General features: G+C 40.6%; 3 protein-coding genes across 6 annotated transcripts; 1 reads left to right on the forward strand and 2 right to left on the reverse strand.

Moving 5' to 3' along the window:
* Positions 1 to 89,498: 89,498 nt before the first annotated feature.
* LOC131591420 (methionine-R-sulfoxide reductase B3, mitochondrial-like) lies at positions 89,499 to 168,987 on the reverse strand. 3 transcript variants are annotated; one of them, XM_058862101.1, is made up of 7 exons: positions 168,250 to 168,987; positions 149,118 to 149,151; positions 135,587 to 135,695; positions 133,690 to 133,767; positions 124,134 to 124,162; positions 97,022 to 97,119; positions 89,499 to 92,118 (listed from the first exon to the last, which is right to left on the reverse strand). In XM_058862101.1, the coding sequence occupies exons 1-7, from the start codon at positions 168,448 to 168,450 to the stop codon at positions 91,954 to 91,956; spliced, it is 714 nt and encodes a 237-aa protein (XP_058718084.1). In that variant the 5' UTR covers positions 168,451 to 168,987; the 3' UTR covers positions 89,499 to 91,953. The 3 variants fall into 3 exon arrangements, with proteins under 3 accessions (XP_058718084.1, XP_058718081.1, XP_058718085.1); XM_058862098.1 differs by having other exon boundaries at positions 149,025 to 149,151; positions 168,250 to 168,965; XM_058862102.1 differs by having other exon boundaries at positions 149,025 to 149,151; positions 168,237 to 168,376.
* A 398-nt stretch (positions 168,988 to 169,385) lies between these two features.
* Positions 169,386 to 211,967, reverse strand: LOC131591419 (inner nuclear membrane protein Man1-like). 2 transcript variants are annotated; one of them, XM_058862097.1, is made up of 13 exons: positions 210,346 to 211,958; positions 195,533 to 195,570; positions 193,031 to 193,097; positions 185,872 to 185,939; positions 183,923 to 184,002; positions 183,694 to 183,842; positions 182,970 to 183,071; positions 181,797 to 181,899; positions 181,383 to 181,561; positions 174,844 to 174,925; positions 171,980 to 172,085; positions 171,812 to 171,890; positions 169,386 to 171,575 (listed from the first exon to the last, which is right to left on the reverse strand). In XM_058862097.1, exons 1-13 carry the CDS (start codon positions 211,868 to 211,870, stop codon positions 171,412 to 171,414), a joined length of 2,742 nt encoding a protein of 913 aa, XP_058718080.1. In that variant the 5' UTR covers positions 211,871 to 211,958; the 3' UTR covers positions 169,386 to 171,411. The 2 variants fall into 2 exon arrangements, 1 of the variants encoding a protein (XP_058718080.1); XR_009280361.1 differs by lacking the exons at positions 169,386 to 171,575; positions 171,812 to 171,890 and adding an exon at positions 176,510 to 176,634 and having other exon boundaries at positions 172,063 to 172,085; positions 210,346 to 211,967.
* Positions 211,968 to 229,296: 17,329 nt separating this feature from the next.
* On the forward strand, positions 229,297 to 266,912 carry LOC131591859 (wnt inhibitory factor 1-like). Its single transcript, XM_058862959.1, has 10 exons — positions 229,297 to 229,711; positions 229,834 to 229,973; positions 246,552 to 246,660; positions 252,562 to 252,702; positions 255,769 to 255,864; positions 257,445 to 257,540; positions 258,870 to 258,965; positions 262,739 to 262,834; positions 263,433 to 263,528; positions 265,760 to 266,912. Exons 1-10 carry the CDS (start codon positions 229,576 to 229,578, stop codon positions 265,879 to 265,881), a joined length of 1,128 nt encoding a protein of 375 aa, XP_058718942.1. The 5' UTR covers positions 229,297 to 229,575; the 3' UTR covers positions 265,882 to 266,912.
* The last annotated feature ends 21,446 nt before the right edge of the window (positions 266,913 to 288,358 follow it).

Here is a 288,358-nt window from a genome sequence, read left to right on the forward strand (position 1 = left end):
CTGCATTCTGGAGAAACAACGGAAAATGAATCATTCAGCAAATTGAAAAGAGATGGAGAAAATGGACAAGCTTTCTTGGACAGAAAAGTCTGTGTGTCCCAGCCTCTTCTGGGATGTTTAGATGCAGATCAAGAGAAAAGTTGACAGTGTGAGGAAATGGGATTGCTTGTCTAAGTGTGCAGTAGCTTTAGTTTTATGTCTCTATCTTTAAAGAACAACAAAAAAAGTATGTACGTATGTACATATGTACATATGTAGGTATGTAGGTATGTACGTACGTACGTACGTACGTATGTATGTATGTATGTATGTATGTATGTATGTATCTATCTATCTATCTATCTATCTATCTATCTATCTATCTATCTATCTATCTATCCATCTATCTATCCATCTATCTATCTATTCATCTATCTGTCTTTCTGCTTACCTGCCTACTTACCTACCTACCTGTGTATAACATTGCTGTAGCTGTGAATAAACAGACAAGCAATGCTCTATAGGGTGAAGTGGGGTGTTTGTTTTTGCTTTTTATAAGCCAAACCAAGGTGGCTAGGCAGCAGAGAACAGCAGTGGGATTCAAAGGGTCTCCTTCAAGTAAGCTGGCTGCTGGAAATGGATTGGGCCGTCCCAGCAGCTGTTGTCTTCAGTGGGTTGCCTAAACTCTCCTGCAAGTCCTTCCACTGGTAGAACTGGGGAGTGCTAAACAGATGGGGGGAAGTGTGAAGCAGGCAGAAATGGTGGATTCTTTGGTCAGCACAATTCTATCTGAAAGCAGATGTCTGCCAACCACCTTCACTGCGCTGAGAAAATGAAAACTGCAGCAAGTCTGTGACTGAGGCAGATGACTTACCCTCCATTTTAGCACAGTTTGGGAAGTCACAATAAAATTTTAAATGGCAGTTTGACACTGGGTTTTGTTTCTTAAAACACAACACAAATGGTCTATGAACACGTTCCTCCAGAACAGCAGCATAGGTCCTGGTCTCATGTACGAGTCTTAACTCTGCTCCCACTAATCTAATAATCTATAGACTTTAGTGGTAGCAGTAAAAAGCCCTCAGGGAATAAATAAGGACTACTGTGCTGAACAAGAGTTTGCACAGCCTGTGCACTTTTTGCAATATATGTCGACATTTGGGATGAAAATTAACAGGATAGTTGTCTCCATGCAAGTAGTAAACATGCCCCAGACATTTTCACAACTGACTTGCAAACTGGTTTCAAGAGTGCAGTAGCACAGACATATTAAAATCACCATTGTTTGAGCCCTTTATCCCTTCTTGTTTAAAATTTTATGAAAGATTTAAAATTGACTGCCTTTGAATTCAGTTAACCTAGTTACTCCATATTTCTCTATATAGGTTGTGGAAAGTAGGACTTTATGAGTAATTCAAACTGTGCATGAAGAGTCTGTTAACAAATACATAGTGCCAGATTATTGGGTATACAGGACCACTGCAGTAAAATGCAAGGGTATGTATGGCTGGGAAGAGGAATAGATTTTGCAAGGAATGTGTGTTCCCAAAGGAAGTGGTAACTTCCATAAACTCTTGAAAACCCATTTTCCATACCCGCCACTCTCACCACTTTCTTCATATAAACTGGGCTGTTCTGTAAGACGTGTAGTTTTCTGACCCACTGTGCCGTGCTATTATGGCTGAACAAGTTGGGTGAAAAACAGCCATCTGAAATTTTCACAGCACAGCACACACCAATGCAAAGCCTTGCCTTGGTTTCAAATTTCTTTACCAATCCAAAACCCAGACATCCTTTATTGAAAGGCTTGTTAAGGTTCACAAACCACAGGATGAGTTTGCGGGTGCGCCAAAGAAAAGAAAGGTCTGAAAGAGCAAGCAGAAACTGGCAGCAGATCTACTTTGGACTTTGCCATGGGCTTTCTGTGGGTCTTGGTCAGCTTATCCTCCTTCTCCTCTGTGTCTCAAATTGCACTGCATGAGTAATGCTGCTGAACTCCCAGTGCCTCCAGAGCATCAGGAGGATGAATGGCTGGGAAGCCCTTTAGATTAGTGGAGTGTTAAACTAGGACTAGAGCTGGCTATAGAGACTTCCCAGTAGAGCCATAACAGCAAAGCTCCAACAGAGACTCAGCTGGAGAACCCTTTTTCTGGTTTGCAGAAGTCATCATAAGGAAAATACTTAATATTTTCCTGAAGATAATTTTTTTTTACTTCTAGTGTAAACCTTTTCATGGATTTTGCCTGAATACCTGTGGCTACTAATCCACTTCCTCAAAGGCAAAGGAAATAATTGTATAATTGTAAAATGCATTTTTCCGATTTGATTCTGCTCCCCATTCCACCAGAGTGGAGGGGTGAAGAGAGGGAGGTTGAGTGAGCAGCTATGCAGTGTTTCATCTCCAGTCTGGCTTAAAACCATGGCAACTGAGCAGGACATTGGAAGGACAAAGATTTGGGTTCACTGGTGAGAAGCAGGCAGAGCAGGCAATTTTGCTCCCATGTCTGCAGGTGTGTGAATAAGTGCATGGGGGAAGGTTCCTATCTGTTGTGCTACGGCTCCTTACAAATTACCATGAAGTCACTAACTGGAATTAGTCTGTTAGGAAAGTTGTGAACCTGGGATCAGTTTTATTAGGGTCATTTAGCATTTTAGCAACTGCTTTACCAAGGAAGGATGTAAGAAAAGATGCTGACAAAGAAAGAAAGAAAAACAAAAGGGCAAACATGAAAAACACAGTTAATACTTTAAAAAAATGTCCTTATACTGATGTTTCCATTCAGGTAAAACTATGCTGCTCTGGATCACATATCTAAAATTTCATGAAAAACAGGATAGCATGAAAAGTAAGTCCACTGACTTCAGAGGACACTGTTGTAAAGCTGAGTAAACACACTAATCTGTTTTCTAATCTATGTTGCTGTTTGGAGAAATGCAACTATTTAAAAACGTGAGATTGTGCCAAAAATTATTATGTAAAATAAAGTATCTCCCTATGACTCCACATTTAATCAAGCACCTTGCTTGCAGAAGCACTTTGCTGTTTAAATTCCACGATTGCCTTTTAGTGGAGCTATGTGGTTTTTGACCATGTTATTAGAAGTTTTTAACATATCTTGTTGTTTTGTCTATAAGCTCTATTTTTATATTGCAAGTCTGCAAAGCCCTACCCACAAATTCCTGGTATCGACCAGAGGGAAGAGAGCTTTTTCATGTCTGTAAAGGAATTTTATTGGGTATTAAGAAAACTTGCTGCAACCACATTCACTGTGGGGTGATGAAATCAGAGGCTTTGTGACAATCCCAGTGAAGTGTCAAGATATTGATTACACTGAACAATTTTGGCCAAATTTCATTTTGCAGAAGCCACACCAAATGCTGTCCAATACATTCAAAAAGGGATTTTCTGCTGTGTACGTCTAGACATACAGTCTGGAGAGGGTAGAGAAATAATGGATACAATATCTGCAGCCAAGCAGTAGGAAACAGGGAGGTCTCTGTTATCTTTACTTCATATTGGATGAATTGAGTCTGCTGCAGGTTAAGGTTTTTGAATTACAGTAGATATTGTTCTGATATAAAGCTACATATCACCAAAAAAAAATTTAAAAAAGGTGCCAGAATCAAGACTATCAGCTACACATAGGGCCCCAAAAATGATCAGAGGGATGGAACACCTCTCCTATGAACACAGGCTGAGAGAGCTGGGATTGCTCAGACTGAGGAAGAGAAGGCTCCAGGGAGACCCTAGAGCGGCTTTCTAGCTTTTTTTATCTAAAGGGGGCTTATAAGGCAGATGGGGAAAAATTTTTAAGTAGGCCCTGTTGTCATAGGACAAGGGGTGGTTGCTCTAAATTAAAAGAGAGTAGATTCAGACCAGACATAAGAAGGAAATTTTCTACCATGTGGGTGGTGAAAAACTGGCACAGTTTGCCCTGAGAGATGGTGGATGCCACATCCCTGGAAATATTCAAGGTCAGGCTGGAGGGGGCTCTGAGCAACCTGATCTAGTTGAAACTGTCCCTGCTCATTCCAGAGGGTTGGACTAGACATCTTTGAAGGTCCTTTCCAACCCGAACTATTGTACGGTTCAGTATTTTTCCAAATGAGGGGTACCTCCAGCCTTTTGATACAGGCATATGATTCTCAGCATTTCTGAGGGGAAGAATTCATTCCAAAATGTGTGAGCAGAAGTCAGAAGGTGTACATGAAAGGACTCATTTTGGTGGGAACTAGACATGGCTCAGGCGAATTAATTTCTTCTGCCTTAAATAAGAAAGATCAGAGGCCTTGTGACAACCATAGCAAAATGAAACTCCCATTTGTTGAATTTGTCCTCGTTAGAAAGGAGGACACACACACTTTCAAACACATCTGCATTTATCCTGCAGAAAAAAACCCAAACCCATACAACGCTGTTACCTGTAATTTTCAAGTCTGAATACCTGGACACAAATAATCATTAGGGTTATAATATATATGCAGGATAGCTTCCAAAATGGAAAGTTTGTTATGAACAGATCCAGCAACCACTTTAAAGCTCCACCCCAAAACTTTGTTTCTTTGTTTTTGTTACCACTCAATACCTTGTAAAGGCAATGAATCGAATTGTATTATTACTTCCAATATTTGTATGATAGCACTTAGAAAAAAGTTGCTATTTATGCCTGCTGGTTTTACATTTCAGGATAGCTGATACCCACTGATTAAATATGATGACACATGCAAAACTTGTCAGTTTTAATTAGGTGATATACATCAAGTATATTGTTTTATAGAAGATTTTTTTTAATACATTACATCATACTTCTTTACCACTTTTTGAAAATACAAGTGCATTTTCCAAATTCCTACATTTTGTCTCCACATAAATCTGTTTGGAAGATGAGTCTTGCAGATTTATCCCCTGTGTATCAATAAGGAGACACAGGCCTAGGTCTTTGCTGTTGTAATTCTTCACTTGCAATCTAACAAAATCCTAAGGTTCCCATGAAAAAGACATACATGGAAGAATTTTATTAAGCTACTTTTTAATATTATGACCTTTACTGACAAGCTTCGTACTGATTAATCGACTGAGTGTGATGTCTTAAGAACGACAGATTTCTGCGACTGTGACATAGCTGTGACACTTTGAAGCCATAAAACCCAATCCTCTGCCTTGTGTCATGGGTTCTCCAGGTGTGAAAACCACATGTTAAACACACACTTAACCTCCCAGCAGTGCATGTCACAAGGCCACTAGCATGTACATGTCCCCCAACGGAGCTCCGAGGAAGAGAAGAGCAGGGAGGCAGGATTACAGTGCTACCCCTGCTAATGATTGCTTTCCAAATAGGTCTGTGGGCATTGACTGGGCAAGGCTGGAAAACTTCTAGTGTAGTTGTTTAGATTACTTGATGGGCTGATATAGAGGAACTTTGTACAGTGCTGCCAGTGTCTTCATACGGGTGAGGAATAGGACTCAATAAAAATACTTTTATTGGGGAGGGGATACTTGGTGCTTTATTTTAGCTGGGAGAAACAATGTCTTTCAACGTGACCGACTGGTAACCGGAACTCGCCGTCGAGGGTGGGCATGGGGTGCCGGGGAGCTCGCCTCTAGTCCCGGGGACCGTGGTGCGGGCGGGAGGTCCTGGGGCTATCCATTATGTCTCGGGAGCCCACACCGCAGCCGCGGGGCTGGATGCGGAGCTCCCGGAGCGGCAGCCGGGGTCACCTGGGAGCAAGGTGCGGGTGCGGAGCCGGCGGGGACTGCGGGCGGCGGGGCCGCGGCGCTGAGGGCGCTGCCTGGCATGGCGGCCGCGCCGCTCGGCCCGCGGCCCCCTGGCGGCCAGTGCTGCCCCTCACACGGGCCGCCGGGAGCGGCCGGGACGGACCGAGCTTCAAACCCGCCCGCCAGCACAGGCTGGAGCCTGCGCGTCCTGCCCGCTTCGTTCCAGGTTTTGTTTGAGACAAGACTGCAGTGAGGCGGGAATGGCTTGGTAAGAAGTGTCTGCTCCGGAGAGTGGGATGTATGTGCCGACATTATACTCTGCGAGTTTGTGTGGGCACGGACAGGGCGTGGTTGTGACACAGAATGTCGGAGTCGCGGGATGGTTTGGGTGGGCTGGGGCCTTGAAGATAATCTGGTTCCAATCCCACTGCCATGGGCAGGGACACCCTCCACTAGACCAGGTTGCTCAGAGCTCCATCCAGCCCGGCTTTGTACGCTTCCAGAGACGGGACAGCCACAGCTGCTCTGGGCAACATAAGGATCGTTTTTGTATAAAAGGAAACAGAATAAATGCACACTAACACACAAAAAAGGGTGTATGGAGACAACCAGCTCTGCTGAGCTACTGGTCTTGTAACTACATTACCAGTATTAAAAAGCAGCCAAACCCATCTCTTTGCCATAATAAACACAACAGGTTTAAACAAATACACAAACTCAGAAGCCTATAATATACAAAATAAAGTTTTGGGGGAAAACCGTTTGTGACAGTTGTCAACAGCATCACAAATTCCCCATGCATGCTGGAGGTTTTGCTAAGTCTTGAATGTAATAAGGTTTCCACATTTCTTAATTTGCTGCTTGTTATCCTTGTTAGGAAAATGCTGTCTTAATGCTGTTCTCCAAAGATATAAATCATGACAACTCTTTTTATTTTTTAAATGTCTTTTTACTTGTAGACACCAAAAATTACTTCTGGAGAAGTCCACTGTGATTTTCAAGCAAGCAAATATAGTAGCAGCAAACATATATGTGTGTATATAAAATAAAATAAAGTTATATATATGTATATATGTTCCAGTAGAATAATGCTTCCCTTTCCATCAAATCTTTGCCAGAGGAGATGAGTTCACTGTATCAAGAGATTTGTAGAATTTGTAACATTCTGGATTAATCTTATCTGCAGAATACACATAGTCACCTCCTTCTTTCTTTGTACTCACAACTGTTTTCTCAGCTTCTTTGCCTCACAGCTGTAGTGCTAATAATTTATCGTCCCAGTTGCCTCCCTCATACTACTTGATCTAAGTCTTCTTCAAAGCTAAAGGAGTGAGCTGTTGGAGGGGGTGCGATACAGGCAGCATGAGCACAAGGGGCGTCAGAGTGAGCTTCGGCTTCTCTTTGGTCATGGGTTCATGAGCCTAGTAATGCCGATGGGCAGGATAACCAGAGAAAGCAGAGATTACAAAAAATAACCTTTGAGATGAGGCCAGATCCTCTGTGATGTAAGGCGAATTTGTATGGCTCTGTTTCTCTAAGCTTGCACTAAAGCAGACGTAGCTGGCAGTGGGAGATTGAGTGGAGGAGTTCCCCGAGTGGTGTCGGGAGGCAGTGATGTTTCTTGCTGCCATCTCAGTGCAAATGTCATGATAAGCATGGGTCTGAAAGCAGTTTAGTATCTCCAAGTGTTGGCACAAATGACAGCAGCGTCTAAGCTGCTCCAGTGTGTGTCAGAAGACTGTTCAGCAGTGTGCAGGTAAACAGCTGGGGAGACAGAAAGGTGTGCTTGGGTTGTACTCCGAGTTTCAGCAGGAGACCAAAGAGCAGGGACAAATTGTGTTATTAGACAAATATGCAAACTGGATACACACACATGTGGAAGTAGCAGGCAGCCAAATACATTGAGTATCAAACATTTGGAATGGGATAGTTTCCTCTGAGTCTTCATGACCCAGGCTACTAGTGATAAAAGGAAATTCACTCTATGTGAGCTAAAAATTATTTCAGAGCCAAATTCCACCTCCTGCACCTCATTATCTCTCCCCTTCTGCACTCCTGGCTGGTTTCATGTGAAGGGCTTTCCGTGCTGAGCCAAACTTTCTTGTTTCCATTTTTTTCTTTGCTGTTCACCTTAATATTTTCCTTTCCTTTCTCTTTGCATCTCTCCCAAGGCTGAACAATGCCATGTATGCAGAAGCACTCGATCTCCCAGCCACTGATGAGCAGGACTCAACAACTTTTTACCTTGATCCCGAGCCAGACAAGACTCCAGGATGGGGGACCAAGTGGCTGTGGCCATAAACATGGTGTCTAGTGTCCTCTTACACCCACCATGGTACCCATACATCAGCACATCTGTGACAGAAGACTTAAAATAGACCTGTCTCTTTCCAGAATCACAGCTTGAGACTAGAGGAGACATCTTCCATACCTAAACATGCGCCAGATGCCATATGTAGGCAAGGTCACAGCTTGTCTGTTTTCCCCTTTGTTGGTGTAAACTGGAGTAACTCATTGACTTCATAGAAGACTTGTGCCTCAATAAATTTTGTTATTTTTCAAAAATTATATCCTGAAGTTAAACTAGCTCAGTGCCAAATCACGTCCATCATGCATTTTCAATTGAAGCTGACCAACTATGTAAAGGTTTCATTACAATCACAGTTTCCAATTAGAAAACAGCCATTCTTGAGACCATTTTAGCACTTTTCAGCAGAAATTTAGAAATATCCCCCATATAAAAAAATGAGACTATCTCAAACCCTGGACTTGTCTTTGAATGGAAATTTTAAACCACAATGTTTTATATTGCTTTGAAGAGATCCCTTTTCTTTTTCACTATTTCCAAATAAAAACATTGATTGAAATTCACCCTGCATGTAAAAAACATCCCATATTATTACATTTTGTCTACTTCCTAAGAGAAAAAAATATAAATGTAGAAGTATGCCCACTCAAACCCAGTGGCTTACCAGGGGCCTCTTCATGTCATGGTTTCCTGGTGATGTGCAGGCTGCTTTAGAGCGAGGTCTGCAGAGTGTAGGTTGATTATGCAGTCTGACATGAGTGCATTCACACTCTGATTGTTGTGCATCCAGAAGCAGATCAGCAATACCTTATTGCCTTAGTGGCTGCTGTAAAAGCCCTGCCAGTGCCTGAATATATACCTGAATCTGCTCGTAGGACATAAAAGCAGGGCAGGGCAATAAGAGAAGAGGGTGTACTGTGGAAGCTGATGGAAAGATGCAGACTAAAATGTCTGGCAGGGTGAACAGCAAGAGTACCCCTAGGTGTTCCTGTGGGTTCTAGGGAGGAGAACTGAGGATGTGAAGGCCTGGGTAAGTTTTTGGTCATGTTTTGATAAGGTGGGGAAGAATAGTTTTGGATTCTAGACTGAGTCTAGTGACAGAGAAGTCATGCCTCCTTGAGCCTGGACAAGCTGCCAGAGGACCAAGAGCTGCTACTCTGCTATTATGAAAGCCCTGTAGCTGCTGGTTTGTAGGCAAAATACATTTGGAAACATGGGTTTCACAATTTGTAAGCCTTTTAAACTCATTGTGTTACTAGAAGAGAAACAAACTACATTGCTTTTCTCAAGGACCAAAGAAAATTACTTGTTTATCTGCTTTTACCTACCAAATAGGATGTGTTGGTAAAGACTGCATATTTATGCCATGATTATGATTTCCTCAATAAACTGTCTCTTCCAGAGGACTCAAATATCTTTATAAACCTTGTCACTGTATTAATGTGGGCAAACTGAGAAGCCAAACAGCTGAGACATGAGGTTTTCTAAGTGACAAAGGAATCAGGCACCCAGCTCTGCTTGGCTTTCCCTGGGAGCAGTGCATCTCAGCCCCCTTGTAAATTCCAGCCTAAGCGATTTGCCCCAGGGTCATGAAGTGAGTCAGTATGTAAAAGTGGGAACTGAGCCAGGCTATCCTGACTCTCTGTTTACTACCCTAACCACTGCACTACTCACAGGATATTTGGTCATGCAAATCTCATTGCACAATATCTTGTCAGCAATGTTTTGCCATGAAAATATTGTCACCTCCTAACAGCACATTGAAACAGATAGAAATAGTAAACCCAAGCCATTCTATATATTCAGTACTACAGACGACACATCCCACAGCCAGATCTTATTACAATCAAATATTTGTGGTGAAAGGACTGAGATGAAATGATGCAGTCCTGATAAAATGGCCATTAAAGACCAGATGTATGCACCTGGAAAATGAGACACGCTGCATTAAGTATCAGGCTACAAGTACTCAATTTCCTATTTGGGGTCAGTTCTGAAGTCAAATGAGATCACTTCTCATTTTAGAGAAGACTTTTTTAGTCTTAGAAATTCATGTAAATAAAATTATGCAAGTCAGGTATTCATACATGTTCACTTAACCCAAAGAAAAAATATGTTACATTTTATGTACTTATATTTATTTATATTTATGTTTATATTTATATATATATTTATTTATTTCTATTTCTATTTATAAACTCAGCCAGTGACAACCAAGTGACATAAATATAAATTTATTAGTGCAGCTGGAAGGAGAATTTGTCACTATAAATGAAACTGCCCTTAGTATGCTGAAATTACTGAATTCAGCATACTTAGTATGCTGAAATTATAGTCAGTTATCTGTTTGGTATATACATATATACATACATACATATATATATATACACACATACATATATACTCACATACATATATATATATATGGTATTCTTTTAGCACTTGCTTACTCAAGTATTGCACTGACATGATGAACTGATAGGGGAATCATTGAACTGCAAGTTCATCTTTATAAATTGTTTTAAATTTAAAGTAAAACTTTAAAACTTTATTTTTAAAGTAAACTTTAAAAAAAACCTGAACTTTAAAACTTTAAAATGAAATTTTAAATTTTCATTTTAAATGAAATGTCATTTTCATTCTGTGGGAAAGAAAATTAGAATTCAGAGGACTAATTAATAATATAATACAATTATTTACTTGATCCAGCAGTAAATAAATGCAACAGTATATAAACACAAATGTTAGAAAACATTTCCCTTGGTATTCTATACAAAGATTGAATTTGCTGTGAGCTTTGCAGTGCATGTCCTATCACCTTTCTATTACAGTGTCTTTAGCTGGAGCGCAAGACCAAAAAAACCCCGTTTTGCCTTAAAAATAGACACAGTGTATCTGAGAAACAGATTACACTGAGCTGTGGCAGACTCTGTGGATAGGGAAAATGTTTCTCACTTCTGTATGCCCATACAACATTATTTACACTGTGGGATTTCCCAGATACCCAGAGGAGTGGAGCTCATTCTGCTAAATGATGTGGAAAGATGTCATGAGAAAATAGTACCTGCCTGCAGATATAAGCTTTGTGCTTACACTGTGTTCCTCTGCACTGCTTAGACAATGCAAATCTCTTTCAGTTGCCATTTTCCAATACATTTCAATGCCATAGTTTGCCATAGTTTTCATAGGTGAAAAACTAAAATGTGCTTTTTAATCATCATGTGCCACCAAAGATGGGAAAGTGGGGCAGCCAGCCAGGCTTGGTTTTGCATCCCAGTGGTTAGAGGACACTAGATCATACTTTTTTGCATGCCTTTATGCCTGCTGGAGTATTTAACACCTGCATTTCCAGAGGAACCATGTTTCCATTCAGCAAATTCTGTTCATGATGAAAAGTAATGCCCCGCAATGTAGCAGAAGTGTCATGATGGAGAAGGTCTAGGAACCATGAAACATGCTGAAACCATGAGTGGAGAGCTCCAATGAAAGAATTTTAAGGGAAGCACTGACATCGCATCGTTGATTCCTTTGTTACTAAGATTAAAACTCAAGAAATGAGCATATTTGGAAGCAAGTGAAAATGGAACTTCGTTCTCATTCCCATTGCTCTTGGGTTTGAATTCTCAAAACCATTTAAAAACCTTTCTAGCAAGTCAATAATAACCTAGTTCCTGCTAAGGAAGGTTGCCAGGGATGGAGGCTAAACTGTCAGTGCAATCACATATATCTATGGATGCTGGTCAGCACAGACTAGAGAGTCTGCCGAGGGTTCTGCATTGGCAAGAATTTATCCTCAACCATCAGCCACTGAGGCTGTGAAGGATATCATCACTTGTCCTGCCACAAGCACCTTGAACACAGTTACCTACACTATATTTGCACTTCCCTGCCTCCTGGCTTTGATAAATATGAAGGTCAGAAGTCTGCGCAGAATCTGCCAGCTGCTGTCCAGAGTAAATGCTGTCCCAGACCCATGACAGGGGAGCCTCATTTGGGAGACATCAGTTCCCCTTAAATGGGACCTGACAAAAAACCACAAACAAGACCAAAACTTGAACAGAGTGAGACTGAGCACTTGAATGTTTGTGTACATCCTGTCCAGGCTGGGTTATTGCATTTATTGTCTGTGTTTGGATCCAGAAACAAATTAACCTGCTTTCCTCAGTGGAGCAGGTTAGCATGAACCCTCTTTTTTCTGCTCTCTACCCCTTCACTGTTTTGTTGTGCACTTTTACTTCTGATTTTCAGAGGACTCTAAGGCTGACTTAGGACCTCTTTGAGTCATCTCACTACCACATTGCCACACTGACTTACTCAGTTCAGCAGTGTTCCATGAAGATAATACAGCTTACAAAACTTTGGCTGAATCAAGTAAACAGAAAACACTTTATGAAAATCTAGTGAGATTTTAAAGATAGATTTAATAGTGCATGACTAGTGCTTAGGCATGTGACATCTTCCTTTTTACATACTGCTTTTTTCTTAGAAATAGCATGATTACAATACAGGTGATTAAATTTTGTCCCACTGCCCAGACTAAACAGAAAATCTCTCCCTAGTAGTTCCCATGACATACATAGATCTCATTTACCTCAGTAGCATTTAAGCATCTCATAAAGAAATTCTATAAAACCCCTAAGAAATCCTTTGCCTAGAGTAGGAAATGGAGCAATTTGATTTAAACTCAGCCAGTGCTGGCTCTGGGTTTGCTGAAGGTGTGGACAAACCCAAACACATTAAACATGATACGCATGGCTAAAACATAGTTGAAGGAAGTAGGTCAAGAAGAAGTTGGCTTGCTTTCTTCTGACAGGTTGGGGCAAGTCTCACCAGGAGCATTTGGCTTGTAATGCAGCCTTTAGTTGGATCCTTCCTTTGAGAATGACCTGTTTTGTCTTAATTTTATCCCCTTCCTCCAACAGCAGGGAATTTGTATAACAGCTACACAGAACAGCTGCTTGGACTATGCATAGGCCAGTTTACATTAGCCTGGTTTTTCTTGAGAAAGTCATGGTTTAAACAAATGGTTATGTCTATTTTAATCATTTTTGTCTTCTTTTGAAGTGTTTTTTCAAACATTAGCCTTTTTTTTTACTTCAAGATCAAGTTCAGCTTTACAAATTAGTCTGCTCTGTCATGTCCCCTTTAAACACAGCTGTTACTACAATGTAAACAGGGTTTTAAAAATTTAGATAAACAGTTACAAGAAAGAGGTCTTCAAGTGTTTTTAACACATGGTCAGTTCTTGCTTACTTGATTTTCCTTGGTTTAAAAATAGAATTTAAAATACATGTTGTAGTTCACAGATGTCAGCCCCCAATAATAACACTTACATAGTGTGTTACATTCGCAGGGATGAACAGAGAGACACCAACTAATCCTCCAAATGCCTTCATGAAAGGGTGAGCATTATTTTATAGGAGGCAAAATGGAGTTTTGTTAGTTAGAGTAGTCAGTGATGAGAGCTGTCTGAGTCCTGCTAGTGCTACAATTATATGTATATGTATATAATATATGTATATGTATATATTATATGTATATAATATATGTACATTACTATATGTAATAGTATGTAATCTATGTAATGTAAAAATGTAATCTTTATGTAGCAGCAGCCTGGTGGAGCTCAAGGCAGGGACCAGGGCTTGCTCTGTGGAACTTGGTGGCTGTGAAAAAAACACATGGAAAATCAAAATTAGTGGTGAAAATACCATTAATGTCATTATATTGTCATATATATATTATAATGGACATTATATATAATGTCATATATAGTAGACCCCATGTTACCAAAAGAATCTGGTCAAAATAACCAATAACATTTTAGAAATTAAATGACAGGGCCAAGGTCATCGCCAAGGGACACAGTGGCTGAAGTTCAGAATGGGATTTAGTAGATTCTCTGCTGAGTCTCTGGGCACTCATCCTTTCTTGGAAGCATCACCTTTCTTTAACAGAGCTGTCCTTATGCCCTGCCTGAAAATTTTGCCATTATGTTCAGCTGCCCTTGCCAGGACGTTACCACCCTGTTAAAAGAATGTCAGTCATGTAATGACAGGGTGCACATGATTTTAATGTGAATACTTCTGTGAATGAGAGAAAGGGCATGGGGATCATACATCTGAAAGTGAATGTTTTCCTTTTAATGAATTGAGAATGATTTCGGACTTAGGAAGTGCTAAAATAAAGTGAAATTATGAATGAGCTCTCCCTTCATGGTTATCTCTGACAGCTAAATGTGAAGTGTATGGTATTTGTGTTGTATTTATATCAGGCAACTGGGAATGGATACAGAGCCATTAAAAGTCTAGCATAAAATATCATACAGTTTGTTTTTTTCTATGAGACTCCATGCTGCTTCCCCCCAGATGAAGTTACATGTATGCTTTCATCCTCAAAGCTCATTTTCAGATACTTAGAATTATGTTAAAACATCACCTTTTAGGAATGCATGTTTCCACTGTTGGACTGAACTACTTCAGGCAAAATTGGATAGGCCTTTTGAGAAAATGTAGAGTGAAATAGTATGTTTCAGACACTATAAAAACTACTTGGTTTGATTTTTTTAAAATTGAGAACAGTTGCCTCTTAGGAAACAGAACTTCTAATTTGCCCTGAGTGGTAGGACTCAGATGTCATCCTCTGTGGGAGTCATGTACCCAGATCCCTTTTGAGGCTGTGGTTCTCAGGTTGTAGTTTAAGTCCTCTGAGAAGATCGATTTTGAGCTGGCATAGTTCAGTCCAATGACTTTGACGGTGCACTGTATATGTTGTCACATAATGGACTATTGATGTAGGAAGAAGGGGTTTTATGGTTTAGTCATTGAAACTGAGAAAGACTTAAAGGATTAAGACTCATTTCACTTTTGCCATCAAAAAAAACCTAGGTACCCAAGTTCAGAACATCTATGATCAAAGGCAAGAGACAGGGCACCGCTAAAGGAAGGCCATCAGAAAGAAGTATTACTAAGGTAGAGGAGATGAATCACTCCTTAGAGGTACCCTTGATGAAACAGAGAGCTGAAGAAGCTAGCTTTTAGTCAGCTAAAACTGCTGAGATAAAAGCTGCTTTAATACCAAAAGTTTATTAGCAAAATAAAAATAAACCTATTTCTTCACACACCCTTCAGTCCTTGCAACACATCCTTTGTTATGGACGTCTGCAGTATGTAATATGGAAGGAGGGAAAACAAGGTCACTCTTTTACACAATACTGTGTATAAATAATACCAGTTTTCTGATATTTCATGTCAGCATGTGAACTGAAGGGAAATTTCAATCCAGTAGTTGCTCTGCTGTTAGTTTATTTATAGTCAAATGCCAGAGTAAGCAGAAGAAAATGGACTCTAAGTTTTAATTAGTGGATGCTTTTAAAATAACCTTGTACTTCCTCTCCTCCCCTCCTTCTGTATGGTATGCAAAGAAAATGGCTTGGTGACAGGTAGTATCAAAGGAGAGGGTGCCAAAAGGAGGCCTTCTGACTGGTACTCATTTGCAGACATTTTTAGAGGAGCTTTGCCATACTGACTATGAAAATTGCATGGACTGGAGCACTGAAAACTGCTATCTGGCAAATAAATGAATTAATCCCTTGATTGAATAATCTTCTAACGTACAACTAAGAAAATCCATATCACACACTCCCAGAAAAGAAATGAAAAATAAAGGAAGGGAAAAGAAGGATGGGAAGAAGGAAGGGAAGGGAAAAGAATCAAGGAGAGAAAATGAACTGCTGGATATTGAGTCACCTGTCTATCAAGAAATAACAAAAGCAACCTATCCATCCATCCATCCATCCATCCATCCATCCATCCATCCATCCATCCATCCATCCATCCATCCATTCATCCATCCATCCATCCATATCTTTAACCTACAAAGCTTTTTATTGCAAGACCATGTGTTTTCCAACCCTCACCCTCAACACACATTTTCTTTCCATATGATTTTCATCATTCATGGTTGGGGATGAACAAGATTGAGATTTTTGTGGTGTTTTCCCTTTTTTTAGAGAACTGAGTATAAGATGGACAGAGAGAGGAATTTTGTCAAGAAAAGATGAGTAGTAAAAAGCCAGTTAGTTCCTTAATATCCTGGTTTCAAGGTTAAATTTTGTTTGCTCTTTCAGAGAAGGGTCCTGTTTAAAGAAGAGGAACTAAGGATGCTTGAGATCTTTACTGATAGGGCCACAAAGTCAACCCTGAAATGACCTTTGCTGCTTTGGACTAATGGACACACATCATATAGATGTGTGTTTCCCTAATTACCAACCCTACTGTGGCCATGATCTGACAAAGGGTGATTCTTTCTATTTGTGGTAGAAACATCAGCACTGTCATGAAAGTAGCCTGTCCATGCACTGGGCTACACAGGCTCTTTGGTAAAGAGTAAGGGAAGAAATTTCATGTGTTAAGTTATACACCAGAGGGAGTTCCATGAATGCAGTACAAACATCCTGATATTAACAAAGAAAAATCCATTTAAAAATGAAAGGATTTGAGAACTGCAAACTGTAGTTCACACTGTAGCTCCTCCTGTTAGCGAAACTTATGTCCATCCAGGTTCATTTGCCCTGCACTTTCCATAAGCAGCCAAACTTAGACGCTGTTGAAAGCAAAATTACTTCTTGAATATTTTTCCCAGGATGGATCCTTGTCCATTTCTCACTGAGAAAACCACGTTAAACTGATTTCCTGTAGGTAATAGAAAGTGGGATCCATTTAGGATCACATGAAACAAATACAGTTCTCACATTTGGAACTGCTTTAAGATAATATCAAAGAATTTTCAGCCATTTGGCCCTATATGATGTGTGCGATGATGGATAGCCCTCCTCCTCTCCCTGTCCACGCCCTACATGAACATGAAATTTTAATGTCAGTCTGCTTGCTGAAAGGATTTTAGGATTAATAATTCATATTCTGTTTTCATTCATTCATTATAATTCTTTTTTCCCTTCCCATCTTGAAATGTTGCAAATTCCTTTACAGAAGAGCAGCTGGTGTCTGAATTTTCACCTGTAGTTGAGATAGCAGTGTTGAACTTCTCCCTACAAAAATGACATCCAGAAATCTGCCATATACTTTCCTAATGACTTCAGGAATTTAACTTAGGATTTGAATTACAGAGGAGACACAATGTACCAAACACAATTCCTGATGTTCCGTCAGGTCCTCTTTCCTACTTTCTTATTGTTTTGTGTTGTGATGTCTTTTGCATCTAATCTGATTATTTTTAGACTGGGTCCCACCTTGCAGCTGATTTTTTTTTCTTTGAGTAATGTAATGCAAGAGAAGGTAGTACCCTCATTGAAAGCAACTCTGTAAATTAGAGGAAAGTCTTGTGTTGTGTGAACATTTGATAACTCTGACTGTGGGCTGAGTTGCTACTGCTCTTTGTCTGAGAAACTCAGAATCCATTAGGCTGATAGCCACTGTTCTTCTGAGGAAACTACAGCCCTTGTGGCCCTTCCTGTTTCCTTTCAACGTTCTTAATGTGATAGTGGAAGAGGATATCCTAAGGTCAGACATTAAAATGTGAAGTTGTGAGGTGATGATTAAATGGGAACACAGTGAAAACTTCACTCTTCATTATTTTAATATAGTCCAGCCTCTGCTGATATAATCATTTCCAGCAGATATTTAAGGTAGTTATAGAAACGATTAAAAGGATTTCATTTATTATCTTAATTATATTTTCTGTGTTGCCTTTTTATTCTTTCTTTTTTCTTTCTTTTCCCAGAGACCAACATTAAGTGTTCATATGTAAGACTTACAAGCCCATTTTACAAGACAGTAATATATTTTCAGTTCTGTTTTGCTCTTTGATCTTTCAAAGTATAATGTCTTACAAAGTGTTATAGCAGTGGCCACTTCAGTCAAAATTCATAAACATTTTCCATCATAGCTCCATTGTTTCACAGTCTTACAAATGTCTGAAAAATCCATTTTGTGCTGAAATTGTCCATTCTCAGTCCCTGCATTTAGTTTTAAAATAGGGGAATTATCTGTTCAGGTTTTTTTTACTTGTGGGAACAGTAGAGAAAAAGAACCACCACTTTCCCACGGTAAGTGATTTTCTGAGCACTGCTAGAGCAAAACCAGCTGAAATATTAATTTTGAACTTATTTCTGTGAGCTGACTGCAATTAGTTTCTTTATAAAATATTCTTCTATATCAAACCATACAATTAGAAAAAGTGACAGTGTCCAGGTGTGTGGTGCTGGTAGATGTGATCTCTCACTTGCAGGAAGGTTAGGGGAGTCCTGCAGGACTGTTCATGGGCTTGGAGAGAGACACACTCTTCAAAAATCAGGTGTAACTAAAAGGCAAACCCCTAGTAACCAAGGCGAGGTTCCGTGTGAAAACAATGGAGTAAAGTAAAGCACCATGCTCTACATGGTGCACAGGCCCTGGGGCTCTGGCATTCTTTGCTGCCCAGCTGCAAGGGAAGGGAAGTGCAGGCAGCACTGGCAGAGCTCATGCACTCGTGATGGCTCTGCACTGTCAAGGAGAATATTAGGTCAGTCACACAGGGAGAGATTTCCATTCCCATTTTCATTATTTAAATGCCAAAAGTATTATTAATTTACATTTGAGTTCAATCCAGACTCTAAAATACAGAGGATGTGCATCTAAATTACAGTTTGCTGTTAGAACCTTACTTTTGCATTTCCCAACATTTTCTGATTTTAACCATTCATCTGTAGCAAAGCATCAGCCCAGGCTTTTTCCCTCCATTTAATTTTAGACTAAGTATGGAGTGAGTACAATAACCTCGGTAAATTAAAGTGTCATGTGATTTCCTTTCCGTGAGCCAAGCGGATGTGTCTGCAGAGCTGTAATGAAGGGGAGTAAGCACAAGAATGGAGAGCTTGCACTCCAGGAACATCAAAGCCCTTCAGTGTTTGTAGAGTTCATGTGCAAAAAAATGAAAATGCTGTGTGAAATTCCAATTTGAATTATGTATTTGGATAAGTTTGTTGTGCTCTCCTATCTGCTATCAAGTCTTCATCTAGAAAGAAAATATGACAGAAGAGGATGGAAAAAGCTTCAACAGTAAAAATGGGATAAGATTAGGCACATCAGTAAAAGCCTTGCAACTGGTCTCTAAATTGTTACACCTGGCTGAGATTACAGTCTTTTGCCAATTCATGTCCAGCACTTTACTTGGAGCATAAATTAACTGCGGGTTTGTGCAAGTGATCATGAATTCATTCAGTTTTAACTTCAGGTCTGGTATTTTCACTTTTCCTTTAGAATCATTAGGGCTGTCATTACATCACTTCAAGGAAAGGGAACAGACTCATAATGTTTTGAAGAGATGTAAGGGACAGTTATTGGCCAAAGCTGATCTCTTTCAGGTCCCATTAGATAGAGTCAAAACCTTGCAGCACTTCCAGGAAGTATTCAGAATGAATGAACTCAGGAATGGATTCTCAGGATCTAGGTTACCTAATGAATTCTAGGAGAGTGGAATCACATTATGAATTGAAAACACCTAATTGCAGATACTTCAAGCTGGCTGCCTGTAATTTCTGAAGTACAGTTGACTTCCTTTAGTCCTAGCCCTGCTGCAAAATTGTATGGGGATGACAGAAAGATTTGGATAATCAAATGTGCAATTCTACTCCAAACACTGGCTTCAAAATGGCATTATGTATTAATGGTTCCCAGAACAAAATTGCTCAGTTCACAAGTGAAAAGCAGAGAGGTTTTATGTCTGCCAGCTCTGCAAATTCCCCCTGGGCTGTGAAGATCAACTTCGTGCTATTTCCTTCTCACACATCATCATCATCATCGTCATCATCAGTAATAAAGATTGTGAGGGCCAAGCTGTGAAACAGTTACACCTCTGAAAACTCCAGTGTGTTTCATGGGGTTATGCCAATGTATGGAATTGTCCCTGTGGCTGCAGAGCCGTGCTGCAAGGCCAGGGACCTGCACATGGGATGAGCTCCAGCCCCCACTCCTCTGCCCCACAGCATGGGGGGCAGTGTCTGCATGTGGCTGGTACCTCCTGGTCACCTGAACTGCTACACCAGGTGAGCCCTGCAGGGATTTATTGGTGGATTTAGGCACCATGCAGGCACCCTTACTCAAACAAAAGCTCAAGGTCTGCTTGTAAGTGCAATGGCTGCAGTTAGGCCCTGTTGCATGTGCTCAGGAAAAATTCTTCACTCTGAGGGTGGTGAGGCACAGGAACAGGAACAGGTTTCTAGAGAAGCAACACTGGAAGTAATGCAGCCTGGTCTAGTGGGTGGCATTGCTGCTTATGGCTGGGTGGTTGGAACTCGATCATCTTTAAGGATCCTTTCAACCCAAACCATTCTGTGATTTTCTGACTATCAGCTATGAAAAGGCCTTAGACATTTTTTTTTTTGGCTCTCCTGATGCCTGGGGTTTTCTTCTGGATTACAGGGCTCAGACCCTGGGCTTTCTTTGTACCTGGACTCATGCCTGTGTTGCAGAGCAGCTCCTATGCGTTCCGTCAGCTGAATATGTAAAGGATCCAAATGATTTCCCACAACTTTCTGAGAAGGCAATATTGCAATGAGATTTAGCCCAATTCATAAAGTAGTACCTAATAGGGAGCAGACTTCCTGGGGAAAGAAGTGTTATTTTTCCTGAGAAGTGTTATTTTTGTCACTTCTCAGACAAGGGCTGTACTTCAAACCCATCTTAGTGTGACAGGGGTGACTGAAACTAAAAGCTATCCTGAGGAACATTGTCCCACAGAGTACATGCCAACATTCTGTAAGAGGCTCCCAGATGACAGCTCTCTGCATGCAGCACTGGACAGGGCTGAGCAGCTAATCTTCCTGTATAGGATTTCAGGATCAGACTCTACATGAGTTGAAAGTCTTTCCATAACATGTGCAAGAATGCAAGTAAGAAAGCAGGTGGTTTTCTGTGCCTGCAGAGTAACTTCAAGGGCATTTTCAACTATGTAATGGCTTTGTCTTTTATGTTGTTTTGTATTTGATGTCTACCTGATGCAGGCTGTGCTTGGGAGTAACTCCAAGAGCCTCACTGCAGCCACACAGGAAGCATTAAAAGAGGAGAACTAGACCATACATTTGTTAAACCTTAGGCTTTTGGGGGATATTGAAAATTTATTGCTTCCTTAGATTATTTTTTAAATATTGCATGTGCCTGGATAGTAAGACCCATCATCTAAGCAGCACAATGCACAGCTGACAAAAGCTTTTTTGACCTACTTTTTATGTACCCTTTCACTGCTGGACTGTTCTGGGGATGGTAGAGTTAATCTGGCATAATTTCCATGGCACCAGGTGTGTTCCCAACAAGCAGTAGCAGCTTTCTCAATAGATTCAAGGTGTTGAGAGGCTGCTGAAATCCTTGCAGCTGTGGCTGCCTTCTCTTTACAGTCCTCCATCACCTTCTCTGTCTCTAAAGAGTCCTTGGTACTGATGGTTCCACAGGGTTGTTGCTGTGCTTCATGGTCCAGATGAATCTTTGCCAAAGCAGTGAGCTCGTCTTTTCTTTAAGTGCAACCTTTTGTACTGTGGGATTGGAATTGAACTGAGTACTTCATTTTTCCACTAAGAAGTAATCTCATCCTTAACTTTTTTTTTTTTATCTGTCAAAATTCTACCTATGTGAACTACACAAATGCTTGTAAACAGACATCCAGCTGAGCCACACTGGGTGAAATTACTTGGTATCATGAAATGCCAACAAGATCACTCAGAATTGTAGTGGGAGCACAGAGCCTCTGCTGGCAAAAACTTGTGTTCTAGCAACAAATCAAAGGCTATGGGAGAAAATAGGCACAAAAAAGTGAAGGGACTTGGTGTGCAGCTTACTCAAGCCCTTATCTTATCCCCAAAAAGAAGAATCAAGCAGTACATCGGAATTTGTGAATTTGACTTAATTCCTAACCATGTAAAAATCTTAGGATAATATTCCTACTTTGGGCCAAAAAAGGGTTGAAAAAACTGCAGTCATTTTCTGCATATTTTCATCTTGTCCTGAATAATGGCTTCATAGGACAAGTTCTTGTTGGGAAGATAATATATTGTACTTAGCATTTTTATTAGAATCTTCCTGTTTTCTCCCTTCTTCTGAAAGTTCTGAAACGAAGTATGTCACCACCATTCCTTGTGGTGTTTTGAAGCATATCAACGGCTCTGTGATGACATGGGGAAACATGGTGCCATTCAGATTTGTCTCAAGTCTTTTTCCAATTAGTGAATCCAAACTGTGTGAAAGCTTCCTCTGTGTGCTTCATCAAAAGCAGTTTGCAAAACGGTAGCAACAAAGTACATTACCCCCATTAGCATCAGAAAAATAGGTCCTCTGAAAATCACAAAACTGGGATAAGCATAAAGGCAGGCTTGTTTTTCTGAAGTCATGCACAGGGAGAGCCCTAAGTCACAGTTGATGAGGTGTTTAATAGTGTCAGGCAATTAGCATTTGGTTCTTGTCGCAGACGACACCGGAGACATGTCAATCCTACAACCAGCTAAATTTGATCCACTTGTTGTTGAATGTCTGGTCTCTTTCTTTTTAATTAGACATGGTTCAAGTGATTCCATTTCTGCACTTTTAAAATCTATACTTTAGGATTTTTCCTTTCAGTCAGTCAGTGATCACTTGGTAAGAATGGCACAGGATTAAAGAATTAGACCCACACAATACTAAAACATGTAGCTGGCCCCTGGCTTTTGTGCAGCCACTTGTTCTGTCTAAAAGCGTCTGCAATGCAGCAGATGGGAGAAAGGAAACAGCCTACACCTGATCTGTTCATTGCCCAGAAAACAATTGCTTTTATACTTTGCTGATATAACCTCTACTTTCCTGCCTCAGTCAAGGATCCTGACAAGGACAACGAGACAAATAAAATGCCAGTTGGTGGCCCCTTGACCCCCAGGGCTAATTGTGCTGGGGTCAGAAACTCCAGGTTCTCTGACCTCTCCCCTCCTTTTGCACAACGAGCTCATGGAGAACCCAGAGGACAGGGAGAGGAGCAGAACAACAGATTAACTCAAGAAACCATGCCAAAGTACAGGCAGCTGGGATCTGCACCCATCCCAGGTGCTCAGCAAAGTCTGGTTGCTCCTCTGCCATATGCAGGAACTTATCCACAAGACATGGAGCAGCCTGAGCTCCCTGAAAGAGCAGCTCCCTTTGGCCAGCAGTGCCAAGACCATGCTAGGGAGGAGCCAGGGCTCTCTGGTCTGCGCAATGTCAGCCACACAATGTGCCTGGAAGGGAACGGAGGTCTGTAGACATGGAGCTGGCAAGATCAGGTTGGAAATATGCTTGTCCATTGCTGCCCATCCTCCCTAAAGGAGCTCAAAGCATGTCTCCACAGGCACCATGCTCACAAACACAGAAAGAGGGGATGAGAAGTCCTTGAGCAGCAAGGCAAGAAAGGTTGCTGGTATCTTGAAAATCAAGTGTTGAGGAGCAGCCTGCCAGGCTGCTGGAGAAGGAGCAGGACCTTAGCCTCACACCAGCACACAGAGCTTGCTTTCACAGTAAGGGAGTTCCTGCTTGTGAAGGCATTTTTCCTCTAGGGAGTAAAGGAGTTAGTAATCATATGAGGAGATGCTGAATGCAGCTCTGCCTAACAAAAGCTAGGTAGCAACCAGACAGACAGAACCCTTGGAAGGGTATGGTAATGTATCCACTGAGGAGAACTAACAGTGGACTATCAGAAAACTGTTCCAATGGTAATACTCAGTATAAAAATGCACACCTTGTTATATATAGCAATATATATGTACATATACATGAAAGAAAAAAGGAGGTGTTTGTGTTTGTGTTGGTTAATTCCAGTCTCTTATTCAAAATCAACAAACAAAAAGAAAGCTGAGTAGTAAAAAGTATTTTCAAGAAGTTTCTAGGAAAGTGGCCTGTTGCTGGGGTAAATAAAAATCTCACTTACACAGTGAAAGGCAGCTTTATTTATATTTGCAATACATAGGTGACACAATGCTCATGAAGGTTTTGCTGGAAGACAGCCTGTAGACCCACAGAGATAACTGTATCTGCAGTCAGAGTCATCTGCAGAACGGAATATTGACTACCATTATGGATCATGCTATGCTGCTTTTGTTTGGCAACCTGAAAACATGAAAAAGAACCACAACCCATGAATATGTGTTGTCATGGGCAAGCTGCGACCTTGACAGCCATAAAGCATGCAATGCAATGTAATGAAACTAGAGCTCAATGGGAGTTGATATGGAAACACAGATGGGAAAATACAAAGAAACTGATACTGATAGAATTTAGAAAGTCTTAATTATTGAGTAGAAAATGCATGGATCATATGTTACAGTCAGAGAAGTTCTATTACCTGGAAAATTTTATTTCAGTCCATGCATCAGATCAGACACAAGTTATTCTAGGAACAAATCCTTGAGAAACTTGGGAGTGAAATAATTTAATTTTAAAGGTGAATGAAGTTTCCAGAAAGATATCAAAGGTGAAAGAGGAACCCAAACATGCACATTGAGAAAAGAAAATTTACAGCCTCATCAACTCAAAAATAGCAAATTATAGTCAATATTCAGCAAAGATATGATCATAAAGTTTATGTCATTATGTGAAATGCTGAAGTTCCCAAAATAAACTGTAAAAGAAATGTGTTCAATGAGGCATGCCTCTTATTTCCATAAAATGAATTGGTATTTTTGCTTCCCTTCTTGCAAAACGGCTAGAAATTTTCCAGAAGACAAATACGGATATTACAGATACAGTTCAAAGCTTGTGGTCTTGAGATACTAAATTCTAGGCAGAGGAAGCTGGATGAAATAAAGATAAGAAGTTAAAGCTTAATTCATAGATTACATAAGATCCCTGCTTTGACTTCATTATTTAGGAGAGACTGTAGCTCTGATCATTGTAATTAATATATATATATTCTATGTTTAGCCATAATGCATACTTTCTGTTTTCTGAATTGGTGTGGTTGATAAAAATTATTTTAGTGGGATCCATGTAGAAAAATAATATTCTTGTGCTCAGCATGGAAGGAGAAGATGGTTTCAGTTTCGAGTACGACGGTCATGACTCAATTACTGCGAAATTTGTTAGGTCTACATTGACAAAACTGGTAACCTACAGCTTACAGCGTCTGTAGAAGAATTGTTTTCAAAAAATGATGAAATCAATTATGAACAAGATTTTTTTTTTTGCATTTATAATTCATGGGAACTTATATACTGAAAAGAGTAGTGTTTCAAATGGTTGGTTTTTAATATGAGTAAATGTCCAGTTTTGACCAGGTTAGGTAATATAGTTCTGTCCCATACTCCATCTTTCCTTTGTAAGTAAAATCCCTAAATATTGAGGATGACTCTAAATCCATTTTCCCAGTCTCAGTATCCTGTGTCCTATGATTGTGTATGGAAATGAAACATGAAACTAAAGAAAAAGAAAAATTTCCTCATCTGTATCAGACCTTCTCAGTCAAGATTTTTGGGAGATGCTGTGGAATGCATATTTCATGAGAAACAATGTTTTAAATTTTTGAAATCAACGGTTTCTTGGTGATAAAGATGAACTTAAAAAAAATAATTTGGAAGGAAATGGGTATGGTCTTCTCAGCCACAAGGACTAGGACCTCTCACAAGGCTATTTGTAAAAAGACAGATTTTGATTTTGATTTTCACTATCCAGAATATAAGAAGAAGTGTGAAGGGGGAAAAAACCTGGAAAGACAGTCACATTAGATAATGACATGTACACCGGATTTGTAGAGCACTTTCTTTTTACCAGGATGTTACCTGTCACATGAGCAAAGAATTGTGAGTACAAAATTTATTTTTATGTGCAATATGTCAATTGATTTGTACCATTTTTTCAGATTGCTCAATGGTTCTACATGAGAGAAAATACATCCCTCTCCAGTCAGGCAGTAACAGCAGCCAGCACCTCTCTCATTCCAATCGCATACCTTTTTTTAGGCAATATATTACATACAAAGAAACCATTGTACTTTCACTCCTGCCAAATGTGATACAGCTTACAGGAGACAAAAGAACAGAATGGTTCTTTTTAACAGATCCTGAACCTTCAAGTAAATATAGAGAGGTTGCTCAAGCGCTAACCTCTGAAAACTGAACCCTGCAGCTTTGATTGTAGTCGCTCAAACAAACCAAACTCAGCAGGGCTTGCCCAGTGGTAATTGCAATAAACAACATTCAAGAGCTCCCAAATATTGCTCAATCGAGCACAGTGTTGGCGACCTGCCAGGCATCTGATGGCCACTTCTGATCTGCATACAACGGCACTGCGCACAGCCGCCCGCCGCCGCTGGGGAGGATGGCGGCAGCCCAAGGGACCAGCATGGCTTTCCTCAGCCAGCTCCGCGGGTCGGCGGTGGAGCAGAGGGGAGGCATTGGGGAAATCCTGGACATCTGTGGATCACATTTGGCCTCTGCACCTCCCCTGGTGCTTACACATATTGAGTCAAGGAATAATACATACACAAGTCATGGAGAGCAGCAGTACAATGAAGCACAATCATTGTGGCCAAAACAAACAAGACTAGCAGCGCTTTCCATTTCGAGTGGTGCTACTTGTAGCAACTGGGAGCATTTTATTATATTTAAAGCAAAATAGTGTATGGGAAATATGTCACTTGGAGAAGACAATTGTTTGTGTAGAGAAAGACCTTCAACTTCATGTTGAAGTCACCAACTAAACTCCAACTGCTCCTTCCCAGTAAGCCGGTTTGGCCTGATGTCAGCAGTGCTTTTTGCAGCCTGTACATTATCATGGCAGAGCCCTAGTGAAACACTGGGTGGTAAAGGGGGTAGTTTTCAGCAGAGGAATCAATATTCAACTTCCTAAGTACCTGGGAGCAATTCCCCTGCTGCCACGACTCCATGCTGTGCTCCACTGCCTTCCCCATTAAATGTGTTTGAACACATAAAGTTGACCTCTGCATGCAGAGGAGGGTTCCAAGGAAAAACAAAAGCCAAGTTTTCTTTCAGGATTGCCAATATGGGCAATATTACTTATTTGTAGTTATTACGCTGGCTGACAGGAGGCTAGGGGGAAATAATACCTGCAGAAACACTGTACCCGATGAGGGAACCCCAGCTAGAGAGCAGTAACAAAGAGACCAGGCAGTGACGGTATATAAATTAATCACTAGTGCATGACAGGATGCTTTGTGCGAAAAAGCAAATTGTTATGTTTGGACATGTTCCAAGGGAACCTGAGTAAATCAGTGACATAAAGCATTCCCCTTTTCACAACTCAGAACTCAGGCATGAGGTCCTGGCTCATGTTGGTGAGCACTTAGTCATACCAGCTGTCCCACTGACTCCGAGAGCATAACTCATGGGGTCTGTTTTGTTCTGGGCCCCTTGATTCAGAAGAGCTAGTGATAAACCAGGGGCACCTAAAATCCAGAAGCACAATTGATAAAAAGGTCAGGGGTCATGATCTACTGGGGAAAAGCAGGTAAACTTTGCTCAGGCTGGTGAAGAGGTAACAATGGCAATATGCCTTCTTTCAGATGATACAGGTGTCAGTGAATGATTTGAAAAAAAAAATGCTCTAGGAAAAAAGTTCAGTGAAAGATAAAAGAAGGTGGAATAAATACCATTACATGATATTTATGTTACATTTGCAACTGTATGAAAAGGTCTTTAAAGATGTGTTAAATCAGGCAAGAACAAGTATACCCTGAGAAATCACCAAAGTATATAGAGCTCCCCCTCCTGCGCCCCCATAGGTGCAAGACAAAGCCAGGCTTAATACTTAGGAGTGAATATTAAGCAAATACAGAATTAAAGTAACAGTATTAAAAAGCACTGTGAACTTAGCCTCTCCAAAACCCAGAGGGGCACTCAGTAATGGTTCCCACACCAATTTTGTTGCAATTAAGGGACACTCCAATCCCCACCCTGTAAAAGAAGCTAAAGGAGAAGTATAAGTAGAACCAATAAAAATAAATGATTGAACAGCAATAGTGGTTGTAACAATTTCATCACTGGGAAAGAAAAAAACTCTCACATTTTAAGCCTTTCTTGATGTGAGCAGGAAAAAAATCAAGCTAGATTTCAGAAAGAGGAAATCACACAGTTTTGGGCTCTTGTTATATTACAGATCTGCCAGAGGACTTGTGGCTGAAAAACATACTAAATGGACAAATTGATTCATATGCCTGAATATAACCTTTTCTTTTTTTCTTTTTTCTATATTCTTTTAGGCTGTAAATACACAGTATTAAGGTTCACCTAAGTTTCACTGTGTCTTAAAAGGTACCCAATATATATTTTAAAAAGACACAATTAGACTGAATATTGTTACAGGACAGAAGGCTATGAACACTGTTAATAAGTTATAAGCCTGGGGTCATGATTCTCCAGACTATCATGAGATAAATGGGGGACTTACTTATGCAAATCACATAGCTGGAAATCATGTTTGACTCTATAGACAATTCAAGGTTTTCCAAGTGGATGGAAATATTTAAAATTATGCCAGTGTTATTAAAGCTGATACACAGTCTCCAGATAAGCCCCTTCTAGCCAAGTGGACAGTATATCCAGCATCAATATTTCTTTCTTTACAAAGCTGAGGACAAGACATCCCCAATGCCGCCAAAAAACAGTAACATTACTCCATAGCTTAGGCTGAATTTGCAGTGTCTCCATGAAATACAAATATACTTTACCTTATATTGTATAATGTTGTCCCTATCTGGCTATACTTTAAAGAACACAGACAGCAAAGATGACCCAAATTTCAGAGTCCTCAGTGAGGAGAGCAAGTCATCACCCGGAGCATATTCCAGTACTCTGAAAGGGTAGGAGCCACCAGAGACCTGTTTCAATTAAAACAGCAATATCCCTGGCTGATGAGGCAACTATCCATGATCAGACACATCCCTAGCAGCCAAGAGGTTCAACACAAGCAAGGAAGCTTGCAGATTTTAATCTTACATTATCAGGAAACAATTTACAGCTTCTCATGAAGATATTGACTCCAAAGAAATACTAAATGATGTAACAGCATCTGAATCACTATCCCTTCAGATGGAAGAATCACTGCATTTCCTAAACTGGAGATTTATTAGCATTCCCCCCCCCCCACAAAAAAGCAAGCAGTGCTACAGCCACTTTTATGTCCCAGCTTCAGTCGTGTTCCCTGCTTCATACCCCAGATACCTGTGAAGTCCAACAAATGATCAAATTCCAAGATGCTTTTCAGCCATTTCCTCCACAGAATGTAATGCAAATATTCCATATCTCCCTCAAAAGTCAATGGTTTCCCAGAAACTGAAAGGCTATGGGTATGGTATAGCATTCATAAATCAAATATTTCTCTTATTAATGGATCAGTTTATGATAAGCCCTTTCCTGGACAGATGAGTGAGGTACATCCATTTGTCTGTAGAGTCAAGCACCGAAAGAGACTGCCCAGAGAATCCTCAAAATCTCTGTAGGGAGGTTTTCAAGACCTAACAGGACAAAACCCTGAATATCCAGGTCTGAATTCTTTTGACTCAGGTTTGAGCAGGAGGCTGGAATAGGTGACCATGGGCCAAAGCCTGATGGTCAATCCAACAAATGCTATCTAATAAGATGGGTACAGAGATTGCATGGAACATAGTTTAAATAGTTTCATTGTCACTTTGAATCTATCCTCCATCACAAAAAAAAAAAAAAAAAAAGCCGAACACTGCTTGCCTTGAAGGCTGAAACCTCTAATGTCGTAAATCTCCCATTCTCTGTGAAACTGCAAAATCAGTAGTGGGGACAATGGGGAACTGCTATAATGTTGAGAGGTAGGAGACAAGTCATATGTAAATCCAAAAATATGTGGGTAACAGCATATTAAATAATTATTTATGTGGTACCATTAAGACCGGTTTTTATTTTAGCAAGCTTACAGACTTCATGAGACAATTTGAAAAGTCAATTGAAACAACAAGAAAATATTTAATTGATTTTAAGATTCCTTGCCAAAAGTTTAAGAAAGAACCCTGAGCATTGCTCAGTTTCTTAAACAGATTTTTCTTTAATTTTTTTTGGCTTATAGACAAAATTCTAATTTCAAAATATTTTACCATAAGCATGGAAAGCAGAAACATTTTTAAACAAATGCACTTTCTATTAAAAATAATATGAAACAAGTGAAAACCCTGAGAAAAAAATATTTTGACAAAATACACTTTTTCATACCAACATCTCAACACTTCCTTAGTGAGAATTCTTTGTGTCTGGAAGTTGTTTCTGATATACATGGTGTAGGAGAGGGAAGAATGAAGCTCTGGTGTGTATAGCACTGTCAGACGTATTGGAATAACCTCAAAGGCCTATGAATGAAAATCCCAGTCAGACTGTCTCTACAGGAAATAGTCCATTCAAGGTCTGGATCCCTTTCAGAGAATTTGCTAGCAATATATATTAGCATTTATCAGTAAGCATTAAGCAAGTCTTACAGGTATGTTACCGTCTGTTTGTTAATGACCAGTACGAGATTTTTCCAGGGTCACTGCCTCCTTATTTGCCTTTCATGAATGCAGAGCCAGTCGATCTCTGGGGCATGATAATGCTTCATCTTGTGCAAAAGATACAGATTTATCACTCAGCTCTCCAAGGGAGTTGCAGCACGCTTGGGTTGTGATGGCTACTTTCTGACATCTAGAATTTAATGAGTGATAAGTTACTGTTTGCATGTATGATTGGAGGAGATTTTTTTGGTTTTCTTACATAAATTAATCTTTGATTTATCACCCAAAGGTTGGTTTATTTTCCAGGTCCATTTGGAAATATGTGGAGTCCAAAAATATTAAAGAATTCCTCAGTCTGGGTTCATTCCCCTAGGAATGTGCACTTCTAAATGAATGCAAGCAAACAGGAGACTGGAAAGCCATCCTGTCCTGCATGCAGGATTAGACATCAGTACAAATGAGTGTAGAACCTCACAGACACGCAGAAGAGTAAGTGGGTAGAGACCAGCTGGCTGTTTTTCTTGGTCTTTAGGGTGAGCAGGTAGTATCCGGTAGTATCTTTACACTGATCTATTTTCATCTTCTCGTCTGTCTAAACACACAAAGTTCAGATTTTGTTTGGTATAATGCTAATGACAGCAACTTTCTTCAGTACATCCTTCTCTCAGTGTCCTTAGCCACAGCCAAGGCCTGTGATTAATCAGAGAAAACAATGTCCAAAAGTTTGCACTGTCTACTGGATACTGTTTGGGTATCTATGTGGGAGAAAATTTAGCATTTTCCATGATTTGAAATTAATTCTTTATTGAATTATGAGGATTTTAGTGTCTGACTGGTATCAGTTTTGACACTGCTGCTATAAATTAAAGTCAGAATTTTAAGCCATGACAATTCCTCCACACCTGCCCTGAATTTGTTAAGGCTTAAGATTAAGAGAACTGCTGCAGTGCATCACACTGCTGATTACCTGCGATGGTTTTACATCTACTGATATTTAGTAAAGGAAGCTGGAAAAGGCCAGCAAAGGATACTTCATGGCATCATAAGAAATTAAATCTCTCCAATTCCAGGCAGTGTTTGAGGAACATCTTTATCTTCAGGTTTCATAGAATCAAAGAATATTTTGGATTGGAAAGGACCTTTACAGGTCATCTAGTCCAACTGCCCTGCTATGGGCAGTGGCATCTTCAGCCAGATCAGGTTGTTCAGGGCTCTGTTCAACCTGACCTTGAATGTCCATCTGGACAGTCATTATGGAGCAGCCATCAACGACTTCCATGGATTTGTTCTAACCTTGGTTTTAACCTACATGTCCATTAAGCCACCATGACCTCCTTGTATCAGCACACTGCACAGTTGGGTGGAGAGATATGTTTGGTTTAAGTCTTGTTCTGTCCAGACAGCTCACTGAAGGCCTCTTGGTTTTTGATTGTGGCGAGAAGCAAATAATCATTTCCCACTCTCCTGGTTTTAGGATTTTCCTTTTTTGGCACCCATTAAAAAACACACAGTGGGGAACTTTGAATCTCTCACAGAGGAAGGCAAACACATAGAACACACTTTACTGAACACATCAGAGTTAATTTGTAAGCTTTTTCTTTATGGTTTCTGTGACATTAACAAAATCAGCCAAAGGAGCAGATTAGAACAAATTGTGTAGGAGGAACCATCTGGCAGCCAAGCAACATTGGGCTGTATTTACCACAGTGTGGGCAAAGCACGCTTGCTGTGAAGCTTCAGAGAAATTGAGTTTCATGTGGTCATCTCTGGGCCAAACCTGGCCTCTGTGGTGTTTGCTACTACATCTCATTCATCTTTTGTCTTTGGGAATTCTGTTAAGCCTTGAAGCACCACAGAAAGTACAAAAGGCTTTCATTACAGATTGGTGAGTGTATTCCCTTAAGAAGGTTCTTGGCATCCTGTGGAATTAAGTGAATCACTGGCTACTCTGGCTGCTGCATAACTACTTATTGTTTTATTGAACAAGGGAGTAAAAAGTCACATAAAACCTTGCGTATTATAAATGACCAGGGTATAATTCAGACCTGCCTATGTGTGCATTAATTTACACATTGGTCCTTTTGGAAAAAATGTCAACTGAATAAATATAGCTAAGGCTGAGACTTGAACCACGAATGATTTTTATTATTTTTTGGTTAAATTCCACTCATCTTTTTTTCTCCCTTTCCTGGCATGTGAGTTTTTCAAGTGCAGAATGAAACCTTTTGCTAACAAGGGGAAAAAGAACTAGTACTACAGAAAAAAGCACATGCCTATTCCAAAGTCATTAAGAGCAACTTTTGGCACTTTCCATATATGGGACGTAAAGCTTTATGAACCCAGTCCTTAATCTCTAGGTTCTCTGACTGATTTATATGTTTACTTATGGTATTGTGTATTTTCTTCTGAAGAGCACAGTCAAGTCTCTTAAAATCTGTACGCAGGAGACCTTTATTATGTCAACGGAATAGCGTGAATTTCAAGAAAGTATTACAAGCTCCTTAGTACTTCAGCATCCCTTGAGACTTGGTTGGATATGTATTTTTTGGAAAAGCCCAATTTTAGTTTCTCTAACAGAAGCACATGTGTCCTACAGTTTGTCATGGACTTTTCTGGAGCCTCTCTGAGGGCCTGATCCCCAACAAACCAGCTGTGAGGTGCTAAGTGCCCACAGTGCCCATGGATATCCATGAGTCACCAGTGAGAGGTGTTGAGTATCTGCAACTCCCTCAGGAGGTGCTCAGCATTTCTTCAAAGGGTGGTCGAGAGAGACAGGGAGTACCCTAAACCCTGCAAGCAGAGGGGGGCCCTAAAGGAAAGAAAATTTGCTGAGGCTCCTTACATACCACTCTTCACAAATCCTGCTCCTGTGGAAGGAACAGGGAGTCCTTGTGCTCTAGGAGGCTGCACACCTGAAACACCTCTTGTAATACTCTCAGGACTGCCATTTCAAGGAAGAGGGGTTAAAAAGTCAGAGAGGTGCCTGCCAGGAGTCACCTCAGCAGGCAGGAGCGTTGCCTGCACTTCATCCCTGCACACAGTGTGTCTGCAGCTGTCAAGATCCTTCTGGAGGGCTCACAGCACCCTGGGGTGTGGGCCAGTTCTCCCAGCTCTGTGCTGTCCATGGACTTGCTGCTCAGGAGGCCTCTGCTCCTTCATCCAAGTCATTAATGAAGAAGTTAAACAGTACTGGGCCCAGTATTGAATCTTGGGGGACACCACTTGTGACTGGCCTCCAACCAGACCCTGTGACACTGATTGCAACCATCTGGCACCTGCTGTTCAGCCAGTTCTCAATCCTCCTCACTATCCACTCATCTAGTCCACACTTCCTGAGTTTGCCTGTAAGGATATTGTGAAAGGTGCTGTCAAAAGCCTTGCTGAAGTTGAGGCAGACAATACTCACTGCTCTCCCCTCATTCATTCAGGGAGTTGTTTCATTGTAGAAGGTCATCAGGCTGGTCAAGCATGATTTACCTTGAGTGAATCTGTGCTGACTGCTCCTAATCAACTTAAGGGTCAGCTTTTCTATAGCATGAGCTAAGTGTAGTGGGCTTATAGAAAGGCTTTCTATAAAGATGCAGTGAGAAGAAGGCAATAAGTGCGGGCTAGGATTTTGTTGGGTGGTGAGGTGATGGCATACTTCATACATGTATATGTAATCTAGGCAATATATAATGGCATGAACAGCCTGTATAGCTTACCAGCTACACAGTCACATGCGCATTATGCCCCTCCCCATGTATGACATAAAATAAGCCAATCATCCCAAAATTTACATAGGATCTGTAAATGAACTCTCCTTCCACTTAATGCAGCACTAGCTAGCATCACTGATATTTCAGTACACAAATGCTTAAGTGGGAAACCCTTCTTTTAAGTGGGAAAACCTTTAGGTCCTGTGAGCTCACCAGATAAGTAAACCTCGTGTATATGCAATAGTGCAAGTTGCCTGTGAAAATCTGAGTTTTAGGTAATCTACTACATGTGCAAGATGTATTATTCATTTTTGTAAAGGCACACATTGCTATTATTCCCTTTTGCTTTGGTGGGATCAGGGTGTTCAGGTTGATTGCACGTTAATCTGTATGAAGCAAAGGGGAGAAGGCGATGCCAAGTTCTTAAGAAACTCCTGTTTTCTTCATGACTCCAAACCAAAATATTGCAGGCATATTTGCCTTTCAGAGATAATTATCAAGTTCTGCTTTTCAGAAAAACTACAGGAGAGGTTCTTGGTTCTGGAGATGAGATTTATATAGGGAGACTGGTTTCCTGGTTTGCAGCTACATCAGTGCTTCAAACTGGATCTAGATACTGCTTCTGAAGTGAATCTCTTAATTGCCACAGTTTTTCACACTTTGCATTGCCCTCTCAGAGTGTGCACACTGTATTCCTTTTGGATGAAGCTAAGCCAGGAAACAATCTCCAGAGGACCATCAAATGTGGTCCATCTGCTGATGGGCATTCAGAGGAGCAGACGAGAGTTAGTCTAAAATAAAAGATGGGGTTGTCAGGCCCTTTGCACATGACTTTGCATTACAGAGCTGCTCCTACTGCTCCATGTCATGTCTGATGTAGACATACAATCATAGAGTAATCAAGTTGGAAGGGACCCATCGGGATCGAGTCCAACTCCTGGCCCTTGGCAGGAAACCCGAAGAATCCCACCATGTCCCTGAGAGCATTGTTCAAACACTTCTTCAACTCAGACTGGCTTGGTGTTGTGACCACTGACCTGGGGGGCCTGTTTCAGTGCCCAGCCACCCTCTGGGTGGAGAATCTTTTCCTGATATCCAATCTAAACCTCTCCTGATTCAGCTTCATACTGTTTCCTTGAATTCTGTCCCTGGTTACAAGAGTGAAGAGATCAGTACCTACCCATCTGCTTTTCCTTGTGAAGAAATTGAATGAGGTCTCCCTTCAGTCTCCTCCAGGATAAACAGACCAAGTGACCTCAGTGGCTCCTCATACAGTTTCTCCTCCAGACCCTTCACCATCCTCATGGGCCTCCTTTGGGCACTTTCCAGTATCTTAATGTCTTTTTAATTTTGTGGCTTCCAAAACTGTCCCCAGCATTTGAGGTGAGGCTGCCCCAGTTCAGAGGAGACTGAGATGATCTCCTCCCTTGGCCAGGTTGGTGATGCCGCGTCTGATGCATCCCAGGACACACCTGGCCCTCCTGGCTGCCAGGGCACTGCTGACTCATGTTCAACTTGCCATTGACCAGGTCCCCCTGGTCCCTTTCCATGGTGCTGCTCTCCAACATCTCCCTACCACTTGACAGTTATCAGGCAAGATGAATAAAGTACATCATTGATGTCTCCTCCTTCCTGCAATATAATCTGCTTAGGTTTTCCTCCTTTCATTGCTGTCCTTAAGCTACCTAGGTTGATGATTTACAGAATCTTTCCTTCAGGGCTCTTTCACAAACATGTTCAGTGTGTGAAATATGAGTGCATGGTATCAACTACAATCTAAATAGAAGAAGAGAGATGCGACCATGTACGTACTACACTGTGACACAGATCATCTTCTACAGACACAGCAAATGGTTTCTATGCCATCCTTGTTGTCCGTGGATTATCTGAACCACAGTGGTGGAATGTCTCCTGTACTTTCAGCCATTTTCAGATGTTGCAGATGATGGTATGATTATTTGGTTCTACTAAAATTAATTTTCCAATGGAAGATTTACCTTCCCTCGTAAAGGTTTGTATCAGTTTTTTGTTTCCCACTTTTCTGTAATTTCTCTCTCTCTCTCTCTGTGTTTACTTGGGAGGTATTTTATCTCCTTAAGAAATACATATCCCATTTTTCCGGGGTAACAGCTGAAATGCTACCATTTCCAAGATGATACTGTAGCATTGTAAGCAAGGGCAGTATTTGTGAAGAGGACAGCCTTCCCTACGGGCATTTGAATATGTCTCCCGGGTGTCTCTCTGTATATCTCTGAAACAACAAATCAGTCTGAATTTCCCCATGTTTACTTATACAAATGTTGGCTCCATCTAATCTAACTTTCTCCTTGCCTCCCTCAAGTATCAGCCAGAGTCCTGAACAAATTAGTGCTCTCCTGGGTGTCTCAGGTACTGTGGTCACTGAAGCTGCCAGCTCAGCTTGGCTTTAGACAGCTATGAGTACAAAGGGAAACGAAAGATTATGTTCATTCTGTGCAACAGTTGGTTAAAACAGAAACGTGCAGAGGATGCAACTAGGAGAGCTGCTGGAGAGGTTCCCCATTGTTAAGGAGTGGAAAGAAGGTTAAGCCCAGTGAGATGCATCTGAGGGTAGAACATGATCGGAAGGAGTGACTATAGTTTTTATTGATAATACACATTTTAGTTTTCTTTCTCTTAGAATAGAAAGAATGCCTCATCTGCAGGAATAATCCACTCTTTTTGCTGAGATAAATGACTCAGGTTTCTTCCTCATGGTTCATTCCATTGTAAATACAATAAATGACTCAGACTCAGAATGTTTCATTTCCTGCAAATACAATTATTGCCTTGTAAAACAGAGTATCTCCTCCCATTATCCCTCTAGTGACAGAATAACAATCACTACAAGTACAGAAAACTCATCTTGGTCCAGCTGAGTTCAGTTGGAGAACAACTGGTTTAGATCTGCTCCTACTATTAAGGGAGGAATGTCTTTATTTGTATTACACATGATGATTACTTCCGATTATCTCGGCAGAGCTTTAAATAAACAGGGACTTTAGTGTCTGATTAAAGAAATAATGAGTTCTGAATTATTTCCTCCATGTGAGTGGAATTTAGGGAGATTCTTGATATGAACCAAGCCCCAAGAAGACAAGGTTATCCCCTTTTAAAAGGCATGTATGCGATTTCTCCAGCATCTACCTTGTCTGTCTCAGACGGTGTAAACCAACACTGCTTTTGTTGGCTTCAATGAAGCAGGGACAGTTTTCACCAAATGAGCCTCTGGCTCTGTTTTTTCTACCTTCCTATAAGAATTCTGTTTGCAAATGGGATGCTGCCTTGAATGTGCTTCCCAAAAAGGACACAGAAATGTCCCCACATGCATTTTGCTTCTACCCTGTGAAATATTTTGCCATTCTGAAGAAAAATCTCTCTGCTGAAGCTTCAGTTCTGTGATACTGCAGAGCTGTTTTCACACCATTTATACCTTTTACTGTCAGATGGTTTTCCCTGCGTAAACACATGAGACATGCATACACATGCACTCAAGGCCAATCTTCAACCCCATAAAGAATCAACAGCAGTATTTTATCAACTTCCAAACTCTTTGTATGAGCAGCAGCAGTTAGAGATTTCCTCTACTGCTGACAGTCTACAACAGAAAGGAAGTTTTGAAAGATGCTAGCAGAGCAAAGGAGGAGCAGCACTATGCTTGCAATCTTGATGGACTTAACAGTGAGACTCAGGTTGTGGTGTTGACTGCCAGAGAGACTGAACAATAGCACAAGGAACTGAAAAAGTATCAAAGGTATTTCCCCCAAGACTAGCTACCCATGTTGCCATTGTAAGGGAGGGAAGGAAACTTCAGGCTCTCTGACAAAACCTGAAATAGGTCGCCAGAAGCAAGCAAACATCAGAAATCTTGACCTGCATGAGACTCCAAGAATTTCCATGTGCAAGAGAATAATGCGTTAAGGGAATTCACCAATATTACTTCAAATTTCCTCAGAAATTCCTCAGGAAAATAGAGCCTCAGTACATAACTAAAAGGAGATAGTAAATCTCACATGAAATATCCACTAGGGAGAAATGTGGAAGGAAGCTAGCACATTAGCACAGGGCCGAGAGCTAGGGGAGGGAGACAAAATCCAGCCCCTCAGTTTGTCTGTGCTGAGGTGGTCCAGGTCAACATACCATTCTCTAGTTGAAAGAGGATCTTTGTCCTGTTCTGGAGGTTCCCCAGAATTGTAAAGGAGCTGAGAAAGGAGAAACTCTCCAGAGTCTTCTTTTCTGAGCTGTATCTTACAGCTGCTCTACAGGAGGTTGCTATTTGCCCAGCAGAGCCAGTAGATGAAATTCAGAGCTGCTTTGGTTACTGTGGAGAGGAGTCTGGCTCAATGTGCCATCACAGAGGCATGAGGTAGATGAGGTTTGTATAGGAACAGCTGAACTTCAAGTCTTAGTCTTAAGGATGTTCAAATGTCTCACTGGAAATCAGGAAATCAGCTTCCAAGTCACTTTGAAAAATCAGAATTCACCTTTTCCTTCATGTAGAAACCTTCCAAATGTTTATTCACATCTCAATCTTTTAAGTGCATATAAATATCACATGTTTTAGGCCTTTTGTATAGCTTAGAAATTATAGTAATAATTGGGGATTTTAACATCTATTTTTGTCATTTTGGTGAGATGTTTCTGAGAATATGTAACTGGTAAAATTTTTCTATTCCAGCAGGGCAAGTGAGAAAGCTCTTCTTGCAGGACCTGAAATAAAAAACTGTCATATCAGCAGTGATGGAAAATCACCCTATGCTGTGCAGGGGATTGTCCCCATATGATTGTGACTTTAGTGTAGAAGAAGATCCATGATTTCCTCCTGCATTTAATTTGCAAAATTTAAATTCACAAACTTGGTAGCCCCTTAGGGGAGAAGCAAATCTTTCCACCCTTCATGCAGTGGTCCCTTTTCCCAAAACACACTTGGTATAAGTAATTTGCAGTCAAAGATTACAGACCTCAACACAACCTTTACCCTCTGTTGATGAAAGAAAGCAGCTATGTGTTAGTTCTGCCTGTTGTACGTTGGAATGACTGAATGCACTTTGTACAGCAGTATAAACCTCCTCTTCTGAGATACATTGTGGCTATACACTGGAAACTTGCACACTGCTCACATGAGCTGGAGCCTAGAAATCTAAGCTCATCTAAGAGGTCTTGACAGGGGCACAGCTCCTTTTTTCTCATTTTTCCATGGAGCACAATGGTTTATCATCCACAAGATGAGTTAAAAGCCACAGCTGAGCATAAGCTTTCTCTTACCCTCCCAGGAGTAGATATTTCCTGCAGAGTTGACACTATTGTTCTGAGTAGTGACAGGGGAGGGCAGCTTGAAATGACCCTTCCCTTCAACCCCCTCACCTCTAGCCAAAGTTTGGCCGTCCTGCTGACCACAGGTTTGTAGAAAACCTGTGGTACGTGGGTGGAAGCATCCATACAATTTTTGTACACTGGCTGACTGAGAAACATCTCAGAGCAGGAGCCAGGACACCTTGTTCCCCATGCCTCCCTACTTCACTGAGAAGGAAGCATGAGGCTGGATAGGGCTGAGAGGCTGAAGTGAGGACAGGAAGATGGGGAGGGGGAAGGAAGGGGGAAAGGGGCTGACAGAAGGAGTGGGGTGAAGAGCAGACAGAAACCAGAAAAAGGAAGGATTTTCATGTCTCCCTTTGACACACCAGCACAATTCATGAGAAAGGCAAGCTTTTGATAAGAAAAAGATTTTATTCTCCTTGGTGGCTTAAATATTTGCAGAGCCTTGAGATCAGAGAAACACTCTGGGTGCCATTACACATGCAGACAGCCATCACATTAAAGGCAGGAATAAGCACAGCAATATTACTCCAGTATTATTTTAGTCATGAACTAATCTGAACACTGCAGCGAGGGCTGGAGGGTTACAGATGGGATCAAGAGGTGGCTCATAAAACAATCTTGACCTTAGGAGCGGTTTCACACCCTGCGAGAGCTTGTGTGCATCTGTGGGAAAGCAGCCCCCACAGACCTCTCTGCTGTACCTCCACCAGATGTGAGAGCCCGTGGGCAGCATCTGGTGCTGCACAACTCCAAAACTGAGTGCACCAATGTTATATGAAAATCCACATTACACACTGCACACAATAAGTGAAAGCAGAGTGCTGCAGGATAGATGCAACATCAAAAACTAGGCTGCCAAAAAGTGTAATCTTCCTCCAGGAAATTTATTGCTTGGAGGACTCTGTGCTATTCCCACAGGAAGACATTGGCTGCTGGTGGAGCCATGGGCCTGCCCCAGCTGCTCCAGCATGCAGCATGCAGGGTCAGGGTGCCAAGGCACCCCACAAGGGGGCAGAGGCAAAGCTGTGCTTCTGCTCTAGAGATCACAAGTGATTGCACACCTGCACATACAGATACCCCACTGACACTGTGCCACTACTCCCACCACCCTGGTAGTCATTTTCTTGCTTTGGATTATTTTTAAAGGACTCAGTGGATACATTTCCATGCTGGGCCACCCCTGCGAAATGGTACATGAGCTTGTGCTTTGTGCCCATGGAGAGAGGAGGGGTGCAACTGGGGGACTGATGGGACAAGCCCTCTGTCCCTGTTCCAATCACACTAAACAAAGGGTGTTTGTCCAAGGAAAAGGAAAATCAGCTCCCCCGCCCAGCTAGGGACCAGCTCCAGGTGGCGCAGAAGTGCAAACAGCATATACTCTTGCTTCTGTCTTTCTCATTTCTGTTTTTACTGATCTTACTTACACACACACACACACACATGCTATTTTTAACTTCCAAAAATAAGGGTGTAGGATTTTTTTTCCCTATTGGCTACAAGGTATGGTGAAATGACTTCATATATTGACTAGATTTTGCCTCCAAACATGTTGAAATATTTGTGCGAGGGTTGTGTATTGGGACCGACAGAGTGCTGTACAGGTTGATGCAAGTGATATATACTGCTTGCCATGATACTGAGAATATTGGGATCCATCGACTGACCCAAGCACAGCTCAATGCACAAAGCACTTCTTATATCCAGCCCCGAGCAGCCCAGTCTCACGCAACAAAGGCTGGGAGTTCATTTAGCTCATTGCAATCTGCAGATTCACTCACAAATGTTTTCCAGCAGATGTGCAAGCCCCTTTAGAAATGGCACATGTGTAGATGGCTGCATTGTGAATAAACATGCTTTGCTTCATCACTTTTAACATACTTCTTAGAAACCCTTGGCTCCCAGGCTTAAAAAATACAGATCTTGGTTCCATGCAGAATTTCAGCGTATAAATGACTCCTCCTCAATGGCCATGATCGTCCTGAGTAAACGAGACTTAAACTCAGACAAAAAAGACTTTTCTTATTTCTCTTTTAATTGCAGTTGACAGGGGATATGAGCACTGTGCCACAGGGCCTGCCATGGGGGTTTTAAACCTTGATTACACCCAGATGATTGGTACCGACCGAGCCAGCTTTGGGTGTGAGAGATGGCTGGCAGTGGGGCTGGACCATCCAGTAGCCATGGGATGATATGGGCCACCCTGTGACAGCCTCAGTCTTTGAAGGTTGTGACATGTACGTGGTGCTACAAGGCCAGGAGACATCAGGAAGCAGCTTTGGGAAGGTGGCTGCCTCCAGAGCCACCCACTCTGTATGGTGATGGAGAGGATTGGTTTCAGACAGATAGTCCTTGACACCACATCTGTGTCAGTCATCTTGGCCAAACCACCAAGGCTTCTGGCTTTGGGGCAGTCTGTGTGTCTGTGCTCACAATGACATGGAGGCTGCTGGCAGGACCAGTCTCCTTGAAGGAGTGTGGGTCCAGGGCTGGGAGTAACCATGAATGATCCTTTTGTCCCCTTTCCCCCCTCCCCTTCCTCACACCAGCACATATATATCCTCAGGTGGCTAAGGACCAGGGTATAAATTTGACTTCTCCTTAGTCAAAACTTCCACTAATTTGATCATGGTTTTGCCAAGGAAGGAATAAATATGGAGCAGGGACTTTGGGGATTTGTGCTATAAAAGTGAGAGCTGGAGAAACCGAGACTGAAGCAAATATTTGAAGCAAGCGGTCACATCCAGGCATCCTGGCTCCCTTCTGTAGGTAATTCTGGCCAAGCCTCTACCCCTGGCTTCAACACCTTCCCCCATGTAGGGCAAAGATTATCAATTGCCAGTGGGAGACCTCTGACAATTGATAACAACAACATCCTGAGTTTCATGAAGGTCAAGTCAGCTCTATGTCAGGCCAAGCCACAAAGGTTGAGAGCCAACTTCCTACTTCTGACCCTGTACACTCATGCTGTGCACAGCTCTTTGTCCTAAACCTCTGCAACACACTTATCAAGCATAGTCATACTAAGGCAAGCTGGAAATTTCACACTTCTGAATGCAAAATAGATCGATCCATACAATTCTCCCATTTGTGCAGGTGTATTTCACCTTGGTGCCGGCACACACATATTTCCAGGTACAGCATATATCCCTAACTTGTGAAAATTCAGGCACTTCTTGTCTGCTGCCTGAAAACTTGAGATTTGTCTTTTCCTTAAAAGCTTTCATGTCCAGTCTAGGAGGAGTTTAAATACCCAAAGGACTGGGGTTAAAACCAGCTGAATGATCCCCAAAGCAGTCTTAAAAATGAATTTCCTGTTCCCTCAGGTGTGGGGAAGTCCTTTACTTGCAGCTGGGCCAATGAATCGGGCACCTTATTTCTTTCCTTTTGCTATTAGCCAGTGTGTAATAAAACACCACAGACATCAAGCATGATTTAAATCTCCATTTCTACTTCTGTTCAACATGCATGTCTGTGTAAGGTATAGAATATTTTTCCTTGGTCTCTTTTCTGTTTCAATTTATCTCCCTCACTCAGGAGTTTGCTGGTGAATACAATGGTTTCAGACTGGAGAGAGCTGCAGCTAATTTTCTTATTCTGTTTGAATAAATGGCTGTTGACTCTTACAGAAGTAGGTTAGACTTTTCATGTGGTTGTAATATCCTCAAGTCCCAGCCACAGAGCTCCTAATGCTGGTTGCATAAAAAGTACACCTTTCATACATGGCTGTATTTGTCCTTGTTTAATGCTTTTTCTGCATATCCAACTCTAAAAATGCTTGGAAAGGTCCCATTGTAAACGTGTTTTTCTGAACACTCTAGTTCTCCTTGCTCAGGTAGCTTTTACTGCTTGTCCAGCCATGAAAGAGGAAGGGAAGCCTCCACACTGTGGGAAAAGTATAAATTTCTTGCTGTAGGGTCCTGGTGGGCATAAGTGCATCTTGCTACACACCCTGCATTGGGCAAGGAAGACACTGCACAGTGAGATCCAGGTTCTGATCATACTCAATTGCTTTCGTGGATCCAAAATATAGAGCTTTGAAGGTATAAATGCAGCACACTTGTCAACCATGCTTTGCAATTAGTTATGCTCTTGAGAACCAGTTACATACAATAAAAAGATCTATCATATGGATTATAGGGATTTTATGTATCACTTATCTATCTTTGGGATAAGACTTTAGCACATGGAATCAAAACCAATGAGCACGAGGAAAACTAGTGTCTATCCACTGTGTCCTTTTCACAATACCATTCTGTCAAGCAGAAATTGGTCAGACATTTCAATTTCTTTACTGTCATTTCTCAGCTATAAAGATTTTGAATGGTTTAAAACATTCAAACCTTGCCATAGCATCCACAATAATGGAAAGTGCAAGTATTTTGCAAGCTGAACAGCATCTGGATTGTTCAGCAGCTAAAAGATACATAGCAGAAATTAAAGCTTGGTGAAGTATCCTTTGAAGGACAAATACTCCTCCTTTTAATATTTGTTGTTAAATCAGAGGCTTTGTGTTAATTATTTTGCTTCCAGCACATGAATCAATAGTTTGACTTTGCTAGATGCACGGTTCTGTACCTCTGAATCCTAAAAGCATATTGTTTACACAACATAATCAGCAAATGAAAATTATCTTGTTCACAGAGGATCTGGTTCCCACAAAATATCCACACCCTTCCTTGCTCATGAATTATGGATGTCTGGAGCCTTTACCAGAAACTTGGCTGGGCTGTGTAAAATCATTTTCTGGAGTGTGTGTTTTATTTTGAATGAAGCAAGCAGGCAAGAGGCCAGTAGGATTAAAATGGATTCTTTATTTAAAACAACTCACAAAATACAGCAGCTCCTACCATTTTGTTAGTGTCGCCTATTTCTTTCCAGATCCCTTTTCCAGCCTTTGACTGGTGCTCTCAAGTACGCTCTGCATCTCTCAGGGCACATCAGAGAGTGCCCAGGGCCAGTCGCCACTGGAGAGCCAGTGGACACGAGAACAAGGAGACTCTTATTGGAGCCCCAGCTGCCAAGTCACTGGGTCCATTATCCCAACCCTAGCATGAGGAAGGGACATCCATCTTTCTGCTTACTCTGCTTAAGGGAAATAATTCCTCCAGGTATAATTTGGAAATACTGTGAAGCTTTAATTCTCTGAAATCATAACAAAGAGCTCTCAGATTCCTTGATGAAAAAGGAAATGCTCTGTATCTATCTAATATTCCGTTGCATTCAAAGCTCTCTGAATTTATTTGGACAGGATTAACAGAAGTTTATTGAATACAGGCAAAATAATAAACGAACCACATCCACAAGAGCTGGGATAACATGAGATACTCTGGCAGTGCTAAGAACTGTGCTGCTTGACCAAGCACAGTGCAGTCACCTTCTCCACTCCAAGCAAAATCTACCTGTGTGATCTCCTTTAAGTCACTGCAACTTTCTCCTTGTTGAATTTGATACAAAACCGAGAGACCAGACAAACCTGAAACAAGAGATACCAACCTCCTTTGCTGAAGAAGGAGTAGCCTGACAGCAACAAGCAAACTACCTCTGGTGTCACGAGAAGTACGAGAGTATTGTAAAAAATACATCTTTGTGCAATTAAACTAAAAAGCTGCCAAATAATTTAGCAATGACTTCTGACAGGAGAAATAAGATCTGTGTCTTAGACTCCTGCCACAATTACTGTTTCAATGTCAGTTGCCTGTCTGCTGTTCAACCTGGAGAGCCCTGGTTCCTGCCCTATGCCTGTGTCAGCAGAGCTGAAGCGTTTCTGTGTTCAAGCTCCCCTAAAGGCCCATGAAAGTACTTGCTCTTATCCACTGCCCTTGGGTTCTCATCATGCAGGAATCCCTTCCAAGGCCACTGCCCTGAAAGAATAGATCATCCTTTTGCTCTCTGACCTCCAGAGAGCCAAGAAATGGCCTCTCCCACAATGAAAAATCTTTCCTGCCTGATGATACCCCTCATTACAAAAGTGGCCTTGCCACCTCTTTAATCACTACTCCTTCTTTCTTGTTTTGTCTTTCCATGTTCACTGCTTATTCGTTTGCTCCGCTCAAGGACTTTGACTTTTACAGGTTGTCAACACCATAGGCACTAACCCTTGCAGAGTGCCCTGAGCTGTGGGAACAACTGCCCAGAAAGAAAGCATTTTTCTGTGCACTTTCCAAGATTTGTTTTGAAAAGATGCCAGGCAGAGCTCTTCAGAGCTAAGTGCAAGAAGTAAGCATGATGGTGACATCTTTAAAACTGGCCAGCTACCAATGGGATTTTTCAGGGCCAGAGTGATAAGGCTGGTAGAAGATTATTTTTTTTTGGTTGTAGTGAAATCTCATAGTCCTAGTTCTTATAGTTATGCAGGTATTTATCTAAGAACATATGCTAAAGAAATACCTTTGTCACTGAGACAAGAGCAACCACCACAATTTATATGAGAAGGATGACATTCCAGCATTAAGTAAAAAAAATATTCTTGACATTTGCCATTTTTAAATCACCTCTGGGCAGGATATCCAGTCAGACATTGCCACAGTCCAATTAACCAGATAAGAGGAGGGACAACAGTTAATGTTCAAAAATACACAATTCTTCCCCCTTCCCTGAAAATAAAAAATAATTAGAGTAGGATTATACATTTGTTATCATGCCTATTAATAATCAGCCCAAGGGCATGGAGAAGAGACCTTTTGACAAAGCAGAAATTAGTAAGAAATAGCTTAGGGAGATCTGCTTAGAGTAGAATAGAATTGCTGTTGAAAAGGTTTCCCCCTCCCCAGAAGATGCTTGGAGTTGCAGTATCGTACTAGGGGAAAATACTACAAAGGCTGCCAAAAAAGCATCAGAAGAAAATTAATGTAAGAGGAAAGACTAAGGCAAGATAGTGTTTCAAAGATTACAGTCTTAATGTTCAGAATTTCTCTAGTCCAGCTTTTGTACTATCAGCAGCAGGTCCAGAGTTAAAATTAAATATGTGTATTCTATTTCTACTTTCTGATACTACTGAATTGGCTGTAGCAATTTATGTCCTACATGAGGGACTTTCTTTGGCTTATAAGTGAATCAACACTCAGAGATCCACTGTATTGCAAAAAAAAAAAAAAAAAAAGCAGCTGTATTTTATTGTCAAAAAGGGTCATGTCTCTGACTTCTGCTATTTCTGATCTGAGTGACAATGAAAACTGTTTTTGTGTGCAGAACACAAGGGTCATCTTGGAGCTTCTGGAAGTTAATTATGCTTCAAATCAGAGGGAGGAATGAAAGGACTATTTCTGAAAATGAGTAAACACAAAAAAATACAAAGGTACTAAAAATTGTCATCCAGCTACTAGAGTGGTAGGAGTCAGGAGTGTTCAGTGCTTCAAACAAGTGAGAACTGGAGCCAAGGAGGAAGGGAAAGAGCAGGGAAATACTTCCTTTGGTGACAAATTCCATCCTATACATATATAAATATCCCCAGACAGATGCAGACAAGACAAAGATCTGCCCAAGAAGACAAACAGTAAGACATGCTGATGCATTTATGTGCTTTCTTGGTGTAGTTCCACTGCTACATATCCCGTTTCCTTCTGGTCAGTTAAGTATGTAAAAAACCAAACCAAACAAAGCAAAATTCACTAATGCCTTTTGTTCTTGGAAGTGGAAAGAGAGGAAACAGAGAAAAACAATGTTCCTTCCAAGGGCACACACTAAATCAATTTCTGTAGAAAAATGGAGGCTCGTGAGATTCTTTAATGAAATAAATTCTCTGTGCATGACAAAAACTTCCTAACTTAAAGCTTTCACTGATAGAAGAAGCTACGTTCTCCCATGTACATTAAAGCCATCAGAAGCAGTTTTGTAATCACAACACTTCAGCTATTGCTTCCTGTCCAAGCACAGTCTAATCAGGAGAGTGAAGTGCTCCTGCCTATAATAACTTAGAAGCCCTTACTATGAAGTAGCAGCAGCAGCAGCAGCAGTTGTTTTTTCCCCAGATGAAAGACTCAAAAGCAGAACCATTTTTGCTATGCTATTTAATGAGATAAGATGAACCTGAAGTGAAATCTTTGCCTTTCAAGAAGACCCTAAAAAATAATACTTGCATGCAATTGCACATGGTAAGATCATTCTTAAAAACACAAGACTTAAGTGCCTGAGAGCAATCATTAACATGAAGAAGGGAAAGGTGGGTCATCTTAAGTATCTGCAGTGTGAAATTCTGTGTCTTTTTCTGTGTCTGTGGAATTGAACAAATATTGCCATTCAAGACTTGTGAGATTTTTTTTTAGCATAGCAGCCAGGAAAGTCTTCCTCTTTCTACCTGGTCCCCAAGATACTGTGGTAAAACAAACCATTTCTTTCTCAATCTGTCTGCATCCTCATTATTAATTGTATTTCCCAAGCTTCAGGTGTCTTCATTAACCTTAGGAAGTCTTGTTTTCAAATTCCAAATGTGGTTTCTTCTCTGATCCTTCTTACATCCTCCCCTTTAAAATGAAAGGCTCCCATTCATAGTTACCCTTTCTTTCCTTCTCTGTTGCCAGTTTTCAGTCCAATATGCTCATTGTCCTTCTATTCCATGACTTCAGACCTTAGACATTTTAACCAACAGTGGAGAATGTTGTCAAATGCTTTCTGAAAAAGGGAGTCTATAATATCCTTTCCCCTTCCTTACTAGGGCAGTAATTTCCTCAAAGAATTCCAACAAATTAGTTAGGCATGATCTCCTTTCCCTGAATTGATGTTAGCTGTCTTTAATCAAGCTCTGCTTTTCCAAGTGTTCCCTATTTGATTCCTTAAAGGAGTTTCAGAGTCCTTTGCCTTTAGTGAAGTTAAATTGACAAGTCTGGTTTTCCCAGTGTTTGGGAAAGCTGTGTCTTTCTTTTTCTTTAGAAAAAAGTGATGAGAAATAAATTTCAAGTAAATTCAATAGCCTCCCATCTAGAGACACTTATTCCCCTAGATTCTTAAGCACAATTTTTGCTGTCAAGAAAGGGGAGGCATAGTACAAAGACAAGGATGAGAATGAAGGAATACAACATTACAGATGACAACTTTGTATAACCAGATGGTATATTTTGAAAGCTGGAAACCAAATAATAATGAGTATTTCTGATGAAGTCTAAGATTTGCATGGATCAAAATCAGGTCCAGTTCCTCCACAGGCAAGCAACAACTGGGACCCATACAACCCTACAGTGCTTCCTCATGGACCTCACTGCAGAATGTCTGATGAAATGTGATATGATTTGTGTTGGAAGTCTTTGGTGTGTGTATTTAAGGGGCTTTTCAGGCTACCCCGAGGTAATATTTTTCAAGCATGAGAAAGTTGGGAAGGGGATGTGGGAGATGAGTCCATCAGTCCGCATGTCCTCCTGTACACAGGAATGATGTAGCGCATGACCTGGCTTCATGATGGCACCAACCTCTCTGCACCCACTGCTGAGTGCAACTGTATCTGTGTCAATTACTTGCCATGCAGTGGCACAGCTCTTGCTGGATATTTGCTGGCCATATCCAGTAACCTCTGACTGCTCTTGGGACAAGCCATGAGGGGCAGGCAGACCACAGTGAGGGGGGAGGCTGCAGCCCAGCCTCACCTGCAGTGCCTCAGGACAGGGCAGCCTGGGAGCCCAGCACAGGGCACTTACCATACCCTGCTGCTCTCATGCTGGGTTTGGCCCTTTTTGAGGGTGGGTTTCACGGTAATCTTTCCATAAATCACCCCTTTCTTCAGATGCAAACTTCATTCCCACTGTCCTCTAGGGACAGACAGAGGACAAACAAGAGGATAGCTGCCTCGGGGAAGGGGACAAAGGCATGATCATGCAAGATGGCCATTGAACCTGGTCTCATGAAGTATCAAAATACCCAACACATAATTGTATATGAGAAAAAAAAAGAAGTCTTCACCACTGACATTGGTAGGAAAAAGGAAATAAAATACATCGAAGAAAATAAGGAGGTTCTGCCTCTTTGAAGTAAATGAGATCCACTCAAAGTTACAGCAATAAGCACATCCCATGAAACTTTACATTTTAATACAAAGTTAGATTGTATGCCCTTTGCATTTCTTGGATTCCCATCTCTGCAAGTGCTACTGAATTGATCTAAGATTAGAAATAAGACATCCCTATGTCAGTAGGATTCTGCCCAGAGTGAAGGCAACTGCTGGATCCCCCTCATTTCAAACACAGATTGTTAACACAGACTGTTCTGGGAACATATAATTTACTGCTCAAAAGGAAAGGAGGTTCTAGAGGCTGCATAATCTCTCACAGGTAAAGAATATACATTTTAAAATATACCAGAATCAGTCATTATAATCAGTTGTGCTTGAAACACTAGCTAGCCCTCAAAGCTCTTTCTTCATACTTAAGAGGACAATACCCACTTCCTACTTCTCACTCTCCTCTTATTTTCTTCTTGCCACTAAGAACCATTCTTAGAGCATCAGACTTCTGGGGAGTTTCATAAATTCTCTCTTAAACCCTTCTCCCTCTTTAAAAAAAACAACTCTCTTATTTAAACAAACAACCAACAATAAAAAAACCCAAACGAAACAAAATACTAAAAAAAGAAAGGTTGATTGCTTTTGTTACTCCTAGACTAAAAGTATCCAGAACCTCATCTTTCTGCTCTTCTGATTTTCTTTCTTCCTGTTCCCAGATTTCATGGCCCATTCATTTGTCCTTGTGCTAAAATTTCCCTTTGACATTAAATATATCTTCTTGTTTCCTGAAAGGTCTCCTCTCTTTTTGCCATTCTCTTTCCTTTCTCATTTCTGGTCTCATCTTTACAAAGTCTTATCTCACTCATAGAGTTTGTCTAAAAAAAAAAAATTGTTAGTAGATCAGGCACCCAATTTGTTCCACTAAACTGAAAGTCTTTCAGAGTTTTGATTTCAGGAGACAAATGACTCAGCTCTGCTGAACTGCAGATAACTGACCTTAGCCTTGTGGCACATGTCACTTCAAAACACAGCAGAAGGGATTAAAACTAATATTTGAGACAGGAGTGTAAGCATGGCCATTCAGTTGTGTTGCTTAGACTTGTTCTGGAACAAAATACAGCAGACTTCTGTACATCCCAGCTTCTGTAAATCTTATTCCATTTTCTGGGTTTGTTTTTTGCAGAACTGATGAGAATTAATGGTCCATAAAAGGCAGCATACATTCTTACTTTATGCAGCAGCTCCCGGGGCTAGTACAGGATCTGGAAAGCTGGTGAGGGTGTCAGCCCAACACTGAAAAGTTTCTCTCACAGTCAGAGAAGAGGTAAAGCAGGGGAGTGGGATCCTCAGCTGCCAACCCATGGGTGCCAACCCATGGTACCCTTCCCAGCCCTGTCTGGGGAGCTGAGCACACAAGGATGAGCCAGAGGAAGCGGCCAGCAGAAAATGAGTTTCACAGCATTACTCAGAAAGCCAAATCATATTAATCTTACCATTAATTCCTGCAATGCTAATGAAGGATAGGCTTGCAAGATGGGTCAAAGGGCAAAACTAGGACACTTTTAAAAAAAAATTATAAACTACTTGTAAAGTGTATTGTACATGGTTTTATGCAGCAGTCAGATGATGTCTTTTTATAACCAGCAGCTTTTCATTGCAGTGAATGCACTTCAAGGTGTCCAGTACAGTGCACAGAACCCAACAGGGGAGCAGAAGGAGCAGACACACTTAATCCTTGACATTTCAGTTCCATGACAGCCCAAGCACGCAGCAGTAACTCTATTATTAAATCTCAGCCCAACTCAGAGAGTGTTTCCAGACCTTCTCCAATACCAATAAAAGATTATTTTTCAAAAGCCAGGAATGCTGGTGTTTTGATGGACCATTAAAAGATACATTGTACTTCACAATTTTATCATTTACCTCTGTTACTAGGACCTAGAGCAGCTTCTTCCTATTATCAGGTTTGACATTTTTGATAGATTTCTGATTGACCTGACATCACTGCACCTGAAAATGTATTCTTGCTACATATCTGGTGTCTTACTAAGTGCCACATAAAAATACTGTGATTCAGCTAATTTAAAACAGTTTGAGTCTCCCTTGAAAACAGGCCTTCAGTTAAAGATGTACCTCCTTTTCCAATTCCTACTCACAGCTTGCTTGTTTTGGCTAGCTTTCCTGTGTGGACTGCTAGGCTGGCCCTCAGCAGACCACCCCACACCACCCACCTTTAGACCTTACCAGGTCTCCACATGAGTGCAGATGTCAGGATAGCGACCTGCTTATGTCTTTTTGATTCCTGCTGTGGCCCTTGTCCTGACTCAGCATCCTGGTGAGAGCAACGTGATTCCTGCTACCATTGTCACTCACCCAGCTGGCGAGGTTCCTCGCCGTGGTTATTTGCCTGTGGTAGCTTCAAAGACCGTCCCCATCACCTCCCTGGGGTTTACCAGATGCAGGTTAGCAGTTGCCTGCTTTGTACTACATGCCCATTGCAAAAGGACTTATGGAAGAAAACCACAAAGAAATGAACTGTAAGTGCATCCCATCACCCTCCTATGGCGGGCCCAGAAGTCACAGTGTTGTGAGCCTGCCTCAGTGAGAAGTGATTTCTTAGCTGACATTTGGTCATGTGGAAGGCTAATAAGTGCTCGCTCTGCTTTTCAGCCAGCTAATCAAAATCAGTTGTGGTTTATTTCTAGCCTTCACCTTCATATGCACTGAGGAAAAAAAGTCACTGGTACCGTCCACTGAAGTCGTCTGCATTTTTTCCATGTCCAGTCAACTCTTGATGTTATTCTCAATAGACTAATACAGAACATATGTAAATTGGACTGTAAGAACATATTTAGTATATTTACTTTTGAAAAATGAAGTTATGATGAGGAATGAACATCAAGGGGGAAGGGGGTGGGGAGATGGCTGGGAATATTTCATCAGGGCGCAGCTAATCTCCAATCTGGGTGCGCTGTTCCCAGGTGATCAAGAGCTGACTGAGTTTCAATCACAAATGTGGCTCCTTTCTTTTCTGCTTTAAACCAAAGTGAGCTTGAATTCTCTGGGCTAATCTACATCTTTTTCTCATTGCAAGACTTGGCACTATTCAGTACAAATAGCATGCCTTGCTCAAGGAACTGCAAGAATAATGAAGGCCAAGGCTTTTTGAATCATGCCTGAGATGCATTAGCAAAGCTGTGGGGCACTTCCCGCAGCACCTGCCTGAGCTGTTCCTGGCAGCACTGGGAGCTGATGGGTTTTCCCTTTCCAGATCTCCAGATGAAAATTACTTTTAAAGAGGCAGCTCCTATTGCTTGATTTTGGCAAGTTAAGGCTGATGCTTAGATGGGAAGAGAACTCATCCGTTCCTTTTCATTGTGACCCCTTCACCTAAGCTTCACAGCACATCTGGTCCTTTTACCCTATGCCGCTGCCTCTGATACACCCTTCCTTCTTTCCATTTTTCACCCTTTGTAACTTATTCCCCTCTTATGTTACCACCTTTCAAAATCATAATAGCTTAACATGATGTTTCCTGCTATCATTCCTTCCTCACCTCCTCACCTGTGGTCCTGGTTGCAGCCGTAAGCTCTTTGGGAAATGGACTTCCTCCACCTCCTTTCTGCATCTGCTGGATGGGGGCCCCAGGCCTGGCTGCTCTGCAGGCTAATAAACGTGAATAAAAGTAGTGATAACAAGTAAAACTCTCCTCCTCAACTAATCAGTTCCTACATATGTTGAGTACTTTGCTTCTTTAGAAGAATAGCAGAAAATGGGAATGTTATGTGTTGTCAGTTCAAAGGACAGAAATCACCTCACCTTTTGTTATGCTGCTGACCTGATACAAAATGAATTTGGAATTCAAGTCATGGAAACACATTTTTCATGAACCATTTGAAGACAGAATTCCTGAAGAAATTAGTGAAAATTTTTGCAGAAGAATCAATAATAAGAAAGTCCTGAACTGCTCCTTAAGAGTTCACAAGTCAAAAAAGTACTGAACTTCATCCAATAAATAATACATTGTGAATTGTTCGCACAGCTGTGCTCTACTTGCAAGGGAAGTTCAGGGGGTCTAATAATACCTCTTCATGCAGAATATTTTGTTACATGGGGAAAATAGTAATTCAGAGGATTCTCAATTTTTCTCCTGTAATAAATTAAGAAACCATTTGATTTTGGCATTTGCAAGGAAAACGCTTTTTTTTCACTGACGCAAACTATCTCAGAATAGATTTTTTTAAAAAGGAAATTACTAGCATGGCTGCCATTAAAAAACCAGCATTGGTCCAGTAATTACCACACAGTCTCAAATGTAGTACAGGAATATATATTTATCCCAGAGATAGTGTGTGGTAACTTATGGTAAAAGTTGCTTCTTTAGGAGCAGCCACCACAACTCCATCTGTTTTAGCTAAAATAACTGTCCAAGTGACCCTAATTTCAACTTTATGAGGCTCATACTAATAGGGAATCTGAAGAAAATGAGACAGAGTTTAGCTTTGTGTCACTACTCACATTTTCAAGCTCTTTATCAAGTATCTCTTAAAATGTCCTGTATGCTAGAGCTCCAAACGTCTGTCTGCAAGTGATGGACTCATCTTTAAAGAAACAGATCCACTTAATGTGTCGAGCTACAAACATGAGCCTATTGGTGCATATGAACTAACATGTCACCCAGTGATTGATGTTTCCCTATTACTCTGCCAAAATACATTAAGTTAAGCTCCTTTTCATCTCCACAAATAGTAGGGACTACAGATGGCCCTCATTTGTAATCCTCAGGAACTAGCACAACCAAGCAATGCAAGAGGGTGTCGGTACCCGTCGCCCACCTGAAACAGATTAGGGAGATTTCAGAATGGAGCAGCATTACAGGAATAAAATAACATAACAAGAAATAATGGAAAGGAAAAGGTGCTGACAGTGGCTGCAGGCATTAGCGTACTGTGCAAATGACAATACTCTCTGAGCAGTCACGGAATCACACTGTCACATAATCACAGAATGGGTAAAGTTGGAAGGGACCTGGTCCCAACCTCCCTGCTCAGGCAGGGTCATCCCAGAGCACATTGCACAGGACTGCATCCAGACAGTTCTTGAATATCTGCAGTGAGGGAGACTTCACACCCTCTCTGGGCAACCTGTTCCAGTGCTCAGTCACCAGCAAGGTAAAGAAGTCCTTCTTCATGTTCAGGTGGAACTTCTGGAACTTCCTGTGCATCCATTTCTGCCCATTGCCTCTTGTCCTATTGCTGGGCACCACTGGGAAGAGCCCAGCTCCATTATACTGACACCCTCCCTTCAGATAATTATAGACATTGATGAGGTCTCTTCTCAGTTGTGTCCTCTCGAGGCTAAACAGGCCCAGTTCCCTCAGCCTGTCCTCATAAGAGGGATGCGCTCAATCATCTTTGTTGCCCTCTTCTGGACCTGATCCAAGAGCTCCATGTCTCTCTTGTACTGAGGAGCCCAGAGATGGACACAGCACTCCAGATTTGGCCTCAACAGGGCTCAGTAGAGGGGCAAGATCACCTCCCTTAAATGGTGGGAATGCCCTACCTAATGCACCCCAGGATACCTTATCCTTTTTGATGAGAAGGGCACTCTGCTGGCTCATGGACAACTTGTCCACCACAACCTCCAGGTCATTCTCCGCAGATCTGCTTTCTCAGCAGGTCACCTCAGCCTGTGCATGAGATTATTCAGATTCAATATTTTAGCTATGTGCATGACTCAAATCTGCATATTCTACAGTGGCATTCTGGTCCCACTGAATTTCACGGCTCACCTACTGACTTCAGTCTCGGTCAGGATTTCATCAGGGCCTGAAGATTGTTGAGGTCCTGGATGAGAGGCAGAAAAAGGCAGGGTTTGTTTCTTGGCACTGTTTGTCTATTGAGCTTGTGTGACTGGGAGATGGCTGGTCATCTGCTTTTTAAAGTTGTGCAAAGCAATTCCCCTGTGGCCTCAGACTGTTTGCTGGAGGCTCCCACTGTAGGTGTCTTGGCTGCAGCTGGCCACAGAATCATGGAATGGTTGAGTTGGCAGGGACTTTAAAGACTGTCTAATTCTAATCCCTTTTATGCACAGGTACACCTTCCACCAGGCTGCTCAAAGCCACATCCAATCTGCCCTCAAACACGGCCAGGGATGGGGCATACACAGCTTCTCTGAGCAACCTATTTCTAATGCCTCAGCACCTTCACAAGAATTTCTTCCTTTTATCTAATATAAACCTACCCATGCACAATACCCCTTATCCTGTCACTACAAGTCCTTGTGAAAAGTCCCTCTCCAGCTTTCTTGTAGCCCTCTTCATGTACTGGAAGGTCTCCCCAGAGTCTTTTCCTCTCCAGGCTGAACAGCACCAGCTCTCTCAGCCTGTCTTCACAGAAGAGATTCTCCAGCCCTCTGATCATCTTCATGGTCCCCCTCTGGGCCCACTCCAGCAGGTACACAGGTTAAGGAAGCTGTGGTCCAGCAGACCTGGGAAGAGGAGTCTGACTGCCCAAGGCACGTTTTCTTGGAAAGCCATGATGTGTCAGCAGAGAGAGGAGATGAGTGGGCCCCGTATCACCTTCACCAGGATCAGGGCCAGTGGCAGGCAGGGTCCCAGCTGCCAGACTTCTCAGGGCTGCATACATCCTACCAGCTGAAGGTGTTTCTGAATACAGGATATGTGTGTCTACTCACCAGTAAAGCTCATTTCAGAGCTCAGGTACGCAGGGTCCACCTCAGCCAGCCCTTGGCTCTGGAGACTGCCAGTCCTTCTGTGAGCAGGAGGATGGGAGGTAGATGCAGGTCTCCCTCTCCCATGGCTTTCATTTTGATGGGAGGTATTCCATCAAAACTATTCCCACCTCTCATGTGAAGGGGGCACGCTATAACACAGATAGTCTTCACCTGCATATTATGAGAGTGAATTTATGTCACCTCACTCTTTAGAAGAAAAGAAAAAAAGCAAAGAAAGCATTCGATGATAATTTTGAGAGGGATTTGTGAGGCAGAGGTTGGCAGATGTGGCTGTGAGCAGACAGTGCCAACTGCAGTTTGGAGGCCGGGCAGGAAGGGAGCCCCAGCCTCCAGACAGCACAAGAGATATCGAAGGCCTTTCCAGACACCGTTATCTGCTTCAGCAAAGCACTGGGGCTGGCTGATGGACCTTCTCCAGGGAAAGATGTATGCAGCTCCTCGGAGGTCCACACTGAGCTGGGAAAATGAGGCTGGTGTGGATCTAGACTCAGAAACTGCAGAGACGGGGATGTCTGCATCTTCGGCAGGGTCACTGCTTGCAGCCACCCAGAAGTTTGGATGGATCCTAGACATGCGACAGAGGAGCAGATAGCATTCTTCCACATTTTCACATGCTGTATTTACTCCTGACTGACTGAGGGTAATAGCAGAGAGGTCCTTCTGGAGCTGGCACTGCTGTGTTTTCCCTTCTGCGCCACTCACTGCTTGCTTCATCAGTCCAGTGCAGTGCTGCAGCTGGCTCCTAACACCCAACATTCCTGCCATGAAACTCACTGACTGATAAGAACTCCAAGTCTGGCTGCTCATCCTGGGTAGTGCCATGGTAGCATCCTTCCATCATCCTTCCTTCCACCATGTTGACAGTCATCACCTTGCATTTTCCACACTCCTTTCTTGTTTCTGTGCAGAAAGAGATTGTACTGCTGCATGGGATAACCAAGGAATATCCCAGCCTTCTCACCCTGAGCAGGCCCACACAGCCTCTCTGTGTGCCCCCAAGGGCAGCTTCACAGTATCTTGCATAAGTGCATTTCTCCTCATTCTGTGCCTTCCCCGGGAGGCCTAAGGCCCTCAGCGGTTCACAGGTTCCCACCACCTTTCACCATCCATATTTCTCCCTCTCCTTCTCCCATCACAGAAAGCTTTAAGATGAACTTTCAGGTGAAATGGGGGAATTTGGAAGCTCCCTCTGGCCCCAGCTAGAGAAACGGTGGGGAAAGAGGGAAAAGTGTGCAAGGGAGGGGGAGGAGTTGACATGGTGAGAGAATCTGGGGGCTGGAAGCATTATCTAGGCAGAGTGTGACTGAGGTAACAGGCTCCTCCCATTCATGCTAAACTGTGAATAGTTTTTCCTCAACATTAAACAGCCAGCTTCTTAAAAAATTGTATACATTTTCTTGTCAGAGATCCAGTCTTAGATGCTGCATTCAATTGACTGACATATCTTAATCCAGTTGAATTTAGATAGGCTGTTCTCATTATCTCTGCAGAACCAAGTGTCTCAAACCTGAGCCAACTGCATTTTCCTCCGGAGCTTAATATAATAAAGATTTTAACAATCATATTCATAGGATTCCAATTAGGATGAGGTTGAAAATAATGATACAGTGCAAAGATAAATGCACTTTGGGTGGTAACTAAGTACTGGATATCCAACATCAAATACACCAGTGATGACACAGGCATTAAATGTTCATGTAAAGTATCCATATGCAAATTACTGACGGAATGTTATATTTATGTGCAGAAAAACATACTTCCTTCTCTTATCTGGAAAGAATATAGGCTGAACTTCTGCATCTGCTTTTCAAACCAAAAAAGGACTCCTGAAATGGAACTCATTAGTGCAGGCTGGTCTACATTTCCAGGACAGCTGAAAAGGTAGTAAAACCAGAATTATTCACTTCTCTTAAAATTTAAGTTTTGCAAATACTTGGATGTTTCATATCTACAGAAAGAATGTTCCCTTTTGGATACAAATAGCTTGATCCTGCAACCACACCAGAATCATATGGAATGAAATTGAAAACAAAAGCCATTTTCATATCTGCTGTCAGTCTTCATTTAGAAGGTGGGGATGAATGAACCTTCCAGCTCACTTTCTCATGACTATTTCTGTGAATAGGATTTTGTTTGCAGTGGAGTCAAGCAACTATGGGCTCTCATGTGGGGTACTGTTGGTATTGAAGTGGCCATGTTCAATCTATGGGTTTTGAAGGCTTGGGAGAAGAATAAAGTGTTTTAATCTCCCCATCAGCAGAAACAAAAGTAGGTACCTTACTCAAGAGAAGGACAAGAGTCTTGGAGATGAACTACACAATATAACTCGAATAAGAAGACATATCCCATGGTTTGTCTGTGTTGATATTAACATGCCGTAGTGAAGGAACTTGAAGGAGCCATGGGGGATAAGTGTTATGAATATTTAAAAATCTTATTAGCTCATTTATTGTATCTTCAAGAAGAAAAATGGTGAAACTTTCTACCAGTATTTCTTTGTGTTACACAGGAGTTGTAATCCTGATTCTTTTAACAGAAAGAATACCCCAAAAATGGATCTGCTTTTTAGTAAGTCTTCTCAGAGGGTTTAGCTGCTGTGGTGCAGCACAGCTGTTCACTGCCATGAGATCCAAGGGCATCCTGCAAGGTGGCTGGGTCAAGGGCTGGAAGCATGGTTAATTCTGGAGACTATGGGACAGAAAGTCTTGCAAAGCACCAGGGCTAATGTTGTTGGGCTGGTATGTGGTTTGTCATAAACCAATACAATATTTCCTCATTACAGTTTTTGTTCCTTGAAAACAAGCTTCAAAAAAGAGTAAAAATATATATTTGCCAGTGGCACATAACATCTATGTTGTATCAGTCAGTAGGCAACCTCTGCAGTATTATACGTTCACTGTGTGTCACTGCAGGTAAAAAAACTTACCTTTGCAAATAGTGTTTGTTGTTTTTTTTTTTAAAGTGGAGACAAGCAGTTCATGACAATGTTACTGTATTAAAAAGTTCAACTTTTCTGCTTATTCTTTCTCTCACTCCAAAAATATGTTCTAGTCCAATGTATTTAAGTGGAGTTTGGATTTTTCTCTCCCAAACCTCTGTTTAAAATCTCAAATGTCAACATAACCCCACAGTTTCTTCTCTTACCAAAAGTCCCCTTTCTGTAGGACATGGAGCGGGGGGAGGGGGTCTTTCCAGGAGCTAACACAGAATTTCACACAGAAAAAGCAGCCAGTCTTCTGCATCCCAGTTTCTTATTTAATTTCTGGATCATCTGCTCAGTGGCAGCATTTCAGCTGCTCATGGAGTTTTCCAGCATCCCACAGCCTCCATTGGGTGTGCTGAGGCTTTTATTTCATTGTTGGTTTCCCTGCTATGCTGCCAATGACTGACAGCATACATATGCCCCCTGAGAGCACGATGGACTGTGTATAGTTCACCAGGGACATCCTGGCGGCTTGTGAACCGATGCAGGAAATATTGTCAACTATGTGTTACTGATATATCCCAGCTCTTCTCATGACTCATATCTTTGAAGGTTTGTTGTTTTTTGTTTTTTTTTTTTCCTACTCCAGCAATTGATGGTGCCTGGAGCAACCCAAACCTGGTCATTAACTAATAAATACTTGGTTTAAAATATATAAATTAACTAATTTGCTTTAAGAGAACTGAAAAGTCATTTATTTAGTCTTTGTGATCATATCCTAACCGGGTGCCTCATTTACAGCTGATTTGTAAATGTGCATCTTTAAAAAGCTGGCTCCTGTGCGTCCAGCTGCACAAGGTGAGATGAAAATGAGCTGTGAGGAGCCGGGATGTGGAGGAGAGGGCATGAATGGCAGCACTGCCTCTGGGAAGTGCTTCTCCTGCACCAAGGGCAGCGTGGCCTCCTCTCACTCCCAGTCCCAGTCCTGACCTGGGCTGTGGCCACCTGCCCCACTGCAACCCTCCCCTCTGCACTGCACTCACATCCTTTTGCAGACAAATGCATCACTGCTGCTTATGGTGTACATGCTTTGCACCCAAACCCATATCATGCTCGCTCATATCCCACACATGTGTTTCACAAGTTCACAAACACACCTTGCACATCTGTTCCCAGTCTTCTTCTTGCTGTAGTACTGGGCCTTTCTCCAACACCTCCAAGAGAAAAACTGAAAATGAAATGTCTCCTGCTAGTCTCTTTAGCATATCAGCAGATAGTGCAGTGGGACAAAGAAAATTAGTTTTTTTCTAATCGTTCAACCTCTGCTAATGCATGACCCTAAGATAAAATTTTATTTAATCACAGCTAATTTTACTGTTGCTTTACCAGCCACAACAAAACGAATCAGGAAACTAGGTGTGATTGTTGGGCAGTTTCCCTATCACAAGTGGGTGAGGAAACTGAAGCAGGACCCCTTGGTCCAGTTCAGGGCAGCATCACCTTCACCAACAGATGAAGCAGGGCACCACCTGGTACCTGGTACCGTTTCTATGAAATGCCATGTTTTTCAGATCCTAAATATCTATGTGCAGCAGGGAAGAGAGGCTGCCTACACAGCTGGGCATCTCCAGGCAGAGGAGCAAAGCTGTTTCCCTATTGTCCAGGGAAGTCATTGAGTCACTATCTCTGGAAGCATTAAAGTATCTGTAGATGTGTCATTTAGGGACATGGTTTTGTGAGGACAGTGCTAGGCTAAGAGTTGGCCTCAATAATCTTAGCGACCTTTTCCAATCTAAATGATTCTGTGATCCTACATCTGAAGGAGTCCAGATCCTCAAGTCCAGATTGCTGAAGATGTTTTGGTTGTATTTTAATGGACACTGGCTTCAGTGCAATTAAGCAGGCAACTATCCATAAGAATTTGATTCATCCCATCCTGACTACAAGATATCCTCCCACTTTTTCAGCAGTTCATGCTAGGGTTGCAGTAATGTGGGGCAGTCACCTCTGCCTGTGTGGGTAGCACATGTCCCCAGGCTCTTTCCTACAGCCCAGAGGAAAGAGGGTGTATCACTCTTACAGACATACTGCTTTCAAAACAGCTGGCTGCTCATTGACACCCACAGACAGCCACCAGCTCTTCAGTGCCAACTTCATGTATTTCTGATGGTTTAATTCAAATTATTAGTAAGTCAGAATGAACATAAGAAGATATCTCCCAGCTAACTGGGAGTGCTGTCTCCTTAGTGTGCTAAGGAGAGAATGCTCCAACATTTCAGTGACTGACCACCTTCTAACTGTCTTTCTAGTTTCTGGTCAAGATCTGCTACCTGGACAAAAAGGTGCTTTGAGCTTTTGACTGATGTTAATGCTCTATTTTGTGAGCAAAAAGCCTCATTTACCAGAACACCATAAATCTGGTTCAACTTGTGTGCTGGAATTCAAACTGACAGGTACAGTAGCTAGCTACAACTTCCCAGCCAGGCATATCCTACATCAGAGGAAAATCCACAGTGTGGAAAAGTGGTTAAAGTTGTGATAATTATAAGAGTCCTGTATTTTCTACCAACAATGAAATCAGCTTATAACTCCTGAATGGAAAGAATTATTCCATACCACTCTCCATTGTTCTGCATCATTACCAGGAAACAGGGCTATTACATAAGATTAGGTTAACCCTAGACAAGAAGAGATACATTTTGTTTTTTAAAGAGAATAAAGAAAGAAGAAAGTAAATCCTTTCTGATCTGGCAAATTGCTATTTTTTGCATGCATAAAAAAAAAAAAGAAAGGACTTTTTAAAGAACACCTCATAGACACAGCATAAACAAAGTAAAATAAGTTAAGGCAGGTGCTGTGTGCTCAGCTAAACCAGGGATAGCACATTAAATCCTTTCAAGGACACCAAAGGTCAATAACCCTTCTCAGGCTACATCCATTAAGGGCTGATAGTCACCAGCAAGGATAACTCCAGCCATGGCTACTCTTATCACTGCGGGTGTCTCCATGCTGCACCACCTGTTCCAGCATTGGTGGTGGTACTTAACCTGCAGCAGTTTTGTGCCAGGTCATGCACCGAAACATCTCAACTACATGGCAGTCAAAGTTCCCTTCTGCAGGACACACCTGCAGCTGGAGTCAGGACTACAAATGTCCACTCTGGACACAATGACCACAAGTGATCATTCTGACACACAAGAATTTGGGAGTTTGATTAATCTTTAGGCTTTCAGATAAGTTATACCGGTAAATATAAGTAAACACATACTGTAGATTTCACTGTGGTATGCAGTCATCTTGATACAATCTTTCAAGTATTATTAAAAAATCAGCAAATCAGTTGAGATGTTGATCATTACATATGCTTTGCTCTATAGAAGTGAAATGATAACACAACAAATAGGTCCTTTTCATCATCATTACCTCCTCATTACCTCTCTACTTGCTGGAGCAGGGGCAGACATGGAGCCATTCCCTAGGCTGTTTTGTGTAATGCTTTTTTAATCTGTTCCAGTCATTGTTTTCAGGTGTTTTATCTGTTGTTTACTTGAAGGGAAGCAGATTTTCCTTCTCCTGCTACAAAGCCATAAAGAGGAAAGAATGAAAGATGAACAGAAAAAAGCTTCTAGCCTCTCTTCCCTAAATCGCTGCTTTCTAATGTGCCTTGAGCCTTTCTGGTTTCTGCAAAAGTTTTTGCATTGAATGGAGAGAAACCATGTAGCAAGAAGGAGAGGTTATCTTCACCAAATAATGAGAAATACACTTCTTTTTTATTGCCTAGGCCCAAACCAGTCCCCAGCCAGGGCAGGACTGGGAAGCCAGACCATCCCATGGACAAATCTGCCCACACTTGTGTGGGGGCACGAAGATGCGTGGCAGGTTCAGTCATTGCCCACCCTGCCTGCATCTGGGTGCTGCAGATGGACTTTGGAGATGGTGTCCTTTGGAGATGAATTGTCTTTTCCTGATTGTTAAAATCACGAGATGACTCTGTCTGAATTAAGATGCAAACCATATGCTGAAGTCAATAGCATGGATTTTATTTAAAAGTAAATGGGTGGTAGAGAGAGAGAGAGGTGAGGGAAAGACAAAGAGAATAAGAGTGACAAAGAAACAGATTAAGTAGAAAAAAGCTATAACCACTCTGTAGATTCTGACGGCATCCCATTTTCTTCTGGTCTTCTCAGTGGCTGCAGACTGTACATGCTGAGTGGTGGGGAAAGACAATCCACAAAAGTCTCCTTTCATTAGTGGGGTTTATATGGTTCATGTGTTAGGTGGAAACCTCCCCTGGACGATGTAATACTGGATTAGGAACATTTCATGAGTCTTCATTAAGACATTATGACAATATGTCAAAATAGACATATGTCTATTTCGGTCTTTCATTTCACGTCTTTGGTAGATGAGCAGCTGTTTCTTTGCAGTTTGCTACAGTGGACAGAAGTCTTTTGGTGATCTTAGCAATGTTTAAGCTATTAACCATTTCAGTCTCTGGCACCTGGGAGCCCTGCTGCTCTCCAGCCAGGCAGCACGGGCTCTCCAGTAGTGGCGTGGGGCATCCTGTGCGTGGCTTGGCCCCAGGGCACGTAGCAGGAAGAGGGCTAGTCTGGCCAGTGGGGACACCCCGCTGGCTGCAGTACCCACAGAGTGCGTCCCACACCTGGCAAGAGAACACACGCAGCCAAATTTGTACATGTGCACCCAGTGAAGATGCCCTTCTAATACCTCCTTTCCACTCCTGTGCCACCCCTGTTGCCTGTGACTTTCTGTAGTTACTTGGATGTTGAATTAGAAACATTTAAATGTACTCTTTGATCCTTCACTGGAAATGGTAGCCTAACACATTTGGCTGTTAGCAGATTGTAGGGACTGTATGCACAGGCCTGTAGAGCAAAATATCTTTGGTTTTGTATAGAAACCCAGCTGTGCTCAAACACGTGCCATGGCACATGCTGCACTGAAGTGTGATGACAATCACAACTGAAAACACAAGATGCTTTCAGGGGCCTGTAATTGAAGCAGAAGGAAAAAAGGCTGGGCTTAGAGCCTGTAGTGATCAGTACCAGGCCATGCTCTCAGCAGAACGCTGCGTTGTAACTGGCAGCATTTGTCAGACTTTGTAATTGCCTTCCAGGCCTGGTGGCTGTTGCTTGTGCAGAATTGGAAATCAGAGCCATGTGGGACCAACCGAGTGGCTGAAGTCTGTGCTGCCCGAGTTTGCCTGCTGGCAGCAGAGGTGATCCCTGAGGGAAGTGAAGCAGGGAAAAGAGGGCTGGGAATGACTAGCCACCATCTGCAGCTCCTTGGGAAGGTGCCCCGTTACATCAGAGCCCTGCACCTCAGCCAAGGGTGTTTCTTGCTGGAACAATGACTTCATTACATGCCAGTGCCTTTTGGTTGATTGACTTTTAATGGAAGTCTGAAGGGTGGTCCCTCTGCTGAAGTTGCCTTCAAGCCCCTGGGAGCCTCAGTTGAGATGCAATTGCAGTGCCACCAGTCATCGTGAGCCTGAGTTTTTGTATTTCCCATCTTGCCTTATTTGGCTTTCCACAGGTGTGTTTACTCTTAGCTTCTCCTAGCTTCTCTCTCTAAATACATGCCTGTACATACCCTACAAGTATATGTAGAACAAAACATACTCATTTATGTACCGTACTTGTGATATTGTTGGCTTATTTCCCTGGATTAAAGGATTATGTGCAAAAGATGTCCATATATGCTTGACTATTCATGCAATCCTTTAACAATTATTTACTGCCAGTCTGACCAGTCTGGGCTGGGTCTGATTTTCTGCTGGGAAAATTCAGTGTCACCAGCTTAAACTTGCCGTCTGGAGATTCAAGAACTAAATGCCCCATGTCAAGCAGCAGGAAGGACCTCTCTACTTACCAGACCTTACCAGGGTTTAAAGAAATTAACTTTACTAGAAGAACTGAAAGAAAGAAGGGAAAAGCAATAAAGCATCATCTTGGAAAATTTGGTGAATCTTCCCAGACTCAGAGAAAACCAGGGAGAAAGTTGCCCTCCTGTACCTGAAATGCATGTGGATTCAGGGAAGATTACAGTATATTCCAAGAAAAGTAATCACTTTTATGGCTTGGCAGAAAGGCCTAAAGTATCTATGCTGGTCTTTTTATTAGATTAAGCCTAACACTATCTTGGATATACTTGCTGCCATCAGTCTTCTTTGTTCTCACCACTTCTTCTCTACCACCACCTCACTGCCCAGAACATCCACGAAGTATTCCAGTATTCCAGCTTTTTTAAATAAGGAAAAGAAACATGGCAATGTCTCTTGGAGACATTCATGGTTGGTCAGATATTCCTTCCCAGAAATTCTCCCCCTTTCCTCATACTCCCTTACTCAAATCTCAGCCCAAATCTCACCCGTCTTCCTATGTCTGCTGGCCCCTGGGGCTTGTGGGACACAACTCTATTTTCCTCAACTTTTATATGCAAATTTTTGTAACAAATATAATTCCATTAATTATAACTGGCAAAGAAATCCCACTGGTGCAGTCAGCTTTTTGCTGCTGGCAGGGGTCTGTCTCAAGCTCTCACAGCTCAGCTATTCTTCTCCCTGTCCTGTCAGCAGAAACAAGTGTTGAGTTTTTGCCCTTTTGAATCTCCCAGTCCACATTTTGGGTATATGCATGTAAATATATACACACACACACATACACACACATATATCTGTGCAGGGAACCTGCTTGAGAAGGGAAAGCAAGAGAACCCTCCCACTGCCTTCCACTTTGTGGGTACACTGAATTCAGGGAAGAAGCTCATGATATGAAGGACCCTAATAACAATTTTAAACAACTAAATGAGGAACAGTGCAGAGAACCTGTGTGACTGTTTAATGTTTCAATTTCATTACATGCTCCCATCCCTTGGAGTGTCTTTGGGCAATCTCCACATTGGGATGAGTCTTATGAGGGTGTGGCCAAGCTGTGCTGTCTCTGAGGTTCAAGACCTGTCCAGAGAAATTCCATGTGGATCCAGGTTTGAAAACAGCTCTGGCATCCAGAGGTCTTCTAAGCTGTGTCCTTGGTAGTTGGCCTGTAGCAGAAACCACAAGGCTATGATCATTCTGATTCTTCAGAATAACACAGGACCAATTTTTGCCTTATATGTTTTCAGAATAGTTAGAGGTTATGTGCCCAGTTTCATTGTTTCCCTTAGTTCTATAACACATTATCAGTCTTAACTTGTCTGCATTTTCATAGAGGTGCTTATTTTTTTTATAATTAACAAGAACATTAAATCAAGACAGCACTTGTTTAACATTTCAACACATTTTTGTCTGTAGTGATTCACTCTGCTTGTTTTCCTGGAAAAGGTGTTTTCTGGGCCTGTAATCCCCTAGGTATGTGTTTCACCTTCCAATACTGAACTGGTATGGACATATGGGAAGAAAATCTTATCTTCTTGAATAATACCTAATACCACTTCCAGAAAAAATAATAATGATTTGGAAAATCTCCAGCTATTAATGTTTTATGAGTAACTAACCCCTCAATATGCTGTTTTCATCCTTCTTCTTCAGTACAGGAACAAAACGTCCCAGGCACTCCAATGCATTTGCCAAGTTTCTCTAGCACTGCATCATCATGGCTTCCATAGATGCTCATTGTAATAAGAAAAATCATGGTGTACTGTTTGATATTTATGTGGATATTTAATGTATTTTTATAAGCTTTCTTGCTCTTTCTGTCTCCCTTTTGGATTTTTACTTCAATGACAGGTATGAACTCTATGCATAATATAGGGAATGTATTTAATACACAACAGTTGTTCTCTCACATGCAAGTGGTTTCTATAAAGAAACCATCCATCATTGCTATATAATAAGCCACATCTTTTCCTGAATGGTCTGTCCTTCTGAACTGACATATGTGGGGATAAATAATATTGACTATAAAACAGGGAATGTGCAAATACTGGAGTTGCTCTTGGAAGAGTTATTAATTTGAGATAAAACTATTAAAAATGCTCAGATAACTTATGAGTCCACACCCCATTTTCAAAAGGAGGTGAGATCAAAACCAGTGAAAATATGTAGATGACTAACCAGCATAAATAACCTAAACCCTAGTGAGGGCTGCTCTGGACTGTTTTAGCTCTTCAGTCCTTCTCCTGTTGTGTATGAGTTGCACACTCATACTTCCACCAGTGACATTCCCTGGGCTTGTATATATGCACAGGGTGATCTCAAGATTTTTGAAGCTAATTCTTACTTCCTGTACTGGTTAATCTCTTTGATATAACCCAGTTTTCCCACTGGTGACTGGCATAAGAGCCACTAGGATTGTCCAAGACCCATAATGCGCTTCACTACCCACCAAATCTACATGGTTCCTAGTCAGGAGATGGTGATTGATTCATGGCCGTATGTCAAAGCCAAAACATTTCATGAAAATATTTTTTATTCTGGAAACTTTTGCCATACCTAGGCTGGAGCTTTCTTGCCAGTCTTGCAGGCTGTGTTCTGTGGCAGCAGATGATGCTCAGTTCCAGTTCAAGAGTTGCAGCTCCCAGGCACTGCACTGCAGCAGGGCTGATGGCCAGTCTGGAGGCCCAAGAAGGAATGGGACCAAGGAGTTTCTATGCTCCACACATCATAGAAACAGTCCAGGAAATGCTGTGGAGCCATGTCTGACACCATTGCAAATCAGATGTGGCAGCTACTTGAGAAGACCACTCCTCTCCTCCACATGAGCACGTCTGCTGCATTTGATTTTAGAAAAGGTAAAAGGTTTTAAGCTTCCTAGAGCAGAATATTTTCAGAATTTCATTTCCACAGGAAAGGTAAAACTTTTTTAGGCTTTGCTCCAATCCAGAATGGAACAAGAAACTGTCTGGAAATGTCAGCATTTCCACAGAAACAAAATGCCAAGTTTTGACCTACATTTTCTTTTAAAATTTCTTTTTAATCTGAGTCACAGAACATGAATTGCTAAATATTCTGTGGAAACTGTGGTTTCAAAGCCCTTGTTTCTTATGAGGATATTTCAAATTTCTGTACCCACATCCTTCACCTGGAAGTCACCTCATCCATGTGTCTCCCCTCCATAACTGTGTATTACACTACTGTGTTGTGGGGTATTTGTGTCCAAATGTGTGAGAAGAAATGCAATGCCAGGCTATCTGTTTAAACTAGAAATAAATTATGTGATGCAAAGTGAGCAGTGTGTGATAAAAACATGATAATGTGCAAAGAGAAAGGATCTGTTCTTCTCTGAGCATAAAAGGGAATTGGCTACGCTTTTCCTGATAATACTGAATGATGATGGATGGTCATGTCCTTTTAGATGCATGGGTTTCTTAATTTCTCCTAGCATGAAGTGTGGCTCCCTTGGTATTGTGGCTGCCTGATCCTCTCCTGCATTTTCAGGGACTCTCACTTGCTCCTCATGATGCCACTTGGGCTGCATGGGGACATTTTATATCCATTTGCTACCTCCATGCACAAGTGAAACTGTTGGCCTGCTCAGAGAAGGGTGGCAATGAGAAGTGAGACTGACAGAAATCTGGAATTATTAATTTCTAATGCTCTGAAAAAACACCAGCTTTTAGAAGTGTAGAATGCTAGAAGTAAACTAAATGTTACATCAAGAAACATCCTTCCCATTTCAGATATTTTGCCTACAATTTTGCACATTGTCCTTCAGGGTGACAAAAAGCCCTGGCTTCTCTAGCCTTCACTCCCCATCACAGGAAAAATGTCCTGCCCAGCCTTGCAGGAACTCCTCTGAGTAGTCACAGTGAGCTGCCTTTCCTGCTGGCCAGTGTGGACTCTAAAACATCTCTTCCACCTCAGCTGTTTTCTTCACACTCCTTGTTCTAAATTCTTGTGTTGTGGTCTGCAAGACAGGAACCTGGAGATATAAATGTAGAATAGTTTTACCCCACCTGAAGCTACAAAATTTTTCTTCCTCCTTAATTTAGGAAACAGGGTTTTCCAGAGGAGGAGGAATCTCACCGATTTATCATTGTTGTCTGGACATAATCGCATGCGTTCTGTAAAGAAGACACAGATTCTTTTGTAGACCTTCCTAACAGGCCTTAACTCACAGCTTCCTGATACCTGCAAGTGAACAATCCTGCTAGCAATAAAAAATAATCTCCCAGGAGGACCTCTGATCCTAAAGCAAATGCTGTTTAATTCACCACTCATTAGGAGTGTATCTGGATTGATTTATTGAGCACTTCTGACCCCAAATCTTTTGACCAGCATTCCTTCACGATTAAATAGGGAATGGATTTGGGCAACACTTTTGGCAGGCAGAGTGGAAGAACGCAAGTGATTCCTGAAAACATTAATATCATGTAACTTAATGAAAATATACTACATGTTGGCATACACTTGGCCCAAACCAGGAGGGATATGTTTTCCACCCAAGGCTCTGGTAACTTTTGTAGTAAATACAGCTAGAACAATTCATTAATTATACATTTGTGGTTGTTCCACCTTCATGTGTATTTTAGAAATATGCAGTCACATTCAATCCATAAAAAAAGGAAAAAAAAAAAAAGGGCAGTATATTTGGGTCCAAAGAAAGTCTGTATGTTTGGTAAGTACACGAGAGTCTGCAACAGCAGAGAGTATTATATCCTCTAGGGAGTCAACTTCTACTTTTTGCTTAATATTCAAAGAACAGAGAAATGGATAAAACTGTACCAAAAGTCTTTCATATGTGACTGGCTACAGACAATTGCTTTCTACATTGAGGAAAAACAAACTTTCTTGCCAGCTGTACCCAAGTAATTACAAACATGAAGAGAATTGGCCTCTGTTCTCTGAGCATATAACAAAACACTTCGGACCTTGTAATAAGAATCAAGAGAGCAAAATACAAGCTCCTGCTATATGCCTTGCCATTCTCATTTGGCTACAAAAGCAGGATGAAGCACGGAATAGGCTGTTGGCTGTATGAATTATTTGGCCAACAAAGGTATATGCAGCAAATCTGGCATGTACGCTCCCCTCTCTCCTGGCTTCTGGTTAACATGAGAGTGCAGAACCTGGCTTGTCTCCCCCACAGAGATTCCAGAGAATTTGCCAGAATATTTGCATCTACATAAATCACTAAAAACAACTGTTGCTTTAGGTGCCACTTGAATGGTAAGCAATGTCATCAGCTCTCATGAATTAATCGGAAGATTCCTAAGAAAGTGAGCAATTATCTTCAATCAGATCTCCTGTTCACAGGAGACTAAGTGGCTGGGAAAAAGCCTAATGAGAAATTTTTGAAATGGTTTATCTCAACTGACTTTTGGCACCTAACTCTCCAAATCAGATGTCTATTTCTGGTGGGTTTTCTCTGTTCTTAGCAGAGAGCAAGGGTTTCTTCAGAGAGTGAACTAAAGGACAGAAGAGCTAACAGTGAGTGATTAAGATCCTGAAGTTAGGTCCCTGTTGCATAAAGTTAGTAAGAACTGTGCAGAAAAGACCTACGATGTTGCACATTGTCAATTTGTCATCAGTGAGGATCTGACAACAGGATTTTCTGTGTGGTGCAGACAGGTTGCTGTGAGTCTGCTCCATCTAAGATGTTCAGAACCAGAGTTTTCCCTAAAAGGGGCACTGCTGGTTAGCTCTGTCAGCTGCTGCATAAGGCATCAGAATGGCTGGAGAGCAGAACTCCTTGCTTCATGAGCATGCACAGGACTGGGAAGGGTGTGTTGGTGGGACAGGAGTGCACATCTCACCAGGCTTCTCTCCACAGAGGCACCTGAAATGGGCTTGTGCTGGTCTCATCAAAACACTGATCCCAGAAGAGCTGACTTCTCTGCAGGTGGCTTCCCAGAGCAACCCTGCTATGGTGAAACTGGGCATGGTCCCAGTGGATTGCTGAGTGCCATGAGGGTGCCATGAGGGCAGCCTCATCTGGTATGGTCAGCAGGCTCCCTCCTGAGGCGTGAGCAGAAGCCTCAGCAGAGAGGGATGGAATCTACCTATCTCCAGGCACTGCCTAACCAGGGAACAGGACTTTGCAGCGTAGGTGGGGGAAAGATCCTTCCCTCAGAAGCATCAACACACCGAGAGCAACACAAAGCCATTAATTACCTTGCACTGCTAAGAACAAGCGACAGAAAAAGCTTTGTATCTTATACTTGCTCACTGAAAATGCAAGGAAAGTTTGTTCACTCTTCTGAGACCTTTCCAAGGGGCCACACAAGTGGCGAGCCGAATAAAGCCAGACGCAGCCAGATCTGCCTTTTGCTTGGGCCTTCTGGATAAAAAAGTTTGTGGTACATGAAAGAGCTCTTTGAAGTGACTGATGTTGATGCTTGCAGTGCATTTGGGTGAGCACAGAGAATACCAGGGCTGATGGTGTCAGGAGTCAGGGGGGCTCTTCTCCTCGTGCATGCAGAAGCTGAGGGTATCTGAGAGCTCTTCCTAAGACACTACCCGTCTATATTTAAAGAACTGCATAAATTTAGATTCTGCTGAAAAAGGAGAAGGGTTTGTATGCAGGGCTGAGGGTAGAACAGCATTTGCTGCGGCTCTGAGTCCTGCTTCACAGTGTGGTTTTGTTGCCAAACCCACCTTTCCCTGGGTGGCTGCTACAAATTGTTCTGATGGCAGGGCACTTTTCTGACTTCGGAACACGTTCCCCACAGATGGCAGTGAGTAGATTCATTTTCACTGTACGCAAAATTTGTGACCTTGGGTCTCCAGAATAAAACATACAAGAACCTATTGTAGGTGGGCTTTTTACAACAGCTCAAAGAGCTGCCAAATGACCTTTCTTCTCTTGGTGGCAAAACAAATCAGTGTGTTTGAGACAGAGTTTTCCATATAGATTGTAAGGTAATTAAAAAGAGAGGGGGAAAAGAGCAAAATGAAAAACTAATAAAGATAAAAAAAACCAGCTTTGTGTCACATCCAGAACAAAATTCACATCATAGGCTGAGAGTTTGTGAGGCGGTGGAACTTTCCCTGTGTTACAGTATTTAAGCATTAATTAGAAAACAAATGTTTAATGTCTTGGGGCGAAGGTGCAAAAAGAACAAAAACCAGTCTGCCTGCTCCCATTAGACCAGGAGGCATCCATGTCACAACCCTGCACCAGCTCAACCCCTCTGTGTACTGCTCTGTTCCCTCTAGGACAAGCAGGTGGAGAAGACCAGTGGCACCAATGGGGAAAGCAAATGGTGCAGAGGATTTGAGCTGGGATGACCTGGCAAGGTACTGGCAAGGAAGTAGAATGGTGCTTGTGTAGGAAGATGGATCAAAAAAAGACAAATAGTGAAGGAGTTACATGAGGCTATATTTTTAGCCCCTTAGCCCTGACATCTTCTTATTTTAAAAACAGAAAACTCTAGGGCACAAAGCAACCCAAAGACAAATCCAATCTGTTCAGCTGGCAACTCCTCCCTGTTCATAAAGCCATGAATAGTTTCCAAATATTCCAGTGTGATTAAAAAGAGGAAATTCAAATACTTTATAAGCTTTGGGTTATAGGATTAGGCCTGTAATAGTTTTACTTGGCTTTATAAGCCTGATCCTGTCCTAGTGAACATGATGGGAGGTCAGTTATCAAGCCACAGGGGGTAAGATAAAGCTCTATATGAGTTGCTATTTTTTACTCTTAAAGTTAGTCTTATTGGGCCCAGCCCAACTTCAGCTGAAGTTAATGAAAAGACTCCTGCTGACTTTAATGGGAGTTGGATTGGCCCTATTGTCCTTTGTTGAGTAAAGTAATTTTAAAAGGTCAGAAGGTGAATTAAAAGAAAAAGAAACAACTACATCGATAAGCTTTATTCAAAGTGCTCACCTTATAGAGAAGTAGTGTTGTCTTAGCTGGTGAGAGTAGTTCAAACTAGTCCTTGTAGACTCTGCAAGGATAACAAAGTATGGTTTTACTAAAAAAAAACAAGTGGAAATGAAAATTTCTGAGTTCCGATTTAATGATCTCCCAGTGGCTTCTATCTGCTCAATTTACAAATAAAACAGACACCAAAGTTAGACCCTAATCTCAATGAAAGCAACCTTGTGCCAGTGCAATTTCACTGACTTTAATGGCTTTCTTCTTGAGGCTTCAATGGATTTCTTCTTGATTGACATGGGTGGGAGAGCTAAAATAAGATGTTCTGTTTCTATTTGCTATGGCCACACTTTGACTTGATCAATGCGCTCTTCCTTCAGGACAGTTGCTCCTCCACCTACATCTGAAGAAACTTGGTAGTCAAAGTGACAGGGAAGAGAAGAAGAGTTATTCAATAAATCTGCTGATTGTGTAAAAAGGAGCACAGATGCAGCAGATTCTCCAAATGTTCCCTTGGTTCTGAAGGACAAAGAGGACAAAAAGGAAAGAAAAACTTACTCTTCACTGTGTGAACCTTCTGGGTTTTGACTTGCACTCTGTGTCCTCTCCAGCTCTAAGAAAAGCAGAGTACAGGTTTTATCACCATAGTCAGCAGATAAAACTATAAAATGAAAAGTTGCTATTTTTACACAATACTTTTTCATTATAAATTATAGACCAGTCTCCCTCAGAACAATTCTCATGCACTAGCTGTCAGAAGATGCTGCTGGCAATCAGCTTCACAAACTTTTTCTTTTCCTGCTTACCCTTTTTTACAGGATGCATTTAGGATCCAAGGGGCATAGAACATGCTAAATTTCTTGGGAAATGCCTGAAGGAGTTTGGTTTTGATTTCTTTGCATTGTCCTTGCTAAATATTTCATGCTGTGAAACGCAGATAGCCTTCTCTGATGCAGGAAGTAGCAACAGGAAAATTAAAGTGTACACCCCCTCCACACCCCACACCCCAATTTACTGCCATTTTATATATACAAAAATAATCTCTACCAAGCTGAGATGAATCAAAACCATCTTTCCAGCAGATGGTTAAAACTAAAGGGAGAGAAGGATGGCTTCATTGGGCTAATCCAAGAAAGGGAAAAGCCCTCTAAGCAGTTCCCTTTGCAGGCAGGTTAACAGTCCCGCTCTCAGCAGGTTCTGACCATCAATGAACTAACCCTTTCCTCCAACTTGCCTCCCACTGGGCAGGAATTCAATGCATGAGCAGAGGTCAGTGTTAATGCCATCCTGCTAAAGGCATCCAGCTTTCATTCACAAAACAAGCCACTTTACTGGCTTGAGAGAGAAAAGGAAGTTACCCAGGAGAAGAAATGCACAAAGATTTTCTATTAAGCGAGAAGCAGTTTACGATACAATACCAGTTGCAAAAGGGTTGAATCAAACATTGATATAATATATCTTTAAAGCAGCTTCTTAAGCGAGAATCAATGAAAGATTATTTTGCCCATGTCTAAGCTTAATGGCACACTTACACAAATAAGATGAGAAGCTACAGCTGCAGTGAACACTTGTGCTGCTGCTGCAGTTTATAGAACAAACATTTGGGATCTATCTGGCTAGTCATGATATATTTTTCATGTGATCATCTGTTTATGTTTCTTTGGTTTATATGTCTTGGGACTGGGCTGCGTGCCAAGGGGCTGGGTGCTGCACTCAGCAAACGGGCCCCAGTCCCACGGGAGCCTTGCAGGACCCTCAGTTACAGCTGCTCCAGCCTCACAAGGGAGCAGGTCCCCCCCCACTCCTCCTGCCCATTTCTGAGGATGCAGTGTGTTTGGAGCAGCATGGCTTAACCCCTCCTGTCCTTCCCACAGCTCCTCTCCCACTGGAGCCACAGACTAGGCATGCATATGTAAGCACAGTGGCATATTCTGTTTAGTGCACATTTTAACCAAAAAGCTGTATGGAGCCCTGGGGTAGCTCAACTGAGCCAGTGCTGGAGACACTTATTTCTGTACTTGCTTAAAAAAAAAAAAATTTTTTTTTTCTTATGTTGTTTATGTCACTTGGCCAGTGTCAACATGAGGAACTTGCCATGGCTGCCTACTGAGCTGGGCACCCTGGGTTGGCCACTGTCCCCAAAGGCTCTGTACTGTTGTTCCTGCACCAGACCACCCCCTCCTACCATATGTGATTCCCACAGCTCTCCCACCAGGAAACCTTCACCCTTCGTCCATGTGCATCCACAGAGGCTGTGCTTTCTGCCCCAGCTCCTTGCCTGGTGCCTCCCCCTCCACAGCCCCACAGCCAGCTTGCAGCCCAGGGTACAGGGCTGATTTCTGCTCTCCCGGACCACAGCCAGCAGGACCAGGTTGCACCAGCCAAGGGCCAGCCCATGTCAAGTGCTCATGCCCACTGCAGCCCCCATGGCCTCCCTAGGCTGGACTCAGCGGGTGCTCCTCTCCAAAGCACAGGTGTGGCAGCAACACACTGCTGCTTGGCAGTCAGATCATCAAAGCTGAAGATAAAAAATCAGGGTGAAACCTGGGCCGAGCAGCTGTTAAGATGCTGGGAAGAGGCTGTCTACATGTGAGATGTCCTGCTTCACTCCCATGGATGAAGTACAGCTAGTTCAGAAAACACTGAAGCAGACACACTTCTGTAGGAATTGCAAAATATAGAGGTTAAAGGAGCCTTAAAATAAGCCAGTGATGGTCCATGCTTTCAGCTCAAGGCTATGATAAATTTTACAAATGTGATGCTGCTAGTGGGGCCTCCAGCTGTGATGAAGCAAAAATAGGGCTCTCTCAACATCACAGCACTACCCAGGTACTGGCAGCAGGCAGGAGGGTTCAGAGCAGCCCTTGAAGATGGTTCTAGTTTTGGCAAAGGAGTAAGTCACTTTAAGCCCCCACACAGAGTGGCTGTAGAGTAATGAGAAGGAAATGCAGAACGAACCTGGGTAAAGCCACAGACACACAGCACCACAACTGTAGCCCACACTATACCTGCCTATTCTGCTGATGGTCACTGAAGTTACCCACTTCTCTGACTAAAAGGCAAATAAATGATACCATTCTTCTCCATCAGTAGTCACGCATCTGCTCTGCAGAGGACCACAGACTCCCCAGACAAGCAGTGTGAGGGCTGAGTGGGGGTGTGCCATGTGTCCCTCAGAGGTGCTTGCCCCATCTCAGCCAGGCTGGTGTTGCTGGCTCTCCCAGAGGAAACTTCAGCTTGACCTTGCCCTTCATCCCAACAGAGACTAGAGACTCTGTGGGTCCTTCTGCATACACACACACTGGGAATATGGGCAAATAACAGCGGGGTCTGTTATGCCCTGCCTGCTCTCACAGTACCTCAGGATTTTGTGGGGTGGACATCACCAGAAGGTGATGCACCCAGAAAGCTGCAAGCCAAAACAGTCTTATCTGCTGGCAGGATCTCAACAATAGCATTGGAAAACTGCCCCTCCAAAAATCCCACCACTGAGGAAAAGACAGTTGAAGTCCCAATACAAGCAGCCTGCTCACCTGGAGAGGAAAGTGCCTGTACTTTTCAAATGCCTCACAGCCAAAAGCAGGTCCCACATGGCCTGGCATGATAAAGGACAAGTGTGTCGGACCCTGACTCAAAGGGCTCTATAGCCTCTGTGGCTGCTGGCACAGCCTGGAAGGACAACCCTGCACACAGGACTGTCATGCAAAGCTGAAGCATGTTAAATCCCTGGCTGAAAAGGGTGAGTGAGTGTTTCTCTGTGCAGTCTTTACCTCCCTGAAGATGTTTACTTTGCTCCTTGTGCTTCTCCTCTATTTCCTTCCTCTCCACTTCACACCACCAATACATTAAGGACAGAGTAGCAATGAAACAGAAGAAATGAAAATGCAGTCTCAGCAGCAATAGCTCTCAAGCTGTGCTGGAAGGAAAAGATTAAGATGGGTGGCTGAGGGAAGGGAGCAATGTGCTTGTCTGGCTGGTGGGTCCCCACAGGGAAGCCCAAGTGCAATGGTCTCTTCCTTATTTACATCCTTATGGCACAGCAGTTCAGTCTGCAGGAATACCATGAAGAGAGAGGATTGCCATGCAATCCCTATCCATTGCCATGCAATGACACTTTCACAATCAGGTGCCAGCAAAATTACTGGAATGTGTCCCTGCAGTGTGGCCAAAGAATAAGAAAAGGAGGTACAGAGAATGGCAAAGGAAGGAAGTGTGGAAGGAGGTCCCACTCTCAGTCTGGGATGTCCCAGTTCATACACTTTTGAAAAGAAATTATTTTTCATCACGCCTAAAGTGGGTTACACAGTGTAAAGCCTCCTCCTCATTGCTCATTAGCATCACTGAGGCTTTCAGACAGAGCCTGGAGGTCTTTTCCCTGTGTTGAACATGTTATGTCCCGTGAAGGTCGTGGGGATGGCTGAGTGAGAATAGTTGGCTGCCAGAGAGGCTGGTGGTTGCTGCACTGGCAATTTTTCTTTTCATCAGTCATTTTTAGGCAAGCCAGGATATTCCTTTCTCACAAATCTTGATCTTAAAGTACAGGCCCCAGATTGCTTAATATTCTGGGTGCTGAGGGAATTTCAAATTCCTGCAGTGGGACATATGTCTATAGAGACTCTTTGTAGTATTTGAGACCCTCTGTAAGACTTGAGTGGGTTCAAGTTTGTTGGTTTTTTTTTTCTCTCTTTTTTTATGATAGCAATATGAGAAAGCACAAAGCTCACATATCTGATGATTGCACAAGTGGGATTTTTGGGGGGGGGGAGAGAAATAATTTCAGTCTGATCTTTTTCCATTATTTTTATTCAACTCTACATTCCTCAGTTCAGCTCTACTTAAACACAAGGAAGAAACAATGAAGTGGCCCTTGTGTGAGGAGCAGCACTTGGAAGAGACAGTCCCTGGGAGACCACAGGTGTTGGTGGCCTCGTTTTATAGGACGGTGACTGATATCCACCAGTGTCTGGAAACACCAAGCTTATTCACATGAAAAATAAATCTCATGTGAAATATGGGCTTCCATGGATCATCTAGTAAAGGTGAACGTTTTTTATATCATATTGCACACTAGGAAATAAAAACCAAACTGCACTGACAGGATGCATTGACAGTGCCCTTTCTACAGCAGATTTTTATGTGTTTTCCAGAGTCTTTAATTCTCTTACTTCAGAGTCCCTCTCACTGTGGATTTATGACATGTTTCCTGCCTCCCTTCTCCTCATCTGTTCTCCCACATCTCTTACTTGAACTACTTTAAAGTGACACGTTGACGCATATCCATGCGATGAAAGCGGGCACATAGCTCCGGACCCGACAGAACATGTTTCTCTGCAGCGTGATGACTCTGGAGCAGCCAGCACTCCCAGCCAATGTCCAAGTGCAAATGCAGTGGACAGACAGAGGGACATATACCTGGCAGGAAAAAGGCCAAAAATGGGGAGGTAGAAAGCCTTGGCCTCCACAGAATAGTCAAAATACTGATCTATTACCAATTGAACTTTGGATGCCAACTGGACTTCAACCCTTTGGATGCCTCCCTGGGGCTACTGGGTGAGAAGTAAAACTTCTACTGCTACTAAGTCACAGCCCAGGATGGCAGCGCTTTGACAGTCCCCTCTGGAGCAGTTATCCTCTGGTAACTGCTGATACCTGACTTAGATACATTTACCTTCAAAACCCAAAGCCACCCCACCACCCTCCACCCACAATCTTCCTCCTCTTTCTTCCTCTAAGCCCAGGTAGCATCTGCTTGCTCAGCTTCAGTAGCAGGGGAGCAAGGATAGCATGCAGAGCAAGGAGCCGAGTGTGTGGCCATGCCTGCCTGGGGACTAAAGCAAGGGTTCCCCTCTCTGACTGACCTCAGATCGCTCATAATTGCTTTTGTGCCTTAGTTTCCCCCTACATAAATTAAACGAGTCTATCTCTTCCCTGTTGGGTTTTTTTATTATCCTTTCTAATTGTGTTCTTCCCCCATTCTTACTGATTCAGTTCAGTGCCGAAGAACATCTGTATTTGCTAATGTTTTGAATGAAATAATTTAAAACATGTTTTGAGTCCTTCTGCTTCTCAATGAACTGCATTTCATGGAAGTGTGAAACCCTAGCAGGAGGTTCAGACCCACAAATTAAGTATACCAAATGCTGTAAGAGATCACTGTCCTCTCCCCACTGAAGGTCATCATTGTTCTCTGTCTAGATCAAGGAATCTCCTTGCTTTGGTCCTTACAAAGAAATGCTTATATGGAGGACTGTCTCCCAGCTCTCTGCAAAAAGTGAAATGCTGAACACCCTTGTAAAAATATTGATCCTCAGCACCCCTTCCTGGGACATCTGTTCCAGGGCAGCCTTTCCAATGGATGCCTTGAGCAGCAGGGATTACTCATCCTGCAGAAACAGCAGCACATGACAGCTTGCTGCTTTTGCCTTCTGCTGGGCAGAGGCTTTTGGAGGATGTGCACTTTTAAGGGATGCATTAATTTACCCTTCAAATGATCTGGCTGCTTTCTGCAGCTTTAGAGGCTGCACATGGTCTGGCTGCATCATCATAGAGAAATTGCTTGCTCCTGGTCAGTACAACCATAAGTTAAATCTCAGCTGTTCTCTGTGTAAATGTGGACATCAACGCTATGCAATGTGACAGCTATTAAGACCCTTTTCACTATCACTAGAGTAAAAAAGAGTATTTTCACCATAACACTTGTAATATAATTATGTGAAAATATGTAGATCTGCTTGCAAAAGCCCCTATAAAGGGGTGTCTTTAAGGATATTAAAATTTTTCCAGTGTTAGCATGAATCTTAGAGCTTGATATCTATTGAGATTAGCAAGGGGGCAGTTATTAAACAGGGCTATGGAAAATCATTACAAAATATCAAACCTGTGAGGTCATGCTCTTCCATAACTTTGCAAAACACCATGCATTTGGATTAGTTCAGACATCTATCACCTATAATAAAAATATGAATTGAAAAAAGCCAGTTCAAAGCAAGGCTTGCACAGAGCTAACCAGCATCCCATAGCATTCTGCGGTACTGAATCCAACAGAGTCACTCAGTGCTGTACAGAAAGGTTCTGTCTCTTGTTTCCAGTAAAACCTCCTGCCTGGAAATTTTACTGGGTCCCTCTAGTTCTTCTGCCACAAGAAACAGAGTTCCCCTTATCCATCTTCTCAACATAATCTTACAGTATTCTGGTCATCTGCCAGGATACTTTGGACACAGACAAAGAAACAAGATTTGAGACGGAAATAGTTAAAATCTCACTCTGACAGCTGCATAAGTGGGAAGCAGCCTGTGTATTTGAAAGTGTGAGAATGAAGCCTGCTGTATACAGAGAAGTGGGCATTTGTGTGACTTCTTAGTTTAGACATAGTCCCTCACAAGGTCACTGTTTGCTACTGTTCCACCAGGTCTAAAGGCCTTTGGAGTAGTTTTTTGGAAAGATTTTGTAACTCAAGTCAACCGCGACCTAGAAAACACTAGTCCATTTCAATACTACAGCTTTGCTCTCAGCTTAGATCTACATGAATCATGTTGGGAATTCAGCACATTAAAAAAAAAACATAGAAATAAGAATAGGCTGACTTCTAATTCCAGGGAAGTGTCACAGGAGTCTTGTCACCATTTAAAGTCTCCTGCCTTCCAGCACTCACCTTCAAGTTCAAGGTATGCTGGCCATAGTCCCTGTGCTCTTCCAACACAGGCCATTTAAAAAAAAGTTCTTATTTGAGTATTGAGTATTCTGCAGCTGAGCTTCATTCTTTGTCTTCTCTCACTTTTTTCTATAGCAGACTTAATGCTTAAAAACTAACGATAAACCTACTTTCAAAGGGACCTGAGCCTGCAAGAAATCTCTTAAGTGAATCTAGTGGGTTATCACAAAGATCTCTTTGGACAAAGGCCTTTTCCATGCTTCATGGCCAGTTAAAGCTGGATACACACCCATTAAGTCTGAGGGACACACTTCTGAAGAGTTTGCTAAAGTCAATAGCAGAATTTGTCCCAGGACAGCAGGGAGAGCAAAGCATAGGGTCACAGAGCATAAAGCACTATGAAGGGGTGTGCAGGATATGGCCCTCAAGCACCAGAAGAGATCTTTTTGCCACATGCAGCTGAGGAGTCTCAAACAAATGTGCTCTGCAATATTGCTCATACAAATGGCATTGGGCTGCGGAAGCATGGAGGAACCATTTCTGCAATATGCTGTCAGCTGGCGAGAAGTTTTGCAGGAAAGAAAGCACACAGCAGCTCCCAGCTGCCTTAGGCTACAGGCATCAAACCTACAGGCAGCCTTGCTGACACTACATAATTGTCCACAGGTAGGGCAGGCTGAATGGCACCCTTTGAATCACGGAGTTTCATGTCTCTGGCAAATGGAAAAGCAGACATCAATAGATGATGAATATAGTGAGAATTGTATTCTAATTGGAAATAAGATGTATATTACCATGTACTGGATCAAATAACACGAAGGATTAAAATGGCTGTGCTGAATAATTGAGATCCCAGTTGTATAATTTTTCCTATCATTTTAAAGTTATGCCACGGAACCAGAAATATTCCACTAATAAAAAAGCTTGCTCATAAAAAGGAAAAATATCAAAGAGCCATCAGTGAATAGGAACATTAGAGAGAGAAGAGGAATTTTCCCACTCCTCACACCTTTTGTATATCCAAGTACTACTTTATAAGCTTTGATTCTTTTATAAAATTATAAACACAGAGAAATTCCTCAGAAGCAGCTAGTGTATTCATGTCTGACATATGGTGATGCCGAAAATTTCCCTTACTTTTTTTTTAACTTATTTTCCCTTACATGCATTTGAGGTGCTGTGCAATTAGGAAGAATTGGCAAAACTTGATCACAGTAACAGCTGCATCCAGTTGTAAACTGGCGATTCAAAGCAGGAATACTCATTGGGGTTGGGTTTAAGACAACTCCACCTGAAGGATCACTTTCTAAATCTAGACATGAATAAACAGATTCCCTTCTACTGGGACTGTTTGTCCCCACTGCCATACAAAGCAAGGAGCTTTGTAACCACAGGCATATTTGAAGCCCCCGTGTCATATTACTAGTAGCTTGAAATTCAGACTACAGCCTCTTTGAAAAGATAGTATTTTTCCAGAAATGTTTATTTTACTTTTAGAGCTGTTATTGTTATTTCTTCTCAGTGGTGCAGAAGTCCAGTTGGAAGAGTTTTCTTTCCTCTGCATTGAAGCTGAAAATTCCTGGAAAGCCATGACAATATTCAGCATTCATGATTACACAGACAGACATATTTCATGAAAATTGCATAGGCTTTTAATACAGGATTATGAATGAGCTCTAATGTTGAAATTATATTAGATTGGATTTCAGAACGTATTTAACATATTTCCATACAGCAACCTTGGGATGTCTTTTCAATAACAGTGATTATTGCAGGCAGGCTGTTTTTTAAGAAAACATTAGTTCAAGGTGGACAGGGCTTCCTGAAAAATGTTCTACATCTTTATGGCTGATGTTTTAGTTGTTTTGAATTAACTCTTTTTCACAGCCAGAATGAAACATTTCACCATATAATTCTTCATGCATGTCTTCAAACAAACCTGGAGCCTTTGCCGTGAATTTTTGAAGCTGTAATACAATCTCAGGCACGAAAACTCTTTGTGAGGTGAAGGTGAGCATTTTGCCCCAGGTTATCTGGTTTCTCTCAAAATATAAATATTCTTAGGTAATGTCTGTCCTTTAAAAATAGTGGTCACCCAAGGTGATTCGTAGGCATCTCTAGTACCAACCAATCCCAGGGTTACTCTTTTACAGGTCTCCAACAGCTGACTGCCCAGCCCACTGATCTTGATAAGGACAAGCTGCTTGATTGAGTGGAATGGAGCTCAGATTTATCTCTAATAATGACAAACACATTGAAATGATGCATTGCTCAGGAGGCATTTGGAAAGCAGAGGTCGGTGACTCATTGGGATCTGCCTGTATGAGCAATTTCTCGATCTGTCTTCATGGCACCAGTCCCCTGGACCAGTGGCTCAGCTCTGCCATTTTCCCCATTTTTCTTTCCTTACAGAAAGCAACAGAGTTCATACTCCTTCTTCTGTCTGGAACAGCAGTGGTTTCAAACGCAGTTAATTCGAATATATCTGCTAGATTAGGCTCAAGGTAACTGTGTATGCCTTTGGTGGTTCTTGTAGCTGTCTCCTGGGTTTGCAGCGGTTGTTTCTCCATATTCACTCACTGCCAAAAAGTGCACATGGACTACTGTGGTACGCTGATGCTGCCTGCTGTTTGTCTCTCTTTCACACTGGTGTCAACCAGACATAAAGCTACAGAAAACACTTAGATTTTACCAGTGTGGGGCACTGAAAAGCTTTCCTTCAGTCATTAGCAAGTTTGATAGCTCTCATTAGTCTACTTTAGTCACTGGAGAAAAGAGATGTATGTTTCCTACACTGGTGGCATAAACACTCCCCTCACTTTTATACTGCTGGAAGAAATGTGTATTTTTAGGGCTAAAACAGTAATCCATTCACAGTGCATTTCTGAAACCAACTCCATTCTATTCACCTCACTTAAATGGTCAAAACTGTGAAACTGGATGCCCCAGGTTCTACTCCTAACACCTAATAGAGATTCTTTGAAGGGATGTTTTGAAGACATTTGAAATAGGAAGCCCTGTGCCCTATTCTCACTGCTGTTGTGAAACTCTAGGTGAGTCCACACAGATGTGGATTTTTATTGCAGTTTAACATTTCTAAATACCAGGTTGGTTAAGAATAGGCTGAATCCTCTAAAATTGACTTTTATTTTTGCCCTCTAACTTGACCCATGGAATGTATCTACTAATTAAATATTGACAGGAAACAAATGTCTTCACAGAGGTAAAGTAGTTATCTATGGCAATTGTGGTTTGTGGCATAAAAGCTAGGATGAAAAAAAATCCACATTCAGAAAGACGCATACATTTTAAAACAGTATATATGAACTCATGCATGGCCACCCAGCGAGGGAAATGCCTGGAGACAGAGGCTTTCTCCAGAGCAGATTTGATAAGGTCTAGGACTTGGCTCTTTTCAGCCAAGCTGTCCACAGATACAGATTCCTGTACTCTTAGGCACAGCAGGCTTGGCCAGTTAGCAAGGAGGAGCAAAGCTGTGCATCCCGCTCAGTCAGCCTCAGCCCTGCAATACCATTCACAAGGGATGCAAAACTCTACTTAAAAGTGCCTCCATTTGTACTAATAGTAGGAACTTATCACATTTTTTTTCTTGCAATTATCAACTTCTCAAAGAATTATTTCTTCTCTTTTCTTCTGATGACTTAGAAGCAAATCCAACTTTTAGAAATCTCCATAGCCTGAATATTTTATTTCAACTGAAAGATGAAATAAAATACCCAAAATGAAGTGGAAAACCTACCATCTCATATCTCATCTGGGTGTAGGAAAAATGCAGCTCCACTATGACCAAAATGCGTTTAGATAAAACCCACTACTGTGCACTGTCTTAGCCTTTGAAGAAATCACTTTCCACTGTAAACACTGACTGCAGTCAACACAAAATATTTATTCCTCTTATCTGAGGATCTTTCACATGCTTTGAGGTACTTGAGTTCACAAGTGAGAATACCAAATATCATCCCTGTTGCATATGCATCAGTTAGCTTTTGGACACTCTCCCTTGATGTCATGGTGTCAGTAAGGATGAGTGAAGCTGCCCTTTGCCCAGGCTGCTGTTTGGTTTAAAACACCAGGTTTGGTTGTCACTAAAAGCACCTCCCACCGTGGCTGTCCTTGTTTTCCAAAGTAAACAGTCTCTGGCATCTTGTGACCTGAACAGCCTCAAGTGTCTGACCTTGAAAAACAAAAAATATTTTATTTGAAAAGAAAAATCTGCAGCCTAAATTATTTGAGGCACTGCTTTCCTTCCTCAGCAGGATGCTGGAATGTCCAGGCTGTGGCAGGAGCTGCTTGTACACCACAGACATACACAGGAACGTATTTGCCCTTTAATGATATATTAGGCAATGGTTTTGAGTTGGCAGGCTACTAAAAGCCCTAGCCAAACAAAGATAAAATTGTAATTTATCAGCAGAGAATGCTGAATTCATGGTCACTGGTGGCTGCTGGGACTGGTGGTAGCCCACAAAGCTGAAGCTGACAACATAAAGACAACAAATTCCAGATACTATTTGGCTGTTTGGATTTTCTTCCCTAGAAATTGCTAGAGCTAGGAACAAGATGAAATGATCACCTTTCTCAAAATCCAGTATGATAAAGCTCAAGCAGCAAAAGTGTATGAAAATACTGTGATTGCAACTACCTTCTGCAGCATGTAAAGGAAGGCATGAAAGCAGAGCAGTGGGGGTGCTTGCAGAGAGGCAGCAGGGCACTGGCTCACTGAGGAGTCAGCAGTGCTGGGCTTTGGTGGTACAGACCTCTCTTTTGAGAATATGGTCCATGGCTTTTAGGTCTTATATTCTCTGTACTAGTAATTTCAGGGAGTAGGATTTTCCAAAGGCCTCATCTTCCTCTCAAAGACTTTAAGGATTCTTGAAAATATTTTATCTCAAGTATGTTGAGAAACCTTTCCCAGTAGTTCCTTCCATCACTTCAGATTTCTAGGAGCATTGTTTCACTAAAGTCAGTGATGTTAGACACATATCAGAATGAGGTTAAGAATTAGGTCTTATTTTTACAGGGTTTCACAAGTCTGTGCTATTTTAATTGTCCTGAGTTAAATGTATCTTAACAGTGCCATGATGGAAATCCACGCAGTTTAAGGTGAATCAGAAGTGCAAACAGCATGGGGCAAAATCCAAGTTCCTCTCCCTTTTCCCACCCTCCATATACCCTTCCATCTCCTGACTGATCTCTAGATGGCAACCAACTGTTCTTACAACGAGGAATTTAATCTCCTCACCAGTTCTAGCATCATTGCCACAGTGATTTCTGTGAACTGGTCCCAGCACCAACTAATTTCACAAAAAACCCCAATGAACAGCTAAGAAATAACCAGGGATGCTGGCTGTAACAGACCTAGGGCAAATGTGGGGTTCTGGAGGTGAAAGGATTTCTACACCATTACTGACCTTTGAAATTTCCCAGTCCCAGAGGTGTACTTTCATGTGAAGAAAGAAAAAGCTGTTTCAGATCACACCAGATATTTTCTGCACTGCCCAGCGGTTATACCTGAGGATGTTCTCCAGATGTTTGTGTTTCTATGAAACATACAATAATAAAGTTGTAAACTGGACAAGACAATACAAGAAATGTAAGAACAAGGGCTTTAGGGTGGCCTGGGAAAACATGGACATTAACTAGCCCACACACAAAATCAACTTGTCCTCCTTAAGAGGCCAACAAAGATGTATTTTATTTGCTTTTCCAAAGAACTGCTACTTTTCCCAGCAGGTGGGCACATACAACTTGACATGGTTCTTATATTGCCAACAGGCAATTGTTTGTATTTTGGGGAACAGATACTCCTTTCACTTGGGCACACAAAAAGTGAGAAGCGTAAGGTCTAAGACAAGATGAAGCCACAGTTTAGACAGTTTTTATTCCACAGTGAAAAGAAAATAATAGTGTGCCATTGTCTGGAAAACTACAAAGAGCAACAACTGAGAGTGCACTGGCTAAGACATCTGCAGAATGAAATGTCTCAACTGTTTGCACACTGTCTAATGAGAGTAAAACAGGACTTTGAAAATGGGAACCTGTTGTCTTTTCTTCTCTGGAACCGTTTCTCTTTTCTGCTATATTGGCTAAGCAAAATGTCTGAGAAGACTGGCTACAAGTCCTAGGAGGTCTTCAGGGAAGGCTTCTGTATATTTCCTGCTTATTTTGGGCTGCTCAAGTGGGTCCCAGCCCCAAAAATATGTGAACATAATGGAGACTTAGACATAATGGATTTCAGAGCGTCACCTGCCTACACTACCTGGGGTTTGGTTATTCAAGTGATTTCACTGGGGCATGTTTGCAAGTATTATCTCACCTTTTTTTTTTTAATGTGACTGTAAAAGGAAGATGATTGCTGGCTGCTGTCATGGCTTTGATCTGAAAAGTCTAGTCAGGCCTTGTGGTGTATGATTTCTCTTTATGACGAAGTGGGAGCAAGCCAGACCGGAATGCAGGTCTTCACATATGCAGGATTAGACATTTTTGCAGGTTTATTGTGGAACCTGTAGGTGGCCTCACTTTAACAGTCAATAAAATGAGAAGTATTAGTCCAGTTTCCCCATGTGCTAAGCAACATTTTGTCATACTGAACTTGGAAGCTGACAAATTTGCTTCTGGTGCATTGAATACTCTGCCATTCATTCTATAAACAAGTGGGTATAGAGGTATATTACACTGATTGTAATGCAGAAAGTGCAAACATCTGTTTTGTTTTTATCCTTAAATTCCTTCAGGGAGAGGAAAAGAGAGGGAATGATTTTGAAATGCTGAGTTAGGACCAGAAAAGTAGCCCATGTCATGTATTTCCCATCCCCTCCCAGACCATGGGTAAAGGACAAGCGGACTGCCGGCTATGCAGTGACATTTACCAGACACATTTTGTAACAGAAATGAACAATAAGAAAAAATGAATGCGTATCACAAATTCTGTTAGAGAAAGTGTAACGCAAATTAGATTGGGTAAATGGACCGCAAAACAAGGTCAACTGAAATAAAACTGAGGGCATTCAGTACAACTGAGTACCACATTCGCATCCACACTTGGAATCATGTTTGCAACAATGCATCCTTTGCTGTCACCCCAACAGAAATCCTGACTTACGATGCTGTCTTATCTACGTGCTGTAGTCACTGTGGTAAGGCCTCAGTTTTAAGCACTTCATATACACACACTGGGGCTTTGTTTTAGTGTATGAGACCTGACAGAGTTTGTGAAAAAGGCTTATGATTCAAGTACCTTTTATATATGGAAGGCATAAAGCTAGAACAATATGAAAATCTCCAAGCAGATGGTTAACTGGCCTCGTGTGGCTGAGCCTGCCACCACTGCTTCTCCCACCCTGTGGCTGAGGCACCCTGGGAAACAGCAGGAGCAGCTGTGAGAGTGTCTCTTACTAGAAATTTCTCTGGTTTTGAAGTGGTAGGGTACACATGTGTGTTAAGAAAAACTGCATGCGATGCACTGCAGGACATGGCCTGCCTTGATCTAGACTGGAGCACAGAGCCATCCCCTGTGTCTTCCTCCAGCACCAGCAAAAGGATGCCTCTGGAGATCTGCCTTAGCACAGCACCTCTGGGTGCTGACAGACTGGCCAGGTTATGCTGGGAGCACAGGGAAAAGCCACCACGGGGCATCCAGCTCTGAATCTCTTTTTAGTGGGTACAAGTTAGTACCTCATTTAAGACATATGAAACTACTTCAGTTTTTAGAGGGAATATAGTATATGGGTGGGACACAGAGTCCCAAGATACTAATATTTGGACTAACAGGGATCATACAAAACTTGTTAAGTGTGCAGTGTGTCATCTGGATGCTTGGCAGTGTTAGAGAACAATCAGCAAGGGATTTAATTTCGATGTAACTCTCTGGTTCCCACAAACATAAACACAGAGACCAGCCTAAAAACAGCCTGCAACTCTACCCCTCCCTTATATCTATCTTTTAAAACCCGCTGCAGGGCTGATTTACCAAGTGTCAATAACCTGCTGCCTCTGCAGTACTCCAAACCTGCATCCTTGGAGATGAAACTTTGGCAGAAACCACCTTGTGGTTGTACCTTGCCAGCTACATTCTTCCACTGCAGACTGAGCTGCAAGGCTCCTAAGACATGCTTGCCTGCAACTCACCACATCCCACACTGAGTCCTTCGGAGGAGACTAAAACTTCTACTAAGTTCAAGTTGAGCCTTTCTCTAAACAATTCCTTGCTCTGCTGAGGAGTCAGTGTTTGCGGTAGTCTCTTGAAAGCTGGTAGGTGCAAGGACACCTGGTACCCTGCAATGCTGTGTCCCTGCCAGAAAACTGCTGGAGATTAAGGCACTGTATGCATAATATTCACAGTAAATTAGGGGAAAGCAAAGTCAAATCAGTTCCCTAAGACATCCTGTAGTGAAGGATGCAGAAACATGACATAAAACTAGACAAATAAGGAAGCAGAACAGAATTATTTATAAAGAAATTTATTTTATATTTGTGTACAGCAAATATATGAAAACAAATTTGATTTGAAAAATGTATATTTGATTTCTTAAAAGTATTGAACCCTCTTATGGAAAGGTTTTAGTTATTAAAAAGGTACAGAAGGCTAAAATTATACTCAAATAATATATGTGTGTGTACGTATATATATATAAAAAACATGTGCAATTTTATATATATATATAGTATATATAAATAACGTGTGACTTACATGATTTTTAAGGTATCTTATTTAAACATCTGAGTAAAATAGAGATATTAGAAAATATAGTTTGGTATTTCTACACAGTTTGCATTCAGTTTTTATAAGCATCTAGACAGTGCAAAATTTAAACATACAGAAATATTCTATTCTTCTATACATTGTGCTCAGCTCCCAAGTTTCCTCTGTCATGATCATCACCAGACTGAACCAAATGTGGAGGGTTCAATACTAGCCCTTACTAGCATCTTCTAAGAGCAATGAAAGGAAATCTGTCTTACCTTGCACTGTGCTGTGGTATAGCTTGGGCACAAGAACAATGCATTTCCTATATCAAATGATCTGACTCCCAGAGATCACATACACCTCACCATATTGATTCATTTCATTGCATCCCATATCCTGCAAAAATAAATCTTCAGTAGGACAGCATACATTACTGTGTTCTGAAGCTTAACTAATATATTTCTTTAACATAAGGCAGGAATATACTGAAATTTGATAATACTTAAATCGAAGAGCAATCTGGAATTAAACCACATTTATGTACCACATTTTTATAGATGCTGCCTTTTTAATGTTTATGTCAGAAAATGTGGTAGAGAAAACCTTCTATTCTTTAAATAACAGCAAAGGATAAAAGCAGCCCTTCTAGAAGAAATTGCTAAAACCTAACAACACTAGGAAAAACTCGGCTGTCTTGAAACACCAAAGGTCAATCTGCACAACCTTTCCTGCAGCTAAAGAGCAATTCCTTGCATGACATCTGGGGGAATACTCACATGAGAAGATGCTCACTGCAGCAGAGCCCAAGTGTTTTAGCTGTAAATACTTATCATCCTTATTTGCATCTATTAAATGTTAAGGTGCAGTATTGTGGAGGCTAGCTTTAGAGCAAGCTGCAGGCCCCATGGCCTGCCAGCCCTGCCTGAGAAGCTAGCCTGGGAATTTCATGGGAGGATTCAAAACAATCCTCAAAGACAGAAAACAGCCTGCAGGTGCTGTTTGTCTTTTCCCGTGTTTTCCTTGCAGGAGAAAGTCAGGGGGTGGTGAACCCCACTGACCAATGATGGTAATGTAGCACTTTACTAACCAATAAGAGTTTCCTTTCTGTACTCATCACGAACTAGTCTATATAACATGGCTGTAACAATAAACTAGAGATTCTCTCCTGTTCTGACTCCTTTGAGAGTCCGTGTCGTTCTTCCCGCCGTTCCTAATTAGAACGACACAGTATGTCTTTTTCATGTCTTTCTAATGTTGTTTAAAAAAAGGCAATTATGACCATTCCATATGCTTTCACAGTAGCTATATTTCAACTGAAGGGTGTTTGAACTTTAGATAATATGTTTATTATCACTGACATAAAAACCTCAATCCTGCTTCCATAAAAATCAGTGGTTGCTTTGTTCCTACTAAAAATAAAATTGGATCCAAACATGCTAGTCACAAAGTTTGCTAGTAGAAGTAAATACCGTATTCATTAAGTCACTCAGTGTTTAAAGGCAAAGTGGCGTTAGCAAATACTGTATAGTTTAACTTAAAGAACAGTATTATGCACAATTCTAAGTGTTATTCAACAGAATCAAAAAGTAGCTGTGAAAAACATCTTATGGGACAGTGAATTTTGCTACATGAAAATTTCTGGAACTGAGACAGGCTTTTTTTTGAGTTAATTTCTTACACCAACACTGTCACTCATGTCCTACATTTCAATTGCACAAATTAAAGATTGAATCTTGTATGCAGTATGCATCCAGACCAGATAATCTTTAAAACTGCATATGTCAGGAGGGTCTCCCTCCTTCTACTTCATTTCATTCCTAAACTTCTCTCTAGCAGAAACTGTCATGTTTCTGAATCCTTGCAGCAACTGACAAGATAAAGAGCCTAGTGTCATCCTTCATCTACTTCACTTTGCAAGATTATCTCTGCACTTGCCCATATAATTACCCCCTGCGGATTTCAACTTTAATTCAGATTTGCGTTACTCTTGTTGAACAGGCCTCGAAAACAGACAAAGCCTCATTAGTAACCTGCAAAAGTGAGCCTTACTAGATAAAACCTTGATTTAAATACTAAACAAAGGGGAAACACAGATGCTGAGACAATATATATCCTCTCAACCACACCCTTGAAATTTTGGCAGTAAATTAGCCAAAGGATGGTTTTAACATCTCATCCATCTCTTTCAGTTGGGAAGGAACAGACATAACTACAAGTTTTTGCAAGGTGTGGCTGATGCTGGGAGATGGTTGAATACATATGACCAAAGGCTGCATGCCTCACATGTCAGAACAAAGCAGAGATGTGCTAGGAATTCAGGATTTTCTTATGCCCAGAAGTTTCCTATAGACTGGAGATAAACGCAAGTCCCATTTCCCACACAAAAAGGAATAGTGTGTAAACCTAGAGTAACATAGTGTTAAGAAGAAACTAATAACTAATGATGTCAAAGCCTCTCAATTTAAAGATTCCCCAAAGCAATCTCAAAGAGAATAAAAAAGAAAACCTGTGGACTCAGTCAATACATTTTTCAATCCAATTATACAGTAAATGCACTGGCAGGCAAGGCCTCAGTTCTGAAAAGGTGAGGAAGAGGAAGGATGGTGCAAAATGCTTTCATAGATTTGAACATTCTTAGGATATAAGAGAGCAGGCAACTTGAAAACTAGAAAACATTCCTTGTAAGATGTATGGGATCAACAGTTTTCCGTAGGCTCTGCTTCATCCTACAGCTCAGCTTTGCCTGTTTGGGCAGGACTGGCATTACCGCTGCCTTCTCCAGCGTTGTTCTTGTCTGCTGGCTTGAAAGATAACGAAGCAGAGTTTGTGCAGTACCGTTTGCCAGTTGGGCGAGGTCCATCATCAAAAATATGCCCCAGGTGAGCACCACACTGAAACAAAACACAATAGAGTATCACTGTGTCTGTGTGCTGCTCGATGGCATCACTGTGGTGATAAGCAATGACTAGCAGCTGCTGCCAAGGAAAAGCACCGGTGCCCACATCGACCTTTCAAGTGGGATCAACAATCTACATTAATTTGCAGGAGTGATCCAGGAAGATGACCTTCTGAGATACCAAAGGCAGCTAAGACTCCAAGCCCAAATTTTCTGGGTGTTTCCTGTTATGCCACTATGTATGCTTGGTTGGACCACCATCTCTGAGGAGCTGCCTGTTTCTGTAATGATTTCACGGCAGGAGCACAGCTAAAAACATGGTGGTGAGGACAGCAGTGCCCATGTTTCACTTACTGATGTAAGGAAATCTGTGTAAGAAAGGGACAGCCTCAGCTCTGGGCTTTCCTCAGCCTGCAACCATCTGCCACACTGCTCGGTTAAAAAACATTAGACCCTTTGGTGAGCCTGGCAATGACCTAAACCACTAAAGATATTCTTTTGAGTGTGCTCTCACGCTTCTTTTTTTTTTTCCCCTTTCTATAGCCTGGCACTCTTCTGAACATCAAGGTTCTTCTGGGTGCACTTCTTGACCCTGGAGGGGATGGAGTTCAGCCTACTCACCTCACAATAATTTCTATAGTATATACAAGATAGGGACAGGTGACAGAAAAAGACCTGTAGTGCAGATATGTAAAATATTTCTTAATTAATAATCTTTGGGAGTAATTATAAATGATGCTGAATTTTGCTTTTTGTAAGTACAAATGTTCTGTTGCCACTTTTGCTCTGTATGAATCAGACCTAAACACTTGTAGTGCTATTGAGGGTGAACACTAATCCTGTCTGTAAGAAAGGTAACAGTGCTTTGCTTTACAAGGACTGCTTTACAAATACAGTATTTTGAAGAAACTAACCCTCCTGATCAAAAATCAAGATTACTATCAGTGCACATTGCGGCTGACAATTTGCCTGGATAATAAGAATTTCTTGTAATTAGTCACTTGAATTCCACAAGTTCATTTTTACAGCCTGCCATGAGAAACAAAAAAATAAAACCTTGCACTGGAGAAACATTTATCTTGAACAGGAAAGTCATGCTGCTTTACCAAAGAGCCTCAGCCTTTCAAGTCAATAGCAGATCTCAGTGAGAGGTGGAATAATGTAATTGAGATCACAGACCTGCTCGTGAGCTCACAGTCAGACAGCAAAAAATAAAGACTGCAAATTATTCTTAACATTTAATTAATTCACAGTATTCCAAATACATAAAGGCAATATTGATTATTCCAAACTCTGAATGAATTAGTGATGGCAAATCTCTGCCCTGCAGTTAACGTGTTGCTAATGTGCTCCTGCTGTTACAGCCTTTAACTCATGGAAGCAGCAGGAAAGGTGTCTGTAGAAGCAGGTAAAGTCCTGCCTCCAGGTTAAACTTTCTCAATAGACTGAAAGGCTGAGGGAGGCTCTCACAGCAGCTAGGTGGGACAGAAACTGCTCACTTAATGACAGCTGAAACAATAATCTTCACTGCCTTCAGGAGCAGGGCAGGTAGACGTGTAGCTTCAGTGCTCCCACCTGTTGGTTGCACCCATGCAGACACATCCCACAGCAGGCTCCCTGCTCCTGAAGAAGTGTCTCTGAGACAGGCATGGCAGTCCAGCAAGGATCCCAACAACAACTGAGGGCTTCTAGCCCATGGTATCAGCAGAATGAGTTCCACAAGGCAATGGAAAATGGCATGCATGACTGGGTTAAGCAGCAGCTGCTCAGCTTTGTAAGAAAGGAAAATAAAACATGGGAAATAAGTAAAAGGAAGTTGAATGGGACCTAGAGAAAACTAAGCTTCAAGACTTCTTCCTGAAAGACTGCTGTCTTGCCATCCTTTCCTTCATTATCCACTGCTCATTCTTTTTATCATTTTCCTTTATATTGAAGGCCTTTTTCAGGTTAGTGTGTGCAAAAACCCTGAGATGTTTCTGAAAGTGGGGTATCTTAAAATGAAGTGTTTCACCTGACTATAACCATACATTTGGGAGAAAAAAAATAACTAAGTGTCCCAGAGAGAGTATTTTTCTAAATACTCAGCATCCCAATTAAATCATCTCATCTCAACTAAGAGTTCTTCAAAACCTCCTGGCTGGAAGTGTTAAACAGATCTTTTCCAGACTAACATTTAACAAAAGATAAATCATTCCCTCTCTACTGAAACAGAACAAGAGAAACTGCAGAGAGAAATGGTCTGTAGAAGTAATATATTCACACACAGACTACAAAGACAATCTATCAAAAAGGTTTTCTTCACAAAACCTGAGAAGCTGTGTGAGAGTCCAAGGTAGTCTCGTTACACCTTTTTGTGATGGCAGAATCACTCCAGGATAGAATTACTGCAAAATTTGTTACCTTTTGAGATTGCCCCTCATCAAAAATTTATGTGGCGATTCTCTGTATAGGGGACTCTATAACTCATCTGCCCTAAACAGAAATGTATTTCAGTCCTTTGTATCACAGTAGAAGAAAGCTGGCACTCAGCTGAGAGTACAAAGGATGAATTGACTTTACTGTCCTCCCCATACATGATAGGTGCTGACCATTTTTCTAGGACATATATACATGCCTGCAGAGACCCTGAAAGAGAAACAATTATCTGTTGCAGCCCTGCACATGAATATATTGGGCAAAATGGGATGTTGAAATGGTTAAAGCATTCCAAGTATGTGCTTGGGAGCAGGAAAGGTGGGGGGGATCACTGCTAACTGTCAGTATGCTTGGATCTCCCAAGCCTCCTGGTTCTAATATGCTGCTGGGAGGCATGGAAAGCAGCTTGCAGTCAGCTGCTGTAGCTGAGAGTTCAAGCTATTGATGTGCAAACACTACTCCTGTGACTACAGAACTTTAGTGATTTGTACAGGTAAAAATAGAAAAAGGGACTATTGAACAGGACAGAGATAAAAAAAGAGATGCAACCAGTTTTACACTATTCCTCAACTGCATTTGTATTAACTTCTACCTGTCACTAATTGCTGACCTTTTAAATACACCCAGGATGTGTTCCAAAAATTGTGAAAGTTATTTCTAGGATAATCCAAGGGATGTATTTGATTAATATTACAGTGATTTTTTTCCCCTGAGTTTGCTTTCTATAATGAAGAACATTTAAAAAGATTTCTTTTATTCTCTCAGATGGTGGGAAAGACTTTTAAAGAAAAATCAACTACTTTTTCATCTGCAAAGGATTAATGAGGTTTTGGGTGTGGGAGATGGTATTTCCCTTTGGTTCTACCAAGGTCTGTCATATCAATCCCACTGCTTTGCAGGTTGCAGTAAAACTGCTTTTTTTTTTTTTGTTTTTGCAGCTGCATGTGTGATTCACACTCCAGGGGCAGGTACACAATGGAGCAGTATTAGCTGTGCTGCACACTTGCTGCAAAGTTGCTCACCACTCCTCAAGCTATTTTCCTGTGTGACTTTATAATTTATGGAGTTACTATCCCAGGAAGCTGGAATAGCTTGGATTATACAGCAACCTTCGTCATATTTTTTCCTTCAAATTCAGACTTTAGTTTTGCTTTGATTTTATGGTGTCTGTATGTGACTGCTGCTAATATTGCTGGTCTCAGGTCTGCTAACACTGTTATGTTTGGTAAAAGGTAAATGACATTTCCAGATTCTTTGGCCTGACCACAGGCTTCCTTGGGCTTCTCCAGGAGCTCTGTCCATCTCCTGCAGTGTGTCAGCAAATACAGGCTCAGCAGATTGGCAGAAAGCAGATTTTAGTACTATTCAGGCCTACTAAGCAGAGCTAAAGAGACTGGACTGCTTTTTTTATTATGCCAGTAACTGCTGGTAAAGCACAAGCTTCCCAATCTGCAGTCTCATTGCTACCTTGCTAGCAAATTTAGGGAAGTGGATATTCCCATAAAGTGTCAAATGGATCTTCTACAGCATATCATCCATGTAAAAACTTCAGAATTATGTAGTACACATGACAAACTAGCAGACATGCTAATTTGGTCATTAACATACTGGGCCAAATGCTCTACACAGACTGAAGTTAATGGATACTCTTGAGAAGTTTCTTAACTCACTTTGAGCCTTATATAATGAGGATTGACTGACTAGTAAGGACGCATATTGTCAGGGATAAAATAAGTTATCCCCCCAACAACACTGAAAGAACAGCAAATTATCACTGCCCAAATGAAGCTGCTGCTTCTCTCAGGAGGAGTTTGAGAATGTGGAGCTAGAGGGCTGCAAGCTGCTGGCTACAGCTGCTGAACACCAATGCAGCAGCTTCTCCCTTTGCTAGGTAATGATCATGCCATTCCCTTCACAGAAAAGAGGGCAGCACAAAGGATGAGAGAAAGTAGAACAAGACAGATAACGGAAAATTTGGGCATGTTTTGAATGACTACTGACTTCATTATTACAGCAGATGGGATTATTTCAGGCAGCCATTAGGACTGTGCTGGGAATGAGTGTTGGGAATGAGTTAGCATGGATGCACAATAATGTAGAGTGATGGAATCAGCACACAGACAGTCGCTCCACTGCTTTCGACTTCTCTCAACTGCTCACATGTGGAGTCAGTCGGACAGGCTCAGGAGCTCCTTTGAAGGAACCCTCTTCAGGAAGACTATTTTTGTAAACTCAGCACTGAGTCCAACCATTTACATCTGCTCTGCAAAATCTCACATGAGACAGCAACGTGCATTCCAACAATCCCTTTGTGCCTTCAGCTCGTTCCACCAGCTTTTATACCTACGACCCATTGTGCTCTCTCACAATTATTACTATTTAATGGAACTGAAAGGTTTGCAAATCTCAAGGAAAGTACAGCACACTCTAATGGTTTTTGCAGCCTTTGCTATCAGAATGGTCTGTGTGTGCTATAAACTAACCTGACTGCAGGATATTTCAATTCGATGCATCCCATAGGAGAAATCATCGTTGAAAGCAATTGCATCAGGACTGATCACATCATAAAAAGAAGGCCAACCTGGAAAAGAGGAACAAGATAGGTAAGAAAAAAGGGTGTCTTTGTGGCATATAGCATTTCAAAAAGCAGGACAGAATCACACTTTGAAAAATGTTTATCTTACTCTAGGGTATGGAAATAATGAAATGGAGATTTTTTATCCTAAATCACTTAGGTACTTTGGAAAACTTTCCCCCCGAGTACAGTTTCCCCCCGAGTACAGGAAAGGACTAAGCTGCCACTAGCTGCCCAACCTCCATCTCCACAGGGATTTCTCCACCTCAAGCAATGATATCAGTTTAGCTTAGGGATAAAGGTCCCAGGTAAGCCAATTCAGCTTTAACCACCAGTTAAAAAGCCCCACAAATTCCACCCTGAATATAAACAGCAAGGCTTTATGAAACACAAATGCTTTTAACTTTTGCAATATAAAGGTACTTAAAAATGAATTGGGAAATTGCAGTTTAGAGCCCAAAAACATGCCTTAACCTTTGCCTTCACCATGGCAAACCCAAAAGGATGTGTTCAGACACTGAACCATCACACATTAGAGGCAGTGAGATGATTATTATCGTGTCTCATGTCAAAACACTAATGAGTGCTTCAGATCAGACATAGACAGGTGGAACCATAACTATGCCTGGGTTAGACACTAGTGGATGATCTGCATGTGGTCTGCATCCAGGATAAAACAACTGCACTCACTGATGCACATGTTCAAAGCAGCTGATTGTTAAGCACTGAGCTGTATGACCTGACACCAGATGATGATATGCATACCCGACCTACCAGTAATGGCCATGTACCAAAATTATGACCTTCCACTCTAACTATTCCACACTAAGTCTCTCCCTCTCCACAACACAGGTGGACAAGAAGACACGTCTGTTTGGTGACCCAGAAGATACTCATTACACAGTAATCTTTCAGCCACTCCTCAAAAGCCATCATAACGCTCCATTTCCTGAAGCAGCATTCCCACATAACCACCTGACAGGATTCAAGGTCATGTCAGCATCTGCCAGTGACCATCTGAAATCTCACCAGCTATCTGTCCTTCTCATTCAGTCTCTTGCCAAATATAACACGGACAGGCAGCTCTTGCCCTCTCCCTATATGACACATATTTCCAAAAATAGAGAATTTCATGTTTCTTCTTCTAATATTTGTTGAGCATTTGCTACTGATGACTTCATAAAATGACTTGCAATAAGCTATTAAGAGACACAGCAGCAGCTGTGAATCACAGCATGGAGATGAATTAAGGGTATATATAGCTTTCCATAAGAAAAGTGAGTAGCATTTTCTATACAGTAAAAGGAGATGTGGAAACGATCAACTTTTCTGAATGGGGATAGAGAAAATGTGTAAACTGGAAAAAGATCCATATGTCTTCAGTTGTATCCTAGATTATTAAATATGGAAAAAGATTCATTAGGATGTAAGCATAACATATTTTTTAAAACAAAGAAATCATCAGAAATGTGTTTCTCTTCCTTTATAGAACACACATACAGCAGCACTTCTAAGCTACCTGAAGGTATTGCAAGTTGCAAGTCACAAGTCCTATGCTCCCAAGGTGTCTACTGCCACCACAACTGTTTCCACACCAGAACTTACTGCAGAAACAAGAAGAGTCATCCCCTCCTCTCCAGTTGTTACAAATGGAAGAGTTACAGACAGCAGGCAGACTGAGAAGCAAGCACCCTGAACAGGGAAAATATCCCACAAAACAGGAACTCAAAACAATGCAGCAATGCTAACTGTAAAAAAAAAAACAATTTATAAATCCTTCCCCTCATGCAAAATGTTGCTGTCAAACAACTACCTTCACAAACAGAAAAGGAGTAAACATATGACAAGTTTTGTAAAAGGGGTTGTCCTGTTGACAGAAAAATAGTTGTTTCCTAATTGGTGGCTCCTTTCCAACGCCATTTGTTACCTTCTTAGCTGGGCCTCTGTCTAATGAAAATGGAGGCCTTACAAAGAGCTAGCCAGAATATTTTTAATGAATTTTTAATTAATATTTTTAATGAAGCCTTTTTTGTTTGGTTTTGTGGGTTTTTTTAAAGTTATTAATTTTGCAAAGCAGACATACCAGCTTGCCCTTGTGCAATGGGCAGAGGAGTTTCAAAGAGAGAGCTCTTTGGAACTACCAACTATCTGATCATGTGAAAGCCTTTAGAGAAGGCAAACTTCAGGGCTGCAGAAATTCTCAAAGAAAACCATGCCCCCTTCATCATAGCAATGAGGGGGGAGCTTCAAAGACTGCAAAACAGAAATTGAAGCAATCTGTGTCTTGCTGAGAAAATTATCTTGTGAGAAGAGCTTGGAGGAGATGTGTTTATGTCAGCTTTGACATTAAGAAAGACCATCCATCCTTCTTTCTCCAGATTACTCCTTTTGGTCTCCCATTCACTAGAGAAAAATTATTTGCTTTGGATGCACTCCATGCACTTCTAAAACTGAAGTCACCGAAACCTATACAAAAAGGAAAGCTTCTTCTAAAGTAGTCTTTGTACCCAACTGGAGTGACTTCAGATTAGACTGTCAGTTCATGCTACATGTGATACATGCTCCAAAGGCACCACCACTGCTACATATGGTCCCCAAGAGAGGGACTAGGAAACAGATCTCCACAGTGTGTACTTTTAAATCCTTGCCAAGACATATCTTCCTGAGTAACAGGCCAGGCGCCAACATTCCCAGGACAAGCCACTAACTCTGTGAAGGTTAACTGAAAACTGAGCAAACCTTGGAATAAGAAAATGTCCTGAAGGGCACAGTGAGACACACTATCATTCTGTTGACCCTGAGAGGAAGATGAGTGAATTTCTCATTGAGTTCATGAACCAGACTGACCAGAAAATCAATCCCCTTTTGCAGTCTCATTTCGTCTCCTGAGGTAGAGTGGAAAACCCATCTGATAGTTTCCTAAGCCTTCTTGCAACATTTTGTCTACTTCAAAAGCTGCCAGGAACAAGCAGCAATAGTCTGCTTGCCTTCATATCAAACACCACCCACTGGTGTAGAAAGCAAGCCTCGAACTCTTGATGTAAGTGGTAAATGGCCCAGCAGTGGCCTCCACTTTGCAGACCTCAGGCCACTTCATATGTCCCTCTTGCTGCAGCTCCTCCACTCCTGCCCTCCTGCCTCCTTCCTGCTGTAAGGCTGCAAAATGGTTGTCTAACTTGACATTTTAGGCTGCTCTAAATTGTGCATTAAATCTTCAGCCCACCTTTGAAGGCCATCTGTTACTTGTTAAGGGCATCCTCCTGTAGGGATAGGGGTGAAGATGACCATTTTGGATATTTTGTGCTTCTGATAAGCTGAGAGAAACAGTAACCCTTATCACTGCAGAGGCTGAGCGCTGGTGGAGACCCTTTGCAAACCCTGGTTCTGAGACTCCTCAGACTCCCTCCTTGGGCAATGGCCTTCTGTCAAATCTAGTCCATATTTGATGTGCAGCTGTAGCCAGACCATCTTTTAAAGGATGGTAAAACATACCAACTAAGAAGAAACAGCCTCTGGAGGAAAGGGGCAAAGGGTAATTGCAAGAGAGATGATGAGGGTGAGAGGAGTTTCCCAGATGAATGAACAGCGTCAAAAGACATTCACACTTCTGTGTGTGTGAACAGCAGCTAAGATTCGTGAATACATTTATCCTTGAATGTAGAGTTTAGTTTGAGGGGTGTGACACAGTAAGCACCAGCAATTTTTATTGCACTATAGACATTTTAAATGGGTTCATTCTTAGATTCACAGACACTTTGCACCACACTGGCAACATAAACAGGATTTAAAATAGGAGTCTATCGTGTTTGTGCTCACTCTAACAAACCCTTGCATGGGAGTCAAGCCACTATGTCCTAATGGCCAGTTTGGCAAGCCACAGAGATGAATAGTTTTTCAAATATACAGCAATTATAATTTCTTAGATCTAAAATACACTAAATAAAGCAATGAAACTTTCTTCTGTCAAGTATTTAGGTGAAAAGCATGTGTAAATCGAACATTACTGACAGATCTTTTCCACTCCATCCTGCATGAGTAACGGAGAGGATCTTACACTGCTGGGAGTCACACATACAGTCATGTCCTATTCTTTCTCTTTCTAGGACTTCCCCCAAATATTTTGTAAAACCTGTGCAGTATTTCCAAAATTCACTCTACATGCCCTCACCAAAATTGAATCTTTTGTTTTTTATAATGGTCCTTATTCTGGAAAAGAGGAGACAGTGGTTTATGCCTCTTCATCAAAGAATGCTTTCTTGCCTGGTACTGCCCTGGGAAGCAACACAGAAGGACAGGGAGAAAGAGAAATGTTGAGTCTGGTAATCAATGCTGGATGGTGCTTTTGCCACTCTGGGCAGAGGGCTTGAGATCATTCAGAAGAGGCATCTTCTTTCTCATTTTCAGACCTCCTGTTCCAGGTACCTGATTGGGTCTGTATTCCTAGTAAGCCACCCACGTGGGCACCTATACAGGCAGCTGGCACAAGTTGAGTACCAGGACAGCACAGCTCCAAGCACACAGCAGTCCCAGACAGCTAACAAACTTAACAGTCAAACTGAGATGCCAAAGTAGCTATAATGTCAGAGGAAGGCAGCAAGCACAAACAGCGTGCCCATAGTCCAGCCCCCGTTTTGCATTCCTGATAACAGATATGAAACCCCAGCAGGAGTAGATTGTTTCTTCCACATTAGTCCAGGAAGCTCCAAAGACCCTTATCTTGTGGGCTGCTCCAGGATTCTTTCTTGGGGCAATGCTGACCTCATGCAAAAAAAAAGAAAGACATTTTGTTCTCATAAGCTTTTGGAAAGCGGTCCAACTGCTGATTGACTGATCAATTTTAGAAGCATCTCAAACCTCCTTCCAGTTTTGCAAGTTTGCACACATTTTATTGGAGTTAGATCTCCAACTTCATAGTAGATGGATGCAAGCACTTAGGCATCCAACCGTTAGATTGTGCATCTATAATTATTTGCAGAAGTGAAACGGCAGATTGCTTTTGAAAATCAGCCCTGCTAGGCTATTTTTTCCCCTATCCTTAACTAATATGCCTTTTGACAGTTTTTTGAACACCACAACTGCGATCCCAAAGCATGTAATACTCTGACATAATTCCCATTTCATACACCTGCTGACTGGAGAGTTCCAGTTTTTCAATAACTGTGATGTCTGTAGTTGTTTTTCATTTTAGATCTCTAGGAGATTAAATTCAACCTGCATTTTATCATTCTTTGCTGTAATTATTCCAAGCATTTACTTCAGTGAGTTATTTACAGATGGAGAAGTAGGGGGAGATGGAAGATGTTAAAACTACCGAATGGCACCAGATGGAAAAGAGGACCTTGACCTGAAAAATACCTTGTTTCTCTGATGTGCTGTATTTTTAGAATTCTGATTCCCTTTTAACCTAATGTGGATTAATGAAAACCCAAAGGCTTTTTAAGGTGGAGTCTCATCATTTATCTTCACTGAGAAGCCATGTCTGTGTAAAAACATAAAGTGTATTAGGATTAAAAAAAGGTAATAAAGCTTCTGCTTTGAAACTGCTGTAAAGCTGAAGGGCTTTCACTTTTTTCTTTCTCAAAGGTTTATTGAAACAGAATCTGAAAGACATAGGCATCCACAGCTGTAACTTCTCACATAAAAGTTTAATGTAGAACTACAAAGTGACATGTTGCTATTATGTAGGATGCCTGCACAGATATAGGGCTTTTTTTTTGGCTAGCACAGAACATCCCAGGATATTTTTCTTAATATCTCCATGATGATGAATGAATAATGAATATTCTTACTTACAATTATTTTACTGTCAGATAACACTTCTTTCTGAGGAGGTTCATGTAATTTACCCAAATCTAGCTAGAAACAGAATCAGGCACTGAAACATTATTGTTCAGCAGCGAACAGCTTCACATTAGATACAGAAAAAATAAAAAAAAGGCCATCCCTTTCCAGCACCATCCAGATACAAGAAAGACAACACAGTACTGTTTTTCAGCAGACCATGCCAAAAAAAGCATCAGAGTGGTAGCTAGGCAGGGGTTGAAGGGAACAACACAAAGACAAAATAAAACAATTTTGGAAGAAAAAGTAAAAGAGGGCTTCTCTCTAATACTACCTGTCTCTAATGGCAAAGCTGGGCTATTGCAGCAGGCAAATGCTGTGCTGGCAGAACAGTGTGGGAAGGGAATTTTTCAAAACAACTGAACTTCTAATAGCAGCTTTTATGAGACAATCGCCATCTGTTTTTTTCCTTTATGTTTCTCACTTGGGAAATAAAAAAAAAGTGAAAGCCATGAATAAAGGTGGTATTTGTTTTCTTCCTTTACAGCACTCTGAGCATCCAAACAACTTACCATGAAACAGCATATGCAATCCAGATTTATTTCCTTGTTGGTGGGAGGAGGTTATATTTGTTTAAAATGATTGTTAAGGGAGATCTGAAACTTAGCATCTACGATTTCATTTGACATCTGAATTTTTCAGAACAAGAGTGCCCCTGATGTCTCTTGAGCAATAAAAGCATGGGGCCTACTCTCTTCAGCAATTAATAACTCTATCACAATACTGCTCTTGCCCTAGCTGCTTCCTTTGTGCTTTCACTGTGGTCAAAAACACTGATAAATACAAGCTGGTTCTTTTAGAGTCTTCCTCTGTAATATTCAACATCTTGAATGTACAAGCTGTTGCTAAAATCTACAGGTAGGCAGAAGCTGGGCTCTTCCTCATGTCTTCTTACAACGATTGAGTTACTAATGGTTTCTTTCTTGGTTCAGGTTCAACAAAACTACTGAACCTAACTCACTTCCTCCCAAAGGACAGGTTTCTCCCCTCATCTGAATAGTGTCTCTTGTTACTTTAAATCATGGCTAATGTTTTTAAAAATATATCTTACACATAAGTCAGCTGTAGATCTTCAGCATCAAAGGAGACAAACAGAACTGTGTGAAGCAGTGTAACCTTAAGCTATAATTTTAAAATGCCATCATGAAATCTCTCAAATAGTTTTTAAAATTTACTGTTGACCTAATAACCTCAGTCCAAAGCATTCAACTTCAAATAGTTGTTTTTGTTTTCCCTCCTAAAGCAGTACTGGTAAAACAAATGTATATATTGCAAAATATCTTCAAATTTGTATACCAATGAGTTATCTGTGCAACTCACTAAAACAGCTAAAGATTTCATATAAGATGAGTAAACCAGGTTAGCAGTAGAACTGGCAGGCCTTAGATGGAAGTGATTTGATAAAATGGGAATTCTAATGCAGTATGTTCACAGAGAAAGTTAAAAAACCCAGCAAATGCAACCTTGTAATAATCAACATCTGGCACTGAAATGAACAGCAGTCACAGATGAAATACATATTTGAAAAATTTGTCATGGTGTCTTTCAAGTAATGAGCATCCACAAATTGTTTGTTGAAATATTTTCCTTTTAGTATTGTTATGCATGTCTGGGAAATAAAGTTTGTAAAGATCAGCCAGAACTCAGCTGTACACTTAAAACTGAAACTACAGAAGTTACTGAATTAATTTTAATTCCAAAAAAACCCGAAGTCTGTACTGTCTTTGTTTTGCAGCTATATTCCTTCTATAGTGTGTCCAGGATGTCCTTCACTAGTGCGTCCAGTATTGAGTGCTCTAACAGACAAGCACCCTCCTCATTTCAGCTGGACAAAAAGGTTCTCATCTCAACTGTAAAATTATGAAACAAGGGAAAGAGTTATTACACTGATTAAAACAAACAACCCTCCCGCAAAATAACAATAAAATAAGAAAATTTTTGTCTGTTTACTTTATTAAAGGAGATGTCTAGGTGAGGGAACTTGGTCACAAACTAAAAATGCACATAATTTTCTTGGCCATGAAGGAAAGCTTTTGTCAGGATTGGGGCAAAAACCTGGGGCATTTAGCTAATGGCAATGTCTGCCAAAGGATGACAGAACAGAGCATTGAAAGCAGAGTGAAGACAGAGTTTCAAACTACCAGGTCTCTAAAGGCCATTTGGCCACAGGACAAGACTGCAGGAGAATATGGAGAGGTGGAGCATGGCTCCTTCTCATGCCACTGTAGAGAGCAAAACTCTCCTCTTTGCCTAATATTACAGCTTATCCACAAAGCTAGTCCTTAAGACTGATACACTTCTGGGCCAGGATTTTTATCACACTGTAGGAACATCTCACCATGAACTACATGCTCATAAAGCCCTGCAAGGAACCTAGCCTTGAAGTCCTGCTTCTCATGGGGAGTGCAAGATCTACTCACTGCAGTTTTATGCAGATTTCTGAGGTACTTCTGCCACCCTAGGCCTCAGGGTAATTTTACATTTCCCTCTGCCTAAGACTTTGTTTCTGAAACATACAGCTGAACACTGTGCCACATGCATAAAAGAATGCAAAAGCTACAGGCAGTACATAAAATCCTAAAAGAAGAAAAGAAAATTAATGATTTGCAGGGTTAGATTGTTTGGAGTTGCTGTCGGTTTGGGGGGAGGTTTAAATCTTTTTAACAACCTCTTATGCAAACAAAAAGAGGTAGGTAATAACTTGTACTAGAAAATAAAGACCTTCACAGAAAACCCTGGCAAAAACAATATACACATGCACACATACACATGCTCCTTTTAAGTTTTCTGTAGAAAACTTTGAAAAAAACAACCCTGTAAGTATTGAAATGGAAAAGTGAATATTTCTGATTGTAATGTTCACCTTCTGTTTTCTGTTACAGCAGGTTAGAGCAAAACATGCCCTTTCTCCTAAACACTACATTTTCCTTCAAGGTTTAAAAGGAAACTTGTTTCACAGCCATACAATGTCGTCAGTAACACAGTCCATGGAAAGAAACAGCAAAGCAGCTAAGACCAATCTCATGAGGAGCTGCTTTCCTTTAATGCTTTGCTGGGCGAAGCCCAGCTTGCCTCCAGAATATCCCAAAGACTGCGCAAGCATTAACATGAATATGGCTGCTGCACAGGTCAGCTCAGTACAGGTCTCTTATTCTCCTCTGTGCCTGTGCTATTCCTTTTATGACTGTGCCTTTTATGTTTTCTTTTCCTTCTCCATTAGCCTTCTACTATATTTTTTACTCAAATAAATAATTTAAAACGAAAGTACCATACATGAAGTGTTCAAGACATGAAAGCAACTTCCAAGGTATGCTATGAACATTTGTAATTAGGCACAGTGCAAATGTTCACAGTGGAAGTCAGTTATACTCTCTACATGTTTTTGCAGACAAATATTAGCTTGTGAACATCCAACTCAATTCAGGGTCTTGTTTTTTTTTACGATACTCTAGGCAAAGAAATATGTGCAACGGAGTAATTTGCTTAGAAAAGAAACCTGTTGCAATAAACAAGAGAAGAAATAAAAGAGCTAGAGAGTACCGGAAAAAGGAAATAGGTTCCTGTACAGAAGAAAACTAGAGAGGAAAGATGCTAAGGAGTGGACATGCAGCATAGTGCCTCTCACAGAGGAATTCACGTAATTCGAAGAAAACTTGTGGATTTGCCTCCATGCGCTTCCCACAACGCCAGGCCAACTGTAGTAGCTTGCCATTCACAACATCAGCTATGGATGTTCTTTGGATACTATTTTCTCTAAGGCTGATGGCTGCTTAGTATCTGTGTTTCCCTGGGTCCCCTCCTCTGGGCCATGCTGCTGTACCAGTGCCCCGGCGCTGCCGGCCCCCAACGCCACTGCTGTGCCCGGGCCATGGTCCGGGCTGCGTACCCCGCCTGCCGCTGTCCCTGCGCGCTGCCCGGTCCCCCTGCCGCCGGCAGGCACCGGGGCTGGGCCAGGCACGGCGGGGGGACGAGCTCCGGCCGCGGGGAAGGAAGGCCCGGCCCGGGCGGGGGCTGCGGGAGGCGGCCGCTCCCGGCCCGCCCGGCCGCTCCTCAGCGGAGCTGCCGCCCCCGGGCGGGGGGAGGCCCGGCACAGCGCATGGCCTTGCTCTTGTCTCCACCTGCCGATCCCATGAGCGAATGTACTCGGGGGAAAGCGACCTCATGACCAGACAGACAGACACACAGGGGTCGGTGGTTGTACAGCCGTGTTTCAGGGCTGCTCCTGCGCAGTCACCTTGACCCGGGAGAGGAGACTGGACACCGACACCTCAAGGGGTGACCAGGCTTTTTCCACTTTTTCCCCCGGGACTGTGGAAGACAGGCCGGGTGCCATTCCGCCGCCTGTTTCCTCCTCGTCCAAGGTATTCATAGGTGCCGCCGAGCCCCGCTGGCCCAGCGCAGGAAAGGGGCCGTCGTTCCGCGCCCAGAGGGCGGCGAAGGCAGGCGAAGGCCCTGTGCAAGCAGCTGAGCTGGCACTGCAATCGCTCGGTACATTTCTGGAGCTCACATGTCAAAAAGCATCACCTTCAGTTCGCTGAACCCTTCAAAGGAAGCACACACCAGGGCTCCAGCCTAACCTAGCTCTCACCCTCCTCAGAAAGGACTGAAAAAAAAAAGGCAGGGAAAGGATATACAAAGGCATTTCTCATCAGCTGCTAAATGGCCCGGTATACCCGTAACCTCAGCTTCTCTGCTTTATAGCAAGAGAGTGATGAAAACCTGATGGGACAGTGTGCAGGCTGCGCTTTGAGCCACCGGGGTGCATTTTTGGAATTGGAGAAATATTCTGAAGTGGACACCTGGGAAGGGCATGGGCAGCAAGGGGAAATACTGTCAGGAAAAGAAGAGTTTAAAAATACTAAGAAAAATTTCTGACTACAGTTTTAAGAGGTGAAGTGCTGGCACGGATCAGTTTTCCTGAAAAGTAGGAATCAAGCTCGGAACTGGCTCCTGATCTGCTGCTTGAAGACCTCAAAAGCAGAGCAATTTAGACAGCAACTTCTTCAAGGAGTCCAGCTAAAACTACAAGGACATAAAATTCCAATCAGACACAGGAAATTCTTGGGGCAATTCAAGAATTTTATGAGTCAGAAGATAAAAATCCCTCTGAATACCTAACTAAACTAATCTAATGAAGTAGTCACCAGGAAAGGAGTGTGATGAATCTGCATGTCAGGAAGGACAAATTTAAACAAACAGGAAATTGAAAAACCTGAAGCTGTTTTCATTTTTACTCCTTGTGCCCTGCTTCTATTTTTTTTTTTTTAAGGTGCAAACCGAGTTGATGGCTGCAGAAGCTGTGGGGACTTTTTAGTTCTAGAGGAAGTCTCAATTTAAAAGAAATTAATTATCTGGCTTCCTTTTGAAAAGGTGGTAAGTTGTTTATTTGTGATTCATTATTTGCACTATTGTAGATCCTTCAGGGCCAAGTGCAGTTGGCCACTGACCATTGCAAAGGAATGAAGGGAAAATAATTGATATAAAGTTCATAACTAAGCATTTAGCTTTTTCTCTGGCAAGCAGAAGTGAAATTCTTCCTATCAGATATTTTACCCATGCTAGTAACTAGAGGGTTCATTCCCTAAATGATAGCTATACCTAGTCCAGGTTCATATTGGTGCATGATTAGATATTGACATAGAAAAGTTGACAGAGAGGTTTCCAGAGAGATCCTCATGCCCACAAAGGCCTAAACCTTAGATAAATGAAATTTTAAGACCATCTGTGTCAATCAATATTATACAGAATGTTACCTCACCTGTGCTATGGAGCTATACATTGTCTAGACTCAAAAAATATGTTTACAATTGAATTGTATTGCATCCCAAATGCCTTTTGTCAGGAGCTTTTTCAGTTTATAACATTTCCATTAAAAATTCTCTCATTTAGGAAATGAAATAAATTTTAGCAAATTGCACTTTGCAACAATCATATTAGAATTCCTAAAATTACTAAGATTGACACTATTCTCATCATGTTGCTTATATACTAAAGTTGAGTTTGCATTAAAGCTCAATACTCTCTAAACAAGCTTTTCTCCAAAACTGCTCTTGGGTTGACTAGAATGTTTCATTATACAAAGAGTTCATTATATGAAAACAAAAATACTATATTTTTATTTTGATTTTCCTCTTTCATTTTATATTTCATACTAAAAATTGCTGATAAAAAATTGTGCTGAAATAATTTTGAGATGAAAAATGAAACCTTCTTCCTCAAAAGACAAGCTACTGGTCTCTCAGCTTCCACAGTCTGATGTGCTTCAGTAGACAATGTGTTAGGCATAGGTTGAACTGACTGCTAACTGCTTTTGTATAAATTTAGAACATTTCTTAGCTTTCTATCTGAACTGCCGGTCTGGATCCTCCTATTTGGGGTTGATGTTGGACTCCACTTAAAATACTAATTGTTTATATTAAACAGACAAGAGAATGTGTGATGTATTTTAACTGTCAAAAGTGTTGTGAACAGCAGCATCTGGAAGAGGAATGTTTAATTCTCTCCGTTACCCCCAAGCCTTTTAGAATCCTGTATCAGCAGCTATATCTTAGTCTTGCAGGCAAAGAAAACAGGGTATGAAGGGGTGGTAGCACTGCAAAGCTTATTCTACAGGGGAAAAAACTCAAGAGGCATTCAAAAGCCATAACATTGTCATCATTATGTGAGAATAGAGTATCACCAAATCTACAACAGTATTGATGCATCTGTGAAAGCTGTGCACATTTCTGTGTGGAACAGTTCACATATTATGGCTGGTTTACTCACACTTCGCTGACGCCAGAGACACGATGCAGGTAGTGGTGGGAGATAACCACTCAAACTATTCGCTAGGTGATACTCCTAAAAAAGTACTCTTAAGTCTTCTGGACATGGGTCAACAGCTTGTGTGACGCTGTGAGAAAGAAAAGGTTTTTGCCCCTGCGCAGTTTATTCTGACAGGGCACCTCAGACATGCTCGGGACAGCTCCTCCACCATAACTGTTGCAGCACAAGCTGGGACCAGAGGATCCCAAAACAATCATACGAGTTCTTACTTAAGAGAGATTATAAAGGCCTTGCTAAGTATCAAGTTATTTTCAGCATTTATAAAAACTTGAAATTTTCAAAAGCAGAAAAGCATCCAACTACATTTATACTATTTTATGTATTTCCTTGAGAAAACCTTCTAAGTAAATCAGCAAATTAGCTTCACATGGAAAAATGATCCTTCTAGTGTCTGAAAACATTAGGTAAGTAGATGCAGGAGCTTGTGCAAACTGCTGTAGTGCAGGTTTTCTTGGTTTTCTAGGCCTGACTTCTGCCATGTGGTGTGGGATCCTTTTTTTTTTTAATGTCACATTTACAGAATGGATTTGGCATGCTCGGGAAAGTAACACTGCCTTTGTTCATCCCATCAGTCTTTCACTTGTCCAATTGCCACGGCTGTATTAGTAGGAAAAATAGACCTAACGAGGTGTAAAATAATGCTCTACATTCAAAACCAACTCAAAAACTGTAGCTCATTTCACTTTAATATTTACTCCAGAAGTAAACTATTGAAACCTTGCATAAATATTGCCAAATGAGTTTGCAAGGTATTCTAAACTTACTGAAGTAAAGTCGATTAACACCTTATACATGCAGTTGTTTATTTGGTTCCCTACTACCAAAACTTCTGCCAGGAGAACTCTACTATGAAGCAATAGAGGAGATACTTGTAGAGCAGGCTTGACTGGAAGAATTTTTAACAAAACAGCAGTTAGGCAGCAGAAACATCATCCACACCAAGACAGTAAGCAAAAATAGCTAAGTTGAAAAAGTGGCTGGAGGTAGAGATTTTAATTTGACTTAATGTTTTTTAACATACACCCTTATGTGTACCACTTCTAATTGTCAGCCCTTCCACTTTGTTTCTTCTATTAATTTTATTTTTCTTACACTACTTCTTTCTTTCCTTTTTCAATCAAAAAAGGCAGCAAACTGTGTGTTTGTGCTTCCTTGCAGGCAGTGTGTGCTTGGGAGTGAGAAGTCAAGGAACTGTAGCCTTGATTTGCCCTTGGAAGGAGCTGTACAGAGACTTTGTTTAGGTTTGAGAGATGAGTTTGTGGCTCCTTCTTAAAGGAAAGTTGTACAAACATTCTCACCAGAGAAGGCAAAATACAAAATCTTGACAAGGGCTCAGTAGGAAATCTTCCATTCAAATATGCTGATTTTTAAACACAAGGAATATGAAACGCTTACTTGCTGGAAACAAACGTTTTCATAGGGATGTCTTTCACCAAAGAGGCACTCAATGCAGAACAGTCAGTGACCTGCTACTCAGGAGATCCCATAGAGATGCATGGGAGGCTTTTGTTCTAAACAGCTTTGAACGTTCTGTGTTCAAACTGGAGAAGCTTTACAGGACAGACTTAGGTGTCCTAGGATGGCTGAAACAATCTATCAGCTTCTTTGCCTTCTCTTTTCCCTGCCCTCAGTTGTCTTAGTTCTGCTGCTTCCTCACTGTTCACCAGCTCAGGTGTTTTTCTGTTTGTGGGGAGAAAGTTTAATTCACTAAACCAGAAGATTATTCAATTATTTTTTTTTTTTCTGGGCTAACAGGCTCAATCAGTTAAATAAGAGGTTAAACAAGCATTGGAGGCAACATGAGGTAGAAGGTGAGAAAACAGGGCAAGGAGTGCAAGGATGACTTACTGTGATACCCCAGACTGATAAAAACTCTACTGTTAGAATAAACTAAACCTCTGAACTCAGCTTTGACACTACATCTGTGCACTAGTATCACAGAAACATGATTATAAACTGACCACACAAGCAACAGATTTGACTAGAAGGCTGTTTGAGGTCAGTGCCTTTATAATTCAAATAAGCCTGTAATCCTTCAGGTTCCAAAGATTTCCTCTGTCTCAGTTCCAAAGATCTCCTCTGTCTCAGCATTACAAAAGGCAAAGTATGTGAATTTAGAACTTAAATTACCTGGGCTGTATCTTTTCACAGTGAGCAGGTAGCAGAGGATGCACTTTTCTGGAAATGGACTGAAATACACTACACTTTTAATTCCCTGAGCATGGTGTGAGGTCTTAAAAAAACAGATAAGAAAAACTCAAAAGCTACAGTATGTCACTTACCAACCCTTAGGTATAACAAAGTTTAACCTTTGACACCAAGATATTCCAGTACTGATCCAACCCTATTCAACAAACTCAGACTTTTAAAAAAATACTTCATAACTCCCCACAAGTACCATCTCTGTGTACTTAAGTTCTGAGTGGTCAAAGGGGATTTAGCAGCATTTCAACGGTGGAAGTTGCAGGGACAGGGAAGGACTGGAATTCCAGAGGTTGCTGGGTCTTCCCTCTGTACCTTTCACATCTTCATGAGATTGCAACCAAAATAACACGCATTCTGGCTGCAGGGCCCTCCTAGCCTTAGGAAAAAATGCCTGCTTTAAGTTACCTAGAAGGGACTGTTTGAAGCCCAGACCTCCACTGAAATGCAAAGGGTGTCTAGCACCCTGATTGGTTTGCAGTCCCACCAAAAACTTTTTATGCACTCTGTAACTTCTTCCCAGTTACCCAGGAAAGTGAGGCATACGCATGGTTTTAAATGCTCATGCTGTAATTGCACCACTTCAAGTGTTCTTAATACAGGATTCTTTCTTGTAAAGAAACTAAAGAGCTAAAATACAGTCCGAATCGCTGCAGGAAGAGAACAGAGCCAACAGCACTGTTAGTGGCTGAGAGATGACTTGGTTCCCATGCCACAAGCAACACCCCATAAGGCAGCTCACTGAACACCCAAACAAGCCTTGAAGCTTCTGGCTTTAGAGCAAGAACTAGAGGACCTGAGGACTTCTGACCCACGTTCCAAAACACTTTTATAAAATACTTCCCTCCCCTGCAGGCAGCTTAATGACCTGTACAGGCCATATCTGACATCAGCTTCAGAGCCTCACTTTCACCCTGATTAAAACTTTTTGGGATGAAACAAGATAGTGCTTCATTTGGACAAGACACCATCCCATTGCTGTATTTTTGAGGGAGGACGTGGAGTAAGGAGGAGGAAGAGGCCTCAGTATTAAAACTTCCAATGTTCAACCTTTATTTTTCAGTGTTCAGCACTACCATCACTAGGTGTAATATTTGTTTCACTCTGCTACCCTTAACACATTTTGCAATCTACACCCTAAGAAATATTAAGTGTAAAATACTTGCATAACTATGAATTGTTTTCTAGAAAGGCCTGAAACAAAGTGATCACCCTTTGGAGAGCTGTTCGTGCAATGACTGATCATCTCTATTGTTGGCATCCCCAGGGGTCACAGAAGGGTTCAATTGCATTGTACCAGGGCAGAACAGAAAAGAAAGGCTGTCACAGCCAGATGATTGTAAAATCTAGGAAACCAACCTGTAGGTGCTAGTTATTAAGCATCCAATTAAATGGGGCCTGAGTTTTAAGTTGATGGCAGGTTTGGGAATTTGGTTTTAGTTTCTTTCTACATAATAATAGTGCCTTAAACCAGAGTCTCCAGTGTCTCAAAAACTTTCTGAAAAATTCTTAAATTTTGCAAAAAAATTCGACTGGAAAAGTTAAGAGAATTTGCATAAAAATCAAACCGCTCACCTGTTTTCCACTCTTCATTTTGCAAGCATATAGTGCAAGTCTTTGTTTCAAATGTTTCCTTTCCAATATCAATGTATGTTAAAAAATCTGAGTGGTACATACCCTGCCCCAGTTCAATACATAGAAAAAACAAAAATCTTTTCCTTCAGCTTGCCAGCTTAAACTTGCCTGGATACAGAAGCCCCCAGCCTTGTTTGCATATACAAGTTTAGTCCTCAAAAAATCTCACAGTTCTAGTTCTGGCTAACCCACCCTCTGGGACTAACCTTAGCATCCTCTGTTTGAACATTTTACCTCTTTCTACAGTAAGAATATTTAGCAAGGACTTTGCATCCATCTGAATATGTAAACTGGGTGAGCAGGACAGGCATTAATTTTATTGTATCTTTTTTCTAGCATATCTTTCTATTCTCCCTGTGTTTAACGATCTACTTTCCTGCATTCATCCCATGCAACTATTTTTCTTATTTTTTTCTTCACTGATCTTTATTAGATCATTTAAATATTTGCATAAGCTTCAGTTGGTATCAGTTTGTTTCCTGTGAGGGTAACATTCTTCACTCTTGCTTTGAATCTTTTTAAAATACCTGATATCACTGCTGCAACTCTACTTCCCCATCATTCATTAGTTCTGAAACAGACCTACACAAATAAACCATATCATTGAACTAATGAGATTTGGGTGGTAAGTTTCTGTAAATACAGCCTGAATTAAAGGTAGAGTGTCTGCATAACTTAGATAATCTTATTTACATTGCAGTGAAGATGACACTGCATGCCCTTCATCTATTAATCTTCATGAATTCAGTGAACACTCTGCTTTATTCTTTCAGCTTCTTTAACAGAGCTTTTTTTTTATTATGTTATTAAATTTGAAGTAACACAGTCCTATCCAAATGTTAAAGCAGAACTTCAGGCTGTAACACATATGATTTCTATGGCATTTTAGTGTTACTGTCCATCTCCATCTGTGTGAGGTTTAACCCTGGCACTAGACAAGACAGTTTATGAAAACTAAAAAAAAACATGCAGGAAGTATTGGCAGAGAAGCGAAATAAATATATTGTTAGTGCTTGTACAAATTAAGAGAAACTCATTAAAGCTCAGTCATTTTGTGGGTAAGTAGAAACATTCCTGGAGGCAAAGTGCCAGGAGAAATCTCATGAGTTTGAGCTTCTGAAGTTTTCCAATAACTCTTTTTGCTGTGGGAAGGAGGGTAGAGGGTGCAGGGATGGACAGAGTCTCTGTACAGTCCATCCCTGTCTTGATCATCTTAAGGCCATGGGGATTTGGATGAAGGTCAGTGTCCTCACTCCCACCCAAATACGGTCAGGCTGCCTTGCCACTCTGGGTGCCATGCCAAAAGGCACCCATGTAAGTGATGACATAGGTCCCAAACTTGGACTTGTCCATAGTCTTCACAGGAAGTGGGGAGGTGGTCAGGTACCCTCTCCCTCCTCCCAGAAACAGGAACCCAGGAAGGGGCATGTCCCACCAGACAGTCTAACTGGTGTGTTACATGTCCTGGCTAGGAGTACGTCCTTTGGGAAGAGATTTCCTGATGTGAGAAAGCAAGTGGAACATGAAAATTTATATTAATTTATCATTAAATAACTTTCACAGAGACTAGAGCAAGGGAATTAAGATTAGAGTTCTGCTATGTATATTTCTTTGCTTTTTTAGGAGCGAGGCTTACTTTTTGTATGGTCTGTACTGTGATGCCTAGAATCAAAGGAGTGAAAGCAGCTGCTGGCATAGATTTCAGCATTGTGCTGAGCTTCAACAGCAAAATGTTGCCTTGTTTAACCACACTGCCACAACTATACAGATACAGGTATGCCTGAGATATGTTGTCATTGTGGGGCAAGGGAAGAGTCACACATGCAGATAGTAAAGAAAATAGAATGATTTAAAAAGACAGCTCCTGTAATTCTCTTCTCCACCAGTTAACAAGTTGATGACCAATGTAAATTCAGTTTGCCACAGTCTTAATAGTATCATTACCTGAAGTACAGTTCTGACAGTAGTCTTTCAATCTGGTTTTTCTTAATATACTTGAAAGCAGGGAGTGCTTTCATTCCAGTGAAACACTGTATCTTTCTTTCTTGCATTTTAAAGTTGTTTCGAGAACCCTGATGCCCTTAACACAGTACTCTATGCAGCAGATTTTTTTATTCACAAGCACATTTTTATGTCACTCTTCAATCTAAATATGTCTTAATTGGTTTCCAGATATTCTGTCGGTGCTGAGCACTGACATTTCAAATTCCACTCCTGTTTGCTTCAGTATTCCTGCAACTCCATTTAAATCCCTTCTAGTGTGTGTGACAGAAAAAAAAAAATCACTGACTGAAGGGGAGACAATAGTATAGTAGTGAGTGTATGAGTACTTCCAAAATCCATAAATCTTAAGGTAAACACTTTTAAAATGAGAATATAAACATAGGAATTCTGTTCTCATGACCACCTCCATGAAAAGTAAGAGCCAAAACCAGAATGCTTCTATTTTTAAATTTAATTTTTCAAAAATACACCCTTCTGTTTTCATATCTGCATTTATTATGTCGGCCTTCCTTAGTGTGGTTAGGGCAGTTAACAGAATAAAAGACTTTGCCTTTCTAAAAGTTTCTCAACAGTGACTTAAAATCAGCGAAATCTCCTCCTATTTAGCTTTTCAAAAATGTCACTTGCTTTCTGGAACATGGCAAAGACAAGTTTAATATTTGCGCCCTAATTGAAGCTAGATTGAATATGATACATTTTTTATTCACTCATATTTTCCTTAGGCCATATCTCTTTGAGTTACATATTTTTCTTCCTGCCTATGAACAGATGAACACTGATGAATGATCAATTTGCAAAACATATTTTATCAGCTTTTCCACATCTGACAATTCTTACACATAATTCAAGAAAAAGTCATAAAAATGCAGCAGTTCTCTGGGGTAACGATTACTGGGGACACAAGCAGATTTGGGTTTGTTTAGGAAAGGTAAGATTTAAAAAGGGAAATGAAAATGCATACAAAGAGAAAAATAGAACTAAAATAATCACAGCAACACTCATCTTTCTCATGAATAAACTCCACAAAAGCTCTGTGTACAAGAGGTTTACAGACACCCAGCAGAAGAACTTGGGAGCAGTTGTGTAGTTCTTCTCTTAAATTTACGATTTTTGCCTGACTAAGCCTCCACAGCATCAGCCATACAAAATTACTTGAGATCCCATCCACTCATCCCCAGCTCTTGGTACATGCATTCCAGTGATAATCTATTCCAACTTTAACCATCAAAGTTATGTTCCTAACTCTAAAATTGATGGGCACTCAAAAGGGTGATTCAGTGTACTCTGAAACAGACTTCTCCAGCAGAAGGGATGAACTCATCTGAGGATGTTAATCTCTTCCAACTGACTCAAGATGAAGCTCACAGGTTGAGGTAGATAGTCACAGTTAGTTAAGATGATCCCACTTCCCCAACATAGCAATAGCTTGAGTAAAATATCCCTCCAAATGAAATGCTACTTTCTCCACAGACACACAGGGATTGTGTGAAAGCCAGACACTGACAAAACCTGAAAGGAATATTATGCAGATAATGAAACTCCTCCATTCCAACAGATAGTATGGAAAAGAAAAGATCAGTGCTAAATTAGGTGCTTCGGTTTTATTCACAAAAGTCAAACACTGTGAATATAGATTCTGTGATCTCAATAGGCACAGTGTTTGGATTGGAGTAAAAAGTCTAAGATTGTTCAGATGCCTGGATCATGGCTGATGGAAAGGTTGGGATCACTTTGTAGAGAACAGTAAGTGGGCAAGGCAACTATATAAATAACAATAAACAGTAATTCACCCCTCAGTGGAAAGCAAGATTGCTAAGACTCCTGATCAGTCAGACAGGGCTACAGTTCTTTCACAACTGCTTTCAGGCCTTGTAACCAAATTCACTGTTGGCTGGCATCACCTGATTGTGATGTCCTTACTCACATAAAACACAGCGCAAATTGTGTCTTTCTTAAACTGGCAGCATTAGACCTTATTGGTGTTTTGACTTAGGACTTAATTCTAAGCAGATGGCTGCTCATATGTACAGTGGCAGTTGCATTGGCATGACACAAACTTGTCTGCCATTACATCTTAAAGGTTGTGGTTGTCACTAAATTAAGTCAATAAAAGACAAGTTAATTTTCTTTGCTTCATACTCAGATCAACACTAAAGATTGTGATGGTGATCGCTGAACATTCCAGTTTGATTAAAAGCAGCTTGCATTTTTCTCTTTACTTTTAGTACTACAAAACCTGAAATCAGTTTTGATAAGAGACTAAAATGTGAAATAGCAAAAGCTGACAGATCTTTCATATGGTTTCTTAATGGTCATAAATTTACAGCACTACATCAATGAAAGAAAAACATTAAATATTTTAATCTTTATTGAATCTTCTGTCTTTAATAATTATCACATAGCTAGTTTGTACAGTCTCCTTTTCTTTCAAATAACAGATTTATTCTGGTTTCAAGTAATACTGTATATCATTCTCATCATCTTGTACAAACAAGATGTTCTTTTTTTCCTCTAACAAATCCAGAGGGAATAAATAAAAATATCTTGCATCTCTCTCTTATTCAAATTCATAACCCCATAAACCATGCTAATCAAAACAGAAGATGCGCTACTTTGGACAACATGCACGCAGCCACAAAAGATATTGTGCTTAATGAAATGTTGCCTAAAACTGAAACAGGAAAATGCACTTTATGGTAGTGAGAAAATAAGGAGAACAAGAGGGGACACATTTACCATAACGATCCTGTCCTGTTAAATTCATCAAGGCACACAGGCAAAAGACACCCCCATAGTCCTCTGCTTGGTGTATGGCAGCAGCCTACCCCACAGATAAGCTCTTAAAGTCCAAAGAGCACCTGAAGCATCGTGTGTGGGGGCTCCAGCAGGACACCCACTGAATGCCATGGTCTCGCCTCCTCCTCTTTTCTAGGGGCTGACGAGGCTGGCAGTGTGGTGGTTGTCCCAATGGATTTACACAGCTCTAGATTTCCTTTGAGCTCAGTTCTGGTCACAGCAGTGCCAAACACGTCCAGATAGTCACCAGTGTAATGATGCCAAGCTTTACAAGTGATACAAGAGCAGGCGATAATCAGTTACCACACATCAGCACACAGTTCCCTGGGATGTACCAGTGAGATGTCCCAGCTATCTAATACTCCAAGCCACATTACAGCATGGCCCTGAAACACTGACCAGACGGTTCAGTTTGCATCTGACTAAATGCTCATCTTGCTGCTGAACAAATATAACAGGCCATGCTCCCCACCCATTGCATCCCCAACAATCTGCACGAAGACTTGTTAATGCCAAGAACAAAATAGCACTGACAAGTAATAACAAGGCAATCTGAGCTTTTGTTGTTTTTGCAGTAACTGTCTCCCACCATCTCTCTGTGCCAGCTCATACACCTTTTCAAGCATCCAAGCTGGTGGTGGCCAGAGAGAAGAAAATAATTCCTCTAAGCTGAAAGAGAATCTGAAGAGGTCGTTTACCTCATCCAAAAAGCTCTGGAGCATCCCTGTTCTTAAGTATCTCAGTTTATTTTGATACTTTTCCCTCTTACAGATTCTGCAAGATCTTTTAAATAAAGTACTCTGATTATAGGGTCACTATTGAACTCGCCAACATGGTTTTGTTAAGAATACCACTTCTTCCTGTTCCTGAAACTACTTAGCCTTCCTAAGAAGAAATTAAGAACTGCTCTAACACAACCTGGGTGGAGAAGCTGACATCATTAAAATGTAGGAACTTATTTCTTAATCTGTATTTAAATCTTTGATGGGTTAGATCAATGGATGTTTTTACTAAGTAACTTTGCTTTGTCTACCAAAGGTTTCAGGCAAATTACATTTCTTTTGTGCTTCCCTGGTAGCAAAGGTCAGTAAAAGTTACTCACTTTCAAAATGCCTTTTGGTTTTCGTTTCTCTCTTACTTGGGAAGAGGGTTCCTTATGCTCTTAATAGTTGTAGTGATGACTTTTATACAATGGGATTGATGACAGGCTATGGAAAATCAGGCCAGATACTGATGCCTTAAGTTTTAGCTTTCATATTTTCCAGATTCTGTACTGCATTAGTATATAACACTGAACTTCATATAAAGTGTTAGCAAGTTCTCTTCACAGTTTAGTTAGACAAAATAATCCTTTTCCAGCCTGAGAACTAAGGACATCGTTACTGCTTCAGGTCCAAAAAGCATAAACAACAGTGAATTGAGGAGAGCAATCTGGGAGGATGGGACTTAATAACCTGAAATTGTAATTGGACAATTAGCCCCAGTATGTAAATGGACCAATACTTATAAAAGTGAAAACATGTGATCCGTCATGCATCTTGGGTGTAGGCTCGGCTGGGCTCTTGTACTGCCCAAGTTATATCCTTTGAAGGCCTTTTAAGTAAACACCTACTTTATTCCTTTAACTCTGTCTAGCCTCTGTTCTTGGTAGCCTCTCATGGCATCAATACAGAGAGTTTGGAAAGCCTATTGCAGAACATCTGGAAGTGTAACCAAGAGGAATTTGTGAGAGGAAAATATCTGATCACCTCCAACCTTGTAATTCTGTTCATTTATTCTCTAGCACCTGTGCTGAATCATGTAGCCTTGCAAGTTAGTACATTGTAGTGGCCACATTCAAGGAAAGATACCAGTAAACACTAGAGGTGAGAAGGGAAAGGATGGGAACCTTGATGGTGATATAGGGGTGGCATGTTGTGCAATAGTGAAGATGTGGGGACACACTCATTCTGGTGGAAAATGCAATGTGCAGAGAGGAGAAATGTCCTTCAGAGTCACTGGCTGACACTGTGAATCCAGGCAAGGCAGGCAAAAGAAATTCCAGGAACTGCTGGGGGCTCCTTGACTTCCTTTGTATTTGATTTCTGGGGCAGCAGGAATTCAACGTAAGGTCATGTGTAGCTGTCCCTCAAGACAGCCTCTAGGTGCATGGGCAGCTATTACAGCTTAATTCCTCATACTAATTGGAGTGTTTCCAAAGTATTGACACAAAGAGTGACATACAATCACATACACTATCTTTACATTTCATTTGATATGTAGAAGCAAGGGACAGAAGAACAGGTTTGGGAGTTAACGTCTCTTTTTTTGAGAGAAGTGTAAAGCTGGCACAGCAGATGATGGACACAGCTGAAGGCACTGTGTGTCCTTGGGCACTCTTTTTCTTCAGTGCACAGATGTTTCTATAACATGGTGCTTCCCTGACTGTCTTTTCTGTATCCTGAATCCTACATTCCATGGTCTAAGCTGCAGATACACAAAAAAGACTCCATTGGAGTCCTTGCATATTGCCCATGAATTTGTCCTTCCTTTCTAACACAGCACAAAACTGATTTTTTTTTTGCCTGTGATTTCACTGTGAACACTCGAACGCAATAAGCATTTTAGACACTAACACAATATTGGCAATAAGAACAAAATTGTTTCACCTGTGGTTTTTTGCAGTTTACTTTGTTCTCTAACAAACTGTGAGGAAAAAAGTATTTTTCCTACAACCTTTTTTGCTTTCAAGTACTTTGTTGGAAAAAAATCTATTTTAAGTACTAGTAGAATTCATCATATTATGACAGGAAAGCAAAATTGTTTCATTTAAATGATCTTCTAACAGCGTGAAGCTAACCCCATGGTCTCTGAGACAGAAATTCTGCCAGCTATAGACTTATAAAGAATCGGCAGAGAAAAAGAAGTTTTTCAGATGGAGCTGTTAGTCATGATATGAAAAATGTGTGTCCCCGACAGATGTTATAGTTATTTGTATGATAAATCCTGATCATCACTGTAGGAATTTTGCAGCCTTCTTTTAAGTTAATGCTCAAGTTCCAATTAATCTTCTCTTGACAATGTTTGTCTAATATTTCAATGTTGAACAACATTTCCAGGGTTACATTTGCAGTGAGCCTACTGGGTACTTTAAAAGCTGTATTTCTGACTTTATACTTGCTTCAGAAAGACTTCTTTTAATTCTTCAATGCTTCGCAAATATTTCTAGGAAAGACAAGTATAATAAGCATTGATAAATGTTTATTAAGGGCACATCTAGACTTGCAAGTTAACTGGAATTAACACTGGGGTTAATTTAGAGCAAGCAATAGTTATGGAACAGCTCCCTGGGAAAAAATATGTATTCTATAATAAAATTACCTCATTCTCACGTGCAACACTTGAACTGTTTTGAGTAACATAAGATAAATGAGAACAAAGCATGTTTGTTCCAGTTTGTGGAATCATTACTTTACTTAGGAATGACAGTCTAGGGAATTCAAAATGAAATGAGGTATGTGAAAATACCTTTAGGAGTCTCCAAGAAACTTGAGGTTGCATAAATACAGACTCAGATGCCAGCAGCCCTTTTTAAACTAACACTGCATTGACACTTTTCAAAGGTCTGTGTAATGCAGAACATGGTGCTACATAGGGCACTGCACCCACACACACAAAGGGGGTTTTTTACAAGGATGCCATTGCCAATGCACATTGAGTGAACAGGATGCATTCACTCAGCAGGAGGTCTGGGATTATTGTCTGGTTTGGGAAAGTTATAGCAAATTCTTTGGTAGGGAAACAATACCAGTGGTATTTTATTTGGGTGGTAGATGTTGAGTTGATGTTGCCAGTATCTTCACTTCTCTGCTCTTACATATTGGGAACAAAAGAGAAACTTAAGAGTCTCTGTGCCATCTGATTGTCATGAACAGCTTCTTGATGGAAGAAATGAGTGCTCTCCTTATAAGGAGGAGGCAGCTGTACCTCTCACAATGATAAGGGGGTTTTCAGCCTTGGTGTTGCTTGGTTTTAACATTGGTTGTTGGCCGAAACCTGTTCTGAAAGACACAGCACGGATGAGACCAAGGCATTAAACCTTAGTAATTCTCGGTTCCAAGTACAGCATTTGGGGCAAAGATTAAAATGGGACCAGGAGACCAGGTCAGAAACGCCTGGTGACATGTACTGAGCAGGCCCACAGCTGCAATAGTGCCAAACTTTTACTGCTACCTTAGGGAAAACCATGCCCCTGCTTTTGCTGCCAAGGGAGTGGCAGGCAGAATGGCATACCTAGCAGGAGAACTGCTTCAAAAGAAAGTCAGAAAACTACTTGTAGCTTAAGCCACCAAGCAAACTGAAGCTCTGCAGAGGGAATTTTCCCTTCAACAGAAAAGTAGGTGCGTCATTCTGCTCCACATTCTAGTTTTGGTGACTGCACTAAAATAAAGGAGGTAATGGCAGAAAATGTGTCAAGCTATCCCCCATGCAATCCCTCTGTTCTGTCAAGATCAAAAAATCAATCTTAGCATAGAGTTTAATCCAAGAAATATTTAAAGCAAGTAACTTCAAACTCACAGACTAAAATCATAATAGAAGCAAGATGACACAACTATACAAGATGTAGGCACTGGCTGTTTAAATGCTTCCTGCTGTAGATTTCACTCCCATATAGTTCCAAAGATAAAATCTAATGCGGAAAGAAAAAGCAGCGTAATGCCTCATACTTCAAACCCAAATCATGCTGTAACTGGGATAAAAGGAAAGGTGCTATTCCATAAACACCTGATTAATATATATTGTAAAATTCCTAACATTATAAGCAATTATAATCACCGCATTAAGCAAACTATATAGAAGATAACATTGGCCTAAAACCAAAACTGCCATAATAATATCAGGTTTCCTGTTTTAAACAATCTTTTTCATCTTAAAAAAAATGTATTTTGAATTACCTTTTCAGGCAAGGTACATTTTGCCTAGCTTCAGGACACATATATAAAAATAATTTATTATTATTTAAGGAACACTTAGGAATAGTTAACTGAGTAAGTAACAGTCTGGTGTTAGGATATCTGTTTTTTACTCCTACTGCTCCCCTGTTTGCTGTCCTCATTTTTTTCTCTTGTTAGATACACATTAACCTGTTAGACTGACCTTCACTTCCTTCCCAATTCCTCCAACACATTACAATTCTTTAAAAAGACATCTTGTGAGAGACTGCCTTTTGGTAATCCTCCTCAGCTGAGCTTTACAGACTGGTCTGGGATGCATTGTGCACCTGCATCTGACATGAAAATTTGATGACAAATCATCTGTTTCCTGACAGATAGGCTGCACTGACTTCAAATTCTCATGAAATGTTTTTGTCCACCAGGGAGAAAAACATTCTCCTCTATTGCAGTGATCATTTCCAAACTTTAATCCTCCCTTTGCTTTAGTCTGCATTATCATTTACTTGTATTATCATTTTCCTGGGTCAATTAAAGCCTGTTGCAAGATACATCTTCCCAATCATCTTTTGGGAAAATGTAAAGAGACCGGAACTAATGAAAGGAATGAAAGCAAATGTTTCACAGTAACAATGCTGTTTTCAGAGGGTGAGAAATGAAGATCCTTTTTAAGGCTGACCTACCCCAGTTTGTTTAAAACTAAACTGAACTTGAACTGATAAACTACTCTTTTGAGATTAACCTGAATAATGTATATTCAGTAAAACACTGTAAATGTAAACATACCTGAATTGGAGTCAAACTTTGTTTCTGACCTGAAAAAGAAAATAAAAAGTTCGTAAGTTACAAGAACTGCTTTATGCCATAAAAGCCATTTGTCAGACCGATCCCTCCTGCAAATACCATCTTTAACCAGACTGTCTAACTCTGTACATTAACATTTAATGCATTCAAAGGCATTTGAACCCAAATAATAACCATTATCTTTAATATTTTACTGTTTTCTATGCTTTAGAGTTATAAAGAAGATATTTTAAAAGACAAATGACAAAATTAAGAAAATAAAATATAAATTTAAACCAGGATTAAGTTATATACTGTGAATCATAGCATACAGTTATTTGTATGATATTTTCATTTTTGAAATGTCACTAAGAGGATTTAATTCATTCATGAATGTTTCCAATCTACTTTTGAAGCAGACACCATTTCATTGATGTCATATGTATTGTATCCAATGATCTGCACTTAATTGTGCTACATCCTAGGAGGTTTTTGTTTGTGTGTGTCTTCAGTTTACTCACTCTGCACAGGAGTAAGTAGTTTGATTTTCTTAAAAGAGGAAAGTGGAGGGTGGGAGAGAGAAAGGGAGCCAGACCTAAATTTTAACTTGTTTTAAAGTCTTTGCAAAAAGACAATGATGTGTGGATTATGCACCATTAGCTTTGGTCGTGCACTGCCGATTTTTCTGTCCCTAACAAGTAGTGTTTTCTTCTAAGGGCTTAGCACTTAGCAAATGAACCCTATAACCTGTATATTTAATAAAAGGAAGAAAAAATTAGCCCTTGTGGGAACATCATGTTTCAGATATCGGTTAATAATACTTGTAAATGTAGAAGCCTTTGAAGGTCTCAATTCAACTGTGGGAAAACTTAAGTTGGGTAATTACTCAAGATGCTGCTGATATGCTGTCAAGCAGAATTAACCCTATGACTAGGGCTATCTACACAATCTGCTACAAGACAGCATTGTCTATATTGAGCTCTCAAACCAATTAACAGGCATGTTCCAATCAGATTTATATCGCCCACTAACAATCAGTTGTACACATGGTCATGGCTGTCACAGCAGGACACAAGGCCTGACCAGCAGGAGACCTGTTAAAGCATGTTACGTTGGCAGCAAAATGCATTTCCCCAGAAATTCTAAGGAGGAAGTACAATGTTGGATCCTTTTACATCACATCGAGGAAAGGATGTATTTTAGGAAGTTACAGTCCTTTTTTCAGAAACAAATTACTGAAGCCCAAAAACTAATTGTAGATTTATTTTCAACTTTTATTTTATAAGCTTGTACATGTCCTTACATGTAAAGTCTTTTACATGCACTCTGCATTTTTATATAACACACATTGTAATTGTTTACCAAATATCTATGCTACAGCAAATAAAGATGAAATCAATCATAATTTAAAAAGTTAACAGGTTCACATTATTAAAGCAATCAGAAAGGAAACAACTCTCTTCTCCCATTCTACTCATTCTGCACCTTCCTCCAGTGCTCATAATATTTTGTCTTAAATATAACTCTCAGGAGATGAAAAGGTGAAAGGGAAAAGACACATCTTCATAATTAATATTTTTAAAGTACCACCAAAAGTACCGAACAAAGAAAGCGTGTTGCTGACATGCCTTCACAAGTATCAGCACTAGTGACTTATCTGCCCAGGACACCAGCCCATGCTTAATTTAGCAGTGTAACTCAATTGATATTTGCACCAGCAGGATGAAGTCCCCACCCTGTGAAACGTGGTACCCTGGGGGAAATTCCACTGAATTACAATTAAAGCCACTTAGTCACTGTTTTATTTGCAATATTCTCCTCAAGCTGCTGTATACCTGCCTAACCTATTTTCTCTCTTTCTCATCACTGTATCAGCAACACCTCACATAGACACAATATACAAATCTTACCCTCAGTATCTGTTTATCTGCACGATCAACTTCTTGTTGCCTCAATTCTGGATACTCCCTATCAGCTGGTCAAAAAGAACTCTTGCTTCTCAGCCTGGATGACTTGTTACAGACGCATGCACTGCAACTTGTGACTTCAGCAAACTAGTCCAGGGGCCAAGGTGGCAGAGCACACATGGGGAGGAGGGTTACAAGGGTCACTAGGCACTGTAATGAGTACCAAAGCTCCAAACAGTCATAAATTACTGGACAACACATCAGAAAACTGATATGGGAGTGATAAATGAATCAAACTTTGTCTGGCAACAGTACAATAGCTATGAAAGAAAACACAACATGGGAGGTAGTATTAGGAGCCATCAAGAGCAGGCGGGTCACCTATGTTATGGTCATCCTTTCCCCTTGGGAAAATGATGTAAAATTTAGGACACAGTATTACAGAAACTGCTAGAAATCTTAGTAAGGCACAGAAAAAGTCAAGGAAAATAATGAAGCATCTTTGGCACTGTAAATAAGCAACAAGTGGCATATGTGAGAGAAGCACTCAGCTAGAACAGTCACCTTGGCTACTTGAAGGAATGACAAAGCTTACAGCAATTTTAATGGAAGCAGCATTTTCTTCTTCTTCCAGAATTTATATTTGCTACTCAAGAGAATGTTAGGCAAATGTGTCAGAAACTAATTGCACTTGGTTGTTAAAAATGCTCAACTAAAATATGGTCATTAAATAGGATAAAATTAAATACTGAAAGTACATTCCAAAGGGATGTTCTGCTATACACAAAAATACTCACTTTGACTCCTTTATAATTTTAAAACTACATTAACTAGAAGGAAAAAACTCCTCAGTACATTGTTTGTTATCATAGTACATACTCTGATACTAAGCATCCTACCAGACAAGATGCATCTTACAGAGCCAGTTCCTGACTGTACAAATTGTCTTTTATCACAACAAGAGTGGAACACCACATGCCACCCTCCCACCCCGAAATGAACAGATCATAGCTTTCTGAATATTTTCTCTACTTCTGTCTCTTATATAGGAGTATTTTGAAGGCCAGGTAATAACTCATAAGTATCTTCAGAAAGGAGTCTATATACTTAAAGGGAACAAGAGGGTATTTATAAAGTGCTTTTCATTTCCAACTTTGATATGGCTCAAATACACACAACATATGACAATACAATTGTCAAGTAGGCTCAGCTGGCAACGCACCATATACAAGGAAATAGTGAGCTACTGCAAAGATTTAGCTAAGCACAGGCTGTGGCAATACTTGTAAAGATCCCAGGAATAATTAAGTCAAACACAAACAATAGAATATATGATGGTAGTTTTTTATGTACTGCAAAGAGGTGCAGGGTTTCAACCTGTTTCTTTTAAAAGATATCATATACCAGCTCTTCAGACTGTCAAGTACTGAGAAAGAGAGAGAAATGGAATAATGATAATCATCATGTAGTCTGAATTTTAAACTACTGCCTTCCTAAGTATGACTAAACTGCAGTTGTTCAGTGCCACATATTACAGTGTCAACAGACACACTACAGCTGAAGTTAACATAGATCTGCTGCTTGCCAGGGAAGCAGGCCTTTGTCAAAAGAGAGGAACGAGAACTTACTGCAGAACCTCTGCTGTTGTGTTGCAACTGCCTTTCCTTTTACCTTTCACGATGAAGTATTTAACAGGTTTGTGTAGGTTTTGTTGAGGGAACATGGGGAACAGCCTTTGGAAGCCCCACAACTCTCTCAGAAATTACTCTGCAGTTCTGATCCTCGTATTTTAACATGGAAGAAGTAATTTATTCTTCTTGGCTTTATTAGACCTTTACATTAGCAGTTTATACCAGGCTGTTCCTTCACAAGACTGTGCTTCAATGGTGCTAAACAGAACATTGGTAGGGGCAGACATTCAATATACTACTTCTCTGAAAAGGACTTTGATAAAGATCTGTTACACTCATAAAGATGATGCATCTTTGGTATATCTTCCTTTTCAAAGAATTTTGTTCCATATTGGCATGGGTAGTTTGCTGAAGAGATGATGGTCTAGCAGGCTCCTGATGCAATTCAAGCCAAACCATGTTCTGGTCCAGGAGACTGAGCAGAATACAATTGATCCTCTCTCTTTTGTGTTTGCGTCCCAGTGGTACAAAAAATACCTAGCTGCAGTATCAGTGTTCCTGCTACAGCACTGCTAGCAAGCTAAAGAAGTCCAGCACAGTAATTCTCAGTTGTGAACGTAACCCTGGACACGGCATTGGTCCTTATCACGCTGATGGGAACCCTAGAGAGGACCAAGGTAAATCACAGGGGAGGCTCAGGCCAGAGACCATTCCCCAAAAGCAGAATGAACCAGGCCACTCTGTTTCAGAGTAGAGGAATTGATGTTAAAAACACAAAGCCATGTCTTCTCATTTGCCTTTAGGGCCAAAGAAGAGACTTTTATTTTTAAGTATAGACATAGCCCTTCTGAAAATGCAAACCATTACCTGGAAAGCAGTCAGTGATCATACTCATGAGGTTCTGAAAGCCAAGCTTCCAGAAAGAAAAATGCAGCAGTATTCCAATGTAAAAATTAAGACCTGATGTAACTACTTAGGAATTTATGACCGGCATCATCAGGGTATTTGAGAAGTCCCCAAGCTTTAAGAACCAAGCAGAAAGAGCAAAGCTGGCTTGCTGCTGCATTGTGCCCAGGGGACAGATCCTGTGGTGTCTCAGGCAGCAAAACTACTCACAGACATTTTGCAGAGCTGGACATCCCTAATGTCTGTCTCTCTTCAACCCTCATGTTGATTCTCTTTTATAATACAATAATATATATATTATTTACAATAATAATTATCTGCTAAAATCTGGTAATATAGTTGAACTCTTGTTCAGGTCTTCCCTCAAAGAGAGCTTGATAATGTTCTCTCTCTTGATTTTCTTACTGCCTTAAGGACTTAATATCTTTGAGGTTGAATAACTACTTCCCTGAAAAACTTGGCTGAAATTGGCAAATAGATTAAATGATACAGTTTTATTATTATTAAAGGATTGACATGGAGTCAGCATTATGCTATACTAGTTCCTTAATAAGCCTGGTTAAAGAAAAAAAAATCACTATTGACAGATGATGAGATAATTTCTATTCTGCATATTGATGGAAAGCCAAATTTAAAATGAGCATTTTAACATCAGAGAATTATTTAGGTTGGGCAATACTTTTATGATCATTGAGTCCAATCATTAATCAAGCACTGCCAAGTCCATCACTAAAAACTGTATTTCTAAGTGCCACATCTACATGTCTTTTAAATATCTCCAGTGATGGTGAAGAGTAGTCTCTGTGAGTTCTGCCCAGAGAGACAGAATGTCTTTAATGTGAGAGCTCTAAGCAGATAAATACAGAAATATATACCTTCTGCAGTCACAGTCCATAGAAATCCACTCTATCTGATTTTTACTTGAGGTACATAACGTACACATAGAAAAGCATAAAGTAGGTTAAAACCAACTGAAAATTACTTCTTCCAAGGAGTGTGACTGATGAACGGTCACTACAAAGCAGTATAAATTTCAAAAAAGGGAAAAAATATATCTGACTTAAAAATTTACAAAGAATACATTGTACTTTTACACTGAAAACAGCAATGAAATTCATACTAGAATCAGTATCTATACAAGGATGGTAGAATCAGAATCTATACAAGGATCATTTCCTGTACTCAGCACTGCTGAGGCTGCATCTCCTGTTCAGTTTTGGGCCCCCCACAAGAAGGACATTGAAGTGCTTAAGTGGGTCCAGAGAAGGATAAGGATGCTGGTGAAGGATCTGGAGCACAAAAAGGATGCTCAGGGAAGACCCTATCACTCTCTACAACTACCTGAAAGAAGGATGTAGCCAGGTGGGTGTTGAGCTCTTCTCTTAAGCAACAAGCAACAGAATGAGAGGAAAGGGATTCAAGTTGTTCCAGAGGAGGTTTAGATTGGACATTAGTAAAATTTCTTCTTGACGTGGAAAGCATTGTCAAGCACTGGAACAGACTGCCCATGAAAGTGTTTGGGTCACCATGCCAGAACTATTTAAAAGATCTGTAGATGTGGCACCTGGAGACATGGTTTAGTGGTGGCTTTGCAGTGCTGGGTTAACAGTTGGACCCAATGATTTTAAAAGTCTTTTCCAACCTACACAGTTTGTTGATTCCTACACTGGGGTGAACCAACTTACTTCAAACAAATGTTATTAAGTAGAAGCTGCTGGGTTTGACAGTCTTCTAAGGAAACTAAGAGACAGTGAAGACAGATGAAATTGCTCAAGTAGTTCTCTTGGATCTTACTAGAGAAACGAGGTAATTGATGTTACATGGGCTTTCCTGAACAGATAACCAGTGCTGATTTTTCATATGTCTTCCTCAAAGAATATAAAAATCAGTAATTCATTAAGCATGTAGCACTGGTGCAAGGAAATTCCTTGTAGAGATCTAGCCTGATGACTGAAATCCTTCCTTGCCTTGTGAAGGCAAGAGTGGTACTATGTTAATGGTACAATAAACATTGCCCAGCCACTCATTGATTTTCTCTTGACTGGATGTCTGAGAGATGTTGAGAAGACCTGACACAGATCAACAAAAATCAAATGAAAACACAACATGGATAAGCCTGTTGCTATGTCTGCTAGTACATGTTCAGAAGAGCCAACACCATTACCAAGAATTCCTTCCAGGAAGCAATAAAGGCAGCAGTGGGTGTTTTATGAAGACTTGGTAATTTAGTCTTTGGCCCTAAAAACTGGAAACTGACAAAACAATATTTCTTTTTAAAAGGAAATAATTCTCCCAGGCTTCCCAGTTCCCACCTATACCACATCTTTGTCACAGTCCTGCATATGGTAAAGGACATGACCATGGTTTATTAAATATGGAACAGATTCCCTCCTATGGCAGTAGCACGAGTTGTGGATTTCACTTAGGTCCATTTTAACCTTCTGTTTCCATGGCTGTGTGCAGAATGGTATTCTTGCATAATGTATAAGAAAATGCCTTGAAAAATTAGAGTAGGCACAACCTTGCAAATAACAGTTGGCCCTTAGAAAACACTGAGGATTTGGGTGGCTCTTTGTGAACTGATACAGAAAAACACAACCTTGCTGTGGAGACCGTCTAGCCATGATAAACATGGCTGATAAAAAATTAACACAAGTGGGTACAGTTGATAAGTATAAGGACTTTTTCTTTGGCTTATTAATTTTATGTCAGATCCAAGTTCTGCATTGAGACATGCTCCAGCCACACCAGGTGAGGTCTAGTGAAGAGTTAGCTGTGAAAAAACACCCTAGAGAAAGGTGGGGGCAGCAGGGTTCCTTCTTTTAGCATTAACCTACAGCTAGATTGAAGTAAGTGCAACACAAAACTGCATAAGGACTGGCTTGCAGAAAAGGAGCTTCTTGAGGTTAGTTTATTGGCTCTTTCATTTATTGCTTTTTTTAGGCAGCTGTACTGGGATGTAGGAGACTGCCTGGCGTGAAAGTTCAGAGATGGAATAATAAGATTCAATAGCATGATTATGCATTTTATATGTGAGGCACCTTTGATTGTGGAAAAAGTTAAAGCGTGTCCTCCATAAAGCTTGAGGTTTCTCATAACACTAGGACAAGTAGGTAGATGAAGAGATGTGACATTCCTAATTGTTTCTTTTATCTTCCATGTGATAGAGACACAGTTCTATTTTAAAGACTTACCAAAAAACAAGTCTTTCATCTGGAGCATAAAATTCATGTGTTCCCTGACCTCGTGAGTCACATGGTAATGAAACAACGTAAATCAGAAATGTTAAAAGTTGAAGTTTGTTAATATTACTGCTGAAGCTCCAGTCTCTTTCCTAGTTAAACTGACAGGTCCATAGTCCAAATATATATATTTACAGATTACTACGACATAAAGACAAAAAAATTAATGGACATCAATGAGAAACAAATGTAAATGCAAGTTTCAGATAACTATTTGGAAATTGCAAAAAAAAACCCACCAAAAAAGCCCATGCCACCACAAAAATTACTTGCATTTTAAATGGGGCAATAGACTTTCTTTGTATCGTACTCCCATCTTACTCCTAAGGAAATAGTTCAGTGATTTACACTCTGTGGGGAAAATGTAGTAGAAAGCATACATTTTACAGTCTCTTATCTATGTTTCCTTCTCACTTTTTTTAGCTGTCTGGGCTGAATCAGTAGCCAAGATTCAGAAATCTATCTTCCCTGGTTGAGAAAGACATCATATGCTGATATTTTGAGGTCAATACACAAAAGAAGATGGACTCCTACTGGCTTCTGCATTTTTTCCCACTGTTGCCAGCCAGAACAACTAGCTGAATTAGATTCTCCATCAGATGACAAAAAGGAAGCCAGTCTTAAATGTAGAAAGTGCAATCCTGACTCCATTGTATTCATTTGCCAAATATGAATTTACTTCAACAGAGCCAGGATCTCCCCACAAAAGGTTTAGCTATAGTAAGCAGTGGAATGTCTAAGTGGCAGAGTAAAAAAACAGGTTATGGAGACTTTGGATCCCCACTTTGCACCCTCAAGCCAAGGACCATAGTAACACATCACATGAGACTATTGTCTTGGCTGGGTCTGTAACTGTCAGATTTTCAACCCAAAAGAGTCACATTATTACCAGCTTCTGCAGGTAATCCTTCTAACAGAGGAATCAAACATTACAGAGATGAAGTGCTTCTCTCATTTTACAGACAGTCTCTTGAGGACAACTATCACTACCACATCTGGTGATTCCAGAGCTACATCAATTGTATTTTCCTTTAACCTATTACTGGCACAATGTTCTATACTATTAGCAGTATCCTGACCATTCTGCCTCATGCTCTTGTAAAGGTAACTCTTCAAGTTAGAGGGACTGAGCTAGGGTGAACTGATGGAGAAAAAAAATATAAAAGATTAAATTCTTCATCAGAATGAACACAAGCCACCAGAAATAAGAAAAAGCACATAAACAACAACAGAATCTGTGCAGAACAATGCAGTGATCAAGGAAATTCAATCAGCACTGCTTCTAGCATCAAATTTAGGGCCATATTTCCCACAGTACTTCTAAAGGGTATTTTTAAACCAGCTCTCCATGTGCTAATTGGGATAAACATAAATTCAGTAAGTAATGCCATTTTCCTTGGTTTTGTTTTCTTAACTGCTTGAATTCTAAAAAAAAAGCATCTACTTTTTTCTCGATCATCAGCTAAAATGCTGTGCGTAAAATTCAACATTGCCACCATCTCTTAAAGCTACCTGTAAGTAAGTACAATAGTCAAAACTCAGTATCTGTTGACACAGTGAAAGACTGTTACAATTATTTGGCATAGCTGCATATACAAAAAAAAGTTAAATTATTAATTTTTTGCTTGTCATATTTCCTCTTTTACCAGAATGTTATCTTCCTATCTTATTTATCCTGATTTTTATCTTTACAATAAGACAAATTTTACTACAGCATTATTTACATCGCTTCTCTTGTATTCCTTAAAAGGTTGAATGACTTCACCATTCTGTAATTCTATGGAATGACCTTGTACAATTATGTATGAAATATATACAAGATTACACATAACCTAAGAGACAGAAATCTCAGAACTACACTTAGCATACTCACTTGAATAAAGGAGTTCCACAAACAACACATTTGTATATTCCTTGAGCTTTATGGTGTGTGTATTCCCCCTCAAAGGCACTGGGAAAACAACAACACTACATTTTAAAATTAAAGAAAGGAATTTGGGCTTTTTTTAATTATTAAAGTAGCTGAGTCTTTAGAAAGATGTTATAGAAGAGCCCCACAATTTCTAAGTTGGCAGTTGTTTTTTATTAAAGGTAGCAAATAAAGCAGGCACAGGAAAAGGAGAATGTCCTCATTAGTGTGCCTCGGATGTTATGCATCATGCAAAAGGAAGCAAATTTTCCCACAGTCCAAAGGCTGGAGCAACAACAAAAACAAAAAGGGGTAAAACAGGAGTCTTCCCCTATCTAGCAAGTGAAATGTCAAGTTTTTGTAAACACGGATTGTTTGGCACGTAGCTGAAGCTGCCGCACCTTGCTGTGTCCATGTCTGGGCCGTGTGCAGGGCTCAGTGGCTGCACTGGAGCGAGGTGTGAGGCTGCCCGGGCGCTGCAGAGCCGTGGCGCTGGGTCAGGCCAACACCGGCTGCCCAGGCGGCAGAGACATTGTAGCTGAAAATTATATAATTGGTCCAGGATTTCAAGCTGCGTGCGCCTTATATTTTCAGTTGAAAAGCAATATTCCAGCTTTAAGGGAATATTTTTCTAAGTTAACAATCTAAAAGGCTAGGAGGTCATTCACCTAATACGAATCAGCTGCGCTAGCCCAACAAAAAGCCTATGTGCTCAGCAGCTTGTTTTTATTATCCTTTCACCCTTTTTATGAGGTCCAATTTTTTTTTATAAACAGGATTTTTAAGAATGACCTAATCTCCGATTGTTTGTGTGCATTAAATCATGTTGTTGGTCCGGTACACAAGAGCGTGGAGGGCTGGGGGGAAGGCAAGACAGGCCTCCCAGCAAAGGCCACCGTCCCTGTGGCCTGCCAGGGCTGCGGCAGGACAGAGAGGGCCGGGGCAGAGAGGGGGACTGTCCCCACCAGCCTCTCTGGCACATTCAGCCTCCAAATTTGCCACTATCAGGAAGAGGTTTGCCTATTAACCAGGACCCCACGTGCAGCAGGGAGCTCTTTCAGCTCATGAATGAAAACAAGCAGTTACATCATTAGTACATTTAGAGCAGAGGTAAAGCCACGGCCTTATGCCAAGCTCAGTGGTATAAATTAGACAACAAAAAATGGCTGGGCCTTGGCAAATTACCTTTGGCTGGAATCAGCTGAGAGAGAGAGACTTTATTCACTAAGAACAATCTTGGAAGCCAGTCCTTTTTTTTTCCCTCCAGGACTTGAGGCTGGGTTCCAGCGACTAAAGCCATGTGAGGGCAGTTATTGAAAATTTTTGACATTCCAACCACAAATGAGCCAATAAATACCTTCTCCACATGTGCTTCAAAAAGAAATTGGAGTGGGGTGGAAAAGAACTAAATTATGCTACCTTCTTTCTGCAGCCAAAACGTCTATACTTACAATGGCCACCTTCAAAACTCCAGCCTCCTGGCACGGGGCCATTTCCCTCGTGGTTCTGCTTACTGCAATGTCTTCCAAAAAAAGTGTACCTAAACCACTATTACTTCCACACGTTTTGTAGTAAACTAAAAACAGACTCTAAATATGAGCCTGGTGACTTTATAAGACATGCAGTGTTCATTAAAAGAAAAAGTCACACAAGACCCTTGGCCCTGGCCCCCCTGTTGCAGATGCTTGTCTTTGCAGTAGCGTTAATTTGTAGGGGTTAGTAAACAAGTGCAGAAATCCTGGAAGAAAAAAAACTACTAACAAAACTTGGTAGAGGAAGGTGAGGAAACAGTAGTAAGAGGAGGTGTGGAAAAGAAAGATGCCTGTATTTTTAGATCCAGCTTTGCTTAATCCTGCCTTACCTTTCAGTCCCCTTCTCCTGAGTGACATGGTACTGCAGGGGTGTCAGCCGCTTCCTCAGCTCCTCCTGGGAAAAGACCACCTTACAGTCCTTTTTATCCCTACATGACCCTGCAAAAGGAGAGGATATGGGAGAAGGAGCCTTTTTAGCTTAAATCCTGAATAATTGCTTTGGCAGACAGCCACAGTATAGCTTCTGCATTCACTTGTCAATGACCAGACTGGTCCCTAATGCACAAAGAATGGCTCAGCTGAACTGCAGCTGATTATTTCTTCAAATATAAGTATAGAAAAGAATTTTTATAGAGAGCCAGGTGATTCCACTGGAGCAGTGACAATGTGCTACAGCCAAAGCCCTTTGGTGTGTTATACACTAAATTGTTGCGCACACAATAATTCACAAGAAAGTACCATTTTTCAAACATTAAAAAAAATCTGCAAAAATCCCAACTACAGCTGAAACATTCTTTACAAGACATCTATATTGGAGACTTACGGTAATGGGCATATGATGTTTAGCCACAACATGTGGTAATTTCAGCACCCTTTAAAGTAGCTGAATAACAATTCTAACCTTCAGAATTACAGGAGGTTGATTTAACTTCCAGTTGCATCCTCATCCTTTATAACAGTAGCCTTTTTATTTTTTCACTGTTGAAGCACTAGAATAGGAGTCCTAAAGAGTAAGTAATTTCTTCATGCACAAAGCTGTACAAGGTTCAACAATAAATTTGTAAAATTTGTTGCAAAGGAGGGTTGCTGTTGAAATTACCCTCCTCTGAAAATCTATTCGTAGCACTTTGCTTAATTCACACAGAAAATCCAAGGAGTACATAAGGATTACTGAATAAAAAATCAACATCTGTATAGTGCAAAAATTCACATTGGGAAAGCAAAAAAGAACAATAAGGTTACTTTTGGGAATGAAAATTCCCAAAGTAGTAACATAAATTGCAAAATATTCAGGTAACTTTGATAATCATTGGCAAAAATTGGCTGAGAAAATACAGCAGGGAAAAGGCACTCTAATTATGACAGCAATTAAAATATGGTACAATAAGAAATAAACATTTGCGACAAAAACATTTTTTGCTAGTAATGTATATACACTCATAAAAAGACCAATTGTGTTCCCAAAGTAGAGGCAACAGAGCTACCCATCTGTATGTCATTTAGTACAGGAGAGGCAATGGCAGGTTTAAATTACATGGTATTGGATTGCAATTTCCTAACATTGGATGCTTTTCTGCTTTTTTACCTTGAGTCATTACTAAGAAGCGTTCATAAAAAGTAGCTTAGAGCACAGATGCTTGCAAATCATTTAAGAAAAGATGTTTCTTTCTTCCTCCCCCTCTTCTTTTCTCAATTTTTTAATGTGTGGGGGTGGGTGAATAGGGGAGAGAGAAAAAGAATAATGCTGTTGGTCACTACCAACTAACCCTAGGAAGTATTTTCAGGAAGAAAAAAGTAAAATTGAAAACATCTGATTGAAGTAAATAGTGCAAACATAAAAAGCTTTACTAGTGAAAGAAGAGTATTGAAAAGCGACTTTATTTCATAGATTAGAAATTACTTTTGATCTAAACATTCTTAAAAACAGATTGTTTTCCACTCTGACCCATCTCATTAGCTGTGCTGCACAGCCTTCATTTTAATGGCAAGCTTTGAAAGAGCGCTGCTGTATGCCTTTGTTAGCTTCAATCTTATTTGGGAGAGGGATAAAGATTTCATTCCAGGTCTCTTTGTTTGTATTTCAAGAACCACTAAAGCAGTATTCACACAAATTTTGCAGGAATGTGCCCTGTGCCATAGCTTACAAATTATTTAGTTTTGGTGCACTTAAAGGTCACCTTCCAAATTAGCAAAATTTTCCTACATCCTGGCTTTTCAACCTTAAATGTAAATATTGTTTCCTAACTGTAAGTGAGGTTTGTTCTTTATAACATTTGGTTGCTTATTTAAAGATGTCAAACTTTGGAGGTTTTTATTCTCCAAACGTGCAGGACTCTAGGACTAATAAGTCTTTCAAAGTATAGCTAACAGGGAAAGGAAACATATGCATTATATAAATAGCTATTGTTATCTTGCATTATGCAGCTCAGAAAGAAACTATTTGAGAGGCAGTCTTTATAATTTCAGTTTTAAAAAGTAGTCTAGAGAGCAACAAAGAATCTTACAAACCAATATCTCTTCACTTTTTAAAATATCTACTCATAATTTAAAAAAAAAAAAATCAATTTGCTACTTAACTGCTGCAAAAAAAGGGCAAACTAAGCATAACTTCACTTTGAAAACAGAGAAAATACTGAGTATTTTAAAAAATGGTCAGTATTCCCCCTTTACTTTCCTTAAATAATTTTTCATCTTTTACAAATTTAATGTTCTCCAATCTATGGGTTGACTATATGCACAAGAAAATTTCTAGATGCCACATGATCCATAAAAATGATCATAAGTAGGAAGCATGTCAAAAATATCTTTGCCTGCCTTGTTTTAATAATTAACCTTATGTTTTATAATACAAACAATTATTTATGTCTGCTGGGGAATTTTGCCAAACTACACTGGGGTAAAATGCAACTGACCCCAGTAAAGGTTTTTTCAAGTTTGTAATTTGAGTATTGATCAACAAAAAGTTGCACTACAAATTATAAAGGAAATCTCTTGGTCCAGCCCTCAGCATTCAAGAATGTCCCTATTCAATTAATTGTACTTATTATTTAACTGCTGGCAGTAAAAAGATAGCTCAGTAAATGGATCATGCTATTTCCCTATTGCCATAGAGGCAAGGAGGCAAAGCAAGACTCATCCCTGACTGCAGAGGATATAAGAGCATGTCATCTGAAACAGAGATAGCCTACAAGCTTCTATAAAAATGCAATGAATCCTAGAAACTACTGTGTAAGATTCTAGGAATACATTCCTTCAGTTAGGAAAAAAATTATATGCAAGAGTGCACAATTTTCAGCAAAAGTGTCTGCTTCTGATTTTGCAACTGTTCCTTTCTGACATGACTGTCACATTCAAGCCAACTGTTTGTATCTTGGGAGGGGACAACATAAAGCTACACAAAGATATGCCCAATATGAGAAAAACTGCCACTAGTAATGGAGCTGTTACCGAGCTCATTATTAAACCAGAGAATAAACGGGCAGGCTGACCACCTTCCTCAGTCTGGTTCTCCATAGATGGGATGAGGTTTGGAAAGGTTCCATACTGGCAACAAAATGCTTCAGCAGCTCAGCTGTAAAGGCAGGCTCATAGTTCACTACCAAACCATAGTTTGAGGCAAATGAGAGAAAAGGTCATCAGTTCTACAAACAGCATTATATCAGTGTGGTTACTGATTAAAGGTGAGGCTAAATTAAATGCAGTATAAGAGAACCTGGGTTCATAGGGTCTGTATTAGCACTCTTGTTGTTTGGAGGTGGCATTCTCAGCAATGACTTTTAGAAAAGCCCAGGACAGCTATGTTCTGAACTCCAGTCAGATGCAGCTGTTAAGACGTGAATGCTGGCCTGCAAAGGCAGACAAAATCCCCTTTACATTCCACTGCAGGATCGAAGGCCAGATTAAATCTCTCTAATCAGCACCCCATGGTGCCTTCTTTGGGGTTGGCACTCCTAAGAAGAGCAATGTGCAGGCAGCTGTCACCAACAGGCACTTGCCTTCAGCCCTCTGGCAACATCTACAGCAGTGCTCAAGGCACATCCTCATGGAGCAGGATGGTAGCCTTTGTGAGGAAAAGACCAGCCTCACAAATCTTAATGCATTAAAAAAAAAAAAAAAAAAAAAAAAAAAAGGAAGAAAAAGCTGAGGGGGGTGAAACATTTAGGAATGTTTTTTTTTTTCTGAAAAACAAGGCAGTGCATGCTGCCATTTACTATTCACCTGCAAACTATGGGCATTTCAGAGTTCAGCTCTGAAGTCTGCTGTACAAATTAAGTGAACAGAAAGTACTTTCTGAGTGTTGACCTGATAATGAAGACATTAAGCATCTCACCTCACATATAAGTTCCAACTGACCTTTTCAAACCTGTGGTTCATAACATTCCTTCCCTATAACCAATCACAAGAAAACCAGCAACAAGATATTTTCAGACAGACGGACACAAATTAGCAGACCATTACTCCTCACCACTCAGCCCCTCACCTGTTCCAGCACACCAGAGGGTGGTGATTAGTGTCTGACATGCCCTGAAATACATGGCATTTTGCCTGATAGCTTTCCTATATCAAACAGTCTTTTGAACCATTCTAACAATTTTCTCTTATGTTTTGTTGCTTCCTATCACTGAAATTAACTCACCATTTCAACTGCATGGAGGACACAACATTAATTTTCCCTCTTCTACCTATGCTTATATTCCACTGCATTAATGGACATTACAGTCATGCACTGAGCACATACCACTTAGACTTCCTGAACTAAATAAAGCAAGATCAAATGTTCCAGCAGACCACAGACATATCATAAATCTGGCTTCTACTTTTCAGTACTACTACTTTTAATATAACCAAGCAGTTTTTTAGGGGCCTTCCAGTAGATTTTACTTTTCATATCCCACCCCAGACCCAATCCTGCAAAGTGGCCTGTGTGGGCAGATTATTGAGAATATGCATAGTTACTTAAGAGTCTATGAACATACATAGGACTACGGAATCTGGCTCTAAGTATATATCTCTCTGCTTCCCAAAGTCTGTCCCTTCATGAGTGGGTCAGACCTTGGTAGATCGATGGTAAATTACCTCAAACTGCTATTAAGATGAATTCCACGAAATTAAAAAATGTTTGCATACATTTCTTTAAATAAATATCCTTACATATGCTATTGCTAACATTTAGTATTATTAGAAGTGGAATCTCTGATTTCTTAATACTTCAGATTTACACAGTTTATGCCTCTTGTTGCCAGTTTTGCCTCACTGTCTGATTAAGAAAAGGCAAATTCACGTATTTTACTCTCTCACATATTTTAATTTCTGTTTAATTTGTTCTCTGCGGCCTCTAGTCATCAGCCTTAGGAGAATGCTGCAGTGTTCTCTCACTGCAAACAAGCCAGGAACTGCTATCTAGTTTATAAAAGAACAACTCTTGAGAATGGTTACATTGCAAATAGTTCTATTGGCTTTTATTTGGAAAATAAATGACATGATAATTTGACATGATAGTTCTTTTTATAATCCCCTCACGAGCCATTTCAAATTACCTTAACCTGCTGGTGACTAGGATAGATGTTGCAAAAGAAATGGAAACTTCAGTTTCTGAACTCCGTCTGAAATGTTGGGAGGTCAGGTTTAAGTAAAATTCAAACCTCATCATTAAAAAATCCTGTAAATGTTTTACACATTGAAAAACAGATCTGTGGCTCCTTTGCTTTCTTGCTGTAGGTAGCTAACTCCCACCTGCTGTTGAAATACCATTTGCAGTTTCATGCAAGCATTAGGAGTAATGGAGCGAAGACCATTTCCACTATATTGTGCGTTGAAAATCCAAAAGCCAGGTACCAGGACAGCAGTTTGAATTTTGGGTCAAATTCCAGGTTCTGTCTTAAAGAACACCACCCAAAAACTAACTGTCTTTAAAAAAAATTATTTACTTCACAACCAGGAGGGTTAGATGGCCACAAGCAAAGGGCAAGCCCCTTCTCTGCAAACTTGCAAACTTCCCATACAATCAAGTAACAGAGCTGTCACCTTTATTTTTCTTACCTGTTCATCAGCACAGCTCTTTGTTTAATACAAACACATGTATTTTGAATCGCCATCAGAAATTTCCTATATGACAGCAAATTTCTCAAGCACTAAATCAATCAATCAATCTCCCCAAGCTGCCATCTAATGCATCTATATGCACTGGTTTTCTCTCTACAGAAAGTGGTACTGGAACCCCAGAAGGCCCATATAGGCAGCATCTTTTGTTTCCACAGGTCTGCAAACCTGCTTGCAGCAATTTACTCGGCTAAGGCAGCCATGCAAGCCAAAGAGACATTCCCTGGAAAAGCAATCTGAAGCTGTCTCTCCTCCCTGTGACTGTAAAAAACATTTAACAAAAGACTGAAGTGTTTTGCATACCAGGAAAGGGGGAAAGAAAATCAGCTCCTTTTGTCCTCTCCAGCCATGTCTACTTTACTTCCATATCTGACATCAATGAAATAAATGTCACTACTAGACACAAACTTGGTCTCACAGCCTTTCCAAATTATAACAACTGAGAGGAGTCCACCACCACCCTACTCTAGCTGGTGGAGATGAAGCTTTTTGATCTGTCATCTTCACTAGTATTGCTGCAACAGCATGTGGCTGCTCAGCAGAGGTTGGTGAATAGAAGAATCTTCAATTAAGTGGAGCAAAGGCTCATTATGTTATAAACTGCCACATTTATTATTGTTTCTGCTGAGATGGCCAAAGACAGAGTGCACAGAGCAGCTGACCTATTTGCCTTTCTCTTGGATGCAAACCAGGCAAGACAAGATCAAGATCTATTGGTACAGCAATGGAAGGGGGAGTATTTATAACGATAGAGTTCTCTTCCTCTCCCCCCCAAAGAGACTTTTGTTTTTCTGATATTATCCTAGCACCTTTCACAGGCACTACATTTGTTTAAATTAAAAACAAGAAAGACAGACACACTGAGCACTCTCTATCTGGTCAGTAGATTTCTGACAGAATCAATAAAAGGGTGCCCAACATATGGAAAGGCATTTTATTAACAGTAGGATTAAGATTAATTAAGTAAGAGTGCTTTATGCTACCTTTTGCATTTAAAATATTTCAGTAAGTCATCAAAGTAAGTTTATTCACACAGCTTTAATAAAGGTTTAACCCTGCAGCAGAAACAATTAAAAAGTCAGCATTTTCCAGCAGTGGTGTGTAGCTTATTTTGGCATTCAGGCTGTTGCTAAATCCTCCTGCTGCTTCCTCCACAATAGTGATGTGTGGCCTGTGAAATGAGCACTGGATTTCAAGACTCAAGGTGCCGCAATCTGTACTTGGGATGGCAGTGGAGGAAAGGAGGGGGCTGGGGGAAAGTCTTGCCTCTCCTGCAATTCTCTATAACTTGATCTGTCTCCAGTCTTGCACTGGGTAAGGAACATTTTTGGAAAAGCACCGCCTGCTCTGTGGCCTTCCATTCCACTTCTCCCAGCACTGAGGGACATACCCAGCATGAAGACAGGAACTGCTGGGACACTCTGCTCCAGTTTATGCTCTGCTATGACCACCACAGAAAACACTGTAGCCCCCTCCCCTCCCAATCTGCTTCAAGGCTAAAGGTAGAGAGGAATAGTCAAAAAGCTTTGTAACTGCCAACTTCATTCCCTAATGGGCCTTCTGGAATTCCTTATTTTTTGTTAGAATTCAGCCATGCCTTATGGGTCAAGAAGATGGGGTCAAGCCCTGTAAAAGGGCCTTAAGAGGATTCAGTCAAGCCTTTCCTTGCTCTGCTCTCCACAGGACTCACTGACCCAGGCCAGAGCATTGATGAGGGAGTTCTGACCCACAGTGCACAAAGCTGCCAGCACCTCCCATCCCACAAGAACCTCTTCTCCAGACACAGCGGAGGGCACCTTTGTATCCTAGCCATGGATCCCTTCCCAACACAGCTTCTCTTGAAGGAAATCACAAACTGAGATATATATTTAGCTTGTAACTAAGAACAATTTCCCCTGCTTAGCATTCTCAGGGACACAACTTGTCTCTACTCATTTACTCTCAGATCATGATCTGTGCTGTAGAAACTTATGGTTAACCTAGCAGTTAAGTTATGGTAATGTTCAATCCTCTAGTGACTGACTCCCAGTCCACACTCTAGACCCATTCAAGGTTCCATCAAATTCCAAGCTCATACATTCCCTATGTGATCGTCTCCTCCATTGTTTCCCAACACACTCTTACTGACTTTAGGGCTCACATTGAATTCTTGCACATTTTCTTGCTTGTCCTCCCTCAGCTTAGCAATATAGAAAATCTCCTTCATTTCTGTGTGCTGTCATCTCTCCTTTACATCACAATCTTCTCTGAAACCTTCATCATATACTCCTCAGAGAAAAGACAAAGACAGGAGTTGCTTTTAATTGGAGGGAGAAAAAATGAAGGCAGGCCTTAAAGGACTTCGTAGTCCTCCTGTTAGACACTCTGATAACTAAAAAAAGTAACTTTTCATGAGAAGCTTTAAAACCCAGAAACACCCTGCTGAAAATTCATCTTTTCCATACCCAACTAAGCAGAAAACACACTAACTCTTAGCTGCAGAAGGCTCAGGAATGGAACACAGGAAATTTATGTACTCCCGGAATTAAAACATTTCTGCAAGAAGGGTAGAAATGGCTTGTGGTGGATCCTTTATGGGAGCAGGAAGAGAATAAGAACAACCTTAAAAGATCCATCAGAGAACACATTAAGGGACTGTCTATCTGCATGATCTGGGAGAACAAGAAATGTCTCATCATTCCAGTGCTTCTCAGTGCAAGAATCACCGAGGATCCCTCCACCCAAGTGGGACAGCATCTGTCTCCAGAGCAGATATGGGACAGTACAAAACTCCACCTGAACAAAAATTTAAAAAGAGTGTAGAAACAGAGTATAACTGCTAGGGAACATAACAGAAGGCTTCTAGTCTTCTTCATGATCCCAAGTTTGGCAAGTATCAGGCACTCTTAAGAGTATTACACCTGAAGAGATATCTACTAATAAATTTAATCTTAAAATGCATTAAGGCATTCTAGCCAAAAGAAATAATTGTAAATATGGTACATCAAATTTACTCCCCTTAAGACAGCTTTATCTAATTTTTAAAAATTCATTTTAAAGCCATTCCAAAAGTATGATAATTTTATGCTCTATTATGATAATACAGTGTTCTACTCTCATATGACTAAAAGGAAAACATATACACAGACATTGATATAATAATGACACATGAATGGTTTCACATGCTATTGACTATTGTGTTCACATAGTGGATATTTTCCACTCTTTTCAAGAGTCTTCCTCATAACTGCTGGGAGGCAGTAAACTAAGTATTTGTAAGACTGTTTTAAATTTTAAAATCTATTTTAGATCCAAATTTATATTTGCTTTTTTTTTTTTTTTTTAATTTAGCTGGATACTAATGAGTTTTAATTTTTGCCCCCCCAGCCAGTTCTGAGGAAAAAGTACATTAAGTACATTCATCTAAGACCTTGTATGATATACTTAAACCCAGAGCAAATTTTTATATTCAAGATATAAACCCCAGAAAATATGAATTTATAATGAAAACATTGGTATATATATGGTTCAATAACAGGCATTTAACCATAGCTGTATGGATGGTTTATGCTATGCAATATCACTCTTACTTTTATTTTCTTTTGGACCATGTGAACAGACATCTGTAGTAGTACATCTCTGGTGACACACATTGCGGAAAACTATGAGGAAGTTATAACATACATTATAGAAATTCTATCTCTGAACATAGACAATATGAAACATTCAGTCATACTCAAGTCACACCAAGTTTGACTGCAACTTCCATTCTTTGAATCCACAAGGCTAAGGTCTTAACTAGACTTTCGGTCATTAAAGCCGTATCTGGCAAACAGTACGCACACAGATATTTCATTGAGAGTTCAGAGGAACAAAGGCATAAAAATAATTCATATATGCAAATGTTTTCAAGATCTGTTCCTAAACATAATTCTTTATGTTAACACATTACTGCTAAAAATTCAATGTTGATACCTAGTAATTTTCTGTTGACTATTAATTTCAATTTTATGAAAAGACATTCTATTAAAACATAGAATTAAAGATTTAATAAAAGAATGAGAAACCATACTATAGTTATTTACTTAATAAAGACTTACACCATATGCCCAACACCATCTTCATACAGATGCATTGTAGTTTAATCTAATGCTAGAAAAGTATGGTTTCCTGCTAGTAGTTATTTTAGTAATTAAACACTACACAACAATTTAATATTATCTAGGACTTTATTATATGGAAAAAAAAAAAACAACCCCAAGTCTACCTCTATAATTTCTTCATCATTACTTTTACTTAATTTTACAAGCACCATAATTTTCTTTGATCTACAGGAGAGGAAAAGCCAAATTACCACATGCAAAAAATGTGATGTAAGCAGCACAACATTCAAAGTGTTAAAGAAATATAGGGTCTTTTTAAGAAATGAGAACCCATAATAATTAAAAAACACAGCAAAGCAATATAAGCTATCTTTTTACGTTATAGCTTGGTGGTCTGCTTCAGAAAACATATGTACATGGAATCATGACTTGTATCAGTTGCTTCTTAGTATGCATAAAGCAGATGAAGTAGTTTTTATATTAAAAGTTTGGTGGGGATTGTCATGATTTTGAAGTGGGTTTTTTTAAGAAACTTAATTTCTGTGAATTAAATCCCAGCAGGTGCTGAGTGCATCCTACATTTCCAAAGAAATTCAGAACATTCATCTCTAATAAAGTGGACTCAAGGAGCAACACCTGTGTCACACAACAGACACAATGGAGCTGAGGTCATCATTGACAATGAAGAAACCTTGAACCAATGTGATGGTAGCTTGCATATGGGCAAAGATTTTGGTTTTTTCCCCACTATTCTTGCTTTTCTTAAAATACCTGTAAATGTTCCTAAGGTCTCAGGGTGTATTTTCTGTATGAATGACTCCTAGACGGCAAGCTTTTCATGGAGCCCTGGGTGTGCAGAACAGCAAATGCCTAGTGCCATCTGCTGGGAGCGCCTGCTCCTGCTCAGACTTGCCATCTTGTCTACAAAAAATGTTATGGGCAAACAGTGCACTAGGTGTGCACACACTGAAACGTTTAGTCCTAACTTCAGACAAAAAAATGTTTAAAAAATACCGTTTTGAAGAACAGATCCGCACTCCAGGTGCTAATATACAAACAGAAAAAGAACAAGTAAAAACACTTCACCAGCACAAGTGAAACTCACAAGTGCTTAGAAAATAGTAGATCAAAGAAGGGACGGGTCATCTCTATTCTCAGATACCTCCCAATAGTATTTAATTAATTTAAATAATTAGGAGGAAGGGGGAGGAGGAAAAAAATCCCTTGTTTATGATCTACAACTGTATATTAAATATAAATAATATATTGCATTGTGTTACTTTATTCTTTACAGGAAGGACAGAAGTACCATTCCAAGCATAGAAATTGAAACAATACTTTCATTCAAATCCTTGTCCTGCAGATATTTAACTGCATAGTGTTTAAAACATTGTTTGAAAGCCCAGTTTAATGCTGTGACAGCACTTCGCTTCCTTACTCTGAGCACGGGCCCCAGAAGGTTAAAAAGTCTCTTTCCATATTGACTTTGCCACTCAATTAGAAGGTGGCCAAATCACACACTGTCCCAGACTAGGTGGACACATGGCATGGTGGCATGGTTACAGTATTGCAATTCACACACAACTGGAAGGTGGGAAAAGTACTAGCTCAAAGTGTTACATTATAAAAAACTCATGAGAACTTGGGGGGTTTTCTGTATATTCAGAAGCCAAAGTCACAGGGCATTGTGGCATTTAAGCAGATGTTGGCTCTACATTTCCTTCCCATGTTTTATTTGATACATGCTATGCCATTTACTTGGAATCCCATACACCACACACAAACACCAAACCAAAGGCAAAACAAGTCTACGTTACTTTTTAAGCATCTGGGGAATTTAGATTACTCTTAAAATATGTGAGATATGTGATTGTATATTATTCCACTGTTAGCAGATGAATTTGGGCTTATTATATATAGATATATAATATATATATATATATATATAAATATCTATAAATATCTATATCTATATCTATATCTATATATATATATATATAAAGTTGTCAGTTAGTGGAACTCAATCTATTAATGGTCCCACAGTTAGAGATCTAAGGGATGGGAATAAAGAGTAGTGTTAACTTTTTATTCCAAAATGTGACTACTGGATTATGACTGAAAAACAACTTGATAAAACAGCTAATGCAGTGTTTTGGAAACAGGCACAGAACAGCAAAATCTCCCATGGGCTGCGTGTGTTTCTAGCTGATCAGCTTGCAGATCTCCTTTAGAGAGTGGGGACACAAAGACTGAGTGCCCCCATGTTAAGGTAGACACCAGTAATATGAGCACATATCGAAAGATGCATAATGAGGGCTAAAGAAATTTGCTTACCCAATATTTTTAGGATTTTAAATCTGGCTCAGCAGCAAATATAACAGGAAACCGAGGTCAAGCTGACACAATGTGGGTTATTCTCTCTCTTCCTCAATATGTGTTTGCAGTTCCTATCAAGGTTAATAGGAGTTTTGTGCACATGTGGGGGAAATGGAACGTAAATGCTGCAAAAATTGGACTCAGATTTAGTTCAAATAAACTCTAATAAGCTTTAGAAAAATCCATCAGCTTGAAAACTGATGTCCTATCACCAAAAAAAATCTTTAAAACATCATCTCCATATGCTTGCTAAGTCGAGGTCTGGGAGAAACTGCTTGTAACATTCTGCACTCTTATGAACCAGTTGTGAGTGTAGCACTAACATCCAAGCTGGCTCATTTTTGAGGCTTCAAACAGAGATCAGCCACGACTGTATCTTTTTTATTTGGATGTCAAGAAAATTTCTAGTAATGTTCAAAATTAACTCAGTATATTTTCTCCCACATAACCCTGTACACTGACCTTTTACGCTGACATTACAGACTTGCAATTTAAGTGAAATAAAAAATACTTATGTTCAAGGTTTGCATGATATAATCAATTCATGGAGATGTGGCACCCTTCCCAGACCTAATGAACAAACCTAGACCTTACATGAAAAGTGCAGCTGCATGTGGGCATTGAATTGCATGTTTTCACTTAGTTATGTAGAAAAGTGTCACATAACTAAGGAATATGGTGTTGGAGGAATTAAAGAATTAAGTTTTAAATTCTACACACTTTTTTTACATGATTTTCAGTATAACACACTTGATTTATAAAAACTGTGGAAAGAAACACATGGAATATAACTATAATATAATGCTAAATATTTTGGAAAATATTTTTAAGTCCTATGATTTAATAGCAATCAATATGTGAAATTCGTTTAGATAGTCTCTTTTAAAATTAGGAATGGAATTTAATAAAATATTTTCAGTTTAATTACAAAGTTTTAGCCAAGAATGAGGAAAATAATATAAAATTTAAGATGAAGAATTTTGGACAAGTCAGCATTTCCAAGGTTCTTAAATTCTCAGATATGAAATTGCTCACTCAACTCAAGTGACTTTTACCCAAAAAAAAAAAAATTAAAAAAGTGTAAATAAACTTCTGCTTTAAAGGAGAATTTAAACAGAACAACCCATAGCACATTGTTTCCTGCAGCAGAGACACCCATTCCTACAAGGGCCTTTATTATGCATGACACAACAAGCAGCACCCATTCAACCTGAGGGAAGCCCACAGGCTCGCAGGGCCACTGGCTGGCTCTTTGTCACCAAATGCAGCAGGTTGAATGCAGACATCACTGTGATATCCTCACCAACAAAACCAGAGGCAAAGAACAGGGGCAAGAGCTGAGTAGGGAAGAAAAAAAAAAGAAAAAAAAATAAAGATGAGAACAAATTAAAACATCAAAAATGTTAAGATACATTCACAGAAAAAAACAATACTTAAAATTTTGTAAGACCACCACATGGGAGCACAACTCTAAATGCACTTTTCTTAGTGCGTTTAACCCATTTTTTCTACCCCACCCCCCAACATTTTGACACATATTACACAGTATTCAGTAAAACCATTTTATAATGCTACAAAGTGAGAGGGACTGGACATTTTTATAGGGGACATTCACAACAGCTGCTTTAGATACCCAACTGAGAGCAACTTGGGGTAGTAACCTAATCACAGGTGCAGGGGTACTAAGAAAAAAAACTTAGAACCTCAGCTAGATAGTAGGAATCCTGCTTGGAACACCCAGGAATGCTGGGCAGATCAAACATGCAGCCTTTTTCTATTTATTTTATTTAAACCAAGATCACACTCTGCAACATTTCTGAATGGTGAATGCTGGAAACCAGTCATTGCTAAAAATTGTTCTTTTGATGACTTGTTTTAGGAATGTGACTTTTCATTGTAATAAACTTGCCAGTTATTTTAAAACCATGGCTTTTCAAAGGCAGGAAATAATTCATGTTGTAAACTGTCCATGAGATATATTTAAACAATCTTCCAACCAGTTCAAATATAGCAAACAGAGAGATGGCAGTCATGAGATTTTATTTCAGAAGGGTTTAATGCACAAATACTAATTGTTCCATGCACCCCACAATGGGAAAGAGGAAATGCAGCTGCCTTATAGCCCAGCCATGCACAGCCACAGCTCACTTCAGAAGAATATGTGATGTGGGACTGGAGCCAATCCCCAACCAAAATCGGCACTGAAAGGCCCTGGGACTCTCGTGGAAGTAGGATCTGGCCCCAAGTAGTTGTGGAGCAGCAGGGCAAGTCTCCCAGCCTCCTCTCAATCTCACCCTTTTGTCTGTGGCAGCCCAGGAGCCGCGGGGGCCGGAGCCCCGCCATGGCCCCCAGCAGCGGCTGTGCCAGCAGGGGACAAACTGACCGCGGTCCCGTCCTGAACGGGATTCTGAGGGGAGCGACACTTAGAGAGCGCCCCAAACAGCTGCAGACGCCCCATCCCTGACAGCATTCACTGTCAGGCTGGACGGGACCTTGAGCAACCAAATGTAGTTGAAGTTGTCCCTGCCCTTTGATGGGGGTCGGATTAGGTGGTCTTTAAAGGTCTCTTCCGAGCTAAACCATTCTGTGATAATTCCATGACTATAACAAGGACCCAGCCCTCAGCCGTATCAATTACCAAACTGGTCTGGAGTGCATCTGACAGAAACGTGCCCGCATCCACACGCCTCAATTCGGTCGTACCCAAATCAAATTGGTGGCTGCGAGACCCCCGACACTTCCGTGCTGCCCGACGGCGGCGGGTAGGGTGCCGGGTGGGCACTGCGGGGCAGGCAGCCCGTGAGCGCCGTCACACACTCACAAACACGTCCCTGTCATAGCGGCGGCGGAGACGCGTGAAAACCAGCGCGAACCCCTGCGGAGCGAACCGCCAGGAGACCGGAGGGCTGCGCGCAGCCCCGCCCCAACTCCGGCACTGCCCCGCAGTCCCGCACCTCCTACACTGCCCCTCAGACCCCACACTGCCCCTCAGACCCCACACTGCCCCACAGCCCCGGCACTGCCCCACAGACCCCACACAGCCCCACAGACCCCACACACTCCTCACACCCCACACTGCCCCACAGACCCCACACAGCCCCACAGACCCCACACACTCCTCACACCCCACACTGCCCCTCAGACCCCCACACTGCCCCTCAGATCCCACACTGCCCCACAGACCCCACACTGCCCCTCAGACCCCACACTGCCCCACAGACCCCACACACTCCTCACACCCCACACTGCCCCTCAGACCCCCACACTGCCCCTCAGATCCCACACTGCCCCACAGACCCCACACTGCCCCTCAGACCCCACACTGCCCCACAGACCCCACACACTCCTCACACCCCACACTGCCCCGCAGCCGCGGGTGAGGCCGATCCCGCGCTCCGGCAGCAGCGGCATCGAGCGCCCCCTGGCGGCTGGCGGCCCGCGGGCGTGGCGCCGCCTAGCGGTCACCGCCCAGTGCGCTGCTGCGAGGCGCTGCGCTGACAGCCCGGACCGACACCGCCTCCCTGCCCCCCTCCTCCTCCTCCTCCTCCCTCTCCTCCCTCCTTCAACTGTAAACAGCTTAAAGGAAATTATTTTAAATCCTCGAGAATTATAAAATAGATCCTGGCCTCTTGAAAATGCCAAGTATTTTAGTGTTCACCAAAATGTTATTATTTACTCTCATCTATTCATAAAGATTTGGAGGATATGCAAGGCCTGAGAGCCCAGTAAAATATCACTGAGCATCCATGAAAGTGCTTTATTGCAGTTAATCAGATTTACTCTTTTATTGGTGATGCTTTGACTGCTATTTCTATTTACTCTGTACATTATAGCAATGCCCAGTAGTTCCAGTGGGAGGAGACCTCCTGGTGCCAGGTACCATATGCACACAAACCTTGCTGCACAAAGCTTACAGACCCCTAGAAGAATGGCTTATGAAGAATCAGTAAGGAAAAGTGCAAAGTCAAACTCATTGCAATTAACATGTTTGGTTTGGAGGTCTTTCACCCCACCCACCAATTCCATGGGTATAAAGAACAGATTTAGGGAGAATGACAGTAACATTGGGACAGGTTCATATCTTCCCTCTGCTCTTTCTGTGGTGCATGAAAGCTCGGCCATTATCTTTAGCAGGCTCAGGTGCCATGTTTATGTCTCTTACTTAAGAGGAACAGCCAGAGCATGACAAGAAACATAGGAAGAAGTCCAGAGAAGGGCGATGTCATTGGTGAAGTGTCTGGAGCACAAAGTGTCTGATGAGAAGTAGCTGAGGAAGCTGGGGTTGGTTAGCCTGGAGAGGAGAAGGCTCAGGAGTGATGTTATCACTCTCTTCAACTACCTGAAAGAAGGTTATAGCCAGATGGGGGTCAGCCTCTTCTCCCAGGCAGCTAACAGTAGGATGAGAGGATGAAGTCTTAAGTTACGTCAGGGGAGGTTTAGGTTGAGCATTAAGAAAAATTGCTTCACAGAAAAGGTGATTAGACATTGGAATGGGCTTCCTGAGGAGGTGCCATGGTCTAGTTGACAAGTCAAAGGTTGGACTCAATGATCTCAGAGGTCTTTTCCAGCCTAAAAGATTCTGTGAAAACACCGTTGTGGGAATAGAAGGCTGGTGGTTTAAACTCCCATGCTACACGTGCCTAGCACTCTATAGGTTAAGCAAAGCCCTCATGCTGGTGCTGGAAGTACCTGCCTGAGCCCCAAGTGAGCCCAGCTGTACTAGCACAGTTCCTCACCTTGCCAGTGCTAGGGCCAGGTGGCCTGGGGACAGCAAAGCTAACATGACTGTCACATGTCTGAGCCACAGTGAGTGCCACAGTGCTGCACTTCCACCACACACACTTACCACCCCCCATATCTTTATTGCAGTACTGCAATATGCCTCTTTCATCTAGGACAGATGCTACATGAAGAGGTCAGACCACAACACACAGTTCAGGGAAGGGGACAATGCATTTACACATCACTGTTTGGGTTTATTTTGTTGGATTGCCCTGTTTTAAAAAACATGTGCTGCTTGCTGTGCTGCCTGCAACACCTAGGACACTGTTGACTCCTCCACAGTTGTCCCTGGGTGCCATCAGAGCCCTTGGAGCTCCTTCACTGCATTTCACTCTTTAATAGAGTACATGGATCTTACATCTGTCTGGCTCTCATAGGAAGGACACCATGCTCAACAATAACTTGTGTATCTTTTAAGTAAAGATAATACAAATACAGCAGTAACTATGTCATTAGCTGGGTTTCAGAAGCAGTTTTCTAGGATGCACATTTTAACTGCAGAGAAGTCTCCCTTTTAGGAGCCCACAGTTGGCAAATATTAAGAAACTACCAGCTCTCAAAAGCTTCTATATTGTCCATTGTGGACATTCAGGAAACGTAAGTTTGGCCCCGAAATTATTAGCTATAAAGTAACATAGGTGGTCTGTCAAATTTGTCCTTCGGAAATTAAGAACTTTGTATGTACTCATGCTATGTTTTTTCAACCTCTGTCTGCAACTAGAAAAATTTCTTTGAGTGAAGGACAACTTCAGAGGTTAAATTCTGATATTACCACATCTTGATTTTAAGAGCAGTAGGGGAAACGTCAAGGGTCTTGGGAGCTCATAACACTACTGGCTTAAATTTTTCCATATTCAGTGTTTTTCCTGACAACTCAGCTCCAGAATTCCTAAAATTACATGAGAATCCCAGCTCTCACAAGAAAAAACATGAAGTTTTAGCTCTTTACAAGTAAATTAAAAAAACATTCACAAATTCTTAAGGGAAGGATCAGGGGTTTTTTCTTGCCCCAATAATAAGACCTTAGTAGTGTGAGGTTTCTACTTTTTTCCAATTTCCCTTCCCCCAGCCCCAAGCCTCTGGCCTCGTTTGGAGGTCAGGAAACAATTAAGAGATAGGCACACACTAGTCAGAGAGCCAGGCTCCCAGGCTCTTGTCAGGAATTCCTATGTTACTGGCAAAAGCAAAGAGCAAAAATATTGCTACACTAAAGAAAGCCAAACAAGTTAGAAAGAAGTAAAGGCCTGGGAGTCTAGTGTACTCAAGTGTTAAATTAACAGTTTAATTTTTATCAGTATTTGTTTTGTAAAGTTTTTTTAGTCCAACAATAAGTTTGAACAGTTGTTTTGCAAAGGGTTTACTTATAGCAAACGATAACCAAATGTTTCCCTGACAAAACTTAGTGGAGTATTTTGTATATAAATATACATATATATTTCAGTTCTAACATTTGGATATTTACTTTTTTATTTGGCTTTCGCTCACCTAAAGCTGCTGCCAGTCAAAGTCAGCAGACCGGACAGATCAACTCTCAGGAACTGCAGAAACAAAATGTGTGGCCTAAAGAAAGAACCACATAAGCAAGTGTTTCAGTAGATCATGTCTTTCTGATTTTGCTTTCTTATCTGTCTTTCTGAACAATTATTTATTCCCTAGTCATCTTCCCTTAATACATTCTGTGCTAACACAAAAGCCTTGGTCTTTTCTGTTCTCCACACTACACTTGGTGGCTTAATTTAAGGGACTTTACAGTGTGCAGGTAATATCTCAGGTTTGTCATGGTGTAAGCTAAGGTGCAGACAAAGGCAATGTTGAATAGCTTGTAAGAGATGTTTAATAAACCATTGTGAAGCTGTCAGCTGTGGCAGGAGACTGGAGTACAGGAAAACTTTTCAGCAGGGGCCTGATGATTGCTGGTTATTTATCAGCGAAATAAGTAGGGAAGATTTCCAGTTCCTACTCCAATCCAAGATCTCAAATCCTGAAACTAGCACCCTTTGCAGTGCACAAAGTATTCTTACACTTATATACCTCATTACCTGGGCTGTTGTAGCCTCCCAACAGCCTGAGAGAACCATGAAGAGGCAGCCTTCAACCCTCAAAAAAACCACACATCCTGTGAATATGCATTTGTGCTTTATAATGATATTTTCAGACAACTGCATGTTTCAATGCACCATACTGTATTTAAAGCATTAGGCACAAATTAGTAAAGGTAAGTGGCAAAAGCCTGGGAAAGGATAGTTTAGATTAGATATTAGGAAGAAATTCTTCACTGTGACTGAAGCAGGTTGTCCAGAGAAGTGGTGAATGTCCCATCCCTGTAAGTGTTCAAGGCCAGGTTGAATGGGGCTCTGAACGACCTAGTCAAGTGGGAGGTGTCTCTGCCTACAACAGAGGTTTTTTGAACTAGATGATCTTTAACGTCTCTTCAACTCAAACCATTCTGTGATTCTATGAAATCTACCTTTGAAGAGAGATTTTAGGCTCTGGATCTTCATGTGCTTGTACATCTGTTGATAATGCAATAGGTGTCATCAAAAGTTTGTGATTTGCTATTTGCTATTAAAATACCTTATAAAAGCTCACTGATGAGAATAAAATACTTTAATCATTAACAGCTAGGATAACCATAACCATAACCAAATTTAAGCTTCTCAAAGACTTAGAAGAAGAATAAAACATTCTAAATGAAATTAATTGCATTAACCTTACAGGTCTGTAGAAGTACTGTAGCATATAATTTGCACGCTTGTCAGCATATATCCCCCCCCGCCCCCCATACAATATTAGCTTCTCAATTACAGCCACAAAAATCTGAAGTATTAGACCTGAATTCCAACTCTACTTTCAAGACTCTCATTTAAAGCACGTTCCCCTTAGATGCTTGTGCTGGAATGTGCAAACCAAATGGCAATCCTGTGTACTTTTAGGAAGTTTACACTGTGCCCTGATAAAAGAGGTAATTACTGCCATACCTTGTAATATTTGAATGGAACACCAGGAAACGTCAAGGTTTAAACTTGAAGTTAGTACTGCTATTAGAAAGAAGCCTAAACAGTGAAATTCAAAACCTTTTTGTTTTCTTGAATTTTACATATTCTTTTATACTGGATTTTGTTCTTAAACCCTTCCCAGAGCAACTGAAACTCCAACTTATAAAAACCTTTCTGCAAAACGCACATAAAACATTTTCAAGTACTGGTTTGGCTCACATATGCTTTAGGACACTGTCAGATCCAGGTGTTTCAATGGCCCTTACTGATAGAAATGATCGTTAAAGCAACCAGAGAAGTCACTAACTGGGGAGTCTATTCAGTGCTTCATAACATGAACTGCAGCAGTTGTCCCTGCACCTGCAGAGCCAGCAGGGCTGGAGGTGGCAGACACCTGCCTGGGCACAACAAGCACGACACACAACACGGCTGCCCAAGCTCGAGGGGTGCACAAGGCCCTCCCCAGTCCCACGGCTTCCTCATGGTGCCCACAGGCTAGTCCCCTTCTCCTGTGAAATGAGGTTATGAGGTTATACAGTCCAGTCTACTGATGCTCCTGAGGTATCCTTTTCATATTCTAGTTGTGAAGTTTCAGCAGCAATGCCTTCTATATTCCTCCTGTTAATGGTGAGAGTAGGGAAGGAAGAAGAAAAGTCTAAAGGTTGAGATCAGGCAAAAACCAGAGGAAAGCAGGAAAAGAGAATGAGCAGAAATGCTCATCTGCTCACACTGAGTCCCCCTCCGTGGTACACAACCGACAAGCATTGCCTTACAGACTAATACCCTCCATACTTAATCCTTAGGCTGCTTGGTCCATAGGGAGGATAGTAAAATGGAAGGAGATTTCATTAATGTAGAGACAAGACATGCAAGCCTTGTGAACAAGAGATGAAACAGGAAAAGTGAAACTGCAAAGAGACACAAAAAAGCAGCAACCTCAAGGAAGAGAACAAACATGACAAGAAAGGAGTCCCCAAGCCCGGGATGAAAGAGGAGTCTTGGCTAAGGGCAGAAACCAGTGAGTCTCTCAGTCTTGCAAGTGCTCATACATCTATCATTTGCAGATTGTTTCCTAATAGTTAGGACTAGCAATACTTCCCAAAGGAAAGTAAATACAGGCCAATTGGGATTCCCCCCCTCCACTCCTGCTCCTCCCAGATCTGATGCACTAAAATAGTGCTGAGCTGCACTTTCATTTTCCCTGACTTGGTAGCCTGCCAACATACAGCACATTCCTTTTACGGCAGTGAGTTTATAACTACAACAGTCATAAACTATTCTTAAATGGGTCTTTTCCGAGAATCACCATCCTTTCAACATCTTGAAAAATTTCTCATCTTTTCCATTCCAGGCAGTCCTCTCCAGCAGAGTTGTAAAGATTTAATTGCTTCTGGTCCTCAGATGATGAGATACAAGTGTTCTGGAAATAACCTTTTTATTTAACAATTCCTATTGGCAAGACCAAAAGCTTTTTGTGTTGCACACCAATAAAGGATTCATTCTCAATATTAAAAGAAAAAAAAATATTAAAAACTTCTGGGTTACTGCTGTGAATAGAACTATCCAAGGGGTACCCTAGCACTTGAAGACATGAAACCTATTTTTGCTATCAGGTTGGTTTAATCAGGTATGTCTCCCTTTCTGCCACTATTTGCATTGTCAGGCTTACTAACACAGCAGAGATAACAAGCTTTCTATTCTATTTTTAATTTGGGACAAATCCCATGCATCATGTTAAATACAACTTCCTTTTATAGCAAGGAACAGAAAGTCTTCTACAGAAATTTCTACTCTGCTTTTCTGAAACACCTTTGTACTATCTTTTACTTTTCAATAAAAAAACCCAAAAACTAATTTTGAAGATTAAACAAATGCAGCATTTGGAATTGGCATTCTTTTAAATAGTGTTACACATTACTCTGTAACTCAGCAGACTTTTTCTCACCTTACAAACATTGTTTGCCTGGGTAACAATGCACAATAGATCCATGACATGAGCAGTTTCTCTTAGGTAGAATATCTCATAAATGAAGCAAAGATAAAGTCTCCAGCTAACTGGCATGACTTAACAGGACCTCAAAGCAACACAGCAAAACAGTGCACTCTTTTCAGAAGACCACCATCTCACTTGTTCCACAACGAGAGGTGTGCAAACCAGCCCTGCAGAGGTTTGTTTGCTGAGCATGGCACGCACAGGCTGCGGGAGGGATGAAGGAAACAGCAACTTATGCTGCACGGAGAAAATGAATTCTCAAACATCACAGACCACATAAATTTGATGGCTGTCTTTTATGTTTTTACGTTTCCTTGTAAGGAAATGCAGAAATGACACCTACTAGTCCACTGAAGGAGACAAAATCCCTGAACACATCAGACCAAAAGAGTTGTGATTCCAGATATGGTTTTGTCCTCCAGTTTAATGAGCTCTCAGAGTAAAATCTGTACCAGGGAATAAAAACTCCCAACACTCCCTGCCACAGCAGGAAACTAAGGCATTCTCAATGAATGTAATGGAGTTATTACAGTGTATATGGGAAATAACCAACAAACAATCAATAGGTCTATTGCAAGCAGATTTTTAAGATATTTAAAACTCTTTTAATTGAAAAAGTGGTTAGTGCTAATATCTGCCTACATGTATATGCAGATAATGTGCTTGTAGACGCCTAACAACCCACTAGGAAAATAAACTTCCAGTGCAAAAGACGCTTTTGTTTTGTTTGTGTCATTTCATTCATTCTGCATTCTTTAGCACAAACCATTTGAAAGCTGAATTATCTCCCTGTATTTGTATTATTTCCTACTTGAGAAAATATAATTTTTAGATCAGTCTCTGAACCAGAACTGAATATCTTGTATTTTGTAAAAATGTTTTTAAGGGTTTATAAAATTTAGTTATGATCTCTCTGTCAGATAGTAATACTTCATCTCAGAGCAATTCAGGTGGTGGTTTCTTTTTTTATCATCCCAGCTGTTAGAAAAGCACTTCGAGTTAAAGACATCATAGCTGCCAATCTCTCTCCAGCAGTCTCCCTTACATGGAAATTTTCCACGTGGCTTTCTCTACAAGCCAATACCGCTCCTCACCACCGAGCGGTGCCAGCTGCCTTTGGTACAAATCACACACTGCACAGCCCCGTGAGTTGTCCTTCAAACATCCTCAGCACACACAGCTCTATGCATATGTCAACAGAACTAAAGCATCCTTTAAAAATGCAACTTTGATCACACAGATTGTGTCACGACGGTATGCAGAGCAGCCGTATGAATATACAAGAAAACCTCAGCCTTTTATCCAAAAATATTTTCTTAAAATTATACCATATAGAAGGTCAGACATTGCACAAATAACTAACAAAAACAAACATAAAAGAATGCCTTACACACTGCAATAGGAACATTTATCTCATCCAAACATTTATTTCATCATCTCATTTATCATCCAAAAACCAAAGAAGCCTTATGCAGCTGAAAACAACCCCAAACATCTAATACATAACAAAACAAAATACCATCAAGTAAAACAGAAACTCCTAAGTCTTCTCTTGTCAAGGTTGTACTTTTATTTTTATGAATAGCAGTGAGAAGACACCACAGCAAGGAAAGAGTACAACCTAAACTTTGAGTGAATACTGAATGTCAATGACTGAAGTGAGAGAGCAAGGAAAATTGATTCTACCCTAACAGCAATAAATTTGATTCAAATATAAAGACCACTTGATTTTAAACAACTACCCAAACTTTCTGCCATTTAATAACCAGGATTATATATACATCTACCTGTATTTAGGTAATTGAAGGGATAAAAAACATTTATCCAAGACTCTTCTTACAAGAGAAAATGTCATAGAGCCATAAAATCACAGAATGGGTTGAGTTGGAAGGGACATTAAAGATAATCTGGTTCCAGCTCCTCTGCCATGGGCAGGGCCACCTTCCATTAGACCAGATTGCTCAAAGGCCCATCCAGTCTGGCCTCAAACACTTCCAGGGATGGGGCATCCACCGCTGCTCTGGGCAACCTGTTCCAGTGCCTCACCACCCGCACAGTCAAGAATTGCTCTCTAATGTCTAATCCAAGCCTTCTCTCAGTTAAAAGCCAAATGGCCCCTTGTCCTGTCAGTCCAGGTCCTTGTGAAAAGTTCCTCTCCAGCTCTCTTGTAGCTCCATTTAGGTACTGGAAGAGGCTCTAAGGTCTCTCCAGAGCCTTCTCTTCTCCAGGCTGAACAAACCCAGCTCTCTCAGCCTGTCTTCATAGAAGAGGTACTCCAGCCTCTGAATACCTTCCAAAGACAAACGTTTTCAATGGAAAATGTCATGTGGAATCTCTGAGCTGAATTGTGATTTTCATTCCGGTGCAGTTTAAAAGTCCATAAACATAGCATTTCATTTTTTAATTAGCTAAATGTATTTACACTGTCTGTGCAGCAAAAGCATCTGCACCTTCAGGCATCCTAAAGTTATTCTTCAAATCTTGAACAAAAGAAGTATTAATTCTAGCAAAAATTGCTTAAATTATTTCCCTTCTCTTCAATTCTATTTGAAGTGTCCAAAACACAAAGGTGTCTCTTCCACGTCTTTTAATTGATTGAAAATATATATTCAACTTTACATTTTTGTCATTCCACATTTCCTGGTCCTAAATGCATTCAAAAGGCAAAAAAACTCATCCTATGAGTATTTATGAGTCCTCCAGCTGGACTTACAATAACCATGCAAAACCTTTCCTGCAGGGCAAAAAGCACTTACCTTAGAAAGAAAACCCCATAAATATTTTCTTCTGCTCTGCTAAAGCAGACTTACAGCAGTGCTAGGCTTAGCAGCAGCCACACAGGCATGCGTGGAAACCCCCCTTCCCCTCTTCCCTCAACCTTCGGCTACTTTCATGGCTTTGTAATTTAGCTTTCCTCTGGATCAATAGCCTAAAATAAATGTTGATGTTTTCTTTGCATAATCTGTCCCTAAAAGTGACATCTGTTCCACTTCCTTCAGCAGAGGCAGCAGCAGGCACCCGCAGGCAGCCCCCCCCACCACAGCCTGCTGTCAGGAACTTCATTAAGCATTGCCCCAAAATGCAGTTTGTTTCTGTCCTACTTGGACTCGTGCTCTAAAAAAAGAAAATCCTGCACTTAAACCATCAGGGCCCATCTTTCCCATCTTGGTCTTGGTATTTCACACAACCCTGAGACATCAGAAATTCCTCAGCAACTCAGCCATGTTCCCAGAGCATCCTCATGCCAGCACAGGGCCCTTCTCCTATGGTTCACTTCAGCACATCTCAGTGAGGGCCCTCAGCATCCCCAATCAGGATAAAACAGTGAAGCTCTATGTCCACCTGAAGTATTTTTGAAATAATAATTACTGACTAGAATTCTAATACTTTTGTTCTGTATGCTATTTTTATAGCCTTGGCATGTATGTACAGATTCACATTCTCTTACAGTTTTCTATATGTTTGAAAATTCTCTGTAGTTGCTCAGCAAAACAAATAAGAAAATTAATAACCCATAACCTATAATCAGTTAAGCCCATCTACAAATTTCACACTTTGTAACCCAATACAAAGAAAATAAAGGCAACACATCCTATTATCAGGTTGGAAATAGGACTGTTTAAGAAACAGCAGAGGCAATTGCCTGAAGTAGTTACAGTGACTACTTTCAAACTTGAAATCTGTTGTGCAGACCTTGCTCTGCACAGAAACTGTCACTAGAGCTGCCAAAACTCCTTTTTCTTTTTCTTTTTCTTAGAAATCTTTATCAAAGTCTATCAAGCTTTCCATTTCATTCTTGGGAACTATACCTCATGTACTTTAGCTGCATAAATATGAGACTACCAGAAATTAGGCATACTAATGTTGATCACTATATTCCAGGATGGAGCTGTCCTGTGTGCCTGAGATGTTTCCCTGAGGTTGCTCTTCCTCTTCTGACAGATTAGGAAATTTATTCTAAGTGTTTGGGAAACAAGGAGAGGAAATTGTTCAGAAAAGAGAATGTACCTTCAAAGATTTTCGAAAGGTTTTTGCCTTTACAAAATCTCAAGAGGAAGAGGATAATATCCATTTTTAAAAAGGAAGAAAAGACTGACTGGTGAATTACATGGCCATAGATCTACCTTCAACCCACAGAAAGCTTTTGAAACAAAATACTAAACAATCCATAAACAGGCAGTGAAAATTAGAAAGCAGTAAGCCACCATGATGGGCTTGCCAAAATCTAACCCCATAACTAACATACTTTCCCTCTTTCCTTGTACTCTACAGACAGAAGGAAAGCAGCAAATCCAACAGACCTCAAATATAAAATACTTCCAGACAAAGCAAACTGGAAAAGCACTTTTCTTTTGGATCAAGGTCCTATATCACAGGTGCAGACCTGCTTGAATAAACACACTTGCTCAGCGCTTCTCCTACTGACCAGGGCCAAAACCCATCAAGCCGTCCTACCAAAATTGCAGAGACACCAACCTGCAGGGAGTGTGAAACACCCCTGAAGAGCTGAGCAGAACTCAAGATGGATTTAATAGATTGCAGAAATTGTCAAAAACCAGCAAGATAAAATTCAATACAGCCAAATACAAAGAATCACATTTGGACTTTAAAAGAAAACTTCAAATGCATAAGACAATCAAAAGTAAGAAAGCCAGACTAGCAGCAGTACAGCAGAAAAGGTTGTAAAGGTTACAGTGACAATAAATTGAGCCAACAGTGTGAAATTATTAGAAAAAAACAGAGTAACAATCTGGAGTTTATCAAAAAGAGAAACATAATACATAACAGGAGGGACTGGGGAGGAAGTCTGATCTGCTCAGTAGCCGTGAGGTATCAGTTGGAAAATGCTTCTGGTTTGGGGTGTAGGACAGAGACAGTCAAGGAAAGCCCAGAGGAGAAGTAAAAACAAAAAGAGTGGTTCAGAAAGCCAAATCCCTGCAAAAATTTTTGAGCACTGGGTTTGTTTAGTCTACAAGAGTGATTGTGGAAATGGGATAATACTCTGAAATACTTCCTCTCATCCAAAATAGCATTACATCACTCATCTATTACACTGTCTTTATTACTGCCACAGTTATTACTTGACTGTCATTAGAGCAAAATGTACTGGTCTATAATTCGTATGTAACTGAGCAACAAAAAGGGCTTGTTTTTCCCCAGACAGCTACTGTATTTCACATTTTAAGACTTCACAGAAAGAGCCTAGAGTCTTGCAAAATATCTATTGTAATCCTTCCCAGCATGGTTCAACAACTGGTAAAATAAATTGGTACAAACCAGCACCTCTCTCAAGTTCAGAGGCAAGTAGCAAAGCTGCCTTGTATTTTTGGATGAGGGATGCCAGGTAGCAGTTTATAGATACCAAGAGCATATGGTGGGTCCTTTTCCCAGTGAGCCCCAAATTTTCTACAAGGTCTTGTCCCTTCCATGAGCTTGCCTTTAAGTAAAAGCAGGAGTACACAGAACAAGCACTACACAAACAATTTGGTTTCTCCCATGAAAAGAGATGTTAAGAGGTGTGCTGCCAGCACAGTGTATTTTTCCACTGTGTACACACAAGATCTGATGACACACTGATTTTAATTCTGAAAAAAAAAAAAAAAAAAAAAAAAAAGAAGATACAGTCTAAAAGTACATAGCAGTTAAACATTAAGGCTTTGACCAACAGGGCTGATTTTCCTTTTCTGCAGCCATTCAAAAGCAGAGACAATAAAGCTATAGAAAACCCAAATAATTTTATTTGTGGAGCTTCTGAATTTTCATCTAAGGGCTGTAACTTCACACAGTTGACTGATTCACCTCTATTTTTCCACCTGTCCTTGAGCTGGCAGCCAAAGCAACCGCTCCTGTCTTATTCCCATCTCTCTCTCACATTTGTGCTATGGCTACTGACAGTGTTGCTGGTGTGCAGGAGTGAAAGCCCAACAAATCTAACCTGCAAGCCTCGGTTTCAGCATTGTGCAGACTGGATCAGGGCATTACTGAATCACCCATTAGTATAAATGCAACTTGAACTGAGTGTAAGCTCTGACTGTTCATCATCAGGACGCAGTAGGATGGATCTGCATTGGGTTTGTATTTAATATCAAGCTTCCTCTCAGCAGCAGGATGGTGACAATCTGACCCAGGCAGCAAAGCCTGCTTGTATATTCAACCACTTTTCTTACCCAACCGAACAACTTTATATCAAGCCAATGCTTGCTCCTGAACCAGCTGCAAAAAAGCCAAGACCAGACTCACTGTGCTGCACAAACTGAAAGAGACATCCATGCGGCTCCCACCCACCAACCCACCTTGAAGGTTCTCAGAGTTGTTAAAGTCACCCACACTCTCTGTGCAGGCAGCTGGAACAGCCTTGCCTGCAGATTTCCCTGAGAACCACATACTGGGGAACGGAGAGGAACAAGAACAGGGCAACCCCTCAGCCAGAAGGAATGCTTTGTGGGCTGTTTCCTTTTGGCAACGACTGGCACAGATCACTTCCCCAGGAAGCTGCTAAGGTTCCATGTGTTGAATTTTTTTTCCATTTTCATTGTGTGGTGGGAGTGAAAGTGGTGGCATTTGGCAGCCACATTCCATCAGCGCTATTGTTATTCCCTGGTAGTAGGGATTTGTTTTCCATCAGGTGAAACGCAAAGGCGTTGTCCCCTTTTGGAAGAACACAGAGTTAAAGAGACCCGTGGGGAAATATTTCCAAATGCCATGTATGACATTACTCTTAAAATTTCTTGGATGAGGTAACACTTCCCAACCAAACAATGTGTGAGCACGCTATGTACATTTTGCTAAGCTGCTGCCCACAGTTCAAAGAAATAATCACTCCAGATGCTACTGAAAGGAAAAAGCAAACTGGGGACCTCTGCAGAAGGTCCCTGTCCTTAGATTTTGTCAGTGCAACACTCAGAAGCTGACTCATGTTTAAATCCAAAACCTTCTGGAAATAAAGAAGTACTTATGCTATTAATTATTCTACAAAACAATGCTAAACTATAATTTAAGTCTGTGAGGACAGCAAAACTGTGTTAGTACCTTATAAGTGTAAGTATTGTTCTTGCCTGTTTTGGGCTAGTATCGTTCACTTCCTCAGATCTTAAAGTCCTTATTGCAAAAAGCCTCTTTATTCCCAGTTCCAGTTGCTAGATTGTGTGGTTTTCAGATAATGCTGAATTGAGGTTGCTAAATGAGAACCAGAAGGCTAGAGCTAAGCAGATAAATTATAATTTCCAATTACCTCACCATAAATGGGGTTCCCAAAGAATTCTTCTACCCTATTTTCATGCAAAAAATACAGATCAGCATCCTCACACACTAAAGACACAAAAATCCTTGCTAAAATACACAATGACATTCTTCAATTTCTGGTAGAAGTTAATAAAGCAATATGTGTTTCCTTTCTTTTCTTAAGTGGTTAGTTGAAAATTAATTTTAAAACACTGCTAGTTGGTTATACATTCACAAATTTCCATAGAGAAGGATTTAAATCTTTAGTTTTGTGGTTTTTTTAAAAGCTAGTACATATCAATAGCTCACTGAGAACCAAAGATTCTTCTGAGGGAAATGAAGCCTCTGAAAAGGTAACAATAATTCCTACCAAAGCAAGGTGAATAAGGGAAAGGAAAATTAACCTGTCACTTCTTACTCTATGAGGCAACAAAAAAAGTGCCCCAAAAGCTCTCAGGTTTTTTGTTGTTATGTTTAAAAGAACTCTGTCTTGTGTGGAGAAAGCAACCTTGAAATAACTCCATGTAAGGACGTGATAGCTCCCAAGCAAGAAACACCGTATTTCTGTCTGGCCTTGCGGTTTGTTCCAAAATAAGCATACCAACTTCAGAGTTACTCAGAAAAATCCACACCTGACTTTATTTGACAGTAATTCCTAATTGCAATGCCATAAACACACCAGGAATTTGAAGGTCCATTTCTGTTGGGGTCTTTTGGCTAAGGAACCCTTAAGCTAGAGCTAGACCCAGCTATAATTAGGCCAATGTTTATCCCACTTTCCTATCAGTTAAAGCCTCCATAGCTTAAGTTCATACATAGCTTTGGTGCTGCCCAAACTGCAGCTTTAAACAAACAAAAAGGAAAATAATAAAAAGGGGGAAAGAAGGTCATATTCCCTACCTATGACTAATATAATGCTGCATGTAGCTTAAGAGTTGCTCTGTAATGAGGACACACTCACTTGAATAATGCAGCTCAACAAAGCTATCTCCAAATTGGATGGCTTTGCTGCATTGCTGGCTTGTAGCAATGCCAGTCAGATGCAGACAGGCAGACTTCTTAACCTTCTGTCTGAGAAGATTAAATCCTTAACAGAGAATTCTCTTCTCTTCCCCTACTGACTCTTACTATCCCATCTTTTAAAACAACTAACAAAAGAACTGTTAACAACCCATCTAATAGAGAAATTCTGTTTTCTGGCATTTCTAAGGTAATAAATAGGCTGGATCTCCAATGATACAGAAACAAGTATCAGCTTACAAAGCTGACAAAACATGAGTAGGTAAACAAGATCCTCCCATACCTTCATAAATAACAGGGCAAAGGACCAAATACCTCCCTCACGTGCAAGCTGGCCGTTACCAAACAGCTGTAAGGAATTCATATCGTATGTACAAACAAAAAATAAGAAATTCTCACAGCATGTACTGACATAAACATCTGAATTAACTAACCCCTGTGTGAGCGTGTAATTGCTACCACTTGGAAAAATGAGCAAGGTCATTCAGTCAAAAGACTTTATTTTTGTCTAGGATCAACTGCTTTATATGGCTTTGCTACCAAATATAGAAACGTTAGCCCATCTACAAACGCACTATTTTTAAAGATTGCGCCTTTAGAAGAAAAATGGGATTGTTTTTCCTCCTAAAAGATCTTTCCAAACGTGTATTATTAAGATCCAAGACACATCGGATGGGAAAAGGACCGACTAACCACATTCTGGACAGAACTGTATATTGTTTAACTCTGCTAATTTTACTGCTTTTAACAAAGCAATGCAGAACTTTTTTTTTTTTTTTTAAATCCTTTTCTAATGTCAGAACTCTAGGATTATTTAGTAACTCTGGTTAAGCTGCTAACCATATTTAATTCCCTACATTATTTGTACAAGACAGTTGAGAAATACTGTTCTAAAATAAGCCATGTCTAAAGCGAGGCAGGCGATTCTTTTAGAAACTATGAGCAAACGTCTGATTAAGATGACAAGCCACATGGAAACTACTCCCAGAATCAGACTCAAAGGGCACTGTTACCAACCAAATTTGGCAGACAAGGATTCGTGACGAACTGCAAAGGCACGCAGCAACGTAACAAAAAGTTGGGAATCATCAGCAAATAAGACAGAAAGCACTTGTGTCTACTCAGCAAGGGCAAGAACACAGGCAGGACAAATTCTAAGCATTAAATTCTGGATTCAGATGAGTGGCACTGTGCCATAGTGGGAGTGGAGATGGCTGTTCCATTTACAGGTGACTTGCCATAAGCAAGCTGTATGAGTAAGGAAAAGAATCTGGCCATTGCAGATTTCTAATTCTGACTTCTGTCTGTCCAGAGAGCACATCTTCAGAACCGTTTCAGTAGTAACACAGAAAGAGCTAAAAGCTTGACATACATAATGTAAGGCTCTATACTTCCCTAAAAGCTGGTCAGAAGACTTAGAGAGACTACCTTATAGCATTTATCACTAGGTAACAGCTGACATCCGGCCTTATCTGTAGATAACTACTTTGAGATTTGGCATTTTTAATACACAGCTATGCTTGTTTAGGATTACTGCACTTTTTAGTGCAGTCAGGACTACTGACTTTTTAGTCTTGGTGCTAAGAGGGTGATGACTGAAAATTCAGCTCAAGCAGGAAAGACAGCATTTATAGCTAATTTGTCAAATACTACAGGAAGCTTAATTAAGTCTCATTTCTGTTTCCAGGAATATTACGATGCACCAAGTACAGCTACATCTACTCGGCCAGGGGACAGTAAGAAATAAACTGTACTTTATCCTTTGCATCGATTGTATCTGACAGAATAACGCCAAACAAACCCAGTCAGCGAACACATTGAGCTTCCTTGGAACAACACAGCCAAATTGCGAGCTCATTTGAGAAGTTTAAGCTCCTTTTTTGACCCAGCGCCGCACAATTTACCGAGCTGGGGATAGCGGCTGAACCGAACTCATCAGGCGCTCGGTCAAGCGCTGCTTCCCCGAGCCAGCTATTCTGCTGTGCACCCCGTTTGAGCCGGGAGCTCCAGTCGGCGCAGGACACCCGGAGCCAGGGGCTGCGCCAGGGTCCAGGCGCTGCGGCGGCCGCAGGAGCGGCTCAGCCAGGATGCGGCCGGGACGCGGCCGGGATGCGGGGGCGACGAGCGCCGTCAGGGGCTCGCTCCGTGACACGGGCAACGACCCGAGCGATCACCGACCCGAGCGATCCCCGACCCCAGCCTCGCTCTCGGCCGCCAGCAGGGTCAGCGGGGTCCCCCTCAGCGCCGACCCGCTCCCGCCGCCGCCCCGGCAGGTGCGGCCCGGCCCGGCCCGGCCCCCCGCGCCGCCGGGGCCGCTCCTCCCCTCGCCCCCGCCGCAGCCCCCGGCCCGCCCTCCCCGCGGCACGGCAGCGGGGCCGGTGTGGAGGCGGGGGCCGGGCGCAGCTCCTACCTGCGGCTCCTACCTGCGGCTCCTGCGGCGGCCGCCAGCGCCAGGCAGAGCGCGGGGAGCAGCGGCGGCGGCGCAGCGCGCATGGGAGCGGCCCGAGGGAGCGAGCGAGCGGCCCCGGCCCCCCCGCCCCGCGGGAGCGCAGTGACGGGCCCGCCGCCCGGGGAGCATGACGGGAAATTCCTGGGCACCGGCGGCCAACGCCAAATATGAACATGGAGCCGGGAGACTCCCGCCGCACGCCCGGCACGACCCGGCAGCGCGGGGAGGCGGCCGGCACCCTGTCCCGTCCCGCCGCCGAGGCACGGCCGAAGCGCCCTCTCCTAAAGGCTTAAAGGGTGCGCTTCGGACAGGCCGACGAAGCGGCTCCTGGCCCCTTTAAAGAGACGTTCCCGCGGTTGCAAGGAGAGCCCCGGCCGGGCTGCCGTGCCCCTCAGCTGCCTGCGCGGCGCCGGCCGGGAGCGGGGACAGCGCTCTCAGCGCCCACGGCTCCGGCCCACGGCTCCCAGCCGGAGCCCGCTCCCGCCTTCAGCACCGGCCGCGAAACCAGGACAGCGCCCAATGCCCACCGTGCCTAGCTGCCAAAACGGAGGGAACTGAACATCGAACCTCTTCCTCCTCCTGCTCCCCTTCCCCACGCGACGCGAATATGTATGCGGGGCAACTGACTGTAAATAATGGACTTACACGCCTTTCTTTGTTCCTCCTACCCCCCAAACCTTCAACCTGTCATTTAAACAATTCTAAAGCAGCCTAAGATAAAGACAAGAAAAAAAAGCCAGTCTCTTCTGTTGATCTATCAACACCCCTTTGATGACTCTTTGTATCTCAAAATACAAGGAAGAGGCTGAAAGCACAAGGTTATGGCTCTTCACCCCTGCCCTTTGGCAGGGGAGACAACATGGTATGTCCACGACTTCGGAATCAAGCTACTGTCTCTGCACTCCCTGTGTATAGAATCAGGACGAAAGTCAAGCTGAGAGTTAAGTGAAACTCAGCTGTGTGTGTCAGCTCACAGCAGCACCTGTTCACATCCGAACAAATACTAAAAATTAATTCGGTGGCTGTAAAAAATTGATCTCCCCCTCCGCCCCCAGATGAGAAAAGCATTTGAGTCAGAGACACCCAAATATCTAGAAGGTGAGACACATATAAAAACCCCTAATAAATCTTTAATTCGAGTCTGGTTTGGTTTTTTGTTGGTTTTTACAGGATAGGGTGACAAGTTACAACAAACATCTGATTTTTCTCAAATGTTCAGATATTATACATATTCCCCTGTCTTGCAGGAAGGGAAATCGGTCAACTTAACAGTTTAATGTAAAATAAGCTGCATAATAGTACATATTACAATTAAAATGTACAGTGTTTACAAGAAATATATCTTAGAAGCAAGACAGATGCATTTGCATCGAGGCGACCTTTTAAAATGCCACAGCTATTTTTACATTCACTCTTGCAACAGGTCACAAGATGGGGTCACTAAGGTCAGGTTAACAAATCACTATGATGCACATCAAATACAACAAAATTAGTTTATATACATATATATAATACATATACATGTATATTATACATATACATATATGTATATAATAAAACTCATCAAAAATCTACCAGACCTGGCACAATCCACTTACCCATCAAAAATATGTACTTGTCCTTGGTAAGTAGAATTCTGCATGGCTGATTATATATTATATATACTCATTCATTAGCATCTGAGACATAAAACCGAGGATTTAAAATTTTTCGGTTAACAAACTCTCCAATAATAAACATGGTGCCCACAAAAGCACAAAGGTAAGGCACAATAGGATTTCCTGTTGCAGAATAGTGTGCATCATGTTTACTTAACCGTAAGAAAAACGTGCATTATTTGTGCAAGTTCATGCTGCAGATCCATCATATCTACAAAGTAAAGTGAGTTTCAGTAAAATTTGTGGGACTGGTGTGCTTCCAGTCTCACCTCCTACAGGATGTCCAGCTGGATAACTAGGTAAAATTGTTGTAGGAGTGGGGATTAGTAAAGCCAATAATCTTAGATTTGCAACTAAGCTTCTCAGCAACAATTTTGTACTTCTAGGTAAACATTAGTAAATTTACAAGCTTGGAATCACAAGATTTACTGTCAGCTGCACTTGCTTGCATGAACCAAAATTGTTGCAAGGAAGTATGTACCTTTTAAAATTTTAACAGATAAATGGTTCATTAAAATATGTTATAATGTACTGGGAATGTCACTTAATCCAATGGTATTTTGTCACAGCCCTGACACTTGTAATAATAAATACAGCTTTTCACAAAATATTTTTCCAGTATCTGCCAATTGCTTCTTTATTGCTCACAAATTTGAATTCATTACAATTGGTATCAGACCTTTCACACAAAATCAGTCAGGTATTTTATATAAAACCTATAAAAGATATTTAACCTGTATCCAACACTTTTAGGTATTTGGCCTCTTGTCATGGTACAGCCAAAACCATATAAAACAATAGGTTTTGAATAAAATAGGAAGCTTATTTGCTGCTTCAATGCAGACATCTTCACAGAACACAACCCTTTTTGCCACCACCAGCATTTACATTTATATACAAAATCCAGTACATCCGCAATCAGTTCATCTTCCCTCACATTGATATGCAACCACTAATGCCAAATTCACTTTCCCCACACCCCAGCTGCAGAAAAAGATTCTTATACAGCAACAAAAAACTAATATTGACTGAATTTTTTTTTTTAAACTTATTTACCATCAGGAACTGTAGGTTGCTTGTTACAAAATACCCACAAGATTATTTCACAGGAAACTATGGAAATACAGGAAGTCTTCTTTTCTCCATGCTTTTGTATTATCAAAAACACTTCTTGGTGCAAAAATACGTCACCACATCTGCAAATGTATAATGAAATCGGTATTCCTCATGCAAAACTTAAATGCATCGGTTTACTATAGCCCCGGAAAACTTTGTGAAGCAACTTTTTTTTCTTTTTTGTCAGCTCAGTATTACTGCCTCATTGCTAAGTCCCTTTGGAAACAAGACTTCTGGAACGTTCAAACTTTTATTTAATTCTTTAAAGTATTACATAGAAAAAGCACTAAAAAAGGAAGACGGCAGCCAAACAGGAACATTCCTGTTGCAAGTAACAGTCCTAGCAGTTGTAGAAAGTTTTCTCAGGAACTTCCCTGAGAATTAGTTGTGCCTGTCCGAAGACGCAGATGTGACATAGAGTTCATGTGTTTGTTTGATGGCTTCAGTGGAGTGTTACAAGTAAGAGCCTGGGGAAAACGATGATGATACCGATCTAGTCGCAGGTATTTTACTGTTACCAGCTTTCCTGCGAGGCAAAGAAATAGGAAAAGAGAAACCTTCCAGTTCAGTATTATTGCATTTTGCTTCAGGATGTAAAACAGAAATATGTCATTATATCAAAATTAGTTTACTTTTTTTCTTTTTTTACTGCTCAATACTTTAGATACAAAACACTTCAACATTTAAAAGTCCAACTGCACCCATCTTCTGCACCCATGGGTAATTTCTACCTATGTTTTATTATAAACTCCCATTCCTTACCATCAAACCAAGAGCCATGTAATGCCTTGAAAGCCTTTCCAGCATACTCCGGGGAGAGACACTTGACATATACACAGCCCTAAGTAAGAGAGAGAGGGTTTAGGTTTTTTGCAAGTCCAGCTGAAAAGGATTAACAAAGTATTAAGACGTTACTGGAAAGTCACTCACCTCACGTGAATTTTTGTCTACGGCAATATGAACAATTCCATCATTATCACTACATTTCTCCAAGATTGCTTCTTGAATTGCTAGATGCCAGTGATCACCTATTTCCCTAGGCGAACAATGAAAGATTTAATGGATTACATAATTTTTTTAACATTCACAACATTCTCATACTTCCCCACTGAGTCTGGTTTCTCTGTAACTTGCCATAATTTTCAGGTAAATACCTCAGGACAGATTTAGTATTTTTCCTACTGAATACACTGTAAATTTGCTCCTACAGCCCACTTTAGAAAATTCAACCCTACAAATCAAAAGGCAAAACTTCTGTTTGGGGGGTGGGGTATTGTCCTAAAATGGGCTTATATAAGTGATGCTTAGACTGATAGTTAAAAAACATTTCTGCCTTGCAGAGTAAATGTCTGGAACACACAACAAGTCTGCTGCTGTGATGTGAGCGTTCACAATGTACAAGTGAACAAGTTGGACAAGTTGTTCCCTTGATATGAGTCCTCCCAAACTTTTGGCTGTAGAAAGATGATTATTTGCTGTGATAACATTAATAAAAACAAATTAACTGGTATATTCCCACATGATTCTCAAGACAAGAAAAAAAGACTGGTTTCATGGGGCTGCTTCTAACAGCTACTAGTGTATTGCTGAAAAGAATTCAGTAATTACTGTTAGTATACGGTCACTTAAAGAGCAGCTAAAACTAGTTTTGTTAAACATACCTTGCACCCACAGCAAAAGTCAAAACAATACTTGACAATCTAATCACAGACACTGGTACATTCTGTGTTTTAGGTGGTCAGTGGAAGTATTCATCCCTTTCAGTTCTGGGACAAGAACATAAGCCTCCTTCCTCCAATGACACAAGCAGATTAATAATACAGTTTGTCTTGCACTTTGGATTACTGTTTGTGTTTTCTTTGAGATAACTCCAAGGGTATGATAAGAGCTATTTCCTTAAGCAATTGTCCTCTCAAAGACAGCTCACAGAAGAATGCACTAGGGAATACAATATGGAACTGGATGAAGTATCCCACTATGAATGTAATTCAGCAGTCCAGTAATGGAACTAAGTCAACTTCCAAAAGAAAAGATCCACAAAAAGTCAATGTATTAGAAGTCACAATGTTCAAAATAGCTGACTGGATATAAGCACTAAAGACAAGTGTCAAAACACAACAACTCCTACTCTATAAATGTGGGGGCTTTTTAATGCACCTGCTGGGCATGGACTGGGTCAATACTGAAAAACAGTGAAGCTTACAGCAAAGATATAGGCTAAAAAGGGAGCTTGCTCTGACAAAAATAACACCTCAGTAATTAGTTCCATTAACAGCAGACATTTTTAACTGCTAACATTGTGCAACAACATACCAATAAATATTACAGTGAAGCTTCAGGAATGGACTTTTTCAGTACCACTCAGACTAACCTATAACTAATACAGCTCACAAAGTCTTCTTTAAAGCAAGGACAATAAGGATGTCTATATCACTTAAAATTCTCTGCAAATCCCATGTTTTATTTAGTCCTCCTACAGGAGGATCAGTTTGCTTGAAGAACAACACCTAAACCTTCAGTCTTGCTCCCCCTACAGCAACCTGAAAATTATTATAGAAGCCACAGAAGCTAATGTCTTCAACCAGTCATTAAGTCTTAAAGCTGTTGAGAAAAGGTTTTTAGAGTACCTCTCTAGGCTGGGGGTAACACTGTCTTCAGCTACATTAACTTACAGCTCTTCAGTTAATAAGGCAAGGAACTAATTAAGTGTGGCTAGAAAAAAGGCTGAAGAAATACATCCAAACTTTGCAATTATTTGTGTCCATACTCTGGTGTCCTCCCCTATTTCCTGTCCTAATCAACAGGTTTTATTTTCCACTCAACTTCTTATATTCTTCAGTCCCAAGTAGCATCTCACATTTACCCTGTAAGACATAGCATCTGCATTTTTCCCTTGTATAATCATATTAAGGAATAATTTACTCCAGAGAAGTTACTGGAGTCCCTGTATCTCTTGACAGTGGACAAAGAAACTTTCAAGATTAGACAGGATTATCTGGTGTAACATATGTGTTAGTTCTCAACTCCTAGCATGATCTAGTCCAGAGCCAAAGGGGATGTAACAGAATAGCAGAGGCAGATGTGTTAGTTCTCAACTCCTAGCATGATCTAGTCCAGAGCCAAAGGGGATGTAACAGAATAGCAGAGGCAGATGAAGATTTAAAAGACTACAAAAAATTAACTATTTTTCCTTAACTCCTGACACATGAAACAAGGCTTTTTACTTATTCATACACAGTACATTGAGAATTACATGAGCATTACAAGCCAGTACACAGCACTAATTTGTTCCCAGAGCAAAAATCCGTTTGCTTCAAAATTAGGCAGTCACAGTGCCATAAAGTAGAAAGTGATTTAAATTCAGCCTTTTAAATGCAAACTCTGTGCAAGCTCTGTAGCAGTCCAAATACTCCAGAATATTTAACAACACTTTAAAAACTTACTTGTCAGGCCACATGAGTCTCTTCTGTCAGATGATACAATTGAACATTTACAAATTTAATTAATGGAGAAAGATCAGTCATTGCTCCAAACAGTTTGACTATATACCACATCCTTCAAGAAGTGAGCCAGAGACACACAGCAATACAATGAAGCACAGAAGACAGACAGTTAAGATTTTTTATGTCTTCTCATAGATGTTAAGAGAAATACTTTTTTTTTCTTTTTACAACCTGTTGGCTATTTTTTAACATGTTCATGTTTCTTCACTTCTTCCAAACCCCACTCAGAGGTAAGAAATGGACTCTTCCAAAGGAATGCAGAAATACAGATAGATAACTGGTTTTACTTACATAACTGGATCAAACATATTGCGAATCTTTAGACATGGTGTCAAGCTGTTTGGTGGTGAATTTCTTCTATCTAGATGAAATGCTAAAAAAAAAAATAATTAAATAATAATTATTGACAAGCATAATACCATTGAGTTAAGAAATGCTTTATGCTTTAATACCTTTCTAGTTTTACTCAGAAGAAAGTTTCCTTCATATATGAAAGAATTCAAGCAAATTAAGTTTTTCAGTCTTCCACCACACTGAAGAAAACATACCATATTTAGCTGAATTTTTTATACCTAAAACTTCTACATTTAAGACACTCTAATAACCAGGCCACATGGAAGGAATTCAGGATATTGATATTACATCTCCATGAAAAGACAGATACACATAACACCTGGAGTAAATTTTTGGAACTGGAAGATACCAATACAAATCTAAGTGCCTGATCGATTTTCATTTCTTCCATTTTTTTGGGACAATTTTCTGCCCACCTGGCTAATAAATAGGGAAACCTTAAGATGGATGTTGCATTGCATCTGTAGTGCAGTAACATGTCAAGAATGCTCTACAAGGACAGGGCTTTTGTAGCCCTAAATGATCACACATGATCGAAAGCTTCTAAAAATCTAAAATGAAACATACTAGAAGAAAAAACAGATGTAAGAATAAAAATGAAAGTCAAAAATAACAGAGTAACTCAAAGCTGAATTGTGCCACGAAATACCTTCCGAAATCCTAAAAGAAATATTAACTTCTCTGAAGCTCGCAAATTCTACTTGTGGGAGTCACAAGAGAAGACTGTACCATGAGAAATGGAATCAAGGAGCATTTCAGATTCAGATAGGGCAGCTCCATATGCCTTGAGAAGGGCTAACAAAGCAGCAACCAAAAGGGGATAGCCTAGTAAAACAGCTTTCAAGGCTTGAAGGAAGTTTTACTTTGAAGATTGAGATAAGTGGATTCAAGAGTTTAAACATAAGGTTAAAAATCTCAACAAGAAAAAATGACATTCCAAACTGCTGCTAATGATTCTCCTTTGCAATCCCTACTTCAGAAAAATGTGACATATTCAAGATGTTACATTCCAAGGGTCAAAAGTCTCTGTATTGGGCAGATGTCTTGTGATTCTTATTGCTGATCTTTTAAAATTTTGAAACTACATCCAAAATATATGAACACTGCTGCTCTTCTGTATGCCACCCAAACAAAAAACATGTCACACAGACAAAATTAAGTCATGTGAAAGACGCTGCTCGTGAAAGACAAGCACTAACCAAGAGAAAGCTCACTGGAGATACAGCATAGAAAACCTGCTTCTTATGTAAATTCCCAAGACAAATAAAATACAATCACCAACTCAAAATTAGAAAAGGTAGCATCAAATTCTAATATCAAGCCTACTGCAAGTTCCCCAAATAACTAAAAACGTTCTTATTAAGAATCCTCATGCACACAGAGTGCAAGTCACCAACACCTGTCTGTTCTTCTCTTGGGAACAGATTTCTAAATATGCTGGTGACACTGCATCTACCTCTGAGCTTCCTATAGTTTAAGGACAAGTCCTTTTTCAATAGCACATGGTTTTGTAAAGTTTTTTGTCCCTTATTAAAAATTATACATAGGGTATACAACAAAAACTTTACAGAACTAAGCAACATTGAAAAATACATGGACTTACCTTACTCATGGAGGTTGGCTCCAGCAGATCAAGGGTGGGGTGAAATGTCACCAGCATATTGTACACTGGGGCACCACACCATATTGGAGAAGGTGGTCTGGGGTAGCCTAGTCATGGACCTGGACCTGGAAAGGTGTGGGGTTGAGGAAATTATGTGCTGATTGTTTACAGCTAGGTTTATTCAGCACATGGTTTTAATCTAAGGATAACAAATGGTGAGGTTATTTGCAGAGATCCTGGACCCAGAGGATCTACATTTCTGCAAGCTTTTTATGAACTAAATAAAAAATACATACTGATATTTATGGAAGCAGCTACACCACTGAGCTAAAGTAACTAAATGGGAGATTCACCCTTTAGTGTAGTTACCTATATAAACCAAGCTTTGTCTGTTCCAGTTTCTAATAACTCTGATGTCCTTTAGACTGGAAGATCTCAGGTGCTTATACTGAGGTAACTTCAGCCAGAGCCTACCACCAGCACAAGACTAAACTGCTTCTAACAATGTAACATCCTACTGGTAGAGATGTGTGCCCAGAGCAGTGCAGCATATGAAAATAAAGATGAAGTCTCTCTTTTCTCAAAAAAACTTCAAAATCATGGTAAACTAAAAGTAATCTTTGCAACTTAGATGGAGCGTTTCATGTATAAGGGAAAAAATTACCGTGGAAATCAGTAAGGTGTGAAATTAAGGCTAGAACAATAATAAGCCTTAATATGTATACCAGAAATGGTACCAAAAAGAGAGCTTAGAGAAGACACTGGCAAGTTAATGCTGTACCTGCACAACAAAACTGAAAATAGCATAGTTAACTGGTATCTCTTGAACTTCGTTACAAGAAGTAAGAACTGATTCTCCCCCTCCCCCAAGAGGAAGTTTCACTGACAAAGCTATTCAGAATACAGTACTGATTATTTGAAAAGTTACATTGGTGTGGAGCATACAAAATATTCATGATAAGGGCATAAGCAGACATCCTTGCAGGAAAACAGTCTAAGTTGCACACTAGTTAACTATGTATCTCACACCTTTTTCTACACAGGTCTAAGGAGTAATGCTTTCAAGACGAAAAGAGAGAGGTAAAGATGAAATCTGAAAGCAGAGGCACAAAACTGTGCAGTAAGTCACTGGGAAGAAAAAATTCAGGACTTTGATAAATTCCCCTTGGGGATTACTGAGCACTTAAAAGAAAAGGAAGTTACTTTTTATTTAATTCATAATGTATTTTGTTTTACCACCTTAAACTGACTATCACTGCATCATTCCAGATTCCAAGAGCAGCAGCAGCTAAACATAGGTGCTTTCATCAACCCCTTCATCAGACTATGATGGAAGAAGTGTCTCTTGCACTGGCTTCAAAATGAACATTGAAGAGATTGTAGTAGAGCTTTCTATGCCCCTTGAATTACTAATATATTATTGCAAAAGGAATTCCAAGTATCATCACCATGGGCTACAAGACAGCCCAAAGGACCTTTAGATGTGAATTTGATGAACCTGGTAAGGCTGAAGACTTGCCTCAAACATCAGTAGTAGTGTTTCTTAAAACCAGGTTTTATCAGTGTTAAGCCACAGATCACTGCAATTTATTAAGTACTAATCCTTCTTATCAAAGGCAAGAACAAAAAGAGAAAACAATTACCTGAAAATATTGAAGTATGCCTACACAACATGAGGTTCTTAAATACACACAGAAGATACTGAAATGATTATCTTATCAAACAGAAAAGTATGGTTGAATATAGTTAATTCAGCTATAGGAGACAAACACAGGATGGATACAGAATTTTACAAGCAGCATGAAACCCAGTTTTCTTGCAATAGTTAAGAGTTTTAATTGTGGTTTGGGGTCCTTTTGTTTGTTTTTGTCCAGAAAAAGGATTATGTTCTCACATGCTGGAGAGGGAGGAGGGTGTCATTCACAAAAGGTAACAGGTTATCTTCCATGCTGCAGGATGAAATATCACCCTAGATGTGGTACTTCAGAGAACCTCTTTATCTCATCTCCAGAGCTGTCAAGGAACTTCAGCTTCTACTGTTAGCTTAGCTACACTGCTTACGTAGTTTTCTTCAGTGCTCCAGTTATCAAAGATGTGACAGGACAATTGTATCTGTTCTTTCAAAAGCAAACTGAACACACTAGAATTGTGGGGTTCTCTCCACTGATTTAATTAAATCACTTGACATGATCAAGATTGTGTCTCAGTTGACTATACTCTTGTACATTGTTTTCAAAACATCGCATTTGTCCATCCTACAATGAGCTTCCCTACACTTTTCTTTTTAGCAAATATACTTACTGCATCTAGTAGGTAGTATTTCAAAGGGATGGCACCAGAATTTATTCTGATCCAGAAAAAAAAACAAACCAACAAAACTGTCAAAACACAGGCTGCATCCTGAAGGACTGGACAAAATGTCACAGTGGTGGGTTAACACGCTGCTGACAGACAGCAGACATTAGATCTCACAAGCTACAGGTCCCACAGTTAAAACACACACTTATCATTTCATGGATGATCCTTGTATAGTCTGACAGGCCATTCTGAAAAGGGTTTCTTCTTCAATTGCACATGATCAGGTGCTGCTCCCTGCTACACAGCATTTCCAGATCTCAGATAGTTAAAAAATTGCAAGCTTGAAATTTATTCAGAAGATTCAGACCCAATAACTCATTATGATTTTCTGTATGCTGAGTCTGTTCAGGGCATAGCAGTCTTGAAGAGTATTTAGACTTATGAACTTCCACATTCAAACATCAGAACTGGAGTATGGACCTAAATTCGAGTTAATGTATACTTCCAAGAAAGGAAGAAAGCAACACATACATGTAGAATTCCTAACATCGGGAAAGAAACATCTGTGCAAAAAGCATGAGACTTCTGCAACTATTTGGAACTATTTCCAAAAGTCATTTGAACACAAGGAGTGCAAAACAGAAAGAGCCTTCACATATTAAAACTGCCTTTGCCTCCTGACTGTCAGGAACCCAAATAACCCATTGTCATTTCACCCACCCCATTTCCATACCCTTCTGTTAGAGCTGAAGTACGCAATTTCAGTTCTTCAAAGATCTTTGCTAAACTTCAAACATAACAAGAAAATTAGGAAAATTGCAATTAAAAGGACTGAAACAGAATGCATTTTGATACATTCTATACAACAGAAAACAGGGAGTCTTAAGTACATACTCTAAGCAACACACATACAAAAGCCACAGCTAAGAGGTTAAGTTATTCTGTCCACATTTGCAATATGCTGAAGTAGGTATCAGATGGTCAGATTGGGATGGTACCTAAAAGTAGCTGTCTTTCCTGGAAGTTTTGGAGACCACTGTTCTGTTTACAAATAGCAAAACACCACCTGAGCTATCACATACTGAGTAGTCTCCAGGTGAGGATAATCTAATCCTATTTCTAATACATGACAGAACATCATGGAGTGATGTATACTGCAATCAAACAGGACAAGAAAAACTGAGAGCAAACGAGTAATAAATTAGAACTAGAGGATGATGTTTTTCATCCTGAACTAAACAATACACTGTGCAGAAGATTCAGATTTATAATACATTTATATAGCTTGCAGAAGCTGTGTTCAATTTGAGTGTTTGAAATTCAATCGTGGCAGTACTACAGAGATGGAATAGGAACAGCTGTTGACAAAATCCACCATTTCTGTATTGCAACTAAAGCACTTACACATCCCTAATGTACAATGTCCTGGAAATAAAAGGTTCTGCAACTCTTGGAATAAAGTCCATATACACATCTTACTAATGAAAGCTTTGAGAAATTGAGAAATCAAGCAATACAGTGGTCATGGCAGAATGCTACATTACTTCTACTGCAAACACAGAACCTCAAGCCTGAAGTAGCATCCACGTGGAATTTTTTAAAAAGCAGCCCCATTTCCAATGAATTATTTAAAGTGAGAAATGTAACACTAAAACCAATAGTGTAACTTTGAGACGTATATAATGATATTACTTACTTTCACACTCAGGCTAAGATAGAAATGATCATTCCTTAATTGCAAACCAGAATTCAAGTCCTACCATTTCAATTTTTCATTGAGCAAAAAAAAGAGCAACCCAAAACCTGAAGCTTGACATGAAGAAAGGTAGAAAGAAAACAAACCAGGAAAATACGACCACTGCAGACATAGAACTGCAAACGTGCTAGAATCCTGCCACTTGGTTTCATGGTAAAACTGAAAAGTGACAGACCAGTGCAAAATCCATGTATGACAAACTGCCTTCTCTATTAAAGGAAATGCTTTACACCACAGAGTTTGAAAAACAAAGGCAGTGTAGAAAAACATTTATGACAGAGCTAGAACATCAAACACTACTAGATGTTCCAAATGCACATTTTCCTAGTAGAGGAGTCTTTTGTCCTGGCAGTTCCCTTTTGAAATAAAACATCTCCTACTCCTTATTGACCTTAAGGCACCTTACTGACAACTTAACAGTAGGAAACTTAAGTCTGTAAGATCCAATTTACCTGCTGCCAGATACAACCAATTACATTACTTCCAGTAATTGTAAGGCATGTCAGAATTGGACCAACTAAAGAGCATTTTTTTTTTAATTCACCAAAAAAAAAAAGAAGCAACTCACTTTGGCTAAATACCCAATACAAATTTCTGCAGTAGCTGTAACAGAAAAGCTCATTTCCTTTGAAAACAAGGCAGACACAATGCACCAAAAAAGTAAGTCCACAGAACAAGATAACAGAGAAATAGCACTGACAGTTCATAACAATCCTGAAATGTACAAGAGAAAACAAGCCTTTCATGTTCAAGCAACAGAGTAGCATTTGTAAGTTAGATATCTAAGACAATTATATCTGCAAAATATATCTTAAATACCTTGGCCTTGCCATACTTTCGATGGTATTACTAAAATTTTGTCACACGCTGCAGAAGGTTGCATCCACTTCCAAACCAAGAACTCAGCACCACCCACTCTTCTTGTCTCTGTACGAACTCTAGATTCATTTGCTGCAAGAAAGTCAACTGCTCTGTTCCAGACTTTATTCATCTTCCTCCTTCAAAATTGAAGCAAGAATTACAAAGTTAGCATTATGACAACATGCATAGTTGACATCCACCATGTAAAACAAATCCAATGCTTATCTTCCCACCTGTGTCAATAGGAATCTCCAAAATATTACACTGCGCAATCTACTAAGAAATTAAGTTATTTCTATCTGAAATTAAGTTAATTGACCAATTTATTTTTACTGGTTTTCCCTCCTTTCCATACTTCTAGTAAGAACGTACCTGTCCTGAGGTGGTATTAGAGAATCACGCACATGTAAAATTGGCATATAAGGCTGCAACTCTTTATTTTCTGAACATGCCTCGCTGTGGCTTCTTAAAACATCTGAGGACCATAAAAAGAAACCACACTGATAACTATGTAGCTCATACAAACATTAAGAAAAGCATCACTTCTGGCAATTAACAGATACTCTGAACACCCCTCCCAATTTCAGTAGTTAGGTTTTCCCTGCATTTTGAACCATTGTTTTCTCCAAATCATTCTTAAGGCAAATTAACCAAAAAGTGAGCGCATCTATGTCAAATACATCAAATAACTTTGAAGTAATGGAAGAGAGTTCTTACAGTTGTTCTTCATTGGTACTTTTTAAGTGTTAGCAAAGATGACCATCTTTGAAAATAAAATGTTCTCCTCCCACCTCAACAAAACTTGATTTTCAGACAAAAAAGGTAGGCACATGGTTAAAATAGAACAGTTCTGATTTCTCTATCATCTCTGTATATATGGTGACTACCATTAATGAAATTAATGACACAACTTAAGTAAGAGTTTAAAAACTACAAACACAACCTACTGCAAACACTGTGGCTTTGAGTAGAAAGAGGGAATTTTGGAGCTTATGCATATTGTTTTAGCAATATAATTTCTGCTCAAAGTAATTAATTAAAAAGCTATTTTTTCAATGAAAAAACATTAAGGATGGTATCAAGAGCTACCACACATTTTTGAAATGGATATTTTAACTGAAGTTAGCTGAAAAAACAGATACAGAAAGCAACATGTGACCATACTTCAGTAAACAAATATTGCATTTATATTTTTTATAAAATATATATTTTATATTTATTATTATATTTATTATTTATATTTATATATTTATTATTTATTATTTATATTCAACAGTAGGACAAAATACTAGCAAGTCAATGGCAACTTTATAGACATATTGATGTAATTCACAAATTACAAGCTTTATGTCAAAAGCTTTGATTAGGTTTAAAGGATAGGGTATTTAAAAAAAATAGAGAAAAACAAAACACACGGATTACATTGGACTAAGAACTCTAACAGCACAACGACTAGCAAACAGGAAGAAACATAACTGAATTAATGCCAGTACTTTGAAAGCTTATACAAAACTGATACATTAGACACAACTGAAGAAGCCATACCTATGATTTTCACCACCATATCATACATCTGCTTTGTTTCTTCTTCCTCTTTTGCCCAACGGTATTTCATGTAGTGTAAGACTCCCCAAACCATCGCGATACCTGCATTAACATGCGTAATAGTCTTTAAGCAGTATTAGAGCATTGGATATTTAACAGAGTTTACAGGGCATACTTCAGAAGTAGACTGAACTACCTAACATGCACTGTACATTCCAAAGTTAGTGAAATACTCTGTACTGGCTGTCTGTATTTTATACTCTAACACAGAAACACAAACTCTTCCACTTGAAAGAGCAGTTACTTCTAGAACAAACATTTAATTGTTTTAAGAACACCTCAATATCCCAGATCATCTTTTCTGCAGTTACTTTTTAAACTTCCTGGAACAACACTGAAATATCCTTAAAATTAAGGCTATCATCTTTTTACTGAACAGTTTGCTTTTTCTGACCAGTTCAACATGGAACTTTTGAAAGCTACAAGATATTGTTCTGGCAGATAAAAATGTTTCCCAAAGAATGAATATGTTCAGCTGACTACAGAAGTAGATGACAACAACCAATTTGGAAATACAGTGGTGCAACAGAAATGCAAATCAAACCCCAATTTAATAAAGAAACAATAGAAACTATAAGTTGAATAAAAACTTTCTCTAAACTTGCTTTTCCCCATGCACTTAGATAAATACAACAAAAAAAGGTTGACTGTTTTATTAACTTACCCCAAAGCAATATTGATAATCTGTGAGTTACATTAACAAATGCACGGCGAAAACGACACCTGAAAGACATCTTTGGACTAGTGGATTCCAGATACTTTACATCTGTCACATTAGTGACATCCATCTCATTAGGGTCATTGCTGAGACACCTATTCAAAAATATAAAGTACTTAGGAAAAGAGATACATTCTCTTAGAAGAAATTAAGTTAAGAAATAAACACCACTTACTTTATGCCAACATCTTCCCCACTATTCAAGATCCATTGTAATGATGTGTTAAGTACACTTTCATATTCTGGATCTAAATTCTGTCAAAATACAACATTAATTAGTAATTTCATAAATAACCAGGGAGTTACCATGCCAAAATAAAACCGAGATACTGCACAGATTAGTAGTCAAAACGATATTGTTTTGTTCCTGATTCTTCAGATTTTGAGTAGGTGTTCACTGCATAAAGTCAATCTATTTATGCTACAAGCAGTTCTCACCAGCATCCCTCAAACTAAGGACTATTTGAAAAGCCAAGCCACATTCACCTTTTTAGTCACGACTCTAATCTAGAGCAAGAAAAAATTATTCAGCCACTAGGCGGCAATCACTGGAAACCTACTCTGGGAGTGAAACTCCAGCTAGATCCAAACTCTGCTGGAAATGCCTCCTACAAAAGCAGTTCCATGTTCCGTCCTTTTTTAAGAAGTTTGAGCAAATATAGTTTTAACAGATATTTTGAAAAAAAACCCAGTATTTGTAGCTCAAGACCAGACATCACTACGTAAGAGATTGACTTTTTTTTTTTTTTATCGTTTGATATCAATTCTAATAGGATAACATTCACTGCTATCTGAGAGCTAAGGCTTTCTCCATAACTCATTCTGCATGGTCTTTTGCAGAAAGAGAAAAGTGAAAATGGAAGTTACTGTTGTATTTGGAATTACAGTCCCCAGAAAGTTTTATTTTCATCTTTCCTCTGAACCTCACATTGGCTTAGAATTCAAGCATAAGTACTTAAGACAGTAATGGTTTTATTTTACCTTAATGAGATTAAAGTATTGAAAATTTTATCACTGAACACAGAAATTCTGCAAAGCAACAGTACAGTTAAATAAGACTTCCTGCAAAGCAACAAATTTTCATATTAAATTTGAGCTTCTTAGCAGAGCTAAAACAGTTATAGTAACAGTAAACAGTTACATCATTCTTTTAGAATAACAGATATACACGACAATCAGCTCTAGCACACCACCTTAATCTTTTCCACAATGCACTGGTTTTAACAGATACAGATTATTATTGCCAAACCATAAACCAGTGTTAGCAGCTTCTTTGGGATGCTCTAAAGCATTGCCCCTTTTTGCCTACTCCATAAAAGTTTGCCAAAGTGTAAAATTCCTATACATTTGTATATTAAATACATCCATTTAACTCCTCCTCATCCAATCAAAGAAATCTTACACACTCTGCCTCTTAAAAGGTTCAAGTAGTTTTCCACTGAAGAGTACACCAACATGGGCTAAAATAAACCCTACAGCTGTCAAGACAAGGCAAGAGTCATCTTTTATTTGGGGACTGAGGCAGGGGAATGACAGAGAGTGGGATTTCATAATACTGCTGCTCAGTGATCAAATTAACAAAAAGGCCTTTTTTTGACCTTTTCTATTTAAAGCATCAATGAATAGCCTCTTCCAAACAGCTGCTGCCTGTCAGGCTGCTTGTACAGACCTTGCACATCAACCTTTCTCTAAAAAGAAAGTAAAACAGTATCATTTTCTACTAAGTCTCAAAAACCAACACAGTGATTTCTGGAGAAGCTTCTAGATATTTGAGTTTTATAAATTTATTATTTTCATGTTGGTCAACTATTTCCATCAATCCAAATAATCTCCTGGAGTTTTAATGAAAGAAATAAAAACCCTGCATGTCATTGAAGCACTACGAGTTAAACTTTCATTGCAATTAAATCAGTTTCTTTTACCCTCCCTCTCCCCAGCTGCCACTACATCCCCAAATAAAAATCATACATAGCATGTATTAAAGTTATCAGTTCCAATAATTTCCAAATAATATTCAATATAAGTCAAATTTTAGTCAATACACTAGACATGAAAACAGTCGTTACAAACTGTAACTCATATAAATCTTCTATACACTCAATGAAAAACAACTCATTTGCTTACTTTTAAATATGCAGCTGCCTCTTGGACGGTAAGGTTTCTTTGAATAGAGCTGCCACACTCATGTTCCCCTGGTAAAATGAAAACTTTTATTTTGATCTATTTATTACTGCAGTATATAAAATACAATCACCTAAACATCAGCTTATGATTAACAAAATTTACACAACCAGCAATAGCAGTACAGTAATTCTCATAGGTTCCACTAAAAATATGGGAAAAAATCTCTGCACAAATTTTTCCTTCAAAATAAATTTTAAAACGCCAATGATTTTCAGAGCTAATAATATGTACAAATCACAGCAGTGCAATCTCATGTACTGCTCAGAAAGTGTATTTCCAAAAGCAGAACAATAGGTAGCATGAAGAACTATCAGAAGGACATTACCGTAAAAGTTACTGTACCCAGACTCACCTTCCAGATATTTTCCTTTAGCTCTGAAACCTGTATTATCTTTTATAAAGACCAAGTTTCAGTTGCAATACATCCATACTATTTAAGGCACTATGAAGTTACTGCACTTCAGATTGGCCTAAGTTATTCTGGTAATTCAATGCTTTCCTGAACATGCACAGAATCCCACCATGGCTTGAAAAGGGTGCTTTTACCATCTCCTAGTAGTTTTGGAATGTGTGCAGAAGTAGCCAGGAAACATGGTATTGATATGCATAGTCAGTCCTCAGAACAATGTGCCATTATCTCCCTGGTTTTCTCTGCTAAACTAAAGGTAAATGGTTCATAAAACAAAACAAAAGTAGTGGAAGTAGTGACAGCCACATCAACAGAAAGACATACAGAAAAAGGTGATGGTAACTGGTGTTAGCAGCAGTTTTTCACCTATCACTAGGCCATCATTTCTGCAGAACTGTCAGCAGTGGCAAGTCACTTTTTTCCCCTGGTATTTCTATAAAAAACCTTGTGCCTTGGCATCTGTAACTATGCTTTTACTGTGCCAAAACAATAAAATAGGAAACAACAAACCCAGTCTTTCACTGGCTCAGCATTATGCCTGCCTTACCTTCTTGAATCTATGCCAAGTTGTACTATTCCCAAAGCTATAGAAAGGCTAAGAAAATTTAAGATACTTGTGCTTCTATAAAACATAAACCTTCACTTATACTGAAATACAGTTTAGAAAAAGCAATTTCAAGTATTAGTTCCCTACACAAGCAGGAACATTTAAAGCAATGTGAGTAAAAGTTAGGAAACACTAGCAAGTTATGGAGAAGCACCTTCATGGCTCATTCATTTGGAGTTCCAAAGAAATACACATTTCTATGAAGCCAAAGTCCTTCTCAGACTGCTGAAGTTTTTTCAGTACACTTGAACATATTTAAGAGAATTTGGCCTTGCAAGCATATCAGCGTAACAGGGATGCTCTTACTGTCGGGATACAGAGAAATGGGAACAGTGTTTTTAAGAGTGCTCATATACTAACTGGCCTAGAGGTGCTGCTGGAACTAAGCCTGCGTCCATGCATGTATTTTCAATCAAGCACAGAGCAGAAAACTTTACAAGTTGTTTCACTTGAAAATGCAATGTCCAAGACTTTCAAAGTGCCTTAGTCTACTGTAATAGCAAAACTAGACAGATCACTGCTGAAAATGGACACCACTTTCATAAAAACCCAGTCTAATTTTAGAACTCAGCACCTGAATTGGAGCTATAGGCTTTTCTTGTAATTTAGGCAGACTTTGTTTTTGTACAACATAAACTGTACAGCCTGTAAATTTACATGTGTAATCATCAGTGATTTCATGTTTCAAAATTAGCAGACTTGGAATAACTACACATGATACTCATACAGTCTCTGGTGTATTGTTTAAATATTGTTTTAAATCTAGAACTGATGGAATAAATACAACAAACCCAAAACACATCTCTGTAGAAGCCATATGTACAATTTACATCTGATGTTAAGTTGTATAATGTGAGCAAGCCTGACAAATATTCCTATATTTAAGTCTTTTCCCTGGTTTGTTAAGACCTGAAGTCTTTCTGTGGTCTTTTTAATACAGAGAAAGCATGTCAGTCATACTTTGACCAAAACAGCTTGTGAGAGAAGGGGGATGAGACCCTCCTGCTAAGCAGCTTTTCTTTGGTTGTTTTTTTCGCTATCTAGATAAGCAGAAAAGCCCTGTTATGAAATAAATGAAAGAGAATAAAAAGGGTGAGGTTAATACACAGATGAGAAAGCAAACCAAACACACAAGCAGGAAACTGATTGTGAAAAATATGAATTCTTAAAAACTGGTTTCAGGGTTCACGTTGTATTTTCCACCTTTTGAGAACACAGCACTGCCTTTTACAACAGGACAAAAGCACCCTGAGGTAGGGGACTACTGAATTTAGTAGTTTGAAATGCTAATCTTATTTGCCTTCTTCCAAGAATTACGTTTATGCAGCACACAGCCAGCACACTGACTTAACAGCTTCTGGTCCCATCTCCAGAAACCAGCAGTTTCCTCTCAGTCCTGCTGCTGAAATTTTTTTCTAACTGTATTCCCTCTGAACAAGTTTAACAGTTAAAAACACCTTTGCTACCCAGGCTGTGACAATGTGTAAGGCACATCAGTTCAAATTTCCATCAAGCAATACTGGGACAGGGGGAAGAGAAATAAAAATCACTTTCATCTTGTCTCCCACTCTCGAAAACAGTAAGCTAATCAGTTATGGAGTTTTGGTCTTGTACAAAAAGCTATTGGAGACACAGTTCCTTGTTCCAACACATCTTTTGCTGAGAACCATTTAACAGCTTTCTTCTGAGAAACTCATGAATTTGAACTTGCAGAAAGTTAGGCATTTCACAAGTCAGACAACCTTCTGTTTTACTGCAACAGCAGGATATTCCTATATGCCATTTCAGTCACTGCGTTAGCTAATAGTTCTGCAAATGAAGGCTTACTTTGAATAACTTTGGTGCAATCATTAACCACTTGGCCTGGAAACCCAGTTTCCATAGCCTGAGCCAAAAATGTTTCCCAACTGTTCCATTTGAGGCCCTATATTCAGGAATAAAACTGAAGCACAGGCAAAAAAAAACTTTACACAAGTCTGCTGCAAGATACATTTGAGTTCTTTGTAAAAACTGCCCCTCTGTTATAATGTCTGCTGTGATCTTACAGAAAGTATGGATCTTTGAGCTTAAACTTTCCTTGGGCACCAATGTCAAGAGCAAAGAACTTTTCTATTTGTTTTTGTAGGGAGGCAAAAAGTAGCACATCCCAGCAAGGATCACAAAACTACACTTTAGCTTATGTTAGTGTATTTGGGCAAGCGACTTAAGAAATCAAATTCTTTTAGTAATACTACCAAAAAGCAACTAAAGCTCCAGTTCTAAAGAAATATGTCTCAACTGCTTCTAACACAGAAACCAAGTCAGATCATCTTTTTCATGCAGGCTAGAACATTTAAAACTGACTTTGCTTTAGGCATTTAACTTATGAACTGCACCATATACAGGCAACAGAAATATTCAAAATTTTGAAGTATTTACTTTACACTGTAAATAATTTTCTCATTTGGTAGCAAAACACAGTGGAAATCTAGTATTTCAAGGAAGACATGGATTTAGCACAGATCTCTAGCTTACAGCTTAATGTGATATGGTCACCAATACAAACTGCAAGTTCTCATGTTTTCAGGTTACTTGCAGCAGAACACTAAAGTGGGGAGCTCAAGAAAAGCAGAGGCAGACCAAGAGCAAGTAAGAATGCCCCATCTCCCAAAGGCAAATTCAACAGCTCAATAACACTGCAGAACACCAGACCCTGCTAAATAGCTGTTCAATCACTGGTTGGAAACAGCATAGCATCAATTACCTGAAAAACCAAATATTAAGGACAGGGACAGAGCCTCTGGATACAGTAGCTGATATCTGAAATTAATATTAAGTAACATTAGGTGTTTTGCCAGAATTTTCTTCCAGTCACGGATTTATCAGGAAGCTTTATTACATAAAAAAGCCTAATTCCCCCCTGCATCTCAAGAACCTGTAAAAAGAAGGAAACTATCTAAATCCAATAGTCTGTCACACTGAAGAATGCCAGGCAAAAGAAACAGCTACCTAAAAAATCCTTTATCTACAAGAAAGGGTCATACCCATGGGTAGCTGGCTGCTTCTTGTGTATATAGTGGCTAGATTTATTCATTTTGCAAGTCTGACTGAAAATTGATGGGAGCTATTGAAATCTCTCCATGAAAGACCAAGACATCCAGTAATTAACATACGCTATTTAAAAAAGCAGGTATTTTGGTTTAGCAGAAAGTGTTGGGTACTGAAATATATACTGTTTATAAAATGTTGCTGTTTTGAAGAATGGCAAAACTATTCAAGACATGAACACAGGAACACAAACTTCAACTCAAGGGAGAAGCACTATCTGCTCATGCAGTTCTGAGTTTCCTGTGAGGCAAGAATTACTCACTGTAGTTTGAGCAGACTAGTAATTCAGAGAACGGTGATGCATTAAAGGCAACCTATTTTTATATTGGATAATTTGACATCGTATTGCAGCACCACAGTTCAGAATAAGTATCTACAGTTGGAACATGGTATATTAAGTCAAAATTAATGAATTCTTACTCTGACATTTTCTTCCTTAAAAAAACTTCATGTTCTATCTTCTAAAATAAAAGCCCCATAACTTGCTCTCCATTTGAAGTTGACAAGGTAAGAAATTAGATCAGTAAAAATAAGTCTGTTTTATTAAACAGATCTAGAAACCAAATTTTGAGGGGACCATCTTTATGGAAGTCAAGATGTTGAATAAAGCTTAACAGAACAGACTACTTCAAGTTTCCAGCCTGCCTTTTTAATATTAATAGTTATAACATGAACAAATGATTCATAGCCAACTATGAAATGAGAGAAACTTTTCCAAGTATGTGACAGAGAGACCTGAAAAGCACCACTTTGAGTAAATCTATATTCCTTAACTTCTCCTTTGAAGTGGTGCACTGTGCACAAGATCAACACTCTTAAATCCTGCATCTCCTTTGCAGCTTCCTCTGTTTTATACCTTTTAAACTGCTTCCAGATATTGTGCCATGTCTACATCAATATGGTATGCAAAAACGGATGGCAGACATCTTCCTCTTGTATCTTAAGAAACTTGGCATTGAGAAGAATTTCTGTCTAAGTAGAGATGGATTAGGTCCTTCTTCAGAATGTATGAAAGCTACTCTGCTGAGCAACCAGGTAAACTCACATTACAGCTCCAGTCTGAAGCAACACCTAACCAGAAAGGATAGTTGTATTTTTCAAAAGGAAGCATTTGAAGATCCTGCTGGCCAGAAATAGACTGATAGAGAATAATGCATCTTTGAAACCTGGTTAAGCAAGCAGCTGTCTTGGAGACAAAATTTCCTCATAAGGCAGACAGGTAAAGATTTGTATACGTTTATGTGCACTGAAATAAGCCCCAGCTAATAAAGAAAACTCCCTTTCTTTCATGGATGTAGAAATTATGTGCCAAACTTTTTTATCCATGCAAATACATTGTTTACTGTATGGGCCCTGGAGGGCCAGATGACACACTGAACAAACAGCAAGCTGTTACACTCTTCAAAAGATAGGAAAGCAACATGACGATGATCTAAGCAAGGAAAAGCAACAATCACCTTGAATACTCAGTTATAGTATGATCTACGCCAGAAGACAAAGATGATTAAGAGACTGAGGCATCTCTCTTATGAGGAAGACTGAAGGGGCTAGACCTGCTCAGCCACAAGAGAGAACTTAGAGGGGACTTCATCAATGTCTATAATCATCTGAAGGGAAGATGTCAAGAGGAGGGAGCCAGGCTCTTCTAGGTGGTACCCAGCAATAGGACAAGAGGCAAGGGACAGAGATTGTTGCACAGGAAGTTCCACCTGAACGTGAGGAAGAACTTCTTTATTGTGTGGGTGACTGAGCACTGGAACAGATTGTCCAGAAAGCATGCAGAATCTCCCTTGCTGGAGACGTTCAAGAACTGTTTGGATGCAACCCTACGCCATGTTCTCTGGGATCACCCTGCTTGAGCAAGGAGGTTGGCCCAAATGACCCACTGTGATTCTGTCCAACTTGACCCATTCTGTGATTCTCTGATACAAACAAGCTAAAATGTATGGGGTTTGTCCAAACACCTATTTTATTCATAGCAGACACTGTAAATGCTGTGGAAACAAAATATTTCTGCAGAAAGATGGATTAGTGTTGCAATTTAAATGGTATTACAGAGCTCCTCAAATTTGTCACACATTTCCTATACAGCCTTGACATATTATATTGTCAGCTTTGTATCTGACATAGAGTTATTTCCACATTTTTTCATGTTTGCAAAATATCTGTAGCACCTGATAATAATGGAAAAGCCTTCTTGGTAAAACTTGCTGATGCAAAACAAATAGTTGTCACAAAGACCAGCAAGACCTCCTGAATGCATTATGGGTTAAATATTCAAGGATGATAAAACCTGTTTAATAGTCATGACACAGACTGAGCTGTAACTCTCATTCAACCAGATGCCAAAGTTGTAACCACAACCTTAACTTCACCATTTCCTGATTGTGATGTGTAAGTATGTGTGCAGTTTAAAGCTGTGTTCCTTATGACTCTAGATAAAATCACTCTATTTTTTACTTTGAATATTCAGTAATACTATCCCTAAACACCAACTCTGGCACATTACTATATGCAGCACTTTTCATTACTATGGAACTCATATGGTTAAGGTGGACATTTTCTCTAACAAGGCAATCTTGTTCAACCACTACTGTTTACTTTATTAGTACCCATTTTATCACTGTTGCAAAATACTTTCATTTTCATCACAGTGAATTAACAACATTTAAGAAACCCACACAGTCCTCTTCACATATAGCAAATTTAATTTAAGCGTTTTAACAAAATCAGATTAATAAAGTATTAAGACATTGGGTCAAAAACCACACAGGATCACAATATTCAAGAGCCTACCTCATGAGCAAACATTGCAACAAAAGGCGCTACTCTGATGGAAAAATACAGTGTAAGTGAACTAGAAACAGGATTTAAAGTTTCCCAAAATGGAACTCTAAATGGCTATCAGGGACCCAGTTACTGCAAATCGCTATCTGAACAGGACTTTTTTGTAGCTGTTACCATAATGTTACATCACAATATTTTTAAAGTGTTACCTGCTACTTGCGCCAATTTATCATGAAGTGCATACAAGCTCTTCATCATGAGACTTATCTCATCTTCCTAGAATGATAAAAACATATTTACGTTAAAACAAGCAGTAGTACAGATCTACTTTTTTCCATTTAACCCCAAAATCTTCATATAATCTGAGGAAAAAACCCGATGGTTTACAGGCAGAAAGCTGTAACATCTCACACATCAACAAAAATGCAGGCAATAGATTTCTGAATCCAAGTATTCAGTACATTGAATTTTCAGATCTTGACTGAAGCTAAACTAGATTGCAGCTTGGACTCTGACAGATCTGCCAGTTAAAACCAACAGACTCTCAGCAGTATTTTGATACTACTGAGAGATTAGTGAAATGACTCAAAAGAAGTCTGTTTTGTTTGGGGTGGTTTTTGATAGCTACTATGTAAAAATAGAAGCTTTATTCTTTATAGATGTGCAACGACATTTTATACAAGCCACACTAAAGTACCATCTGGCCACATTCCAGCATAAAATTCAGAGCAAAGGAAGATTTTTGTTGTCTAACTTCAAACTATAGTAATTTAATTAAAAAAGCAAACAAACCAACCGCCCCCACCAAACAAAAAGCCGAAACAAAGCACACCAGAAAGCTGTGGACTATCTTGTTGATGCTTCCTGCACACACCATAGTACAAAAAGGCCTGATTCCCAAAACAAGCATGAATATGAGATGTCATATAACTGCAACTTACAGGGAAGTTAAACTTATCAAGATATCAAACAATTTTATTTAAATATAACAAGGACCATTTTATATTAGAAGGAAATATTCAAAACATAAAGACAAAGAACATGCAATTACATACACATACAATTACATACACTAAAGGCTATTCTGAAATGTTGAAGTTTTATCAAATGGCTAAGACTAGAGCCTTCATTCAAAAAAATACTCAAAAAAATTATTTTCCAGTTTGTGCATATGCTGATTATACTCATTTTGAACAAAACGTAACTATACTAGGCTTAATTCCCTGACGCACCAGCACTATTGACATAATTTTAAAACATGAATAGTCCAATATTTTTCTGTAAGAAAACTGCTACCAGAAAAGCAAAATACTTCTTTCAAATACTTTCAATACTTATTTCTTGATCAAACAATGGACAAATTATTTCCCAGTAGCATTAACAACAATTACCAATGTCACCTCTCCCTGTTCTGGTGCTACAGAACCATCACTGATATTAAGTTGATGTAGTTGATACTCCTCAGGAAACTAACCAATCTTATTAACTCATTTCCTGGCTGGAAAACACTGTGAATGGCAGAAGAGGAAAATCAGTCCTCCAGCACACACACACACCCCCACACCCACACCACCAGCAGTACTTCAAGTTCTGTTTATCTGCCAGTAGGTACACCCATGATTCCACTACTAGCTACAGTGAGATGAACATGAGAAATATTACTGTGACCTTTTTTTTTTCCCTAATTAATGGCTGAACTGCATAAAGAAGGAAAGAACCGAGTGGTGTAACCTTTGTAGCTAACAAACAATCAAGCATGCAATAGGATTACTACGGAACACTGCAGTAGAAACAGATGCAAGTAACATATAGAACAGGTTCCCAGGCTGAGTCCAGTGCACAAAATGCATTCTCTTTACACTAGTAATTATGAAAGAATCCCCAGAATCTGCCTCAAGAAATTTAATTTGTCAAGAGATTCAGAAACATTTTCTACCCAAAAAACCAGCCAATGCCACCTGCTTAATATGCAATTACTCACTTTCGGAGAGTTCAACCCCAGACACAAAAACCCATCAATCCACCAAACAATAAAACCAAATCCCAGACAGTAAACCAAAAAAATGACCCCCCCACCAATCCTCCACAATTATCTTGCAATACTTGCTTATATATGCCTAGCAAAAGCAGATCCCTGTGTTTACAATTCAAGTCAGAAGAGAGAACCACCCGAATGCATGCTGCAAAACTAAGAATACAGATAGCTTCAATGGTGACATCTCAAAAATGTTTAGCCTGATACTTCAGACAAAAAAGTGAATACAGGAACAAGTAACAGAATGGAATCAAAGTGAAAAACACCGATTTTTAAATCCATTTTGAAGGACTTCCTCTTCTGTAACACTAAATAAGATCTTGGGGCTTCATGTCAATCATCTCTTACCAGTAGTGCTTTCAAGGTTGAGAAGCCAAATGGTAACAGTAAGTGAAAAACTGTTAAATTTAGTCTCAAAATTTACAACACTCTTTTCTTTTTACAACACAAATGATGTACTGTTTTCATTGTATATGAAGCAACCAGCATGCCACAGCCAAATCTTGTAATCCTATTTACACTGCCCAAGATGAAAAAAAAATTAAAACATCAGTTACAAGAAGTGCATTTATTTCCTGCAAATTATACTAAAACTGCATCCTTCTGAACAGATCTATATTGTTTTTATACTATCACATGACAGATTAAAACCTCAATGTTAAGTTGTTTTACTTACTTGTATTTTTTGGAGTTCTTCACTAAAGGGATCCTTGACTGTCAAAAAAAAAGAAAAAAATTAATTCACTCTAGTGTCTGAGAACACTAAAAGGGTATACCAACATTGTAGCTTTATGATAACACTGTAATAGTTAAGACAAATAACAAAAGAGCCATCTATTAACCTTTGTCCTAACTCTGCATTTGATAATGCAGTACAGTAGCATTTAGGTTAAACCAGAGTTTTGTATGTCAACAAATTTCACAGCTATTTCCTTTCAAACAAATCTGAGCTTGCTATTTGCCAAATACTTGTTTTAATAACTCAATTGCTTTGAAATAATTTGGAGGTTTTACATTTTAGTGGACATTTTAAAAAAGGAAAACTCCCTTTTTACTAACCACTAATACATACAACAAAGCTCTACAACTCAGCATTTTCTTTTAACAAGAGTGAGACAACAGACTGAGAGCTCATGCACTCCTGTGCATATAGGTATCCATAAAACATCAAGAGCTGCTGACCCAAGAATAGATTGATGGACAATATCTTGATTTCTGAACCACAACCATGCTTAAACTGATCAGTTAATTTAGTAAAACATGGGAAATATAAGAGAAATATAAAGGTTGACACAGTAGATCAAATTCATGGCAAGAGTTCTCATTTAGGAAAAATAGAGGATACAAAAGAAACTAAGGACCGACTTGTAAAACAGGGTTCCCAACCTTAATCAAGTGTAAGTGAATATGGATAAGAAAGGAAAAAAATAATTTTCTAAGAAAAAAACCTAATTATTTGTGAAAGAATGTGATTTTTATTAATTGCATGACCTTCAGTAGCACTCTTGTCAGCAAACAAATGTTGATCCACTTCACCTTAGTTTTGAAAGGAAGTTTGAAGTAGAAACCATTACCCTTCCTTTGTTCCAACATGTAGCAATGGTAAGATTCACATTCCTATGGTTACAACCAACAAATAATGTCTACAACAGTGGGACAATGAAAATGCTCTTTAAATGAAGAAGGCTTGACTCTCTGTAACTCTGCAAACAAGTCTGCCCATGCACCTACGCTCAGAAAAAAATTAACTATCCAATAAGCCCTTCAGCTTCTTCTGATACAGCAAATGGAAAAATACCCAAACCAAACTAAACCCACTCAAACACAGGGACTAGTTTTCACAGACATCCAAATAATGTATTCAGATATAAGATTAATTAAACCTGATAGAAGCAGATGTTGAAGAGTCTTGCAAACCAAGCCCTACAGCACTTTATGATTTCATTCTATAGGTCCAAATTCACAGCCATTGCTTACTGGATTATCAAGCTACCAACTTTAAAAAGTTTTATGTATTTCATTCATTAACTCAATTGAACATCACTAAGCACTCAATCTAAACGGCCTAAAATAGGATTAAACACCTAGTTTGATTGTTTGTTATCCAGACAAGGATAATTACAGACTCCAGGGTCAATCTTACTGAGCATACATGGAATCTTGATTGAGTAGGGGTTTCAGATTGGAAGGGGGGTACAAACACAAGACGCAAGAGCATGTAGATTTCAGTATACCTGACTAACATATTTTAGCACTGGTGAAAGTCATGAAACAAACACATATGCAACATTTCCATGCCTGCAAAGACACAAACTGAAAACTGTCACCTGAAATTCTACACGTGTTAGGGCAGTCCAGCAATTCAGTGGAGGCTATGGTGGTGATTAGACTTTTCCACCATCACAATCCCAGTGTAAAATCAATCTCACATTTGGGCAACTTCATATTTACATAAATTAACACCTTGAATTTATTAAGCAAGCCAGATGATGTTTGCCTCTCGTTCACAAATACACAGTGGTTACAATGACCAAAAATACTAACACAACCGCCTCTTCAAAATTACCTATCACAAAAACTTAACAACCTTTAAAACTCCTTATTTTAACTCACACAATAGGATAACCATGAAATCACTCTGAAGTTAGTGATTCTTACAGTTAACCAAAAACTGAAGAACATTTTATATACTATGCTATTCAGTTTAGCATGACTTGTGCCTTAAGAGGCAAGTACGCAAAATGCAACTGCAGCAATTTATCAGTAGCAAATGCAATTACAACTGTTAATCAATGTGCATTTATTTACCACACAACCTCTACTGACTTAATAAGGCCACTCCTTAACTTCTTCAGTAATTCCTCTTTTGAGTACACCCTTCTTTTTTTTGTCCAGAACCTAAGCTCTTACCAAATCCTCCCACATGCTCGTCATAGATGTAAAATTTTCACCTACTCCAACATGCCTAAGGTATTTCAATATATTACCTCAGCATTCTTGGTTCAAAAGCTTTCTTGACAGTTCTTAGATATGTAACTACATTTGTAAGAGTGATAAATTCTTATTCAACCAAACTAAACATAAATTAAGAATTATTAATGTAAAATTTTTATCTGAATGAATACTTCCTAGGCTCTTCCTTAAAAAGGGTTTGAGACCTCTAACTTGCAACAATTGCCTTGAAAATAGTCTATCAAGCTCACATTCTAATGAAGTTCAAAGAACAAATTACTATCTACTTATGCTATAAAGTTAAAACATGCATCCTTGTACCAGAGGCGAGAGAGACTAATGAGACTATTCAGCCCTTCCATAATACTCATGCTTTCACTTCTTTCCTCATTCCTCCACATTTGAGAGTCCTCTTCCTCCTTGCTATAAAAGCCACCTCTGAACCTTTCTGCAGCTCACTGTTCCTCCTAATATTTTAAGGTGACACTTTTAACAGAAGTGTTTTAATGCCACAATCTATTTCTGAATGTACAGATAGTTTGATTTTATAGATGAAAAAGCAAAATTCCAATGCAACTTTAAGGAGCAGTACAGCTGCAGCTGTAGAAACAAGAATGATCCAAATTAACCTGTAAGCAGCTCGTTTCTGAGTGTGATGACACAAAGCATCTAATACCATTCACCCAAAGGATCCAGAGACTGTGCACTACAACATATATCTCCAAGTTAGCAGCTTCTGCACAAGTAAGAACGTTCCTTCCTGTGAAGTACTTTTCTCCCCCTCATCCACCATGCCACAAGCAGACTAACCTCAAAACAGAGGTAGTAATAGTTCCAAAATCTGCCTTACAAATATGTGTTCTGAAAGCAGATAACCTAATGCTTTCCATCAGATTTTTTTTTTCCTCTTAAAACAAATACATTAGCTGGATAACGTACTGCTACCAGAGTAAGAAACAATATTAGAAGCATTACTAATAGAATTTACTAGAATAAACATTTCTGCTATCAGAAATGTTTAGCTGTATCACCCTTTCTAGAAAGGTTCAAATCTATTCCTGCCTACTTAAATGCTGGTTAGAATAGATCTGAATGCTGAAAGGTGCTCCTGCAAGTCATGCCAATTTAATTCAGGTTTGAGAACAGACATAAGAGTTTGGGTAAAGTTTCTCATCAGATTATTTAGTTTACTGGAATAACATTAGTTTCATTCTAGTACTCGTATTAGTAACCTAAAAATTATACAAGCTGTCAGTTCTTAACAATATTTAAGGAAATATTTTTTAGAAACAGTATTTGCACACATCTTCTTCTGCACTATATTACAAACCATAGAAAAAACAGCTGTCTCTGTTTTATTAGGGAAAATGGTCCAGAAGTGCACTTGCTGTGCATTGTGAAAAACAGATTAAAATCACATTCCTTGCACACACATACACACAGTATTCACTACAGGCTAGTGTGTATACTTTGGAAATAACCCACCACACTAAGACTGCTCTTATGAGCAGTTGCAAAACATTAACAGGAGAAATATTAGACAGCATTTTACAATGGGTAGAGAATCAGAATAGGCTTCTGAAATAGCCCTTCTACCTTCTTCTGTACCTCTCCCAATATTTTAGCTCCTGACGTTTTATAAGGCCAAAAAATACACACCACTTCAACAAATGAACACAAATTTAGAGAAAGGAGAAACTCCATCTTAAAAGCATGGCAACGCAGTATGTTTTATGTTAAACTAGGATGTCTTCCACTTTCCTCAAACTCCAAGTTCAAAGTGGAAAGCAAACTAATAAAGCAAGTGTTCTTGAAACACAGAAGGTTTAAGAATCAATGGCAAGCTGCAATTAAATACTGAATCTACTGTCATTCTGCCAAGGAGCCCAGTCTTGATAAAAATATCCTGTAATTTCGTACAAGCAGTAAGGATTTCTGTCTTGAAGAGTTTCCAACATAAAAACACCAAATTATAACCTCTTCTTCCAGACAGACTTCAGTTACAAAGTACTAGTAAGAACAGTTTACAACATCCAAACTAACACTCAAAGGGAGAACACTGACAATAAAACTCTTAAAAGGGTTTTCATCAATCATGAGCACAAAGTCATGATACGGCTCACATGGGAATTTTTAATTTTTAAAACTGGGGTTCCCCTGTGTCCTCTGTCCTTTTAATCATTCAGCACACTGGTCTATCAGTGCTTGCTGCACTAAGAGCAGCAGAACTACTGAACAATATATTTACAAAGCCTGAACACAACAGCAGAGCTCTGAAAACAGGCGCTCTATACAGGTTATACAGCGGTAGTTGCTAGCAGGTCTCCTGGCATGACAAAGATGAGCTTCTACTGAGGAAGCAGCAGTTTACCACAAGTATCCATATTAGTTAAGAAGGAAAACTGCTCACCACATACTTGTGGAAGTTTGAAGCGCTCCAAATCAGGATGGGCTCAGTAGTAATACACAACATAACACACTTGACTGGACACGTGTAACAGCAGGGAATATTGAGTTACTTCCATTTTTACTCCACTGGACTAAGACTCTGAAGAGCTGGTTAACCTTCCAGGCTGTCTATCATAGCAACTGCATTTGTTTGATGATTTGTTTGATTAATCTACCTGGTTCACATAAATATTATCCAAAGGGAACAACTGGACTAACACACCAGTATCCTTTACTCATATGAAGAGTGCTTAAACAAAGACTGAACTTGAACTAATGTTATGATAATTGTTTATTAATTAAATAGGTTATGCCTATTAGTTAAAAGGTTACATCATCAGCTTGTGGATTAAGGTGATGAATCTTCTAGCAGCACTTCTGACCTGGTGGATCTAGAGAGGAGAAAAAAAGCCAAGAAAAACCAAAACCTTTCTTGGCAGGAAGCTCACCTGCCATGCAGAAACAGGAAAAAAGAAAAAAAGACAGAAAGGAAGTACAAGCAAGTTTTACCAAGATCTCAAACACTAGGGGCAATAAAACCATACCACACCTTTGGCACAGAAGAGCTCTGTAGTATGTAGGTCACTACATAGTAGCACAAAGCTCAGTGCTTGAACTATGAAAAAAAAAGTTTACAGAACAAGATCCTAACTCTCTTTCCTCAAATCATGAATCTCGTGCTTACTACGATCCTAAGGCTTGTGTAAGCAGCTCGGTAAATTACCATATTCTGAATGACAAAGGATATCACATGCTAACTCATTCCCTTACAGAAGGACTAGGCTCGCCCTATTTGGCCTTAGGTCCTCAATTACCAGGACAGCCCCTTCCCAGGGCTGCTACTTTTGTGTCATTTCCCTCCAGTCTGGTCTCTCTCAAAAGGAATCATTTAATACCACACATCCTACACAGCAGAATCAAACAAGTCTGGATTTAACATCTCATGGTTTTCCTCCCCCTTCTACTTCATGTGCACTTGTACTCAATCTGCACATTTTTGTTATTAGTTCAATAAGTAGCACCTTTAGCTAAACATCAAAAGGAAAAAAAAGTGTTTAAAGTTATAAATAAAAAGGCCACTGCACTGTACAATTCCAAAGTACGCCAACACATCCATGCTCAATGTAAAAAACTGAAACATATTCCACAATGTTTCTGCAAGAATACCTACCACCTCTGATGGAAGTAAAACTTAACAGACATTGATCATAATACACCTAGGATCACCAAATCAAACTGTGCATACATACCTGCCCATTCTGAATGAATGAGCTCTCAGGAGTATGCAAAAGACTGGTATTTCTACTCCTAGTTCAAAGCTCACTGTACAAACAGTACAGCACTAGAGCTCTCTCAGATACTCTCAAGACTCCTTAGATTTTTTCTGAGCTTATATCAAAATGAACATGCATTTATTATTATAGGCAAAAGACAAAATACCCAAACATGAACATATCCTTCAAACACAGCTCAGATTCCCTATTTCCCATAGTGCCTTACACTTTTATCCACACCTGCTTTTACATAAGCAGATGTAAAAGCATAAGTACTTCTCATGCTTACAGATAAGAAAAACAAAGCCCAAACATAAATTATGAGACTAGTTCCTTCTCCAGAAGAAAATCTGCACATCTGCTCTGATTTTCTCAGCTAAGCAAAGTCTCCCTAGGACAACATAAAATTCCTTTCACACACACCCCCCCAAAAAAACCCCAAAACCAACCAAATTAAAAAAAAAACTTCTCAGCTTTTTCTTTGAAATACACTATACCTTTCTCCTCACCATACTTTCTTTGGTCATACATGGGGTGCACACCAATTCAGAAACAGACTAGATTAAACCAAATATGATACTCTCCTTTGCAAGATACCACCCTGGAATTTTATAAATAATTTTCTCTTATTTACAAGGTAACAGTAAACTATTTCCAAGGAATTTGTAAAGAGGAACAGTACAAGCAACAATACCACATTGGCCTTTCCCCATATTCTGGTTTGAACTGTGGATTTCCACAGCCTGTGAAAACGCCTCTCAGGTGTTTGTCACACAAGCACCACCCAGTCTGTCCTCAATAAAATCTAAGGCATGACACCTGAGAAAAAACAAACAGCAGTCTAAACTTAGATATAGGCAGAGATGTATAGAAATTCCTTAACAGATAATGTTATACCATTTCCCAGAAAATATACTGGGAATTAAAAAAAAACCAAACCCAAGCATTATTTCAGGCAACAATTACAAGACAAACAAAACCCAAATCACAACAAAAAGTAATCATGTATCTACCTCCTCACAGATATGAAACCCATCCCTCACAGTAAATCTTCCATTGCTCAGCATCTACTGACAGGTTTCAGATTAGCTCTATAGCTAGATTTCTGTTCTCTATGACCAACAACATTTACATATTCAGATAAAAATGTGTTTGATGAAGTTGGGATATGAGGGGCTTCTGCTGTGCAGGTTGATGATGCTGAACAAACACTGGGAAAAGTACTACTAAATAATGAAGTGTTGTAGAATATTTTATTGCACAGCTACATAGTGAGATGATGAGTATTGAGGATACAGATCGTTAAGGTAAGTGGCTTTGATATGCAGCCTATTGAAAATATCCTAAAGCTAACAAATACAGCTATGAAATTAAAGAACAGCCTGAGGTGTCTCCAATTCAGAGATTAAACTGATCAAAGAAACACTTTTCTGTGGACAAAAGTAAAATTAAGATCTAGACATAGCCTTAAAATCTAGTGTTAGGAAAAACATTACATTTATCCACCTTGTGCCCAGGAGTCCTCTTGTGATAAAGTTTTGTTCAGCTGACACCCAGAAAGGACAGGCTGATGCTGCATTTACTCAAGACACTGTAAGAACAAGTATAAATATTTCTTGTACCTTTTTGAAAAATAGGTTAAAGGGATGTGACCATGTATTATGACTTAAGTGAAGGCAGTATGGAGGAAGTCTTAGCATGTATAAAAAAAGATTATTCCGTAACAAGCCATCTTTAAATTTTTACTTAAGTAAATGGCCATCTCTGAAACAAAGAAAAAGTAGCCAAGGAGTTGTTCTACAATCCCTACAATTATGAATTGAATCCCTACAATTATGAATCTCTAATCCTACAATTTATGAACAGACCCACTTCTTACTACCTAGCAGAGGGTTACTAGAATTCAATGGATCATAGAGAATACTTAGTAAGTTTTAGTGCTTCTTAGTTCAATGTAAGACATCTCTTTTTAAGCCCCTACTCTTCTCCCCACATTAAACAGCCTTTTCAGTCTGTCACTCAGAGCTCATTTAAAGCAGCTGAAGGAGCTGAAGACTCTAAATAGGCAGCATTATTCAAGATACCTCGATGTCACAATATGACACTCAATAAGCAGAAAATTTGACCTTTTTCTCTGCAAAAAGAATTCACCTCTGCAAAATGCCAGCCATAACAGCACATCTCCTCCAGCAAGCTATGCCCAACAGGCACCATATTTGCCTGTTTCACGGTTAACATACACTTACTCTCACACTCCACAGCAGAATATAAACACAAGCAGAACAGAAAAACAGCACTAAATAACAGTGTGGGAAGTACAACACAGCAGGACTCAATATTGGCCATTGTAGACTGTAGCAAGCCTTCTAACACAGAAGGAACCTCCATGAGATCACCTTTAAGATGTGCAGCAGTTCTTCAATCTATCCCTGCACATATCAGTATGCTTCTTTCCATCTGTACTACTGCCCACTTTGACAAGTTTTTCTGTATCAGAATGACTCAGTAGGCAGAAGCTACCAAGGTTACCTTGATCAAGACCTGAGCTACACCATGTCCTTATTTATTATAATCACAGCAAAGACACTGCCACCTTCCACAAAGCTGTATCTACCAGGGGAAACAGGAGTCAAGACAAAGACAAGACAAAGATAGTACTAATGAAGTTCTCAGCAACATGGGATTCTCCCCTAAAAAAATCTTTTCTTAATATACCTTGATTTCACAGTCCACTGACCAGTAAACTTATTCCCCTCAACCTAACACGGATCACAAAAGACAACTAATTTTTGCAGAGAATACAAATGCTCACAAGACCTATAAAGGCAAAAAGAATGTATCCTTTCCTCATGATTATAACACTCTGTGATTCTCCACTTTCATCAACAAAAAAACACTGTACTTCTGTATTTTACTTGCCTAAGCCTTTTAGTGAAGCCACTTTCTCAAACAGCAGTTCTGGCCTGTTCAAGTGCTCATACAATTACTGAAGGACAAGTCTAGAATCACATCCTAGATCAGTTCGGTACAACTCTGCAACTCCTGCCAGCTTAGCTGGGTAAGAAGTCAGGCTAAAGTTTGCAACCTACTGCTCTCACATGAAAAACAGATCTCAAAAGGATTTCAATGTACATGATTTTTAGAAAAACAATTGTTTCCCAGAGACAGGAGGACTGCAGGCCTGATTCTCCTCTTGTAATTGGGATAATTATAGATTATGAAACAGTGCAAAGTAGGGCTCCTATAATGCGAAATTTAAGTCCTTGTATCATGGGTGCTTCTTTAAAATATTTCCACTACATCCATTACCACTCTACACATCTGTCCTAAGCAGAAAGAGCTGCATTGCACTTCAACAGTACTAGAGTTGACAGAGGCTCTTAACAAATGAAACAAGTCTCCTTTTTGCTTTCCCACACCTTCTAGTCCCTAATGTTTCTTAAAATGGAAAAGTTGCAACGAGATCTGCTTTCAGATTCTGTATCACTTTTAATTTTCTCTCAACAGAAATGAAATATGCTTTTGCAAAAACTATGTACTATAGAATACAGTGCAAACTTTTGATTACTTTTTCATACCTAATGAAAACAGACTGACTCCTGTCAGAGTTCTTCTCATCCTTGCTCCACAGACAAGCAATTCTAGTTCAAATTTTCCATTATTTACTTCAAAAAAAACCAGCCTCCAACAGCAACTTTGAAAAAAAAGTCATAATAAGAGTCTACAGTAATGGCATAAGGAGATGTTTTGTGCATATCTGCAAACAGCAGCACATTTAAGGTATGAATGCAAAACAGTTATAAATATTCTGAACAAAGTATCAACTACCCTAAAAACAGGAATTCTGAATTTCTATCATTTTTGTTTCAAACACTGCTGAGCAATATTCATATTTATACTTTATACTCCAGATCTATTACAAAGGTAAACAGAATGTTTATTATCCTTTAGGAAGGACTTGAATAGCTGAGCTATTTTGTACTATATAGCAATTACTTAGACTTTCCTAGATGAAAGTCACTACATAATAATTATGCAGACTTTCCTAGATAAAAGGTCAAATTATTCCCCATTTTAAAGAGCAATTTCTGACATACCATAAGAAAGACGAGAGTTTAAAACTGTCAAGGATCCTAAGGAAATCTAACTATTCTGCCTGGCTTTACTTTATGAAGGTAGAGATTCTTTTTGTCTGATCTATCGATCTTGATCCAAAATTTACCAAACCATAGAATTGAGATTGCTACAACAGAGATTAGTCTTTACAAAAAATACCAGGATTTTCTTTTATATCACCTAGTTGATATAATAAATACTTGCTAATTAAGATTTAAAGTAATATGCAAAAAGTGAAACAGCAATATGCTAATATTTCAGTAGAAGTTGTTACCTTGTCAAATACAAGTCAGGGTACCCCCTCGCAAAACAGAAGGAACATCAATAGGCACACAACACAGGAACTCTGAAAGTCTTAATTTTTCTCCCTCCCTTTATGATGTCCTCTTCTGTAAATACTTCTTATCCACAACTAATTTTCCTCCATTAAAGTCAACACTGTCAAGAATATAGACTCTTCTGAAAAGGTGATCTTAGAAAGTAAGTAAATTTGTAACAGTTATCAGTGAAGTATCACAGCACTTCAACAGTAATTTGCAGGCCCATGAGCGTAAAAGTCATCATCGCATCTTTTATACAGCAAGTCTAACTCCTTAGCAATTAAATTCTCTGCATAAAATTCCACAGAATTTTCATTCCACCTGAGAGATTTAGACGTCAAGAACAAAGGAACATCAATCTAATTGAATGAAACTCTTAGAACTGTGATTTGCATAAGCTTGCACTTGCAATATATACAACTGCTAAGTCTCTCTGAATTAACATTTCAAAAACACAAGTTGTAGCAAATGCAGTAAGGATTATCCTCCTAGCAGTTTTGTAACAAGTATCACAGAAAGACCAAAATTACTAGCAACAGATGTCACTTTAAAAAGCCTCTTCTTATAAGAAAATAAGATTTTAAACAAGACCTACCTGAAACTTTCAAGATTAGTTTTTTGTTGTGGTGGTTTTGTTCTGGGTTTTTGTTTTTTTTTTATTTCACAGCAACTGCTTCCAAGACAAAGTACCAGAGCAGAAATGGTAAAAGTAACTTACATACAGTGTATTTCAGATTACAGATTTCAACAGCATCTGTACTAGGGCCCACATCTTTCAGAACAAAAGTCAACCTAATCTGAAAGCAAAATCAACCAATCTGATACAGTTACCAACTTTTCAGGAGAAATAATTTTTTAGAATTAACTTCCAGGAGCAGCCACATGAGATGCTCAGAGTAGCATCACAAAACCACAGAAGTTGGAAGAGATACACAACTCTTCAAGGTTTGAAGAACCTAGGAAGTAGACTAAACTCCACCATTATCCTAACAAAATACTATGCTGGTTTGACAAGAAGTCGATACAATCCCATGGTATTTTGAAGGCACGTGCAAACAAAACATGCTTTACAGCCAGAGCAAAATGAAGTTACACACACCAAGCCCAAACCGATCTTTTTCAAATGCAGCGCTGTCAGAGACAGCAAGCACAACATGCACTTACACATTAGTTGGTCTTTTATGTGAGCTTGAAGAGCAGTATATTTCAACGGGTTTAAGAAAAACTGCACAGACATTTATCTATATTTTAGACTGCAATAATGCATAAAAACCTTACTTCAAGTGACCTTTCTAGCTTAGATACAGAAGAATTAGCCCAGTTCTGATTTGTCTTTGACCATTTTATGCTACACGTGGAAAAACGAAACAGCTTCATTGCTATTTCAGAGCTCTGGATAAGGAATCATTTGAACACTATGCACAGTGTAAGTGACAAGTCTCTTCTGAAATTCTCTGCTCACCCCTTCTCATTTATAATGTTACACCTGGCCTAAATTCAACTCCAATACCTGGTTTTAAGCCTCTCTCTCATTAGACACACCTCCTCTGTTCTTAGATTACAGCCTGACAAATATTTACGTGTTGATACTGACTGTACTTTGTGATAAATATTTTTCAATGTCACAACCATACTATCACCTTATTTTGATTGCATTTAATTTTAGGCAATTAACTATTAAGAAAACCAACATTAAGCTCACTGTGCATCATTCCCTGCAAATTTAAAGTAAGAAGCCACCAAATATTCAAATAATTGCCTTTACTGCTTTATCACAGTAAGCATGATAATTAGAGAGATTCATATATTGCAACTTTGCTGAACCCTAGAAGTTTTTATGACACAGATTTGAGTCTAAAACAACTGATTTTTTTCCACAATCAAATCGCTCTCACCCAACAGAATCTTACCTACAACCACCTAAAAGACAGAAAAATGTCAACATCCAATCACCTAAATGAAAAGGTTGTTTTTGAGATGTACTATCATTTTTTTAATTAAAAAGTATGAATCACTTTGGTTTCTATTAAAGAAAACCAAACTATACACGCATATAAGCATAAGAATCTAAGGACTCACTTGGATGTTGCTGAAGCTTAGGAAGCATACAACAGAAGACAGGGCTCTCCCCCTTTTCAGTAAAAATCAGTCTTTACTAGTCTGTTTTGTCTTTTCTTGCCTGTTCTACAGACCCATAGTATTTTTGTTCCACATGCTGATATGAGAGGAATTTAGTAAGCACATGCTAAACATATGGGCAAGGTAACTTCTTGTTCATTCCCACATTACTTAGAAGTGGCCTGCTCTTCCTATCAAAGGATCCAGCCACAAAACCTGCTGTTTGCTTCTGCCAAGGGACACTATTCCCCGTTCCCATTTGTTATGCTGCAGCAAAGCCTGGGGCTGTGAGGAAGTAGCACAGATAAAATACGAGTGGCATTGCCAGAACAATTCTTCAGGAAATCCACTTTCAAGAGTTCCACTGAAAAGACAGCAAGTAAGAACAGGCCAAGAATTGGTTTACTTGAACAACCAAGCAACACTGGGCTACCAGAGCACTGACTGGGCAGCCTAACCTAAGCAAGGTCCTCTGAGAAGAGGACAATTTTTCCTAAAAGTTCCAGTTGGGTTAACTTTTTAAGAGCAATACCCCCAACACAGTCATCGCACGTGCTCTATAGGAAAGTTCACACATTCAAAACCAAAATTTCTTTCAATACAAAAAAAAAATCCACTCTGAACTGTAAGAACTATTGCTATCTGCATTGCTGAAATACTCAGCTTGTATCAAACAGGATGACAAGCCAGTTTTAACTCAACCACTGAATTTGGCAGTTTACCCTAGTAGGCTGACAGATCTTCTCCCGTTAAAATCATCATATTTCAAGAATAAAAGAAGAATATAATGCATGCTAGTACAAGAACACAGCTTATCTGTACACAAGAAAATGTAGGCATGTCTGCAGCAGTTATGGCCAGAAGCTAACCAGAGCAGTTGCAACAGTCACACTATACCGTATCTAATTATAGCCCACCTGCCTATGTTCACAGCCAGCCCAAAAACAAGACTGAACAGCACTTAAAAGCCACGTGGACCACTGCAATGAAACCACTGCAAATCCCCAAGTCCTTGCTGCTGCTGTCCTTCCTCAACACTGAATGTTTTACTTGCTCCCTCCCCTCCAAAAAGTGCAAAACAGAATTAAAAATTATTATGCTACTGTAATGTAATGAACAATATTTGAAGGGGAATAGAAAAAAAGCCAGCCCACACTGCTGCCCTGTGACATCTAGCAGATCCCAAGATAACAGTCAGATCATTCCTTACAAGGCACTGTATACATGTCCACAAATGAGTATATAAATCCTCTACCCTCCATACAAAAAAAATGTACACACTTGCATATACCCCACTCACCATCCTCAATCATGTCCAGAAAAATACAAGTTGCCAAGAACTTTCTAACACTCTTACATCCCAAAACCAGATTCTGGCACAATTTCTCACCAGGAGCAATGAAAAATCAAGACAGCAATGGCATGAGTTTTCTTTCTTGTGGAGATATTAGAATCTCCACTGTCCATTTTGGAACAGCCAAGAACTGAATTAGCAAGAATCACCACTCTTAGGTGGTATGTTTCCATACCATCTAAAAAAAATGGTGTTTTTTTAAATCCATTCCAATAAGTTACTTACAAATGTTAAAGAAGTTCCCAACTTCTTCACAAATAATTCAGTATTTAAAAAAAAAAAGCTCTGAAATTTAGACTAAAGCACAGCAGTATTTCATGTATAAACGTTATTCTCAACTAAATATAGAAGTACTTATTAGAAAACAATACACATAAGTCAAACATTCACTGCACAAAGTCTGTCACAGTGTGCATCACCTCAACCTAGGATCCTTTTCAAGCCTCAGCACACATGAATGAAAACAACCTGCTTTATTACCAAACAACTATAGTAAAATCTTAGCCCTGCAGGAATCCCAGGTATCTAACTGTGCACGCTTACTCCTGTGAGATTAACATAAAGCCTTACCTCGTCAATTCTCTATTAACCATACTTCTGCTAAATTGAACAAAACCCAAAGAACTGCTTTGGGAAGAAAACTTGCTAGAAAACAAGGTAGCAACAGATTACAGCAGGGAATGCTGGGATTTAAGTTTATCCTCAAATGTCTTGCAAGCTTATTATACTAGCTTGCAAGCACATACATAAGGGAAGACAATTTCTCTGTGCACCGTCCTCTACAGAGAGATTATACTAAGGTGGAACGCAGAACTGTTCAGTAAGGGATGTCTGGGAATGCAAAGGCGTATTAACAGTTGTTACATCCAGTTGCAGAAACTGCTCTTACCCTTCACCTAATACTTACTGTTGGCTCCCACATCCTCAGCTACTCCAGAACCTCTCATTCTCAGGTATGTGAATCCCAGTATCAGAAAGAACAAGCATGCAGCAGTTAAGAGGAACATGGACAGGTAATGTGCACTGAAGCCTCCAGTGGTGGATACCTCCTCTCTTTTGAACTGTTGGAGAAGCTCCTCCTCGGGCTCAGAGAGATTCTTCTTGTAGGTGTTTTTCAGGTAGGTATGATTTGAACCCGTATGATTGGAGTGGTTGAGTCTAAGGGAGGAGGGGGTTCCACCCGCGGGAAGGCTATTAGTAGATGAATAGATCCTGGATTCAACACTACAGCTACCAGGAGCACCGCTGAGAACATGATTATTGGTCGCTTTCCTAATGGTGGCTGGAGGGTCAGTGATTTTGCCGCTGTCCACGTCCGTGAGCGGTGGTGGCAGCAACAATACTGATGGGGATTTCTTGGATAGCCCAATGCGGTATCTGGGGCTCGGAGGACTAGAGTCCAGATTTTCACATCCTCCTCTTCCCCCCCCCACCACCGCCGCCGCCGCCTCCTCCTCCTCCTCCTCCTGATTTCTGCCCCTGTCTAGACTGCCGGCAGCAGCCGCCCCCGCCGCCCTGTCATTCGTTACGAGCACACCAGCACCGCAGCCTCCGCCAGCCCTTTCTTGGCCCGTCTCCATCACGCCAGCGCCGGCTGCAGCGCATTTGCTTGTTATGAATGGAGCAGGCGACTTGCTGAGGCTCCGTCTGGGCCGGCGAACTGCAGACTCCTCCTTCGGTCCCTGCTGTTTGGCCCTCGCCCCCGCCGCCTCCTCCTCCTCCGAGTCCGAGTACTTGTCCCTGCTGCCTCCGTAGGAGAAGAGCCGGTTCCCGTTCACGGTCCGGTTCTTCCACCTCTGCTGCTCGCTCTCCTTCTCCTCCTCCTCTTCGTCGTCCTCCTCCTCGCCGTCCCCGAGCTCCCTCACACCCTGAGTCGCCGCCGGTCTCCTGGCGGCCGCCCCCCACCAGGCGTTGGGCTTCCGCCGGGCCGCCTCCTCCGGGGGGGAGCTGCTGCTCACGCCGCCGGCGCCGTGGGGGGCGGCGGGCCTGAGGCCGCGGTAGAGGGGCGCAGCGCGCTCCCTCCTGCCGCCGGCCTGGCTCCGGGGGCTGCTCTCCACGTCCGACTCGTCCGAGCTGAAGCCCAGCAGCACTTTGCCGCCACCGGCGGGGGGTGCGGCGCGGCCCCGGCCGCCTCCGGCGGCGGCCCCGGCGAGAAAGGGGTGCTCGGCGCCGGCCAGCCGCGCTCCCGGGGCCGCCCGCCCGGGGCCGCCGCCTCCACCCGGCGCCGCTCCGGCTCCCGTGTTATTGTTGTTGCTGTTCCGGGTCTTGTTGGCGCCGCCGCCGCGGGCCCCGGCCCGTTCATCTTCGCGCAGCTTCTTCAGCTTCTTCAGGTAGACGGGCCGGGTGCTCTCGGTGACCGGCCCCGGGGAGAAGCCGAAGCGCCTCAGCTCCGAGAAGAGCTCCTCGTCCGTGAGCTGCGCGGCCGTCGCCATTTTCCGCTCCCCCGCCGCCGCCGCGGCGCTTCCGACCCACGCGCCGCGCCGCGCTCCCCGCCGGAACTGACGCGCCGCACTCGGCTGTGGCCGAGACCCGCCCGTCACCCCGCGGCGCCGCCCGCCGGGAACGCGGCCGGGAGGGAGGGGGAGCGGGGGGGATGAGCGGGGCGGGGCCGCCCGGCGCCGACGGCCCTTCCCGGCCGCCCCCGCTCGGTCACGGCTGTCGCGCGGGGCTGGCACCGCTCCCGCCACCCCGGCGAGAGATGGGGCCGGGGATCGTCCCTTCTGCCCCGGGGCTCGCGGAGGGGGTCCCGGGCGGGAGTCGCGCCGCTCCGGGCGGCAGATGGAAGCACGGAGGGCACCGCCGAACGGGCGGCCCCGGCACCGCGCGGGTGGCCTGTGGGAGGCGCTCTCGGCGACGGCGGGGAAGTGGCGGGGCGTGGGGCGCCGAGTCTGGGGGCTGGGAGGGCCGCGCTGGTCAGAAACGCGCTGTGTCAGGCACGCTTGAACAGACAAAACCGCGGCTGCAGCCGAGTGTCGGAGAGCTCGGGAATGCTCTGCAGGGAGCAACGTCAGACCGAACGCTGAACCTCCATTAACGCCATTCCCGGGTGTCAAATTTAGCCTGAAGGTGGCTGGAGAGATGAAAAGAGGCTGCGTGCACCTTTTGGCGGGCCCTTCCCGAGGTGACAGGCAGCGGCTCCTTTCCACCAGTGTGCTTGGTGGGAGCAAACCTTTCCCTGTTGCAACTCCAGCATCAGGACATCTCGGCTGTGTGGAGGCATACAACCTCTCATACATACCAGAGGACGTAGACTTAAGCTGGGCCAGGGGAGTTTTAGGTGGCACATTAGGAAGAATTTTTTCACAGAAAGGTGATTAGACATTGTAATGGGCTGCCCATGGATATGAAGGAGACACACCTGGAGGTGTTTAAACAAAGTCTTAGTGCTGTGTTCTAGTTGTCATGGTGTTATTCAGTCATAGGTTGGACTTGATGGTCTGAGGTCTTTTCCAGCTTAATAAATTGTGTGTGATTCTGTATGTGATTAATTTTGGAATTACCTGGATGTATTTTGCTTTCTTTTGAAAAATACAGTTCTTTGTATGTATTGCGGTTGAAATTGTCAAACTGTATGCAGAAACATGTACTTGTCAGATGATTGTGCCAATATAGAGATGTCATCCTGGCGTTTCTCAAAGGCCCTTCTGGCTGGGCCTTTTTGGCCACAGAACCACATATGGAGGCTTCAGAATCTCCTGGCCTGCCTATCTCGACCTATCCACCCTGAATGATGAAAGGGGCTCGGCTTCTGCATACCGCATAAAAAACACAGGGGGCTGAGTTCCAATTTTGACCTAGCTCTGACTGGCCTTACACCACCATTGGCAAAAGAGGTCCAAGAATAAGATCTAACTGCATGAACAGCTGTGTGTTCCCCTTCACAGTCTGCTGCAGGATATTGTGGATACATGCCCTGCTAATGTCAAAACTGAAGTTGCTAATTTTGTTATTGAGGAACATTTGCAGAAAAGGAGTTGAGGTAGCTGTGAGGCAGCTATGTGTGAAGCTCAAGCCAAGTCTACTGTGCTAGAGGGGTGGCCAGGGGTCTATATCACTGCTGTGCTTTATGTGGCAGCACTGTGTACAGCCTCTTGTTTCCCTGAGAGGAGCTGTTTCACATACAGCAGTATAGGGCATTGGAGGAATGCACAGAACTCCAGCTGTAAGGATTACACTCAACATGACCTCCATCACACATTAAACCAGTAATGTAAATGTACCTGTTCAGTCCTATTTCCCAATCTATACTAGCCATATATACTGTATCATAAATGCCATAAGAAATGCTTCTGACGTTCCATTCCTCCTCATCAGTGAGAAGCAACCCACACTTTCCACCAGCTACTTGGGACACGTGTTTGAACATGCCCTGCCACATTCAGTGCCTGCCTCCAGCTGCCTGTGACACTGGCCAAACTAACAGCAGTCAGTCCCAGCCCAGGCACCATTCTGGAAAGCACCTGCTTGGACACCTTCCTTTTATTAGCAGAAGATATGCTGTCCTGCAAGAAAGAGAGGATCCTGTTGTCCTACCAATGCAATTCGTATCTTTCCTCTGTTTGTTATAGCAAGACCGGGAGTTACTTTATAAAACTGTTTATTTAGCAGTAGGAGTGCAGTAAATACTAGAAATCGTTAACAATTGAAGAATCTGCAAAACTATGGCATGCAGATACATGGAACAGCTGAGAAGTCTACATGTTCCAAGTAATGATACAAAATCTGTGTGCCAAAATATTTTGAAATGTTTAAAAAAATATGTCTTCTGGTTGTACTGAAGTAAGGATACCTCCATTACCGATCCAAAATCACCACATTTCTTTCATAGGATACATTAGTATAAATCCCTTATTTTACCAATATAGTCAATTTTTAAGTCAATTCTGAAAGTGGTTACTTAAGGTAAATTTTGACTGCAGGAAGTGTGGAGACTGTTATTCATCAGGAAAAAAAGTGGTGGTTGTGTTTTGGATAAGATATTTTGGGTTATATTTTCCCTCTCATCCTTGAAGGACTGGTGTTCTAAAGAAATTGCCAGTTCTTCCATTGGGTGAAAAGCTGTTCTAGAAATTAGCAACCATACTTATGTTGACCTCATTAGACTGTTACTTGGAGTTGTATCTTAACACTGCTTTTATTTTTCTTCCCCGATTCCAGATTTGTGTGATATTTATGCTTTTTTAAAAGTTCTTAGAATATGTGAATGACAGCTGCCTTTCAAATGTTAGCAAGTCTCTCACTGCAACTTCCTCTTCAATTAACGCAGCCCACTCCCTATACAAATCACTGTTGCATACCTGAAGTAGAAATCATGAGTCACATGTAAACAAAGTATTATCCACTCATGAAACTCCCAATATTGTAAATGCTGGTGTATTTCTATTTACCTTTTATGTTTTGAGCCTTAAGATATGCTGAGATCACATTCTGTTAAGAATGTGATGGTAATGAATGTGAATGTTAGTGAAAAGTAGGAATGTGCCTTTCCTGTCTTTTTAATAAAAATGGAGATAGTTACAAAATCACAGACCTCCGGGAACTAGTGGGGTTGCTCTTATGGCAGTATGCCATGGAAGAAATCACTCCACTATGAAAACAAACTGTACTAACCTATTTTTAAACCTATTTACTCTTGTTTATCCAGTTGTTTAAAATACTACATGATGAACATGCAATAACCTTCTGCTTTTAAAACCGAATGGACTTTTTCCCAAGAAAACTAATTTTAAATATTTCTGTTGCTGCCACATTTCTGAGTGAACAGACTCACTTGCACATCCTTCTTTTAATTTCTCATTTCTCCTCCTTAAAACTCCCATGTGAGTTTTTTTAATGAGAGCAAATCCATCTTTGTTAAAGTTAACAGTGGTGTTAAAGTAACGTGCTATTTGTTTATGTCCTGACCACGCCATTCAGCAGGTAAGCCTGTGTATATGTTTTTCTTTCCTGTGGGCGTCCTATTAATGTTCAAAAGGCTTATGTTATCTCTTGCCTTTGCATTGCTGCTTTTTTGTGGCTAAGATATGGGCACATGCAAAGTATCTCTTGCCCACACCTCCCACATGGCGCTGGACCACACATATTGCAGCAGCATGAACAGGGTGTGCTGGCTTCCCCACCTCCTGCAAAGAGGCCATGTGCTGCCACATTACAGCTCCTTCCTAAGTGTCCCACGCTGGCTCCACTCCCACAAAGTGTGTGATGATGTGCTGTGACTGTGCAGTTCTTGTTGCTAAAAGTGAACTACCCTAGTTCATGCCTTCCAAAAGGCAACAGAATCCCCTCCTGAAGTTAATATATCAATGTTTATATAACTTAAACTGATCCATAGCATATCCTCAATTGAGTGGTCATCCCTGATCAGGTCATATAATTCCTGCTCACTTTATGATGTCTGTATTCCTGGGAACTGGCCATTTTGATGAAACTGTTGGAGGCATTACTGCTGACTCTGTAAGTTGAAAAAAATAATCCAGAAAGCAGAACTCCAAATCCTAAAGACTGGCTTGAAAAACTATTTATTTTTGAAAGTTTTGAAAGTTTATTTACATATGAACTTTTCACTTAAATTCGCTTTCTGTATTGATTTCTCTTCTCAGGAACCAGAATAGCTAGGTATATTTATTTTAAAACCTGAACCTGAACCATTCAATTCCCCCAGAACTGAGCTTAAAGAAGAATGTCAGCTATCAGAAAACAAGAGATTTCATGACAAATCGTGACAAAGAAATAGTAGAATTTAAGAAAACACCAACAATAGAGACAAGGGCTTTAGGAATAAAACAAAGAAATAATAGTGACTAAAAGCTGATGTTTATCATTATAGTCAATTTTTTGCCTTCCAGCCTCTTCTTTTCAGGAAGCAAAAATGTAGTTACAGAGGGGCAGATGGATGAAGTCATGAATGCAGATGAATGGTGGAGGGGATCATCCTGAAGCTATTCAGAGAGAATTAGTAGGACAGTACCAAAATGTTCACCCACCTGTTGGTCCCTAAAACCTTCTTGACCGGCTATTTTATGTCTCAGAGTAATTGTTGCTAAAGACTACTGCATGTTGTAATCAACACTTTGAAGAAGATGGCAAATCAGTTCTGTTTCATTCTCTAAAGCATTGTACAGTTACATCCAGAGCTTCTTGTTTAAATTTGAAAAGGAAAAAGTGAAGCTGAGCTTGGTAGTCAGGCAGAGTACTTTATCATTGGTTCACCGCTCTTAACGTACAGAAACTCTAGCTGGGTAAAGCACATATTTGCCACCTGGAATTGGCAGAAGTACTGCTACATGTACAATGACCTCCCAGTGCAGTTGTGACCAAAAGTTCTGGCAATACACTACTCTGGCTTTTGAGCATCTACTTTGCTATGATTAGGTGTCCCTTGCAAATATTTCCAAGATCTAAGGAATGATAAGAACTGGAGTGGCATGCTTAACCACAGAAGAATTCTGAGAAAGGATCCTGTCTTTTTGAAATCAACAGAACCCTGGAAACTTGGAGATGCCTGATTCCCTACATTCTTGTACCTTTCTCACATAAGGAAATACCTATTAACAATATACAGGACATAGACATGTTAACTACACCTGATGAGGTTTTCTTTTTGCAATTACCTAAACAACTTTTAATATGGCTGTAAGCGTGGCACTGTAACCTGAAACCTTGATAGTGTTTGGCAACAAAGTGATGAGCAGTGTAGATGGAGCCATAAAGAGCTCACTGTTTATAATTACATCGTTGACTTTGATTCAAGGCTAATATCTTAAAAACTTAGGATTATTTAATTAATTTAATAATGCTTAAAAGAGGAGAAATCATGCGCAGAAAGAAAAATGAAGTTTACATTTTACATTTTCATACAAGGGTAATTGTGTAATGGATTTTCCTGTGCCATAAAACTCTAATTTCAGTTTGTTCAGTAACTAAGCAGAATATAAATTCATAGAGTTGACAAAAATAACCAGATCCAAGAAGTCGGAATAGGGCCATCATTCTGTTTTCTGTCCATGTCATTAGACTGCTGCAAAGCACTAAACTCGGTGTGTCCCAAACAATTATTGGTATTGTCTACGCCTCTTTAGCACTCAGAGATCTGACCCATTTTCCTCACTCTTTTCTACCTGGCTCTGTGCAAACACAAGAGAAGATACTCCCTTCCCCTTGAGTACCCATTGCCTCCACTACCTCTGACCTGAAGTGCAGGCAATGTACATAAGCAGGAAGCCAGGAGCCCTTAGAAAATGCTCTGTTTCTAGAGAAAACACTTGTACATCTCAGCAGCGCAGACTTCCACAAGTCTCTCCATCTCTCCTACTCTCAGCTTCTTACTGAGTATTGAGTCAATCCTTTTGTTGTTAGCGAGCAGTGGTGTGGTCCTGGCACATTTTAAAGATTTCTTTAGGCTATGCTATTTGCACTGTTGATAACTCCACTTACATAGAAAATATTTCACAAAGAGGAAGGAAAAGCTTCTATAAGAACTACTCACAGACAATGGGAAAAAAGTACCACTGGCCCTAAGACTACCATTTCCTTCTCAAAGTACCTGCTGCATTTCTAGAACTTCGTTCGCTCTTGTAAAAATCAAGTACATCTAGGGAACATTAACAGCAACCAATTTTTGGCCTACACAAACATCTCCATCTGAAAGCAGCTTGATCCTGTCTGAATTGAATCTTCTGTGTCACACATTATGGGATTCTCTAGCACACCCCACACTCTGGTTTTCTTAACACATGTGAATGTCATCATTGCATTCAGTTTCCTTTTGTGCTTAATCCTTTATGGCCCTTACAGGCCAGAAATCTCTTTCCCCTCTTTGATGTCAGACTTCATATGAAGGCTGGATATTTAATCTCTACAGCATACCATGTAGCATCCTGTACAAAGGTTTAATTTCTCAGACCAGAGACACATCTGACACAATTTGTTATTGTACCTGAAAAAAAGATGGCCTTCACCTTGCTGAACTTGCATTAGAACTGCGGTCCTTTTACTGTAAACTGTTGGAACAGCTCCAATATCACTTCTGAGAAATCCTCACAGCAGCAAAACCCTAGTCCTCTCCCTGCATAGCCAGACATGAGCAATGATTTCTGCCAGTTCTCTCCATGCCTCTATGATGAGTTGGTCTAGAGTGGAACACCTCCCTTTTCTCATGGAAAAGAAGCATAAAAAGGGAAAAAAACCCAAATAGAAATGAAACAGAGGGACATAGTAGACACAGCAGGAAGAGTATCAAAAAGATGTAAGAATGTTAAAGGGAACAGAAGAAAGAATAGGGAACAGTGAAAGTAGTAATACTGAACAACTTAAAAGCTAAATACTGAAATGCCTGCTTTGTACCCCATGAGACTTTGTAGGACAGTGAGGAGGTATTTTTACAAGGAAACCTAGAGGAAGTGTTTGGAGCAATCTATGTGCAAATGGGTAGGGCAAGGGAAGGAGTGTTTTTTTTGGTTCATACACACTGTGTAGGGAGCAGTAGGTGGAGGAGTGCATACTCCTCTCATCTGCCCCCTGAGTTGGGAGTGCAAACAGTTGTTCTCCAGATGTCTATGAAAGAGTAAAATAGTATTTGCAAATCTGAAGAACTGGGAGCCCATAACACACATTTATTGTACCCTTTGAGCAACAGAACAGAGGCTCTTCTAACTCACCGTTTTCTTTCTTTTTCTGGCTAGAATTATTCTTTGTGATAACTTAGTGGGCAAAAATAAACACAGCATGAAAAATAAGACATTACCTAATTGAACAGTATGCTGAACAAAAAAATATCTCTTTCAAAGTAGTTGAGAGAAGGGATGAACCATCCCTGTAACATGCCTGATATATCAGTGGAGAGTTTTCATCCAAATGTGATCATTAATAAAACAAGCTTAAATCAAGCATGTACTTCAGTAGGAGAATAAAGGACCCAAAAGGTCTTACCTAAGGTCATAAAGAAGACTGTGGCAGAGCTGTAAACTGAATTAATGTCATGAGGGCACCAGGCAGGAAATGAAGAGCCTTGTACTTTGCCCTTGGCTCTGCCACCGACTTGCTGCGTGGCAAATTACTTCCTCTTCAGGTGACTCAGTTTCTCCCATAGGCAAATTGAAATAATGATTCATCTTTGTAGAAGTACTTCAAGAGTGATGATGGAAAATGTTATAGAAAAGCAAGTAGGAATTTCATTCCAGTGTGCTCCCCAAGCTATCGCTTGTCCTCTTGCTGGATTTTTTTGAAGAGTGATGTCTTTGTTACTGTGAATGGTATTTTGTTAGAGATAATAAAGCTTCAAAATTATATAGCAAAAACAGAATTGAATGCTGAGTGACTTCTATTATGTGTTATAAACAAACTAATGCTTGCTTATAGCACATAATATCGTATAGTAAAACTTATGTCCTAAAAGGAAGTTATCTGTGTAGCAGAGGTGGCCAAGCAAAAAATGAAATGCCAATTCAATACTCATTCTGGGGAAAAAAGCAGTATGTGACTAAGGAATTATAAAATTTGTCATACTATAAAAGAAACAAAGTGGGCATGTATTATTAGACCCCTAAATGTGTCCTGAAACAGGCACAGATATAAAAAAATGAATGAAAATATGTTAGGCCATAAAAGGAAGGTTATAATTTTAAAGTCGACAACCTTATTTACAGCAAAAAAAGGAAAACACATAGCAGTTAAGGTACAACAAGAGGAGTACAGGCCTTATCTTGTGGTTGGTACCCAGGGAAACTGAATTAACCCTTAATTAACAAACTTCAAGTAAAATGGGAAAGACAGGTAAACCAAAGTTTTCAAATGAGCCTTTTGTAATGTATTTCTTATCATCCAAGTGTCCAAATTGAGCTATACATAAAACCAGCTTTTAGAAATGTTAATTATGCACAAATCTAAATGAAACTAATTGGAAAACCATCTAGAAAAATATAGACAGAAATTTTGCCAGCTAAGATTTTTTATAGGTATTATTATTTATTTGAATGAGAGTTTTCAATATCATACATTTGCAGCCTACTGTACATCTGCCATTTGTTATAAACCATGTAAAGAAGCCAGCAGTATCTTATAATGACCAAGATGGTACCTTCAAATTAATGCTTAAATCTACATTTTTCATATGCAACTGAATGTACATAATATAGAAATTTGTGAGGTGCCCCCCACCCAGTGAGGCAAAGATTTCATTTCAGATAAGCATTGTTAAAGTGAGAGGCATGACTTTAAAGCCCAGGAAGAGTGGATTCTATCCCTCTGCCTCAGGGGATGGGCCCTGTGAGCCCGGGAAGAATTGTCCCACCCTGGACCCTCATGGGGTGGCAGCCCAGGGAGTTCTGATTGGGTTTGAGCCTCTTGGGTTTCTCCCTTGCTGTCTTCCTAGTGGTCCCTGACCTTGAACTCCACCTGGTTCTGTCCCTCAAAACCCACCACCCTGCCTCTGTTCGGGGCTCTCTGTCTCTGGATCTAAGCCAAGTTTGTTCCTGTATTGAATAAATATTTCCTGAGCAGAAGCCTGTCTCGTTGAGTCCCATGTCAGTCACTGGTAACTGTAGCCTCCCTGGACATGATCCCGCAGCCCTGGAAAGCAATAGAAATTATGTTTTGATTTTATTTATGAAATATTTTAAACCCTTTGACATTGAGAATATTGTTCAGTCTCAGTAAGACCAATATCCAATAGGTCTTAAAACACAATTTTGTTTATTCTCTTACCCAGTTACATTTTTCATGGTCCTTTATCCTCAGCTCTAGGACAAAATCATATCCATTCCTAGACATGTCTGGACCTATTTTTATCATATGAAAGAATATAAAGGTATGTATGAACCTGAATTGCTCTATGAAAACACTGCTTTAATTGTTTCCATATATTTTGCATGATGCTATGACATTTATTTTATATCACTGACTTGTAATCTCATTTCAGCTTTCTTTAATAACATTTATTTGCTTTCCATGGCTTTTTTACTAACTCTTTGGACCATTTCCTACTTAAATTATCATTTACTGAAACCATGCTTAAGAACCTATTTCTCCTTGTTCCTTCCCTGAGGAAACATTTTACTATGCACAGTTCAGCAATTTTTATATCATTTTACATCATTCATCTTGACATTGTGTTGGCTGTACAAGTTCCCTCATTCATTCTGCGAACTGTGGAAGTCAGGACTCTTTTAAATCTATCTGCAGTTGTCATTAGGATTTTCTGAAGAACTTATGCCAGGCAAAATTTTCTAAATACATCTTGTAGATAATATATACATTTTAGCACTCTCATTATCCATCTGTTGCTCTCAGATCTCATGTTTTACTTTCAGCTTTCCCATAATCTCACATTATTTCTTCTCTTTTTGACAACTGGTAATGCTGTAGTGCTGTAATTTACATAATGAATGGATTTCTGAGGATACCTACAAATTCAGCTTCTCCATCACTCCCTCCCCTGAATCTCTTCCTTCTATGGGTTTCTGTATTAAATTTGTTTGTATTAGCATACCTGCTATGCTTTGCCTGTTTGGTACTCATTGTGGAGTACTCAGTACTACATGAACTATGCAACTCAATAACATGCTGTGCCTAAAGGAGTACTTTAACCTATTAATAAATATTCTACAAGGTAGCTGTTCTCACTCTGTTCCAGGTGCTGCCTGTGCAGTTTGGAACTAAAAAGGCTCTTTCTTGTTCTCTCCAATCTACCACTTGTGTGAAAATATTTCTGGTCCTGACTATTGAGAAAACCCTAATCTCCAGCAATTGATATGACAAAGAGAAATCCCAGTGGTGAGCTCTTTAAGCAGTATAGTCCATTTGTATGCCCCTATTTGCCATAGACACAATCTCAGAAGTCCTCTGGAATGCTTAATGCTTTCAGTTAAAAAGCAGCAACAACCTTCTGCAGAGATGCAGAAGCCTCTTATTTTCTCAGAATATCCTATTTTAATTAGATGATTTCCAAACATGTCATTACAGAAACATGAAAGATGTTTATTGCAATTTAAAAGGGTTGTAATTATTGTGTTTAATGCCAGACATGTCATATGCCCTTGCTGATTGGATATTTTCATAGGTTTTGACTTTGCCAGCACCCCATGCTTCTACATCTGTTACTGCATTTCTTCTCTTAGGTTTTCTTCCCTGAGCCCTGGGGATTACATCCCTTGGCATTGAGTTCCTTGGTTCATTAGAAAAAGGACTGCTCTCAGTCCAGATGTTTTGATTCTTTGTATCCAGTGTCACATGAAACCTACCTCTTTGTCTGCCCCATGCCAAGACAGCAAAGGATTTTATTGAAAGCTGAAAGTCAGCAAAATTCCCTAATATGTGATAAATTAGGCTTAGCAACTGTAATAAACATTAACAGAAAACAAAAAGTGCCACTTGAATGACCAGGAAGCAGAGAAATCAAAACTCATGTGGTAGAAAATAATTTGCTGGGGAAGGAGTATATCACAATCAGAGAATGCAAAAGGCCCTAATTTTAAGTTCTTTATTTTCATGGTGTAGTCTTCTGGTGTTTCAGATCACCTCAGTGTGTAAAGTTTCTCTTTCTTTTAGTTTTATCACTCAATATACTCCATTATTTCTAAAGGAGGTTGTGTTACACAGCTTTCCTTGTATTGGGATACATCATTATACCTTTACCTGCTTCCTCTGTGAGCAGAACTGCCACGTGTCCTATCTTGTGCTAACACATGGATTTTAAATGAACCACTTCTTCCAATTTTCCCACATGTTTCTCTCTTTAAGGAATTCAAGGGGTTTTCCTCCAAGGGGAAAAGTAACTGTATTACTTTTGCTGTAAAAAAAAATGGCCAATAGCCTGTGTGTCTGAAAAATAAAATGGACCAGAAAAGAAAGGCTAACAAATGATTGGATCCCCACAGTGCCATACTTGCCGTATTTTGGACACAAAATGTGGGGTACAGGTGGTCCAACTCCAATTATGATGCACTCAATGTCCTATCATATCCCCAGATGCTGTCAGAAGAGCTGTGGGGTACAGTGGCACTGGCAGCTCAGGGTGACACTTCAGCAGTCGCTCCAAGAAGATGGTGGACTTCAGAATGCATAAGGAGACAGAAATTCTGGCCCTGTTAGGTCAATGGCAGTTTTGTCACTGCCTTTATTTAGGCTAGGATGGCATGCTGCTTGCCTGACTCATGTTCTACCAAAACTGTGAACTGAGTGTCAAGGTCCGTGCCCTGCCCATCCTTCCTCTTTTGTCTCCTTACCTGTTCCAGCACAGGGAATGTTTGAATCCCTTTCTTTAGCACAGTTCAAAGTATTTTATAATTTCTCATACCTTCTCTGGGTAGTGTACAAAGGCAGGGGGAGAACATAGTTGAATTCAAAAATTACATTATTTTTGGATTATTTTGTTCTCCCATGCAGTTTAATGCCAGAGAGGAACATATGGCTCAAAGTGATTCTTTTCTACTTTACAATTCACATATTCTTTACCATATGTGAGGCATTATCTCATACTATGGCATGTATAATCATTCCCATGTTTATTCTTCCTTATGACAGAATGGACAATATACATTTTGTCTTTCTGCTCCTGAGGTACTGTCACTCTGATGGTCTTTTTGGACATTGACTGTGGTTTTCCAAGAATGTTCCTAAAAGACTTTGAGGTGCTTTGTTGTTATTTATGTGATAAATTGTAACGATATCTTCAGTTTTAACCTTGATGCTGAGGTTTTCTTTCTAGGCAAGCCCCAGACTACTTGATCAGTTATCAAAGAAGCTTGCATGATCCCATAGTCGTAGAATTTGAGCTTTTAATCTCCAGTGTATGACAAAAGCACCAAAGGCTTTGTGGGCAGCCACATTCAGCAACAAATCATACTGCTGTCATACATTTCATTCCTTTTCAGTGAGTAATATTTATACAATCTACCCAGGATCTCCTCCAATAGATGTCAACATTAAACCCACTGGAGCTGATGCTGCAGGTAAGTAAATTTGATAAAAGAGATTGCTTCATTTGGTATAATATAAAGAAAAATTTGTGAAGGATTAATTGCTTAGATCTGTTACTCATGTTCTCTGTAATTTCTAAGGCAGAAAATTAATTGCATCCTCTTTTCTCTCCTTGCATTTTATTTTTTACTTTTCTAAAATCCTCCATCTCTCAACCAGATGCTGGACCCACTGCTAAGCCAAGGCTGCCTTTTCTGGGTAATGCTACATCCTCACTCAAACAACTCAGGACAAAATAACTGGGTGAGTCTGCAGTGTTCTCTTTATTCACTAAAAAGTACTAAAAATATTCCATGAAGGCAAACAATAAAAGGAAACTTGTAGAAAGAGTTTTCCTATATGCATACTTCAATATAAAGTTTTTATTTTAATTATTTCTGAGACTATTTCACAACTAAATGCTTCAGTGAAAACTTGACTAAATTATATTTTAAATCTGATTGTGAATCTTATACAAAGGAAAGGTACAATGAATTGTGTTAATACTAATGTATTTAGTTTAGTATATTTTTCGGTGCTTTAAGGACATAATTTGAATTGAAAATATATTTTTCAATGAAAAATTCAACAATCAAGATTTATTTTTAGAAAAGTAATAAACAAAATAAGTCTACTTTTCTTTCTTAAAAATTGCTTTAGTCTGATAGTTTAGAAACTAGTATTCACATCTCCCAGTCACATACAAAATCAGTTTCAGAAATGGAACTTGAAACCTGAAGCAAAGTTAGAAGTCATGTCACCAGGAAAAAGAGAATCACCAGATGAGAGAGCTGGAAACTGATGCCTTCAGGATAATATCAATGATTAGTTTGGGGATTAATTAATAAAAGTAGTTAGTGTGCACTGTTCCTTTTAAAAATTAAATAATTGAGATCTGAATTTACTACAGTCTATTAAAGTAATGGAAATTACAATAAAATTAATTAAGATAAAGCAGTGCAATTTACTAGTGAAGTTTAAAAGGTTAGATCTGCTTTTTTAGGAGCAGGAAAATATCACACAAGTTTTATATTAAAAAAAAAAAAACAACAAGCCATTGAAAATTCAAGTATTTGAAAACTTCAAAAACCTCTGGGATATCATAACCAGATTCTACAGACAAGACCAAAGATCTGATGTCAGGCACGCTGAAATGAAGAACAAAATTGGTGGCCAGCTGGGAAAATTAATAAAATAACTTCCCTATTGCCACTCAATAATATGACAGAAGAGAGGACAAGGACATCTCTCTCTAACTTCTCTTGCAATTTGGTAATTTTTATATGTGCAAACTTACATTTGCTATGCTTTTCAGTTTCAACAAAAAGTGGGACAATGACTGTAAAAATAATTGTCTTCTTCAGTACCCAAGCGGGTTCAAAGCCAGACTAACTCCATGTTCTCCAGTGGATGACCCAGGACTATTGTAGGAAAAGAAATTAAAGAGATAGTGAACTGTATCATAAGTGGTATAAAATAGAAGACTCCTGCCTCTAGAGTGTGTGTTGTTACAACCTTCAGTATTGCTTTGACATAGTTTTTGAAACTACAATCAAGAGTATGTTTTAAAATAAATAGTTGGGATGTTATAGCCAGAATAATTGAAGGCGGAGTCTTTAATTTCCCATTTGAAATTTCAGAAACTTCAATTTATTCCAATTTCAGCAAAACTGATTTTTCCAATAAAACTAGTTCTATGGGGTTTTCTCCTGACAACTCTTAATGACAGTTGTTCTGGGTTAAGCACGAAGAATTTAAAGGGATCTAATTGCCAATGCATAAGCTTTGTGTCTGCAGAGACTGGCAGGAGTTTTATGATTCACTTCAGTGAATAAACCCAGTGAAGGCTGAGCACTTCTGAAAATCCTGCTGCAATTTGGCATCTTCTTGTTTATTTAAATTGTGCAGGTGTTAGTTATTATCTACCAGTGTTCACCACATAGAAACAAACCAATAAAATATGTGTTTGCTATTTCTGTACACCTGAGGTGAAGCAGCATCTATAACCTGTGGAATGAAAATTATTGCCTCGGGCCATATTTATGCCCGGCACTGTTGTTATTTATGTCTTTTTCTTCCTCTTTTTATATTATTCCTAGCTGTTGATCAAAGGGCAGCAGTCTCTGACTTCCATATCCTCCCCTGGATATGTCATCATTCAAACAATCCATTCATTAATTCATTCCAAGGCTGTCATCAGTAGGATGCTGTCAGTTGCAATGAATGTCAGAGCAGGCCACAAATGCACTGTATATGCATTATTATGAAAGCTAGTGGAACTTGAAACCGTATTCACAACACAGTTCTATTTTCATAATATATGTTTTCCATTTCATTAAACAAAGAACCACAAAATATTTGCTTTCCCGGGTATATTCCATTCCTCTCTCCATAATGCTTTCAACTCACTTAAAAGGAGACTATTCTTCCCTGAAATATGTCATGTAATTTAGGAGAGACATTTAAAAAGGGGATCAAGAACAATACCAAGCTTATACCTACATCTCCACATCAAATGCAAGCAGGCAGTATGAGCACAAGTTTAGCAAACTTTACCTTCAGTGAATCTCATTGTGCTACAATACTACAGCAGAGAAACTGGGGAGAACAGACACTGCAGGACAACAGGCCAGTCTCAGCACTAACACAGGACTCACCTAAGCCTTGGCAGATGTTGGAGAAGAGACACACAGTCAAAACACATATAGAGGTGTCTCTGGGCTTGGATAATCTGTTGGTACAAACACCCAGCAAACTGGTCTTCAGCCACTAGGTACCAGCTAATTTCTGCAGAAAGTAACCAGATTGCTATTGCATTTTTTACTCAGGAGTGTTTAAATGGTACCATCACAGTTTTGGAAATCATGTTCCAGTGTTATTACTTGGCAATTAAATTATCTTCCCTTGCTGGATCTTGAAAGCCCTTTTACATGATAGATAGCAATGTAAATCATTGCATTAGAGTATTAAATATTCTTACTTATCCTGAGGTCACGTTTTAACCTCTTCCTTAAAGTTTCGTTTCAGATATTATTTTTTTCCCCGCTGTACTTCTCTTTTGCAGTACAGTTAAAATTTCTGGAGTATTTTCAAGCCAAGAAGGTTCCATCCCGTTTGAAAGCGAGTGCCTGCGATCAGCTCTTTACACGGGTGCTCGGGAGGGGGCTGGCAGCCCATGCTGCGGGACGAGGCTCCGCACGCTGGGGCAGGGCAGGGGAGCGGCGGCCGGGGCTGCAGCGGAGGCGGCGGCCGGCAGAGGGCGGCCCCGCGCCGCCAGGCTCGCCTCGGCTCGGCAGAATCATAGACTCGCAGAACCTCGCAATGGTTTGGGTTGGAAGGAACCTTGAATCAACATCTCAGGTTTCAACTCACCTATGACTAGGTTGTGCGAAGCGCCATCCATGCTGGTCCCCAACACTTCCAGGAATGGGATATCCACAACTTTTCTGGGTAACCTGTGCCAGTGTCTCGACAGCCTCACAGTAAAGAATTTCTTTCTGATCTAAACTTACCCACTTTGATTTTGAAGCCACTCTCTCTACCCGCTTTGTGATCGAAGCCATTCCCCATTGTCATATTACTACAGGCCCCTGTAAAAACTCCCTCTCCAGCTCTTTTCTAGGCTCCCTCTAGATACTGGAAAGATGCTCTAAGGTCCCTCTGGAGCCTTGACCAGGATGAACAACCCCAACTCTCTCAGCCTGTCTTCATAAGAGAGCTGCTCCAGCCATCTCATCATCTTCTTGGCCCTGCTCTGGACTCAATCCAACAGGTCTACATCCTTCCTTTGTTCAGCACCTCAGAACTGGATACAGTGCTCCAAGTGGGGTCTCACAAGAGCAGAGTAGAAGGGGAGAATCACCTGCCTTGACCTGCTTGTCACACTACTAAATAACCTAAAAATAGCAAATAATCACCCCTATGTAACAAGCATCTAGAGGTGAGCCATTTCTGTTAGAGTACATATGCTGACTCCAGTTTTTGGAGTGTAAGATTTTTTCATCTGGGCAAGTTACAAGGGAATTCCACTCAATTATGCCTGTCTGGAAAAGAAAGACCAACTTCACGTTGTCCATTACATAGGGAACTCCAGTCCTGGCAGATATAGTCTACAGGTAACTTTAGCAGTCACACTAACAGGATGAGGTGGAGTGCCAGCAGCATCTAAAGCAGTAATCACAGGGAGAAAACACCCTCGAACTCCCTCCAGAATATTACAGACAGAAACTTGGGGATTTTACTCAAACTTTAGCCTGCTAAGTTTTGGGTTTGTTTGTTTGTTTGTTTGTTTGTTTTAAGGCTTTTCTTTCTCTAATGGAAGATTTCAGAAAATTTAGAAACAATACTTTTTTATTCCTTTAGAAGGCGTGGTTCTGTTTAAATATTTTTTTTTAACAGAAAATTCTTTCAAGCTTTACTAAGTTTCTATAACGAATCAGTTCCAGTTTCTGTGTAAATGGTAACATTTCAGTGTTTTTCAGTTTCCACTGTTCTCAAGACCTTCGGACAAAAGCCAGGTGAAAGCCTTTTTTTTCCCTTTAGTACATTGCCTCATTTTCCACGTCTTTCCCTGGTGCTGGGAAGCGTGTCCCTGTGCCATTGCCCGGCTGATGGCTCGCTTTAGGGCCTGACCTGTCCAGCTTCGCGGGTCTCCGCTGAAGCCACGGCCGCACTGCACCCACCTGCCGTTCGGCTGATGCTCCCCCCATCTCTGAGTCAAACCCCGCCTGTGCCAGGGGGGCGGCTACGCACAAACTTCGCTTTTCACGCAGACACGAGTATCTCCAGCGGCTCGCTTGTGGTGCCACCTTGACGGCCGGAGTGCCGGGGTGCCCCTGCGGGGAGGGTGAAGGCAGAGAGGGGGCGGGACGCGCGGCAGGGCTTGTCTCGGGTTCCCTGGGACAGAGCGGGTGTGAGTCACGGTCCCGGCTCTCGGCTCCGCTCTTGCGGGAGTGGGCGGCCCCCCGCAGCCCCGGGCAGGGAGCGCTGACCGCCCTCGGCGCCCGGGGAAGGACGGTGCGAGCGCCGCGCTCCCGGCCGCCCGCGGCGCCGCCCGCCGCCCAGCCCGTGCCCGCCCCGCCGGGGCCGCCCCGCGGCTGAGGGAGAGAGGGAGTGGCGGGCGGGAGCGAGGGCGCGGCCGGAGCGGCAGCGGAGCCGGCGAGCCCCGGGCGGGCGGTGCGGGAGCATGGCCCCGGCGGGGCGGCTGTGCTGTGCCGCGCTGCTCTGCGGCGCCCTCAGCCTCTGCAGCCTGCGGGCCGCGCCGCGCCAGCCCGACACCCTCTACTTGTGGATCGACGCCCAGCAGGCGCGGGTGCTCATCGGTAAGTGCGGCCGCTGCCCCCGAGCGGCGGGAGGGAGCCCGGAGCCGAGCCGAGCCGAGCCGAGCCGAGCCGAGCCCGGCCCGGCGGGGCTGCCGCACATTGCGCCGCTTTGCCTTCCGCAGGCTTCGAGGAGGATATTCTGATCGTGTCCGAGGGGAAGATGGCCCCGTTCACCCATGACTTTAGGAAAGCCCAGCAGAGGATGCCCGCCATCCCTGTCGGCATCCACGCCATGAACTTCACTTGGCAGGCAACGGGACGGGTAGGTGCCGAGATGGGGCCGCGGCAAGGGGCGAGGAAGGCTCTGTTAACACGGACAGGTGGTTCGGCTTTGGAATAGCTGAAGAAACCCTCTCCGAGGAGTGCCTGGGCAGTCCCGGGTGCGGGAATCCGAGGTGCGGGCGGGGGAGGGCTCGGGGAGCAGCGAGAAGCGCGTTGGGACGGCCGGGAAAGCGCGTTGGGAAGGGGCTGTGAGGGGCGGGGGAGAACCCCCAGGCTGGTGAGGCGTGAGGCAGAACTCACCAGGAACACCCCAATCGACTGTGCTGCCGTAAAATTTTCTACTGGACGGTAGTTGCGTGGATGCAATTTTCTTTAGCTTATGGACATACACTACAGGCTCTTCATCTATCTCTATGTACTAAATATGCAGGCTTAATTTGTAGTTCTAGTAAATAACAATTCTCTTCTGTGGACTTAATTTTACCAAGTTAAATTGCAAAACCACATGAGTCTGCAGTTTATTGAATCCTGTTGGATTTTGTTGAAAATGTAAGACTGTGACATATTTTTGTGAAGAAACATATGTACGATTTGACACACTGACAGCATATGTTGAATTTGCATAAGGCTGGAACTTGTTAGTGTACATTATCATGGATACAGAAAAAAGTATGATGGCATAAAATGCTGGATAAAATTATTTCATTTTTACAGTGCTGAACATTGTCGTTATACAATAAAGAACTTGGTAGAGATGAAACAATATTTACATTTAAATAGCGAACATTGATTGTATAATTCAGCTAATTGCAGTTTCACAAATTTGGTTGTGGTTTTGGTTGTTTGAAAGTACTCTATCTACAGGACTTGTTTGGCTTCAAGGTGTTGTCTGACGCCCTTGCAATTTTTGCTGTCCTCACAAAGCCTTTGGGTTTAGGAAATGCTTCACCCCCTCCTCCAGGGAGGAAGGTGAATGTGGAGAGACAAAACTTATTCACAAAGGTTAAGTGACTTGCTCTAGGTCTTTGGTGTTCCCATCAAGCTTTACAGGGAAAACAACTTTGTACATCAAGGGTTGGCATTTAAATACCTAGAAGTAATAAGTGTCTTTCGGGACTGTATTTCCCACCCCATTTCTGTGCCAGCTTAGTTGCTGTTGATGATAAAACTAGCTCTTTTTTGAATGGGTGATCAAGATGCTAGACTGAGCACTGTCCTTCTCTTGTATTTCCTTCTTGTGCTCTCCTCTCCCTCCTTTGCCTCCTGCCTACAGGTAGGTCTTTAGGAAAAGGTTGTTTCAGTGAGAAGAGTCACAGGCTTAAGGACAGTGTAGGAAAATGTTCTGCTTGATGCCACTTACAGGATGAAATCCTTTCTGAGCAGCTGCAAAGGCATTTAACCCATTAGTCCTCCTCCTATTTTCTGAATTACTGAATTCCTCTTAGACAAAGCATTCACTTTTAGTAAGTGAAATACCTAAATGGTTAAAAAGATTCTACATTTCTCCAGAATTTCCAATATTTTATGAGGGGAAGAAATGAGTACATTTTAACTTTTTTCCAGTGTTCTATTTTGCTTTTAAGTATACATGTTTTTAGAAGTTTCCATTAACACATCCAGGGAAGTGCTAAAAACATTCTACCTTTATTATGTACTTTTCTGGGAATTTCCTAAGTCAGGGAAGGGAAAATGAGAAGTGGAAGGGAGGAGAAGAGAAAAGAGGAGAGGAAAAGAAGAGAAAGGGAAAAGAGAAGCAAAAAAAGAAGAAGAAAGATAAGTGGAAATTAGTAGCTTTTGAAAGAAAAAAAGCATTTTAAATGCTGAAGTCCTAGACTGCTTTCTGCAAAATAGCTGTTAACTTGCATACTGTTGCGTCTCCTTTGGTGAAACTGAAATAAGTCTTCTGTGAGTCTTGTGCCTTATAGACCTCTTCACCCTGTATGCCACTTGAAATTTGAAGATGTGTCTCCACATCTCCAAGGTTTGAGGGGCTCTCAGTAGTATATGCGTCACATCTAGGAGTAGCTAGACCCTTTTTGAGTCTACAGATATAAGGCTTCTTTTGAGTAGGTTCAGGAGATCCTGTCCATGGCATTATGTGCTTCCTAGTCCTGATATCAACAAGATGGGGCAGTGAGAGAGCAGCTGGGTGGGTGTCTGGCAGCCAGACAAGGTTAACCCACCACACCTGGCATCTCCAACAGAGCACCTTAGCATGTATAAATATCCTGTGGGTGGGTCCCATCTGCCTTCTCCTGGGATAAGTGATGATCCACCTTTGAGGTGAGTAAATAATCCAACCCAGGGAGTGGTAATGCTTCTCAGTCCTGCATGGCTGAATATTGTAACTCAAAAATATCTTGTTGAAAGGCACATTTTAAGGATTAGATTACATCTGTATTCTGTGTAAACAGAAGTGCTTGAAACTCATTACTTTTAGGTGTTATGCTCCTGATGCAGTGGCCTTTGTGTCCTGAATACATTTTATGTGAAAAAGATTTTGTTTGATGAGCAAACAATTAAAATAACTTTCACTAGAAAGCATTAACCAAAGAAAAGCATTAGTTGCTTTTAATTTCTAGTCCACTATATCTAATTAATTATTGGGAAATATAATAAGAAACCCAAAATTTAAGGGTCTGACGGTGCTGAATATATAGTTTTTTTGCTAGTGAAAGGAGGATGAGCCAGGGGTGACAAGAATGTTAAATGTATGTTTTTGTGCACTTCATGCTTCTGCCAGTAAATGAAAGCATAATTGCTATGTTCTCTTTAAAAAAGAAATGTAATCTCTGTAAATTGACCGTTACAAATCTTGTTCTTTGAATTGAAAGGTTTAAAAAAGCAGAAATCAGTGATAATATGTAGTACATAGTATGCATCTGTGTAACCACTGGAGCTCGCTGGTGTGCTTCTTGCTCTTATTCTGGATGGTTTTTCCAAAAGAAGATACAGTTGCTGTTAGTGGTCTTGTCCTCTGTGGAAGATTGAGCTAAAAAACTTCCCAGTGAGACCCTATCACACTGATTAATGCTGCAACATGTTTTACTGTGTCCACTAGTGGAATTTACGAAAGATTTCGGTGATAACATCATCACTAAAGCATTTAGGAATTTATGACAAGTATTTAGTCTCCAAATCCACGATACCCAGCATGTATTTTTTAATTTTCAGTGGGAATTCTGACAGCTGTAAAGTTCACATCTGGGAGGGTACTGGTGGTATTAAAAAAAAAGTTGATTATTGCCCAGACAGCAAGTGCTCAGTGACAGAGCAGCAGCCCAGTTGATTTAATAGACGGGAGGTGAAAAAAAGAAACCAAAAAAGCAAGTTGGAATTTTTGTTGTGTAGCATTCTCTGATCCACAGAAATAGTCAATCTGGGCCACAGCCTGCCCAGGCTGCTTTCTTCCTTTCAGATATGGGAGAAGTATTTGTGGTCAGAGGAATTATTCCCCGTCCCCACTGTTATGAATACCCCATGGGTTCTCTCCTGGTGCCTGGTTGAATGCGTGCCCATGATGTGACATCTGAAATAAGTCTCAAAGAGTTATTGATAACCTTGAGTAAATCAAAAAGATGCCCACCTCTGAGAAAGAGGGAATGTCTTCAGTGCATTTTCTAGCATCATCCTTACATTGTAAAGTGAAGGTCGGGAATGCTGTATAGTTAACAGCTCCTGGAGGCTAGTTCTGATCTCAGCAATGTGACCATCAGCCCTGAATAGCTCAGTTGAGTTTTCTGAAATTGTCTTATATTGCTGAGATGTAGCCTGACCATAAATATAAAATGGAATATCCAGTTATGCTAGAAGATTGGTTTCCTTGCTCAGAGGAAAACGAACAGACCACCAATTTTAAGGCATTAGTGGTGCAATAAGGTGCTCCAGTCAAACATGGCTATTTCCCTAATAAACTGAAAGAAACCCAAAAGTATTGAATTTCAAAACCTAATTCATCAAGGGAAACTTTTCTTTAAGGAAAACTGCTGAAATTTTTGTAAATATCGTATACGTAATCAGTCATTACAGTGATGCTTTTCAGCTTCAAAAATGTCTAATATGCAAAAGTTAGGAGATTTTTTCCAATAAAAGTATGGCTCTTCTCGAAGTTTTGTCAAGGTAATTGTGTAAACTCACACTCTTGTGATTTTCAGTGGTACCTCCACTGCACTTTCATGTCAACAAACCAGGGAAATACTTTGTTTTCTGACCTCTGTACCAAAATTTCCGTGTGGAATGTGAAGATGTTTACATACTGCGAGCATGATTTTTAGGCAGGGGGTTCTCATATCAAGAGCACAACTCCAAATCTTTAATACTTAGATTCTGCTTAGCTGTGGTATTTTGCATCTCAGTGTTGTAGACATGCCACCAGGGATCAAAGTAATACTGTAGAGATCCCAGTTTCTTAGTAAAGCAGGCATGTGCCAGCCATCTGTTCTATCTGCTGATAGAAAACAGCAGTAAAGTTTCTCAAAGTTTTGCCAAGAAAAGGGGGGATTTATTGCTCAGCAGAGATGAGTTACAAGGCACCTTGTAGTGTAAGCTGCATCTGGTTTCCATAGTAATTTACATGGCATATGCGTAAACTACACAATTATTCTTTTTACACAGCAGTGTAAACCTCTGTTGAGTAAACAGTTCTTCAAGATTTTCATTGTTAATCATTTCTATAAATAACCAATTTTTAACAAAAAAGCCCCCTAAAGTCATAAAATATCTTCACTACTTTTGCAGGAGTGGCTGCAATGTACAATGTACAAATGCTGTTGAAAAGCATTGGGACTAACAAGGATGCCCCAAGCTTCAAGAATATATTTTGTAAAAATGTACAGATTTCATTCCCTGTGTTACTAACAATTTTTCTGAAACAGAAAATCTAGGCTTTCTGCTTGTGTTACTTTCTTGTTTGTGGAAATGAAAATGTTTTGTGCCAACAGACACAGACCTGTTTTACAGACAGTTTCACAGGTATGTTCTTAGCGGTCTAAAGCTAATGCCACTAGCAAGTGCTATAGTAATGCTATAGAGAAAGAACTTGCAAAAATGAGAACAAACTGAACTAACAGGAAAGAAAAAAAAGAGGCTTTACCTGCCTGTGATACCTGAAGTGCACCACAGTATATGGAATCTTAGTCCATGCACAGGATACCTAAGCAATGGCTTGCAAAGGTTTGGGGTGGATTTTTTTTTTTTTTCCCCAACCACATAACAAGAAAACCCCTGGGTTTTTTTATATCTAGAATGAAAGTTTGCTTTGTTTTTCTGCCCAGCTGGTGGAGTCCATCTTTTTTTTGCCATACAAGGAAAAATGGGCAATCACCTTTGAGCTGCTTCAGCACTTGCTGTCATCACTGCTAAATGCTTCAATAAATAACTTGAAGACCAAACACTGCTGGTCCCACAAATCCTCTGAAGTTGCCTCTTTGCCTGGCTAAAAAGCTAGCTAAACCCAGCTGATCCTAAGGGAAATAAATATGCCTGACATCAAACCTGGCAATCTCCCAGCCTCAGGTTTTGGCTCATCACCAGGCAAAATAAACTCCCCAAACAGCAGCCCACTAATGAGAAGATCTGTCACCGGCTCTGAACACTGTTGCACAGAAACCAGCAGCAAGAGCCAGAGCGCCAGCCTTTGCAGTGACAGCTGTCCAGAGAAGGCCCTTGGACCATCCTGACCATTAGAGAACAGAGCTTTCAGTACTGTGATTATGAACCTATTTTTTCTCAGAAGACATGGACAAATCACAACTTGTCGATGAGCAGAAGTTAAGCTCTCCCTGCAACATTTTCTACTTGCTCTCTTTTTGCAAAGTGTGTGAATATTGATATAACCAGTGGGAATCTGAGACTTAAAGCTTCATAAGCAAATAATCAAGTCTACTGAACACCATCAGTAAGGAGTACAAGTACCAGCTTCAACCTGCTGCTTTTGAACTGCAGCAAACATTGGTCTCATTTTGCCAAGTTTGAGCCTTACCCAGTCCTCTTTCTTGCAGAGGTTTTGGGAAATAAATTGAGCTGTTGAAAGAGAGTCTATTTGAGTAACCAGGTTGAAACAAATTTATTTTCCCATTGTGAAGTCACAGATACATAAAGTTTCTGCAAGCAGTTTCTGCAATACTGCTTGCAGAGACTGTCAGGGAGAACAGGCAGGTTGCACAGCAGAGCACACTGTCAGAGGGGAAGAAGAGGCAGAATACAGTTATCTGGGTGTGTAATCACTAGCAACAGATGATATGCATAAACATATTGAGAGCTGGGAATTAATTTGCCAGCAGAGTATGTTGGCAGTTACCTTGATTGATTTTGTTAGTGCTGGCTTTTCTTTCTTACCTCCTTCCTTCCAGTTTTGCACAGGAACCTCTATTTATATTTCACAGGCATGATCTAATTTCTGTATTGGCAAGGGAGGGTAGCTGAAAGCTGGTATTAGATACAGGCTGGAGCAGCTTATACTGATCCTCAAAGGCAAAAATTAGAAGCCTTCATCACATCAAGAACCATGGGTTTCACATTTTTACTGGATATATCTGTAACTTCCCTTTGATGCGACAGTCTGCACCTTATCCTGCCCACTGACAGTGTTCACATTTGAATTGTATCAGTGTGACTATCCTGCTTAGTTGATAGTCCCTTTTTAGTTGTCTTGCCAAATATTTACAGTAAAGCAAACTATCATTTTTATAGGGTCATGATGCCACTGTTACTTTCATTCTGATTTTATGAATCACCTGACACTAGAATTAGAAGATGTAAAATATTTCAACATGCATGTCATATTTATATAATACCTTTATTCATCCAAAAGTAGGGGCTTTCTCATCCTGTAAAATACAATCAAACAGTATAAATTCATTAAATTATATCAATTAGGAAATACTTAAAAGGACAAGGAATCGTATAGTTTCTGGGCGGGAAGAAGTGTGACCTGGAGGTAAAAATCTCACCATATCTTCAAATTCTTGTAGAATCTCTTGCTTTTCCACCTCTTCCCAAACCCAAAAACTCCAATAGAAACTTCTGTCTCTAGGTTTATATATTTGTTCCTGTCCCTGATTGCAAAGACTGAAGTAAATGCAGTGAGGTCTTTCTCCCTTCCTGATTTAGAGTAGGTGATGGATCATACCAAGGTTCTTCAGCCATTTCTGTGCCTGTTGAACAAGGTTTGTGGTGTGGGACAGTTTTCCCCTCCAGCATTTTTTTCTTCCTGAACATGCTGTGGACCCCACTCAGCCCAGTACTACTCACTTCATTTGTCAATGAAGGCTGGTTTGGGGTATTTGGGGAATCTCCAGCAGCCTATGACTCCAGCAGAAATTAGGGATTGTCAATGTATCTGGAGCGTATTGAGTGGCAAAAAGGACAGGTCTCAGTCTGCAAGAGCAGACCAGATTTACCATAGATATTCATCAAGGAATAAATTACATCTCTGATCTTAGCAAGCTCTTGGATCCCAAATGGGACAGCTGTCTTATAGCAGAGTGCAGACTTTTGCTGTCATTAGACTCCTGCTTGTTTTTCATCACAGGTAGATTTGGGCTTGGGGAGGCTCACACATTTCAGTTCTGAGGCTGCTGTCCCTCTTGCATTTTCTCTAATAAAAATGAGGTTAGGGTCTCTGCAAAGATTCTTCTGGGGAACTTTCAGCTGCTGGCTCTCCCTGTCAGGATTTAGATTGATGCAGGATAGGTCATGTTATCCAGAATTTAAAAAAACACAACAGAAGGATCCAGCTTTCCCAAAATAAACTTCCTACCTTTCTTAATAGGACTTAATCCTGCAAGTGTGTTTAAAAGGTTTATCTGGAATCTCAGCTTGACTGTGTGTCAAGTCAGCAGAGTCCAGGCCTTCTGCAGATGCCCATGCTGCAGATAGACTCCATGTGCATCCAGGCAGGGAAAGAAAGGTGGTTCAAGACAGCAGGTAAATCAGATTCTAGCGGGGCTGAACCTTCTTCTGCAAGTGCTGGTCTCTGTCTTTTGAGTGCACAGGAGGTCAAGGATGAGCTGAAGATACTTCATTTAAATGCTGGGAAATACACTGGATCTTAGCTCAAAAGTCTGGACCTTTGAAGGCTGGTACTGCAACCTAGGGATGAAGCTCTACTGACCCTGCCTATGGAAACAGTCCAAAAGACAGAAAAGCTGTTTGTAGAACCTGTTCAGTTTCCTATCAGAGACTGGGGATAGGGTTATATTTCCTTGCTTTACTCTGAAGAGAAGTCCATCTAGCTTTGAGTAATTCAGGGCATAGTTATGGAGGACAGAACTATGTGGAGGCCTCTATAGTACATGGAAATATGACAGCAATGTACATCCACTTAGCAGAGTCTTCATCAGTGTGATTTCAGGTACAACAGTAAACACACAAGTTCCTTTTCAGATACACTTAGCAACCTCTTAGTGGCGAGTTTAATTCTTCTTTCATGCTAGAATTTGCTTTGATCAATGACAGCCTGTGAAACAAGGAAGAAAATACTCTAAATTTTCACAGAAAAAGGAATTTGAAAATCCATATAGTAGATATTAAAAGACAGCAATGTTAAGGAAGTCTCTCCTAATAACTAGTCAGGATGGAGTTGAATTTTTGCAACTTTTCAAATTTTAAACACTCATCTTCTTGTAAAATAAAGCTGAAGACCAGTATCTGCTGAGCAATAAAGAAACTCTCAGTGGTGCTGGAAACTTTGTCATATAGGTACACAAAAGTAGAGACATCCCTCTTTGAAGCCCTTGAAGGACTCGAGTCTGACAGAAGCTGCTGTGAGATTTCATAACTTTTGAGAAAGTTCACTGCTTGTATTTTGAAGAGAAATATTTATATTTATTATACAGGAGTGCCAGTTAAAGCCAAGATTGAAACACATGGACTCAATAAAGGCCAATTATGTGACCTTTGCTGTTTGCCACGCTTTTAACTTGTGTAAGTAATTGATTACACTTTCATGAGATCATAATCAGAAGGTTGTTCTTCGGTAATGGTGTGCTAGAGGAGCTTTATCCTCAACTTCAAAGGTATTCTGTGAGGCTTAAGAACAAAGGGTTGGAAGTTTGAAGTGTGGCCAAAATGAATCTGTATGCATTATCCATGTTTACCACCATTCAGGAGGTGGATTAGCTTATTCTTCATCCATGAGCTTTCCCTCATCACATCAGATGAGCCACCATCTCTAAGGTTTACATTTGTGCTTTTAAAACTATTCTGTTTAACTAAATATAGTATCTGTTCAGATCCCCATCATAACTAACCTAAATACTTTTTAGCGTGATCATTTCCCTAATTGTAAAGGTTTTATTGAAATTATTTTATGTCCTCTGTGAAGAATTTTCAGGGTAATTTTTAATTTCCAATAAATCTATCCAATGTCTGAAACTGTAAACAGACTATAATCTAAAGATACCCTCCCAGGATCAGCCAACCAAGATAGTCACTTATTTTTCAAGCTGTGACAGGGAGAAAATAACCCTGTGGGTTTTTCTCAGATAGAGCCACATAGAAGTGTTGCAGGTGGCAATGGCAGACCTGCAGAGACTTGTTTTCTTAGGAGGTGACCTGATGCAACAGTGTTTTGTATTTTTTTTTCTCTAAAAGTAGTCATCATTTTCTCCTTTTTTTATTAGCTTTGGGAGATGAGTATTTTGAACATCCATGATCATGAAGTGTCCACCAGAGAGAGCACTAATCTTTTCCTGGGCGAACAAAGAACGAATTAGCCCTTGCTGTGCTGAAACGAGAATTAACTTTTCAGAATAGCCTTTTTAAGTTTTCAGGATACTAGGGCAATATGTTTTGTTGAAGATTTGAAGATAGCAAAGGCGTGTGTGTCTTTTACTTACTTTAAATCTGAACTCTTGGTGATATTTCTTTTTTGTATACTGTTTGCTTCTCTACTCTTCCCTAAAGCAGAATTATCTAATTTTCATCTGTAAGGCATAAGAGAAAACAACTTAAAGGAAACTCGTGCACCAGTCCTGATTCATACAGAAAAATGTTATTCCTTGCCAGAAATTTTCAAGATGTAATTAACTGTGCATATTTGTCAGAACCTTAGTGATTCTGTCTTCTTTCAGCTTAATTTTTTCAAAAGTAACTCTAATGAAGCTGTACTAAAATGCGTTACAGAAAATTAGTTAAACAAAAAAAAAAAAAGGTCTAAATATGGTAAATTGGGATATTTTGCTTTGTTTGTCTCCAAACAAAGCAAGACAGAGGAGTGAGAAACTCCCAGGCTTTCATCATTGAGGAGGTGTAAATTTGCTGTGACTGTTTTAAAGAAATCATGCATGCCACATGCCTTTGTCTCCTCGTGCTTGTACTTAACCTGGGGGCTGCTGTGCATCTCTTTGCACATATGCTGCTGTCCAGGGCTCTAGCTTGGTGGGACAGCCCCACAGTCCCCACTGCAGGTACCTGCTGCATCAAGGGGCTGCCTCTGATGTAAACCAAAACCTTATTGTCATTAGCAGGCTGGTGATGGACAGGAATGTGTACTAGGCTTTTATTTGTCCCTCTGTTACAGGAACCTGCTTTTTTGGTATCATGATGCATTTCAGAGTTAACGCTCTGCTGGTAAACTTGAATTTTTCTTTTTCACCTCTGTTCCTCTCAAACCCCAGTCTTTATTCCTAGCAAGCCCTTCAGCTTTCATTCCGAGATTAGTTTCAAATGCTAGAGTGCCTCCAGAGCTCAGGGTCTGGTGAGAGAAAATATTTGTTCAAAATGACTGAGTAGCTGCCCTGTTTCCCATGTCTCCCAAAAACCTGACAACTGCCAGAAACAGTGCTAAATATAATCTAAATCTATTATGTTGTGACCTCACCAAGCTTCTTTACAGTGATTTTTTCATATTACTTATCTTTATAGAAATTATTTTCTCATTATTTGGAGGAAAAGCTGATGTATTCTGCAAAGATTTCAGTCCATCTCCCCAGTGCAGAGCATTCTTGTGAGCCTGTAATGTCTCCTTTCAAAATCTGAGGCTTCTTTTAAAAGCAAACAATAAATTTCACTTCCCCAACTTCATAAATCATTCTGTTGGAGGACCTGATATGCCATCCACAGCTGAATGCCACAGGAGACATTAAGCACCAGTTAGTCATCTTCCATTGGCAAAATCAGAGAGTTTTATACCATTCTTCTAAAACCATTAAAACCACAAGTAGTTATTGTTGAAAGTTTCATGCAGGGATGCACTCTATTGTTAAAAAGGTCTTCCTTCTTGTGCATGGATTTTCTTCAGTCTGCCACAATTTCCTTAATGTGAAGAAAGCAGACACAGAAGAGGCTCTAAAGATTTGTGAGCATTTCACCACAGCATTGTCTAATTACTACTGTCACATAATGTATTTTTCTTTGAGATTGCCCATTTCTCTGAGTTCTAGTGTGTGTCCTTTTTTTTATTTCTTTGAAACACCAAATATCTCTATTCCTCCTTTTGTGTGCATCTCTGGTTTTTTAACCCTACTGCTTCAGTCCATTCCCATACCCTCAGCAGCTGATACTGGAAGACAGGCAGGTTATTCTGTCTTCTGTGTAAACTGATTTTCTCAGAGCAGGTTTCAGCATCACTTCATGTTGTTGAGCATGCCTCCCATTTTAGGTCTACCTCTTGAGGTAGACAGTAAGTTTCTGAGTGTTACACTGAGGTGTGAAAAATGGTTTACCCACTCTGTGACAGGACCAATTAACAGGTTCTGTCCCTAGCACAAAAATAGGCAGTCTGTAGGCAGACACTTTATTATCTGCTTGTCTAAGGAAGCCTCATTATGTTGTTCATTACAGTAGTGTCTAGACTGCACTGCAGTAACAAAATGTTCACGTATATGTACATATTCCTACTCTGGCCAGACTCCTGCAATAGCCTGGTATGCACAGTATGGATAATCTTTGTTGGACTTCATCTTACTTTGCTTCATCTTGGACCACAGACCAACTTCTCTGACCTAATGCAGTTAATATCTAGGAGAAGCAATGGTCCATGCTGTGAACACCTAAGAAACACATGCATTGTCTCACTTTGTGACTTTATTTATGGTGTATGCAGCTGTGAGCATCTGCTATGGATAATGCAAGGGTAGAATCTTCAAGTGTGTGCATAGCCAGAAATATTCGTGGATCTGGGATAAAAAGGAACTTCTTTGATGTGTTTCTTTCTTTAAATATGGAAAATTGGCATTAAGATATATTTGTCATTTAATTGATAACAGAACGTTCAGCACCGATCTCTTTAAAATAATAAGAAAATATAGTTAATTTCTTACATCTACTTCCAAAGCTAACATACGTTTGCTTCTTAATTAGAAAGGGTGCAGATTTCATTAGGTTATTGAACCATGACATACAACAGTTCAAGCTACTCTGCTCTGCTTTAGGTACTACAATTCTATGTCTATCATGTGAAATGAAGAAAACATAAAGCATATTATGGTGAATTCTTTGATTAAATATGAAAGAAAAAATAGGCAGAAACAACTTGGCATCTGAATAATAAGAGAACTTCAATGCAGTAGATCTTGAACCAAGGAAGGGAGATCTGTAGGAATTTTAACTGTATATCATTTAAAACCAAACTGCCGACAGATGTTTGCTACAATACTTGTTAGAGGGCTTCATTATTTTTATAACCTTTTAAATTCCTCTGATTTATAGAAAACAGCCATTCAAAGTCCATAAAAGTTAATCCCAACTGAGGAATTATTTGCCTAAAGTGAAATTTCCTCTCTCTGCTAAGGGCTTTACCCACATGGAGAACTGTTAAAGGGCATCTGCTTGGGGCTACCTGCTGCCTGAATGCACCAACTCCCCAGACTGTTCACACAAGGTCTGCAGGGGTCCTTGCCTCAGTTTCTGAGGATCTCAAATAAAGATTTTCCACAGAAGCAAAGCATACTTTTCCTTGGGTACTTCTTGAAGTCAAGCCAAAAGTTCTTTGTTTCATTGACAGTTGCAAAGTGTGCAATTGTCAGTGAATGCAATCCCCATTTTCTTCACCACCTTTGACAACACTGTTCCTCTAAGATTTAGCTTCACCAGCAAATTTAGACCTCCACATACCAGAGAGTTCATAGGCTGGCTGTAAAAAAAAACCAAAAAAACAACAAAACAAAAAACATGAGAGTGCCTTTATAATGGAAAAGGGATTACAGGTTATGGATTTTTCCCCTTTATCTGGCAACAATATCCAAGCAAATTTCATTCTCACTACCAGGTCACTCATAATGACCACTTACAGCATAAATTATGGTAGTTACTAGACAATATTTTAATTGCACAGACCTATATCTTCAATTAACCATCATCACTAAATTTCATGGTAGGCTGGAGCATGGTAAATATTTGCTGAGAGCATGTTGTTTGCTTTTCAGTCATGATGATTAATGCAAGTTAATTGGCAATCAACTCCAATTACAGCAGGACAATACAGGAGACTTGATGTAGGATTTGTGTCAAAACAGATTTTCTCCAAATAGATAGGATTTGTGGCAGTCAAACAGTGTTTTAGATTCACATATTTGAGCAGTTAAACTACTCTGCTTCACTGTGCAGCCTCTCTAGACTGGGATTTTGGTATGTAACTTTTATGTCAAGGTTTAACCAACTCAATCTAGCAGATATGATTTGCAAACATACTCTGCAGCACATGACTTTGAAGTTATGCTAGCTGGATCTACCTGAGGTGTTTCAGCTCTTAGATACCATCATTTCAAGAAGTTCAGTTTCTGTCAACTCAGCAGATGTACAAACCTTAGCAGAGAAGTGGTGAGAGCAGTTACCTCTCCCCAGTATGTGCAGTATGTGGCTTTCCTTCTGAGCAGCCTGTTGCTTGTGTAATGTCTCTTCCCATCCTTTTAATGTGCCATCAGAACACACTCCTGCCTCCGGCACTAACAGCTGCTACGCCTCTACGCTGGTTAGAGGAATTACTTCCTTGAGCGGCAGTGAGTATTGTGGCTCAAGCAGCAATGGGTCCCTTTTTCCACAGGGAACTTTCTTTTTGTCTTTATCCTTAGGCTCTAGAAAATTTGCTCTAGAAAATAAGATTCCAGTCCTTTTCCTAACAAACTGGGAATCTGGCTCACAAGATGACCTTCTACAACAGGGTGTCTGGAATGGAAATACAGGAGTGGAGCTATTTGGTCTAGTTACCAGTTGTTGTTTACTAGAATAGTAAGAACATAATGTTTTAATATCCGAGGCCATAACTCATTGTGACCCGGTTTAGATACAACCAAACATCAAAGCTAATCAATGAGAAACAGACAGTGGAGTTTGACTCACTCACTGTACTATTCTATAGATGTGTGGAGACATAAAATTATTTTTCTGAACCAAAGTTTTATTTGAAAACAAAAATTTTCACAATCTGACTTTATGGCTTGTTTTCATATTTTGGCATGGTATATTGTATTGGAAAAAAATGTCTTTAATTAAAAGCAGCATTTTGAACATTACTCCAGACTTCATTCTTCATCTCTGGTTTTACTGCTTCTCTCCATGTCCTCTCTCCCTCACACATTTACTCCATGTGCTTAACCCCCACTTAAAACCTTTCATTGTTTCCTGCCCTGTTGTTTTGCAAGTCCTCCTCTGAGGTCTCTGTGCCTACAGAACACCCTCTGAATATCATCCATGCTATCAGGCCTCAGGCTATCTCTTCTCTGTTATGGGGTCTCCTTACCATCCCCACAGAGCAAGTGGATGTTCTGCCAGGGCTGATCAGGAATTTCATAACAACCCTTCTACCCAAGTCATGAATACTTTTCTGGTGCCATCAGAAGCTTAGAGAGATGGTCTCTCACACCCTGTCAGGGCTACTGCTCATGTTAGCAGAGCACAGAATTATAGAAGGGCTGAGGCTTATCTGAGACTAGACAGTCTGACCTCAAGATGATCTAGTCCACCCCTCTGTTCATGCAGTGTCATCTAGAGCAACTTGTTCAGGGGTGTGTTGAGTTGGATTTTTGAACATCTTCACAAAGGGAGGCTTTGCTTACCTCTTCGGACAACCTGTGCCAGTGCTCAGTCACCCACACATTAAGAAGGTGCTTTCTCAGTTTCCAACAGAGTTTTCTGTATTGTGCCTATTGCCTCCTGTCCAGTCACTGGTCACCACCGAGCAGAGCCTGGATCCGTCTTCTTCACACCCCCCTATCATCTATTTACACACATTGATTAGATCCCCCATAAGCCTTCTCCAGGCTGAATACTCCAGCTCTCTCAGCCTCTCCCTGTACATCTGACACTCCAGTACCTTGATCATCTTTGTGGCCCTTCTCTGGCCTCCCTCCGCTAAATCCATGTCCTTCTTGTACAGGCAGCCAGGATATTACAGGAGAAAAAGGACCTTGTTCTGGCTAAGGACATGGTCAGGTATCTTACAAACTAGCTATCATTATCATTTAGCCCAAATTTTGGCTTTACTCTGGCTCTTTGCTGCACTGTTTTAGATAAAAGGTAGACAGACTAGTCTGCTGTCAGTGAGTAGACAGAAACATTTTTGCCAGTGCCCATGCTCAAGTACCTACCTGAGACCAGCAGATAGAATTACCTGTAAGTCCTTGTATGCTTCATGGTAAATGAGATGCCACAATTTAACATAAATTTTAATTACCACTTGCTCTGCACACCAGCAGCTGTGCTACTGGCAGTAGTGGAAGCCTCCAGTGACTGGCTAAGTGACACATCTCGGGTGTACGTGGTATGTACAGCCACACTGCAGACACATGAGGGCACTTTGCATAAAATGTGAAGAAATCTTGAACAGATGACTCAACAGAGAGGCCAGGCTCCCATGGACAAAAGTACCAGAGCCTACAGTTTGTGCCACAATGCAGGTGCTTATCAGGGATAGGATTAAGGTAGTGGAAAGTAGTTTTTAAATCATGCTGACACTTTCTAGGGATTGCCAAAAAACATCATTGATGTTGCAGTTAATGAGCGACATGGAGCCAGCTTGGGAGGAGAGCTCTTGGCGCCACCCTTGGAACAATGGAGAGGAACCCCACATGGAGTGGGGTTGAACAAGGCAGTGTCAGAGCTGTAAACAAGATATGTGTCCTGGCATGGTGCTCCAGCAGTGTGGCCACTCACTGCCTGGCACTGTTTGCCCAAGGCAGTGCACTGTGCTGTGAAGATCAACCAAGAGCAAGCCTGGATAATCTCATGCCACACTTGTATGTTTCTATGCCCTTTAAGCTGTACTCGTGGTACAGGCAGGTCATCCAGGCTCACCAGTCAGTTCCAGGAGGATTCTACCCGAAAAACAGCTTTAAGAATGAGTTTAGTGTTCAGATATTTTTGTTGTCTGCCAGCTGAACAGTGTGGGTTGTGAAAAACATCTCCTCTGTATAACATTTGTCCACTATACACATCCTGTTTTTCTTGCTGATATGCTGCATCCTGATTACTGTATGGTCACTTGCAATCTATGAAATTGAAGGAAATTATCTGAAAGTTATGTTTAGATGAAGAAGCACTGAGGGAACTTACAGAAACTAATCCAGAGTATGGCATCATGAGAAGTGTAGTATTTTTCTGCTAAAGTTTATGTGCTCAATAGTTTGCTTCTATGAATACAATTAAAATAAATATAGATTTTTCATTTATTTTGTCACAGGCTGAGTACTACTATGAATTCCTGTCTTTGCACTCTTTGGATAAAGGCATAATGGCTGATCCAACTATAAACATCCCCTTGCTTGGAACAGTTCCTCATAAAGCATCAGGTTTGTACTGTTGATATTATAAATTTTGTTTCTGTAAAAAGTATTCTGCAGCCAGTAAAGTCTAAATATTTCATTATGAATTGTAGTTCTGAAGTTTATTGCCTAAAGCAATGCTTGCCACAGTGCTTGGCGCTGAACAGTTTGTAATTGCCTTGCCTAAGTACAGCAGCATATTTTGTCTGAGCCAAGACACATGAACCTTTTATGTGTAGATAAATCAGCAGAAACTTGTGCAAAATTTTTGCATAAAATTGATGAATGCTATTACTTAAGTTGTACAACTTTTGAAAAACAAATTCTTTAATCGCTATTGGAAAAATTATCAAATTATTCATTTCTCAGAGGTTGCAGTTTGTGGATGTTTTGCTTTCATTTGGACTCATCAGGCATTCAGCTCAAAACCACAAGTTCTAGTTTAGGATATTACCACTTATCATTTATCCTTTAGTTGTGCATTCTTAATCCTTCACTGGAATTTACAGCTCCACAGCAGAGGCTGAGCCCAAGCCAATGCAAGTGCTCCAGAAATACCATGGTGCATAGTGAGCTGATTTGAGTACAAAAGCTCTCCATGAAAGATTACTGAATCTGGTTCACTCTGAAGCAGATGAATAACCATTTATGTGATCTGTTTCAGGGTTCATACATGATAGCCTCTGGTAGAAATGCATATCTTGGTGACAGTAGTGTCTTAGTGATTATTGTTTCCTAAATTCCTTAGCCAACCAATGGGATAAATGGATTGGACTGCAAATGGACTACTGATACATAAGTTTTCATTTCTGATGAGTCATTATTCCTTCACTGTTTTTTAGTGGATAAATTCTGAAAGTTTGTGTATAATATTCTCCATTTTCAGCTTGCAGTAGATTGGCATTGAAGTAATGTTTCAATATAGCTTTTTGCTGTGCCACCTGGAATTTAACATGAATAATTGGTCTCTCCATTCAAAGTGGATTGAATGATTAGTACTGAAAATAGATTTGGGTGAAAGATGCTATGATATTTATACCACAACTGCTGCAATTTAATTGGTTCCAAGCCAAATAAATGTTAAATAAAGATTAAATTAATCTAAAGATTAATTTAATTAATTAATAAATTAATAATTAATAATTAATAAAAGCAACTTAAAAGTCATAAAAGCCAAGTTCTTGTTAAGCATTATCTCTATTTCCATATAAAGCAGGTGAGATATGTGAAAAGCACTCTGTGCTGCACTCAGCGCTATAATATAAGCTAGTTTCTCCTTTAATTTTTAACTATCTAGAAAGGCTAGACCAAAATTACCCCTTTCTGAATAATTTTAGGAAAATTTAATCTACAAGTACAGGGAGGCCAGAGATGAGAGCTCATAGTTGCAGCTGAAAGTCTGTTAGCCATCATGGGTGGGAGATCTTATTAAAGCCAAAAAGGACTTTGTTGGCAGCACTGGTGCCTCAGTTCCAGGACTAATAGGGGCATGCCCAAGGTGTTCCCTTACGTGGATCATGAGCAGGGCAGCACTGCACTGGCTGTGTAAATAAACAGGATTTAAGCCCTGTTGGGTGTTCCAGTGCTCAGTACCCATACAGGATTTGAAACATGTACACTGTTAGTGGTGAGACACTATTATGATGATGGGTTTTCTACACTGCCTGTTAGTTAGCCAAAATTAACTGAGTAGTCCTAAGTAAATACATGCTATAATATTATACGCTAAATAAATATATATATATATAATAATACATGCTAAATAAATGCTATAATGATAGCAATTGTTTGTTGCTTTGTAGTTATTGCTGTAATTTAAATGTTGGCAAAACAGAGTTAAGTCTAGTTTGCCTGGATGTACTGCACTACCAAAGCACTTTTCTGTACATACAGATGTCGGAAGAAATTCAACCACAAGCTTGTATTTAGTAACAAATCAACAGTTGGTATTTTTTGAAAAAGTGTTTTAGCCCAAAGACAATTAGTTGCCCTTAAAGACAATTAAGAAGAAATAAAAGGGGAAAGACAACTGTAGTAAACATGAGCATGGTAAACAAGAATGAGGATTAACAGATACCTTATTCAGAGGTAACTGAACCCAGTGGTTTTATAAAAGTCAGTGGACTCTTGAAACTTCTTTGAGGATATTTGCCTCCAAATAAGGCATATGAATGGCTTTAGTGCTCTAGGGCCTCTCTAGCCTGTATTTGCCTTATGGCCAATGGTAGCCATAAGATCTGTGGAAGAGCAAAAGGAGGACAAGCATATGTGATACTTCTGTTTACCCTCTTAGCTCTTACTGCCTTCAGCTTGGAGGGTTTCTTGTGTCTTAAGTGATTTGTCTGCTTTGTAAGTCCACGTTGGGTTATAGATCTCTCTTTCCAGTACTTCTCCAGGCTCCCCTTGAGTCTGTATAATCTTCTGTTCTCTCCAATCACCTTGGCAAGGAGTTCACTGCCATCTGTTGCATGAAGATCCCCCTCCTGTTGTTTCAAGTCTGGCTGCAACAGCTTCATCTGATGGGCACTGGTCCTTGCACTGGTAGACACAGCGGTCAGTCTATACTGTTCATCCTATCCATGATTTTGTACACATCTATTATGTATCCCCTGGTTTGTTTTTTTTTCTTTGCCAGACTGAAGAGTCACAACCTACCCAATTGCTCCTCATTGGGTGCAGCCTTGTCCTTCTCTTTGCTTTCTCTAATTTGATATGTCCTGAGATGAGCTACCAAATTCTCCTTGGATTTAAGTGAGATTTAAATCACCTAGGTTCCTTAGACTTATTTGAAAACCCATTCCCAAGTCCCAGAACTGGTACTTGATTCAGTGCTCACAACATGGATATTGTTACACCTAAACACATGGTAAGATGTTAAGAAGGCTGTAGAAGATGCTTTTCAGTGGGAGCTTAAAGAGCTAAGACTGCTCAGCTTGTGCAAAAGAAGGTATTTGGGAGGAGTGTGGATACCTGCCCAATGAGAAGCAGATGGCTGCTCATTTCTGACTGCAGGGGAAAGCCTATGAAGATCCAGTGGTTCAATCTGAGGTTGGCAAGTTCCAAACAACGTGAGTCATTTTTGTGGCAGTGATTAACATCTTGAACACTGCGCTCAGAGGGTGTGGTAAGGTAAACACAGCTATAGGTCTGTGCCCAGAAGCAATGTAGTGGCCTGTGACTGAGAAAGTGTTGGCCCCCTAGGTGACCCAAGCTGGCCCCTGCTGTCCCTGTCTGACCCAGGCAGTGCGGTGCTGGTGCAGGCTGGTGTGATCAGGCTGCTGGCACGGTGCTACTTCATGTGTTGCATGCAGCTCCCACAGCCCACCTGCCAGGCTCATGAGATCTCTCCCTCCCCACTGCTGATGTTGAGACATTGAAATATAGGTGCTGAGCGTCCAAAGATGCTGAAAATCTCTCCAAGCTCAGTGGCGTATCAGCATAGTCTCTGAGCACAGCACCATCTCTGCTCTGTCTGCCATGCTGGTGGAGAGTGACAGTGGGCTGCAGGGCTCTCTATGGGCTCTCCAGACCTTTCATGCCTGCTTCTGTTGAGACTGGTCATTCAGAGATGTCCCTTAAGCAGTCCCACCCGAGACTAAAGGTGGTTTTTGTTGCTGGCCTTGGCATATTTGCTTAGTGGGTAAGGCAATTGCTTGCAAACTTGAAGGGCTTGCAGACATACAGGAGTTACTCTCACCCTGCTTCTATTGAGGACAATTTAGAGAACCTTGGCTTCCTCAGCAGAGGGCAAAGGTATGATCTCCCAGACAAAAGGTATTAAACCTGCATCCTCTGCATCCTAGGAGAGCATTCTAACTAACACCTAAACTTAAATTAGGTTTAAGAACCTTGGTTTCCTTAGGTTCCTTCTCAAATTAGTTAAACTTTCCTTGTTCCTGTTAGATCCAACTGCTCTGCAGCCCTGGATAAAAGTGCTCCAGAGGATACAGATATGTATATGTGCAGGAGAGGCTGTTTTCTGGCCTGGTGGTGGGAGGATGGTTAACAGAAAGAAATCCATATCTGTGATTCCCTCCCCTTGTTTTTAGCCAGTAATGGACAAATGTAAACTGCATCCTGAACTTGGGAAGCAGTGACCAGAGCTGAGGTTTGCCCTTCTGTGGCCCTGGTCAGCACTGTGATAGGCCATGGGAGCTCATTGCCATTTGTTAATGCATGGACTTCTCTCTGTGCTTTGGGTTGACTATAGTGCTATTGGTGGGTACTTAGCATTATTCAAACAGGCATAAAAAATGCAAAGATTCAGGAAGAGCTTAAGGGTTTTATTTCAACTCTGAATCGCCACAAAGTTCAGCCAGGATTCAGGTGGTTTTTCGCTCATAGGAGGGTCCTTTTCTGCATGTCTGTGTGCCTGGCTGTTCAGACACCTGGTAAGTCCAAAAATTTGGATGCTTCCAGAGTGGGCAATGGTGGAATAAAATGTTTATTATCTGTGGCCTTGGACTCTAGGGATGCATTGCTGGGTTTTTCCCTAGGCATTTAAACCATGGCCGAATCTCAGGGGACTTCAGGGCTTCGTACCAATTCAATGAAATCTAGATACAGTTATAGTGCTGTCATTAACATTCTGCCACATCTTCCTCCCCACTGCAATTTGTTCAACAAAAACACATCCCAATCCAAGCACTGATTTCCTGCACTTATGCCATAAGAAGGTTACTACAGTTCAAGAAGTTCACAGCATTTAAAATGTATTTTTAAATAATCAACTATAAGAGTTTCTTTCTTGCCACATGGTTACATGGTTTTGGTCTTTGCAAAGGCTGGTGCAAAAGCCCTTCGACTACATAATTGCTTTAGGATGAGAACTGCAAGGGACCTTTCAGTTTATAGGACTTACCAGAGGCAAAAATATTATTCTCAGCAATAAGTTATTCTGTATTTTACCAAGGCACCAAATAACAAAAATGGCCAAATTATGGCTTGCAAAATTTTTGTAACAGACAATGTAAACTAATCCAAATGTAGGACTTTTAGCTCTGTGTTTCATTCGGAAATCGCAGGCCAGCTTCAGAAGAAAGGAATAAACAATTTCTATTAGTTGGATTTGACTTACAAAGCAGCTAAGAAGAGCCAATTTTGAAGAAAAGAGATAAAATCATTTCATCTGAAGATTATTTGAGATCACTTGTGACAATCACAGCAGAGAATTCCGTAGTTCTGAGGTATTTGGCTTACTTCATTAAAATAATCCAGATTTACTGGCCTTAATTAGTTGCTTAAACTCTTTGTATTTCAAAAGTATTTGAATACTTTCCCTGGAAAGGCAATATCCAAATGTCACTATGTTTAGCTAGTTCTGTCAGAGTGAGGTGTCTATGTCTTCTTTTTAAAAACTGCACCCGTGATCATATTATAAAATGTACCATTTTGTCAGCAATTTATGGAGTAAGTTTTGGTTAGATCAATATATTATTTAGGTATTAATTGCAATAACCAAACCAGAAAAACTTATCTAAAGTAACCCTTTTCCCAAAATACATTTTTACAGAAGTTAGCATAGAAAATTTAGACTCAGAAGTGAGAAGTGTAACTCAGAAAATTAAAAGTAGGCTTCCAGTTTGTTTTGATATATCCTTAGTTACCTCCACACGAGTAATTTCCTCATCTGCAAGAAAAGTATGGTTGTGTTAAGATCACTGTCTACTGTCTACAGACTCTTGGGGTTATTTCAGCAAATAAACACAAGCTCTTCTCCTGTGCTGTTGTACTTCTAACCCTGGAGCCACCTCTGAATAAAGGGATTTGTGTGTGTCTGTGTTGCAAGTTTTCATCAGTGGCATTCCTCCAAAGCTTGAATACACCTATAATATTTATTTTTTTTTTAGTATTTCAATGTATGTTTTTATATGTATATGTATATGTGCATGTAAATATAAGTATTATTGGTATTTTTATCCTTTTAAGTTGTTCAGGTTGGATTTCCTTGCCTTGGAAAACAAGATGGGGTTGCTGCATTTGAAGTGAACGTGATCATAATGAATTCAGAAGGCAATATTATTCTCCAGACCCCTCAGAATGCCATCTTCTTTAAAACCTGTCAGCAAGGTAACACTGAAGAAAACATGCTGGAATGCTGTTAGACTAGGTCACCTAACCATCTTATGTTTCATTCAGGATAAGAGCTAGAGAGGACGGAAATAAAGCAGTCACACAATATGTGGCAATCATGGTGAATTCCAGGCTTTCTGTCTCTGTGCATTTGCTGGTCATTTACTACATGTTTACTGAGCCTTTTCTTACTGAACTCCCTTTGCAGACTGGGTTGGAGACACTTCTCCTTCCTCCTGTTCACTGCTCATCACACTAAGGACATTGATAGAGATGTATGATATGAAAAACCCCTGTTAGCAGACAATCTGAGATGCTTGGAAGAGAGCTAGTTCTGTGGAAGCATGTTAAGGTCTCCAGAAATGATGCATCATCTGGGGAACTGACCTTCTGGGAACTGTAGTGGGGGCTACTGGTATCAATTAATGCTCTCAGTGCCTTAGTTCCAACGTGGTGTCTTTAGTTCCCTAAATCTCAAACTTGCACATCCAAACTGAATGCAAAAATCTTAAATCAGAAAATTTCTGCAGAACTTGGCTTTACTTTCTCTGTAGCTCAGGTGCAACCTCTTGGCTCTTGATACAGGTAAAATGGTGGAAACTGGTGTTCAGTACTTGCAGTTATCAAGCAGTTGGCGGATGGAGGACACGCTGGTAGAATAGCACGGTGAAGTTATTGCAGTGTTTGCTTGGAAAGGGGAGCACTTGTTCGATCAACTGAGCTATGAACCATGAGCACTATAATAAGTAATAAGACTTTCTGAATTAATTTGATACACCACAAACAACTATAATTATCACTTTCAGCTGAGGCTATGGAGATTGAAAAATTAGTGTGTAAGGTAAGATAATTATCCCATATCATGTGCAATTGTATCAAATTAACCCATGACAGGGCTGATGTACAAAGAACAAGATTTTTATTCTTCTCTTATTAAATCTTCCTTCACAGTCCCACATTTTCTTCTCTGCACTGTTTGCTCTGAGATAATTGGCTGTAGTGTGGCTTCAAAGAGTGAGCAGTGGGAGCAAGAGCTGTTTATTCTTTGAAACCTCACTACACCCAAATAGCAAAGCTGCTTGTCTCCTTTGAAGCCTTGCTGCTGCCAATTAGCCCAGGGAAAGTGGAGGAGGGGGAGAAGAAGTGGGCAGAGAAACAGGAATAAAAATGGAGGCTTAAAGGACACAAAGCAAATCATATCTCATGTATGAAGTTGTGTGTCCAGTGTAAATACAACACAAAACATTTCCTATCTTTTCATTTTCAGTTCACCTCAAAGATACTGAACTTAATAAACTTTGGAAATAGCATTGGGGTATTCTAATAGCAGAGTCACTGATCTGTATTTTGGAAAATAGTGGCTTACAGAGGAAGGGTTCTGAACTCAGTTTAGTAGTAGCATTAATCCAAGTTATCATTTTTTGTGTTATTATTTGTTGTTACCATTTTTATATGAGTTGCAATATCTAACAGTTTAGTAGTATTGCATCATATGACCTCTCAAGAAACCTGACTGTTGTCCCAGTCCTTTGTTACTGGAGCCAGCTGAGAGACACAAGAAAGATTTTCCAGACTCTAGAGATGTGCAGAGGAGGAGCTTTTTCACATCATCTGTTCCAGCCCATACTGGAGTAACTCCCATTCCTGCCCTGTGTCTAGTAAGGTGGACAGAGTGGTGTTTTGGGACAGATGCTGAAGGATAAGAGTGTCTTTAGTGGTTGGTGTTAGAGTAGGTGTGAGTTTCCTTCCTCTGAAAGGTATCATACATGGTGAGGAGCTCCTGTCAGGGCCCTAGTCACTGTTTCCAGTTATTCTTGGCCATACAGAAAGGCCCCTAGAGGAAGTGAGGGGAACAAGGGAGCAATTTCGTGGATAAGAGAGGATTTGTTGTGGCTAAGAGGTGGCCACAAAGAAAAAATATATGTTTTCCTATTTTTCTGCTTGAAATGATATGTATTTAAGCATGCATTTTTTTGGTAATGAATAGTAGCTCTGCATTTGAGTACAAAGAGTCCTAGAATACAGTGTTAGAACCCAGTAGGACCAAAGAACCTTTACAACAATTACTACAGTTGCAAACAGCTGTACTTTTAAGGCATACCATTTTACCTCAGAGGTTTTGAACCTTCTCAGTTGGACTGTCACACAACAGAGCATCAAGATGAGGAGGTTGTGCCTACCACTGATCCCTACTGATGTTAAGTTTTTCTAATGGGAATAGGCAGTCTCTCCTGCCTTATTCTCTGTGAGGGATCTGGGAAGGTATTTTTGAGTAGTTGTTTTTCTACCCAGCAATCCTTTTTGATGGTATTCCATAGGGCTTGATCTAGTTTGCCTTCTTGTTTGATGGACTCTTGTGTTTTGAGGATAGTGGTGGCACCCAGAAGTATCTCTCAGCCTTGTATAATCCTGCCAGTGTTGCCAAATGCTTTTACGTTTTTGATCAATAATTGATATGAGTAAGAGTTGACAATGATACAGAACTGTTGTGCAGGAGTGCTTTCATCTTCCTTTCTGGCCTTCTTCCATTTAGCCTTGATGCTCACTCTCTCATATGAACACAGATTTCATCACTGTCACCTCAGTAGTAACAGATGTGGTAATTAGTGCAATGCAAGTTGCAGTGATGTCTACTTCAGGCTGCAGAAATCAAAACTGGTCCTGCACACTAAGGGTAGGTCTAACCAGCCACGCAAGTCCTTCACTAAGTTGCCTGCTCATTTCCACACAGAAAAGAAAGTACTGGATTGAGCAGACCATCTACATTGCTCATGCACTTATAGAGCAGTAGAATGCTGAAAATGCAGAGTCCATCAACAAGCGCATCACCCATGTGAGCACGTGATGGGACATCTATTTGTAGACTATGAAAAGAGAAACTATCTTGAAGAAATCTTAGCTGAATTTCCATTTCTTCAGTGTTTGTCTGCCAGCAAGTATTTTAACTGTTGTGTCAAAGAAATATATTGATCCTACTGAGGTCTGGCTGGCAGCTGAAGTATATATATATATATATATATATATATAACATTTTAATTAAAATTGTTGTTATATTTTATGAAGCGGAATGTCCAGGAGGATGCAGAAATGGAGGGGTTTGCAACGAAAGACATGTCTGTGAATGTCCTGATGGATTTTATGGGCCTCATTGTGAGAAAGGTAATTTAGTAAAAAAATCTCAACTGTCTTCTTTACTACCATCTCAAGAAAACCGTATCTCCTGCACTGTAGGCTCTCCTAAAGTTAAGAATGGCCTATTCTGAAGATTTTGGATCTTTGGAGTTCAAACATGTAAGAGAATTGTTGTTATCATCCATCGTCTAGTGGAAATACAAACTGCTTACATGAAAAATATGTTATCTTTCACAAATTGCTTTTAACAAAAACTGATGCAATAGTTAAGTGATCCTTAATTACAGGGAATCTATCTGGCAGGAAGATTAAATAAAATTCTTCTGCTAATGAGGACTAGCTGGGAAACAAAGCCCAGTGCTTTAGTTGCTCTGCATTTGTTTATTTGCAGATAAGATCAGATTTGTAAGCAGGCTGAAAACAAAAATGGGAAGATGAAGGGAAGATTCTCTTTCTCTTCCGTGAGGGGATAATTGGTGTGATTTGGCAAGGAAACTAGAACTTCTTCCTATCCCTCCCTTCCTTTTCCCAGTGGCAGTCCGTCCCCAGGGTGACTGGAGATGCCCATCTCCATGGGTATCCTACTCCAATACAGTCATTCAGTCCCAGATATTCTGGGATTACATTTGGCTGCATCAAAAATGTTAAATACTAAGGATCAAGGACTATTCTCTGGCCTGGAGAGTGACTGGCACATCTTACATTCATATATTATCATATGAATACCATATTATTCATATCTTACCTTCCAACAAACCCATTACAAACTCACTCGTGGGAGGAGCCTGTGGTCACTACTCATCCCAGGACCACGGCCAGGAGGATTTGCTGGTCAGCCAGGACAAACAATTGTCACAAGAGGATTTCACAAGATGATTTCACAAGGTCATTTGGCCCCATGCCTGGGTACCTGTTTAACTCACTAGCCCAGACCCAACCTCACTGCATGTACCAGTTGTGGGCAGCCATGAAGTGAAGCATTGCCCCCTAACACGCCTCCCTGAAGAGCGTTTTGGGGTGGCCACAAGGCAGAGAGGTCTTGAAGAGCAGGGGGGCTCCAGAGAAGATTCACTGGAAGCATGCAGGACAGTCTGGCTGAGCAGCAGACTTTCCTAGCCAAGGTTAGGTAGCCATGCTTCTGCTCAGGTATGCAGGAGAAGTGAAGATTCATTCATTGTAAAGCCTGCCTGGGAACCCCACTGAGTTACGACCCCTCTGAGGTAGTCCTGCCTGCACAGCTGAGGAACCAGACAGCACTAACAGAGAGGACTTGTCTGGCAGGATTTTAAATATCCAGAGTGTGTAGGTGTATGTGGATACTTTGCTCTCCCCTGCTGGGTAGGAAACTAATACAAGAGGCAATTTCTGCTTACATATGGAATCAGATTTGAACTTGAATTAGCTTACAGTTTTTAGTAGTGCTATACAGAAATTACCAGATACAAACAAAGCTATAATAGATTTAACCTGCTACTAGAGGCATTTTGCAAAGGTGACTTAGAACAATAAGCAGAAGGAAAAGTAGGTTAAGGAGCCAATGCGCCATGTATTTAAATACCAGTTGCTATCCCACCAGCAATGCTTTTTCTGCTCTTCCCACTCCTCAGCACTGTGTGTTCCTCGTTGCATGAATGGCGGGCTCTGCATCACACCTGGCCTCTGCATCTGCCCCCCGGGGTTCTACGGCATCAACTGCGACAAAGGTAACGCCAGCTGAGCCCCCGGGCCCTGCACGCAGCACCCTCTCATTATTCACCTGCAGCAGGTGCCCTCTAGGAGCGCCTTTTGGAAAGTCAGGCAAGCGATAAGTAAACAAGTTTGAAAAGTATTGTGACTCTTAAAATAGATGCTGTAGCACAGCCTGGTAGCTGTTGTAAGAATATGGGGATTTGCAGGTACCCAAATGCCGCAGCTCTGTGAAGGATACTTTGGATAATCACTTCAGCTTATTCACTAAAAACTGTGGATCTTGCCAAAGAAATCTCTTATATTTCTGGAGGAAGAAAAAAAAATCTCTATTTGAGCTCTAGTTTCCTGTAGTAAAATTAATTTTACTAATTATTTAGTACATTAATGTGCTGCATCCGGACACATGAAAAAGTATTCAAGCCATTCATTTTTTTTGTTGCATTGAGGCTCATGAAGGGTAAAAACAAACAATCAGTTGTTCAGAACAGTAACATAGACATAAGTCTAAGCTACCATGTAAAAAAAAACCAAGTAATTTCCTGCAGAAATATAACTGATCTGCTCATGGCAGAGCAGAACATTGTGCTGCAATTTTCATTGCAGGTCTATATGAAGTAAAGACTGAATGCAGATGGTTCTAGAGCACTTTGCAACAAAATAGTGGGAACCTTCCTATTATTTTGCACAAACTGTTGGTGTCAATGCCCTCATGTCTTGTATCTAGTCTTCGAATAGACTCTTACCATATTTAGAAATGCTTCAAATGTGCTCTTTAATTAAATGCTCCCGATGTCTTGAAGGATTAATGTGAATCCCAGCTGTTTGGTGAAAAGTCACATCTAACACAATGTAAGACATTTGGCAGCTGCAAGTCAAAGCATTTGCATCTATGTCACCACACAGAAAAGTTCACAGAGGTTTCTTTTTAGTCAAAGGATTACTTAGGAGCTCTAGTCAAATATCCTTGTGTAGAAGTAACTTCCAGTCCTGGGCCATGCTCCTTTTATCAGACACTGGCAGTTTCAATGGCAATAGTGCCTTAATCCTTCAATGAGCTTTATGTATGGGGGTTGATAAAGATGTAGCACAGTCTGTCCTCAGAGAGCTCACTGCTGTATTGTTCACTTGTCTCATTCTATATTACCCTGTGTGTGTGCCCATGTAAAGCATTATGTAGGAATAACTGCATTTCAGTCTTACTTTGTAAACCAGATGAAAAGAGGTTAATCCTGCCTTTACAACCTACTCAATGTTTATTTATGATGAACAGCAGAGAACATTAAGTCCAAGTTAGTCCTAGTTCATATTAATGACTTAGTTCATTCCTCTTTTATTTGTTTCAGCAAACTGTACAACAACCTGTTTCAATGGAGGGACGTGTTTCTATCTGGGAAAATGCATTTGTCCTTCAGGCTATGAAGGAGACCAATGTGAAATTAGTGAGTAGCATCTCTGTGTGCTTGTTTCGTGTATGTCAGCTTCTTCTGTCAATGCCTGAACGATGACATGTGACCCGCCTCTGCTGGGTGCAGAGCAAGGGTCTCACACAGCAATTTGGGACCCTCAGACAGCACATGCCTCCAAACAAGTTCCCTACTTAGAAATTTGATTCATTGCTGGACTGTCTCACCCCTTGCCCTGTTCAGTTTTTACTAGTAACCAGTGACAATCCTCAAGCCATAAGTGTGCAAGCAATAATACCCTTTGGCAGATAGATGTGCTGCCATGCCAAGCCTGTGGGGTGCATCTATTTTCAAACATTATGGGAAATCACACTTGGGCACAGCAGATTTAGTGTGAGCTAACACCTCTGAAAGGGCTACTATAATTTGGGAATGAAAAGGTTTGGAGCAAAAGGAGGACTGAACAGTAAGAGCTTCCATGTAATATGCAAAGTTACACTCACAAGGTATTTTGAGGATGTACAACCAGACCTCCTTCTTCCTGGACTTAGAACTTTGATCAGGACATTGTGCAGAAAAGCTTTCCCTGCAGTAAATAACCCCACCGTTATTCCCCAGCACCTTCACAGGAGCATGGAGAGAGGTATTTGGCCTGGGATATGCAAATGCTGATTTTTTAATATGTATCAGCAGAAACAAGCTCCTCTCAGAATTAGGAAATTTTCATCACTTTGGAAACACATGGAAATAAGCTCTTAACTTGCTGCCAGCCAATGCACAACAATAAGTGAGTTGCTGGGCAAAGAAAGTACACAGATACAATAAGACCTACATTTTTCTGTCTTTATGTGTAGATTAATGTTTCATCATGTCTCTATGCATTACAAGGCATTTTGCAGCTCCTTTTTACATCATTAAAAAAAAAAGGAAAAATAAGTAGCAAAGCTTTATTTTTTTAAAATTAATAAAGATTGCCCATTGATATAAATTCAGATCATATGCCACAAGAACAACAGTGTGGCTTTTCGCTGGATTTACCTTTGCTTACATCAAGTTCAAATTTGACTATTTGGCAGATTTCTTTCTTCAGTCCCCAAAAATTCAACATTGTTGACATTTTTCAGAAGATTAAAGTTTGATTCAAAGAGGGAAGTATGTATTTTATGTTTGGTGGTGGTTTTTTGAGGAGAATTCTTAGAACTCTTATTACAGCGTGTATAATTAAGGGCAGTCCATTTAATTGATCTGTCTGAGGAGCTGAAGCTCATATTTGTCTACTGCAGCTTGGGATAAGTGCAACTGTTTTGCCTTCCTGGAGAGACTTACCTATGAAACTCAAATTAAATTAATTAAAATACAGGCAGTAAACTAGTTTTTGTACAAAAGGAAAGAAAAAGCAAATTCAGGATCACAGTATGCTTAGACCTAAACTGGGACAAGGGCAATGAGAGCAAAGAAAGCTATGCACTTACTCTGGCTCTTGTAAAGCCAGGACTGCAATTGTTAGACTGTGAGTGACAGCTGTCATCACCTCTGGGCACTGCACCAGCACCAGCACAGCAGTAGAAGATTGCAAGAAATCTAGACAAGGCTTAGAAACACAACAACAGTCCATTTCCTTAGATCCAGGGCCAGCTACATTCAGTCATGGGATTCTTAAAATAATGAGTGGGGGAAACTTTTCAACAGGCAGAAAGCCATCTTCTGAAAATTGCAAGGTTTTATTGTTTGTTTTGTTGGGTTTTTTTAACATTGGGTATAGGTTTTCAGATCTTGTGTAATAATTGAATCCCTCTGTAAGACTCCTAGGAAGTATACTGAACCCAGTCTACAACACTAACAAGCATTCACAGTCTTCCAGATTTTTTTCCAGTTAGAGGTATGCGTTGTCTCTAATTAGTGTTTCAGTTTGAATCCAGAGAGTTTTATTTTGCTTTGGATTCCTCCCCTACTTGTCACCAGATGTTTCGTTGCTTTTTCCATTTTTCAGTCAATAACAGAGTTAATACTCTTTCTTTCATTCTGTGACAATATCTTAGTCCAAAGTTAATTGAGCCAAATGCTTGCCTGTTGCAAATTGGTGGAAGTTGGTGTCACGTCTCTTGACCCATATCCTCCATATTTACTTAAAGAATTAGGAAATTTCGTTGATTTCTTTAGCATTGCTCTTTCCAGTTGTTAATTACTTGGGATGCAAATGTTTGCAAATTAGAATGCCTAAAGTTTCCCTCCCCAGAGGCTCCTGCAGAGAAATTGTGATTTTACAGAAACTCTCCTTAGCATACTTTGTTCCATCAGCTGCTTATGAAACTTGTTTCAGGGTTATTAAAATAATTATGTACATTAGGACCAAGGGTTTCCTTTATATTGACAATACAAATGTAAATCACAAAGGTCTGCAGGGGCTGAGGGCTAAGCAGGTGCTGCCTGTGATGTTGAGCTCCCAAGAGGGCAGTCTGTGATCATCAGAGGAGGTTTTCAGCACAGTAGGCCAATGTTGATGCTTAACTTATGACATGCAGGTCTCAGTTAACAACTTTCTTAAAAAAAAAAAAAATAAAATAAAAAAGGGGAAAGGAAGCAGTTTGCTTCCTCAGGTTCCAGTTTTTGTTTGCTCACAGATTCAGGTAAATATTAGTGTTAAATCTAGGAAGGATGCCTTTTTTTTATCTTTTCTGAAGAATCTAGGAAGTGTGGTGGCATTAGAAAAGATAAAAAAATGGTTTTGGAAAACAATGAGAAAAGCTGCACTGGTGCATATGGGCACCAAGGTAGCAGGAAAGTGAGATTGTGGTTCCTGGTGGCCCAAGGGTGCCCAGGGAGGTTACAGTGAGCCTCCCTCAGCCTGGGAGTGACTGAGCTCATGGGCCCTGTGCTTCCCTTCCTAGAGATGAGTGAAGATTTAATTGGTTCACTAATGCAGACAAATTCTGACAAGGTATAGGCAGTTTGATGATGGCACATTGGACATTAAGTTTGAGGAAGGTCCTGGTGTGTCATGCCCAGCAGGAAAGAAAAAAATTGAGAGTGGTTCTCCTCCACCAGTGGGGGCCTCCTCAGTCCCAGGCAATCAGGGCCAAACAAGACTTCCTACAACACCACCACCAGACCCAGCCTATGCCTTTGGCAAAGTCTGTTTGTGAAGGAAAGTCATTTCTAGACCAAGAACTTGGAAAAATGTCTGCCAGTTCCAATTACTGTTGGCAAAGTTGCTCTGTTCATTGCAAACAGGGAAGAAGGGCATGTATTTTTAATGTGCCCTTAGTTTCTGAGCTGTCATGTGGGACATCCCTCATTGCACCCTCCACAGCACCACGGTGCTCCCCACCGGGGCTACAATCTGACAGACCCAGCCAATACATTTACTGTCTGCAAGTAGCAGCCATGCCTGTCATTTCCTGAGTATCTTACTGTTCTCAGATGTCACTAGATTTTTTTCTGCTGGGGTCCCTCAGGTTTGGGTCCTGTCTTTGGAACCGCACAGTCTGGGCAGTGCTGCGTCCCCTGTGAAGGGTGAGGAGAGCAGGGGTCAGTACTGACCAGTCACCTGGGGAGTTCTGCAGAGTCAGGATGGCACAAACCTGGGCAAAAGCTGGAAGGTCACACAGGCTTCGGACGTGCCAAATTATTGTCATATTTTCGAAGGAGAGGAGCACTTATAAATTGGAAGCACAGACTTGCAGAAGGGTCTTTCCTGATGGATCCATAGTGCACACTGATAAGTTTTTCAAGTACAAGGGAAGCTTGTCAGACGCTTGTCTCCAGGAGGCACAGGGGACTAAGACCGTTTCTATGTTTTCAATTTCTAGGTAAATGCCATCAACCCTGTCGAAATGGAGGCAAATGTACTGGTAAGAATAAATGCAAGTGTTCCAAAGGCTACCAGGGAGACCTGTGTTCGAAGCGTGAGTACCAAAACTCCATCACTCCTTGTGGGAACATCGAGCTCACTGTGCAGTATCTTCTTTTCACATGACATCAGTACTTATTGTTTGTTGTCAAAGTAATTCAAGTTATTTTACATTCTGGACATATGTCATACACCAGACTTAAGGAAATTACGAAACCAGAAACATTTTTTTACAGAAGTGTCCTCACAGTCTCTTGTGTACTCTTGAATTTCTATTAAACAGCAGTGTGACAGGTCAGCAATAGCAGTTTAGTAAAAGAGAAATGCTTAATAAAGTTAAAATGCAATGAGAACACTTTGTGAGTGAGGTGCTGAGGAGTGCTGTCCTTCTCCCGCTGGTTCTGGTGGATGGTCAGATCTGCTGTACAACCTGATTCTTTTGCCAGAGGCTGAGCCAGACCTTGCAGGCAAAGAGATGAGTGTGGACTGTTTCAGGGCTCTGACTGCACTCAGTGCAAAGTCACAGATTTACTTTGAGAGCCCCAGCCCATGCCAGGGCCAACCCATGGTGTGAAACAGCAGGGAATGCAAATGTGTGACTGTCTCTGGATGAAATGTCAAGAGGCCTGGTGTATGTGTTCACTTTTTTACAGCTGTCTGTGAACCCAGCTGTGGCCTGTACGGCACCTGTGTGGAGCCCAACAAATGCCAGTGCAAAGAAGGCTGGCACGGGAGACACTGCAATAAAAGTAAGTGAGAAACAAACCCTGGGAGTCATATCTGAAGTGTTACACACCTAATGCAATACAGAAGTGATTGCCTCAAGAGCATTTCCAGCATTATTAATGACACCACAACTCTTCTTTCTTTGATCTTTAATACAAGGAATAAAACAAAGGTTTTCAATACTCCATAATTTTACATACTTTAAAAAAACTCATAATAATTTGAAAGTGTTTTATCAAGGTAACTTTTGCATTAGAAATTCCAGAATCTGGTATCCATCAGAGGAGGACTTTACATGTCTTCCAACTGTAGTATGGAAGGGATCCGATTCCTTCAATACTCCTCGGAAATATCAGCTAGGTTTGAAATGCTGAGTAGATATTTTTAAAATATCTACTGGCAGGTTTTAAAACTGATTGAAACTTAGGAAAAATAAAATGTCCTTTAGAAATTTTGTGGAAAACTTGAAGAATTATGCAGGATCTGTCCTTAGCAACTTCACAGTTTTCTCCTCCTCTACCACCTGTGTTCCACAGCATACAAAATATATTGCCCCAAAGCAAAGTTAAAGTTCTCAAAATGAATTTCTGTTGTGCTTTTTGGTCCATTTACCATCTATTGTAGCAACTGATCATTTCACTGGGCTTAAAATGGTACTGTATAATTACTTGAAATACAGTTGGATATATCCAGCAAGAACTTCAGATTTAATTTTGTGCTTCATGTGCAACAGTAGTGTAACAGCAGATCTTCAATATATGATCTGTATATACTCCCAAAAGATATTAATGCTTATCACTGTTGGCAACCAATTCACATGTTGTGTTTTGTGTGTTGATAATTAAAAAGTTGAAAGATTTTGCAGCTACAAAACAGATCAGCCATAAGGATTGTGAACCTTGCATTGCAGCATCAACTGAATGTTCATTTTTATTAAAACCTGTTCATGCGTATGATTTTTGTCGCATCAAAATGTTTTAGAATAAATATATTTTCATTAAAAACTAAGTATTATCCAACTAAGATGGATTTTGCTGTGAATATTAGGTTTGCTGTGAAAATTGGGAGTCCACTTTTCTGTTGTTACCTAATGGATTTGTGTTTAAGTATTCATGCTATTCTCTGAAAGAAAAATACTGTTAATATGAGTTGTGGCCAGAAAAAAGATATATGAAATGAACCAATACGAGCTACAGTTGATCAGTTCGGTATGGACTGTTTATTCCTGTCATAGTCTTCCTATAAAAAACACAGATAGCAAATGAAGACAGATACATACTTTAGGTGACCATCACCAAAAAAACAAGTACCTGTACAACAAAAGCAAAGCTCATACCTGCCTTGTGATGAGAAGTCAGTGGTCTCACATTATTGGAATCTCCAAGGTTTTGCATCCTTCATTACTCGGAGTTTGGGTACAGTCCTGCTGTGTTTAGTACTGCAAAACTCTCTTTGCATTCAGCAGAGAAGCTGTGAAATGGACATTTGGACAAAATTCACCCCCATTTTAAGTGTCCATTAATGTGCATGTGCTGCAATTCACTCTTTTCAACTGAAACCAAACATCACCAGATCTTGAGAGGAGATTTATAGTTAACTTGCAAGATTTGTTTCATATTCCATCAACTGAATGGCTCTTTGGTAAAGCTGTTTTCTTAAAAAATAAGTGGTTAAAGAATTGAACAGAGGACTCCGTTTTTCAAAGTCATTTCCATGAGCTTTAAGTAATGAGATGGGTAAATGAACCTATAAAGAATTACAACATAATACTTCGGATTCCATTTTTATTGTTCACTTTCATTTTCCACAACAAAGCAGCTCTAGTAAGCCTGTTTCAGATTTTTTTTCCCCCTCAGGTGTTTATGGTGCCTGGTATTCTTTTTCTTTGCATTCAGCCATAAACCGAAGCCCAGCTCAGGTAGTTGGTGCAGATTCTCCCCAGGGGGTTGCTTGCACCCCATTCCTGAGTCTTTTGGTGGCAGCTCATCGTGACTGGTGTGGGGGTTACACATGTGAACCTGGGCTGAGTGACAGCCTGGCTGTGCTGAGGTCCCTGGGCCCCCTGGCCAGGGCAAGCACCTTTCTGTCTGGCAGGACTTCATTCATCCTGAGGGCAAACAGAGGCGTGAGCACTTTTGTAAGGCAAAGCAAAGCCCTTTGTTCAAATATGCGAGACAGTTTCCACTTGATATATTAGCTGTGGATTGCAAGCCCATGTCTGTGGATTCTTTTCTTGAACTGGATAATTTTCCAGGGTATGGAGCCAGCGGTCTGAGCGCCCTGAGGCCAGCAGGCAGCAAGCACAGGCAGCACACACCTTCGCCGAAAAGGGCTGAGGAGAAGCATGTTCCACCCGAATCCAATTATATCTGGTGAACTCCAACATCTGAAATGGTTCGTGTTACACAAAGTTCACAGCCTTCATTAACCTCTCATGGATTGAATGTTAAAATGCTGTTCATTACAGTTAAGATTACCAGCTGGAATTTTATTAGCTTCATTATAAACCACTGAGCTGACACTTACTATTTCTTTTAAGTTTTATACATACTTCTGTAGCATGATTATATAGGCTTCTTCTCTCAGTGCTTTGGATGTTGTTTTGTACTATACTTCAGTTACGTTTAAACTTTCTTTTTTTTGGTCATATAGCTGCAAATATTTTCCAAAAATTAAGTAACAATATTCAAGCAGAAAACCCTGTAGATGCTAACCCTGAATTATTTAAATGACTACAGGTGTAATTTGCCTAAGACAAAAGAACAGTGCATTTTGCAAATTTTTACAAATTGTGTATTTAGACTTTTCCCTAAGAAAAAAAACCAAACAAATAAATAGCCTAATTTTAAAACCTAGTAACTCAATTCAATGTTATTTTTGGCTTTACAGTTTTGTGTATTAAAAAGAAACTGCAGTGGTGCCATTTAACCAACATAATATATTGTAAACAAAGTAGAGCTATAATGTATGAAGTTTCTGCATCAGCTTGAAGCAATATAATATATTGTAAACAGAACAGCTCTTATGTAATAAACTTTTTATACTGACAGTTATGTATAAAATAAAGATGCTGCTTTAGTTTTTTGAGTTCTGCTCTGTGTGCCCTCCTGCAGTCTCATCAGCGCTGGGTTGGGACGATGGCTTTTCTAGAGCACCCTCGTAAAACAGTGGCACTGTAAGGTTGGTTTCTCTGTGTCTGATTTTAGCCACACAATTCTTAAAAATGTTTTGGAAGAGCAACTTCTTCTTGTGCCTTTGCCAAGGAGGGGATAACATGGAAGGCCACGTGTTGCACTCCCTGTACTTGTCCTCCACCACGTCCTCCTGTCCCCCAGCACCACCAGTCAGCCGTGTTGGTGTGCCCAGCTCGTGGTACCTCAGGTACTCAGAATATTCTTCTCACAGCTTCTGTCCAAGCAGGTAATAGTCCAGCCCTGGCCATGTTTCCCGTTCAAGGGTGGAGGTCCTGTGTCATGTTGTGATCAGGCTGTAGAATGTTTGAGTGCTGCTTCTTGCAACAGTCAAGGGCTGTGTGATTTGTTATTTGATGTGGCTTGGAAACAGGAAATATGGTTTCTGCCTGCACTGAAGAACAGTAAATATCCAATTAATTATTACTGACCCTTGCTATACTGTATTTCTGGCAATCTTATTATATGGGAGACAAAAAATAAATAACGTAGTTGGAAGCATTAGAGCTGGGCTTTTCCCTTTACCGAGGTCAGAAAGAGGAGATACAGGCAAGGAAAGGTGCTCAACCTTTTCTGCCCACTGTCAGTGCTGTCCCCAAAATACCCTGTTCAGATTTAAGATGGAAAAGAGGCAGCCTGAGGCGGAGGAGAAAACAGGTGCTGAAAACCTGGGGGGAGCTGTTCATGAAGGAAATATTTTTTGTTATTTGCTTTAAAAGCGATGAAAAGAGGAGATTAATTTGAGGTTGAGATTAAATGTGTAGCTGAACTGTATGTTCAGGGACGCATCAGGAGCTGTGTACAAACGTGAATGTCACATTTACATGCTTTTTGTTCTTCCTGTAGCAAAGATAAAGTGGTTTGTCACACAATACAGTAAAAACACAGAAAATTCTTACTTTAAATTCCTCGGATGTTTTGGCTGAACTTTTTCCGCTCCTGTCAATTTCTTAGAAAGTACTTCCTTAAAATATAGCAAGTGTATTCTTTAATACAGAGTAAGTTTTTTGCTACTTGCCTTAAAGACACTTAATGCTGCTGTTTTGTTTTCAGAGTTTCACCACTGATTTTTGGAAATATCAATAATCACAAGAAGAATATCATCAGAAAGGTTACAAAAGGAAAAAATAGTCCTCAAAATGCACACTGTACCACAACTCTGTTTCTTAAATAAGATCAATTGTCTACTCAAAATTTCCACAGCTTTGCCAGTCTGAGCACAAAGTTTCCTGTGTAAGAGACAGTCCTTGATGTCAGGGTTTTAAGTTAAAAGTCTATGATAACTGAGAATACTTAAAGAAGACATGAATTTTCCTGAAAAACTACAATTGGAAGCTGGAAGCAATTTTGCCATTCGAAAATAAACTACAGAATTTATCACACTCTGTCACTGGACAGGTCATATTTATGAGGGGAAAAAAATAATGTGCCAGAGATGAAAATTATTTTAAAATAGCAAACAAAAAAGTCAGAATTCCAATTCACTACAATAGGTCAGACAGAAACTGCCTTTTCAATGATATTTGGAAAGTGTGTAGTTAGCCAGAGCAAGGTGCCAAACATTACACTCATGAGCAGCAGCTGTAAGGTGATGAAAATGAGTAGAAGATAAAATGTTAAATCACTATAGCTCTTCTGAAGAAATGTCCATTCAAGCAACTGACAAAATTATAGCTTTACAAAGGGCCTCTAATGGTACTTGATAATTTGGGTATCTAATATTGGCATCCTGCTATGTCCAGGTGTGCACAACAGTTCAAAGGACGAATACACAAGGCACACAAAGAAAGCAGAAACAGACATCCTAAGGGCAAACTGCCTTTTTTGTACTGCTGCCATTGCTGAACTGATGCACATGCTTTTGGGGCTTGGTTTAGTTTGGGTTTGGTTGTTTGGTTTTTTTGGAATTTGCATCTTAGGTTAGCTCCGTCTACGCTGCTGGATTTCAAACATATCTCTTTCGGTGCCTCTTCACATCTTCACCTGACTGTGGGGGTGCTGGAGAGAATTGTGGCCTCTTCTTGCTCATGCTATGCAGGAATTGGCAGCCTGTGTTGGTGCCAGCTGCAGAGCAGAGGCATCAGGGGCGGCAGGGCCCAGTGCCACCGCACACACCGGGTGCTGCCCACAGGGTCTTCCTGACCAGGAGGCAGCACTGGCTGCTGGGACTCAGCACACTTGCTCCATGTAGTGTGACTGAATGTTCCAGTTGTTCTTCTTCCAGCTTCTGCTGCATTTCGAGGAATATTAAGGGGAAAAAATTACAAAGAAAAAAATTCTAAATTGTTCCAGATGACTTGCTGCCTGTAAGATTCAAACTCCAAAAGCCAGACTCAAAACTTTGGCCAGACTTTCTGCTATTAATTCAAAAATGTCAGCTTTGTTTCTGCTAGACAGATTTGTTACCTTTCCTTTCCTCTCACTTCTCTACATCACCTGTTCTACTGGGATTGCCTACTGTGGAAAAAATTCCTCCTTGCAGATACTGAGGGGAGATCTGGCAGCAGCAGAGGGGGAGCAGCCTGAAATGGCCTGAAGTTATTCCAGGATTCCCCCGGTGCCTGCACTGCCCACAGCATGGCACTGGGGCAGGGGGAATGTGTGAGTGGGTGTTGAGGCATCACTCAGAGGCATGGCAGCTCCAGGTCTTGCAGTCATTTCAGCTCTGGCCTAGAGGAACTGCATCAGTCAAAAGTGCTCTCATCCATTACAGGGATTAAATCCCACTAAAACCCACAGATTTTTCAGTGTGAATACAACTTTGTGTTCAGTGAGGTGATGAGGTGCTATGATTAGCCAGGACATAGCCAAACCTTAAGACCCTGATGTGACACCCTCTCCAGCTCAAAAATGTGCCAGCAAGATTTGCTCAAAAAAAACCATCAAGTGAAACGTGCCTCAGTTGCTGTTTATTTTTTCTTACATCTCTCTGACAAGATTGCTGCAGACCAGTCCCTCAGTGGCTCCCAGCACCCAGCTTCTGCTGGAGCACAGCTGACTGCACACCCCTTGCTGCTGGCTGGGGGCAGCAGCCCAGTCCAGCCATGCTAGTTCAGCCACACTCAGCAACAGTGCAAAGCTGAACTGGACACAGAACAAACGGGTTAGGAGAACAGCGAGGCTTGGAAAAGGCATGCATGCAGATCTGAGAAGATTTATTTCTTATCTCTGTGGCTTTCTGAAGTTCAGTTTAAATGTGCCCTCACAATTTTAAGTTAAAAAAGCCCCACTCTTTATTTTTTACATAGAACACTGTATTTTTTTGTTCATATTAGTTACAGAGGTTTCATTTTAATCCTTTTCCACGTAGCCCATCAGAAGACAGAGTAGACTTGTTGCAGAAATCTTCCCATGGAAATGTGAATTTTTTTCAGAGGTTTTAACACACATACCCCATCTGGCCAAACCACAGCTCAAAAACAGTTCAGATGCGTATGAGGGACATCCCCACAAGTACTTTCTAACACTTTGTTTCCTGGTGTATGCTTGGGGGATTTTACGGCTGAGGAGCTGGCACTGGGGCACTGCAGGGTTTACAGAGCAAACTGGCTCTGGCTTCTCTGAGTGTTTGCCTTTACAACCCTTAATTATACATATCCCTTAATCAGCGTGCTACACTTGTACTGCATCCTTCCTGGCCAGACATCCCAGTGAACCTCACTCCCAGGCAAGGACCAGTGAGATCCCACAAAGTTCTCCAGCAGGCAGTATTTGGAAAGGATGCCCCACAGTGTTTATACTTTGTGCATCAAGTTTCTGTGCTATCCATCATCTCGAACTTGCAGGAGCCTTGCCCAAATTGAGCCTGCTATGACCCTGGGCTGGAATTTTCCCCAGTCCTATTATAAATTGCCGAGACTTTGTTGGACAAATTTGGCTACTATGGGAGCTGCTTGTGTGCTGGACTCTGGCTTTCTTCATATTAGGGTAATCCAGCTGAAAGTCTGAGCATTTAATCAAGGTCATGACTGTTCTCAGCATGCACAATTTCACCCTTCAGTGGTCACTGTGGGTATCACCTCTCCTTTGGTCTGTCTGGAGTGATTTCCAAACAGATACACCTCCCAGATGGTGTCACTGTTAAAAAAGTTAAATGAATGTTCAGCACAATCCACTCAGTGTTTCCTAAACCACTCTTTTTTAATAAAGGCATAAAGATTTCTCCCCTTTTACAGCTACAGCAACAATAAAGGAATTGACTGTACTGCTTCACTGTATTTATCCCGTGTAATAGTGACTCAGTAGTGAGAGTTCCACCTCCAAAGCTTATTCCTAAAAGGAATCAACCCAGTTTGAAATGCAGCTGAAATGTTAACCTAGTTTGACAGTTGAGGAGTCCTGAGTGGAGTAGATGTCACAATTTACAGCAATCCACTTAAGATGTAAGGGATTTCTAGGGAGAGGTGAGTTTGGAGTTTCTATTCCTTTCCATATGCCTTTGTGATCAGTGAGAGAAGGAACTTCCCGAGCACCAGAGGACCTCACTAGCTGGTGTTTGAAAATGGGGCAGCAACACCAGGTGAAGTGTGCGTAGTGCCCTGGAAGTGCATCTGTGTTGTCACCAGGGAGCTGGAATAGGGATCACTGAGGGTTTTGGTAGTTGTTTCTGAACATCTTTACAGTATATGACAGTAATGTAGAACGGAATGGAAAGGACCTTACATATCATCTAGTTCCAACTCTCCCCTTTCACTAGACCAGGTTGTTCAGAGCCCCATCCAGCCTGACCTGGAGCAGTTCCAGGGATGAGGCATTTACAGCTTCCCTGGGTAACCTGTTTCAGTGCCTCACCACCCCCACAGTTAAGAATTTCTTCCTTATGTCCACTCTAAACCTACCCTCTTTAATTTTAAAACCGTTGCCCCTGTCACTACAGGACCTGGTAAAAAGTATTTCTGTCTTTCTTATAAGCCCCCTTTACACATGGAAAGGCTGCATTAAGGTCTTCTTGGAGTCTTCTCCAAGCTGAGTTACCCCAGCTCTCCCAGCCTTTCATCAAATACTTGATTTTGTTTTTTCCTCTCCACTATGCTTCCCTTTTGTGGTTTGTCTTAAAATACAGCAACATCAAATAAATGAACAAACAAATAATCAAATAGACCCCAAGTATCCCAAATATTTTAATTTGTTTAGGATACACCACTTCTGGTCTTTTTAGAGGAACAATTTGATATTGCAGTAACACCATGTTTAACTCTGCACTTGTCCCTGGAAGTATGATAGTACTATAACGTTTTTGAGCACTTTGTGGACCATCCACAAGGAAGAGGAGATGCCACAATGGAGCCAGCAGAATGCCTTGGATGTGATATTTCCTTTTTAGGGCTTTTAGAGGACAATAAGAAAATAGTTTGTTGGTTAGTATTTTGACTGAAATAAGTTTTGATCATTCAGATGAGTTTATTCTGCATGAGACACAGTGGTTTTCTCTGAAACAAATGAGTGACATGAACACTTAGATAAAAAAAGTGAGTTGTTAATTACAGAAAGTACCCAAAAAGTGTCATGAGGGTAGTTAGGTATTTAGGTTCCTGTTAATTTTTAAAGTTTATTATCTGACATATCATCATGGAACAGCTCTGACTGCACTGCAATGCTCTATTGTCCATAGCAAAGGTTGTTCTGGAAGAGTTTAAGATAAAAGATCTGCTGAACACATCTTGATCAAAAGAGGAATGCAGAATCCTATGTTCCTTTCTAACTCTTCTTCCTTTCCTAGCAAAGCACATTCCTTTTGTATGTGACCCCTTCCGCATTCCAGAAAACAGAGAGGTAATAATTACATGGAAAAAGTGCCTTATTGGGAGGTATGCTTTTTCTGTCATACCCAGCACAACAATTAAGGTCTCTAAAAGACAAGACAGTGAAAGTCCCATTGAAATTAGCAGGGGTGTGTGTGGTGGGGAGACTTTAAAAAACCTGGCAAGCAATTAACAGCAATTATAACTTCATTACTACTGCCACCTTCCTGTCTGTTGTGTAACACTCCACTCAGGTTTCCTCATCTTACATCATGATACAACACTGCTGTTTCATATCTGTGAAGCTACTAGAGATAAATGATTTTTCTGTGAAACGAGTGTGGCTGTAAAGCTGCTGCCCCACTGCTTTGGATCTGAAGACACAGCTACATGGCACAAATGTAGCTTGGCTCTTATACAGGATGTGTTTGGAGCCTAGAAGTAACTTCTGCTGAATGTGTGGAGGTTTATTTGACTTTCAGGGCCAGCAGTGTTAGCCAAGCCCTGGGGACTGTTCCATACTCAGAGCCATTTGAAGCAGTTTGATCCTGCCTGCTTTTTCCAGTTTAGCAGAGTTCTCCCAGCTGAGTTACCCATCAAAGTACAGAGGGGAGCAGCAATCAGAAGCTGACAGTGGGTTTTCCAACAGTACTGAATTATAGCTCACAGGAAAGAGCAAGAGAGAACCTTGCAGTGAACTGATGTCATTTCATTTATCATTTTTGTGATAAAATTAAAGATCTTTTTATTAAAGGTGTGTAGCACTAGTTCCAAGGAAAAAACAGTCTACTTCCAGTATCCATATTTCAAGAGATCACAGAAATTCTATGAGAATTCAGAAGAAAGTTTTGAGAGCGATTCAGAATCTTAGAAAATTGTGTGACAAAGTAAGAGACTTCAAACATGTTTCAGGAGAACTGACTGGGCTGCCCAAAGTACTCCCTGCTGTTAGAAGAGAGGCCTTTTCCTCATCTCATACACCAGAAAAAACAAGCTGTTTTCTGCTGAATAAGTGAGCTTGACCAGCTTTCTGGTAGATCAGCTACTTGCTGAAACACCAACTCCCTTTCATAAAAATGCTTCCTGGGCCTGAAAAAAATCAATATAGAGAATTTGCAGACTGGGAACAGGGTACATGTTATTAACAGTGGATTAAGTAAGTGTTGGGTTTTATCTGCAGCAAATTATTCATCATCTGATCTTAAAGGCAGGACCTTCTAAAAGATACATTAGTAGCTAAAAAATAAGTTACAGGCTTCATCTAGAAATGGCAAGACGAGGTTTTGGTTCCTTCCACAATCTGGTCACCTTAGATTTGATCTAATAGCTTGGTCTTAAACATATAAAGTGGTGAATAACCCCAAAACTGAAGCCAAATCCTAATGCAGGTATTTAATTTCTGAGTGCATCTACAATTTCATTCCAGTGGTGGAGGAAGATGAATAATAACTCAGTGAAGTCATAGCAAGGTTCTGTTCATACACTGATATTTGGTCATATGCCATGACTTCAGCTTGCCAAGGACAAGGCAAGGAACTCAAGGCCATGTCAAACCCTAAAATGTATAATTAGAGAAGAGTAGTGGCTTTTTTATTTCCTTCCTTGCTCCTGAAATGTGTTTTTCACTGTCCCATGGCAACTATTCCTCTCCAGCCTGTTGCTATGTGAAAATTAGAAATTTAAAAAGTTATTGTGAAGGAGTTTTGAGAAACACTTCAAAAATTCACACCATTTTAAAAAAAGTAACAGAGAAGTGTTCATAAGGGCACAGAACTGCAGCATGCTTGTGATACAAGCCTTCATAAGGGCACCTACTCACAAAAGCCCAAGAGCAGAATGAATGTCTCGGTGTACTTCAAATGTTTTCACAGATACAGTCACAGCTGTGATGCCTTCACTTTTCTGAGTACCAAGTGTGGGTCACAGGGGGTGACGTGATTGCTCCTATGTATCTTGGCACATTGGGTTTTGTAGTCTTAGCCCAAATCCACCTTGGACAAGTGTTGCCTTTTTTTGCTGGCAGATCATTCAAGGGATCGTTTTGTGCAAGTGACAGCTGAAAGGCATTAAACAGTATAGTAAATCATTTAACTGGAGCCTAGAATGTGTGAACATCAAACCACAAGCTCTGATGGAATGAAAATTTATTTTGTGTTTTGAACAGTCTTAATATTAGTGGGCCAGTTTAACCACATATAACAAGCATAATCTGTTCAGTTTTCAGCAAGGTCTTTAACCAGATATTGTATACCCCTGGGGTGGTTTCCTCTAATTATTTGAGGTTTCTTACTTGGGAATTTTGTTGTTAAAATGAACTTTTTCATTTGCAGCCATCAGAGAGAAAGCCTTGGTTTGAGGGAATACCGGTGTGCTGCAGCGAGCCTAGGTCTTGGAAAAAGGTGATAGATTGAGGTTGGAGCATCCAGCCGTCTGTTTGCCCCTCAAGCCAGACTCCCCAGGACATCCTGCTGCAGGGGGAGATGCTGCACTCACAAATGACCTGTGCTATGCAGAGGTATCACTTTCTGTCCAGGAAAGGTGCTCATGATCACCAGGCTGCCTTTCCTCTGGCCTCTCCCACTCCAGCCATCCATCCATTTCTTGGCTGCAGCTTCTGAAAAGGCAGAGCCCATTCACAGCCACCAGGCTACCAAACCACTGGGCTTAGCAACATTAGGAACCATCTCCCAGCAACAAAACCCACAGGAACCACACATCCCCAAGACACCACCAGAGGAAAGAGTCTCATGGACACAACAGTGACAACATGACCCTGCTCCCTGAGTCTTGGCTGCCACCTCCTTTTCACAGATGTGCTCTCAAGTACAGCACAGCGAGCAGGGGCAGTGGTGCCACACAAACACTCATTTTGGCAGAGCCAGGGCACATGTGTGGCTGTCATTCCTTCCAGCAGCTACCCTCCAACAATAGCCTCCAACAGATAGCCTGTCCCATTGTGCTCCCAGCACTCAGTGCATCCTGCCACCACCCTGCTGGCCTCTCCAGCAGCCCCAGCCCCTAGGAAAGATGCTCCAAGAGTGTTGGAGAGCAGGAGAACAGAAAGACTCTGTGTGTGTGCATCTTTGGTACTACTAGGCACTGCCAAGCTGCCCCACTGCCACTCTGGACTCCCACGATGGTGGAGTTTCAGCCTTTTCAACTTCCAGCCTCCTGTGTTTGAAGCTGTTGGAACCACATCAAACAAACCCGAGAAAAGAATGCCGTTAAAGGATTTATTCAGCCTGGATATGAGTGCTGCTGATGGGAGAAAAGGGAACAACAAAGATTTCTCAGCCACCATTGTGATCTACCCATTAAAAAAATTTTTAGAAAAAAAATTAAAAAAAAAAAAAGAAAATTCCATTTACTATCAACATCATTTGGCTGAGCATTTTACCCTGAGCTAGGTCCAAATTGCTTGGCTTACATAAATACCTCTACTACCAAGGGACCTTTGCAGAAGGAAAATGTTTATAATTGAGTAGTAATTGACAATAATGAGATACATTTTTCAAAAGTGAAATGTCCGATTTTTGAATTAAAAACACGTAAGTAGAAATATAAATTGCAAAACAATAAGTAGATTAAAACAGTACTGTAATTAACACTGTAAGAGTAAAACACCTGTGTAGAAAAGATAATAAATTCTAACTTTTTCTGCTCAGGGAAGCTGATTTTTGGTAACGATCATTTTCCTTAGTTCCTCTTCTTCTTTCTATATTTTATTCCAGATGCAGGGAAGAACATCAGTTCAATATGTTTTCATCTCTATGTTATGTTTAGTGCATTCGAAGGAGAGCAGAAGTCCAGTCCACAAGCATATCTGCACTAACCAAATCCACCCATTTTAAGAATTAGTTTGCAGTGAAGCTATCTATGTAACTATCTATCCTTTCTAACCCCAGTTATATCTCTTTAAATGGGGCATTTCCATTGCCTTCTCATGCTGGTCTTTTAGAAGGAGACGAGCCATCCAGGTGATCTGAGCCCCTCTGTAGGGCTTTCCACAGTCATTGCTGCTGTCCCTGCTTTAGCACTCTGTCCCATGACCAGGTTTTAGTAACACCCAGATTTTTCCCTTCTTTGCTTTCATTTTTCCTTCTTTGCTGCCATTACAGTGGGTGCACCTAAATGAAAGGTAAAGAGGAGAAGGGACCATACTCTTCCAGTAGGTGCACAACAATACAAAAGGAAGCAGCAGACATAAACCACAGCAAAAGATATTCCAATACATTAAGGAGGGGGGAAAAGGGATTTATCATGGGTATGGTGGAACACTGGATCAAATGTTGAAGGGAGGTGCGGAGTCTTTGTCCTTGCAGGTGTTCACATTTTCCCAGGCACAACATCTGTAGCCTGATACAATTCCCAGCTGGCCCTGCACTGAGCAGGGGTTTGGACCAGGTAATCTGAGGTGACTCTCAACCTGAATCATGATTCTGTAATGACCCTTACTGAAGACCACATACAGATACATATGTCTTGTATCTGTAATAATATCACAGATAGGTACCTACTCCCTATGAGCTAGTTCCACATATTACATGGAGACGAGTTTAAGACAACTGAAAAAAACATCCATGTCAGACAAGTCCAACTAGAGCAATTCCCTTGGATCCATTTTTTTTTTTTAAAGATGTATCTCACTTGAGCTTAATTCTTGGGATGCACAAGCATGACCCATAGTACTCAACCCAAAATGCCTTTTTCTGTAGCCGAGAATGAGGGTGCCTAGAATTTAAAACAATGTATGGCCTTGAATGTGCATATCCAGAAAACGTGTTTATACCTTTGCATTGATAAAGAATATTGCAAGTTTAAGGCACAATTTGACTGCAACTGCCACACTCTGTGGCACTCATAATCACATCTTTAGCCACCTCATTAATGACCTTCCTCACACACAGACATACTTTGCAAAGGCTGTAACAATTGGATCTGTAGTTTCCTCAGGGTCTGTTACCATCTTCCCTGCTGTACAGAGCAGGAAAGAACTACAGTGGATAGAGACAAGAACAAGATGACAGAGTAGAGCCAAAACAATCGCGTACCAAATTGCATAATATTTGATTTTTTTTAAAGGGCAGGTGAAATCAAAGGTTGCTATCTTGGCTTTTTTTTCTCCTCAGAATCAAAAACAATGTCCAAGCAGGACTGTCCTTGGAAGAGGAAAGCAGCAACTAAATAATGAGAAAGCAGACAGGAACCTGAAATACAACCCAAATCCTCCTGCCTCTCTCTCTGACTTGTGGCCACTTACCTTTTATGTCCCTACGTAACACACAAAGCAAATGTCCTCTCCTTGCAATTCTTTCCTTCCACCTGGTGAGAGGCACAGCTCTGAAGTACCTAAAGTTTCAGTTAGTATTTCTTTCTAGTTTGAAAATATGTCAGGGAATTTTGTGTGTATAATATAAATACTTCCCGTTGCAATTAAGTCTCTGCTACTGGTAGAGAAACAGACTGCATCAACATTGCTTTTTTTGCTAAAGCACTGCTGTAGTTTCAGTACATCCCACAAATGTGGCATTGTCTCCTAAAATTACATTACTAATTGCAGCTAATACACCCAAGCCCAGATGAATGCAACTTTGATCTGAGTAGCACCCCTACGCAATCCTTCTGGCATGCAAATGGCAATTACAAAACACGGCTCAAATACAGCTTGAAAGCAAAGATGTAAGGCCAATTTATTTAGTGCCCCTAGACTAAACAAGGTCCTTATTACAGTGCCAGATTATGATTGACCGAGATTTACTCACAAAACATTTCCCACTGAGAGTGTGCGACAAACTGCAATTATTACTTGTCCAGCTGGTTTAAAAGAAAAAAAGAAAAAAGAAAAAAAACAAACCCACAACTGAAAAAATCCATCTTAACTTCAATTTTGGCTGGGCTGCCTGACAGAGATCAGCTGCCAACTACAGCAGCAGACCAGGCTGAAGGGAGTAGGTGTGGGGGTACAAAAACCAGAATAATATGGGGGGATGGCAAGGAGCAAGGGTGAAAAGAATGAGAGAGAGGAGAGAGAATGTAATTAAATGGGACAAAGGAAAAGGAGAAAATAAGAGACATTAAAGGAATATGAGGACACAAAAAGTGAGCATGGAAAAGTAAAATACAGATATGAGAAAATGAAGGAAATTGAGAAAGAAAGCAGGGTAGATGAGTTAAAAAAAAAATAAAAATACAAGGACCAGACAAAGATAGTTCTCTTGAAAACTTGCCACCAATAGTTCACTAGGGCAAGAGCTGGACCACATGCTTTCAGCTTTTGGAAGAAGTAGGTTTAGGCTTCTTGTTCTGCAATCAAGCACGTGAAATCTTCATTTCTCATATTAAATAGCTACAGGCATGAATTCAAGCGCAGAGCTCTCCTCAGCACAGTTAGAAGAGAAAGTGCTTGCCACGTGGCACCTAGTCCTGGATGCTTTGTGTGTAAGCTCTGCCATGAAAACCTGACTGAAAAAGACTTTGAGAAAAAAAGAAATGCAGGGCCAGTAATTTAGCAGTACCCTATGACAACACTAAACAGCAAGACAGACATACACATGTGATTAACCGGTATGTAGCAGACAAAGTCTGTTAAAGGTAAAAAAATGCCAAAGGAACTTCTCCACTGCACACAACCAGAGATAAGCTTTTCTACACACTGCAGAGTTACAAGGGAATCACAAGCCAAAACAAAAGGTTTCTTTTTATTGTCAGTGAGGAAAGTAAGTCATCCATCCCAGAACTTTGGCTGATATATCAAAATAGAGCTGGGCTGGATTAGAGAAACTGATATTTAATTGAAAAAAAGAAAAAAAGAGGGGAAAAAAAAAAGCAAAGTGATCTGAAGCCACTTTAAAAGTTTGCTCTTTTAAAAAGAACCCAGAACTGGATTTAGAAGATGAAAAAGTGGTCTTGCTTTTTGAAAAAGAGCAACAAACAAACCCAGCAAAGTAAACAGTGACTGTGTCAGAAAGACTGAAGTAAACAAAATAGGCAGATAAATTACTTTTGTCTTAGCATGGAGAGTGCTGCAGTGGTAGCACCTTACTATTTAGTTCTGATTTACTCTCTCTTAATTCAGACCTCATTTCTATGCCTTAACACCCACATTTAGACACACAAAGATAGTCTGCAACTTTCAAACAGAATGCAGCTTTAACCCATGCAAATAGATAAGTTAGTCAAACATTAGTTAAAAGGCACCTAAAATTCTCATTTGCAGTAAGAAATACAATGCAGATAGCACAAAAATCTTGATTAAATTCAAGCCAAGTAGAAACCATTTCGGTAGCAACTAAATGACATTTTTAAGCAGGAGGTAGGACAAAACTTCACAGGAACATAAAATCCTTCTGATGACTCATTCCAAGCCTACTTATTGAAAACCTGCATAAATATCCCTGATAATTACTACATAATCACTAAGTCATGCTGGCATGTGGTACTAATTTGTTTTAAGAGAGATGAAAAGTGTGAATTGTCTCTTCAAGCAAGAGATCTGGGCAGGAAACCCTAAGGGAAGGAGTTCAGATTCTTGTTTGTGTGCATTATTGTTCTCAAGTTAAATCAGTCAAGTCAAGCTTACAGAGCAGGTCTGACTACACAATAATCTGTCTCCTCGGAGTGCCTTGGAGGAGTAAGGAAGATTTCTAACTATTTCAATCCTCACTCAGAATATCCTTTTCTTGTAACTGTTAAAAAAACACCCCACAAACAAACCAAAACTACAAACAGGAAATAATATGAATACCTTAATAACAGAATTCCAGAAGTCAAAGGTGTTCTTACATAAACTTATGCAGAATTTTCAAGATCAAATTTCTACCTTTAAGCTATAATCTTATAGGGTGCCTAATAAACACAGTTTGTGCTTTTATTAACTAGTTGTAAGGCATCCTTTACAGACAGAATGTGTGTACATCAAACTTTGACAGATGGGTCTAGCCTATACAACTTAAACTCCTTCCCCTTCCCTTCCTATTCTAAAAAACCTTGCTAAAAAGAAGCAGCATAGGCTTTAAGCTTATTTTTTCCCCTAAATAAGGGAAGCTTCACTATAGGAGGCAATGCACTGAACTGAGTCCATTAGAGCAAAATCAAGCAATGTTATCATAAATATGCTGACTTTGCCATGCACTGAAATTTCAAAAAGAACAGGTTGACTGTGGTGATGGCACTGAATTGAGGAGTACCAAGTTGAGCTCTCTGCTGTCATTAAAACTGGGATAGTGAGCTTGGGCAAGGAAATTAATAAATCTCCATTTGTAAAATGAAGGTAGCTATTGATTTAGATTTGTCCTTTCAGTTCTTGGAAGAGCAAATCTTCAAGGATTGTGACATACTGTGTGCAGACAGTCATGAAGACACTAGGTAGCTGGAAGGAGAGGGTTTGACTGAAAACTGTTTTGAGAAGCATGCCTCTCCTGAAATAATGCACCCATGACAGCGGGACTGTAATGTCAATAATGAGCACTGCATTCTGTGATTGTATTTCCCTGAGCCAAAAGCAAATGTTTCTGCAAAATATGCAATTAACAAGATGCTAAAATTGTTCTGTGGCTATGAAAGTGCTCAGAAACGTGCATTTTTAGCTCTCAGATTATTTGGGTCGGCTAAGTGACTGCACAAACACAGTCATTGTCAGCCTCAAATTGATGTGCCGCTTTATTCCTATGCCCCTACATCTCCTGGAGCATTCAGATTCCCTCTCACCAGCACTGGCAAAGCAGTCAAGCTCTTGTCATCAGCTGCAGCTTTGCAGTTTTGCAGAGCAGATCCAGCCAAAGCACAGAAAGTCTGAAATGGGCAGAGGAGGGTGGTGGTGCCCAGGCAGTGCAGAGCTGCCACAGCACATGGAGCAGGTGCTGGTGCCTGCTCAGTGCCATACAACAGCCCTGGGGCCACAGACTACAGGACAAGACTCTCCATTTCAGCTGATTACAAGGGAGTTCACCAAGCAACTAAATCTGGCATTAAAAGCTAGATGCATCACAGAATTAGAACATCGTCTGTGAGATGAATATGGTGCTTGGCACCCAAGAGTGACACAGTGCTCAGCCTATTCCTAACTGAGGGGATCCATGAAGCTTTACATATTCCTTCCTGAGCCTACAACATCAGGACATCAGAAAGATGAAGGGAGAGGCTTTACTGAACCCCAGGCAAATTACTGGATTGTTTTAATGGACTTTGCCTGCATGTAGCAAGCTCTGAGGCTTGCAGCCCTCCCCAGCTGCAGAGCTCAGCAGGCAGCACTGGGTGTTCATGCTTTCCATGGAGCAGCTGGTCTCCAGCTCAATGCTTAACACAGACACCTGTGGATGCCTTTTCCTGCGTCTTTTCTGAGGACTCCTATCCAATGACTGTTTCACATAAAATACAGAACTAGGGTTAGGAAAGGTAAGAAAGCCCTGGGACTGCCTCCTCTAGGTGAAGGCCTGGGTTATCACCCCACACACATTTTTCCTGTATCATTTTTTCATGAAATTACTGGTATTACTGAAATTACCTCTTTTTGCAGATCTCTAACCATCACATTTTATAATAATGAGGAAAGACAGCAGCAAGCATTTATTTGGAAACCATGGGGTTAAGCAGATCTGACATCTCATCTGAAAGAAATGGCTTTTTACCCAACAAGAATGAAATTACATCTCCAAACCCTAAGTAATGAGGAGTCTTATGTTTGCTAGCCAGCATGCTAACTACTGTAGCTCTTCTTCTGAGAGTCCTGGACATCTTCTTAGATGTTTAGATCAAAGCTTAGCTTTGCTCATGGCTGTAGTCGTAGGCGCAGAACTGCCTGGTGCCAGACTAACACCCAGCAGGTTCTCAGGGAATGATCTAACACAAAGTCCTGCTGAGCCACACATAAACTCCTTTTAAAACCCAGCTATTTTTCCAGCACATAATTCATTTTTTACCACCCCTTTTTGTGTCTGTCTGGGGGACTCCTGAGAATAATGCTTAAAAAAGAGCAGAAGCTCCACATTTCCTCCAGGTCCCTGGGAATTTCTCCTGTAATTTAGTTCTTCCTCTAGGGTGAGAAGTCTCCTCTGCTCATAAGTACATGTGATAAACATATGTTTATCGTATCATCTTAAATCACTTTTTCAGTGATCTTGTCACAGAACAGAAAGAAAATTGTTTTCATGTCCCCTTTTTAAACTCAAATCCAATAGAACATCACACAAAATGCAGCTTTGATAAAAACTAAGTGAAAAGAGTGTCTCTGTGAAGAAGAAAGCTTTGCACATGGTGGTTTTGTTCCATATCTTCCCCCTACCCGTTCCAGTCTATACAGCCCCAGATTATACAATTATCCAGCCCCAGAAAATACTAAAGCTTTTACTTGATTGTCCCTGATTCCTGCTTGATATGGGCCCTGTCAGCTGTTTCCTGACAATTGCCTTGCAAAGGGACACCTGGCCCAGCTGCAGCTAATGCACAACTAATAACCAACCAAAGGAGCTCCTGCAGCTTGATGCAAATTGTTTGTTACTGCTTTTCCCTACAGCAGACCCAGTTACAGACGGTGGGGCTGTGTTTCCACCCTGGGGCGGTCGATTCCAGGTGTACTCGATACCCCTACAGCTGAAAGCAAGCTGCACTCTGCAGCCAGAGGGATCAAGAAGAGCTCACTGGCAGTAGAAATGGGTGTGTGTCATTTGGCAGCCTTTGGCTCCAGCTCGTTTTGGCGTTCCAGCATGTCTGGTACAGCAGCACTCACTACAGCGTGACTTCATTCAGGTCACAATTGTCCAGATAGTCTTCACTCCCTTAGACTTTTGCACTGCTTGTATGGTGAGAAAGCCAAGGGTTGAGAAGATCCTGCTGAGCACTCCTGGGCTGTCCAGTCACCAGATCAACATGTGGATGGAAACCAGGGAGTCTCAATTGGTGCAATATTGTCACCAGTGCATTGTCATGGTAGCAATAGGAATCTGCTCTTAAACACAGCAACCAAACTGCAGAGAGATCGTCTGTGAGACCAGGCAAGCCAGACAGCTGCTTCATCTTCTCTGCACTCAAGGCACACAGCAGTACCCTCCTGGGTCTTTGAAGTACTCTCTCCTGAAGCAGTCTATGCCAATAATGCGTAGTGACTCCAGACCAGGACACTTTTACCATTCTTTCCCAGCTAAACTTACCTCAATCTACAAGGCAGGCAGTTTTTGAGATCCTCCTGTCACTCAAAAACTGCAGATGGAGTCAGTCTCTTTATATTCTGATGGCAGTAGGGTACACTGTGTGCAGATGTGCACTAGAGCTTTATACTCCCGTGGGGCTGATGAGCCAGGCCATGTGAACCCCACAGTCCAGTAAACCAGTTGTTCCTTTCCTCTACCTGGCCTCTCTGTTCCTGGTTGGGGTCTTCATTACTCAATATTTGTAGCTGCAAAACAGACAAAGAAATTTCTCTGTCAGGGTCAAAGGTACAATCAGCTCTTCTCTCCACTTGAGAGACACTGGAGCAATAATTTTCCTGGATGGATGCTTTTGGACTGATATTTTCCTTTCAGTTCCTATATCCAAGTTTCTAGCCTCCAGGTAGGTTTACCATCCCAGTTCCTCATGGTCACACAGGAAGAACCCAGGATCATACTTGGTGTGCAACACTGGTACCCCTTCTCTTGAAAAGACCAAGGCTGACTTTTCGTAGCTGAGGCCTTGGTAGGAGTGTGAGAGGATGACCCACATTCCTCAGCTTGCTCAGACATTTTTCTGGTCAGTCTGTGCATGGCTGAGACACAGCCCCATGTGGGAAGCAAGATAATCTTCATACTCTCAAAGCTGTCTGGCCAGTTCATCTGTAGTTGGTGCCACTGTGTCTGTCCAGATGTTATCACCAGAGTGTGGATGATGACATTGGTGTATTTTGGACAACTTTCACCATGCAGGCCACATGTCCCAGATTTCATCTGGGTCTTTGGATGCTGGTCATCATGCAGGTTATCACAGATCACCTTCAACGTGGTTACTTCCCTCAGAAGATATCTCAGATACTGGATACTTCCCCCAATGCTGGTCCATTTGCTTCAGGAATATGTGAATTCTTCCCTGAATTCTTCCCTGACACCTGTCCTTCACACTTGTTTGACCTTTTTGACAGCAGTTGTGAGGGGGGGGTTTTGTCCACCTTAGCAAACCTAACACAGCTTTTTATAGCTGCAACTGCAGATTCAGCACAGTAGCTAAACATTAGGATCTGGCACGGAGGCACTGGGAAAAGGAAGATGCACCCATTTGCTCTGTTTATTTTTGAAAGCTTCCTCATTATCGTTGTTTTTGTGGGTTCAAGCTCTGTAGGCCTGTCAGGAGATAAAGATGCCTTTCCTGGCTGCTGAAGCCAGTCTCCAACATCTGCCCTGTCCAGAGGGAAAGAAAACTATGTTAAAAGAAGAAAAAAAGCCACCACAATTGTTAGCTATTCGCTAGTATGTTTAGGCAGTGAGATCAGAGCGGTCAAGATGAAGAAAAGTTTGCTCAGTTCTGATTAAGAGAACCAAAAACTTCTGGCACATAGGTTTTCATCTTACAGTAAATCAAATGAGCCTCTTATGAACAAAGCCCTTTTCATATTTTACAAACTATAAAACACTCTAGTGGGTGTTTACTTGCAAATGACAAAAGGAATGACATGCAGATTTCACAGTACATTGAAAAACACTGGTCAGAACTTAGTTTATATTTAAAAGCAGTTATTGTAAACTCGATTGTATAACATGCTGATCTTTAACAGCAAACATCTGCTTATTCCTCCCAGACATATATTTTCCCACTTTTCTTCTAACAAAATGCTTTGAATACTGGGGAACAAAAGTGTCTTCATGTCGTGTTCAATCTACATGCACATAAAGTCAATGTGTGAGCATTTTCCAGGGACATAGCATGAAAATTCATGTGGTTTTACTACCAAAAATCTACCCCAGAGATGAGAGAGACATCTACCACACAGCATAGGTAAACAGAGCTTCATTTTCATGTTTGCGCTTCAAAAGGCTTTTCTTCAAACTATTCCAAGTTGCCTATAACCTTTGGAATATTGTCTAGAAAAAGTATGAGAAACAATTGCTTCTAGACCTGTCTCTCTAGGCTGAAAATCAACTTTGATTGCCAGCAATTGACCAGCCAGGACATGCCCAGGAAGGATTGTCACTGAGTTGCATATCTGAAGAATGAAGGGTTAAATGTCCATATTAGCAAATAAATGCTCATGTCACCTTCTGTGATGGTGATGGTAGGTTCAAACCTATAACTAATCTGACAAGCTCCACTGAAACCTGGAAAACAGAGCAAAAACCCACATAGGGCTCTTCCTTCCCATAATTAGGTCAAGAACCTGGAGCTATCTGTCTAGTGGGTATAGTTGTGGTACCTTTAAATTAAAATCAATCAAGCAAAATAAAAACAAACTGTTGGGAAATGGCCCTTTGCAAATTTTACTCGGCCCTTTCATTGACCATTCCCGATTTCAGTGGGATGTATTCAGGCCGCATTAGGGTTAATACAATAATTGTATTAAAAAGCCATGTGAATGGATGAGCAGATGCCACAGTCAGGGGAGGCCTTTCCAGCCTCCAGCCACAGGAATGGCTGCAGGCAAGGTTCTCCACAGCTCCATGTCCTGTTCCAGGGTAGTTTGGGCACCTCCCTCTAACAAGAAAGTAGCTGCATCCCTACTGACTTTTCCCTGGGGAAAGGAACAAATGTGGCTGCCATCAAGAGATAATAGGTCTCATCTCGCTTGTTAGGCAATGAGTTAAGTTTATGCTGGCTGCCACATGTTCCCTTTCTCATCCCTCTCTCTCATGGAGCCTGCAGTTGGAGCAACTGCTCCGTTTGGTTGTTGTTTTTCTCTTTGTTTAGGATGGGGAGAATCATGCTGTGGAAGTGCCTGTTTCTCCCCTTTAGTCAGAGATAGCATCTAGAACATTCTGTCAGCTACAAGCATCTGCACCGGTCAGATGAGATCCTTTTGAAGTAAATGGTCAGGAAGGGCAAGCTCAGAGCATGTGGGTGACTTGACTGGGAACCTCATCTGGATCTGGAAAGATCTTTCCAGTAGGTATGAATCATGGGACTTGGGAGGGCTTAAATGTTTCTGGGAAACAACCTGGATTTTACTTAACAAAAGAGTCACCAAGCAGTGTTTATTCTCTGGTCTTCATCATTAGTAGTGTGTATTATGTCTTTTACCCTGATAATGCCATTTCTAATTGAGTCCAGTGGACTGATGCTGGCTGGATACCAGGTGCCCCCCAAAAATCACTCTATAACTCCCCTTCTTCAGCTGGGATAGGGAGAGAAAATACAAGGAAAAATGGTGGGTCAAGACAAGGACAGATCACTCACCTGTTACCCTCACAGGCAACACAGACTCAGCCTGGGGCACTGCTGGAAGTGCTCCACTGTGCACTTCCGTGGGCTGCAGTGGGACAGTCTGTCACCATGGGCTGCAGGGGAAGCTCAGCTCTAGTACCTGGAGCACCTCCTCCCCCACCTCCTCACTGACTTGGTGTCTGCAGAGCTGTGGCTCTCACATACTCTCACTCTGCTCCTCTCTGTCTGCTCCTGAGCGGACACTTTTCCTAAATCTGTTATCCCAGAGATTCTTCCACCGTCACTGATGGGCTCAGCCTGGGCCAGTGGCAGGCCTGTCTCGGAGCTGGCTGGCATTGGCTCTGTGCTTCTGGCAGCTTCCCACAGAAGCCACCTGTAGTCCCTGTCTTCCAAAGCCTTGCCATGCAGACCCAATACATGGAAATATGGAATAGCACAAACAGTGGAAGAAGTGCAAAATTCAGGCAAAGGGACTGAAGGGAAGTCAGACCTGGGAGCTGCTGGTGTATGTGCTGGCTGAGAAGGCAGAGTACCCTGGAACAGGGGACTTCCACTTGATCCCAGCCGTTTCTGCTTCCTAGAGAGAGCCCCACCCAGAACAATATTGACACTGTTCACTAAAGCTGCACAGGATGAAAACCCAGGACATTTCCAGAGCTGTTTCTCAGGGAATTCGATTTCTCCTAGTCCTAACATTGCATCAGAGAGAAATCTACCATAGCAGGGTCACAAGAGAGGCAAACCTCATCTCTACAGGTTTTTCAGATGTATTTTCTCTGAATAATGTCAGCTGTCATCTTGGAACTCCAACTCTTATCCACTCACAAGTATTTTTTTAAGACTAAGTGATAACAAAATATATACAAACCTGAGTACTGATGCGATAATCTGAATCTAAAGACAATGCCCATGAGTATCAGTGAAAGCCAGTGTCTATCAGTGAGATTAGACACTGCTAAACAGATGATGTGGTTAGTCTGGAATGTCACTCTCACCCTGCTATTCATATTAGTGCACTTGTGCAGTCTTGACAGACCATTTTCTGGGCCCACCCAAGGGGATCATTTGTAGGTTGACAATTTTAAAACCTGGCTGAGACTGAGATTGTGTTAAGTATGTGCAAGCACATACTAAAAAAATTGACATCTGAAGTCCATGGCTGCACACCTGGCAAAATGTGAAACAGATTTCCTCTAACTCATGCATCCCATGGAAACCACACTATGGAGAAAATTTTACACCTGGGTCTCATCTTGACACAACCAACATGCAGAGGGGGTATCTACCTAAATTAAGTTAAGAAATGGTCTACACTCAGCAGTTTAAATGGACTAAGAAGATCCCTTCTCAGATGAAAGAGCATATTAATCCAACCAGCAAAGTCCTGTGTCTCTGCAGACCGACCCATTTCATGTCCTCCTCCATGAGAATCCAGTTCATCAATCCTATTTTTCTGCTGCTTTCTGATGTCCTCTTCTGACAGCAGTCTACCAGTGTGTGATCCTGACTGCTCTCCTTCATTCCACAGCCTGCAATCAGGTATAATGCTAAATGTAATTAGATTGCTCTCTTTGTTAAAACAAA

The sequence above is a fragment of the Poecile atricapillus genome, chromosome W, assembly GCF_030490865.1.
Source record: "Poecile atricapillus isolate bPoeAtr1 chromosome W, bPoeAtr1.hap1, whole genome shotgun sequence".
Classification (NCBI taxonomy): Eukaryota; Metazoa; Chordata; class Aves; order Passeriformes; family Paridae; genus Poecile; species Poecile atricapillus.

What these genes read in the sequence shown, in the direction of transcription:
- LOC131591859 (XM_058862959.1), top strand. Translation starts at nt 229,576, where the DNA reads ATGGCCCCGGCGGGGCGGCTGTGCTGTGCCGCGCTGCTCTGCGGCGCC. An exon ending in GCAGGCGCGGGTGCTCATCG is followed by an intron (nt 229,712 to 229,833) that starts GTAAGTGCGGCC and finishes TGCCTTCCGCAG; the next exon opens with GCTTCGAGGAGGATATTCTG. An exon ending in CGGGAGACACTGCAATAAAA is followed by an intron (nt 263,529 to 265,759) that starts GTAAGTGAGAAA and finishes ATAATTTTCCAG; the next exon opens with GGTATGGAGCCAGCGGTCTG.
- LOC131591419 (XM_058862097.1), bottom strand. Translation starts at nt 211,870, where the DNA reads ATGGCGACGGCCGCGCAGCTCACGGACGAGGAGCTCTTCTCGGAGCTG. An exon ending in AAGAACTCCAAAAAATACAA is followed by an intron (nt 193,098 to 195,532) that starts GTAAGTAAAACA and finishes TTATCATTCTAG; the next exon opens with GAAGATGAGATAAGTCTCAT. An exon ending in TATGGTGGTGAAAATCATAG is followed by an intron (nt 181,900 to 182,969) that starts GTATGGCTTCTT and finishes TATGGTCCTCAG; the next exon opens with ATGTTTTAAGAAGCCACAGC.
- LOC131591420 (XM_058862098.1), bottom strand. Translation starts at nt 168,450, where the DNA reads ATGTTCATATTTGGCGTTGGCCGCCGGTGCCCAGGAATTTCCCGTCAT. An exon ending in GGCCGCCGCAGGAGCCGCAG is followed by an intron (nt 149,152 to 168,249) that starts GTAGGAGCCGCA and finishes TTCCCTACTCAG; the next exon opens with CTCTTGCCCCTGTTCTTTGC. An exon ending in AGCCTGTGGGCTTCCCTCAG is followed by an intron (nt 135,696 to 149,024) that starts GTTGAATGGGTG and finishes CTCCTTTTGCAG; the next exon opens with GGTCATGTAGGGATAAAAAG.